At 51.2% G+C, this 284,524-nt stretch overlaps 3 protein-coding genes and 1 non-coding gene across 17 annotated transcripts; all 4 read left to right on the plus strand.

Annotated features, from left to right (window-relative positions):
- Window positions 1–3,169: 3,169 nt before the first annotated feature.
- On the plus strand, window positions 3,170–37,200 carry COLEC11 (collectin subfamily member 11). Of its 11 annotated transcripts, none has more exons than XM_058682432.1 (7): window positions 3,170–3,295; window positions 11,386–11,529; window positions 19,378–19,449; window positions 32,403–32,474; window positions 35,307–35,360; window positions 36,481–36,576; window positions 36,719–37,199. In XM_058682432.1, exons 2-7 carry the CDS (start codon window positions 11,412–11,414, stop codon window positions 37,126–37,128), a joined length of 822 nt encoding a protein of 273 aa, XP_058538415.1. In that variant the 5' UTR covers window positions 3,170–3,295; window positions 11,386–11,411; the 3' UTR covers window positions 37,129–37,199. The 11 variants fall into 11 exon arrangements, with proteins under 11 accessions (XP_058538415.1, XP_058538419.1, XP_058538414.1 ...); XM_058682431.1 differs by lacking the exon at window positions 3,170–3,295 and adding an exon at window positions 6,877–7,044; XM_058682434.1 differs by lacking the exon at window positions 3,170–3,295 and adding an exon at window positions 6,883–7,044 and having other exon boundaries at window positions 36,737–37,198.
- A 6,454-nt stretch (window positions 37,201–43,654) lies between these two features.
- Window positions 43,655–69,281, plus strand: ALLC (allantoicase). 4 transcript variants are annotated; one of them, XM_058682441.1, is made up of 13 exons: window positions 43,655–43,784; window positions 51,096–51,192; window positions 54,156–54,250; window positions 56,419–56,469; window positions 57,927–58,014; window positions 59,127–59,252; window positions 60,334–60,413; window positions 61,241–61,373; window positions 64,152–64,307; window positions 64,730–64,803; window positions 65,759–65,867; window positions 68,114–68,238; window positions 68,935–69,281. In XM_058682441.1, exons 3-13 carry the CDS (start codon window positions 54,161–54,163, stop codon window positions 69,139–69,141), a joined length of 1,239 nt encoding a protein of 412 aa, XP_058538424.1. In that variant the 5' UTR covers window positions 43,655–43,784; window positions 51,096–51,192; window positions 54,156–54,160; the 3' UTR covers window positions 69,142–69,281. The 4 variants fall into 4 exon arrangements, with proteins under 4 accessions (XP_058538424.1, XP_058538422.1, XP_058538425.1 ...); XM_058682439.1 differs by lacking the exon at window positions 51,096–51,192 and having other exon boundaries at window positions 43,668–43,784; XM_058682442.1 differs by lacking the exon at window positions 51,096–51,192 and having other exon boundaries at window positions 43,681–43,790.
- On the plus strand, window positions 53,643–53,727 carry TRNAR-UCG (transfer RNA arginine (anticodon UCG)). Its single transcript has one exon. It is a non-coding gene; the product is annotated as a tRNA-Arg (tRNA).
- Window positions 69,282–71,651: 2,370 nt separating the features above from the next.
- DCDC2C (doublecortin domain containing 2C) lies at window positions 71,652–185,404 on the plus strand. Its single transcript, XM_058686332.1, is given in 14 exon segments — window positions 71,652–72,063; window positions 80,662–80,713; window positions 91,201–91,277; window positions 96,255–96,383; window positions 100,569–100,706; window positions 103,979–104,021; window positions 110,193–110,319; window positions 112,735–112,832; window positions 120,304–120,372; window positions 122,417–122,458; window positions 140,058–140,121; window positions 154,069–154,127; window positions 184,320–184,355; window positions 185,258–185,404. Coding segments are annotated over 14 exon segments (1,359 nt in total). The 5' UTR covers window positions 71,652–71,785.
- Window positions 185,405–284,524: the final 99,120 nt, after the last annotated feature.

The following is a 284,524-nucleotide window of genomic DNA, read 5'->3' on the forward strand; positions in this document are numbered from 1 at the left end:
GATGTTTTAACGGTCTTATTTAATCTACTCCCACCCCCCGTTTTTTTTTTTGCTGGGGTATTTTTTTTTTTATTTTTATCTTTTAATGTTTATTTTTGAGAGAGAGACAGAGGGTGAGGGGCAGAGAGAGAGGGAGACAGAATCCAAAGCAGGCCCCAGGCCCTGAGCTGTCAGCACAGAGCCCAACTCGGGGCTGGGACTCACGAACCACGAGATCATGACCTGAGCTGAAGTCGGCCGCTCAACCGACTGAGCCACCCAGGCGCCCCAGATGTAACTTTCTGAATCTTCCTTTTCCCTTCGGCTTATGTATTAGTCCAGCCTTTAGTCCCTAATTCCTACAATATGGTAAAAGAACCGATAGAGGTATTTGAAGCCGCAAAGTTCCTTAGTGGAACATTTTCAACTTCTTGAGGCACTGAGATACATAAGTTTAGATCTCTTAACACTACACTTGACACTTACAAAAATTTGTGACAGTACAATAAAACCACATCTAATGAAAATAGAGACACTTCAATTATCAGAGATGGTTCTGGTCACAAAGATCGCTCTCATTGCTGGAGAAGCAGTTAGTGCCTTCAGCTCAGTCGGAATGTTCTCGCTGTAATCAAAACAGCAGCAACAGTGGGTGACTGATTATAAGGAAGTTTAGTCTGAATGCCTCTTCCTCCGGCAGTTACATTTTACTCAGAATTCTATACAGATAAAATCAAGTTCATGGTCTGTAGTGATGTATTTACATGAGGGGTCTGTTGTATCCAGCACGCTACCCTCTGCTCCCAAAACAGCCTTCCCACCTCCCTGAAGTGGGGCAAAACCCTGTTCGGTCTGTAATCACCGCGCGACTGAGTCCGCTATGGCCCACAGCCATGGCCTTGTCACTCTGCTAATTTTATTCACAACCGTTCCCGTTTGGCACGTTGCAAGCCTGGACTGCGGACACGGTGCAGTGAGGGCCCGATGGCAGTGCTGACCACTGGGCCCGTTTTAATCCTTCGGCACAGGTCCGTTAGGGACGTCGCCGGGCGGGAGCTGGGGCCTTCCGGGAGCTGCCTCGCTTCTCCGACTTGAGTTCTCGTGTGTAGAGCGGAGGACGGGGCCCGGCCTGGCCGAGTCTCCTGGTTCCTCCGATCATAAGGGTCGCTGTCAGAGCACACGACCTGTCAGTCCCCGCCGAGGAGCTGTGTGTCCTTTGGAGAGTGACACGCAGACCCGCTGTTTGTTGAAAGGATACATGAAAAAAAGAAAATTAAAAAAAAAAAAAAAAAAAAAGAATACATGAGCCGTCTTGTCCTTGAAAACAAATCGGTGATGTTACTTTTGAAAGGAGTGAGAATGCGTGAAATCAGTCTCCTGAACAAGAAGGTTTGTTATCTCGCAGGTACAGGGAAGTGAGGTGGCTAAGAGCCCAGTCTGCAACCCTTCAATCTGTGAGCGGAACAAAGGAGAAGTTCTACATTTTATTCTTTTTTTTTCTAATTTTTTTAAAAAGTGTATTTATTTTTGAGAGGGGGAGAGAGAGAGAGAGAGAGAGAGAGAGAGAGAGAGAGAGAATGAGTGGAGGAGGGGCAGAGAGAGAGGGAGACACAGAATCCGAAGCAGGCTCCAGGCTCCGAGCTGTCAACACAGAGCCTGAGGCGGGGCTCGAACTGACGAACAGCTAGATCATGACCTGAGCCGAAGTCGGACACTTAACGGACTGAGCCACCCAGGCGCCCCAGGCTGTGCAGAGGCCCCTGCTTTTGAGGCCGGCGACATGCGGATCCTCTGGTAGACCCAGGGCACGGAAAAACGAGGTAAGTTACAGCCTCTGCCCAGAAGGTCGTCAGTGTGCAGGGCCCGAGGCAGACACATCTGACGGTTGTGAACCCAGGCGGCCTTGACTTCCCAGTTACTGACGCGCTGTAGGTAAGAAGGTTTGCCTTCCTGGTGGCTCGCGGAGTCCGTTCCTTTGGCTTCTGTTGACCCAGGACGAGGTGCACAGGGACGGCCTGGAGGAACCACGGAAAGACTGAGGACCCCGGCCCAGGAGTCCCCGTGTGGGGTTAGCAGCTTTGACAGCTGCCCCGTGCTGTTCAAGTTCAGGCTGTTCCCAGGCGCTTGAGGCAGCCTCCCCCTCACTGGGCCCGTCGATGGGCCTGATGGTGCGGTTCTGTGGCCGTTCCTCGCCGCTCCTGGGGGGGCTGCTGCGGGAGGCGGGGACCACATCCATCAGGTCTTTCCCTCCTCCCGCAAGGAGCAGGGACGGGTTTGTTGGCGTCCGTCCCTGTGCCAGGGCAGGAGCGTGCGGTCTCGTGGGGCAACCAAGGAGGGAAGGCGGGAAGTGAGAATCTGCACGACGGCTACCACTTGACGCGTGAGCGTCCCCGCGTGTCCGGTGCCTCATTAACTCGATGCCTTGCAGCGACCCTGTGAGGGAGGCGGGGCTTCGCCGAGCCCAGTCCCGGGACCAGCAGCCCCAGCCCGGCTTGGGAACTGGTGAGAAATGAAAGTTCCCGGGTCTCCGCACCAGCCCACTGACTCAGAAGGTCTGGGGTGGGGCCCTGTCTGCGTTTTCAGAGGCCTTCTGGATGGTTCCGGTGCACGCTCACGTTTGAGACCCCGCGATCTCGGGTGCTCTCATGACCTCGGATGCTGTGGTGTGGTCAGAGGTTGTGGTGAGTCGTAGCATCCCTGAGTGTGGCTAACAGCCCTCGTGCTGGCGAGCGACACCGTGAAGTCAGAGCTGGATGTCCCGGCCCGGTGGGCGCGAGTGTTCCCTGACCGTCTGGGGTCTGTGCCCACCGGTGACCAGTGTGGCTGAGGGGTGGGATACGCAAGCGGAGGGAGGCTTTCAGGGAACTCTGGGGAAACAGAGCCTTCGGGCCTGGGACGGGGGGAGCACGGCGAACGGCCTCACGGGCAGCGTCCACGGCCACAGCTGCACGGCCGGGTGACTCCAGGGAAAATTCCTGTCCAGAGACAGACAGGCCTGGTCCGGCTCTTGTGTGTGGATGGCTCCACTATCTGTGGGAGATGTAAATAATTCTGGGGAGCCGTGCCAGATTCTCACTGTGACCCACTGCGCGGGGCCAGGCTGCTGGAGGGGTCGGGGTTCACCGGGAGAAGCCAGAGCCCAGGGCCGTGACTTGCGCGCTTTCGAGAAGAAAACTGAGGGCGGGACGGAAGACAGAGGTCTGGAGGGAGACGTGCCTAGTGATTCCTCATGACTTTTTGGTACTTGTTGGCCAGGCAGGTGTAAACACGATTCCCAATTGAAACTCGGTTCCAATTTACAAGCTACTTGAAGCAGGTACGTTAGTATAATATTACCACCTCTTCTGTAACCAAGAGTGATTCTCAGGTTTTGGCACTTTTTGAAAGAGCCCTTAACAATTCGGGACACAAAACAAAAGGTAAGTGTCCCAGGTCAGTGGTGAGACAGGAGGAGGATTGCGGGGGCGGGGGGGTGGGGCGTGGGAGAGGCTCGCTGCCTGCTTGTTCCACACGGTCTGCAAAGCATGAGCTGGGCAAGGGCTCTCGCTCTCCGCCCTGTCTCCTGCGCTCTAGCCACAGTGCCAGCGCCTCGTGGGAGGGCAAGTGCTGAGGACTGAATAGGGGCTGACTCAGGGGTCCTTGCTGGCACCTGGATGCCGCGCCTTCCCCTCAGCTGGCGTTGAACGTGGGCGAGGGGATGCACCCTCGGGACACAGTATGCCGTCACCCAGGACTGCGGTCTCAGGCCTCCTGTCCGGTGACGCTCGTGGCACCAGGGGCGTCTTTGGGGCGTGGCTCTTCCTCGTGGTGGGGAGTGTCCAGAACACCGTGGGACTCTCAGCAGCATCCCGGCCCCTTCCCCCCAGAAGCCAGCACCGCGCCCCCAACCGCACGGCGTGACGGTATCTCCAGAATGCTGCCAAACGTCCCCGGGCAGGGGTGAAGTCAAGTTGGGCTGTGTTAGTTTGGATTTCAGTTGGTTAAGTTCTTCTGACACCTGTCACCACACGGATGAACCCTGGGGACGTCATGCTCCGTGAAATAAGCCAGTCACAAAAAGACAAATACTGCTTGCTTCCCATTATGTGAGAGTCTTAGAATAGTCAACATCATAGAAAGTCCAGCAGCGGTGGCCAGGGGGCTGAGGTGGGGGTGTGACGGGGCTGTGGCGTTAACGGGTACGGAGGTCCGGTTTCACAAGATGGAAGGAATCATGGAGGTGGATGGGATGTGTCACGTGACATCTGAATGTATTTAATACCACCGAACTGTATACTGAAGAGTGATTAAGATGGTGAATTGTACGTCGTGTGTATTTTATCACAACGACGAGAAAACTTTAAAAAATCAGTTGGGTATATTTGTGTGGGTTCCCTGCTCTGCTTCTCCATATAACGAATCTTGACGTTGGGCAGACTGATTCCCCCTACTTCATTCTTCGTTTCCAAATTGTTTTAGCTCTTCTGCTTCCTTTGTCTTCTAGTTCTGGAAGAATCCTGTCTCTGTCTACAAAGCTTCCTGCTGGGATTTCAATAGGAATCGCGTTAAGCCTGTAGATCACTTTGGGGGGAATCCTGCCTCCTTTCCGCGCGGAGCCTTCCCGTCCCGGAGCTCGACGCGCCTCGTGGTTTCTTAAACCTGCTGCGATTTTCCCGGTCGGCGCGTTGTTTCAGCACTTAGGTCCTGCACGTGTTTTGTGAGGTTTCCATCCAGGCATTTCATTCCTTTGAGCGACTGCAAATGATTTTTAATTTCGGAGTCTCTGTGTTCATTTCGTTCCTCTGAGCGATTGTAAATGATTTTTAATTTCGGACTCTACGTGTTCACTGCTCGCTCGCGGAAGTGCCCCGGGTTTCCGTGTGTTCATGTTGTACTCGGAGCCTTGCCGAGCCCCCTTACTGGTTTTAGGAATTTCTGTAGACTCTCTGGGATTCTCCAAGCAGACACTTCTGTCGTCTGCACAAGGGGCTGTTCGGTTTTTCTTTTCTGACCCGTGTGCCTTTTCTTTCCTTGCCGTGTCTTTTGCTCTGGCTGGGACTCCAGCACTGCGTTGCAGTGGTCAGAGTGGATGTCCTGCCGTGTCCAGATCTTAGGAGGGAGATGTTCAGTCTTTCCTGAGTATGATGTTATCGTAGGTTTATTTAAACATTGATGCTGCTTTATCAAGTTGAGAAAGCACCCCCTTCAGAGAGGTTTTTTTTTTTTTTCATGAAGAGGTGTTGAATTTTGTCAAATGCTTTTTCTTGTACCTGTTGATATGATCATGCAGTTTTTCCTTGTTAGCTTTTACTACGGTTGATGATACTGCTGGACTTTTGAATATTGACCCAGGCTTACATCCCTGAAACACTCCACTTGGTGACAGTTTATAAATCTGTCCTATGTATTGCTGAATCCTATTTGCCAGCATTTCGTTAAAGATTTTTGCATCTGTATTCATGAGGGTTATCGGTCTACAGTTTTCTTTCTTTCTTTTTTTTTGTACTGTCTTTGTCTGGTTTGGGTATCAGGGTCATGCCAACTTCATAAAATGAATTGGTGAATGCTCCTCCCTCTTCTGTTTCTGGAAGAGGTATGTAAACTTGGTGTTAACTCTTCTTTAAAAGTTTGGTAAAGGGGCGCCTGGGAGGCTCAGTCGGTTGAGCGTCCGACTTTGGCTCAGGTCATGATCTCGCAGTCTGTGGGTTCGAGCCCCAACGTGGGACTCTGTGCTGACAGCTTGGAGTCTGGAGCCTGCTTTGGATTCTGTGTCTCCTCTCTCTGACCCTCCCCCATTCATGCTCTGTCTCAAAAATAAATACATGTTAAAAAAAATTTTTTAAAAATTAAAGTTTGGTACAATTCTCGTATGAAATCACCTGGCCTGCCTGGACTTTCCTTTTTGGGAGTTTTTTAAGTTACAAATTCAGTTCCCTTCATTGTTATGGGGCTGCTAAGTCGTCTATTTCATGTTGGGTCCATTGTGGTAGATCCTGTGTTTCCCTGGAAGTGGCCCATTTGGTCCAGGTTGTGAGATTTATTTATGCTATTAGGTGGTTTTAATAAAGGATCCATTCTTTCTCATGGATTTTGTGATGTGCATGGAATTTGACAGGTTTTACAAAATTTGTAATCTCTTAAGATTTCTCTTTTTGGTATAAATACAAATGCACCATTGAATGTGGCATTTAAAAAAATGTTTTTAATGTTTATTTATTTTTGAGAGAGAGAGACTAACACAGCACGAGCCGGGGAGGAGCAGAGAGGGACACAGAATCCAAAACAGGCTCCAGGCTCCGAACTGTCAGCACAGAACCCGACACGGGGCTCAAACCCACGAACTGTGAGATCATGACCTGAGCCGAAGTCAGACGCTCAACCGACTGAGCCATCCGGGTGCCCCTGAATGTAGCTTTTTATGATCCTAATTTTATGTGTGTATCTCTTTCTTAAAGAAGCACCCCCCCCCCCCCCCCACAAAGAGTCAGGCTGCGCAGAAGCTGGACCCGCCCAGCCCGCCGCACAGAGAGAGTCTGGGGCACATACGAAGCTTCGGTGAGCGCGGTGAGTCTGGGGTCTCGCCGCGGGTTCGGTCTCGACCAGTAGACGAGGTTAATGCTGTGAAGTGAAAGCCCACGCGGAGAATGGGAGAGGAAGCGTGTCAGCTGCGTGTGTTTCTGTCTGATGTGACACCAGGTGATAAGGACCACTCAATGCTTTCCTGCATCCCCACCGTCCTCCCGGAAGAGAGGCCAGGACAGTCGGGTGGCGTCGGGGGTGAAGAGCTGGAAGGACCTCTCGGGGCAGGTCCGTGGTCTGCCGGGAGCCCTGACCTCCGGGAGTTTGCAACGTTCCCACACCCTCCTCGCCGCCCTCCCGCGGGGCAGCTGATGTATTTCAAACAGGAAGCTCTTTGCAGATAAGGCTGCAGCCTGATTTGCTGGGCAGCCTGACAGCCGGGGCCCCGCTCGCCTGGCCTGTGGGGCTCAGTGGCCTCTGTAAATAGCAGCCATGAGGCTCCCGGGTGCAGTGTCCTCGTGGGTCCCGGACGGTCAGGACGCCCCCTTCGCCTAGCGTGCGCTGCAGGTAGGGACACTCTGCCGGGTGACCTGGCGGTCTTGGAGGGCAGGACGGGGGTCGCCTGGTCGAGGCGAGGTTCCGGATACGGCCAGAGATGGGAGAACAGACGGGAATCTGTTCTTAGGTCCCCACAAAGGATGGGGGTGTCACGTGAACCAGGCACTAGAATTCCACCGTTTTGTTAATTCACCAGTTCTTGGTGGAAACTTCCCGGGGATAACTGACGACGACCTAGGGCTGCCGGCTACCAGACGGTTGGGGGAGGCCTTCTCAGCTCTGCACACGTTCAGAGAGGTGGGGCAGCGAGTTTCCGAATCGCCAGTCACAGCGTGGGGCCTCACGGACAACAGCAGTAACCGGTACCCGTGGCCGGTAGCTCTGTTTTGGGGTTCGGTAATGGGAATGCCAGATGTGGGCAAAGATAGGACCGGAGAAGGTCACTTTCAAGCGCAGAGAGGGTCGCCTGGTATGGAGTGGGGGTTTCTCGTCTCCCAAACTGGATGAGACATGGTGTGACGGGGGCCCTTCCTGGCCTGCTGGCTGTGACAACTTGGAGGCCGAAGTTAGGAGGTGCTTATGAATTTAAAAGGCAAAGTTGGAAAGCCGCTGTGTGTGCGTAACAGGACTTCTGATGTGTAACAGGACTTTCCTGGGGGCCAGAGCTGCGCCCCGACCTCTCACGGCTATTCTGGTTCATCCACAAGCTTGAGAGGTCTGTGAGTGAGGAGAGGAGACAGAGGTCGGAGAACACGACAGGAAAAGCCTCTTACTTTGCGCGTGCCTCTCGGGTGGGCTCTGGGGAAGGACCCCTCATCAGCGTCACCGTCACTATAGGAAGCAACCCCGTCGTGGGGGTGGGGCCCCAGCGCCCCGGTGCTCCTGGATGTGGTTCTCCGTCTATAAATGCTGGGCCCTAATGTGGATATTTAATGAAAACGTACCATTGCACGTTTGGCAGATTAAGCCACGTTGTTTTCATCGTCTCCTTCGTTCTTATAAGGAACTGCGACTGAGAATTCCAAATTGCATCTCCCCTCTGAAACCCTGGCTTCCTTCACTGAAGGGAGGGTGGGAACCTCCTGGTCTCTGGCCGGGAGATAAGGATGTTATTCTTAAAGGAGGCCAGGAGCTTCTGCGTTTACAAACAGAATTCCTCTCCTCCCGGGCGGGGGAGCCAGAACCCTGGGGAAGGGGCTCCCACCCAGGGCCGCCCTGCTCTCTGTCCTGCTGATGCGCGAGCAGCGAGGGCCTCAGGGAGGCGTTCTGGCTTCCGCTGGTTCTGGGCTCTCCTCTCCCTGGGCCCCGCCTTGCTGGGGAGGTAGCAAGCAAGCCGCCTCGTGTGAGGGAGGTGGGTCGTGCTGAGCAGCGTGGCGGTCTCTTGACACACCCCTTCTATCCGGAGGGGAAGTTTCCAGGTCAGCTGTTGACACCCTAAAACCTAAACCCTGTTTGCCTCCCCACATACCAGCAAATGCCCATCGACTTCCGCACGAAAGTAGGTGTGGAACAGATGTTTGTCATGACTTTTTTTTTTTTGAGAGAGAGAGAGAGAGAGAGAGCCCATGTGCAAGTAGGGGAGGGGCAGGGGGAGCGTGAGAGAGAATCCCAAGCAGGCTCCACACTCAGCACAGAGTCCCACGACCCTGGGATCCTGACCTGAGCCCTAAATCAAGAGCTGGACACTCAACCGACTGAGCTGCCCAGAAGCTCGTATCGTGACTTAAAAAATTTTTTGGGGGGCACCTGGGTGGCTCAGTCGGTTAAGCGGCCGACTTCAGCTCAGGTCACGATCTCGTGGTTTGTGAGTTCAAGCCCCGTGTCGGGCTCTGTGCTGACGGCTCGGAGCCTGGAGCCTGTTTCAGATTCTGTGTCTCCCCCTCTCTCTGACCCTTCCCCGTTCATGCTCCGTCTCTCTCTGTCTCAAAAATAAATAAATGTTTAAAAAAAAATTAAAAAAATTTTTTAAATGGTTATTTATTTTTGAGAGACAGAGGGCAAGTGGGGGATGGGCAGAGAGAGGCAGGCACAGAATCCGAAGCAGGCTCCAGGCTCTGAGCTGTCAGCACAGAGCCCGACGCGGGGCTTGAACCCACAAACCGCGAGATCATGACCTGAGCTGAAGTCAGTCGCTTAACCGACTGAGACACCCAGGCACACCGTGACTTTTTTAAAATTGAGAGATTATTGACATACAACATTACGTTATCAAACACTGTTCAGAGCTACATCCTGGAAAGAGCCAAAGCCTTTGCTTTCTACAGCAGCTAAGATCCTTGCAGTGAAGGACACACCGCAGTGACCAGGCCGGGCTGTCCTTTGTTCAGAAACTGTTAGGGATTCCGGGATCCTGACGGCCGTGTGGCAGACGGACTGCGAGGCCGTGTCCACGCAGGCCCCTGGCTCTGCAGCGGCCGTGTGTCCGAGGGGCTGGCCCTGGGAATCACGTGTGGACGTCAGGCATGGAAAACCCTTGGGGAGCTGGACAGGCAGTAGCAGGAAAAGAGCATCAAATTCTGTGTGTTGTGCTTCTGAACTTCTGTGCATTCGTTCGTTCGTTCATTCATTTACTCACGGATTCTTTCCTTCACTCGGCCAGGGTGCCCTGAGCACTTTGCCAGCTGCGGGCGTGACCTACTTCCCGACCACGTTGCAGGCTCGGGGACCCCCGGCCCAGCCGGCAGAGGAGAAGGGAAAGGGCAAAGGTCAGCCCTGTGGGCTGTGGGCGACCTCGCACGTCTTCTCCCTCCTGCAGTCGGTCACTTGTGTGAGCGCCACAGGCCGAGCGCCAGCCTCCTGGTCCAGTTGTGGTGCGACGCTGGCCGTTCAGCCTCCCGCGGCCTGGGCCTCGCCACCCTCACGGCGAGAAGCGAGGTCCTCAGGTGGTCTTGGGAACTAAATAAGATCAATGTGTCTGGGTTAGGTAATAAATGGTGGCTCCTTTTCTCTCTACCAAACATAAACCAACACACAATAAAAGCCACGGGATCGTGATGTAAGGGGGCAGGTGGGCCCACTCTGGTGCTCGGTGGCTGACAGGAGCAGAGGGGACAGGTCAGGTGCGTCAGGAGGCCCCAGGTCCTGACCCCACCGTCCCCACCGACGAGGGGTAACTCTGGGCAGCTGATTTCGTCCCCCATCTGTGGTCCCCTGGCCGGTGGGACGGGAGCAGTGTGCTGACCTCCGTGGGCCTTCTCTTCTCCCCCACTGAGGGACAATCAGCCTCACCCCTACCCTCTACAGTCCACCCCGTGGTCACGCAGACGGGAGCTGGGGCCTCCACGCAGGTGTCACGGAGCGCAGGCGGTTTCTGCCTGCGTCCTTTTCATGGAGAAAGCGGCACAGCGTGGGCACGCTAAGGAGGGCACCGACGTCTCAGCTCAGAGACTCTGGTTTCCCCTGTCTGGAGCCATCGCGGGCCGTGGGGCCCTCACGCCGCGTGGTGACGGCAGCATCACGCTGTCTTCAGCAAGTGCTTGCCGCGCATGGGCCCAGCCCCTTGCAGACCTCTCGTGCTCCATGGCTCCTCCTCAGGGGGACCTCGGGGGCTCCAGCCTCCCTTTTAAGGTGAGCGCAGGCTGACAGCGGAGCCGTGATGCGGCCCGGGCACTGGTCCCGGTGCTGGCCCGAAGCCGGGCGCGCGGCTGTGCCCAAACGCTGTGCCATGGGAACGTAAAAGTCTCGGAGTGGGGGGTGTCTGGGTGTCGCCACCAAGCCTTCCCCACCGGCACTTGGGGGAGGGACGCACGGCCAGCTGTGTGCCCCTGAGCCTTCCAGGGCCTGTCCCATCCTGTCCCCCCCACCCCAGGGACTGATCTCGGTGGTGTAGGTGATAGACTTAGATAATCGATGAGCTGTAGCTGCACATGGCAACGTGGGCGAGCCGGGGGCAGAAGGTTGAGTAAAACAGTCGAGGCTCAGAGGACTATGGTGCCTTATAAAGTCCCAAACCGAGCAAACTGCACAACATATTGTTTAAGAATGCAGGGGCCTACGGTAATGCCAGTTAGGAAACCACAGGAGACGCACGTTCACGGCCCCAGAGCCAGGCTCTTCAGGGGCTTGGGGCGGTCCTGGGCCCGGGGACTGCGGGGCCACTGTGCTGGGAGAAGTGTGGTACTTTCCGCGTGACCGCGCCCCTGCCTCCGTGTGTACCAAGTATCCGCCACAGGGAAGCAGATGCAAGGATCCGGCGGCCGCCGTCGGGATGGAGGTCCGAGTGGGGCCGGCAGGGGAGGCACGGGCGGGCCCACGAGGGAGGGCCCCAAACGCGGGGACAGGCCCGACAGCTACCTGCGCCCTGGCCCCGGGTTCTGAGTTCCCGTCACTGTGTCTCCTTCCCTCCTGCAGGAGTCAGCGTCCCGCACGCGCTCGTGATGAGGAGGGGCCTGGCTCTCCTCGGCCTGGCCTTCCTGTGGCTGCTCCCATCTGGGCGTCCTCAGCAGACGGCGGAAGATGCCTGTTCCCTGCACATCCTCGTCCCGGGCCTCAAAGGTAACCCTGACCGGGGCCTTCCGTGCGCGGCCGAGTGCCGGCTCAGGGTCTGACCTCCGTGCGCCTCAGTTTCCCCATCTGCAAAATTAAGGGTTGGACTACATAATGTGCACGCTTTCTTTGGCCAAGAGATCCTGTGATTCTGAAGCTACAAGCCACTGCTGACGTGTGGTTCACGCACCACACACGTTATCGCAAACGACTTGCAGAGTGAGATCTCATCTGGCCCATTTTTTTATGTTTACTTATTTTTGAGACAGAGAGAGAGACAGAACGTGAGCGGGGGAGGGGCAGAGAGCGAGGGAGACCCAGAATCCGAAGCAGGCTCCAGGCTCTGAGCTGTCAGCGCAGAGCCCGGCGGGGGGCTTGAACCCACGAACCACGAGATCACGACCTGAGCCGAAGTCGGACGCTCAACCGACTGAGGCGCCCAGGCGTCCCAGCCTCTGGTCCATTTTGCAGATAAGCACATTCAAGGCCCAGGGACATTTAGCAATTTGCCAAACAAACTGGGTCACTCAGGCTACGAAGCCAGTGCTCCTACGCCAGTTCCTGAGAGCTCTAAATTCCTACTTTAAAAGACAAACAAGTAAAACCCCCCAAAACTTTTCTCTTGTTGGTTTGCATATAATTTACTCCCGGTGGACCTTGCCCGGCCGAGCCGGTGGGGGGCGGGCACCAGCACAGGGGAAAGAGTCAGGGCCCTCAGACTGGTATCTTCATTCAGAAAAGGTCCCTGGTTTCTCCGTAGCTCGGGCAAGAGATTCCACAACCTTGTGATATAAAAAGACTTCACATCAGGGCCAGGGCACGTGCCCCACGCGGGGTGGGCGAGCTTGGGCCTCTCGCTCCAGGAGCAAGAAGAAAGGGCGGGAGGGGCCGGCCCACGACTTGCACTGATTGCCTCGCGTGCCCCCGAATTCCATTCTGCCCCCTTCCCACTCGGACGGTGCGCACCCCGGGCCCCAAAGCCTGGTCTCTGCCGGATGGGACTTTTGCGGGAATGCCTGCGGCTCTCCCCACGGAGATCGTTGGAGGACGTAGACTCACATTTAGGGGCTGTGGACCCGTGACGAGAATGGCTGCCACCAAAGTCAGAGCCAGGTGCCTCCTGAGACCTGTGGGAGGCGAGGCGGTCGGCCCCAGCTCGGCGTGGACCAGGCAGGAGTCCCCGGGGAGCAGGACAGGGTGGGGCTCCTTGCAGGACCCGGATGCCGTGCTCCCAAGGGCCTGTCCTCTAGCAGGTAACAAGACACGTTTCCAGGTCGTGTGGAGCCGTGCGGGATGTTTCGGGGCCGCGGAGCGTGTCTTCCAGACGTGCTGGTCAAGCGCAGCCCTGCCCCAGAGTGACCGGCCTGGCCACCCCAAAGGGACAATTCCATAGAGAACGCCTTCTCACACTCACCGAAGTCCTTACGACCTGGACGTCCCGCTTTTATGTCCAGCCTCATTGAGGTATAACTGGCAGGTTGTATGTGTTCAAGGGGACGACCGAACACACGGAAACCTCGTGCGGTGACGTCACAGCCACATTCGTTAGCCCGCCGACACCTCCCACCGTCCCCCTGCTGTGTGTGGGGGTGGGTGGGTGGGGCGAGGCCTGGGGGTCTCGTGGTGACCCAGGACCAAGGGGGCGACACGGCCGTGAGCTGGCCGACCCGATGCAGAGAGCCCTTACTCGGCGTCCGGATTTTACCGTTCTGCTGTTTAGCTTGGGCGGCAGGGGGAGGGGAGACGAGAGAAATCTGTGCCAAAAAAGACCAAATGATTCGGGGCTCGTAAGCACCGCAAGCTCAGGATGCGGCAGACTTTTGTCCCCTGCAACAGGCGCCCCTCCCTCTGCCGTCTGCAGCGGCCGGCCCGCTGGGTCGGCCCCCCTGCGCGCGGCCTCACGGGGCCGGGTGCTCGGTCGTCCTCGCCGCTGGACGCAGCCCCCTGGTCCGACCTGGCAGAGAGTTCGTGACGCCGCCCCCACACGACGCCCCCGGCGGCAGAGAGCGCGGAACGAGCGCAGACGCGCCGGGCTCGTCCCGACGACGACTCTCGGTGGGCTCGGGGGCGTGGTGGCTTCAACGCCCGCCTGTGAGTGGCCCCGGCGACGGGCGACCCGGCCTGCTGCCCTCTCTGGGACGGCCACGCTCGGCCCGCACGGCCACGAGAGCCAGCTTGGTGCGCGGGCGCCCGTCAGCGGAGGTGAGAATACGGGCGCGATACAGGCCCCGCTCTGAACACGAAACGCGCACGTAAACGGTCTCTTCTTTCGTTCTCCACACGTCCCTGAGACCCCACGGGCCAGGCCCGGAGGGAGGGCCGCTACGGGGACACGAACACAGGCCTCCCCTGTCCGTTGCCGGATCCAGACTGGGCTTCAGAACCTTTCCCGACCCGACTCCTGCCGGCCCTTCTGCACCGACTGGTGTTGGCACTTGGGATGAAATGTATCTGCTATTCAGACCTAACAATAGCACGTTTGCTGTGCGTTTGGAGAGAGAGACGACTGGTTTAAAAAAAGGTTTTTTTTAAATGTGTATTTATTTTTGAGACAGACAGAGAGAGAGAGAGGGCATGAACAGGGGAGGGCAGAGAGAGAGGGAGACACAGAATCCGAAGCGGGCTCCAGGCTCCGAGCTGTCAGCACAAAGCCCGATGCGGGGCAGGGCTCGAACTCACCGACTGTGAGATCATGACCTGAGCCGAAGCTGGACGCTCAACCGACCGAGCCCCCCAGCGCCCCAGAACGCGTGTAACTTTTGAGGGGAGATGTTCCCAGCCACCCCACCTCCTGAGACCAGCAGAAAGCAGGCCCTTCGGACCCTGCCGACTGTGACCAGTGCCGCGAAAGCAACTTTGTTCTTTTTTTTTTTTTTTTAATTTTTTTTCAACGTTTTTTATTTTTATTTTTGGGACAGAGAGAGACAGAGCATGAACGGGGGAGGGGCAGAGAGAGAGGGAGACACAGAATCAGAAACAGGCTCCAGGCTCCGAGCCGTCAGCCCAGATCCTGACGCGGGGCTCGAACTCACGGACCGCGAGATCGTGACCTGGCTGAAGTCGGACGCTTAACCGACTGCGCCACCCAGGCGCCCCGAAAGCAGCTTTGTTCTTGAGAAGCACATCAAGGGCTCGGCTCCAAGGAGGAGGCCAAGGTCACCAGGAGGCAGTCCCACCGCCGATGGTTTCTGTGGCCCCCGGCGCTGCCGCCGGGGCGAGTTTGGGCGAGAACGGTGAGGGGCGGGACGCGGCTTCTCATAGCAACACCCACGCGGCTGGTGTTTTCCAGGACGCAGCGCGTCTGGTCCCTGGAGCTGGAGAGTCCATGCGGCACAGGTGGCGGGGGGGTCTCGGACTCTGGGCTCTGGACGGAGCCACAGGGACCACAGAGGAGTTCAGGGCACCTGCCACCAGTAGGGGCCGCAACACGTTGGCTAATACGGTCGGTTGTCAACGAAGCAGAATTGTGGGGAGAACGAAGTTTGAGGGACTTTCGAAGTATCTGAGAGCGACCAAGAAAACCCATGTTATTAGGAAGACTCATGTTTAATGATGCGTATTAGTCACCTTTCCTGCTTTAGGAAGAGGGGTTTGTGGGACACGAGGGGCCGTTCGGGGCTGTGAGGGTGTGTCGGTGCCTCAGATACTTGCTACGCACGCCGGTCCGACCAGGTTAGACGCAGGCGCGTGAAGCCGCTGGAGAGCGGGCCGCAGTTGTGCCATCAAGGAGTTTCAGGCCAAGGACGTGGCGCGTGACAGCAGATTGCTGCTGCTGCACGTGCGGCGATGGACGCTCGCCCCCGCCGGGACCCTTGCAGTAGCACACTCGCTGTTCTGCCCCGACACGGCCGGTGGACCCTGTAACGGCCCTGGTGGCTTCATGTGGCCCTCAAGCCTGAGGTCTGAGCGCTGGCTTCTCCCCGCCCTCGTGGGCTCCCGTGGACCAGTCTCTCCCGGTCTCCTGGCCCCTCACCTGTGCAGGCGCTGCCCCCCACCCCCCGTCTCAGACACCCTTTTCCCTGTTCCTTGCCTGGCAACAGCCCGTCTCAGTTAGAAGTCCCTTCATCAGAGGGGCCTTTTCCGACCGCTCAACTGAATTATGGCTTTTTCAGGTTGAAGTCGTTGCCTCATTTTGTCTCACTTTATCTTGCATCCCGCGTTGCAAATGACGATTCTCATGTCAACCTGACTCTCATTCACGCGCAGGAAGCCTTTACAAAGTCCTGTTCCTCTCGGGTAGCCGCTGCAACTTCCTCTTCATTCTCGATGCTCCGTGCGTCACTCCGACACGTCCAGGTTGTTTCTGCTCGTCTCTCCTGCGTGGCTCTCCGTGGGCACTTGCCACGTGCTCTTTTACACCTTCCCCTGGTGCCGAGGTCCCAGCTGTTAAATCTGCACACTCTCACGGCTCCAACGTCTGTTCCCCCTTTTCTGGAATTCCTTTAAGGTGGATGATGGAACTGGTGGGGCTTTTCTTCACTCTCAACTTGATAGCTTTATTTTTATTTTTATTTTTTAAGTCCAAACAAAGCTTTCCAGTTCTTTTTTTTTTTTTTCCCCAATGTTTTTTATTTTATTTTTGGGACAGAGAGAGACAGGGCATGAACGGGGGAGGGGCAGAGAGAGAGGGAGACACAGAAGCGGAAACGGGCTCCAGGCTCCGAGCCATCAGCCCAGAGCCTGACGCGGGGCGCGAGATCACGCGAGATCACGCGAGATCACGCGAGATCACGCGAGATCACGCGAGATCACGCGAGATCACGCGAGATCACGCGAGATCACGCGAGATCACGCGAGATCACGCGAGATCACGCGAGATCACGCGAGATCGCGACCTGGCTGAAGTCGGACGCTTAACCGACTGCGCCACCCAGGCGCCCCAGCTTTCCAGTTCTTTATCTCTTCGTGTTGCATTGTGGAAAAAAAAAACAAAATTCTTCAGCCTCATTTCTTGTTTTAGGAGCTAGCTTGTATCATGGGCCGTTCTGCTTCTCGGCCTTTCTGTAGAGTGATTCCGTTTAAAAATTAATTTCGTGTACAAGATCTAGTTGGTTCTTTTTCAGTGCTTTTTCATTTTGCTCATAGATACTTATTCTCTCATCTTTTTTTATTTTTAAAGCCGTTTATTTATTTATTTTGAGAGATAGACAGAGTGTGCGTGGGGGAGAGGCAGAGAGAGAGGGAGACACAGAATCAGAAGCAGGATCCAGGCTCTGAGCTACAGGGGTTCGAACTCATGAACCGCAAGATCATGACCTGAGCCGAAGTCGGACGCTCCACCGACTGAGCCCCCCAGGTGCCCCATGTCTTATCTTGATGAAGATGTTCAGTGTGTGATTTGAGAGCAGGCTCTGACTGCCCCAAGAGTTCTGTTCCTCAGCTATTTCTCTTTCCTGACGTTGGTGTCCCCAGATGTCTGCACGTTCTTGGTGGTGAGTTCATCCTGTTAGTTGGTATTTCCCACTGGTCTCTCAACGTGTCTCCAAGAATTGCTGTTGTAATAATTCCCTCTCTGAAGAAAGACAAACTACTCAGAGATTTAAGGGCCACGCATGTGGGCTAGGCTTATGTCAGCACACCCTTCACTGGGGGGCTGGCCAGAGCCTTCCTGGCTGTGGCACGGAGGTGACGGTGACATGCCAGCTCTGTCTTCTAGTTTCTGTTGGCACTCACTTTGCTTTTCTCTTTGTTTACTTAAATTTTAAAAATATTTTGGCTTATTTATTTATTTTGAGAGAGAGAGAGAGAGCACAAGCAAGCAGGGGAGGGGCAGAGAGAGAAGGAGAGAGAGAATCCCAGCAGGCTCTGCAGTCAGCGCAGAGCCCAACGTGGGGCTCGAGCCCACGAACCGTGAGATCATGACCTGAGCCCAAATCAAGAGTCCGACGCTTAACCGACTGGGCCACCCAGGTGCCCTCTCTTCGTTCACTTAAATTTAAATGGAATGTCCCCTCCTTTCAGCCAGATGATCAGTTTTGGGAATCCCGCTGGGGAATCTGTAACCCAGTTAAGCCTCTCCCCACGTGTGAGTGCCTAGGAGAGTCGCAGAGGACCAGAGTTACGCAGACGCTGGCAGGCATGGCGCACACCCGGGCAGGTGCCCCGGCTGCAGGCGGCACCCATGTGCTCTCATAGGAGGAACACCGCCCCGATTAGGCGGACGAGCCATATAAAAATGGCTGGGATGTGGCACGAGGTCCCAGCCTCTGGAGAGAAGAGGCGGCTGGTGAGGGAACTGGGGGTGCAAACTGGAGAGTCAGGTGAGAAGGTGGCCGTCAACGCTGGGGCTACAGACCTACTGAGGACGACGGCTTTAGAAACAGGACGTTAGGGGCGCCTGGGTGGCTCAGTCGGTTGGGCGTCCGACTTCAGCTCAGGTCACGATCTCGCGGTCCGCGACTTTGAGCCCCGCATCGGGCTCTGGGCTGACGGCTCAGAGCCTGGAGCCTGCTTCCGATTCTGTGTCTCCCTCTCTCTCTGCCCCTCCCCCGTTCATGCTGTGTCTCTCTCTGTCTCAAAAATAAATAAACGTTAAAAAAAAATTAAAAAAAAAAAAAAAGAAACGGATGTTATTTGTAACCACATTCAGCTTGCTGTTGGTTTTGGGAAGGGAAATAACATCATCGGATCTGTGTTTTAGGTGTGCGTTGGGGGGGTGGGGGAGGACTGCAGGGACCTTGATGTCCCCCCAATATTGGGACCCTGTCCTCTGCTCCAGCCACGCCTGCACCACTCCTTCCGGGTGCCTCTGCGTCCTGTGCCTGTCTGTCCTGCATGGGCAGCCTGAGGGCAGTCACCAGGGCCAGTCCGACGGGGACAGAACACGGACAGGACAGGGAGTGGGCCAGTTAGACCTCACAGACCCGGGCGGGGGTTGCACTTAGCTGATGAGGGACACAGAAAAGCCGAGGTGACAGCTGGGCCCGGGCTTGCAGTCTGGGAGCATCAGTGTGGCCACCGGAACTAGGAAAGTTGTAGGACGGACTCATCCCTGGGGAAAAACCATCAGGTCCATTTGTGGCCAGTGTGGGGTCTCAGGAGACTTAACAGCCCATCTCCCTGTTTCAGTTCCGAATGAAATCAGCAACAGATAAAAGAACAGCGGGTGACTGCCACCAAAACATGCCCGGACCCGTGATAAAGGCCAGGGCATGTAGTGTGGGCGGAGAGCAGGACACATCTGGGGGTGCACAGAGTGGCTGAGAGCAGGACCCACCTTGATAACGAACTGAATCAGGCGGATGTGCCCACCTGGTCACAGGTGCCCGGCCCCCAAGCAGGAGCATGTGCTGTGGGGGTGGAGGTGGCGGGGTGGGGGTGGGGGGCTCGTGCTGAAGGGACCAGGCGGTGCTGACATGGGCACCTGATTATTCTTCCCGGGTGCGTCAGCCAGACGCAGGGTGGGTGGCCAGAAGGACACCTGGCCATGGGGGATCCGAGAGACCCCTGGGCCCCTCACGTGGCCGTGGGGGCGGAGGGGCAGCGGGGCAGTCAGAGAGGGTCTCAGGGAGGGCTGTGCACCAGAGGGCGAGCTGGCCCGGAGGCATGACTGGAGAGAGGGACACACAACATCCCCGGAGGGAAGGCAGGGGGTGGAGGCAGAGCCCACACAGATTTGGGGCGGGGCAACTTGAGATCTCGTGATGGGGGCTGGGAGGAGGGGTGAAGGCCTGCAGGGGTGGGAGATGGTCAGAATGAGAGATGAAATCTCCTGGGGGCTGGGGTGGGGGAGAGGAGGCCACGGGGCCTGGCTGGTCGCTCAGATACGGTGACAAGCCGTCTGCTGTCAGTCCTCCCCATGTCACACTGCAGCGTGAGCCCAGAACGAGGTCCTAAATGCGGTGACTTCTTCCACAGGGGATGCCGGACAGAAGGGGGACAAAGGTGCACCCGGACGGCCCGGAAGAGTCGGCCCCACGGGAGAGAAAGGTACCCGCCCTTTCCCCCCTCCCTCCCCCAGGTCTGACTCTTCTCGGCCCCTCAGAGATCTGCCCCCTCAGAGATCTGCCCGAGAGGGCACAGCTGGTGCTCCGGCTCCTGCAGGAGCCACGGGGTGGGGGGTGGGGGGTGGGGGGTGGGGGTGGGGATTCGAACGGAATTTGACACCTTGGAGTGAACCAGGGTGCAGCGTGCCCCTTCCCACATAATAGGGTGGTTACGTGCATGGAAACTCAGTCCTGGCCTAGCCCCTCACCAGCGTGCTCTGCAAAATGGGGATCATTTGTGAACATTACACATATAAGTGCAGCTTATATGAGACTGTGCAACGGTTATGGAGAAGTGCACACAGTGACGGAGGTGTGCCAAAAGTTATGGAGGATTTCAAGCAGTTTTGTGGAGGCGTGCGGGCAGTTAAGCAGGCGTGCGAGCAGTGATGGGAACATTTAACCAGATAAGAAGGTGTGTGAGCAGATAAGGAGGCGTGCGAGCAGTGATGGGGGTGTGCAAAGGACCAAGTGGACAGACTTGGCTGGTGTGTGTGGGGCTACACAGTGGCTCCCCCACCTTGGCCAAAAGACCCTAATTGCTGACTCTGCTTCCTTCTTAGTACAGCAGTGTCATTGTCCCTATCCCCCGGGGGCCGTGCTGAGTCCTACAGGAAATAGATCTTACCCGCGAAGTCGCTGCCCAGTACGCGGGGTAGAGGCACGTGCCAGCGTATACCCACTGTGCTCTGGGAATTACGCTGCCGTCCGTCCAGCTGGTCCCCCAGTCGATCCCGTAACACTGGAGAGCTAGGTGGTTTCCAGTTTTCAAAACGTTATTACAACAACGCAGATAAAGGCCATTGAGCATATACAGTAAAACCTTGGATGGCGAGTAACTCGTTCTGCGAGTGTTCCACAAGACGAGCAAGCATTTCCAATAAATTTTAACTTGATAAACGAGCGATGTCTTGCAATACGGGCCGTACGTGACACTGGACGTCACGTGATCACATCCGAGCCAGTGGTTCTTGAAACTCGCTTTGATATACGAGTGCTTTGGATTACAAGCGTGATTCTCGGACAAATTATGCTCACAAACCAAGGCTTTACTGTGTGTTCAAGCATATGCACTACTTTTTCACTTTTTTGAGGTATGATTTCTGGACATGCTCCTTTTGATGCACGAGTCATGATGAGTCGGACAGCTGCACACACCTGGGAAGCCCCTGGTCACGTTCAAGACCCAGAGTATTTTGGTCACGATGCCTCCATCATCCCTGATGATTTTTATTTCTTGTTTTCTCCTTCACTCCTAACAAATGAGTTAAAAAAATAAATGAACTATTCTCATAGTTCAGAGTTCAAAGCCTACTCCTTCTCAAAGTTCAAAGAAACTCCATGCTCCCTGGCACCCTCCCCCCCACTGGGTTGATTTCTCTTTTCAGAGATAGTCCGCGAATCGAATCGGCAAGCACGTGTACGCTCTATTCCTCCCTCCTTTTGTGCAGACGGTTACACTGTACACGTATTGATCTGCATTTCCCTCTTTCACTTAACAATATGTCCCCGAGATCATTCTATGTGGGCACGGACGTGTTTCCCGCCTCCTCCCCCGTGGTGACGTGGGATTCCGCGTGTGGACTCATCCTGCTTCAACTGGGCTCCATTCCTGGAGGGGGGTTTGCTGCAGAGAATGATCCAGTATGTGTCCTTTTTAAGCGTGTATGAGTACGGCTTGAAGGTGAATTTCTAACAGCGTGATCGCCAGGTCAGCGTGCTCAAGCATTTGACATTTTGGTCGATCTTGCCCTCCCAAAGGATGGAGGCAATGCACTCTCTCACGGTCAACACAAAGAACCGTTGCCCGATGCCCTCGCGGATGTGGGAAAGCTGCCAGTCTGACCGTAGGAAAATGCCGCCTTAGGAGGCTTCACTTTGCTTCTCTTATTATGCATGAAGCAGAGTCACTTTTCGTGTATTTATTTTTTTTTTAATTTATTTTTTTTTAAACGTTTATTTATTTTTGAGACAGAGAGAGACAGAGCATGAACGGGGGAGGGGCAGAGAGAGAGGGAGACACAGAATCCGAAGCAGGCTCCAGGCTCTGAGCCATCAGCCCAGAGCCCGACGCGGGGCTCGAACTCACGGACCGTGAGATCGTGACCTGAGCTGAAGTCGGACGCTTAACCGACTGAGCCACCCAGGTGCCCCACTTTTTGTGTATTTAAAAGCCATTTGTATTTCTTTTCTTTTGGTTCTTCTATTGTGTCTTTTTCAGCCTTTAAAAAAATGCTTTTGGGTTCTTTTCCTTCTTGATACGTAAGATACTTTTCCTACCTCTGAATATCTCCTTAGAATACGTTTCCTGAGAAGACTTCAAAAAGGCTATCTGTGCGTACCTCCTTATGCACTCTTCCCCTATTTTCTGGAGCACTCCATCCGTGTGCCGAGTGAACGCAGGAGTGAGGGAGGCAGGAGCCCCTCTCCTGGGGCCCCTGCAGCAAGCCGGCCCAGCTGACCGGGAGGAGAGCCGACCCCGGGGGGCCGGCGGGGCGGGGGGGGGGGGGGCTCCGTGGTCAGCTTGTGCTTCGCAAAGTGCTTGGGTTGTGATAACAGTATCTCAGAACTACAGCGCTTGCTGTTTTCAGTTTATTACCGTACTTCTCCGGAAAGTGGAAAGTGCTGTACATGTACCTCTTGTTTTATTACGGAACTAATTATGGAATTTACACAGTGGTAAGAGGATGTTTCTCCACTTCTTTGTGGGGACGATTCTATATTGTGCAGCCGGGAAGTGGGCTAGCTCCCTAATCCTAGATGCTCACAAATTCATCTCACGATCCCGTTTCACTGATGTGTCTTCCAAGTCACCGTGTTTGAGCTCAACAGGCAAGTGGCAGTGAAGTCCTGCCTTCATTAAGTGACTGCCTTGTTTCAGCTCTCTCCAACGCACAGCAGTAACAGGTGCTCTGATAGAAGGTTTATGCATACCGGAAGTGAGAAAGTCAGCCATACTAAAATCACCCAGAGACTGCTACTTATTTTCAGTATGTTTCCTTTTCTCGTGCCTTTTTTTGCTTTGTTGTGATTACGTTGTTCACATAAATTTGCATGCTGTTTCTTTTCTTTACCTTGAGAAAGAGAGTGAGTGGGACAGGGGCAGAGAGAGAGAGAGAGAGAGCTACAGAGGAGCTGACAGAGAGGGAGAGAGAGAATCCAAGCAGGCTCCATACTGTCAGCACAGAGCCCGACACGAGGCTCGAAACCACAAACCGCGAGATCATGACCTGAGCTGAAGTCAGATGCTTAACTGACTGAGCCACCCAGGCGCCCCTTCCTCGTTCCTTCCATATTTTTGGCAAAGACCACGAGCTGATTTTTGATGTTGGCGCATTTTATTTTATTTTTTATTTATTTATTTATTTATTTTTTTAAATTTATTTTTGGGACAGAGAGAGACAGAGCATGAACGGGGGAGGGGCAGATAGAGAGGGAGACACAGAATCGGAAACAGGCTCCAGGCTCTGAGCCATCAGCCCAGAGCCTGACGCGGGGCTCGAACTCACAGACCGCGAGATCGTGACCTGGCTGAAGTCGGACGCTTAACCGACTGCGCCACCCAGGCGCCCCAGATGTTGGCGCATTTTATAAAGGTGGCTGGACCTACAGCAGGTGTCCCTGGGGTGAGGGTTTGTAGTCTCTGGCCTCCTACAGATACCCTGCGTGCTGACAGTGCCCTCACGGTCTGCGCTGGACGTGGAGAGAGCTGTGGGCGACCTCGGAAGTGCCAGGCCCGGCTCCCCTGTAGCAAAGCTCCCAGGAAGGATGAGCTCAGCTCCCGGGGCCTCCACAGACCCCCTTCCCCCCGGCCTCTGTGCAGCATGGGGTGGCAGCCGCTTAGGGCCTGAGGGTCCTCCCACCCTCTTTCCCACCCTCCCCTCCTGTCCGGGAGGGTTTTGGTGGCTCACAGCCACCGCTCGGCCACACTCTTCCTGGTGTCCGGTCTCCGACACCTGTAGCTTCCAGAAGGCTCTTCTCTCCCGCGGAGATGCACGCCGACAGCAGCGAGCCTTGCAGGAACCGGGGGTCCAGGACGTGTCTGCTCTTAGCAGTCTGGGCACCACCTGGGCGTGGGCAAAGGGACCGCCGCCTTTTTTCACTTCTCGGAATCATTTTTTTCCATGTAAATATTACTGGACTCCTTGAGAAGTATCGAAAGTTTATTGGTTTTTAAATCTCTATCACATTTTACTGGTGACCGATGCTGCCGTTCTGAGCTTTCACCCGGTTGCCCTGACGCCGGCTTCCTGCCCACAGCACCGCCCTGCAGCTTCCTCAGCTGTGATCTGGCTGTCCCAGGTGGGGCACCGTCCGGGCCTCAGCGGTGGGGTCCTCCGCCCTTCTCGGGGTGCTCCCGCTTGCACACGGCGTCGTCCACCTGCCTCACGGTGGCTGCTGAGGGTCCCCAGAGCCTCTCTCCAGCACCTGGTCCAACCGCTGCCAGGAGAGTTCACGTGCAGAGTCTTGCCCTCAACTTTCCAACCCACTTTCTCATCTGAGGCTCCGCAGCCTTGGGTCTCGTTGAGTGCTGACGACACCCTGAGCCTCCTGTCCTTCTGGCTCAGTGTCTGGGCGAGTCCCTCCCCTCCTCTCTGTTCACCACTGCAGGGCGGGTCCCTTCCCTGACGAGTCATTTTCCACAAGTGCGCCAGAGCAGGGCTTCCTCCTTTGGGGGAAGTCCCGGGACTGGATGGATCTGTGGTCCCAACACTGCCTTTGGGGCTCAGCCCCTCCTTCACATCTTGGGCAGATCTCTAGGAGCCGCTGATGGGGGCCTGCTGCTCCCCACAGTGGAGAGAGTGCCCCTCACCCTCAGGGCTGCTGCTGGAAGTGCGGGAGGGACCCTTAGATCGCCCTTTGCCTCCACGGCTAATCCGCTAATCTCTCTCCCTCCCCTTCTCCCCATTCTGTTTTGTTTCATGGCATGTTTATTTTTTTTCAACATTTTTTTATTTATTTTTGGGACAGAGAGAGACAGAGCATGAACGGGGGAGGGGCAGAGAGAGAGGGAGACACAGAATCGGAACCAGGCTCCAGGCTCCGAGCCATCAGCCCAGAGCCTGACGCGGGGCTCGAACTCACGGACCGCGAGATCGTGACCTGGCTGAAGTCGGACGCTTAACCGACTGCGCCACCCAGGCGCCCCTCATGGCATGTTTAAAACACAACATATTGGGGCGCCTGGGTGGCGCAGTCGGTTAAGCGTCCGACTTCAGCCAGGTCACGATCTCGCGGTCCGTGAGTTCGAGCCCCGCGTCAGGCTCTGGGCTGATGGCTCGGAGCCTGGAGCCTGGTTCCGATTCTGTGTCTCCCTCTCTCTCTGCCCCTCCCCCGTTCATGCTCTGTCTCTCTCTGTCCCAAAAATAAATAAAAAACGTTGAAAAAAAAAATTTAAAATACAACATATTACGTTTCAGCTAAGGTAGAAAATTTTGGACACCACAAAATACGTATGGATAACATAAGATTGTTACATAAAAATTTTTTTATTTTAGAGAGAGTGCATGCATCTGCAGAGAAAAGGGGGGCAGAGAGAGAGGGGGTCAGAGGATGCCAAGCAGGCTCCGTGCTGTCAGAGCAGAGCCCGACGCGGGGCTCGAACCCACGAACTGGGAGCTCATAACCTGAGCCAAAGTCAAGAGTGGGACGCTCAACCGACTGGATCACCCAGGAGCCCCCGGATGAGGTTATCTGGATGAAATTCACGCAGTGAGGTCCTCTGCATTCGGTCAGGTGACCCGCCGAGACGGCTCCAAAGTTCTCACATCAGTGCCAGAAGAATGACACAGCCACTTAGGTCAGCGACTCTCAAACTTCCTCTCTTTGTGAAGCAGCGCAAGTGTCCACAGCACGGAGCACCTGCAGGCAGAGGGCGTCCTGCGGGCTCCGGGTCGTCGTGGGCCCTCCCGCCCCCCCCCAGGCTGCCGCCTAGTCTTAGGGCTTTGCAGGTCCCGAAGACAATGGGACTCGGACTCCATCTGGCAAAACACGTGAGCTGCTTACGCTTGCAAACTGTCTCTGGCATCGAGGCCTGAGGGGCATTTCTCCTGGGGTCCTTCGGAAGTGGCCCCGCTGGTGACTGGCCTTTAATGGCAAGTCCGCACCGTGCGTGGTGGGCGTGACCCACCCGCTTTCATCTTGGTCTCACGCGAGACCGGCGCTTGGAAAGACCTTGATCAACTGACAAATAGTTTGAAATTCAGCCTCTTCAAACATCTTTGAAATCTGCGGTGACCCTGTCTGCCGCGCCGAGGGCCCCAGGGGTGCAGACGTGGGTCTGTGGCCAAGGATCGCCACGCAGAGCTGGGTTCTTCTCACTGGCTCTGCTCCGCTGCTGCTTCTCAAACCGTGGCGCACAAGGGAACCAGCCGGGCCCTCGTTACAGGGCAGCTTCTGTTCCGGAGGCGGCTGAGACGCGGGCACCGTCGGCAGGCGCCCAGGCGGTGCTGTTCCCGCGTGGAACAGCGTTCCAGCGTCTGCGCTGCAGGTCGGTCGTGAACATCTGCTCGTCCTCACCTGGGTGCCCTTCTCATCTCGGATCCCGTAAAGTGCAACCGCGTCCCGTGGGGCTTCTGGCGGATTTGCTGTGTGCTGGGGCGGGGGGAGGGGCTCGGGTGGGCACACGGAGCGGCCCCCCTGCCAGGGGGACTCAAACAGGAGAAAGTGCCCGCCAGCCGATGGATGCCTTTTCTGAAATAACAGAGTCCAGCAGAAGGGGCTTCAGAAACCTCCTGCTGTCCTTTGTCCTTTACTGAAATAAGCGTAATTTGCACATTTCTAGCCTGCACAGCAAGGTGGAAACCGTACAGGGCTGGCTCTGCTGACACGGCCTGCTAAGTGTGTCATCCACGTTTTCAAGGCGCCCTGCTAGGAGGACAAGACTAGGGGGGCCCCCGGGCCACTCCCCTTGGAAGCCAGGGCCCTCCTGGCGCGCCAAGGTGGAGGGTGACCCTGTGTCGGTGACAGGCTTTCTGGGTTCTGCAACGTGCACATTACCCTTCGTTAAAAATCGCTGAGGAAGTGAATTCCGAGTGCCCTCTCTCCCCCGTCTCCACTTCAAAGGACTGTGTGAGATCTTCATTAAAATTAATCAGAATCACGTGCCTGCTGTGCTCTGCTCCCGCTCCTTCGTTCCTCCTGTGTGTCTAGAGGACAGACACGCTCTTGTACGCTGCTCATTAGTGGGACGGGACGAGGGAGGAACATCACGTCAGCTCCCGGCTCCCTGGGGAGCCTCCACCAGCTCTTCAAACTTACGGGGACGGGATCTAAGTGCGTCTGGTGCATTTCCAATCACCTCCTACATCCGAGGCAGGGAAATTTGTTTGCTCTTTGCAAAAAGCTTCTTGTCGTTTGGAGGGCAAGAAAACCTTCCCGGAAGCAGGCAAAAAGGCCAAGAGCTCTCGTTCTTATCGGTACTCCCGTGAGAGCCTCCGGGCTTATTACCACACTATTTCTCCGCCCAAGAAACGTCTGCGAGTCAAAACAAGTCAGCTACACAAACCGCCCGGGATCGCTATGGAGAATGTGCTGACCATCTCGGGGGAGTTTAATGGTTCTTACCTTTGCGTCTCCAACACACCCAAGAGACAGAACGTTCCTATTGGGAACGGTAGCCACCCCAGGGGTAGGTCAGTGCACAGGGGCTGTGGCAGGGGGCGAGTGTGTGGGGGGGGCCTCCTGGGTGCCCTGTTGGTCTGGGTTCAAGCCCAGCCGGTGCTTACCAGCTTCACAACCTCGAGAGGTGTGCGGATAAAAGATACGTTTGTGTTCGTGCACACACTTGTGCACACACACGGGTGTATGGGGTGTGCGTATGCTTCTACGTGTGTACGTATGTTGGAATAGGCGCGTGTATGTTGGCACGTATGTGTGTGCACACAAGGACACGCATTTACACATGCATTTATGTTGGCACGTATGGGTGCGTGCTTGCATGAGTGTGTCGTATGTATATATGTGCACATGCGTGTGCACACATACTTGCACACTTGTGTATATGCATGTGTGTGCGTATGTTCGTGTGTGCATCGCCCAGCACCGGCAAAGGATGGCTCTGCTCATTCTGCTCAGTGAAAGCAGGTCTGCAGCGGGTGGGAGCCGTGCATGGAGGTGTGGAGTCTCTGACCTGCACTCAGGCCTCGAGGTCCCCAGGGCCAGCCCTTCCCCACACCGGCCCTCCTGTAAGGTTGTTGCGGTGTGTGGCACGACCGGGTTTTGCCACGTCTCAGGGCCTGTGGAGGGGGGCCCGGTGGAAGAGGACATTGTTGAGGGCAAAAGGGACAGTCTGGCGATAGGTAAAGCAGGGCCAACTGGCAGCTGTCCCGGGTCCCCATGGCCAGGTGTCCTCAGCCTCGGCCGAGGCAGCCCGGGGCGGGGGGTGGTGTTTGTCTTCCCATAAGTCCGTAGCATACTTTCAGCCCCGTTCGTGGCAGTGTAGCCTTCCGGGTGTGACTGGCTCCACGGGGAGCCTCTCTGGTGCTGGAAGACCGGCCCCTGCTCCTCAGCCGAGGTGTGGGCTGGAGAAGGAGACCTCAGTCTGAACGAACGTACGTTACCATGCGCTCAGCGACCCAGGGTCCCCTTTACAGAGAGGACCCAGAGGCTCAGAGAGGACCGTAACTTGTCCCAGCTTGCATGGGCAAAGGACTGCGATCGGGGTCTCATGTGCTGGGTCCGTGCTCTAGGCCACTGAACAATAGGCCTGCCCAGCTCGCTGTGTGACTCGAGGTGGGTGGCTTTGCCTCTCTGAATCCCAGTTTCGCTGGAGGCAGAGAAAGCGTACTGGACTGTTAGCGCTGCCACGACAAATACCACGGGCCCCGCGGTGTAAACAACAGCCGTTTATTCTTTCGCGGCTCCGGAGGCTGATGTCTGAGACCCGGGTGCCAGCGTGCCGAGGGCCCCACGACCACCTCTGTCACCCTGCTCCGTGAGCTGTGCGATGTCCCTCCTGGCACCCATTTTCCCCGGAGCCCCCAAGGCACGGTCCCACACTTCTCCAAGGGCAGGGGCCGGGAGGCACGTGACAGCAGCGACCTTGAATCAGCGTTAACGCTGGTTGGCCGCGCCATTTGGAGCTGGGCCGAGAGCCAAACGCTCTCAAGTTACTCCCTGGTTTCAAGTTACTCAGAAGGCAGGATGTGTGCGGGACCCTCAGGGCGCGTTTTCCGCTGATGAAATCAATCAGTAATTAATCGTTCTGTGGAGGTGGGGAAAACACTTAGCAGCCACGCACCTGCAGGCAGGCACTCTCCTCTGGCTCTCCCCACCCCTTCCCCTTCCCTGTGCGGGAGGGAGGCGAGTCTGGATGGGGGCAGAGGGCCAGGTGTTTTCAGTTTCTCTGTGCGGGGCAGGGGGCGCGGGGGTAGGGCTCAGGGAGAATCCCCTCCCACATTTCGGGGTGGGATCTTCCCAGCGGCCACAGGCTCTTCAGTCCCGTGATGAGGCCGCCCTCACGTCCAGTCTGTGCTCTACTGTGGCTCCCAGTCTCCTCTGTCGTGTCCGGGCTTTTGGACAGGAAGGCGCACTCCATCATCCTCCCGGATCTGGCGGCCCTGCCCCTGTGTCGGGGGATTCAGCGGGGGCCCAGCCGGTTAGCGCAGGTGCAAGCCTCCCGGTCTCTCTGGGCCTCTGCCTTCCCATCTGGAGACAGGGTTCGGTCGGGCGGTCTCCACCGAGACGTCCTGCTCTGGACGCTGCCTTCGTGGGAGCGCCGTTCGGAGCTTGTGTGGTATTTAGTGGGCCTGAGGACGTCCGTGGGGACTAGACACCGAATGTCCCAGCAGACTGCCGTCACGGCTGACCGCTGAGTGAAAAAAAGCAAAACGACCTCAGGTGTGGGGGACTCGCGACAGTTACAGAGGCACACATGCTGAGGTCATCCTGACACCTGTCCTGCGGCCCAGCCCAGCTTCTCCGGCACTCGAGATCCCTCCCGGGGCCCCAGGAAGGGGGACCCGTGGAGAGTTGGGGGACAGCTAGGTTAGCCTTTCGAAGGGAGGCCTGGGGAACGAGGCCGGCAGGGGGAGCACAGGCCGTGCGCAGCACTAACACTGACGCCTCCCAGGGAACGTTGATGTTTCCGCAGAATGCTCTTTGCAAGAGGCTGAGTGGACACGCCACAGTCACCAGGAATCAATTCCTCCCGGTGCTGGAGGCTGGACGTCCAGATCCGGCTGCCTCTGGTGAGGACCTCGTCCCCGGCGGGGGACGGCGCTCTTTCCCCCACCTGCGTCTCTCTTTCCAACCAGGGCCCCACCCTCGTGCCCTCATCTAAGCCCGGTCACCTCCCAAGGCCCACCTGCAGCCCCCGGTTAGGGGTTAGGGCTTCAGCAGCGGACACTGGGTGGGGTGGGGCGAACTTCAGTTCCCTGGGGAGGTGATGGTCGGGCCGTGCTGGGACACTCTGCCTGGGGGGGAGGTGTCATCGCTAGATGAACAAAGACAGAACGGCCGCCGTGCTCAGAGAAGAGGCGGCCGTTCCAGCGAGAATGGAAACGTCAGGGGCGCGGCCTGGAGGAAGACGAATGTTGGGCGTGTTTCACCGCGGGCGGCGCTGTCTGGTGCGGGATCACCGGGCAGGCACGTGGGGGGCTGACTGCTGGCCTGAGACCTGTTCTTGGCCGTCTTCCTTTGCTGCCCTGGCGGCTCGCGGTTGGGGTTGATGAAGGCGAGCCTGTCCTGTGGACCCCGTCAGCAGGATGGGCCCGCCTGGTGACTGGAGTGTGGCCGGGCGACTCAGGGTCGTCTGGCTGAGGACGGGAGGCAGGGCTGGCGAGGATGGGGACAGAGCAGCGCAGATAGCGCTCAGCGGCACAGGGACCGCTGTGCCCCAGGCTGGCGCAGTGGGGGCTGCCCCGCACTAGGGGGCGCCGTCTCCGCACCTGCCCTTCCTTGCTGCCCCACTGGGACCCCCCACCCCACCCACCCCGGGCCTCATGCTCTCGCCCAGTCCCACCTGTCTCACTGGGCTCTGACCCTGCGGTCGCCCCCTCCTGCAGTGGGGTCCCCGGGGCCCGTCCCCTCGGGGCAACGTCACCGGGCTGCCTGTTGCCAGTAACCGCGGACACACCGGCCGGGGGCCCTCAAGGCACACTGAGTCACAGCCAGCCTTGCCCCACACCCCAGCTTCCCTGCCCTCCCCCACCTCCGCGTGCCCGGGGAGGGGGGGTCCCCTGCTGCCGCCGTCACCCCTCACATGGGCCGTCCATGACATTTGGTACTGCTGCTCCCACACCGTCCCGCCGGGGCCTCCTCCCCCGACCCTGTGTCTGCGCCCCCTTCCAGCCCCTTTGCGGGCCAAGCACCAATGGCATCCTGTCACTCTCCTCCCTGACTCCCACCCCGCTCCATCCTTCCTCCACCCCGGTCCATGGGTTCAGGCCCCTCCCAGGGCTTACTCACACCCTCTCTGGTTATTACACCCGTTACAGGTGTCTGATCGCCCCCAGATCTTCCCCGCAGGTCTCAGTCCTGTCGCCCCATGTCCCTGGCACTGGCACAGCACGCAGTCCGCAGGTCCTGTGGCCTGAGTCGTCTCTGTGGTGGCTGGGCCAGCCTGGCCTCGGTTTCTGTGGCATCCCCCGCCTCCCGTGGGGTCTCAGATCTGCGGTCACAGCTAGGTCCTGGCCCTGCCGTACCCCGGGCACTTGACCCGGACAAGCCACTCAAGTCCTCTGCGTCTCCTCTGTGCCGTGAGCCACTCGTGTAAGAGAATGGGCGTGAGTGTGCTTCCTGTGCGAGCCTCAGCCAGCTCTGTGTGTGACCGGTGTGTTTCCGTTTGAGCTGCAGCTCATCCGAAGCCTCTCGTCTCTGTCCCGAACTTAGGGAATATCGCAAGACTAAGAGCTCTTGGCTGGGAAGTCCTCAGGGTTAAGGAGAGGGTGGGCGTCAGGACAGCAGGACAAAGCCTCATCTGCGTCACACACAGTCCTTCCGACCACGTCTCTCCTGCCGAGCTGCTTATGCTGAGTTTCACGTAGTTTCAGATTCTTAAATTAAAGCCGATCTTGTGTTTCTTCTACCGAATGTTCTGCGTGTTTGTTTGACGCTGGCCAGCTTGGCTTGCGGTCTGTGGCGATCACCAGCGGACAGGCAGGTATGGATGCTGACAGTTTCAGGACACTTTGTGGGAGAAAGTCTGAGTGTGGAGAAAATCCCCCCACTGACGTGATTGGTTCCGTGAGTGGGTGAGGAGGGCCGTTCTTGGTCTTAGTGAGCTGGTCGGCGAGGACAGTCGCATGGGGACTGTTACGAGGACGTCACTGGGGTCATGGCGTGAGGACCAGTCACCGGGCCAGCCTACGGTGATGGGAAGTATGGAGGAGGTGAGGGGCAGCACAGGGCTGGTGACCCCCTCCAAGCTGCGGTGATGGGACTGCAGGTGGTGTGTAAGCCGGCCTCGCTGGAAGACTAGTGACCCTACGGGCATTCCCAGGATCCTCCTCGCCCTCTTCCTTCTCCCCCACCAGCGGGCGGTGGAGGGTGACCCGTGTGCCCCTTTGCAGGAGTGTGGTCTGCTCAACTTGGTCTGGGGCCAGGCGCAGGAAGACGGGCTGGGACGGAGGACAGACAACCTTGTCCATGGACGTAACCGGAGGGGCCTCGACTGAGTTCAGGATTAGGGATGCACCGCGGGCCCCCTTTGTTCCATAGTGTGTGTGACTTTTAGGCGAGGTGTGTCTTCCTCTGGAAAACGTTATCAACAGCGACCTGTGAAGAACCTTCCAGGGTCCGTCACATATGTGACCTTGAAGAGACTAAGAGGACAGACGTACATTTTCCGTCTCCTCTCGTGCATGTGTGCGTGTGTGTGTGCATGTGCGATGTTGAACAGGAGGCATGCCGGGTTACCTACGCACCAACCAACTTTGATCTTGTTGTTTTCTACAGGAGACATGGGTGACAAAGGACAGAAGGGCAGTGTGGGTCGCCATGGAAAAATTGGTCCCATTGGTTCTAAAGGTATTTGCGACGCACTTCTTGCCCTATCCCTTCCCAGGCTCAGGGGATGGTTGCAGACTGGCCAGTCCCGCCTGGCGGCTGTGCTTCTGTGTGCTTTCTACGTGATGCTGTGGTCTCAGGGTTTGCACCGGGCAGTGGTGGTCAGACTCACCTGCTGGCTGTGCGCCCACCAGGGCGGGGCGAGGGCTCCTGTCCTGGAGGGCGCACAGGGCACCCAGGAGGGGGATCCGGGGCTGGTGTGCTTGGCAGGACGGTCACTACCACTTCCGTAACCAGTTTAACGAGACGCCGGAGCCCCGTTTGACTAATGGAAGGATGGTGTTCCGGAAACGCTGTCTGTCCACCTCCAGCTCTGGTGACTTTTTGAAACTGTGGGGTGTCTCTGAGTGCGAACGGGGCCCAGGAAGGCAACAGCCAGTGAGGGCAGCCCTTTAGTGACGAGACGCCTGCACTTGCCTGGGTCCGCGTCGAGACCTCCTCTGACCGTACGGCCCTGCAGGGGCGGGCAGGTCAGGGAACTGGGGCTCAGGCAGGTCAGGATGTGGCCTCGAGCCACACAGCCCCTCTGTCTCTCTCGCCGCCCAGTCAGCAAACCCTCCCTGGGCCCCTGGTGTGCCCTGTGCTCTCAGTAAGCGAGGCCACGGGGGTGTCCCCCCCCCCCCCAAGGGTGCTAATGAGGAGGCCGAGGCTGGGGACGACCAGGGCTTGGCAACGTGAGGGTGCGGCGCAGGGGGCGGGTTCCGCGTGGCCTGCCCAACTCTGGTGCCGGGTTTCTTCTGCCTCAGTAACCTGCCTCGGGGGTTTGGGCTGCGAGTGGGTTTGGGTGGTTTGTTCTGATCGGTGCTCACACACCTCCCCCGGCCTCAGCCCATCCCCGGCAGGTTCTCGGCCAGGAGTGTGACGGGTGCTGCGGCCAGCTCAGCGGAGCTCAGGTGCTCCGGGGAGCACCTGTTCGGGATGGCCCACTCCTTACGTAAAGAGCACATAGATAGATCCGCGTGGCACCGGGAGAGACGTGTGCTTTGCAAAGGCTTTGAAAAACTGCGGTAAAGCATCCCTAATATAAGATCTGCTACGTTAGCTATTTTCAGGCGTACAAGTCGGTGGCATGAAGTACCTTTGTTGTGCCACCTTCACCACCGTTTGCAAAATGTTCTCATGGCCCCGGAGAGAAACTCGGTCATCGTGAGGCAGCGTCCCCCGGTCCCCGCCCTCAGCCGTGCTCACCACTACTCTTAGGGTCCATGACTTTGTGCTCCAGGTTCTAGGTCATTCACGTGAATGGAACCCTATCAGATTTGTCATCTGTGTCTGACTTCTGTCACAGAGCGTGACGTGTTCTAGGCTCCTCTACGTTGTAGCTAGGTCAGCATTTCCTTCCTTTTTAAAAGGCTGAATCATGGCCACACTGCATCTTACTTATTCACGAGTCTGTCGGCAGAGATTTGGGCTGTTTCCACCCGTTAGGTCCTGGTTAGGTGCTGCGCAGAGCGCCATGGATGTTGGCATGCGAGTAGGGGTGTGTGTGCTTTTCACGTACAGCGTGTGCTCTGAATACATGTCTGTGTCTCACCGCGGGACAGCTTGCCAGCAAGCCCCTCATGCAGCTTAGTTCACGTGCTCGTCAGGCTGCCCTGTCTGTCATTCCTGAGCCCTGATGCTGGTGAGAGTCACAGGGGTCGTCTGGACGGACCTGGCGCGCTCCCCCCCCCCGCCCCCCCCCCCCACCAGAATGTGCTGAGACTGCAGAGAGGGAGGGGACACTGGTCCTCCACTGCCCGCCCCAGCCGGATGTTTAGGCTCTCGGGGAGGAGAAAGCGCTGTAGGAGTGCTCACGCGCCTTTGTACATTCGTTGTGTGTTTTATTGTTTTATATTTATTTTATCTATTTTATTTTTTTAAGTCTTTTTTTTTTTTTAAAGTTTATTCATTTTAGGGCAGCCAGGAAGCTTGGTGGCCATGGTGGTGTCCAACCCCTTTCCTTTTTAAAAAAAAAATTTTTTTTAACATTTATTTTTGAGAGAGCAAGACAGAGCACGAGTGGAGCAGGGGCAGAGAGAGAGAGAGGGGACACAGAATCCGAAGCAGGCTCCAGGCTCTGAGCTGTCAGCACAGAGCCCGACGCGGGGCTTGAACTCACACACTGTGAGATCATAACCTAAGCTGAAGTCGGACACCTAACCGACTGAGCCACCCAGGCGCCCCCCCCCCCCCCCCCCCGCCTTTCCTTTATAAGCTGCGGGGCAAGGTTGGGCAGGAGGGCTGCATGGCACATCCTGTCTCCAGGAGGCAGCATGACAGGCCAGGTGGGGGCCCTGGTGCCCTTGGAGAGGGCTCAGGAAGGACTCTCTACTCCATTGGGGTGAGACTGTCCCCAGGTCCACCCCAGTGCCCACATGACACGTTCTCCCTGAGTTTCCCTGCCATCATGAGGGCACAGGTAGGAGTCAGGGTTAGTTGTTACTGACCCAGGGGGTTAAAGGTTCATGACATGAACCTACACATTGTTCTATGAGACATCTGGGGTTTTTGGAGTCGATTTAAAGAAGGATCATCTGGCAGTCTCTAAAATCTAGTGATAGGCCTGTGTCCCATGTCACATCGAGAGAGCCTGAAGAATTAGAGATCTATAGAATACAGTTCTCTGTATTCACAGCAAAAAGAGGGTCCAGGGGAAACTCCTAGGATGTTACACATGGAAGAAACAACACTGTTATCCAGGGGAAGATCCTAGGACACGACACACGGAACGTTGTTAACCCTGATAATTCTGAACTTGAGTGACGTGTCCCAGCTCCACTTGGTGATTTTGACTTTGCTTGCCTTTTTCAGGTGAAAAAGGAGATTCTGGTGACATAGGGCCCCCCGGCCCTAATGGAGAACCAGGTATGGCGCAGGGGGCCCAAGGGTTTGTAAAAAAATGTATTAAAACTTGCACTTTCTCCCAATCTCATTGAAAAATAATGACATACCTCCCTGGAGAAGGTTAAGACGTACAGCACGACGGTTTGATCCACAGATACCGCAAAGCGGCCACAATAGGTTCCACTAACATCCGTCTTCTCGCGTAGACACAATAAAAAGAAAAGACGGAAGAAAGCAGGACTTGCCAGGAGAGCTCTGGGGACTGGGTCTCTCGGCAGCCGTCCCGTGTGCTACAGAGCAGTGTTAACTTTGTGTATCGGATCCCTGGTGGGCATTTATCTTAGCCGGGGTGGGGGTGGGGCGTCTGCACCGTTTGACCCCCTGCCTCCAGCTCCCCTCCCCCACCACACATGTAAGTGAGGTCCTGCAGGATTTGTCTTCTCTGCCTGGCTCACCTCACGCGGCAAGAATGCCTTCAGATCCATCCATGGACAAGGGAGGGGCAGGGAGAGAGGGAGAGACAGGGAATCCCAAGCAGGCGTGCTCCTGGGCCCTCATTTCCTCAGATGTTCTGGCTTCTCTGCTTCCGCACAGTCGCCGTCCCCAACCCCACAGTCTGAGTTGCTGCCACAAGGCCACCCTCCACCCACCTCCCCTGCACCGCCCCTCTTCCTTCCCAGGAAAACAGAGCCCAATTTTAAAACAGGTGGGTCTCTGGGGCACCTGGGTGGCTCTGTCGGTTATGCCTCTGACTCTTGGTTCCGGCTCAGGTCATAGTCTCACGGTAGGTGAGTGTGGGCTCCACACAGACAGCATGGAGCCTGCTTGGGATTCTCTCTTTCTCTCTCTCTCTCTCTCTCTCTGTCGTCCTCTGCCCCTCCCCCACTTATGCGCTATCTTAATAAATAAACTTTAAGGTACAAATAAAATAAAACAGGTCGGGCTTGGTCCTGTCCTGCTGAAGTTCCCGCACCCCTCCCGTCGCCTTGGGGACGAAGCCCGCTATCTGGGTGTCCCGGCCTCCAAGGCCCCGCCTGCTCCTCGCCGAATGCACTTTGTATCTGGGCGGGGGGCGGGGGGGCGCTGCTACCCCGGGCACGGTCCCGTCTGGTCTCACTAACACAGGGGCCGGCGTCCGCAGGCATCCCGTGTGAGTGCAGCCAGCTGAGGAAGGCCATCGGGGAGACGGACAACCAGGTCAGCCAGCTGACGGCGGAGCTGAAATTCATAAAAAATGGTACGCGCAACCCCAGCCCAGGGGGGCGGGGCGGAGGGAGTACGGAGGGACTCGGGAGGCCGTGTCCCCACGTCCGCGTCCCGCGGGTGTGCACGTGCGGCGCCCCGAGTGTGCTTACAGAACGCGAGCGCTCACTTTCCAGCACTGCCCCCCCCCGCAGCTGTCGCCGGCGTGCGCGAGACCGACAGCAAGATCTACCTGCTGGTGAAGGAGGAGAAGCGCTACGTGGACGCGCAGCTGTCGTGCCAGGGCCGCGGGGGCACGCTGGGCATGCCCAAGGACGAGGCGGCCAACGGGCTGATGGCCGCCTACATCGCGCAGGCCGGCCTGGCCCGCGTCTTCATCGGCATCAACGACCTGGAGAGGGAGGGCACGTTCGTGTACTCGGACCGCTCGCCCATGCAGACCTTCAACAAGTGGCGCAGCGGCGAGCCCAACAACGCGTACGACGAGGAGGACTGCGTGGAGATGGTGGCCTCGGGCGGCTGGAACGACGTGGCCTGCCACGTCACCATGCACTTCCTGTGCGAGTTCGACAAGGAGCACGTGTGAGCGCGCTGCGCACGTGTCCCCAGCGGAGCAGTGCGCGCGCGCGCGCGCGCGCGCGCGCGGTCCCGGACGCACCTGCCGCCTGCTCGGGGCGGGGCGGGGCGGGGCGGGGCGGGGCCCCGCTGGGGGCGGGGCGACGGCGGCCTCTGAACCGCAGATGAGCGAGCGCCCGGGAGGAAAGAGGTTTCCGGGGGTTATTTCTCACGTGAGGTTTTATCACTTGTATTGTAGCCAAATCTCATTATGGAATCATTACTCAGAATTGCTCTTGCCTTTGTCCCAACTATAAAATAAAAGCTTAAACATGATAATCGTCAAGTACCCACAATGGTCGTGGGCTCTTGAATTGCTGTCTTCCTTTGAATTTCTGTCTGGAAAAGAACCCACGTGACTCTAGCCAATAGTTCTGTAAATGGCAATAAAATCTATGTTCCTTTCCACTACTGTCCAAGCAGGGACAATTTTGCTTGCTGCCAACTCAGGTTTCGGGGAAAGGAAAAGTCCTCTAGACCTGACAGGTGAGCGCCTGGTGTTATTACCCCAAACCTAGTGTCTTGCGAAAACAGATATTAAGTGTCTCACGCTTCCCGTGGATGAGGACTTTTTTGGGGTTAGCCAGACCCTCGTGCCTATGGGCGGGATCCGGCTCTTTGTCCCTTGGGCCCCTCTGCTGGGCAGCTCTCAACACAACGGCTGGCTGTGTCAGAGTCGCGAGGAAGGGCCAGAGCAGGACCGTGATGGTCCTTTGTGACCTGGTCTGGGAAGTGTTCTGTTCACAAGGAGTGAACCACCATGTCTAGTCCAGCTCAGGGAGGGGATTTCACAGGATGGGGAGGCAAGGTCCACTGGGAGCCATTCCAGAACTGTCTGCTCTGATCACCTGTGCTGCTTCTCTGCTCTGTGCGTCAGAATCCCTAGTAAAAAGTAAACCTCTTCCTGTTTCAAGAATACAACACGTGAGCACACACAGAAGACCCAGCTGAGGTTGTGGGAGCAGTTCTCCAGGGGCGTCCAGTGTTCCTTGTGTCTTGTGAGTGAGGCCGGCCAGTGTTCTGGACCATGTTTTTATTTTTTAAATTAGGTATTATTTTTTAATATTTATTTTTGAGACAGAGAGAGACAGAGTATGAGCGGGGAAGGGGCAGAGAGAGGAAGACACAGAATCTGTAGCTGGCTCCAGGCTCTGAGCTGTCAGCACGGAGCCCAGTGCGGGGCTCTAGCTCATGACCTGAGCTGAAGTCAGATGCTTAGCCTGAGCCACCTAGGCGCTCCAAATTAATTAATTAATTCTTTAATGTTTATTTAGTTTTAAGAGAGAGAGGGAGAGAGCGTGAGCAAGTGGGGCAGGGGCAGAGAGAGAGAGAGAGAGAGAGAGAGACAGAAGATCTGAAGTGTGCTCTGTGCTGACAGCAGAGAGCCTGACATGGGGCTTGAACCCATGAGCCGTGAGATCATGACCTGAGCCGACGTGGGATGCCCAACAGACTGAGCCCCCCAGGCGCCCCTGGACCATGTTTTTGAGGATGTTTGCCTAGAGCCTTCCAGAGCAATGGGCAGGCACGGTTACAAGCCAGCAGGACGGAGGTGATGTCCCCCTCCAGAGGGAGGGGTGGCAGCTTCCTGCCCACTCAAGAGGGCTTGGGTTCCCTAAATTCACAGGTCCTGTCCTGGAACCACCTGCTGCACACAAAGGTGTTACCTGGGCCTCGTCACTTGCTCTGTGGGGACTGGAGCTTGGGACTCAGACCCATGCCAACACTGGCCGCTGCTTAACTGTAGGTCTGGGCGGGGGGAGGCAAAGCAGCAGACCCCTGCTGGAGGCCCCCCTGCCATCCACAGGGTCGGGAAGATGTGGGGCATCTCAGTGCGCAGACCCTGCCTTGTGCTGGGGGCAGATCCAGTCCTTGGGGTCCTGTGGCTGTGGCTGGGCAGGGCCCTGCAGGGGCCCCAAGCCTTGAGGTGCACAGCCTCACGGCCATTGTCTCTGCCCCAAGACTGTTTTCCATCCCTGCAAGGAGCCCCTGTTCTGTCAGCCCGACGGTGGGTGAGACGCGTGCACCTGCCTTCCTTCCATGGGCTCTTCTGGCCCCTGCGTAGTCCATGCTGAGCCCCGTCACCCCTCGGGGCCTCCGTTTCCTCACTTGGAGGTGAGGAGGGCGGGGGTCAACACCTCTGTGCTCTCACGTCGCCTCCAAGTCTCCCGAAGTTAGGGGAAGCTCAGCAGGTCCAGCCCTCCTGTCACCTCCCGCACTCAGCTGTGCTCAGACAGCCGGGGAAGGCACACCGGCCTTCGGCCTTCGTACCTGCTCCTGCGGGATTACGATCGGTGCAGAGCACATCTGATAGGATGTCAACCCCCGGGCGTGAAGTCAGAACCACTGCCCCTAATTGAATCCCCCGACTTTTCAAGAAGGGGCCTCTTGTGCAGACTGCAGAGTCTGATTTGCAAAGTGTGGGGTGGGGGGGGCGGTGTGGTTGAGGACAGAGCCGGGATTGATGAGGTGCCGCACTGAGGCGTGACCGCGGAGCTGCGGCGCAGTCTCCTCGGGGCCCTGCGAGAGGCTGGGAGGAGACGGGGCGGGGGGAGCAGAGCGCGGCCCGGATCCGCGTGTCCACACTGCCATCCAGCGTCCTTCGCAAGCAGCGCAGGCAGGAGCTCTTTAGGATGGTGAGCGCGTGTGTGCGTGTACATGCGTGTGCATGCGTGTGCGTGTGTATCAGGGAGGGGAGGGAAGCGGAAGGAGGGGAGGGGAAGAGAGGGGAGAGGAGGGAGGGCGGGGGAAGAGAGGAGAGGAGGGGGAGGGAAGGGGGAGGGGACAGAGGGGAAGGGAGAGGAGGGGAGGGGTGAGCAGTGAGAGGCGGGGGTGGGGGGGTGGAGATGCTGCGGAACAAAGGCTGGCAGGCAGGGGGGGAAAGGAGGGGCTGCGGTCCCCAGAGGTGCTGTGCCCTTCAGAAAATCCTCCACCGCGTGATTCGTCCACGTGACTCCTCCTCCGCCGGCGTCCCCAGGTCCCCAGGGCGGTGGCGGCCATCTAGAGCCGCCAGACAAAAGCCCAGTCAGAAGAATGGGTGGTTCTGAGTGTTGGAGGAGGATAAGCTCTAGGCCTGGGATGCAGTTAATCTCTGGTCTCCAGGTCCCGGAAGCACCTGCACAGAGCTTGGTCCAGGCCCAACGGGAGGGTGACCGGGGTGTTTCTGCGGGGCAGCTGGGGTTCCTGTCCACGGTCCCTCTCCCCGGGCAGCCCCGTGTCACGTTCCTGCCTCTCTCATGCCTGCACAGCCGCTCTCGCTCTCCGCCCACGCGGGTGGCTACCCCTGGAGACTGTTTGGATGGCGGGCCCACCTTGCTTCCTGGGGGGACTGGGTGGCAGGTGAGGACCAAGGTTGGTCACTAGGCACAACCCAGTTTAATCCAGGAAATCCAAAGCGAGGGTGCGAGGTGTTTCTTAGCCATAAGCAAGACTGTGTGAGTCTCTCTAATTTAAGCAGAGAGGGGATCTGTTGAAAGGTTTTTGGGAGTTCGCGGGAATTTTGGAAAGACTGGAGAACCATCCTGGGGGCTGCGTGGAAGGGAACGGAGCCCACAGATCATGCTACAGATGGGCCTGCTGGGTCCGTCCGTGGCTGGCAGCTGCCGCCGTGGGCGCCGTGCAAGCAGGCTGTAGCCACTGAGTTGGTACCTCACCAGCTCTCCATCCAGAGTCTGGAGGGGCAGGTCTGCTCGGGTACCTAGTGTTCTGGGGCCAGTTTGTGTGTCTGCACAGGTTGTGCACTGCACAAATCCAGAGGCACCATTCATGGAACATGGTGGCTGGCATATGTCTGTGCTATGAAGCTATGAAGGGGGCCGGGAAGGTGCAAGGCTCTCAGGGTCTCTGGCGGGAGCCATACTGCTTTCCAAGGATGAGCATGTACCAAACACACGCATCAGTTAGCTTCTGCTTGTGCGGCGGCCCACCCCAAAGCTTAGTGCCTCTAAGCAGTGACCAAGTCTTTCTCCATTAACTGTGATTCTAGGGGTCAGCAGTTTGGGCTGAGACCAGCCGGATGGGTCTTCTGGTCATGGCTGGGCTCACACGTCTCCCGGCAGCTGCCGCAGTGGCTGGGGTGGCTGGTCTAGGACGCCTTGGCCGGCGGGCTTGCTCGCTCTGCAACCGGTTCTCATCCCCGAGGGACCAGCCTGAGCGTGTTCCCAAGGTGGCCGTTCCAAAAATCGAGAGTGGGCCCACAAGCTTTCCTGAGGCCTAAGCGGCGAGCCTGAACAACATGGCTGTCACTGTCTGAGGCCAAGTAAGTCGGGAGGTGAGTCCGGATTCAAGGGGAGGGTCGACCGGAGGAGCTGCGAACGGGTGTAGAGGATTGTGGCTGCGTCTGCCATCTGCCGCCGGCAGGAAAGCGGCCAGATGTGGCCCCAAATAAGGGCCGAGGTCCATGATGGCGGGGGAGGGGGGAGAAGGAAGGGCATGGCAGGGGGTCAGCGTGGGATCCGGCCCGTGTGGGCACAAGGGACAGCACAGGAGGAGACCAGCAAGCTGGACACTGGATCTGTTCCTTTGTCCCTTTCTCTGAAGGTCCAGCAGGCACTGGGGCAGGGCCTGTGCCTGGGCCCAGGCAGGGCCTGGGAGGAGGTGGGGGCACGAGGCGGGTCTCAAGGCAGAAGTTTCTAGCATTGCCCGGGGCTCAGGCACAGCGGGCTGCTCCTGGTGACAGTGTCCTGCCCCCGCCCCCCCCCCCCCCCCCCACCCCATCAGGCCGTGGTGCGCCAAGCCCTGGTGGCCCCGAGGGGCCCCTCGCCCCCTCGACAGACGGCACTGAATCAGCGCCCGAGGCCGGGGTGCCGTTTCTCCAGTCCCCGTTCGCACCGCCTCTGGGCCGGCCGCCCTGATCCCAAACCTGTCTCACCCGTCACCCCCGGGAGGCTCCCCTGCCGGGATCAGCCCTCCATCACCGTGTGACAAATCACCCTACGCTTCAGCAGCTCGTGTGTGTGGTCTCGCACGATTTCTGTGGCCCAGGAGCGTGGGGGCAGCTGAACGCGGTGGTTCTGGCCAGGGCTCCTCCTGGGTGGCCCTCGCGCCTCTGGGGGAAGGACCCTCGGTTGCCCGCATCCGGGGCCCCTGCCCGGCTCGTCGCTGGCTCGGGGCTGGTCCGGCATCACCGCTCTGCCTGCTCTTGCTGTCCTCACCCCCCAGCAGAGCCGACTGCAATCGCATGTGCCGTGGTGGACGAGGCTCTGGGCTGCCACACGTGGCCACCGAGCACGTGGAATTTAGCTAGTGAGACAGGATGTAAATTTAAAATTTCATCGAAATTCTATTAAAAACATTTAAATGTTTTTCCAAAGTTTGTTTATTTTCGAGAACGAGAGAGAGAGCGTGCGTGTATGGGCCAGAGCCAGCGGGGGAGGGACAGAGAGGGAGAGAGAGAGTCCCAAGCAGGCTCCACACCACCAGCCTGGGGCTCGAACTCACAGACCGGGAAATCATGACCTGAGCGGAAGTCAAGAGTCCGATGCTCAACTGACCGAGCCACCCAGGCGCCCCGTGAGTTTAAATTTTAGGTATGATTTTAAGTAACCGGCAGCTGGACGCTGCGGCCTGTAGACCCTCGCCCTCCAGGTGTGGTCGCCGACCTGCCCTCCAAGCGTCGCCTGCTGCGCGTCAAGGTCCCGGCGCCTCTCGAATCTGCAGTCAAAACTCGCCTTTGAGCAGACTCCCCAGTGGCCCGAACGCACAGCAGACTTGGGGAGCCGGGCTCCAGGCGTGGACGGGCGGGTCGGGCGGCCTTGGCCGCTGGGGGGCAGGAGGGCAGAAGGGCAGGCCAAGCCTGGTGAAGAAAACCAAGGACCGTGGCAGACTCCCACACCGCACTACCCGCCCCCCGGGCCTCCCGGGCCACGTGATTGGGACGCCCCCTCCCCGGACGCTCTGAGCTGCTCCTGCTCCCGTTCCCTGGCTCAGGACTCAGGTGGCCTTGGATAGATCTTCTTCCTCAGGAGCTCAGTTTCTGCACCTGTGAGGCAGGACCCGCCTGCTGTCCAGGGTGGCGTGGCCACGAGGGCCAGCCGCCATGTACCTGTGCTGTTCCCGCCTCACCGAGACCTCTTCCTCCAGACCATGGGCTCCAGGGCAGGGACCTGAGTCTGCCACCGGCCACCAGGGGCAGCACCGCTTATCGAGGTCCACGAGGTCACATGAAAACTCCGGGGGCGCCTGCATTTTCCTGGGGCCGAGAGACCTTCCCCTCTGACGAATCCCCCAAAGGCTGTCATCTCCAGAAGCATTGCCGGGTGTGCAGAGTAAATGCATTTGCAGGAAACTTCTAGAGACAAGACTGAGTGATAGCTGGCCAGGCCAGGAGCGGGAGGCCACTCACTAGGCACGGTGGGGGTGGGTGTTTGTGGGAGGGACCTGGATGTGGGTCTCCAGCAAGGCTCCGTGAGACTCCTTGGCTTCTCCAGGAAGAGTGCTCCACCCCCCAGCCGCCTCCCCCCGTTGCCCTTGTGACATCACACAAGCTCGGCCAACCTCCAGAAAATTCCATCTTGCTAGGTGAGGGCCCTATAATTCTCTCCTGCGGGCACCAGACCACCACGGGACCTGGGCTGGCTTGTGGGGAGCAAGAAATCCAGCCCTAAACACTGGACCTCGGATTCCGAGGTGAGGGTAGGGTCCCTTTGTACATAACTTCCCATTTTAACGCTGTCCTTGCCACGGTTCGGGGGACGAATGGCACCATGGGCATCTGCCAGCTGGAAGTAAGGGCGGGGGCGGGTCCCCAAACCCTGTGGACCCGGGGCCAGGCGTGGGGCTGGCCAGACACCAGGTGGTGTTTCCAGTGAGGTGCCAGGCTGGACCCTGCTCCCCTGCTGTTCGTCCTCTCCCCACCTCACATTAAAATTTTTTTTTTTTCAACGTTTTTTATTTATTTTTGGGACAGAGAGAGGCAGAGCATGAACGGGGGAGGGGCAGAGAGAGAGGGAGACGCAGAATCGGAAACAGGCTCCAGGCTCCAAGCCATCAGCCCAGAGCCCGACGCGGGGCTCGAACTCACAGACTGCGAGATCGTGACCTGGCTGAAGTCGGACGCTTAACCGACTGCGCCACCCAGGTGCCCCCCCACCTCACATTTAAAAAAAAAATTTTATTGGGGCTCCTGGTGGGGGAGGTCATCCAGTTAAGCATCTGACTCTCGATCTAGGCTCAAGTCATGATCTCATGGTTCATGGGTTTGAGCCCTGTGTCAGGCTCTGTGCTGACCGGGCAGAGCCTGCTTGGGATTTTCTCTGTCTCTTTCTCTCTCTGCCCCTCCCCTCCTCCTCTCTCTCTCAAAATAAATAAATAAACTTAAACAAATTTTATTTATTTATTTTAAGTCCAGTGTAGTCAACATACAGTGTAATATTAGTTTCGGGTGTACGATACCGTGATTCGTCACCTGCAGACGACACACAGGGCTCATCACAAGTGCCCTCCTCAATGGCCATCTCCCGCCTAGCCCACCCCCCGCCCAGCTCCCTTCTGGTAACCATCAGTTTGTCCTCCGTAGGTAAGAGTCTGTCTCGTGGTTCCTCTCCCTCTGTCTCTTTTTCCCTTTACTCATTTGGTTCTTAAATTCCACGTATAAGTGAAGTCATACGGTTTCTAACTTTCTCCGACTGTCTTCACTTAGCATTACACTCTGGCTCCATCCGTATTGTTGCAAGTGGGGAGATTTCGTTCTTTCTCACGGCCGAGTGATATTCCATTTGTGTGTATAGGTCTGTGTGTGTGTGTGTGTGTGTGCATCAGTCCATGGACACCTGGGCTGTTTCCCTATCTTGGCTGTTGAAAATAACGCTGCTATGAACATCGGGGTGCCCGTGCCCCTTTGAATTAAGTGCTTCTGTACCCCTGGGCCAATTCCCGGTAGCGTGATTGCCGCCTCGTGGGGCGGCATTCTTGTCTGTGGTGGGAGACTTTTCACGCCATGGGCTCCGAGACTGTGGGGGAACAGACACCAGTCGTGCGGCTCCGGGGGAGACAGTGAAGACTTCACTGTTTTCTTGATGGGTAATGGACGGGTGGGGCTGTGCTCTGACACAGGGGCAGGGGCGGCCTCCCTGGAAACGCGTCCCCTCCCTTGCGTGACCGTGTGACCCTGCCTCTCGGGGCTTCTCTGCGGCGGGCACAATCGTGTGTCACTCTCCGGCTGGCATCAGGAAGGCACGAGGACAGGAGTGGAGATTCAGGGCTGAGGCTTGCAGACCTCCTTTCTCTTCCTTGTGCCCGTCTCACGTGGTGACGCTTACTTGATGGAAAGCGTGGCGGGAAGCCTCCCAGAGCCAGACCCAGACTTTCCCCGGAGGCCCCAGCTTGCACTGGGCTACGTTAGTTAAAGCCGACCTGGCTGGACCCGCCGAGAGGCCGGCACAGCCTGAGCGCGGTCAGCAGGGCATCTGGGGGGCTGAGGGCCGGGCGCCCCCAGACACACAGGCCAGCCTGGGGTCCCCAGCGGTGCCAGCGAACGTCCTGAGTGCGCCCCCGTGAGTCCCTTATAACGGGCACCGGCGATGCGGCCACAGCCTCTGGCCCCCGGGACCCGAGGGGCCTCGTCGTCCGTCCCAGAAGGCGAAAGCCCGCTGCGTCTCTCTGACCTCGTGTGTCGTGAAGTCCGAATAGAGAACTCTGGGGTGTGTCAGGATGTCGTCACACACTCTCAGGGTCTCCATGCAGATTTGTTATCCTACGGTCTGCAGCTCAGAAGTCCGGCTGGGCTCGGCTGGCTGCTCTGCTGGGTTTCACAGGCGGAGTCAAAGTGCCGGCCTGAGTGCAGGAGGCTCTGGGGAGGGGAGGGGAGGGGAGGGGAGGGGAGGGGAGGGGAGGGGAGGGAAGAGGCCGCGTCCGTGCTTGCAGGGCTGGGGTTCCTGGTCCCTTGCTGGGGCCGGCGGCCGCCGCCTATGGCTCCTCCAGGGCTCCGTCCGGCCCTCGCACGCTTCCAGCCAGAGAAAGGTCTCTGCTCGCACCGTCTCCTGAGATTAGACGGCGGACTCGCATGGATTATTCAGGAGCCCCTCCCCCTCTCAGGGTCGGTCGACACACTCGCATCTGCAGAGACCCCATTGCCGGGTGAGGTCGCACGGTCGCAGGGGCCGGCAAAACTTGGTTTTGCACCGTTGCTGGCGCTTTCCTGGCATTGCTGAGAGGTTGCTAGAGAGTTCTAAGATCATTCCTGAACATTGGCCTTATGGCTAAGGTCATTAACGAGAACGGACACGGTGGTGCCCTCCTGCAACGTGCACCGATGGCCAGATCCTGCCCCAGCAATAGAAGTCTCTCTCCTGTGCTACCAGCCCCCACCTGGCTTCCGAGCGCCTAAAATATGGCGAGTGTGACCACGAAACCGACTTTTCTATTGCATCGGATTCAACTTACATACCCATGTGGCAAGGGCTAGCATCTTCGGGCTGGGCCACCGTCACACCCTTTGGGCGCTCAGTACCTCACGGAGAGTCTCTGCTCTTTGCAGACCTGACTTCTTTGTGGAAAGTGGTGGAAAGGGGTGGGAGTGGCAGCAGAGGGAATTGGGGCTGAATTTTACCTGCGTCCCCCCCGCCCCCGGCTGTTTCCGTTAAATTGCACCGGGAGAGTCATGCTTCTCTCGGATTTGTCTCTGGTGACGCCTCTGGTATTTTACAAGGTCTGTTTGTTTCTCTTTTATCGCGGTGAAGCACCTTCTGACCCGCTGCAGTGGCAGGGGCTTGGCCAAGATGGAGCCTTAGCAGGAGAATGATGAAGTGACTGTGTCCCGGGAGCCGCCGCGAGGGTCCCTTCACGGCGCCCCGTCCCCCGTGGGGCTCACAGGCTAGGGGTCGGCCAGGGGCGGGGGGCTGAGGACGAAGCTCGCGGAGAAATCTCTGCCCCAAAGCGATTCACTTCTGCCAATTCCAACAGATGTGCCCAAGCACTAGGTTTCATTTGGAAAGACGAACATCGGCCTCGAGGCCTGGCTTCGCGGTGCTTTTCAGGGAATACACGCATGTTTCGAGGAGCTTGGGGAAAGCGTGTTCATCCGGTTTGAGGAACGGGCTGGGTTATGTCACCCCGACTGCCACCTGCACCACGGAGGCTGGGGCGGGAGACGTCCCGCCTGCTTTACAGCGTCAGCCCCAGAGGGCACCGCGACCCTGACTGACGTTTTCTGAAGACGAGCTTCCCATTTATTGATTTGCTAAATGGAAACATTCATTTCCAGAAGGGAGCCGTCTTTTTAAAATTTTTATTTATTATCATTATTTTTTTAAATGTGAAATTTATTGTCAAATAGGTTTCCATACAACACCCAGTGCTCATCCGAACAGGTGCCCTCCTTAATGCCCCTCACCCCCCCCCCCCTCCCGCCCCCCCCCCCCCCCAACCCTCAGTTTGTTCTCAGTTTTTAATAAGAGTCTCTTATGTTTTGGCTCCCTCCCTCCCTCTCTAACCTTTTTTTTTTTTTCCTTCCCCTCCCCCATGGTCTTCTGTTAAGTTTCTCAGGATCCACATAAGAGTGAAAACATACGGTATCTGTCCTTCTCTGACTTATTTCACTTAGCACAACACTCTCCGGTTCCATCCACGTTGCTAGAGCATTCTTTTTTTAAAAGGAAGAGCAGAAGTGGCTTGTTGTCTGATGGAGGGTGGAGCCTAAAAACCGGATGGCTTGAGACTGGTCCCTGGGAGAAGCGTGTCAGACGCCTCCCTGGCTTGCTCTCCCTCCCGCGCACCTGCAGCACACACTGCCTGGTGGAGGTGATGGGGGGCGCACGGAAGAGAAAGATGAAAGACGGCGAGGGTGGCCAGAGCTTCCCCCTCCCACTGCTCTCCGGCCAGCGGGGAGGCCGGACCACAGGACCCCGCCCCACGTTGCCGTGACACCTTGCTTTTTCCACCAAACCCGGTAGCTGGGAGAAGGGGCGTTAAATCGGTGGCTTTGGCAAACTGGCGCATAGGGAGCTCGCTGCAACTGCCCGGGAAAAAAATCGGGCCTTTCCAAAAGAACGACCGGGTAAATCAAATGTTTTGTGATTAAGACGATGAAATATCCAGCAAGGCTTTGCGGTGTGCCCGTGACTGGCCTGGCCCTGGGTCACCTTGTCCAGGATACAGGTCGGTCACTAAGCTGTTGCTGTGGGGGGAAAGCCTGCAGCGACCCACAGGCTTGGCCAGGCCCCCGTCTTGGCACCTGTCGGGCTGGCCCTGAGCTCTGCGCTCCTGAGCCCGCGTGCTGCCTGCTGGAGGGGCCGCCGAGCCCGAGCTGGGACACGGCAGACCGCCAGTGTCTCGGCCTTGACGGGTTGACCTGGCAGGAGAGCTCTGCGCAGAAGCCCCGTGACGTCAGCCTGCGCAGAGGGCGCGTGTCTGTCCTGTGGTGCAGTGTCCGTGGTTGTGTTAGGCTACACGGCGGCGGAGGGCTGGGGTCTTGCGCCCTCGTTGCTCAGTGCTTTCCCTGCACAGGTGAATAAAACTTCCTGGGACGGAAGGTGCTGTGTGTCCTCTGTCCAACACGGAAGCCACGTGTGGTTCCTGAGCACCGACATGTGGCTAGTGGCAGGGAAAACTACATTCTTAATTTTATTTAATTTCGATTAAACTTCCATGTGTTAAATAGCCACTCATGGCCTGTGGCTTCTCGGTTGGACAGCGTAGGTGCAGACGAATGCCGACCTCTACTTCCGTGGCCTCCGTGGCCCGTCGCGCCCGCACGCCTGGCACGTGCTGTCTCCCTCGTCCCTTCTTCTCCTCAAGTCCCAACTCAGGCGTCCGCTCCGGCAGGGAGCTCCGGAGCCCCGGAGGTCGCGCTACAAGTCCGCCACTGCCACCTGGATCACCACCGCCGGCCGTGTCTGTGACCTGCCCTCCGCGGGAGCCCGCCGAGCAGGTGGGACCCGGTGCCGTCACAGCACTGCACAGTCACAGACCGGTCGACCCGCATGCCACGCGAGAGTGCCCGGGGCTCTCGCGTGTCAGTCTCGTCTGGGCGGATCCGGGTGGGAAATGTGGTTCGCGTTCCGGCTGCGTGGTTTATACAGGCTACTTGAGCTCCCAAAGGTGCATTCCCTTCATTTGTAAGATGTGAATTATATAAAATCGCGGAGTTGTTGTGGATCAAAGAGATAAAATATGTGGACTGTGCATGACGTTATTGCAAACTCACGATCAGCGTTAGCAGTTTTCTTCCGCACCTTTTCATCCTCAGGAAGATTTTAGTTCAGTGAGGGAACCAGTATTTTATCTATTTATATATGTATTTTTTTTGAGAGAGAGTGAGTGCATACGTGAGTGGGGGAAGAGCAGAGAGAGAGAGGGAGACACAGAATCAGAAGTGGGCTCCAGGCTCCGAGCTGTCAGCACAGAGACCGACTCGGGGCTCGAACTCGTGAACCGTGAGATCGTGACCTGAGCTGAAGTCGGACGCTCAACCGACTGAGCCACCGAGGCGCCCCTAAACTTCTCTAAGTTTTTTTTTTTAATGTTTATTCATTTTTTAGAGAGAGAAAGAGAGAGAGAGAGAGACAGAGCATGAGCAGGGGAGGGGCGGAGAGAGGGGGAGACACAGAATCCGAAGCTCCAGGCTCCGAGCTGTCAGCACAGAGCCCGACACGGGGCTCGAACTCGTGAACCACGAGATCATGACCTGAGCTGAAGTCGGAGGCTGAACCGACTGAGCCACCCAGGCACCCCTAAACTTCTCTAAGTTTTTTTAATGTTTATTCATTTTTGAGAGAGAGAGAGAGAGAGAGAGAGAGAGAGCATGAGCAGGGGAGGGGCGGAGAGAGGGGGAGACACAGAATCCGAAGCTCCAGGCTCCGAGCTGGCAGCACAGAGCCCGACACGGGGCTCGAACTCGTGAACCACGAGATCATGACCTGAGCTGAAGTCGGAGGCTGAACCGACTGAGCCACCCAGGCACCCCTAAACTTCTCTAAGTTTTTTTAATGTTTATTCATTTTTGAGAGAGAGAGAGAGAGAGAGAGAGAGAGAGAGAGCATGAGCAGGGGAGGGGCGGAGAGAGGGGGAGACACAGAATCCGAAGCTCCAGGCTCCGAGCTGGCAGCACAGAGCCCGACGCGGGGCTCGAACCCACAAACAGTGAGATCGTGACCTGAGCCGAAGTCGGACGCTCACCCGACTGAGCCACCCAAGTGCCCCATGGGAACTAGTATTCTCAAACAGAAAATGAGTTAGAAAACATTATTCACCCACCCGTTTAATGGAGAAATAAACACCAGTGGACCCAACAGATTATTGTCCTCGTGGAGCACACGTCTAGTTGGGAAAGACAGATGATAATAAACCAGCAGGTCACACCGTGTGCCCACCTGTCACTGTACCTGGGGGTCAGGGCGGGCCTTCCTGAGAAGGTGATGGGGGAGCACGGGCTTGAAGGGAGGGGAGGGCGTGTGCCACACAGAAGGGGGGGAAGAGCCTCCCAGCAGAGCCACGGAGGTGGGACATGCCCGTGGCACTGGTGGGGGGGGGGTCGGGGACGCGTAGGGGGCCCTGGATGGGCAGGTGGGGGAGGGCCCCGTGGACCTCGGAGGGACACCAGCTCCTGCTCTGAGTGACAGGGAAAGCACACAGGGTCTTAACTTTTGACTGTGCTTAGCAAAAGGTTGGTCCGGTGTCTCGCTGAGGACAGACGGCTGCAGAGAGGGAAGGACGGACACAGGGAGGGCCCCTGGGGGTGTTTTCATGACGCAGGAGAGAGACGACGATGCCTCCCCCCACTTTGTCTCTCTTCGTGCGTGCGGACAGTGCGTGTAAGACGTATAATTTTACCGTGAACGATTTCATCGTGTACAGAAGCAGTTGATCTTTGGAGCCCTCACGTACCCGTCACCACTGACACGGTTATCGAGTCCTGGCCAGACTGTTTCATCCATGTGTTGAAGTACTTCCTCTCCTTCTCGGATAGTTCGGAAGGAAATTCCATACGTCATATCATTTCAGGGTTCTGAATCCAACTTCGGACTGGATTTGAGGTGTAAGGGGAAGAGGAGACAAATGAAAGGTGACCCTGAGGCTGTTTGGGCGGCTTGAGGACGAGGTGAGTCCGGCGGGGGAGGGGAGCCCGAGTCGGGGAGGACCTCGCACGTGGGGCACGCATCCCGGGGGACAGCTGGGGTTGGCAGGTGGAAATCCAGGAAGGCGAGATGTATTTGGGGACAACCAGCATGCGGGTGATGTTAGGGGCCCGGGGACCGTGTGGGGCCACCGGGGTGAGAGGACGCAGCAGAGACAGGGACCCTCCAGCATGAAGAGCTTGGGGGGGAACTGCCTGTTCTTTGAGTTATTACAAGATCATCACAGACAGTGTTCCAATTCACATTCCTGACAGCAGATGGTGGGTGTCTGTTGGTTACAGAAAAGTGTCCATTTCATGAGGAAAAATGTCATATTATGAGGAATCACGTTCTTGTGATTTCAAGGAGAGCTGACTTCTCATGTGCATTGACCATTTGTGTTTCTTCCATTGTGAATAATTCTTTCTTTTTTTTTTTTAATTTTTTTTTTAACGTTTATTTTACTTTTGAGACAGAGACAGAGCATGAATGGGGGAGGGTCAGAGAGAGGGAGACACAGAATTGGAAGCAGGCTCCAGGCTCTGAGCCGTCAGCCCAGAGCCCGACGCGGGGCTCGAACTCATGGACCGTGAGATCGTGACCTGGGCTGAAGTCAGACGCCTAACCGACTGAGCCACCCAGGCGCCCCTGAATAATTCTTTCTTTAAATGTTTGTTTATTTTTGAGAGAGAGAACCAGCAGGGGAGGGGCCGAGAGAGAAAGGGGGGCACAGAATCTGAAGCAGGATCCAGGCTCTGAGCAGACACCAGCGAGCCTGTCGCGGGGTTTAAACTCACAGACTGTGAGATCGTGACCTGAGCCGAAGTCAGATGCTCAACTGACTGAGCCACCCAGGTGCCCCCTTATTGTGAATAATTCTTTTTTTTTTATTATCTTGTTTTATTTTTTATTTTTTAAAATTTACATCCAAGTTAGCATCTAGTGCAACAATGATTTCAGGAGTAGATTCCTTAGTGCCCCTCCCCCATTGAGCCCATCCCCCCCCCCCACAACCCCTCCTGCAACCTTCAGTTTGTTCTCCATATTTATGAGTGTCTTCTGTTTTGTCCCCCTCCCTGTTTTTGTATTATTTTTGCTTCCCTTCCCTTCTGTTCATTTGTTTTGTATCTTAAATTCCTCATATGAGTGAAATCGTATACTTATCTTTCTCCGACTGACTAATTTCACTTAGCACAATACCCTCCAGTTCCATCCACGTAGTTGCAAATGGCAAGAATTTCATTCTTTTTTTTTTTTTTTTTTTTTAAATTTTTTTTTTTTTTTCAACGTTTTTTTTTTTTATTTATTTTTGGGACAGAGAGAGACAGAGCATGAACGGGGGAGGGGCAGAGAGAGAGGGAGACACAGAATCGGAAACAGGCTCCAGGCTCCGAGCCATCGGCCCAGAGCCCGACGCGGGGCTCGAACTCACGGGCCGCGAGATCGTGACCTGGCTGAAGTCGGACGCTTAACCGACTGCGCCACCCAGGCGCCCCAAGAATTTCATTCTTTTTGATTGCCGAGTAATACTCCATTGTATCTATAGACCACATCTTCTTTATCCGTTCATCCATCAATGGACATTTGGGCTCTTTCCATACTTTGGCTACTGTTGATACGGCTGCTATAATCAGGGGGGTGCGTGTGTCCCTTCGAAACAGCACACCTGTATCCCGTGGATAAATGCCTAGTAGTGCAATTGCTGGGTCGCAGGGTGGTTCTATTTTTAGTTTTTTGAGGAACCTCCGTACCGTTTTCCCGAGTGGCTGCACCAGCTTGCGTTCCCATCAACAATGCAAAAGAGATCCTCTTTCTCTGCATCCTGGCCAACATCTGTTGTGCCTGAGTTGTTAATGTGGGCCATTCTGACAGGTGTGAGGTGGTATCTCATTGTGGTTTTGATTTGTGTGAATAATTCTTAATGAGATGTTTTTTGTGTAGTTTTCTCTTTTCACCACGAGGGGTAGGAAAAAAGGTAGGAACGAAGGTCATCCGTTGGCTTAGGAGTGGGGCGACCTCTAGGCCGGCCCCGAGTCCCCCGGCCTCCTTCCATGCCTCCCCACCTTCTCCAAATCTCTGCTTTCTCAACTTCAAAATAAGGGTGCGGCGGGGCGTGGGGGGCTGGGTTAAGTTACGCCAGCCCCACTGGTGATACCACAAACGGTCCTGGATGCTCCTGGATGGAGCCGTCTCCGTGCTGTGGTCTCGGATGGTTCCAGAGCATTGCTCTGCACGGGTGTCTGGGGCATCCGTCTCCCCCATGGGGGAGTCCGTGTGGGCAGGGCATGCATTCTCCTGTGTACCCCATTTCTAGCCAGGGCCTGCCAGCTAGTTGCTCAAGAAGTGATTTTTGAATGGATCTAAACACTATTAAAAGCAAATTATTCCTTTCTAAACTAGAAAAATTTTCCCCTTTAAAAAATAAAAAAGGGGCGCCTGGGTGGCTCAGTCGGTTGAGCGTCTGACTTCGGCTCAGGTCATGATCTCGCGGTCCGTGGGTTCGAGCCCCGCGTCGGGCTCTGGGCTGACGGCTCGGAGCCTGGAACCTGCTTCCGATTCTGTGTCTCCCTCTCTCTCTGCCCCTCCCCCGCTTGTCCTCTGTCTCTATCTTTCAAAAATAACTAAACATTAGGAAAAAAGTTTAAAAAATGAAATAAAATTACAATCTGAGGCAGTGGGATTCGTGTATTTGGTGGAACTTTGTTCTTACGTAGTTCAGAGGGAGTGTGCTCTCATTCGGTCCCGGTTCAGTGTTTGTGCAAAGTCACAACCTGGAGTTGGGGACCCTGGAGCGCGTGGGCACCCGTCACGTCCACTGGACAATATGTGTGTTGTTTGAGTGTCTCAGACCTTGGTTTGGGGGACCCGGGTGAGGGCCTCGCTTGCTCACGTGGGTTCTGCTACCCTCTACGCCCGAGGCTGACCGAGCCTCCCTTCTTGTTGCTAGGAAGCATGGCCGACTCTCCCAGGGAGGGAAAACCGGCCAGGTCTCTGGACTTCACCCGGCTGGTTGACATGGCCTCTGAGTCCGTAGGAGGAGAGGTAAGTGGGGGTCTCACGGCAAGGAGAACACTGCAGGAACCTAGTTAGAATGGCCAGAATCGGGCCGAAGTTCCAGCCCGTTATCGCAAAAGGCTTCCGAAGAATTTTTAAGAAACTGGGGACGATTCTAGCAAAGGCAGTATTGCTTTAAGCTTAGAACAAAAAGACATCCTGCACCTGTGACCAGTCCTCCGTCCCTCTGTGTTTTCTCACGGTGTAGATCAGTGGTCCTCAAATGTCAGTGTGGGGATTACCTGGAACCGTTGTTGACAAGCACAGGGCACTGTGATACCGGTAAAGTGCAGAGGCACTGAGCGCCAGCACCTCGCAGGTGCGTCGTCCGGTACAGACGGGGCCGAGGGGGGCGTCCCGCCCTCCAGAGGCTCTTGCTCCCCCAGGGAGACAGGTGCTGCGGGAGCCGGGGGCCGCGAGTGGGGCGGGAGGTGCCGGGAAAGGCTGTGCGGCCCCTGTCTGCACAGGGGGTCTTCAAGTGGGAGAGGGAGCCGGCGAGGAAAAGGGGCGAGGGGCCGCTTCGGTCAGGACGCCGGGGGAGGCAGCGAGGCGTGCCCCAGCTGGTTGAGTGTTTCTGGAAGTCATCAGGGACTTGCTGGGGGGCATGGGCCCGGGGAGGTCGGAGAGGCCCCGGGTGCCCCGTGAGGGTCTCTGCCGAGGCGCCAGCGACGGGCCTGGACGCGTTCCCGCGTGTCTGCTCCGCTCACCCGGGCTTGGCCCTTGCAGACTCTCAGCGGGCGGGTCGGCCCCGACACAGCCGCGATCCCCTACACTCTGCCTCCGCGACAGTCATCCGCAGCAGAACAGCGAGGTCTCCCCTGACCTGTAGGTTCTGGGCTGGGGTCCGAGGACAGTAGTGTCCTTAGAGGCGAATTATGCTCGGAGGCTGGGACTGACTTTGCCAACGATAGTTCAGCAACTAACAGCCTGCACGATAACGATTCCTAGACAACACGCCCAAACCCGAGACACTAACTACACTCGTGGTCCAGGCAACGGGGAGAGGAGATCAATGAAGTCCGGGGCTAGGCGAGGTGTCCTTCTCTACAAGCTGGTTCTCCGTAGAGTCAGTCCTTCCAGCCCAGAGCTGGGGGCCGGCTGCCGGCCCGGGGCCCTCGTGGCTGCTGGAGGCGGCACCGGGGCACGCAGGCAGGGCGGCTGCTCCGATGGCTGGCGCCGCGGGGCCGTCACGCGGCTCGCACCGCCACCCACGAGGAGCGGCCTCGGCAGGGCAGGGGCAGGGGTCCCTTCTGCCGAGACCGTGGCCCGGGTCAACCAGTGCCGTCCGAGGAGGCTCGGCCCCGGCAGCCGCGGTGTGTCGAGATCTCCGGAGAGCTACTCCCATCAGCAAAGTGGAGCCTTGCCCAGAGCGGACCCTCTGCGTAGACCCCACAGAGTCCCGGTAGTGGGAGTTTCAGTGTCCCTTCCGCGAAGCCGCTGTGCCCGTCAATGCTCGAGCTGCCGAGCCCTCGCGACAGGTGCCGGTGACAGCATCCTGACACGGCTTCCTCCACGTAGACAAATGCCCCCTGATGAACACACCTCACTTCAGCCACAGACGAGTGGCCTTGCAAACGTCACCGGCTAATTCCCGACACCAGTGCCCGGGGTCCCCTCCCGACGGCAGCTGTCACGAGGGTCTGGCTTTGGTCGGTGGGGCCGCGGCCCGTTTTGTCCAGAAAAGTCCATTTACACCTGTTTTCTTGGGGTGATGAGTAGCAACCCCCTCCCTCTCACAAACGTCCTGCTTTGGTTGATGAATTACCAGGCCCCCCCCCCCCCTCCTGCAGGGCGTCCGACGGTGAGACAGCCGAACCATAGGCCTGGCCCAGGGTGGTGTTTTTGGGCCATCGCTCTGTGTGCGAGGGAGTCACAAAGCCCAGTGTCCTCCATTCGTGAAAAGGAGGATTGGTGTAGTTTCTTCCTGACTGTAAGAAGTCAGCACGTCCCCATCCAGATGGCCAAGGGGTGCCGAGTACAGGCTGGAACGAGCTGAGGCAGGCCACGAAGTCTAGACGTGTCGAAAGCATAGCGGCTTAATTGCATAGCGTTCTTTCCCCCGGGCAATTCCACGTTTCTTTCTACCGCGTCTTGCAAAATGAAATAAAATCGTTTTTAACTTATGCCTTTTTTATCTTCTTTCTTTCTTTGTCTAGATTTTATTTGCAACGGATGATTTTTTTGCTCCTGCGGAAAACCTCATAAAGGTATTGTGAGTGGGCATCCCGCACCATAAAGGTATTGTAAGTGGGCATCCCGCACCATGAAGCGTTGGGGTAGAGCCATCTGTGCCGACACGGCAATTAGAATCTGCCCGGATGTTTGAGATGGGAGTCCTGGAGTGTGGACCAGTAACGGGCACGTTGGAACAGTAGAAACATGTAGAGATCCGCACCAGCTCGTGCTGAGACACATTGGAGACAGACGGGCATCGGACACAGGGATGTGGGGGGGGCCGCATGGCTTTATGGGAAAATCACTGAGATCCTTGCATACTGTCCTCTGTCTCACGCAGAGCTCATAATCTGGGCCAGGAAGAAATCTGGCACACACGTTGAATTTTGGGGAAGTGTCTTACCTGCCTAATTATAAAAGTGTAGGACGTGCTTGTGAACAAAACAAAAGAAAAAACAAACCTGAAAATATAGGGAAGAAAGGAACCTCGGCTGGAATCCTGCTACCTTGCTACGCCAGCCATGGGGTGTGAGTTCTCGTGAGTGGGCAGCATGCTGTCCTCCACCGTGGTTACCGGCCATGTCGTCACCCTGGTGACAGGGCCCCTCTTTCCGGGCAGGACCCGGCCAGGTCTAGAGCATGTTAAAGTATGACATTCCGAGGACATCTTACATACATTAACTTACTCCTCAGAGAAAATGACAATAGAATGAGGAACAGAGATGTTGATTTACTTGTTCTAGGTCACACAGCTGATAGATGTCAAAGCTCTTTTCATTTTACCATATGTCTGTCTATAGAAAACTTAAATGCCTACACACTTTGACCTCGTTATTCCATGGGTTTATATTATTTGCAAAAGTAGGCAAAGATGTGTAGAAAATATTCATCCCAGTGTTGTTTGGAGGGGAAAGGGCCAATCCAGCCGTCCATTGATGGGACCCATATATGAACTTCCGTATATGGGACACTGTGTAGCTACTAAAAGGAATAGGCTAGCTGTCTACACACGGAGCAGCTCCGAGGGCCGGGGTCCAAGGGTACAGCTGGGCCTCAGCATCCCGCCTACGCCTCACGCGCTTGGGCCGGACTCCTTGTTAAGCAGTCTTTTCTGGGTTGCCTGGGAGACGTACCCTTGCCGGCTCTTTCTTTCCGGCTGCCGTAGGCTGCCTTGGGGGGGCTGCGCTGTTTGTGGGGCCACGCAATTCACTGCGACGGGGCTTCAGCTGTCACTACCGCCAGTTAATTCTATGCATCGAGGGCCGCAGAGAAGCAGGATTTCTTTCTCTGGAGGTGTCGCAAAATGGGGCGGCCCCTCCTGATCTGGAACGGGTTACCCGAGTGCGAGGGTGGTGGCAGGCACCCCCACGCCGGCCGGGGATTCCCTCCGAGTCCCCGTTGGCGTGGGTCTCCTGTCCCTTGGGCGGACAAAACGGGCCAGGCCCTCGCAGGGATGGCAACCACCACCTCGTCTCCGTCTCTGCTTTAGAGTAAAAGCCCAAGCTTCAGAGAAGACGAATACACGGAGTTTGGGAAGTGGATGGATGGATGGGAGACCAGAAGGAAAAGGAGTCCAGGTACTGAGACCGCTCCTTAACGCGACGGAGCTTAAACGCGGGTGTTGGGAAGCCGGGGTGCGTTCTGGCAGCTCCGTCCCGGGTCCCCGGACCTCACGTGACCCTTCCGAACATCAGGCTCGGAGGGTTTAGGAAGGGGTCGTCTGTGCGCCATCAGGTGAAAAGGAGGATGTGCTGCTGGGACAGCGGGGGTGTTGGTGAGGCTGCGGGGGGCGGGGCGCACCTCCCGAGCGGGGTGGCAACGTCACAGGGTGGCGTGTGTGGGTGCGTTGCGTCTACACGGCTCTCTGAAGAGGGTGCTCTGGTCCCTCCTTGACTGCTGTGTAGACGGGCTCGCCCACGCAGCCCCCGTCCTGTCACCAGTGAGAAGGGCCGGCTTTTATTCGTTGCTCCTCACCAGGCTCAATGAAAATACACCTGTTAAAGCTGCAGACGCGCCTGTGAGAGCAAACTAAATCCGGCGTTGTAACTGGGTTCTTATCCAGCTGATAACTGGGTTCTTCAGCTGAGTCAACTGCTACAGAGGTCCTGGATATTTCCCAGGTACATTAGCAGCTGCTGATGAATCTGGGCATTTCCAGGCCGCGTCTACATGTGACCACAAGTAGCCAGGAAGTACTGGGTGACCTGTGGCTTGTAGACTTCTCGCGCTTTAGCAGCCACGGGGAGGGGGCAGCTGGGCCCCGTAGAGCCTGAGGCGACGGCGAGCAAGCGGTTTGCCGGAGGCCTAGCCGTGCGTCAAGCACCTGCCGAGCGGGGCGGGCTGTTCTCTACCCCGGACGCAGTCACATTTGAGTTTTGGAAGCTGATCTCGTGCCTGATTCGCAGTCGAAGAAGCGAGGCTCGCAGGGGCTGGTTTTCACTTTGGAGCCAGAATCGGGTCTCCCTGGATCCAAGGCCCGTGGCTGGGGCGGAGGGCTGTCGTGGGGGCACGGGGCGTGCGTGGCCGCGCCGAGGGCATCTTCACGTCCCAGCCGAGAGTGACCCTGTGTGCCCTTTTCTGGGATGGGAGGGGGTGTCGCTGAGTCTTTTCTTCATCTCGGTCCTGTTCAATCACGCGCTTTGTCTGCCGAGTTACGTCTGACGGGGATGCCCTCGCTTCCCTCCCGTAGGTCACGACTGGTGCATCATCAAGCTGGGGATACAAGGGATTATCCGGGGCTTCGATGTGGACATTTCCTACTTCATGGGAGATTACGCTCCTCGGATATCAATCCAAGCAGCAAACTTGGAAGGAGGTGCCTTGGGAACCGTTCCCCTGGCCTGCCCCCCCCTCCCGCAGCACCCCCGCCCCGTGCAGTTTCCACCCAGACAGGTTCAGCAACGTGTCTCAGGCCACATTAGTGCCACAGGCTTTAGAACTTGGGTTCCCAGTACAGTGTTCTGTGGTTTCTGAGTTTTAGCTTGGCCACGTGTAGACTTCATTGTTCCCACGCTCTTGGGGCCTCACCGGGACGAGCAGGGTGCAGGGGAGGGCAGCACGTGGGCTGCTGGACAGTGTGGAGCCAGGCGTGGGCCGGCTGTGGGGTGGTGGCCGTCCCTGTGGGCACAAGAGTGCGGCAGCCACGGAGTTGTCAGGAAGGGGTTCCTTGTGCCTCGTGGGACGAAGCATAAGTACAAGTCAGACCCCCGCTTTCGCTCCTTCGATGGTACCGTCTGATGCTGGTCCCAGCGTTACTGTTTTTAGAAGCAGGGACCACGATGTGTGTGTACGTACACGTGTTTAGGGAAGATAAATCACGCCAGTTGGCAGATTTACGCTGAAAGCACTGTGTCCACAGCCCAGTACGAGGCTCTATGAAGGGGACAGGCCCTGCTCCCGACACTGGGGGCACCTGAGAACGTAGGTGAGGACAGGACAGGTGCTGCTGCAGAGGCAGGAAATGCCTGATGGCAAAAAGGAGGATTCCTTCGGAGTCCGATTCGGGATCGCCCAAGTGTCAATTCCAAGGATGCCGTGGGGGATGGTCTTCTTCTGGCTTTGACGTTGCAATTTTCCAGAACCTCCATTGAGCCGACTCCTGAAAACTCGAGTCGTGTGATAGATTTGCTGCAGCTAGACTCACCCTGGAGATGGTGTTGTATTTTGACGAGCAAAAGTACTGCCAAATGCACTGCAGCACCTTCTGGAATTACTCAGTATTTCAAATGTCGAGGACCTTCAGCAAATCTATTACTTTGATCATCTGATACTTTGACTTAAGGAAGCTTCTCTCTGGGGTGATTTGGCGGAATAAAAATGAGCAGACCGCCCACTAGGAGTATATTGTCTTTGATTCCGAACGCGAACCGTAACCGCGTTGGTCCCTCTGCCTCCAGATAAAGCACCAGAAATGCCACAGAGAGGAGTCAGGACAGGGGCTGCGGCCACCCCGGCGGAGTTTGAGGCTGTTGCTAAGGTACGTCTGCTAACAGGGTCGGCGGCTTGTCGCGGTGGCCAGGGCACAGGCCTGGCCACGAGGGTGCTTCTTAGGGACACCCCACCCACTCACGCCTCTCCTCATCTACTTGTCCAGCATCACAAATGGTTTCTACAGCCCGAGTGAGGTCTAGCGATGTGTCCCAGGGGGTCTGCCCAGCCCTGCTACCTGCCAGGTGCTACCCCGATAAGATAAATACAGAAATCGGGAGTACGACTTTACGTACCTTTTACGCCTGCTGAGTCTGGTAAAGGAACCACGTGGACTTGTGCTTTTTTGTACATTCCTGTCTTTTAAAGCTTGTCCAGTCGTTAATTTCTATTGTGTTTTACGAAAGTGTTGATCCATAACAGACTGGGAAATAAGCAGTGAGAGGGACAACACACAGGCCCTTCAGTCTGAGGAATGCTGGTCACGACGTTCAGGTCAACCCGTTCACCCCAGGTCTCAGGGTCCGAGGGAGCAGCCTGGTGTGCACCGATGTTCACGTCACCAATTGTGGTTTCTTCTAGAATCCTCAGAGGGAGTCCCAGATCTTGTCCCTTCTTCCCAACCCTCCCTGCCCGTTCCCCTGCTGCCATCGCCCGGTGCCTATTTCAATCTGGATGAAAAGCCCTCAGGGCTTTAGTCTGCTTATTAAACCTGGGACTTGATCTTTATTAGTATTTTTATTGAAGTATTTTACTAGGCAGCCATCATCAGGTTTTGTTCCAAAGTATCTCTATCCTGTAGGCCCCACACGAGCACCAGGGTGAGAGAATTTACTGTCCTTGGGGCCGCTGCTAACACTTTCTATTTATTGCTAGCTGGGGTCCAACGACTGGAATTACTTGGTTCCCATGACAGAGCTTAAACCAGGAAAGCCTGCTTCCAGCCACAATTATTTTCTTGTCGACTCCCAGCAGAGGTGGACTCACGTAAGACTCAACATTTTCCCGGGTAAGTATGATGTGGCCCCATCTGCCGTCTTGTGGCCTCTTGACTTGGTGTGGGCATGTTTCAGGGTGAAGGCACTTATCTCTCTAGCATTTTCAGGTGACAGGCGGCCCCTTTTTGTGCCCTAGGAAATTCTCGTCGCAGCCCAGCCATCCTTTGGTAGTTATTGAAAAAACACCAGGTCAATTAGGAGGTGATGGGAGGGAGTCGTATCAGGTCAAATGTCTCCTAACACATTCTATTTCACCAGGTGCACCAGCAGATGAGGCGGTGTGTGCAAAAGTCCCTCATTTTCTCTCACTTAACAACTTTGTTGTAATGTAATTCACCGACTCGCAGTGCACCGTTCAGCGGTTTACGGTTTAGCCGGGTATATGGTTTCAAGTCTGCGGAAAAACACCGCATAGGTGCAGCCATCACCACGCTCAATTTGAGAACACTACTCTCTCCTCAAAAGGAAATCCTGTACCTTGCTATCAACCCTCACCTCCCTCGGCCCTCAGCAGCCACCAGTCTGCTTTCTGTCTGGACAGAGTTGACCACGCTGGACATTTCACATAAATGGTCTTTTGTGACTCGCCTCTTTCGCTTACCATGTTTTCAAGGCTCGATATCAGGGGTACTTTACGTCTTTCCATGGAGGAACGATACTCCATTGTATGGATAAACCGTACTGTTTATATATTCATCTACTGATGGACACTTGGGTTGTTTCCACCCGTTGGCTATAAAAACGCTGCTATAAATATTCCCTTATGGGTTTTGTGTGGATATATGTTTTCATTTGGGTATACACGTAGGATTGGACTCGCTGGGTCATATGATAACTATGTTTTTATTTATGTTTTTTAAATAAAGTTTGAGAGAGCACATGCACGTGTGAGTGAGGGAGGGGCAGAGAGAAAGAGGGAGAGAGAGAATCCCGAGCAGGCTCCACACTGCCAGCACAGAGCCTGACGTGGGGCGCCGTCCCATGAACAGCGAGATCATGACCTGAGCTGAAATCGAGAGCCGGATGCTTAATGAGCCACCCAGACGCCCTGATAGCTACATTTTTAGTTGTTGGAGGACCTCTCCCGTTGTTTTCCACCACGGTGGCACTATCTTACGTTGTCACCGACAGCGTGGGCGGGTTCCCGTTTTTCCACATCCTCACCAACACGTACTGTCATCTGCCTGTTTGATTGGAGCCATCTTAGAGGAGGTGCAGCGGGGTCTCCTTGTGGTTTTGACTTGCATTTCTCTAGGACCAATGAGGACGAGCATATTTCAGTTCTGTACTTGGCCATTTGTATGTGTTTATGTACAGATCCTATACACACACACACACACGCACACACACACACATACATACCTACACGTTTTTTGGGAAAGATATCTTTTCAGATCTTTTGCCCATTCTTAAGTTGGGTTTTTGTCTTTTATTGTTGAATTGTAAGAGCTCTTTGTATTTCCTAGATACAAATCCTTTATCAGATTTACAAATATTTTCCCCGGGGTTCAAGTATAAAGGGGAAGGAAGCAGTGTTTTGTCCTGGAGTGGCAACAGGTTGCTTTAGATGAGTCACTGTCAGAGTGTGGAGTGGCATGCCTGATGTCCCTGATAGTTTTGATTAAAAGCGAGGCTGGATATGAAGTCTGTAAAGAAGAGTCTTATTTTTTAAAGACCTAAAATCAGCTTTACACTCAACAGCCAAGTGTGTTCTGTGCCGTCAGAGTGAATCCCGATGCTCGGTGAACCAGAGGAGAGGTTCCCCTAAGTTAGTTTCTGCTGAATGACCCCCTCTGGTGTAATTTTTAGGGTTTTATGGCAACACAGTCTGGTTTTATTTATTGCAAATATCAAGACCGTTCTACTGAATTCTTTTCTGATCACTCACTTTCATCAAGGTTTTCGTGGAACAATATAAGGGCTTGGTTTCAGTAGAATAACGGGGAAAGCTGTTTATACAAAGCTTCCTCTCATCTTCCAGGAAGTACTATTCAAACACATAAAATATTCGTTTTCTCAGAATCCGAGAATGTGAGTTGATGTTGGCGGCTACTGTGTGCTCTGCAGACCTACTCTAGGCTGCTGTGGTTCTCAGAGCGATTTGGTTTTGTGAACATTATCTTCCCTCTTCTCAGTCAGTGTTTTTACAAAAATAGAAACATAAGGCTCTTGTATGAGTCCGTGTGGTATTTAGCAACGCTAATTTGTGGCCCCAAACATTATATCTCTGGTGGCTCTTCCAATAGCTCTTTGACCTTCCTGGAGTTATTAATCCAGTAAGAAATGTCAGCACCTGCTGTGTGCCAGGACCAGTACTAGATAGAGACAATAGAGAAGCAAACGAGATAGATCACTATTCTGGCTTTCGAAGATTTTATATTCTGGTTCTGAGATACTGATACCAGCAGGGGCTTAAACAAATACATGACAAGATCATTTCAGGCTGTGATTTGAGCTCTGGCAAAAATTCACAGGAGGCGATGATGACTCACCCAACCTGGAGAATCAGGCGGGGCTAGGCAGAGCTGGAGGGAGATAACTAGACGGTGACAGGAAGAGCATCTCTGACGCCATGACACATAAGGTGACACCTAAGAACAACAAATGGCCTCTTGCAGAGCTGGGAAAGTAGTTCCAGTACAAGGGAATGGTGGGTGCAAAGGCCCTGGGGCAGTAGGGTTGGTGTATTTGAGAAACAGAGCAGGCAGGTGTGGAGAGCTTTGTCGTTTATGACCCACAAACAGCCCCCTCTCCAAGTGAGAAATGGCCACGGCCTCTTTCCTTCTCAGACGGTGGGATTGCACGTCTTAGAGTGTATGGTTGTGGACAGAAGGACTGGACTGCAACTGATCCCAAGGAACCGTTTGACCTCGCAGCCATCGCTCACGGGGGCGCCTGTGTAGGATTCAGCAACGCACACTTTGGGCATCCAAACAATATGATAGGTGAGATGCTGCTGTGGGAGCTGGCCTGCATTTGGGGCGTCTGGGCACCTGCACTAAGCACCCCAATATGGTATGAACCTGCACTAAGCACCCCAATAGGATATGAGCGACTTAGGAGGTGTCATCTTGAAGCACGGGGGTGGATGAGATCAACCATCCACACACAGGACTGGATGCCCTTATGATGTGAAGTAAATCAGTTTTCCTTCCTAATTTTCCTTCCTAATTTTGGCTGAAAGGGAAGAGTAAAACTTACCCTATGGCTGCATGTGAATTTATCAAAACATTAAGTTGAATGGCAATAATTTATGTAGCAACGTTCAGGCACAAGGGATCTGTGGTTTCCTTACTCCCATGCATTCATTCTCACATTTAAGATAAAATCCTGTGACACTTCCATTAAATAATGTCATTTCTGGCAGGAGTCGGCAAGGCTAGGTCTATGGCTGATGGCTGGGAGACTGCAAGGAGGCCGGACAGGCCACCGGTGTTAGAGGTAAGAAGTTGAAAACGGCCACGATTCAGAGTCTCCTCTGTCTTGTTTTAAGTTTACATCAAGGAAGCGCTTCCTTCCGGAACCTCGTAGGCAGCATTCCGGAAGTACTTCTCGTCGTTTTCCGGATTGCCTACTGCTTCACGGTAACATCAGGGCAGGACCCAGAAGGCGCACACCCTGGCCGCGCCTGCTACTCCAACGAATGGTTGAAATGCCTCCGGTTCTGTAATAAAGGGTCTACAATTTAATGATATAAAACCCGTGGATAAATTCATTGGTTGACCTGGAGGCAAAAAACCCCACCAGTGTCATGGATGAGACCACCTACGTATATGAGTGTGTGACAGACAGGGGGCTCAGCTGTTCAGTTTGCCTAGTAACTAATGTGAGATAAGAAAGTCAAAACAAAAGCAAAACAAAACACCTTGCACTTTGTTAACCCCACTGAAAACTTCCCGGACAACACCCCTCTCTTGGGTTAGCCTCCGTGTCAGCCAACGCTTCCGATGGGAAGCGGACGACTCCCGTTGCCAGAAACTAAGTTTGGAGGCAGATTACACAGTGGTATAGATTTGACCAAGAACGTATCTACTTTGAAAGGTCAAAACGAATAGATTAGAGTACCTAGGGGCTGGGTTGGATACAGACCCTTCTGTGTGTCTCCTTCTACACAGATTTACAGTCGACATAGAAAATCACATCAGAAATTTATAAAAATGTAGCAATTACCCAATAAGCTCCTGAGTCCACATGAGGCATTTAAGGAATAATAGACAAGGGGGGCAATTAACACAGAAAGTAATTTACATACCGGGGCATAGGAGATGCTCTTCCGTAGTAAGAAATAAAAGAAATGTCATCACATGTCGACATTTTTCACTCGCTGTTTTCAGAATTCGTTTCCTGAGTGGCCTCAAGCTGGCTTCTTTTTATTCTTTTTCCTTTTGAATCCCAGAATGACGAAAATGGTAGTCTCCTTGTTCCGGGTTGTGAATGGGCAGTCTTCCGGCTGGCACATCCTGGAGTGATCACTCAAATTGAAATCGATACGACATATTTTAAAGGTGAATGTAGAACCATCAGGGAGCGCACAGAACCTGCGTGCTGGTAACAAAGATGATGTGGTCTGTGGGCGTGGGGCTCAGGACGGTGGGCTCGGCACTTGGCTTTTGCACTCTCCGGTGTGCAGTTTTGAGCAACTTCCTTTAGCTCTGCGGGCCCACTTCCCCCTTTATAAAATGTCAGAGTTGAGCTGGGTCACCCCCCGGCGTCATCCGAGATTCTGTGATGCTCTAAGACTCTTCACTATAGGGGTTCCCGAATCTCATTTGGAAAGAGCCTGTGCAGTCGTTCCTGGTTAGTCCCATCCAGAAGAACTGGATAGGGGTGTATTCTCATGGCAGGGGGACTAGGGAGATTGGTTGGGGGGGCATTTCCTCTCCAGGCTGGGCTTGTAAGGCAGGGAGCTACACGTTTGCAAAAGTGTACTATTAGTAAAAACATATTCGGACAAGTGCCGCTGGCATTTGAAACCTACTTTCTTCTGAAATATATACCTGTGTCATTATATGGACACAGTTCAAGAGGGGTTATTAAACCTTTATAATTGTCGGGTGAAATTTCGATAAGCGATGGACTGGATGTTTCCTGACTGCTTACTTGTCTCAGTAAGCGGTGGCAGTTTATATTCATCCCTTGGATGCCTGATGTTGAAATGTCTTGCGAATCATCGTGGCCTCACGCGATTACTAACGACTACACCAAGGCGCAGTGTATGTTTAAGGCAAGGTTCTTCTTCAGTGGTGTGGATTTAAGTTAATTATTTTAAGACACAGTATAGATGATTGTGACCTAATTTTGGAAGACTATTTTATTTATTTACGTAAAAAATTAAAAAAAAATCTTTATTTTTGAGAGAGAGAGAGAGACCCTGTGTGAGCAGGGGAGGAGCAGAGAGAGAGGGAGACACAGAATCTGAAGCAGGCTCCAGGCTCTGAGCTGTGAGCACAGAGCCTAATGTGGGGCACGAACTCATGAACCGTGAGATCGTGATCTGAGCCGAAGTCGGATGCTGAACTGACTGAGCCCCCCTGGCGCCCCTGGAAGACTATTTCAGATCTGATTAGCAGGTCACTGCTTTCACTTTTCCACACAGCCGATGAACAGCTCATCTTGGGTCAGGGGAATGCAGCCCTGCTATTTTCTTGTGGTTCCTGGGTGCTTGTGTTTCCGGCGGTATCTTCAGTCCGTGGGTCTCTGCATGGATGATGTAAATCGCTTGCTAATTTTGTGAGCGATAGTTTAGTTAGAGCCCGGGAACGGCCAGTACATGCACGTAACCAGGGAGCCCAGGCTGCGCCGTCCTGAGTTTGCCGTCGGCCCTCTCGGTTCTGTCCATCACAGCACGAGCACAGTCGCGGCCTGAGGGGCGTGCCGACCCCAGCTGTGATCTCATGTACACGAAACCTAACAGATATGCACGTATGTGTGTAGATACTGAAGAAACAGAAACAGAAATAGCGGCTTTCGTGTCCTCCTCCCACATCTTTCAGGTTTTCATGTGTCCTCAGCAGCGTGCTTGCACCTTGCAGGTCACCGTCTTAAGAGATGTGCCGCGGGGGGCATGGGAGCACTGAGTATTTTTTTCCTGTGATCAGAACCCCCTCCTCTGTTGATCTTAAAGTCTTAGGCACCCCTACAGCAGTTCTCCCCGCGAAGAGTGTAGACCCTACCCCTGAGGTCTTCTAACCCCACTGGGCACAATTCTGAGTAAATTCCAGAGAGGAGAGAGACTCAGGACCACATGTGTTATCGGGCGAACGCAGAGCACACCTGGAAGACGGCACGTGGGGTCGAGGACAAGCCCTGGCTGGCTAACTTGGCTCGGTCTTTCTTTTTGTTTCTCGTGACGCAATGCGGTGCCGTAAGGAAAGTGTCTTCCAGCCTCCCGATAGTCTGGGATGAGCCACATAGCAGCGTGCAAGTAATTAACGCTCAATCAGGGATGCTTATCAGGTACCTTCCACTTCCCAAGTAAAATGCCGAACACGCAAATTCAAAGGTGCCGGCCCATTAACGCGCATCGAGCGGATTTTGATTCCTCTGAAAAATGAACTCCCGCATATTGCGTCAGGCAATCCACCTCCGTCACAGATGGGTACGTTCCTTCTCTCACATGCGTCCTGCCTTTGCTTTTCTTCAGAGAGAACAACGATTTGTCCTTTGCTGGGTCTTTGAGTTGATTAAAAAGTCAGCCAAACTGCCGAGGGCAAGCAGAGTGGAGGAAGTGACCCTGAATTTGTCCCGACAGGCAATTCGCCCGACAGCTGTAAGCTGGACGGCTGCATCCTGACGACTCAGGAGGAGGAAGACATGATCAAGCAGAAGTGGGAGCTTCCGGGCCATAAGTGGAAACCGCTGCTTCCCGTCACGAAGGTATGGCACCCACGGGGACCCGGGAAGGCCGGACCCGCCGTCGGGGCCGCTTTGCTCAGATTTGCTTCCCAAACCTTCTGCTCAGATTAAATAGTAAGACGCACCAGCTTCTAAAAACCGTATCTGTGCATTTATGTAATAGAAAGACAGGCTCTAGTCTTTCATTCGTGTGCATTTCTAACAACCAAGTTTTGTTTTAAACCATCATGTACAAAGGACATATGTATGTGTGGAAAATGTTTCTGCAGTGTATTGACTTTCTAGAAGGGATGACTAATATATTTAAAGCTAAAGCTATAACAATGTGTCCTCTTGTGAGACGGACACGGAGATGTTCCAGAAGCGTCCTCTTTGCTCCAGTAGAAGGACAGTCCTTTGTGGGTCAGAGTGGGGGGTGAGGGGTGCTCCCACGTGGTGATGGGTGATGGCCTCTGGGAGGCACCAATATGCCCACTTCTCACTTTCTTTTTCTTATCGGTGTATCCACTTAATTAACCACTGAGAACCACGAACATCATGGACCCGAGTGTTCATGTTAGCATTACCTGGGCTTTTGACCCCTGCTAGCCTTCCTCTGTGGTAAGCCAGCCTGTTATCAGTGAGTAACTGGCCTGGGTCACGGGCCCTGAGTCCACGCCGGCCGGTCTGGGCCTCACTCCGCATTATCACAAGGACCACTTCCTGCCTCTCTTTCAGCTGTCCACCGACAAAAGTCACTTGTTCGACAGCCTGACCCTGGAGCTCCAGGACGTCATCACGCACGTGAGATTCACCATCACCCCGGACGGGGGCGTGAGCCGCCTGCGCCTCAACGGCTTCCCCAGCTCCCTCTGCCTCCTGCGCCCCCGGGAGAAGCCCATGATGAGGTTCTCCGTGAAGGCAGGCTTCCGGGCCAACCTGTGACTCTGCGCGGCCGTGCGGTGGCCCCGTCGCACTCTTCTCTTGAAGGGTGTTTAACATCCGAAACTTAAGAGGTTTCTGGCCATTGATCTTTTTAAGATCAACGTAATTCCTGGTGATTTAATAAAGCGGTCACGCTCACACATCGGTACGTGTATCTACCGTCGCTGTGGAGCGTTTGGTCGTGTGAAAATTGTCTGTGGTCGTGAAAGATAGGTGGTCTCTTAAAGATCACTTTTTTAAAAAAACACTACAAGATATTGATATTTACAGAATTGAATCCTGTACATTCTGCATGTAGATTCGGCAAGTGATACTTGTAGCTTTTTGTCTTTAAAAGTTTAAGCCCATCAAAACCACTGGAAAAACATATTTCTGGAACCATTCATCTTCTCAGCTCAAGAGGATGGGCCCGTTGTTACCCAGAATAAGGAATGACGTTCACAAGGACACACACCCCCTTGAATTGTTCTTCCCCGGTGAAGGTGCGTTCCGGATGCTAAACCTTCGGGACACTGTATGCTAGCTGTGCTCGTAATCCGGCTTCTCACGTGCCCTGGATGGGTCCACACAATTCCTCCTGGACACGGTTTTGATTGTTAAGATGGTCCTGATGGCCCCCGCTCCCGGCCCATCCCCCAACCTCTTCTGCATAGGAGGTTGGCTAGTGTGGTGGGAAGGTCGCTGTGAATGTCCCTGGCCTTCCATTCTTGCCACCTTTACAGAGGTAGATCACAGAGGCTGCCTCCTTCCCCTCACCAGATCTCTGTCATCTCCACCTGTCTAGGCTCTCGGACGCCCCCTCACCTGTTCCCACTCCCTGCCCCCCCACCCCCCTCACCTCTCGGACGCCCCCTCACCGGTTCCCACTCCCTGCCCCCCCACCCCCCCACCTCTCGGACGTCCCCTCACCGGTTCCCACTCCCTGCCCCCCCACCCCCTCACCTCTCGGACACCCCCTCACCGGTTCCCACTTCCTGCCCCCCCACCCCCTCACCTCTCGGACACCCCCTCACCGGTTCCCACTTCCTGCCCCCCCACCCCCTCACCTCTCGGACGCTCCCTCACCTGTTCCCACTCCCTGCCCCCCCACCCCCTCACCTCTCGGACGCCCCCTCACCGGTTCCCACTCCCTGCCCCCCCACCCCCCCACCTCTCGGACGTCCCCTCACCGGTTCCCACTTCCTGCCCCCCCACCCCCTCACCTCTCGGGCACCCCCTCACCGGTTCCCACTTCCTGCCCCCCCACCCCCCCACCTCTTGGATGCCCCTGCCCCTCACCTGTTCCCACTCCTTGCCCCTCTACCCCTCCCACCCCCCGCCTCTCGGATGCCCCCTCACCTGTTCCCACTCCCTGCCCCCCTACCCCCCCACCCCCCAGATGTCCCCTCACCTGTTCCCACTCCCTGCCTCCCCCACCCCCCCACCTCTTGGATGCCCCCTCACCTGTTCCCACTCCCTGCCTCCCCCACCTCTCGGATGCCCCCTCACCTGTTCCCACTCCCTGCCCCCCACCTCCCCACCTCTTGGACACCCCCTCACCTGTTCCCACTCCCTGCCCCCCCACCCCCCACCTGTAGGATGCCCCCTCACCTGTTCCCACTCCCTGCTCCTCTACCCCTCCCACCCCCCGCCTCTTGGATGCCCCCTCACCTGTTCCCACTCCCTGTCCCCACCTCCCCACCTCTCGGACACCCCCTCACCTGTTCCAACTCCCTGCCCCCCTACCCCCCCACCCCCCAGATGTCCCCTCACTTGTTCCCACTCCCTGCCCCCCACCCCCTCACCTCTCGGATGCCCCCTCACCTGTTCCCACTCCCTGCCCCCCACCTCCCCACCTCTCGGACACCCCCTCACCTGTTCCCACTCCCTGCCCCCCTACCCCTCCACCTCCCACCTCTTGGATGCCCCCTCACCTGTTCCCACTCCCTGCCCCCCTACCCCCCCACCCCCCACCTCTTGGATGCCCCCTCACCTGTTCCCACTCCCTGCCCCCCTAGCCCCCCATCCCCCACCTCTCGGATGCTCCCTCACCTGTTCCCACTCCCTGTCCCCCCCCACCTCTCGGATGCCCCACCTGTTCCCACTCCCTGCCCCTCTACACCCCCATCCCCCACCTCTCGGATGCCCCCTCACCTGTTCCCACTCCCTGCCCCCTAGCCCCCCATCCCCCACCTCTCGGACACCCCCTCACCTGTTCCCACTCCCTGCCCCCCTAGCCCCCCACCCCCCAGATGTCCCCTCACCTGTTCCCACTCCCTGCCTCCCCCACCTCTCGGATGCCCCCTCACCTGTTCCCACTCCCTGCCCCCCACCTCCCCACCTCTCGGACACCCCCTCACCTGTTCCCACTCCCTGCCCCCCTACCACCCCACCCCCCACCTCTCGGATGACCCCTCACCTGTTCCCACTCCCTGCCCCCCATCCCCCCACCTCTCCGATGCCCCCTCACATTTCCCTTCCCCCCCCCCCCCCCCCCCCCCCGCCGGCTTCCCTCCCGACAGCAGGTGGCAGGCAGGCGGTCACAATCGCCGGGTCGCGTCAGCACCGGCGGGGAGCCGCCCCGCGGTCCCCGCGCCCACGCCCTGGGTGCCCCGCGGCTGGAGCGCAGTGGGCGGTGGCTGGTGGCCCCTTCGACGGCGGGGCCATGGGCACGCGCAGGTCGCACGTGCTGGTGGACACGACGCCGGCCAAGACAATTCTGGTGTACCGCAACGGGGACGCGTTCTCCGTGGGCCGGAGGTTGGTGGTGCCGCGGCGCCGCGTGCCCACCTTCGAGGCGCTGCTGGAGCAGCTGACCGAGCAGGTGGACGTGCCGTTCGGCGTGCGGCGCCTCTTCACGCCCACACGCGGGCACCCGGTGCGCGAGCTGCAGGCGGGCGGCAAGTACGCGGCGGCCGGCTGCGAGCCCTTCAAGAAGCTCGAGGGAGTGCGGCGCCCCTTCCCTGCGCGGCCGGCTGCCCTCCCCGTGGTGGCCCCCTGACATCGGCGGTGCACCTGTCGCTATCCGCGCGCGGTGACCGGGCGAGTTCAGCGGTGCTCCCCGCGCATCTGTGCCCACAGCCCACCTGGGCGCTCAGCCCACCTGTGCCCTCAGCCCACCTGTGCCCACAGCCCACCTGTGCCCTCAACCCACCTGTGCCCACAGCCCCCCTGTGCCCTCAGCCCCCCTGTGCCCACAGCCCACCTGTGCCCGCAGCCCCCCTGTGCCCTCAGCCCCCCTGTGCCCGCAGCCCACCTGTGCCCTCAACCCACCTGTGCCCTCAACCCACCTGTGCCCACAGCCCACCTGTGCCCTCAGCCCCCCTGTGCCCACAGCCCACCTGTGCCCTCAGCCCACCTGTGCCCACAGCCCACCTGTGCCCACAGCCCACCTGTGCCCTCAACCCACTTGTGCCCACAGCCCCCCTGTGCCCACAGCCCACCTGTGCCCTCAGCCCACCTGTGCCCACAGCCCACCTGTGCCCACAGCCCACTTGTGCCCTCAACCCACTTGTGCCCACAGCCCCCCTGTGCCCTCAGCCCCCCTGTGCCCACAGCCCACCTGTGCCCTCAGCCCACCTGTGCCCTCAGCCCCCCTGTGCCCACAGCCCACCTGTGCCCTCAGCCCACCTGTGCCCACAGCCCACCTGTGCCCTCAACCCACTTGTGCCCACAGCCCCCCTGTGCCCTCAGCCCCCCTGTGCCCACAGCCCACCTGTGCCCTCAGCCCACCTGTGCCCTCAGCCCACCTGTGCCCACAGCCCACCTGTGCCCTCAACCCACCTGTGCCCACAGCCCACCTGTGCCCTCAGCCCACCTGTGCCCATAGCCCACCTGTGCCCTCAGCCCCCCTGTGCCCTCAGCCCACCTGTGCCCTCAGCCCACCTGTGCCCTCAGCCCACCTGTGCCCACAGCCCACCTGTGCCCTCAACCCACTTGTGCCCACAGCCCCCCTGTGCCCTCAGCCCACCTGTGCCCATAGCCCACCTGTGCCCTCAGCCCCCCTGTGCCCTCAGCCCACCTGTGCCCTCAGCCCACCTGTGCCCACAGCCCACCTGTGCCCTCAACCCACCTGTGCCCACAGCCCACCTGTGCCTTCAGCCCACCTGTGCTCACAGCCCGCTCTACCCCGCTGGCCATGGGAAGGGCTGGCGTTCACCTCCTGTCAGCACTTCTGTTAGAGTCAGAAGGGACGTGGGGACGAGAAGTGGGCCGGCTGTGGCCAAGAGGGCAGGCCTCTCTGGAAAGGCCACCTTGGCCCAAGGATCTGGAAGAATAAAGGGAGTTAGCCACGCCCAGGAAGTCGGGGGAAGCAGGTTGGGAGGCAGGAACCAGCCCTCAGTCAGCCCCTGCATGTCTTGCCCCAGCCTGGTGTTCTGCCTGCCCGGAGGCTCACTCACTCTCCTAGGAAGGCGCTTGCTAAGCCGTGTAATCCATGCGTCTCCTAGCGGTGTCTCTTGCTAGACTGTGACCCTGCGGAGGACACACGTTGTGCCCGTGATCTCCGGAATCCCGGCACACACTGTGTACAGACTGGGTGAAAGTCCGTGGGCAGCAAAGAAATCCCCTCCCCAGTGTCTGCTGAGATCGGGACGGGGGCTGGGAGGGGCGTAAATTGTCCTGGGGAGATGCGCCTGTGGGCACACGCAGGAAATTGGCCATATTCAGCTTGTTAGTTGCACTGGATGGTGTCTGCCCAAGACGTCCATTTGATTTGTTTTTGTTGAGCCCCTGACTCCCGTCACAATCTCTGAGATCTTATTGCATCCAGGGTGATACAGCACAGTTCTGTTTTCTTCTCGAGGGCACTCCAGTCCCCTCAGCAGTTTCTCTAAACTTTCTTCCTACCTGTCATCATACAAATGTCTTTGCAATGTGAGAGTCAAGCTCCTGTTCTCTTCTTGCCACGGCGTAGTGTCGGGGGGCTGCACAGGCTGTGAGAGCTTTTGCAATGTCTGTTTTGGGGGACATAAGAAACAAGTCGGCATAGAAGAAGAGAAAGCGGTCACCACTATGACAGATTCTGTTTTAGGCTCAGGACCTCCGAAAAGGCTTCCTTTACAAAATGCAAGTGGGGAAAGTTGTTTCTCATCCTCTGTGAGCTCCTGACCTCTTTCCTGTGTCTGCCTTTCAGAGATATATTGTCTTTATTTACACTGCTGCTGACCCCATTCCTTGTACTGTGAAAGGTACTGTAGATACAGGAATGTATACACTTCTGTGCACAGTTCATACAGGAGTGGATACAATTCTGCGTACAGTTTAAGCAAAACTCTGTGTAAACCACAGTGTGGATTAAGAAAGAGCATGGCCAGTATTTTAAAACCTGTCACCTCCAGCCTTTTTTCCACTGGTAATCACTATTTTGTAATAATCATCCTTTTACAAAAATTCATTCCCAAAGGACAGATTTTTCACCGTTTTATGGTTGTGTACTTTATATAAATGCAATTACATTGTACATACTTTTCTGTTGGTGCTTTTTCACACGATAATGCGCCGTGAGACTCATTCACGTCAGTAGTGTAGCTGTAGGGCAATCACTTTTACTGCCATGTTCTTTGCATCGACTAAAACATCCTTACTTGTCCGATCTATTGATGGATAATTTGGGTTGCTCTTAATTTTATGCTAAAATAAACAACACTGTTGTAAACATTCTTTTCCATGTCTTCCGGTGCGTACGGGTAAGATTCTCTCTAGGAGGGTGCACTAGCTATCTGTTGCTGCATAACCAATCACTCCAAGCGTATTGGCTTAAAACAACTTTATTATCGCGCAGTCCCTGTGATCGGGGATTCAAGAGCAGCTTATCTGAGTGGTTCTGGCTCAGAGGCGCTCGTGGGGTTGCAATCAGCATGCTGGCTACCGTCATCTGAAGGCCTGACTGGGGCGGGTGCTTCCTGGTGCCGAGGCAGGACGCTTCATCCTTGTGGGAGCCTCTCCGTAGGTGACTTACCGCCCGGTCTTCCCAGCAGGAGTGATCCAGGAGGGAGCCAGGCTGAAGCTCCAAAGTATGTTGTTACTGCTGGTTCTCTGTTATGCTGTCTTCTCTCTCTGTCTGCCTATTTGTCTGTCTGTGCTGGACGTGACTTTCAAAACTCATTTGCAGAAATAATTTGAAGTCTAGGGTGATTTTCTCTTTGGCCAAAGCTGATTGTTGTGGGCTTTGGCCAGATACCTGCTCGGGAAGGTTCGGGACTGCCTTCATACAGCTTCAGAATGTGAGATGCTTTGGGCCACCCATGTGGCTGGGAGACAGGATGGACCCCATTGGGGTCCCGGTTCACAAAGGGGGGTAGTTCAGAAGCAGCCACGGCCTCTGCTGTGTCCTGAGCATGTACTCCTGCCTGTTGGCCACACAGCCTGTCCAGGACGTGGTTCAACATCTCTGTCCACGGTCAACAGTAACCCCTGGGCTAAAGTGGCCCCAGGGATCAAGCTCACGTCCTTGGATTCCCTTTATTTCCTGGATCTTGGCCTGGCGATTCCTCAGATGTTATCCTGTTAGATGTCTTATGTTTCAAGAAGATGTTTTCATTTTATTAGTTTTTAGTGGACAGGTTGATCAGAGTTGCTTAGCCCATGGTTCCCGGGGGGCGGGGGGGGGGGGGGGAGACTTCTGGCCCTTGTTCTTCATGTATATTTTTATTGGACGTATGATCCTGTGGTCCTGTGGATAGCAGTGTCCTTCAGGCCACGGAAGGTGGTTTTCTATTGTCTTCTGACTTCGAGTTTGCTGATGAGAAGTCTGCTATCATTATTTGCGTATTTGAAAGTAATATTTTATCTTTTCTGGCTGCTTAAAATTCATTTTCTTTGACCTCAGTGTATTGTGTTTAAATGGTACATCCCAGTGCAGATTGATTGAATTCTCATGAGTCTGGTGTGGTAACTTTCATCAGCCATTTTGTCTTCAGAGGATGCCTCTGTCTTGTGCTCTCTGTGTTTTCTGTGTCAGGGTCCATGTGGGTTGGCCTTTCTGATTGACGGTAACCTCCAAGAGTCCTCCACTCGGTCCTGAATTTCTCCCTTTTACCTTTGTGCTGCACTTAGGTACCTCACACAGATCACACAGATCTTTTGGCTAATTTTTTCTGCTGGGTATAAAATGCTATCAACCTGCTCACTGGGTTTTCAACTTAAATTGTTTACTTTTTTTATTCCTAAAAATTCTATCTGGGGCACCTGGGTGGCTGGGTCAGTTAAGCGTCTGACTCTTGATTTCGTCTCGGGTCATGATCTCACGGGTCATGGGATCTAGCCCCACACTGGGCTCCGTGCTGATGGCTCAAGAGTCTGCTTGGGATTCTGTCTTCCTCTCTCTGCCCCTACCCTGCTTGCTATCTCTCTTTCAGAATAAATAAAAATAAACTTTAAAACTAAATAAATAGATAGATAGATAGATAAATAAATAAACTTCTGTCTGGTTCTTTTTCAATAATCTGTGTCATTCTTCAGTGTTCTTGGTCCTGCATGTACCGTCAGGCTTGGCTGTTCTTGAAATACTGTCTTTCTGCGTCCGTGATGCTGGTCTTGGAAACCTGTTTCTGTTTTCTGTTATTTCAGCTGGTTTCTCTCAGCTGAGATAGTAACCTCCTTGTTCGTTTACTTTCGGACTGCAAGTGACTCCTTTTATGTGGATTTTGTTTGAGGAACCTCCTGGAGGGCTGAGGTGAAGGTGAGATTCTCCGGAGAGGGCTCTCGTGCTCCTTCTCCACGTGCCGACAGTGCTCTCTGCCCAGAGACACCCCAAATTCAGCCAGTCATGAGAGTTTGGGGGGACCGCCCAGATAGTGTAATTTTATGAGGAAGCTGACCTGTGATCCGAATTCTTAATGGCATTGCAAAGATGCAAATTTAACCTCCTCTTGTTTTTGAAGGAAAATCTTAATCCACAGACACCCGAATTGCCGAGAGGTATTGGATTAATGCCACGACGTTTTAGATTTGAATTTATTGCGGTGATAATCCTGTTGTGTGGGAGAACTCGCTGACAAGAACACAGATAGCCCTTTGTAGACGTTTGATTTTGTGATGATGTTTTTCAGGGTTAGTTACATATGAGGTTATATATAACTCTAACTGGGCCGTAAATGGAATTATTGTGTCTTCCTGAAATTTATACGTTGAAACCTAATCCCCTGTGTGGTTATTCGGAGGTAGGGCCTTTGGGAGCTGAGTAGGTCATGGCAGTGAAACGGTCACGAAGGGGATTCATGTCCTTACGAAAGGGACCCCAGAGAGCGCCTTACCCTTTCCACCACGTGAGGACCCAGCAAGAAAGCAGCCATTTATGAAGTAGGAAGAGGGTCCCTACTGGAACCCACTCACACTGGTACCTGATCCCAGCCTCCCAGCCTCCAGAACCGTGAGGAATAAATGTTTGTTGTTTAAGCCACTGGGTCTGGGGTATCTCTGCTACCACAGCCCAAACAGGCTTAGACAATGCATGTGCTGAATTCCGATTTCCTACCAGAATCCTTATTCAGTGTTGCTTTCCAACAGGAGAAGAACATATTCCTACTAAAATTGACTTTAGGGTCCTTTTCAATGCACGTATAATGATAAGCACTTAACGTTCCCGCCCAAACACTTACTGGCGAAAATCACGTGTCTTTCCTGTAAGCTGACGAGGAAGGAAGCTGGGGCAGGGGCAGCACAGGTGAACATGCCCGGAACTTGTTCAGCGCGTGCTCCTCTCTGTTCTGTCTTGTGGGGCCAGGCGTTTTCTAAGAGACCTTGTTAGACCCCTGCTTCGGTAGGGAAACTTGCATGATGCGTCTGAAACTCTTCGGACACGTGGCCGAAATATGGAGACGTTGAGGCGTTTATCTTCCCCGATCACTTAGTGTTTGTTGTTGTTTTCCGGGAGGGAGGCAGCGTGGTCCGGTCCAGTGATGGGAGAGCAGAGGACGGACGGGGGCTGTCATGTGGCCAAAGCCTCGGTTGTCTGGCGTCATCTGTGTGGCTTCGGGGCTGCGTCATCTGTGTGGCTTCGGGGCTGCGCGTGGATGGGTGCCGTTTGCGTGTGACGATGGTCACGGAGTGATGTTTAGACTTCACCGTCTCCACCACCGTTTAGCTCAAGGAATCATGAAATCAGCACCCAGACGCGGGTGAATGCAGCTCTGGGAAATATTTTGGCTTGATTTCTGCTGGTATTGGTAGGCTGGCGCTGGTTGGAGTTTATATCCTGTAATTACTGAGCCAGTGAGCAATTAAAATTAATTTTCTCCAGCAAATAATCTTCTAACTGTGCCACGGGCAAGTGAACTTTGCGGTGAGACCTGATGACGTATCAGCCATCCTGGGGCTCTTCTAGAAACAATGGCTGCAGAACACTACTCTGAAGAGACAAACCCCATCAGATCTAGGTGGATATAAAATCTAATCATTACTCAAGCATCTCTCACATTTTCTGGAGTGAATGAATCTGAGATGAAGAACACGATTTTTTCTTCCATAGAACAAAATATTATAGGCTAAACATTACTTTAAAGACATCCTGTAAAGCTTAGAACTCATGATTCTTTTTGAGGAGAAAGCCGTCTTCACACACACACAAACTGTAAACCGGGGCATTGTGCGTGTGCATGGGTGTGTGCACAAGTTTGGGGGAGACCCCGAAGGATTTGGATTGCCCCAGGAATGGTCTCTCTTTGCCTTATGAGTTTGCAGTTGAGGTACGAGGCAAAGGCCCTTTCGATAACGCTATCGTAGTTTGCCTGCACCCCAACTTTCCTCGTGTCTCCTTGCCACCCATTTGGACGCTGGGGATAGCAGGTGGCAGGAACAGGACAGAGGAGCAGGAACGTGGTCTCAGGGACAGAAGAAGGTTGAACTGGGTTGAAGTGCATCCTGGCCTTTCCTTATCTCAGTAGCATTGCGCACATGGAATAAGCTTGCTGGGGATGGTGTCCTCACTACAGAAATGGGCTTAGCTCACATCCGGCGTGGCGTCACATCCCGAGTGGTGCTGCGAGAATGTTATGGACGCAGCACTTGCAGAGGCCTGGCCTGACTCTCGTGGCCGACTTTCTCCTTCCCTTTATTCTCTGGAAGCAGCAAGGAGGGTGCTGCACACGAACGTCCAGTCTCTACGCCAGGTGCCTGCCCCCCCGCTGCCCACCCCGGGGAAACCCACGCCCCACCAACGCCTTCTCCAGGCGCCCGGCCTGGAGACTCCAGTCCACTGTGTCTCTTAGCCCCTCTTTCTGTTCTATTTGTGCGTCCTTTGGGATGCAGCATGGAAACAAACAGCATTTTACGTTCTTTGCTGGATCTTTTGACGCCTTAGTGTTTCCGCATTTATTTTTGCTTTTTGTTTCCATTTACTGATGCAATAAGTTGTCTCGTTTGGGGATTGATGTTCACAATCAAACACGGAATGTGGGGACTTAAAACCGGAAGAGCTCACGGAAGGGCTGGCGGAGGTGGTGAGCTGGTGGCGGGGTGGGGGGTGGGGGGCCCGAGCGCTGCCTTGTTTAGTTTGGATCACAGTTTTCAAAGATGTGAATTGGCTGGACATTTTGTAATGAGGGAGTTCATGGAATAGTATAGAATTTTAGTTTAATTGGAAAAAAATGGAGGATTTGACTGTTTGGAAGGACTAAGTTTTTAGTTGTCCGCATTGTCGTGTGGAAACTGTGCCCTGGGGCTGTGGGAGGTGTTCACCCTGGACGGGAGGGGTCCTTGCGCCCTGCAGCGCCCCCCTCCCCCCAGATGCTGCCCTGGGCAAGCGTCCTCACTGCCCGTCTGGCCTCTGTGGGCCCCTGGCTTGTGACTCTGGGCTCTACTGAATATTTCTTACTTCCTTTTTCCTTCCAGCTGCCAATGTAGGCAACACTTCTCTGAATCTTGTAAAACTGTCAAAAACAGCAGCAAACTCAAATGTAATTTTTTTTTAATCAGGAAGAAACCTTGAAAGATACAAAATTAAGTTATTTATTATCATGAAAAAACATCTGTTCTATTTTTGAGGCATATGGAGGCCTCTCCAAAAGCCCCCAAGTGCCAGGAATTGTATTAGCCGGACTCCCACCTGTGCTCTTCTGGTGGCTTTTTCCGGTGTTCACTGTTGGGCAGAATGGGGACAAGGATGTAATTCTGTGTGACAGGAGGGGACAGTGCAGGTGGTGATGAGCTGCAAGGGGGTGGTGGGGACTCCGCTCTGACTCTGGCCAATCTGTGGGACTTTGATGAGCTCATTTCTGGGCCCTTCCATGACCTGGTAGAAAAGAAAGTGGAATAAATGATGGCTCGGGTCCCTTTTTGATTAATAACGTTATAGGAGAATGCCATTTAGGTGACAGTGTCTCATGGGCCATGCCGATGGCAGCCAGTGGGACACTGTCCATAATGTCCCACCATGACACTGCTGTTCTATGTCGACGGAAGACTGTGGCACTCTTGACTTTAGTTTCAAGTTGCTGTGGATTTGCAGGTCCGAGTGCTGAGAAGGAGTCCTCTCTGAAGAGGCTCACATTTCCCCCCTAAATTATTTACTTTCTAATTAGGTTTTTCTTTCTTCTTTTGCAGTTATATTCATATAGTTCCCAGGAAACCTGGAAAGATGAGCAAGTTGAAGGAAGTAAGTGTTTGGTGCTAATGACTAACGGGATAAATTGGATGATCCGGGAAAACTCCGAATGTCACTGTTGAATAATGTCACTTTTAGAAGACTAGCATTTTGTAGGGAATGCCTCTAAAGGCCCGTTGCTCTGGAAACCCGAATCCACTGTGCGGGGTTGTCATACCTGTCGAAGCCCCTAAGTAACTAACGTGACGGAAGTCAGTAAAAATACCCTAAGACCACGGTTAGAAAGATAGTCGTCTGTGACACACTGTGCAATTATTTACTGAAACTTTTCACTTTTCTTTTGTTACGGGGGATTTGGAAAGATGGGTGTCAGGAAAAGCTATTTTAATTTACATAACGTTGAAGCTAATTATAATGCTCAATTTAAAGATTTGCCCCAAGTTCTCAACATTTTTGTACTTGATACACATTTGAAAGCTCTGTAGTGTGGAACCTTCTCTCGCTCTGTTCACATCACCTGGTTCTTAGCCAAAAAAAAAAACAAAAACAAAAACTCCATTTAATATGTATAAAAGAGATCCAGCTTTTGGGGCACCTGGCTGGCTCAGTCCGTTAAGCGTCGGACCCGAGCTCAGGTCATGATCTCATGGTTCACGGGTTCGAGCCCCGTGTCGAGCTCTGTGCTGGGCTGACAGCTCAGAGTCTGGAGCCGGCTTCGGAGTCTGTGTCTCCCTCTCTCTCTGCCCCTCCCCTGCTCGTGCGCTGTCTCTCTCATCTCTCAAAAATGAATAAATGTTAAAAAAATAAAAAAAATAAGAGATCCACCTTTTAAAATGAGCAACAAAAATTGCTAAGTTTTAAGCAAGATATCCTGCTGATATTTAGACTATAATATGATTTAGAATGTTATATAATATAATATGTAAATATAATAATATATTTACTATATATTATTACTATATAATATCCATAATATTATATTTCTTATATATCATATATGGTATAAATATGAATCATATGTTTAATAATATAATATGTAAAATTTTCTTAAAAAATGGACTTGTCATTTTGTTGGGTATTTCAAAGAGGAGATTTTTGAGATTATTCTCTAAGTGGTGCTTTTGGTATTCTTTTTTTTTTAATGCTTATTTTTGAGAGAGAGAGAGAGAGAGAGCAGGGGAGGGGCAGAGAGAGAGGGAGAGAGAGAATCCCAAGCAGGCTCCGTGTTGCCAGCGCAGAACCTGATGCGGGGCTCGATCCCACGCACCGTGAGATCATGACCTGAGATGAGATCGAGAGTTGGGCACTTCGTCCTGAGCCACCCTGGTACCTCTGGTTTTGGTATTCTTGTTTTCTCCTCCTTGAACCGGTGTGAGGACCGAATGGTGAAATATGCATAATGTTCCAGAAAGAGATCAGTGCTGGCCCTCTTCCTCCACAGTTTAGAGAAGCAGGGTTTCAGTGTGCCCTTGAATCTGCAGCCGAGTTCTGGTAAAGGACAGCCCTGGAGCTCCAGCACCAGCCTGCAGAGCATTTAGCTGTCTCCTCAGAGTCTGCATTTCAGGGCCGTGCGATGAGTCAGGTCGTACGACCCCACCTTCTACTGTAACTTGTCAAGGGCAGGCGGGCAAGTCTCCAATAAGAAACAACTCCAGGGGCGCCTGGCTGGCTCAGTCGGTTGAGTGTCAGACTTCGGCTCAGGTCATGATCTTGCAGTTCGTGGGTTCGAGCCCCGCATCGGGCTCTGTGCTGACAGCTCAGAGCCTGGAGCCTGCTTCCGATTCTGTGTCTCCCTCTCTCTTTGCCCCTTCCCCGCTCATGCTCTGTCTCTCAAAAATGAATAAAGTTAAAAAAAAAAAAGAAACAATTCCAGCAGTGACTGAATGTCAGGGCCACCTTAATAAACAGAGTGGGCATGGTGTATGATTATTCTTAACACCCAGGCACTTGCTTTCCCACCTCCAGGTGGGGCAGGCACGGGGAGTAAGCAATGATTCTGAAAAGTTCCCCTCAAGTTCAGTCTATGCGTACCCTGAGTGCATTTCGGCGCTGTGATTAGAACGAGCAGTTAGCCCTGGAGGACAGGAAGGCAGCTTCCAGGTTATGTTGTCAGCCCCCCTTGCTTTCCAGCTGAGGAGGCTTTGATCAGAAATGTTGGGCGAGGTGCCTGATAGCAAGTGCTCTGGAGTGGGGACCTCTGTGTCCTCACACCAATGGGACTGTAGTCGCCCCAAAGAGTTCTGTAATTTTTCTTTAGGAGTATACACTTTTTCATTAAAAAAAAATCTGATTATGAAAGGAGTCCTTATTGAGAAAAAGTGCCAAGAAGCTGTGCAGATAACTCCATGAAGAGAACGGGGGTCATCCACAATACCCCTCAAAGGTCAGTGCTCTGACTTTGTCATGTCTGTTTCCAGGTGCTTTTTTATGCACACGTAGCAAGTAGGTATACACAGAAGCACACACATACACAGTACATGCGTACATATGTGTATATATGTCTGCAGAATTGGGATCCATCAATGCTCACTATTTTCTAATCTGCTTTTTATTTACTATATTTTGTGACCATTATCTCATTCAGTAAATGGTCTTCTGCAACATGTTTTAATAATTTCATCGTGTGAATCTATCATAATTATTTAAGCTACTGCTATCGGCAGATCTTTGAGTCATTCTGCTTTGTCATTGTTTTATTTTATTTTATTTTATTATATATTTTTTTAATATATTTTTAATGTTTATTTATTTTTGAGACACAGAGAGAGAGAGAGAGAGAGACAGATTGTGAGCAGGGGAGGGGCAGAGAGAGAGGGAGACACAGAATCCAAAGCAGGCTCCAGGCTCCGAGCTGTCAGCACAGAGCCTGATGTGAGGCTCAAACTCATGGTCAGATCATGACCTGATCCAAAGTCGGACACTTAACCGACTGAGCCAACCAGGCACCCCGATGGATTTTCAAATATTAACTCAACCTTGCATTCCTGGGACAAATCTCACTCATGAAATTTTGTCCTTTTTCTTTATTGTTGGATTTTATTTGCTAAAATTTTGTTTGGAATTTCTGCAACTATGTTCGTGGAGGGATGTTGGTCTGTAGTTTTTTAAATCCTTGCAGTGTTTTTCTCTGGTTTTGGTATTGTTTCTTCCTTAAGTGTTTGGTAGAATTTACCAGTGGAGCCAGCTGGGCCAGGAGTTGTCTTTGTGGGAAGGTTTTTAACTACAAATCCAACTGCCTGAGGTGATAGAGGGCTCCTCAGATTGTCTATTTCTTGAGTAAACTTTGCTAGCCTGTGTCTTTGAATTGTCCATTTAATTTGTTCACTGGCATGAAGTTGTTCTCTTATCCAACTAATATCTGTGGCCTCTGGTGATGTGACCTCCCTCATTCCTGCCATTCCTGGTCATTTGTGTCTCCTCTGTATTTTCTTGCCAAGTCTGTTCGGTTTTATCAATTTGATCAATCTTCTCAAAGAACCAACTTCTGGTTTCATTGTGTTTCTCCATTTCTTTGTTCTGTTTTCTATTTCATGGATTCTGCTTTTTAAAAAAATTTTTTTTTAATGTTTATTTATTTTTGAGACAGAGACAAAGCATGAACGGGGGAGGGTCAGAGAGAGGGAGACACAGAATCTGAAACAGGCTCCAGGCTCTGAGCTGTCAGCACAGAGCCCGACGCGGGGCTCGAACTCACAGACCGCGAGATCATGACCTGGGCCGAAGTCGGCCGCTTAACCGACTGAGCCACCCAGGCGCCCCTAGATTCTGTTTTTTAAAAAAAGTGTATTTATTTTTTTAAAGAGAGAGTGAGGGAAAGAGAGTGGGAGAGGGCCAGAGAGAGAATCCCAAGCAGGCTCCACGCTGTCAGCACAGAGCCTGACTCAGGGCTCGATCTCATGAACCAGTGAGATCACGACCTGACCCAAAATCAAGAGTCAGACGCTTAACCAACTGAGCCACCCGGGCGCCCCTCCTTGATTCTGCTTGGAACTGTATCGTCTTCTGATGTGTAGGGAGACAGGCTTCTATTTGGGGTGATTGTCTCTGCACCCTTGCTTTCTTCCCTTTCTCTTTGGGACATCCTTCTCCTGTGTGCTCCCGAGCGCCTTTCCCTCCCAGGGCACCGTCCTTCGTGGGTGGTTTCTGCTGTGTTGTGGCAGGAGGGAGCTGACTTCTTTTCTCCGCCATGTGACACATTTGCATTTTTGTCAGAGACACTCTGGGGACAACATGTTGGCCCAACGATGGAGACTCCAGTCCTGGCGTCAGGCCGATGGGGCGCGGCTGGCTCGGGCACACGCCACAGCCCCGGTGCCATGCTGGCGTGTTTGCCTGCTTCCTTCACCCCCTCTCTGCCGACCTTGCTCGGTGGACCCGCTTTCCCTAGGCTCATCGTGGAGGCTGACGGGGGTAACTCCTCCCCTTCCGTCTGATAGCATTTATCAGCAGCTATTTCTTTCCCTATTTCTTTTAACTGCACAGTTTCAACAATACAGGCAGAGTTAGTCTCTTCTGACCACACGGATACTGACAAAGTGCACACGTGCTCGGGAACACTCACCCTCACTCTGCTTCCGTTCTTTTTTTAAATTTATTTTACTAAAAAAATCTTTTTAAGTTTATTCTTTCTTTATTAACGTTTATTTATTTTTGAGACAGAGAGAGACAGAGTACTAGCAGGGGAGGGGCAGAGAGAGGGGGAGACACAGAATCGGAAGCAGGCTCCAGGCTCCGAGCCGTCAGCACAGAGCCTGACACGGAGCTCGAACCCACAAACTGTGAGATCATGACCTGAGCCGAAGTCAGGCGCTTAACCGACTGAGCCACCCAGGCTCCCCAAGTTTATTTATTTTGAGAGAGAGACAGAGACAGCATGAGCAGGGGAGGGGCAGAGAAAGAGAGAGGATCCAAAGCAGGCTCTGCACTGTCGGATGGAGCCCCATGTGGGGCTTGAACTCACGAACAGTGAGAGCAAGGCCTGAGCTGAAACCAAGAGTCAGACACTCAGCCGACTGAGCCCCCCAGGTGTCCCTACTTCCATTCTTATTTTCCCAGCTTCTGTTTGCACTTTCCCTAATTCTCCACCCTCATAGTTTCACCCTTCTTTCTTCCCTTTCAGTTCTTGTATTCATCTGCCATCGTTTGAGGCTTTGCAGGTAATGTAGGTGGTCAACACCAGGCCAGTAGGAGTGGTTGTTATCATTGGTTACTATTTTATTTTTACGAAAGGAATGATTGAAGGATGTCCTCTGAATGTCAGGCTCACTCCAAGGACACTCGTTGGTTGATTACTCGCTTTGCGTGTTGTTCCCCCCTCCGTTTGAGAAAGAGGCCTGAGGTTTGCTGAGATGGTGATCAGGGGGGTGAGGGAGAGATACTGGTGTACGAGGGGCTGTTGGCAATACCAACTAGTTTGGGGAAGATAAAGCATCTTTCAATAGAACAAAAGAAATCACTAATCCAATAGGATCTGAAATACAAAACCTTGAATGGCATTCGGGAGGAGTAATTACGTGGGAAACACCACTGCTCTTGGTACAAGTAATATGAAACGAGGTGACGCATTCCCCGCTGCTCAGCAAAATGCCAGAAGGGAGTTAAGACCTCTGTTGATCCTAGTCGCTCTTATGTCTGTCGTTGCTAGGCTCCAAAGTCCCCGCTGTTGTCAGAGGTCAAGAGCTCTTGGCTTCTTCTCTGACCACTGCCTTGCTGACTCCACACAATGTCTGGTCCTCAAGCCCCGCGGGCGTCCCGGGGAAGGCACCGGGGTGATCCGCAGCCCTTCCACTCATGGCTCCCCATGGCTCAGTTCAGCCTCTGTTGCTTTCGTAGAGGACACGCAGGATGCCAGACGGGGGACCAGCCCCGCCCACGGCGTCTCAGTCGGGAAACCCTCAGTGAGGCCTGGGCAGGCGCCCCTGCGTCCTTCCCAGCTTCCCAGAGGGGGTGACATCTTAACATTTAGACCCTGAGAGAGCTTCATGGATGCATGATATCAGCTGAGTCAATTACAAAACCCCAGTCATGGTTCTTCTTCTTCTTCTTCTTTAATGTAAAAATATGTCAACATTTTCCAAAAAACGGGAAATAAAAATTCATCATCATCACGACCAGGAAGGCTCAAAACCCATCTCCCCAACCATGTGTTGGACACACGTGCCTGACGTCCCCCTCGAGAGTACAATGCAGTGTAACGCAGGGGGAGGGCTGCAAAGGTGCTGAGGGTTTGCCCAGATTTGCCCCATTTCTACAGGTAACGGTGCCGGGGTGGATGAAGGGCGACTTCCCGTCGGCCTGACTCTCCCTCCCGTCCCTTGCACACTGCTCCAGAATGCCTAACCTAGGGAGATTCTTGGCCATTTTGGGGAAAGAGTGGTGCTGATTTTTTATTTTTATTTTTATTTATTTTTATTTTTTTTTCCAATGTTTTAAATTTATTTTTGGGACAGAGAGAGACAGAGCATGAACGGGGGAGGGGCAGAGAGAGAGGGAGACACAGAATCGGAAACAGGCTCCAGGCTCCGAGCCATCAGCCCAGAGCCTGACGCGGGGCTCGAACTCACGGACTGCGAGATCGTGACCTGGCTGAAGTCGGACGCTTAACCAACTGCACCACCCAGGCGCCCCATTTTTATTTTTTTGACTCAGAGGATCACAGAATGAGAAATGAAGTGACTTCAGAGGTGGTCCAGGATGACCTTTTCCTTAATGAATTACATGAACCATACGGAGCCCACTGCACCTTCCGTAGGGTTTCTGTGATCTGTGGCGACTGTGTGTGTGTTTAGCGTCTACTGTCGAGTGGCGTAGGGGCCATCTCTGTTAATTCAGCTTGCACGTTCCAGACCCCCGACGAGCGCCGTTCGCTAATTATGAGATCCTCCCTTTACGGTTCCATGACGAGGTCTTTTCTCGGTGCCAGACTCCCTTGAGTCTTTCTGGTTTGAAGTTTTGCATGGAAAAGGCTGGGAGGATGTTCACTGAGGGTAGCTGGAGAGGCTTGATGGGGCGCAGAGACCAAGGACTTCGGAGGCCAACAACAATGACAACCGCCAAAAGCTCTTCACTCATTTCTGGCGTTTTGCTCAGTGCCTCGCGATGCGTCATCTCCTCTGGTGCTGTCCCTCCCGGAAGCGGATCTGCATTCACACACGAGGATATGGGCACAGGAATGTCTTCATGGTGGTGTGAGGAGAAGGTGGTGGAACCAGGGCTGGGATCGCGGACGACGCGGACGCAGGCTCCCAAGTGCCACGCCGGTATAGGTTCCAATTCCCAATGGGCTAAAATCTACCATAAGGTATTTTTGATGGCCTGTCATGGCCAGGACACTTAGTGACAGTGTGTCCTTGTGGAGATTACATAGTGGCTTTGGTTGGTCACCATGTGGGTATTTTGCCCGGTTGTTTTGAGGACTGGGCACAAATGTACTGTGACGCAGAGCAGGCGTTCAGTAACCCACAGCTGCCACTCGGGGAAACACACCTGTGGTTACCTCGGGGGTCTTCTGGCATTGCTGCGGATTTGGTTTAATTACCTCGGATTGTTGGTTATGGAGCCCGAAAGCCCACTGAGACCCTCAGCCTCTCGGCAGGTGAGTGAGACACCATGTCAGAACCTGTCGTCCCCGTCGGGCAGTGACAGAAAGCCACGTGTGCTTTCGTAGGAGATCACGTGAAATGCAGGAAAAAAAAAATCCAGAATCATGTATTTAATTGCTGGGGTTATTTAATTAGGCTGGTGATAGCAGGGTTAATGAATCATTAACACATAAAAAAAAGCTATTAGCTCGCTGTTTCCATAATTTTATGCCATCAGCCAGAAAGCTATTTCTTAGGGTAGTTGTACCTTAATAGAATTTTGCAGGGAATAATTTCTGTTGTTCTGTTATAAACCAGGTCAGTAAATTCGTGGTATTGCTGATACGGCTTTGGTATCATGCTAACGGTATGCAGGTGTGTATAATTTCCTATATAGAAAGTAATTTTGTATATAACGTGACAAGAGGGTGACAGTGGACGGACGTGTGCATTACCACAATCTCCAGTGACCTCACTTTTTCCAGGATTCCTCCTGGAGTATCAGAGCTGTTTATCACCTGCCACCGAAGCATTTATCATTTATTCATCCGTCATTCATTCATCCATATTCACGGCATACTTCTCAAACTCCTGCGGTGGGCAGCTCATTGTTCAGGCAGTGGGGTCCTTGGTGGAACATGACGACCGAGGTCCCTGCTCTCAGGAGGCTTTGATTCTATGAGGAGGAACCAATAATAAGTAAATAAATAAACACAAAACTATTAGACGGTGTTACATGCTACGATGGCCATATTGGTCCGGGAGGGTCGCTGAGGAACTGCTTCTGAGTTGACTTCTTAATGCAAGAAAGGGTAAGCTGTGCTAAGACCCGGGAGAACATTCCAGGCCCCAGGTCTAGTGCAGGAACAAGCTTGATGTTTGGAAGAAGGCAAACGTGGGCTGTGGTGTGGGGAGGAAGGGAGGGGTGGGGTTGTCGTGTGTCTGCCGCTGTTTCCTCCACTGCTGTCCCGGTGCCTCTCGGCCAGGTGTCCCCTGCGTCTAATGGTGCCTCAGGCCCTCAGCAGGACGCAGAAGGGGCTCTTCACCGCTCACTTCCAGTCCTCCTGACCCTTCTCCACCTGCCCCACGTGGACACTGCCTCCTCGTCTCCTTCAGAGGATCCGGAACAGCACATTTTCCTCTCCTCGTCTAAAAAGTAGTGCTGGGGAGACCATGAGATGCCCAAACCTTGTCACCCGTGTGAAGGGTACGTGCAGCTCACTCTTATACCCCAGGGTGAACCCCGGGGATGCGGGTCGGTGTTATTCTTGGCGAAGGAACTTTAGAGATACTTTCACTCAGTGGGGTGATTCAGTAGAGCTGCACTAACCTCACAGGTTGGGCAGTCTCTGTGTGTAAATGAGCTGGGCACCACAGCAGGGGCAGCGAGTGGAGGGGGACCAGACATCCAGACAGGTCAGGCCGGGAGGCCCCACCGGGGGCCCTGGGGGACACCCTCTACCGCTGTGCCTGCTGTGCTGGAGCAGGTGTGACGAGAGTCTAGGTAGGCCCTGAATGCCGAGTCTCACTCAGCGGCGGAGCCTCTAGAGGTGGGAGGGGCTGGTGTCTCAGGGGCGGAGCCTGTAGAGGTGGGAGGGGCTAGTGTCTCAGGGCGGAGCCTCTAGAGGTGGGAGGGGCTGGTGTCCCAGGGGTGGAGCCTCTAGAGGTGGGAGGGGCTGGTGTCTCAGGGGTGGAGCCTCTAGAGGTGGGAGGGGCTGGTGTCTCAGGGGTGGAGCCTCTAGAGGTGGGACGGGCTGGTGTCTCAGGGGTGGAGCCTCTAGAGGTGGGAGGGGCTGGTGTCTCAGGGGTGGAGCCTCTAGAGGTGGGAGGGGCTGGTGTCTCAGGGGCGGAGCCTTTACAGGTGGGGAGGTGCTGGTGTCTCAGGGGCAGAGCCTCTAGAGGTGGGAGGGGCTGGTGTCTCAGGGGTGGAGCCTCTAGAGGTGGGAGGGGCTGGTGTCTCAGGGGTGGAGCCTCTAGAGGTGGGAGGGGCTGGTGTCTCGGGGGCGGAGCCTTTACAGGTGGGGAGGTGCTGGTGTCTCAGGGACAGAGCCTCTAGACGTGGGAGGGGCTGGTGTCTCAGGGGCGGAGCCTCTAGAGGTGGGAGGGGCTGTTGTCTCGGGGCGGAGCTTCTAGACATGGGAGGGGCTGGTGTCTCAGGGGCGGAGCCTCTAGAGGTGGGACAGACAAGGAACGTAGGAGGGGAGCGACTTTCAGAGGAGGTCACCGTGATGGAGGGGCCTCGAGACTGTGTGGGGCCGTGGCCTTGATCTCGCCCCACCCAGGCTGTCAATGACGACAGTAGGACCCCCAGCAGAGGGATTTTGCCTGCCCGTGGCAGGGCTCAGACATCCTTCTCCTCCCCGCTGTGGGGGCCCCAGGGGGTGTGAGGTTGAAGCTGACCAGGCGCCGGGGGGGGGGGGTGGTGCTCAGCCCCCAGGTTGGAGTCACAGGAAAGAGAAAGGTCCGGGGAGCAGGGGGGGTGTTGTCCCCTGCCACGGGACGTCCTAGCTGGAACCCCACGGGCTGACTTAGGGGCCACACGCCCGTTCTTGGGGCCGCAGTCTGGCCCAGCCGGGCGCCTGGGGAGCACATCACGGGAGCTTGCTGGTCGAGCTGCTGGCCTGTCCTCAGCACAACGGCCCGGTCTGTGTCTCTGGACTTCTGTGACCTCCCGGCCGCCGCGCTCCGCGCCCTCGCACCCGACCTTCCGGCCTCGGAACTCACAGCCCTCTCGCCCCGTCCCCATGAGGTCACCTGCCCTGCGTCTGGGAGTCCCGGCCCCTCCCAGCAGGGAGTCTGCTCCCCCGGAGTCCTTCCTGGGTCCCCCCCCCCCCCCGTGCTCCCTTAGCAAGGCCTCCCTCCCCCCTGCACTGCTGTTTTGGGGGCGGTGCTGGGCAAACCGTATTTAGCAAGTGGTTGTCTGAACCGAGTCCCGAGGCTTGCCTTTTCTTTTTGCAGATCAAACCGGTGGTACATTGTGACCTGCACGTGCCTTCCAGGTGGCAAACTTTCCAGCCAACGTCCCGGCACGTCAAGTGAGTAAGGCCTCGCGGGCGAGAGATCACTGCTTGCTGTGGCTCCTTAAAGATAAAGTTCCAGTTAGACTCACCCTCACCCCCTCTCCCCTCCTCTCCTCCCTCCTCCCTTCCTCCCCCTCCTCCCCCACCTCTCTTTTCTCCTCCTCCTCCTCCTCCCCTCCGCTTCCCCTTCTCCCCTCCCCGCCTCTTCCTCTCTCCTTCCTTCTCCCCTCCTCCTCCCTTCCTCCCTCCCTCCCTTCCTCCTGTGCTCCTCTCCTCCCTTCTCCTTCTCTCTCTCCGACAGGGACACCTGTGTGATTCAGCCTTTCAGGTGCCGTGTATCCTTTCTTCTCTTTGAACCTTGATTTTGGAAATCAATCCAGTTGCCAGGCTGTTGAACAGTTTACTTGGGGCTGGAAGGGCGAGGGCCTCACACACGGAATTTAGTCTTAGGCTTTTCACTTTTTAAAAAACATCTAGCAGTTGTAGCTGCTGGACGTGGAAAGGACACTTACAAGTTATTTTCCCACCACGAGCAAAGACCTGTAGGGTTACCACACTTCCCGCTCAAGCGTTGGTGCAGGACTGGAGTGTGGCCCTGGGAGCCACAGCCGGTGCTATAGCTGTAGAGGTGCCCGGGGCAGTACGTCCGGGCTGATGGAGACAGCTTTGTGGGCGAGTCTGCCTTACGTTCTGGGGCTGTAGAAAGAACACGCTGGATTCAAGCCATCGTGGGTTCAAATCTGGCTTTTCATCTCATCGTCTTTGTGGAGGTCACATACCTCATCTTTCTGAACTGGCTTCCTGACATTACCGCCCCCCGCCAGGGGTGGTGAGGGCCCCCCCGTGACACCTCCAGGAGAGGTGGGGGCCCCCCGGTGACACCTCCAGGGGTGGTGAGAGTCCCCCGGTGACACCTCCAGGACACCCGTCCAAGGCTGGTCACGGAGCAGACTCTCCAAATCCTTCTTATATTGGGAGGTTTTAATACTTTACAGGTTGAAATGTCTGACGTGAGCGAGATCGTGCCCTCCTCTCACCACGTTCTGCTCCCGGTGGACAGAATGTCAGTGGGCTTCCGCAGAGGCGTGAGCTCACTGTGTCTGAGGGTCACTAGCGGGCGTCCCCCGCACTCCTGACCAGGTGCCCTTCACGCTCGTGCCCCCCAGCGAAGGGCTAGGGCCCCTCGGCGCAAACCCCCTGTTAGACTCGTCGGAGCCCAGCCTGGGAAGCAGAAGGACGCAGGAAACACACCCTGTTTATTGGCCAAACGTGGCCCCTCCCCGTCCCCTCAGAACCTCGACAACCACGTCTGTAAAATACGTCCCCTTACGTGTCTGCAAGGCGCAGCCTTCAGTGGTGGGGTCTTTCCCTGCACCTTCTACAAATCTGAGAGCTGCTTGGACATGACGGGAGGCACAGCATTTCCAAATTTTGTGAAGGGCAGCTCTTTCTGAAGAATGTATACAAATCTCACGGTCCTTCCTGGCAAAGAACCTATGTGTTTTTTTTTTTTTTTTTTGCATGAGCCAAGACATCAGTGATTCTCACTTATTTTGACGGACAAGTTTTGTCTGTTACACACCATTACCCCCGGCAGCTTGTGCCTCATCCTTCACATTGGTGTGCTAGAAATTCCACTAGATGGACCCAAATATCCATTCAAACGCAGCGTCTTTTCTACAAAGACCTGATCATGTTTGCTTGGAGACCTTGTAACTGCAAAAACAGGCAAACAAAACAGTTGCGATGGGTTCCGGAGGCTTCGATGTTGAAGGGAGAAAGTGGTTTCTCCCTTCCTCACAGATGGGGGGGGCTGGGGTGCGGGGGGGTCACGGCTGAGTTTGGACCCAGAGCCCGGTGCTCCCCCGCCTGCCTGGGTCTCCGCAGAACGGAGCTGGTGAGGCCACGTGGGTTTGAAGTGCGGAGGCTGAGGCGCGGATTTATGTCCTGCTTCTGCCGCTAAGCAAGCTGTGACGTGACAGGTGTTGTGACGGCGGATCATCGTCACCTGAGATCCGCTCCTAGATCTATGTGCTATTTCCTGTTTAAACAAAATTGAAAATATTTCCTATTTTAAAAACTCGAGGGGCGCCTGGGGGGCTCAGTCAGTTAAGCGTCTGATTCTTGATCTCAGCTCAGGTCATGATCTTGTGCTTTGTGAGTTCGAGCCCCGCATCGGGCTCCACACTGTCAGTGCAGGCCCTGCTTGGGATTCTCTCTCTCCCTCTCTCTTTGCCCTGCCCCCACGTGCTCTCTCTCTCTCTCAAAAAAAAAAAAAAATCTTAAAGAATTTAAATTATGTCCTACTTGAAATATTTAAAATATTTCCTATTAGGGACTCCTGGGTGGCTCCGTCGGTTAAGCGTCCGACTTTGGCTTAGGTCATGATCTCGCGGTTCGTGGGTTCGAGCCCCATGTTGGCTCTGTGCTGACAGCTTGGGGCCTGGAACTTGTTTCGGATTCTGTGTCTCCCTCTCTCCCTGCCCCTCCCCCACTCACACTCTGTCCCTCTCTCTCTCTTTCTCAAACATAAGTAAACATCAAAAAAATTAAAAATATTTCTTATTACACACCAATGAGCACATTATAAGGTGTGTTGAGTAGTAGGTTTATGCCTTTAACTTCTTCTCTTGTTTCAAAGTTTTTTAAAAAATGTAGCTATCTTTTTGTGGCCTGAAAAATCTGTGCCCATGGCCATATATAGCTCTAAAGGTTCTATGTTCGAAGTGAGTGCCCCCCCCACCCCCACCGCCTTGTATCCTTGTAAGACAGGCTGGGAGATCCAGGCTTCGGCAAGCATATGTATCCTACAAATACCTCTGTGTATCCTCCTTTTTCTCCCCACATGATGCATCTTGGAGGTGGTTCCATAGGAGCCCATGTGGATAAGCTGTGCTTTAAAACAATGGCTACACAGCATTCCAAATTTCAGACGTTCCCTCATCTAACCATGCCTGGCTTTTGCCCAGTGCTCAGGGGCTCCTGCCTGTCCATCACCTCTCCATCGTGGACTGTCTCCGGAAACTGTTCTTGGGCACTTAGGTGGGGTCGGTCATCTGTCGGGTGGTGGATGGACCATCTGATCCGTGAAACCGGGCAAAGCAAGGGGTCTAGTTCATTCTCCAGTTTGGGAGATGTGTTCCATCCCGCATGCCCTCTGAACTTGTAATTTCCTAATCTTTAAGTTGGAAATGACACTTACTTCCTTTCCTTGTCTTTAAAAATTACATTCTTATTATAAATAAATGTGGGAACTTACAAGAGTGTGAAGAATAAAATAAACATCCCTTATCTCACTCCTCAGACAACCGCCACTGGCCTGAAGAACGCTTACCCTCAGTGTTCTCTTTGTGCCTTCTGTCGTGTTTTTTACAGCATCTGTTATAGTTGACCATTTCCCCCCGTAAATGCAAATCCTGCATAAACAATTTTAAACTGCTGCACAATTTATTATCGTATGGCCGTGCGACGATTTACGTAACATTCCTGGGTACCTGGACATGCAGGTTGGTTTTATATTTTCGATTCTGTACATAATCCTATGGGAAACATCTTTGCATGTAAATCTGTTTCGTTTCCATGGGCTGGATTTCACAAAGTGGGAAGAATGGGTCAATAGTTATTGATCACAGACGTCTCATCAGTCTGTGTTACTGACTCACCCCCGAGGAAGACTGTGCACGCTTCTAGCTACAGCCACAGTGTATGTGTGTGTGTCTTAGGTCTGCAAGAGATGCCAAAATCTGGGGGGGAGGCAGACACAATTCAGTTCATAAGAGTTCCTATTTCCCCACACTCAGGTAAAGAGTGTACGTTAAATATCTTTAAAGATTTAAGCAAAAGCACAACATGACCCTGTTTAAACATTTATTCCCTGTATTATTATTCGTGACCCATGTTTGGAAAGAATTCTTTTGGCATAAGGAAAACCAATAGATGGAAACATTGTAGCAAATCTATTGTGGGCGTAATATCACATAAATGCATTGTAATATAACTTGCGCAGAACATTCTTTTCTAGGGTTGTTTTGGGGCAATATTTTAAATATGGGAGAAGGGGGTTTCTGCATTGATTGGAAGCCCCTTGGTACAGCACATTAGCAAAGAAAGTGGATTCTCTGTATTTTTTGCACAGATTAAAGCGTATATTTGATCTGAAAAGGCGATGCGTTCATCCAGTTTTAAATTATTTGCATTACAGAAAAACAGTAATAATGAAGCAACGGCAACCACAAATAATTATGTAAAAAATTGAAAACTAGAATTGTAACATTGAGCACCTTCGTGTTAAACACTATTCATCACTTTTAGACTTAAAGAAACAAGGCTCATAGTTTACATGATTTTAGTATGAGTTACAACAGCATGTAACTGTTGCCAAGTGGCTTGGACGGGGGCGGGGGGGGGGCGGCCTGGCCTCATTAGCAAGAGAACTTTGCATCGAGTCCCACCCTCCCCCCCCCCCCGCAGCCACCCCCACCCGGACACGTATGGAAAATAAAATAAACCCGCTGGGATTCCAGCAAAGCTGCCTCCAGACTGCACAGGTGAAACCAACTGTTTCTATTATCTTTTTGGAGGATCGCACATTATTTCCTCCGGGACACTGTCTTGGCCCATGGAAAGAGAAAGTGACTGCACTTTTAATGGCAAAACCCGCCTTTTGTTTGCCAAATGGGCACCATTTTCTTCGCTTTACCCGCCATGGTGGAGGCATATTATTTAAAAAGCGGAGTTCCGTCCTGTTCATCTGGGCGTATTTTATTCCATGAAGAGAAGTTTCCGGGCGTTGTTGCAGCGTCACCAGACTTCCAGCATCGGGCGCTTGGTGACGGTCCCTCTGCGGACGCAGGCGGTGTGTGTGAGGGCTGCCTGGCGCATTGCGTGCTGCTTATGGCTCTGTCGTTCTAGATCTTTCTTTGAATTTCCAATGTTTCCCCCTCAAGTGTAAGGTACTAATGAATGCTTTTTTTTTTTTTTTAATTCTTACAGTGTTTTCACAAATGGAAGACTATTTATCCCACCCGTAAAAATTATCATACCCAAATTCAGTCTGACGGAATGGAATAGCATGCTGGCCATGATTGGGGAAAAAGTCTTCCCTCTAGGAGGCGTTCAAAAGTCAGGCTCTGTCACCTGGGGGAGACCCGGTCACAGGGTGGGGATGTCCTGCCGGGACCAGCAAGGGCTACAATGCTCTCTCATTAACTCTGATTTTAATTCTTTGGGGGCAGACATTATTTCTTGTCCCTTTACATACTTATTTTTGGCCAGTTTTTTCATTTTTCACGGAACAAAGTTTATTGAACATCTACTATGTGCTAGGTGTGGTGAATGGGGTGAATGAGGCCATGGGGATGGACAGAGGTGGCATGGACAGTGGTGGGTGGACAGAGCAGGGACGACAGAGGTACGGTGGCCATGGGGCCAGGGAGAGGCAGGGTGGCCGTGGCTGTTATGGGGGTGAATCTGGGGACAGTTTGGTGCACTTAGACCAAGGGCCTGGTGTGGATCAGAGGGTCAGAGTGGACCAGGAGAGAGCAGGGGAGAAGCAAGGCTAGCAGGTTGCAGAGGGAAAGGTTAAAGCCTCAGTGTTGGGAATGCCGCTGGGATAAGGAGGCCCCACTGTGGGAAGGAGCTGACAAAGCGGAGGGAAGACACAGGCCTTCGCAACTGAAAAGTAAGGGGTGCGGAGTGGTCCTGAGTGTTGGAAGGACCACTTTATGGACAGCGATGGTCTCCAGGTGGCCTTGGGTCGGAAGAGCCAAAACATTTACTCCTAATTCACTTTCCGTCAATGGTCTCTCTCGGGGGCACATTGCAATGTAAGCGACTGATTTACCATCAAGAGCTGTGACGCCAGCGATGAACACTGAGGGTCTGTTGGGAGCAGGACCTAAACTGTTGTTGGGAGCGTCGTTAACCTAGGGAGGGTGGTGAGTCACAGGTGACCCTGCACGTGCCGGGGGAGTTAGCTGTCACCTACAGACCAGATGATTCCAGAATGCGGTTATAAATACCAGCGTTTTATTCTGAAAGAAAGAGAGACAGCTGCGTGGAGGAGACACTTGTGCATGCTTCCGGAAGGAGTCAGGGTCAGCAATCCCGCGTGTCACACGTGATGTGGCAGAGGCAAGGCAAGGAAACACGATATTTGGAGGGCAAAGAGCACGTTAGATTAATAAGCCTACTTAGTCTTTCTCTCCTTAGTTCTCTCTGGGTGAGGACGTCCGTGGGGATGAACACACAGGCACTGGTCTCGTCCCTGGGGGGCTCCCCTCGCTTGAGGGCTGGCCTGCAGCTCCTGGGTGCATCTGGGACATCTGAGCGGGGCTTCCTCAGGGCCCGGCTTTCCTGCAGCCCCACCGCTGGGGACAGGTCCTTTCCTGCACCGCCCCTCCCCCCAGCCGGCCGGGTTCCCGCCGTGGTCCCAGAGTCACATCTGGACTCTATCTCCTCTGGTGTCAGTTCTGAACTGATTGCTCTATCTCCCCCCTCCCCGACAAGAACGTAAGCCTGTTTTCCTGCTCCTCAGTCTCCCCCTCAACAACCCCGGCCCCGGTGCTGAATTCTGGGTTATCGTGAACATGTTCTCTCTGATCGAACTTCATTTAATGACAACAGGGATCGTGCCAAGGCGTGTGGTCGCCCTGCTTCACAGATCCCTCCCAGCATCTCTGCAGTCGCTCTTTCCTTTTTATTTAACCCCTTCCTGTAGAAATGTTCTTACTGTGAGTCCCTGTGGCCCATCTTCCAAGGCCTTGTCAAGGTGACGGTACTTTAATCGGGCCTCCCGTTTAACTGAGGGTTTGGCTTGCTTCGAACTTGTTTCTTCTCAGATTTTGAGAAGATGTCACTTCATTGTCTTGGGCCTTTGCGACTGCTGTTGAAAAATCCGGTGGTGCGTGTGTGGTGTGTCAGTGGGCTCTTGCGTGGGGGGGAGCCCTTCGTATGCCGGCCTTCGTCCTTAGAAGTCCCCCTGACGTGCCTACGTGGGAGTTTTTCTATGACCTCTCTGTCTTTGATGTCTATTGACTTTCAGTTTGAGGTCCTCCCTCTCTCTCTACTTCTGTGAAATTTGTCTTTGTTATTTCTGTACATTTTTCTTCCTTTCCACTTTATCTTTCGAGATTCTTACTTTCTGGATGTTGGCATTCGTACTCATCCATACATCTCAGCTTTTCTCTCAGACACGTTTTCTCTCTCCCCCTGCTTCCCTCTGGGAGACGCCCTCGATTCGGAGTCCCCACAGCGGCTTGGACCTCGTCCGCCCCCCACCTGCTCCGCATCTCCCCGTCCTCTGGGATGTGCTCTTTGTATCTGCTTTTCTAGTTGTTTCTTTGCCACACTTCCTTGTTGTTTCGTATTGGTAGCATCTGCCCGTATTTCGTCTATAATGTTTTTCGTGTTTATGTCAAATTCCTGGTCCATCTGATCCAACGCTTCCGCTCCTGGTGGAATCCACCAGACACTGTGTGCGGGTCGGAACAGGGTCTGCGGGCAGGGGCCTGGGCACTGCCACCGCTCAGTCTGCCCACCTCCCTTCGCCTCCTGCCCACTCAGTGCTTCCCTGACTTACTCCTGGGGACGTCACCAGCTATGCGGTCCTCCAGTGAGCCCAGGCACTGGCTGTCCCAGGGCAAAATGGCAGGAGAAGAACAGAATTCCAGGCATTGCTTTTCACGTGGAAATCTTGTGCTCCTGGTCGAGGCCACCTGCTGCCCACACAGCTCCCCGTGGCTGCTCATGGTTGTCTCCTGTCCGGAAGGTCCTGTTCCCCTGGGGCTGGTCTAAGGCTGCAGCTCCCCTGGCCCCCAGAGCAGCATGGGCATTGGCCGGCACTGTTAGGAATGCGTGTCCCGGCCTCATCCTAGACTCAGGAGTCAGAGGCTCTGGGCGTGGGGCCTGGCTGTCTACACGGTGGCAAGCCATCCAGGTGGTTCTGATGCTAAGGTCTGGGGGAGATGGGTGGAGGGCAAGCGTGGTTCTGTGGTTTCTACCCGCTCGGCCTGCCCTTCTCCCCTTCCCACTCTGGCGCTCGAGGCTCTGGTTCACGATCGCCTCGCACGCCTGCTGTGGCAACCTGAGCCTCCTCTTACGGGACGGGCTCCTTTCCTCCGTCCGCATCCCCAACGGTCAGCTGACCATTGCTCACACTCAGCTCCTGTCCGCTCGTCCACAGCGACGTCCACTCACTGCGTCAAAGTCCATGATAAATTCCTCGCCCCAGAGTTCCAAGCTCCAGACTTTGATGCGCAAATTCTGTGTGTGTGTTTCACACTTCAGTGACCATCAACCCCCGTGTTCTGGCTTTTGGCCCCGACCCCTCCTGCGACCCCAAATGCTTTACGCATCTGCACGTGAAGAATTCTTACCACATCCTCACCCCACTGGTGCCCCCACTTTTGTGAGGCTTACAGTTGATTCCAGGTGGGTCCTCCTCTTGGAAGGATGGATCTTTGCCCTTCTTTGGTCACATTTCTGTTCCTAGGTTTGTGTACAAGCCTTGGTTTTGGGGAAGCAGTGACTTCCTTACCCATATTTTTATCCCAGACAGTCCCTTCTCATTGTCTAGTGTGTGATAGATGCTCAGCATTGAGTGAATTGAATAATTTCTTTTTAAAAAGATGTTTATTTATTTACTTTGAGAGAGGGAGGAAGAGAGAGAGAGAGAGCGAGCGCACACACAAGCTGGGGAGGGGCAGAGAGAGAGAGAGAGAGGGGGAGAGAATCCCCAGCAGGTTCCACACGGTCAGCACAGAACGTAATGTGGGCTCGATCCCACGAACTGTGAGATCATGACCTGAGCTGAAATCAGGAGTCGGACGCTTAACCGACTGAGCCACCCAGGCGCCCCTTAAATAATTTAAGTGACTGAATTAGTGAATGAATACTTGCCAAAAGAAGACTATAGGATAAAAAGTAGACAAATATTAGTCTTTTGGTGCTCATAAAAAGGCGTATTATTGGCTAATAAATACTGGTTTGTTTTCCAAGAATTGTTACAACAAAATAAGCCAATTTGTATTAATTTTTGCCGTTATTAGTTAAAATTAATTGAACACCAACCAAGAGCTTAAAATGTTCTCAAGGGCCCCTGAGCACTTGTACATAATTAAAAATATACTTTAATTAAAAAGCTAAAAATGGAAGGCAAGCCTGACCCTGGAAGGGCAGCTCCCACAGGCTTTACTTAGCTTTCGCCCGCCGGTAGCCCACGTCCCAGTCGTACTGTCTGCAAACGCCCCCAGTCCCGAGATCAGTGCTCGAAAGTCTCTGGCCCATTTCTTCTTTCTTTATTCACAGATTATTTACCATGAATGGACATCTTCTGGACAACTCAAAGGATCTGCAAGATAACGACTTTTACGTGGCGGCAGGACCGGAGACCTTCAAATATTTCCCTTACTGGAAATCCTCTAAGGTGCCCAGCGAGGTTCAACAGTGAGCACGCTTCACCCCTTTACCTCCTGAGTGGGTAAAATCTGCCTTTCCCCCCAGGATTGCCCCCGTGTAAGGCCGGTTCAGCTATTGGCTGTTTTCCTATAGTGAAACTTGATATTGTCGTTTTATAAGTGGCACGGTTTTGGATTTTCAAAATTAGGCGTGGGGGGACTCCTGTGGTTTGATATATTCACAGGGACAGTAAGCCCTCGCGTTGAATGCGCTGTCTTTTCTCTGGGGACGCTGGGGGTCTTAGAGAGAGGAGTCTCAGTGTGCAAACCAGTCGTAGCCCTGGCCCCGAGGCACAGGCGTGAGAGCCCAGCGCTCCCTCCGGCACCCTGTTCGTTTGGTCAGTTTCTCCTGGTCTGAAATCGAGAGCCTGACATCTTTCACTGGTCTGTGAAATCACAGTGGTGACTTTTATGGTGGATCCTGCCCCGGGCTAGCAGGTGCACCAGGGCGTGTGCTTCTGGACGTGCGGGAACGTCTGCAGGGAAGGTGAAGGTGTTGGCGGGAGCTCCCGTCCCGTCCCCGGAGAGGAGAGGGCTGGCTGTCCCTTTCGGTGCATTTTGCTCTCTCCGCCGTCGCCGTCTGGAACAGGCCAGCCAAGCTCCAGGAATTAGTGGACAACGTTGTCCTCTAGGCTCGTGCCTGAGGGACGCCCAGCGGCTTCACCCTGGACCTGCTTGCCCAGAGGCCCGCACTGATGCTCACGGGGACGGGCGTGGAGTCCCTGTCTGCCTGCAGTTCTCACAGTTCGTGGACCTTGAAGTCACCTGATAAGGTGTGTGACTTTCGTCCTCAGGGTACCGTAACCTTTGCCGCTTCCTTGGAGAGACTTCGGTGCCCCACCCACCTTGCTTCTCGTTGGATGTGTGCCGGAGCCTCGGTATTCCCTGCTCCAAATGCCGTGGGACCGCCAACAGTCCAGAACACTTCCTGACTTTTCTGACGTTGTGTTGACAAGGACGGGAACCTGGTTGTTAGTCTGGGGCTCTCAGCGGCTACAGCTCCTGGTGAGCTTGTGTGTGTTCATATGGGGGGGGGGGGTCCAGGCTCAGTGGTGGGTCAGGAAGGACGTGACCTGAAACACTGGAGTTCAGAGGTATGTACTGATCCAGATCCTCAATTTTTTGTTCCAAATTAAAGCCCCGGCATTAGGGCTAAGGCTGAGTTCGTTGCCTTTGGGCCCTGGAAGAAGAGAGGGCGGGGCGTGGGATGACAGACAGGCCGCCTCACCAATATGCCCTTGAGCTGCAGGGGGGCAGGCCAGCCACGGCCTTTGTCGCCTGTCCTGGAAGGCAGGGCTCTGGTGCCCGGGGGTCAGGTGCCCCCCTCCAGGGCACATGGAGCCCTCTCCCCGGGAGTCCGTCAGAGGCAGTGTTTAACTTGGGCGCCTGTGCCCGTTTCTGCACCCGGAAAGTTCCCGATTCCCAGGTCTGGCTGGGAGGAGCGGTTTCCAGCTGGTGGTGGGATTTTGTAGCCTCGTCCCGGGGTGTGTTTGAGCCACACGCAGCCGCAGCACAACTGTTTGAGGACCTGCCAGGGCCCTTCCCTGGGGCTGCTTCCTCGGCACGGTTCCTATGGTCATTGTCTCAAGGAAGGAGAAGGAGCTGTCAGAGCTCGTCTCGTGCTGGGACAGGCAGATGGGTTCACCCCCACCTGCCCCGTACGTTCCCCACCTGGAGCCTGGGCCCCCGAGACACCGCCAGGGACGGTGTCTGTGGCGACCTTGTGCCCGTGTGCGCTCCTGTGCCATTAGGGTTTCGACTTGGAGGCAGAGAGTGGCCTCTTTCGTCCTGTCCACAGACGATGACCCCGCGGCAGGTGGGCAGGTTAGGGTCCTGCCCGCGTGCCTGGCAGCTCGGCCATGTCCCGAGTTTATTGACGTGCTAATTCTTTGGTGACCGTCCTAACTGCATGGTGGGTCGAAACACCTTAGGGGCTGTTGAAATGAGTCGAATGGTTCTCTCTGTGTCTCCTGCTCCCCACCCGAGCCCCCGTCTCTCAACGGGTTTTGTCGTTCATGTGCTGAACCCTGAACTGTGTCGGTCGGTCGCTTAAATATCTTTCTCCTCGCCAAAGAGGTTGGGGCTCGGGAGGAAGAGCGTCCGCAGAGCTGCTAGGAGACTGAAGTCCATTCCCGTACACGCCATGGGCCAGGGAGGTGCCCGTCGGCCGGGGAGCCGGTGCCAGAAGTGTCCCTCCTGCGTGTACCAGCGGTGGATGTCAGCACCCCTGCACGGGGATCCGGAGCGGGGGGTGTGCCTCTGCACCACGGTGGCGGTTAGACAAGGGGTCTGTCACGCGGTGGAAGGAGGCTGGGCTGGGTTCTGGACGGGCTTGAGGTCTCTGTTCTTCTCCTGATCAGCAGCGCGGCTCTGACCAAACCCTCACGTCTCCGAGCCGTGCGTCCTCTCCAGCCCAGAGAGGACGTGACACATGTGCCACAGGTCACTGCGAGAAATCGTGTTTGTGGGAGTGACTGTCGTTTGTCAAAAACCTCAAACATGTGGGTGCCCAGGCGGCTCAGTGTGTTAAGCGACCAGCTGTTGGTTTTGGCTCGGGTCATGATCTCACGGTCCGTGGGTTCGAGCCCCGCATCGAGGAAACCACTTGGGAGCCTCTCTCCCTCTCTCGCTGCCCCTCCCCCACTTGCGTGCACGCTCTCTCTCAGAAAATAAAAAAACTTAAATTTAAAAACCTCGAAAATGTTAGGTTTCCCCCCGCGACTGTATGAAAGCTTTTGAATTTTTTTTTTTTTCAACATTTTTTATTTATTTTTGGGACAGAGAGAGACAGAGCATGAACGGGGGAGGGGCAGAGAGAGAGGGAGACACAGAATCGGAAGCAGGCTCCAGGCTCCGAGCCATCAGCCCAGAGCCTGACGCGGGGCTCGAACTCACGGACCGCGAGATCGTGACCTGGCTGAAGTCGGTCGCTTAACCGACTGCGCCACCCAGGCGCCCCAAGTATGAAAGCTTTTGGACAGAGGTGCCCGTAAGCACGCTGCCCGTGGGCTGGTTTACCACACTGGTGAGTGGAGATTTTCCAAGGTCTTCGGGAAGGAAACTGAGCAAACCTCGTTGGGGCCGTTTCTGCTCCTGAGACCGGGGAACAGCTGTGGACGTGAGCCCGGGCCGTCAGGACGCTGGACAGGCCTTCCCCGTGGCCTCATCTTCTGGAAGGCCACGGCTGTAGTCTACGTTCTCGGAAAGAGGCTTTTTGGCTGATCTTTACCAGTTTCTAGCTGACTATCATTTGTCTTTCAGAAAGTACGCAGACATCGAGAAATACTCAAGAGAAAAGAAAAAAGTAAGTACTTTTCACACAGTGAAGTGGAAGCTGTGGATGGCCGTGGTGTCCTTGACCTTGATAAGGACACCTCCCTGGAGAGGCCCCGCGGTGGGGACCCAGACTTCTGGGCACAGTGTTGGGTGCTGGGCTTGCCCCCCGTGCGTGTGGGGAATGAGGCGTTGGAGCTGTGGGTGTAGAACCGGGAGGTACACGGAGATGTCTGTGACATACACACAGTGCATGTGAGGAGGAAGATGTGTGGTGTGGGGACAGACAAGAGGGAGGGCGTCAAGCCTGGTGTGGCTGCCCTGAGCCTGAGGACAGCTGGGAGGGGGCGTCTCAGGGCTGGGGCACAGCTCACTATGTGTGTGTGTGTGTGTGTGTGTGTGTGTGTGTGTGTTGCACATAAAGCACGAGAAGCATGGCCAGCAGGTGTCAGGATAAGAGCCTGGGTGGGCAGGCAGAAGCAGGTCTTGGGGGCCATATGGGTCTTGGTCACCTGTGTATACGATGACCACATATCCCCACCGTCTTATAAAAACTGCATTTCAGTGGCTCTACTGACCTTAGGATTTGCTCAGTAAAGCTGTTGAGTGTCTACTGTTTGCCTGTTCCTGGCTGCCCAGCCCCTGTGCTCAGGGACCCTCCGTACTGAGACTTCCCAGCCTTGAGACCCGTCTCCCCACGTATCGGCCTCTGTTTTCCAGTATCTAGTGGCTGGCCCCTGGAGTGGCTTTTCTCCTGGTGCAGCTTGGATTTCATAACCACTATCTTACCCACGCTCTTGGAAACGCTTGGGCTTCCCGGCCCCCACGAGCCCCCGTGGCATCTGCCTGGCGAGAGTCCAGCCGTGGACGGGCCCAGAACCTTGCCCGTCCTCACTTGCGCCGAAGGAGCTCGGTGTTGCTGGCGGCGATAACACGACTGACCTGACTCTTCTCGCTGAGATCACTCCTTTCCCACCTGCCTTCACTGAGAAGCCTCACTGCTCACAAATGCTTTTTGAAAGGGGTTTGGTAAATTTTGTTAGGGTTTTTTGCATGTCTGTTCATAGAGGAGATGAGCCTGGGATACTTCTTTATCGTGTTGTTCTTGCCTGGCTTTTGGCACCAAGGTTTTCCTGAATCGACTGTTTTTGTTTCGGTAGCTTCCTGAGCTGAACGATCGTCTCATTCATTTTCGATTTTCTTTCTCTACGGGCTGAGTTTAGCATTAAGTGTTTGTTGAATGAATGAAAGAACGAGAATCATTCATTGAGAGCACGAAAACGATAGATGTGATTCTGCCCTAAGGGTGCGTTTCATCTGGTTAGGATACGTGACACATGGCCTGTCTCATCATAGAAGGGGCGTGTAAATGAGTCACGTGCACAGGGTGATGGCTCGCGGGACAGGGAGTAGGCGACACGTGGAGATCGGCAAACCCAGTGCAGGTCCTCGAGGGGTCAGAGAAGGGGGCAGCTGTTTCGGGGGACAAAGAGCCCACGTGGGTGTGCACACCATTCCAGCCTCACGGGGTTTTCCTCAGGTTGCCTTAAGCAGCTCGCGGGTGGTGTGGGCACTGGGTTTGAAGCTGATACTTGGCGTAAATGCTACAACCTCAGAATCCCCTACTTCCGTGGTTTTGGAAGCTTCTGAGCAGAGGCCTGAAGCAGTAGTTTGGGGGGTAGCCCTTACTCGTTTTAGTCATGCCCTCATCTCATTATGTTGTTGGGTCCTTGAGGTAGGCATAGAGTTTTCTCTTCCTTTTATTAAATATTTGTTCTATTTATGGGGCGCCTGGGTGGCTCAGTCGGTGAAGCGTCCGATTTCAGCTCAGGTCATGATCTGGTGGTTCGTGAGTTCGAGTCCCGCGTCGGGCCCTGTGCTGACAGCTTGGAGCCTGGAGCCCGCTTCGGATTCTGTGTCTCCCTCTCTCTGCCCCTCCGCCGCTCACGCTCTTTCTCTGTCTCTCTCTCAAAAATAAATAAACGTTAAAAAAAAAGAAAGAAAGAAATGGCTCAGGAGAGCCCGACTCTGGATGTAAAATCTCAAGAAGATTCGAGCAATTTATGTCTGTTACGTTGTCCTCTTGCTTTATGCACAGGTACGGGATGTGATAAACATCTCTGTCTGAAAGTTCTCCAAGGGCTTTTCCAGTAAGCAGAAAACAGAACCCCCGGGTTACAGGGGAGCAGTGTGACATAGTTTAGTTGGTAGCTTGCTTCGTTTCTTAGCAACACGTAAGATAACCACGTGCCTCATGGCATTTGGTCCCATGAAACGAGAAGAAAAATACCGGGCAGGGGCACTGGCATGTCTGGGTGGTTGTGGATGAGAGAGCGGGAGAGGTCAGGGTGGCCCAGGGCTCAGTTAAGTTGAGCTGTGACTGTTTCAGTCCTCTGAAAATAACGAATGAATCTACTCTTTGTTTTTTTTTAATGTTTATTTATTTACTTTGAGAGAAAGAGAGAGAGGTAGAGAGAGGGAGGGAGGGAGAGAGAGAATCCCAAGCAGACTCTGTCTGCACTGTCGGCACAGGCCCCGACGAGGGTCTTGAACCCACAAACCGTGAGATCATGACCTGAGCCAAAACTGAGTCGGACATGTACCCGACTGAGTCACTCAGGCACCACTGAACAGACATATTCTAATTTTGTTATAGCAGATTCAGTTTGACAGCAGCTGCATTTACTGTGATTTTGTATCCATTGCTTTCCAAAGAAGCGAGGCTAATTTAATAAATGTTTAAAGCTGCATTCCTATATTAAAATGAGTATTTGAATGTACAAGCCTCCGTAAGATATCAGTGGCTAATTAATAAGCATTGTATTTATATCACATCCACAACCAGACCATTCATGTTACCTACTTCTCTTTTGGGCACAGAACACAAAAAACGTTGTCTGTGAACAGAAACGGAGAGAAAAACATTGACAAGTTAAAGCCGTGTGTGTGTGTGTGTGTGTGTGTGTGTGTGTGAAACAGTCATAGAGACGCATACAACGGGACACACACACTTTAGTGACCGTCTAAACTGTAAAGTGCAGTGCGGAGTAAGGGCCTTGGAAATGGCATTTGCAGGCTAATAACATCAAGACCATAGCAGTATCACACAGCATCCACGGCTGCGTCTGTGCGTGCCTCTAGTGGCCGGAAGGTGCGACGGTCAGGTCCAAATGTTAGCAATCTTTCACTTTAATAATGCTTGGAGTCGGGGCTGGCTCACCGATGCGAAACCTCACCCGCCTGGAAGCGGGACACTCCCTCAGCATTCAGCGCTGGCTTTGCCCCCCAGAGTGGCTTGACTCTGAACCTGACTCGATCAGGTGGTCCCTGTTCCCCAACCAGACGAGCTAATTCAGCCACGGTACCTTGGGAGGCTCTTCCCTGTGCCTGAGCAAGACTGTGACAGCAGCAGGAAAGCATAGAGCGAAGGAGATGGGCTCCGCAGAAAAGTGACAGTTCCCAGAGCACTACAGAGAAGCGAGCACAGGATGCCTCTGGCGTGTTTTCTGGAAATGTCTGTAGTAGGAAAAAGAAACATGAAATTGAAAAAGCAGCACCTGTCGCCTCTGTAAGGTGCCCGCCCTGATTTCCACTCCGGACTTGGGGCAGGGAGGAGTGGGGAGCAGAGGGTGACGTCTGAAAGTCTCCCCGCGGGGGTGGGAGCGACGGGTTCCCTGTTTTCCTGCTCAACCCGTCCATTCCCAGAACTGCTGTAAATGCGCGTTGCTCTGACAGGCGACACGCAGAGTGTCCACTGCGGCTGGAGGCGCGTGTCAAGCTGACGGCAGCCCCGCCGGGTCCTGGGGGAGCTCTGGCCCGAGGGGCGCCAGAAGCTGCAGGCGCGTGGCCGTGGGGCCGTGTAGGCCGCCGGGTGGGGCGCGGACCAGGGGTCCTCTGCCTGGAACGTGGCCACGTCAGAGCAGGACCCGTAGGCGAGGCCGCAGGCCGCACCGGAGGGCGTGGCGGCTCTCGGGGAGCGTGGCAGGTTGGGGGCGCGTGGGGGGCCCCCCCCGTGGGCACGGGAAGGCGGGCTGGGGCGGCGGTGCAGGCCCCTGTGTGTGTGTGTGTGTGTGTGTGTGTGTGTGTAACGTGAGCCCGATCGGGCCCTGCCCTGTCTTTGCTCCCTTCCTGTGCCCCTGCTTTTCCCGCATCCTCTTCTTGGTTCATGAAACCAGTGGAGATGCAGAGCAGCTGTCGGGATCCCTTCAGCGAGCGCGGACCGTGTTTGCCGGGCACCGGGGATGCAGAGGGCTCGGCCGTGCTCTGGCGACCACGTGCAGCATTATGGGGGGGACATGGCACAGGGCCCTCGAGGTCGGCTTGTGCTGGGATTTGAAGCGAGGGGGGAGGGGAGCTGGAAGGGCAAGGGGGCAGTGAGGGGTGGGCGTGCGGGGCCAGGAAGGCGGGTGGGCTTGGGCTTGAGGGTCTCAGCTCCGAGCTGAGGCACGTGAACAGCACCCTGAGGTTGCAAGAACTCCCGCCCATTTGAAAGGCAGAAGGAGATCAGATCACGCTCGCACCGCGCTCACTCGCCGGCCTTTACTGCGTGCCCGCTACGTGCCGGCTCGGGAATTCATGGTCAGACAAGCAAACGTCCCCGGTCCTGTGCCCTCCAGCCTTCGGGTGGTGACCGGTGAACGAAAAACACCCTAAACAAGCCACCCAGAGACGAAGGAAGATTGCATCCAGCGCCGGGCGAGGGGGAGGAAGGAGACTGGGCGTGCGGGTGAGTGCGGCAGGGTGTCCTCGCGGACAGGGGACAAGCCAGGGTTTGGGCTAAGACTTGGCGAGAGGCCAAACCAGGGCGGCTCCAGGTTTCACTGGACGCTGTGGAGATAAGGTGCTCTTAAAAACTCGAGTTTCCTTCAGGTACTTAGGTATGAGAGTAAACAGTAAAATCGACTTATTGACATCGTGCCCTCTCTTCACCTGCCGTGGTGCTGGCCTGAAGTTTCGTGTGTCTCAGGTGACCTTCCAGGGCGCCGTGGACCAGCTCATTTTCATGTCGTGGCCGGAGCCTGGGATGACGGGGCCGGTGGCCGGGCCGCGGCTCTTCTTGGCCTTCGCCGTGCGTTTCGCTCTGTGCTGAGTGCTGCTTTGTGTCCCCGTGAGGAGGCCGGGACGATTCTGTGTCCTGTCCCTTGAGTCTGACTTCAGGGGTGACACACTAAGTACCTGGTGTCTTTGTCTGAGAGGCTGACGATATGGCAAATGATCACAAGAAGGAGGTGTCGGTGATGCTCGGAGAGTGAAGCAGGTTTGCAGAATCGCACCCCCAGCTGCTTCCAGCAGACCCGCACCTGGGACCGTGCTCTGTCTCGAAGACCGGTTCTACCGAGACCTCGCTTCCTAAACTTACTGGAGCAGACTTCGAGTTTTAGGAAAGCCCCTTGGAACAGGTAGAAAGAGTTTGCTTGGGTCTTGTATTCGGTCGTGGGGTGATTTTCACACTTGAATTTCTGCGGGAAGAAAACACGGGCGGTTTGTGCCGTGAATGTACCAATGGTGCAAGGTAGGTGTTTTAGTTTGACGTTTTCTCAGGTGCCTTAGGGAGCTCGGGAGAAACCTCTGCACAGTCCTGCCTGCATTCACTCCGAATACCTCGGCAAAGGTAGGGCTAAGGAAAACCTCGGGATGGTTTGTGTTGTGAAGATGGTTCGTGGGACGGAGCCAGGATGGTGTGTGGGGTTAGTTCATCATACGCCGCGATCCCCCCATGCTTCGTCACTGCTGTCTGTAGATATTTAAGGACGTCCGAGTTTCCCTTTATCTTAACCCAAAATGAACCTGCCACATGTTTATTTATTTATTTTTATCCGGGATGCTCCGCCTTGCCCAGAAGCTCCAGTGGGAATAGTTTCGTAGTTGTTGAAACAGTGATTTTTATTAGGCTGTTAGGCGTGTCTAGAACCACACGGACCCGCTCAGACTCTCCCGTTCCCTTCCAGAGCTTTCCCTCATTTTGTCAGGTACGTGGGCACCTTCGGTTAGTAGGACAGCGCCTCCCTTTCCTGGTGAGGGAGATGAAGAGAAGTGTCCGAGGCAGAGCCGTCCAGATGGTGCCAGAAGGGACGCCTCTTCCAGGTTGCTGAACGAGGCAGTCAAGGAGCCGTGTGCTTGCTCTGACGGTTCTCACCGTGACTGATAAGACTCGGTGCTCTGCTGTTCCTACCACGCTTTTGATTCTTGATTTGTACCTTAGGAGGATTCCAAAGGAAAAGAAACGCATAAGTATGACAGCATTCCCCGTAAGGAACGGGATTCGGTTTTTCACGCCAGAGTGGGGAAGAACAAGACGCTGGTGGAACCCTCATTCCAAAGCGGTTCAGGTGAATTTCGTTTGGCTGCCGGCATTAAAAAAATGCTACCCTTTTAAGACGGTGCTTTGTTTCGGGGCCAGTTTCACCACAAAGATGTGACTTGTGACTATCTGGTTTTAACACTCAATGGGTGACTATCTGGTTTATTAATGAGACATTCAGCTCGAGGGGCCGTGGTGGTGAGAGGAGAAAAACAAAATCCCCGAGGAAGGCAGTGGGGCTCTCGGACCAGGAGGCCCTGCCAGATCAGTACGGGAATTCTGTGCCTCTGTGTACATCAGGGCGGGACGTGCTCTCCCTGAGGACCAGGCAGGCAGTAAACAACCCACAGACAAGTTAGCCTTTGGAGGGAGACGTGAAACTAAAATCCGTCTGAATGGTTTAGGCTTATCTTTTGAGTCGGCGGGACATTTAAAAGATTAAACTTTGGAGCTGATTTTAAAATGAAATAATTGCTCAGCTCCTGCTTCTACTCTGCGGAGACCTGGCTGGGAGGGGCTTGACTGGCTGGGAGGGGCCTGAGCCTTGTCTGGGGGGCGGGCCTGAGCCTTGGCTGGGAGGGGCCTGACTGGCTGGGAGGGGCTTGACTGGCTGGGAGGGGCCTGACTGGCTGGGAGGGGCCTGAGCCCTGGCTGGGAGGGGCCTGACTGGCTGGGAGGGGCTTGAGCCTTGGCGGGGAGGGGCCTGACTGGCTGGGAGGGGCTTGACTGGCTGGGAGGGGCTTGAGCCTTGGCGGGGAGGGGCCTGACTGGCTGGGCGGGGCTTGACTGGCTGGGAGGGGCCTGAGTCCCAGCTGGGAGGGGCTGAGCCCTGGCTGGGAGCCAGCCCCGTGTTCCCTCAGCATGTGTCACAGGTGTTTTGACAGTGGCTGGTTACGCAGAGGATAGGATCCTGGAAAGGAGGGCTCCCCTTTGCTTCTCGGCAGCATTTGACAACTTTTGGAAGTCATTTTTCTTAGAGCCCCTCCCTCCCCTGGTGCTCCCTTCGGTTTCCTCCATTCTCTGCTCTGATTGTATCTTGGCTTCCCGGGAACCCTCTGCTTGTTTCCGGGCTACAGACTCCAAGGTCTTCCTGCCGCCTCTCTCCTGCTCCCCGCCCTCCCCCTTCGGACCTTCCCATCCCAGCTGAAGGCGTCGTCCTGCTGTGTGCCAGGCTCGGGTCTGCACCTGGGGCGCTCAGACGTCCCTCTCTAGCCACTGTTCCTGGCCGGTGGGCACGGCCCGCGCCATGTTCTGGTACAACCCGACCATGCCCAGGTTGGGCCTAACACCAGAGCCTACTGAGCCTATAGTACTGTAGGTTATACTAGAGTACTGTAGATTATACCGCAGAGCACTGGAGGTTATGCTCCGGGATGCTATAACATATCAACAGTAATAGAGAATTTAATCAGCACACGTAAAATGTCTTTCTTGGCAAAGCCTGCCCCACATGGCTTGTATCAGACCTTCCCTCCGGGAAGCCGTGTGCTGTGCTGGGGCCCAGGTTCCGGCCGTGGCCCTCTCAAGCCTGGGGCCCTGGGCAAATTCCTGATCTACCAATGGGCACAGTAGTTTTGTGGGGGGCTTGCATGAGTGCCAGTTGTCCAGCGGACAGAAGAGGGCCTGGAACACGTGAGGTCCCCGTGGATGCCACCCTCCGCCTTCTCCTTCTCCTTCTCCTCATCCCTTCTCTGGGAGCAGGGCCCCCCATAGCCCAGGACTGGGGGACGGTCCTCCTGGGGGTGAGGGCCAGGAAGGGGAGGGGGGAAGGACAGGAAGAAGTGGAATGAGCCGTGGCCCATCCCGTGTTGGGTCACTGAGCCCATCACGGCCACGGTTACACCCTCTAGGTGAAGGAAGCGGCTGCCTCCTTTTCTTTTTGCTGTCACTTTTGCTGGGGTGAGGATAAAGTTTTCGACAACCTCGGGACTTTGTAAGCAGTAATCCACCCCATCGTAATGCCGATGGGCTGATTCTTGTCTGTCGGCTTAGCTGACTACCTCGCAGGGCACAATTTTAACACCTCGTTTGTTAGAACTCATTTTGTCCAAACCCAGACTCCTTTCGCTCATTACTTCCAAATAAGTTCTTGACGTAATTTTGAAGTAACAAAGGTACATGTGCTCAGAATATGATTCTGCTGCCTGGGGGTTGCTTTGTGTTTATTTCTCACTGAGCTAACTGGACACGCGCTGGTCGAGCGATCACCGTGTTTCATCCGCAGGACTGAGTCCCGTGGTGGGTAGGACACAGCGATGACCGTGACTTCAGGGTCTAGGAGCTTCATGGAGACAGGCGTGTGGACCCAGGGCCCCCGGGCGGGCCGCCCCACGTGACCACGGCACGGCAGGCTCAGAGGACACCAAGCTGTGACGTCGGTTTGGGACAGAAGCTGTGCGGTGGCCATTGGCCCAAGAACCCCACGTGTGTTTTTTTCCTCCAGAAGGTGACGTGTTTAGAGCCCAGACTCCAACCACGGATACCCAGGAGGTGCCGGAAGTCGAAGACAGCAGTTTGCAGGTGGAGGTGCTGGTGGACCAGGTGGGTAGCTGCATCACGAGACCGTGCCCCCCGCCTTCGATTCAGCTCCGTCAGCCCCTGCCGACTGCGGTCTCCTCCTCCTCCCCTCCCCCCGGCTCACCTGGCCTCTGGAATGTTCTGTGCCCTCTCCAGTCAGCTACTGTTTATCCTACATCATGTGTTTTCCTGCCCGCGCCTCTCCCTGGAGGGTTCTTCTGCTATGGGGACCCTTCTGAGCGCTTGTCACAGTTTGTGACCGCAGAGTTAGCTTTGTTGTTACTGGATGAGGCAGGGGACGGCCTGCTGTGCTCACGGGCACAGTTTCTGATGGGGAGGGGGCCCTTGATAACCACTGGGGGATGACAGGGTGATGGACTGAGAGGTGTACGGGGTCATGTGATTGGGAATCACAGGTCATCGACTTTCTAGCTTTCTGACCTCAGACCCCCGACTCCTTATCCACGTGGAGGCGGCGGGGGGGGGGGTGCGGAGGGACGTGTGAGTGCCTGGTACAGGGCCTGATGCACGCTGGGCCCCTCTCTCTGCTTCCTTCCTTGGGGGCTCACGGAGGCGTGACACGGAGTGTGAGGAAGGCCCGGGGGAGGTGGAGGGAAGTGGGGAAGGTGTGAGGAGTGAGCCTCAGCCTGCACGGGAGCAAACGCACGGCGGCCTGGTCCCCCCTGCTTCCCGCCCAGCTCGGCCCCACGCCCCCTGGGAGTGCACGTCACGTCTGCACGGGTCTCTGGCCCCAAGCCCTGCTCCCGCCCAGGGCGGGCGGGCTGGGTGGGCTCTAAAATGCACAGCTTTGTCCGCAGTATCTGCCTGAGAGCACGTAAGCACATTTCTCATCGTCAGTCTTTGAGAAAACAGCATATCTTCTGCAGAAGGTCCGTGTCTGCATCCGAGGGCCATCGTTGTCCTTCTGGAACGGACGCGGCCCCAGCCCTGTGCTTACGGTCACAGAGGACCCGGCCGGGGCGACAGTGACCTCCTGGCTCCTCTTTTGAAAATCAGTCACTCTTAATTGTCTCCCTTTATTAATAACCTCTGATATTTTTCTTTCCGGTGACACGTTCACAAACTTTACAGGCCGCGTCAAGTCTCTAGCACTTCCTCTGGAATGTTCTGTGCCCTCTCCAGTCAGCTACTGTTTCCACCCCATTGAGCACGTTCCCCACGTGTCCCGTTGTAGTTTCTAAATCGCGAGTAATGTTCTTTATTCCTTTCTTCGACGTGACAAACAGTGACCAAAAGATTTCGTTTTCTCATAAAATCCCGACTAGCGGGCTAAGTATTTCTTCTGCACCTTTAAGGAATTTCTGTAGTAAATAAATTAAGACATTTTAGGCAGTCCCTTTCATACCAGAATTAGCACCCCCCCACCCCCTTCCGACGTTGATTATTTTCCTCGGTAAGTTACTGTTCTGGGCTGTGGACTCAGCGTCTGATGCAAGTTTTGAACACAAGCGAACCCCTGGTGTCACGAATACTATGTGCATCACCGTGATCGATACACGCACTGCTGAGTTCCCGTTGCTGGTACCGTATTTGATTTCCGCTGTATCCGTGGCCGTGTGGTGACTTGGGTTCCCCAGAGGGGTGTGTGTAGGGGGAGGAGAGACGGGCAGACCGCAGGTGCTTGTCCGTGGAGGGGAGTGGCGGGGGTGAGGGAGGCGCTCGGAGAGAGGAGGCTGGTGCCACGGCGGGGGAGCCCAGGGCGGTCAGAGAGGATGGCTGTTGTACTGCTCTCTTTCTCTTTTAAATGTTTACTCATTTTGAGAGAGAGAGAGAGAGAGAGAGAGCACACGCGTGCAGCCAGGGGAGGGGCAGAGAGAGGATCTCAGGCAGGCTCCACACCTAGCGCGGAGCCCGAGGTGGGTCTCAGTCCCAGGGCTGTGAGATCCTGACCTGAGCTGATACCAAGAGTCAGATGTTTGGCCGACTGAGCCAGCCAGGCGCCCCCATATGCGTTGCTTTCTGTCTAACTTGCCTCTCCATGCCAGGGAGGGCCGATGCCTCTGTGGACCGGGGCTCCCTAGCTGTCCGGAGATGATGTTAAAGCAACTTCTGTGCCTTTGAGGGACAAGGGGACAGGGGACTCCCAGCTCTGGCGGCATCGATGGGCATAAAGACGGGGGAGTGGGGGCCACGTCAGTAGTGTGTGTGTGGTGTGTGGACCGGTGGGGCCAGAGGGGAGGGCCTGGAGGGGCTGCTTGAGGGGGGGGGCCTTCTCACCGCCCATTTCCTCACACCCAGCAGGTGCTTATAAGTCCCATTGAAGAGATAAGAGAAAATCCCAAGCGATGGCACAGTGGGTGAGGGGCACCGCAGGTTGGAGTGAAGCGGCTTCACTAGGCAGACTGGGTCCCCAGCTGAGCTCTGCGTCTTTGAAAACAAGGTCCCTGTGGTCGGTAGGTTTGGGAAGCACCGCCCTTCCCATCCCACCCCGGGGGACCCACATCCGGTGCTTCAGAGAGGCCCTAAACTTAAGATCCTGTGTAAGCTTTTAGTTAACTCCAATCTCCTTCCCCAGGAATGGCTTTCCTTCTAGGGTCCCCAGGAGACAAGGCACAGGCCCTGCTAGTGTGCGGTATCCAAGGACTTTTTCCTGCCCTGGGGAGGGAGGAAGGTGGTCTTGTGTAGCGGGGAAGCAGGAAGTGGTTTGGCAGGTCCCCTGGGCGGGGTCCTCACTGCAGTTTTTGGCTCTTACAATCTGTGCAAAAATGGCATCCAGATACTAAGACACTGATGATTTAACGATGTTGCATTCTGATTAAAGGTACACGTGTTTCACAAAAGCGATGTCTTCTGCCAGATTTAAGGTGATGTTTCTTTTTATAAACACTTAAAAAAGCCGGAAAAGTGCCTAGAGTTGCAGGCTCTGTTTAGCCCAAGCCTCTGAGCTATGATTGTTTATAGGGTTGAAGGGGGGGTAATTCAGCGTTTCTGACCAACCTCCTCTAGTGCAGAGACCCCAGCAGGTGCTAGGCACGTCCGGCCGGTGCTCGGAAGGGCGGGCCTCCTGAGATCACAGAGACCTGGGGCCGGGTCCCACGGCTGCTGAAATGCGGTTCCTTCAGAGTCCCCAGGCTCAGTACAAGAGGAGCATGTCCTTGCTCAGATTCCCGTGCGAGCAGAGCAAGGCCGCCGAACTTTAATTCATTCCAATCCCCAGAAAGCGCTAAGAACGAGACACTAAAGAAGGTAAAACCAAAACAATTTGGAGTCACGAGGAGGAGGCCAGTCTGTCTGTGGAATCTGCGGATTGTTTAGTTAGAAAAAACAGTGGAGCTTTAAAGCGTTGGCACCTCTAGGTGCCGGGAGGAACTCGGACTATGCTCACGAAGGGCGTTCGGGTGCGCGCGTTAACGAATGAGTTGAAAAGCATCGTTAGTGCTCTGTTGGAGGCTTCTAGCTGTAAAGAGCAGCGAACCTGCAGAGAAGTGGCTTAAACCCGAGGAGCACTTATGGGTCCACGTGACTTAGCCTGGAGGCCCCCCCGTGTGACGGGCCCATGTGACAGAAGCCTGGAGGCCTCCCGTGTGACGGGCCGGCCGAAGCTGGCGGCTCAAAGGCCCAGTGGTGTCCCTGGTGGGCTGGTTCTGGGCACCGCTGTGCCCAGCCTCCCTCTGCACGTTGAGTGTTGGCCTCGGCTTTGTTTCCCCACAGACTCCGGACGTTCGCCTCCAGCCTGGGCGCCGCGCTGAGACACGTGGACACACACTGAGACACGTGGAGCAGAAGGATCGAGAGGCCGTTTCCTTCCCTGTGCCCTTCCCCTCTGGAAACGCGCCGCCTGTGTCTGTCTGCCAAGTCCCCGTCAGCAGCTGGGGGCAGGCGAGGGGGCTTGGGTGATGGGGACTAATCTGGTTCTGGAGTCTGGGGAGGGCCCAGGCTCTTCTGGATGGTAGGGTTGCTGCCCGGGACTGGGCTCTCCTTTTAGCAAAAGGGACGAGATGAGGGGTGGCTGGGGGCAGGTGGCCCCGGGGTCCACGCGAATCTGTGGTCTTCGCGGTGGACGTGGCTGTCCTCCCGCTTTCTCCTGGGCTCGCTCCTGTCTCCTCAGAGCCCCTCGAGACTCTCGTGCCATCAGTTATCGAATCCCCCTCTCCGCTCTCGTGGGTCCTCCTGGCTGGACGGTACGCGGGCCGGAAGCCAGCCGGGCCTGAGCAGAACGCTCCCTCCCGTGTCCTCCCTCTTTTTTGTAAGACTTTATTTATTTATTTTTTTTTATTTTTATTTTTTATTTATTTTTGGGACAGAGAGAGACAGAGCATGAACGGGGGAGGGGCAGAGAGAGAGGGAGACACAGAATCGGAAACAGGCTCCAGGCTCCGAGCCATCGGCCCAGAGCCTGACGCGGGGCTCGAACTCACGGACCGCGAGATCGTGACCTGGCTGAAGTCGGACGCTTAACCGACTGCGCCACCCAGGCGCCCCGTAAGACTTTATTTTTAAGCAATCTCTTTGCCCAGTGTGGGGCTCGAGCTCACGACCCCGAGGTCAAGAGTCACACGCTCCTCTGATGAGCCTGCGAGGCGCCTCTTAGTCTTCTTTGCAGACTCCGTGTTCTCAGCCTGGCGCTTAAGGTCAGAGGTCAGCATGGGTCAGGTCGGGCAGCTCTTCTTCTCCCTCCAGACTTTTCCCCAGACAGAGCTCTCCGCCACCGGGACGCCAGCTCTCTCCTGGGCTGCAGACGCACACTCACATCTACAGACGCACACACATCCAGAGACACATACATCTACTCACTTGCACACCCAGACACACACACACACACATGCGCGCACACACACCTACATATGACACACACTCACTCAGATACGTGCACACACACACACATGCACACACATACACGTACATGTACACACATACCTCTACATTTACACGCACATCCAGAGACACATGCACCTACTCACTTGCACACCCAGACACATGCACGCACACACATGTGTGCACACACGCATCTACATATGCACACACACCCAGACACTCAGATACATGCACGCACACACATACACACATGCACACACATACACGTACATGTACACACATACCTCTGCATTTACACACACATCCAGACACACACATGCCAATATACCTCCACACCTCCACATACACACATGCACACACATCTCCACATACACACATCCATCCATACACACACACACAAATATACATCCACACATACAAACATGTGTCTGTACACACACACACATCCAGACACACACACACTATGAGTTGACATCATGCATTAGATGTTCTGAGATGCCGAACATACGTGTTCTTCCACACGTCCCCAAACCATGGAGACCATGGACGTATGACACCTGTTCATCCAGTGGACAGAAAGAAACTCAGAGATATTTCCAAGAGCCACCTTTTCCCACTCTTCCATATCCAGACCATCTCAACGGCTGCAAGCTTTACCTCCTAATAACATGTCCGGAAGCGACCCCCTCTGTCCGTCTACACCACCGTCTGGCTGGCCTCAACTACTGCCATCTCCTGGCTGCACTACTGTGATCACAGCACGGTTCCCTTTGCCTGGGATAGTCTTCCTTTGCCTTCATATATGAACGTGTCTCATCTCTCATAGTTCAGGTTGTACCGAGGGAGCATTCGGCGGTCTCCCATGTATGTTAACCCGCGTCATGTCCTATTTAACTCCATGTGTCTCTCTTACAGAGCGTATCACTGTTGTGGTTTTGTACTTAATTGTGTGACTCGATTAACGTTTGCTTCCCCCCATGATGAAGCTTCTCGGGGGCCACACTGGTTTGCATTCGCTGTCCCTATTGTATCTCAGCATCGTGGGACCCAGGCATTCCGTGTGTACCGCTGAGTAAATGAAGCAATGGTTGACATCACTGATGCTTTGAAAGAATGTGCTTTTCATGTTTATTTTTCGTGTGATTGGAGCAGTCCCCGCAGAATCTTATTCATCGTGATTACTTTCCCACGTGGACTGTAGGAAGAGAGCCCTCATACAGTGTTTGAGTTTTCAGAACGTTTGGATAACGGAGGTCGGGCTAGCGGCAATGGCTGTGGGGCAGCCGCCCACACGTCTACACAGCCACGGACTCCGGTCTTGCTCCTTCGAGGATCCGCTGGCGGGGGCTGGTGGGTCCTTAGGGCTCATCATGACCACCAGCTGTGGTCACCTGGTGAGAGGCTACTTCTCCACCCACCTTATTTAACTCAGGTGTGGCTTTGCGACCTGCCTTCGCTGCAGACGGGTGAGCGGACTTAACGAGCCACACTTCCTGGCAGAGACGTAATGTGTAAACTCCACACCGCCCGTCTGCCTCTGTAATCATGGAAACGTGAGGAGTAGGTGTCCCCGTCGGTCGGGCATCCTGGGTGACCGTGATGAGCAGCAGACCCCCTGGCCAGCCCGCAGTGGACATGAGGCACGTGCACTTGGTGTGATGGTTGCTACAGTCTCACCCGCCTACTCCAACCGGTATAGGCATATAACGGAAGTAGCCCCTGGGGGGCCCTTTCTTTCTGTGCCACAGAACCACATGGTTTTCCCCGAGTCGAGAGGTTCCAGGGTGCCAGTTAAAGACAGCTCACTGCCTCTTGCAAACAAGTCACAAAAGCTGGGAAGTAATACACAAGGGTGTGAGCACACACCGCTGGGTGAGGAGTTGTGGCGGGTGTCTTGAACACAGGGAACGAGGGCGGCGGTTGTGGTCCCCAGGGGCACACAGAGGCTCACACAGGCATTTACTACCTGCTGACCAGTGGCATCAGGAGGGTAATCCACTCCTTTTATTATTATTTTATTCAAAAAAATTTTTTTTAACGTTTATTTATTTTTGAGACAGAGAGAGACAGAGCATGAACGGGGGAGGGGCAGAGAGAGAGGGAGACACAGAATGGGAAGCAGGCTCCAGGCTCTGAGCGGTCAGCACAGAGCCCGACGCGGGGCTCGAACTCACGGACCTTGAGATCGTGACCTGAGCTGAAGTCGGACGCTCAACCGACTGAGCCACCCAGGTGCCCCTATTATCATTTTAATATTTATTTATTTGCGAGAGAGAGAGCGAGAGAGCGAGCGAGCAGGGGAGGGGCAGAGAGGGAGGGGCAGAGAGGGAGGGAGACCCAGAATCCGAAGCAGGCTCCAGGTTCCGAGCTGTCAGCACAGAGCCCAACGCAGGGCTCGAACCGACGAACCACGAGATCACAACCTGAGCTGAAGTCGGACGCTCAACCGACTGAGCCGCCCAGGTGCCCGCGTTCCGCTCCTTTTCACACAAAAGGGTTTCAGGTGTTTCTCCTTAGAGATTGGAGCAACAGGTAAAAAATACAGGGCAGACAGAGTGGGGTTTGAAGTAACCACTGTGGAAAAACTGGCCGCATTTTCAGCTCTGTCCACAGAAGTGGTTCACAGAGTTGCTCTGTTTCACTGCCCTTTGCTCCTTTCACGGGGCTTGACGGAGGCTGACCGCCACTGAACCTGACACGGGCTCTGTTTTCCCTCCAGACGCCGGCTGAGATAGTCACGGAAGACGATGAGATACACGATAACCCCTCTGATTTCGAAAGCATCAAGGTGAGCTGATTCTATTTTTATTTTGCATGGAATGGCCTGGGTCCACGGACCCCCTTCTCCTTTTAGCGTGCTGGGCGGAGCTCACGTTTGGTGCAGAAAGAACCGTAGAGCCCAGTTGGTTCCAGGATACAAATCGGCGTGGAGTTAGACACATAGCATGTTTTCCAGCCAGGCTGTACCTTAGATCAGGTCTCTTGGGGGCCAGAAATTACGTGAGTAATTTTAATGGCTTTTCTGCTTGCCCTGGTTACCTTTACTGTGCTTCGGGTCGCAGACTGAAAAACTGTTTTCCCAACAAATTTCAAGATACATATTTAGAGGGCGGAATCAGGAGGTGGATAGCAGCAGGTGTGTGGGTGTGTAGGTGTCGGTGGACAACACGGACATTGTGCTTTGTGAGTCGTTGGTGTTGCGTAAATAGCTCGTCTTGTTGGGGAAGCAGGGGCGCGGGCAGCTTACACTCCATAGGTGGCAGCATGAGCTTGCCCAGGAAAATTCTGGCTGCGTGGCTTCCGTGTCTGCTCTTTTCTCCACCAGCTGCTGGAGGGGTACCATCGATGCGGGAAGCACGTTTCCGTGGTGACTCGTCTGTGAGATTATGTGACTTGTCTACAGGAAACGTGTGTCGGGCAAACAAAATTTCCTTTTATCTTAATTTTTTAATTGAAGAATATATGGCAGGTAAAGCTAATTAACACACCCACCACCACAGAGAGTTACCATTTCCTTCCTTCCTCCCTTCCTCCCTCCTTCTCTTTCTTTCTTTCTTTCTTTCTTTCTTTCTTTCTTTCTTTCTTTCTCTCTCTCTCTCTCTCTCTTTTTCTTCCGTGGTGAGAACATGTAAGGCAAAATTTACTTTAAATACACAATTCATGTAGGTAAGAAATATATTTTTGGGAATTTGTTGTCAAAATTCTATCTCTAGATTTTTTTTTTTTTCAAGCTGGTTTCTTGTTTTAAAGTTTTTGGCCCCAGGCAGGAGGTTGCATAACAAGTCTGGGGTGTCAAGTCTGAGTCTATTCTGCTGCCGAAGCTTCCAGAACTGTAAATAAACTTGATGCAGCGGCCTGGTGAGCCGTCCCTTTCCACTCTTAAATGTGCCCGGCGGCCTCCTGGCTCCCACGTGTAAGGACAGGGGGAAGTGACCCTGGGGGCCACTGGGAGGGGGCTGGAGCTACTGGGAGTTGTCTCCTGGCTCTTGCCTGGAAAGGGCATTTGTGGAAAAGGAAGTCTGGGGTTTTCAACATCAGTGGAATTTATGATCTAAAACAGACAGCCAAAGGGAACACTCTTTCAAGCAATTCACTTTTTCTTCCTTACGTTCTTAAATATTTTTGATTTGGAGGCGGTTTTCAGTGAAAGTGTGTAGTCTGTATCTAGATGAATCAGGAAGACTGAATGAGGAGGAAAGAGAATATTTCATTGCTTTGGTGACAAGAGTGTAAGACTGTGTTCTGAGAGTGGGCGCAATGTCTGTCCCCGAGCGTTAGGTGAAGGGTCACACGGATCACCTGCTTGCACTGGGGCAGTAGTGGAGAGCGGTGCTAATCTTTCAGTTATGGAATAACCGAATGCCATATGTTAATAGAAAGAGGACACAGGCATCGCGGTGACACTGAGTTTGTGCTAGAACTTGAACGCCTGTGTGGACCAGCCACTGACCTTGGTCAGCCACACCTTGTTGACTCGTTATGTAGATCTCCTTTGGCCTCTGGGAGTGTTTCGTGCGCATTAGTAACTTGACATCAGTCAGTAGATTTAATTTCTTAGAGTGAATCAAAGTGTCTTTCTTTTTTTTAAAATTTTTTTAAAGTTTTTTTATTTTTGAGAGAGAGAGAGAGACAGAGCGTGAGCAGGGCAGGGGCAGAGAGAGAGGGAGACACAGAATCCGAAGCAGGCTCCAGGCTCCGAGCTGTCAGCACAGAGCCCGACGTGGAGCTCAAACCCACAGACTGCGGGATCATGACCTGAGTGAAGTCAGACACTTAACTGACTGAGCCACCCAGGTGCCCCGAAGTTGATTACTATATTTTTTTAATAATAGGAAAAAGAAGATGAAGGGTCTTATGAAGATAATGGAAGAAAGGTTTGTATCCACAAATTCAGTACTTTTTGTGTTTTGTATTCCGAGGACAGACCTAACAAGATAATCAGTAGATTCCCAAATGTTGCCGGGTGCTTTTTAAGGAATAGAACTTCTATGCCGCTGTCCTACACCGTAGCTCTGTTTCCACAGATAGAGAGCAAACTCAGGAAATGAGAGGTCATTAAGGCATTTCAGAGAGTGGGACAGAGCCGCCCTGATGGCAGATGGGAGACAGGAGAGTGAAGACTCCTTCGTGGAAGGGGAAAAAAGAATCATGCATTAGGGAACACCCTCGATACCCTCGTAAGTCAGCCGCGAGCAGGCACCTGCTGACCCTCACCTGGGCTTTCTGGGGAGCTCTAAAACCTGCACCTTCAGGCCATGACCTGGCCACGAGGCCAAGGACAAATGTGTCAACACGTGAGGGCACAGGAGGACGGGCTCCCCGTAGCCATGAGATTTAGAGCCGCCTGCCTGGACAGCTGGCCCCACGCGGCAGGCAGGGACACATCCATGTCTAACGTCCTGCCCTCCCTGCCGTGGCTCCGGCCTTCGCACAATCAAGGTCTCAGTGTTACTTATAAATGACTGAGTGACCATAATGGTTTTTTTTTTTAAATTTTTTTTTTCAACGTTTTTTATTTATTTTTGGGACAGAGAGAGACAGAGCATGAACGGGGAAGGGGCAGAGAGAGAGGGAGACACACAGAATTGGAAACAGGCTCCAGGCTCCGAGCCATCAGCCCAGAGCCTGACGCGGGGCTCGAACTCACAGACCGCGAGATCGTGACCTGGCTGAAGTCGGACGCTTAACCGACTGCGCCACCCAGGCGCCCCGACCATAATGGTTTTTGTCTGAGTACGCAAGATTGTATTTACTTATACCTTGGTTCACTTAGACTCCTCATCACTCCTTAGAGAACCTGGGCCATAAATACTCATATTTGGGAATTACCCGATCAAAACCGGCCTGTGAAAACCACTTGGGATTTGACATGAGCTCCACCTACGGTTGAACGCTCCGTCCATCACTCACCTGTATGTGAGCCTTGGGAAAACCCTGTGGAATCCCAGAGCCTCGGTTTCCTCCTTGGAAGTTTATATGATGGTTTATTTATAGCAAAATCGACCTCCAGGATTAGAGACAGTATATATGAAATATGCTCGATGTTATGAGTTTCATTTATGTTCTCAGAGATAACTGAATTGTAAGAGAATCCTGACAGCACGTGGGGAGAGGCCCACGCGAGCTACGGTCCTGTCTACGAATGCATCCCTAGCGTGCAAATGTGCACACAGCCGTGGGAAAGCGCTGTGTTCTCGTCCGAGCTCTTCCATAAACTTTCGAGGTGCCCTTGTTCAGAAAGTTTACCTCTCTGCACTTCATTAATTCAATCAACAGTCATTTTACATGTTTATAAGTTTAGTCACCTCAAAAGAATCCATTGAGACCATGGATTTGAAAGTTCTTGAAAAGTGTAACATAGCTATGTTTTAAAATGATGTTTTATTTATTTTTATTTTTTTAAAACAATGTTTTATTTATTTATTTATTTGTTTATTTATTTATTTACTTATTTATAAACAGTGTGAGCTGGGGGAGGGGCGGAGACAGAGAGAATCTCAAGCAGGCTCCACGCTGTCAGCACAGAGCCTGATGCGGGGCTTAAACTCACGAATTGTGAGACCATGACCTGAACAGAGATTAAGAGTCAGACATCTAACCTGCTGAGCCACCCAGGCACCCCTCATGTTTGTATTGTTTTAAAGAAACTGTTTTTCAGTTGGAAGTTAGACACTTTCCTGCTCCCGATCGCAACTCTCTTGTTAAAATCAGCGGAATCAATTTCGTTATCTCCAGTTCCGTCCCCAATTCCGTTATCTCAGCAACCAGCCTGTCCACACTTTGCTGGGAAAATGGTAACGGGCGTCCCTGGTGACATCCCTGTGAGCTCAGATAACATCCTTTAGGTTGTCGTGTCAGGCGGTTGTTTGTAAAGTATATCGTTTGTTTGGTCTCTGTGTTCCTTGCTCTTTGAGTCTGAATGTTTTAGCGAATGGGATGGCAGGCAAGGGCAAACCCTGGACATGTGTCAACCGTGTCTCATGCGTAAACTGTGTCTCACGCGTAAACTATGTCTGGAGTGCGGTCTCTTTCCCTTAGCCTCAGTTTCCTTCTGTTCCAAGCTGTGCAGCCCCTATACAATTAGAACTATGCCTGGAGTACCTTCTCCGGTGGGCATGGAGTGAGTTATGGCTACTGCTCTCCTCCTTTCTAACCATGATCCCCACCAGAGCCCGAAGTCCTTAGAAGCAGGAGTTTCATTTGATTTATATTTTCATTTTTCTTAGTGCCAGACACACACAGTGCCTTATTCACAGTTGGCGTTAATTATATTTTGAAACTGAATTTTCTTCTACGATACCCCATGTTTTAAGATTAAGAATACTTTATCAAATTATAAAACATTCATATTTATTATAGAATTATTAACACACACAGATAAAAACTAGAAAAAACATCGAATTCCTCCGGTTAGCATCTGTTTTCACTTTTGTGTGTATTCTTAAGGGTGATTTTCCATTAACTTTTTTACATAGTGTATTAAAGAGATCATGACTTTGCTGATGATAAAAAATTATTTTAATTAATACTATGAATCAATATTTAGGATACTTTCAGTGTTTTAAAGTTTTTTTCTCAGTGTACTTGAGAATGTTGATTTTATTTATTAGAAATAGATTTAAACATTTTTAAAAAGTTTATTTATTTTGAGAGAGAAAGCAAGCACAAGCAGGGGAGAGGCAGAGAGAGAGAGAGCGAGAGAGAGAGAGAGAGAGGAGAGACGGAGAGAGAATCCCAAGCAGACTCCTCCCTGACAGCACAGAGCCTGTCTCAGGGCTTGATCTCATGAACCATGAGATCATGATGTGAGCCGAAATCAGGAGTTGGACACTTGGGGTGCCTGGGTGGCTCAGTCGGTTAAGCGTCTGACTTTGGCTCAGGTCATGATCTCGTGGTCTGTGAGTTTGAGCCCTGCATCAGGCTCTGTGCTGACAGCTCAGAGCCTGGAGCCTGCTTTGGATTCTGTGTCCGCCCCCCCACCTCTTTCTCCCCCTCCCCCATTCACACTGTGTCTCACTCTGTCTCTCAAAAATAAATAAATGTTAAAAAAAAGATAAAAAAAAAAAAAAGAGTTAGACACTTAACCGACTGAGCCACCCGGGCGCCCCCTGGATTTAAATATTTTTGATCAGAGATTCCGTTCACATTAAGAAAAACCCCAACCAACAAACCAAACAGCATGCGAGTTGTGCTTAATCGGGGCTCCTCCAGAGCAATGGTACAGGTTTTGCCTTGGGTAGCATCTGTTTTGACCCTTTTATCGCATGCCAGGATAAAAAAAAAATTATATTTCTCTTTTACTGTAATAAATTTTCCATTTGATTTCTCATTAGGTTTATTTCGTTATAGTGGTGAAAACTTGAGAGGCTTAAGAAAACAGAAAGGATAATTTACCCAGTGATACATTAAAAAATGCAAAATAAAATTTAAGCCATGAATCCAGATGTTGAATTATTCCATCCTCTGTTAGACAGGTAATAACTCTCTGAAATGTACCAAAGAACATTTGGAATGCTCTGGTGGTGCATTTGGTGGTTTTGTTTCGGTTTTGCATTTTAGGATATAATATGAACACACAGATCGCTTCTGATTTAGAGGCATCAGGACAGGTTGCCATAGTGACAAGTTCCAGGTGCAGAGTGTGTAAGGGGATGAAATGATAATTCTGACTTTTTTTTCTCAAAGTCTTCAAATATCAAGCATAAAGTGATTGATAAGTGTGCTATGCTATCAGTAAAAAAAAGTGCCTTAAATTTGCTACTTTTTGGCATATGTACTCATCAATTTATAAAATGGTCTATGGCTCTTTAGAGATATGTTCTGTGTGTGTGTGTGTGTGTGTGTGTGTTTAAAGTTTATTTATTTATTTTGAGAGAGAAAGAGCACGAGTGGGGGAGGGGCAGAGAGAGAGAGGAAGACAGAGAATCCCAAGCAGGCTCCAGGCTGTCAGCACAGAGCCTAATGTGGGGCTTGAACTCATGACCGTGAGATCATGACCTGCGCTGAGATCAAGAGTTGGGCGCTTAGCAGACTGAACCACCCAGGCGTCCCCACTGTGTGTGTTTTATGACAATGTTATGTACGACGAGATGAGGGGCAGAGTCCTTTCAAATGCATGGCCCACACCGCGAAATTGTTGAGCATTCTGTGTTAAATGTGATGGGAGAACAGCAGGCTCTGTCTGCCTGTGGAGCATTTATGTTGTAGCCCTTTGGAAAAGCAAGAAAAAAAATGATATCAAACAACATCTGAATAGAACTTGTGTCTGTTAGTTACTAACTCTTTTCCTTGAGATATATGTAAACTTTGATATCTGTTATTATCTATTAAACTGTATATAAAATATGTATAGCTGAGTGTCACCTCTTCTGATAAAATCTTAACGCCTATAAACGGAAACATCCAGCCCATGAGTGTCCACTGAGAATCCGCTATCCCGGCTCCGATCTGGGGATGAAGCGCTCAGAATCATTTTGTCTGGAGACAAATAACCTGTAGGGTCCTTGCCCTTGGCTGGGGTTAGAGCACGTCTCTAAGTGGCAAGGCTTGTGTCTTCCGCACAACGAGGTGCTAACGTGTTCCGGCAGGTTCACGGTGAGGATAATGCTGGCAGTGGAAGAAACAGGGCACTGGTGAGGGAAGTGGTGGGTGGTCAGGCGATGCCTGGCTGTGCAGGTGTGAGCGACTTTGTGGGGTGCCGGTGCGTTTTCCAGCCTGAGCCCCACTCTTGCCCTGTGGCTGGGGGCCGGCCCCTGCTTCTCCCGGAGCATGCGGTGTCACTTCTCATACTTCTGAGCTTACGTTGCTGGCCTGTTGTCCGTTTTTTTCCAATGCCGCGTCTTCGACCCGTTCACCAGTCACCTCTCCCAAGATGCGTTGGGATCGCCCAATCTGGTCATTTCTTAGTGTTTTCTGTTTTCGGCAACTATGCTGGCTATTTTATTTATTTGTTTAGCTATTTATTTTGAGAGAGAGAGAGAGAGTGGGGGAAGGGCAGAGAGAAAGCATCCCAAGCAGGCTCCCCACTGTTGGTGTGAAACCTGATGTGGGGCTCGAACTCACAAACTGTGAGATCATGACCTCAGCAGAGACCGAGAGTTGGACGCTCAACCAACTGAGCTACCCAGGTGTGCTGTATGCTGGCTATTGAACCATTTTTTTTTTTAACATCTATTTATTATTGAGAGACAGACAGAGCGTGAGCAGGGGAGGGGCAGAGAGAGAGGGAGACACAGAGTCTGAAACTGGCTCCAGGCTCCGAGCTATCGGCACAGAGCCCGACGTGAGGCTCGAACTCACAAACCGTGAGATCGTGACCTGAGCTGAAGTTGGCCACTTAACCAACAGAGCCACCCAGGCGCCCATGTTCAAAAAATTCTTAACTCAATGAGCCTGGGCGTTGTAGGACTAGAATTTGGCCTGAGAGACAGACAGGGAGAGACTTGGCCCTCTTGTCACTTCCCGTCTTCAGTGTTCATGTTGTTGAAAAATTGGAAGTTTCAGAACATGGTACGAATTTGGGTGGAGTCATAAGAAAATGGAAAAACAAAATAAAGAGTGGGTGATTTTCATCCCATAGTTACAGAATAGGCGTTATGTATCATCGATAAATGTGTGCTTATTTTCTTAAAAAGAAAAGGAAAAGATTCATGTTCTATTTTGTTTTCTGGTTTTCTTGTCATTATGACTCCACCCCATCTCATGTTGTGCTTCGAACATTCATTGAGGATCAAGTGTCCAGGGAACTTGGCCACTTCCCCTTACAAGCTCCCTGCCCTACGTGGTTCCCGAGTTTGGGAAACAGTGGCCTTCATGCCAGACAAGGTCGGATAAGAAAAGTGAGTAGTTGACACGTTTCTAGCTATAACATGAGTGACAAACAGGGAGGCCGTTTGAAAAGTAATCATAGTGACGGTTTATATCAACTGACACAAATCATATTTAAATGACTTAACATACTTAAAAATGCCAGGCACAGGGCGTGACGCATTTTCCGTCGCTTGCAGCTCCTGCTGGAATCGCCGTGTGAGGATCTTGCCACAGCCAGTGGATTCGCAAACCCGCGACAGCGCTTTGTTCTCGTTGTGTGCGTTATTGGTCAGTCCGTAGAGGGTTTTCATTTAATTAACGTTGCCAGAAATGCCAATAAAACCAGGGCATTTTTGATCTCACATTGTCTCTGACTCAGGTTTTTGTGACAAAATGAAAGCCAGCATTGATTCTTTAGTTGATTTTTGAAATTCATTGCTTGCCCAGTATCTTTACCGTTTTTTTCTCTTTATTATCTCCATACCGTTTTGTCACTACAGCGAAGTCCTTTATTGCTTCTCTGAGAGACAAGGTTCATATCGATCAGCGCTAGAGTCTCGAAAGCTAAGTGTGAGTCATCGATAATGCTAAGTGGGATATGGCGAATTAAATATTAAGTAATGACATTTTTAGAGAATGACATGGTTCTACAAAAATAAGGCTCGGGTTCCTCTATACGTAGGAGAATCATTTGGATTCGAGCACAAAGGGGAATTTTTCCTTTGAGATAGAGAAGATGCTTTATCTTCAACTCTACGTATATAACGCTCTTCATTAATAAGACGGAAGGTATTGAAGATGTGTTTTCATGTATTCTTCACTGAGACGCTCTTGTTGAATTGATGACAATTTTAGACACTGTGGTTAGGGACCTGGAGGAGAAGTTGAAATGGCTTCCTTCCTGTCTAGAGAAGGAGGAAGTGGAGGAGGACGGGCGGGTTAGAAGAGGCGTAAAGCCCCAGGGATCTAACGCATAGCTCAGAGACTGCGGCCAGTGGCGCGGTCTCGTTCACCTGAGAGGAGATCTTACGTGTTCTCGCCACACGCTCAAAGCAGGTGTCTCTGCGAGGTGATGTGCTCGGTAACTTGACCGTGGTCACCATTGCACAGTGGTACTCCTGAAAAACCATGGCGTTGTCCTACCTAAATGTCCACAATTGTTACTTGTCCGTCACACCTCCGCGAGGCTGGGAAAGGACACCAGCAGGTGCAGGCCAGTATCTTCCATGAGGCCTTTCATCTCGGAAACGTCCACGCTCGGCTCCTGGGCTGAGGACCCTCCTGATCCCCTCGGGGCCTGCCTGTCCTCACACCTCTCCCAGCCCCGTGTGAGCGGTGGGCCCCCCCTCCCAGGAAGGTAGGGACAGGGCGACTTCCCCCAGCTGCTGTCTCTGGCAGGACCGCCCCAGGCATGGGTCTGACTGTGTCCCCAGCTCCCTCTGGCTCCCGGTGGGTCCCAGGGTATGTGTCCGTCACCCTTGTCACCATGCAGGGAAGGGAGGTCAAGTTCAAGGAGATGCTCAGGTATGTGTCCTGTTTCTCAGCAGCCGGTTCTCGGCTGTTCGCTTATTAGCGTGTTTTCTCATCCACCAGTCGCTGGCAATGCGAGCTGTTACAGAAAACTGATTTTCAGCAGATGGACAGACCTCTTACTTGGAGACATCTCCTGGGACATCTCCTGGGACATAGACGAGAACAGCACCAGGACTTTGCTTGGGACAAACTCTTAATCAGCAGAGGTACCTCCTGTGGGGTGAGAGCAAGGAATTTAACAAAACTTTGTGCCCAACTTGTAATGCTTACGTAGAAGAAACGGGCCGGGGAGAGGGTTTTCCTGCGTTAAGCGAGGTGGTCCCCTCGGCTGTGAGCCCAGCCCTGGAGCGAGGGCATCGCGGCCAGTTTCTCCCCTCTCTCCTGCTGGCCTCGGGAGGACGGCATTTTATCAAAATGTGCACAAGCCACTGCAGTCGCAAAAGGAAAGCTTTTTGTTCATATTTACTTGGTTTTCCACATGAGTTATAGAGATGCCGTCTCTAACTTTTAACGTGTATAAATTATGTTTCATTATGAGAACTTAAGTGGTCAACTTACAGTGTGTGGGATGGTACCAAGCAACCTGGAGGTTAGGCTTGTGAAACACAGACGCGGCATAGATATAATGTTCAGACACAGAAAGAGCATTTAAAATTCTCGTTTCTGCGAAAGCTTAATGAGAAACCTTAACTGACTGCCTCTCCCGCACCCCAGGAAGGTACTTTTAGGTGAATGTGTTACTTAGTTACCCAAAATTGACAGCCGTCTTTTGGAGGAAAAAATATCTCCTCCCATGAGTATGTTGGAGAAAAGAAAATCAGAAGCAGGAAGAGGAAAGGAGCCGGAAAGCCCACGGGCACTTTGAATCGACAGTGACGTTGTTCGGGGGCCTTGTCTCTTGATTCCACACGTGTCCTGTGAACCCGGCAGCTTTTCCCCTAGAGAGAGCCGGGATGAGAAATAGTAGGTGCCTGTAACTCAGAGCCAGGGCTGCTCTTGAGGTCACACGGAGACGCCGTCCGTGAGGCCGTGCGATGCTGAGTCAGTCAGGTCAAGGCGAGCTCTGGATTTATTCATCATCGTGGCTTGTCTACACTGGTACTGAGGGAGGAGAATCTGTGGCAATGCAAAAAAATGTTCTACAGATAAAATTCACATTTTCTGCTTGTAAACAGAATGAGTGGGGGAAAGGCAGGCCTCTTTTTGGAACTTGCGATAAATCAAAAAAGGAAAGTTGTACCTCACGTCGAAATGCCGTAAGTTTCACAGATGGGTAAATATCGCGGGCACGGAATGCACATGAGTTTGAACAAACCATGTGTCTATTTGGGGCGGAGTGAAACACTCCTAAAGGTCCTTCGGTTCCACCCTCTGAATCGGAAGCCCGTGTGAAATTCCCTCAACATTCTGTGTCGCCACCGACCCAACGTGTGTACTGAAGCCCGAGCACCTGCACCTGACCGGTAGGGCTGCGTCAGGCCAGCAGCTGGCTCCGTGCCCAGGCGGTCCGTCCCTGGAACATGCCGGGTCTCTGGGATCCTAACGTCTGAGCAGAAAGCACCCCTGGCAAAGATTCTTTCCCAGTCCTTTCATGTTACTGGGGAGTAAGTGGAAACATCTCTGCTTCTGTCAATGCTGTGATTCGTGCTGATTTCCCCCCTTGCAGTACGCGTGTCTAAAGCCGATTCCAGATATCCCGGGAGGTCGGGCTCTGCATTCAGAGCCCGTTGAGTTGCACAAGGCTCTGTGCCAAGTTCAGACACAGTGGGACAAGACTTTGTCATCCGACACGAATGGCTGCTCTTCTGCGTCCTGCAGGAAGGCTGCAGGCTGTGGAGACGAAGCCTGCTTTGTGGTCCACACAGTTTTGCTTGCTCTTCCTCAAGCCCTCGAAGGATCAGGGGGCCCACTTGCGTCTTCTGGGTGACAGGGATCTAGTCGAGAGCTTCATCCGCATGTCCGAGGACTGAGTTTTCTCCTCCTTTCCAAGCGGACTGCTGTCACGGCAGCAGCATCTATCTCAGGCAACCCGTGTGTTTCTAGAAGGGGACCCCTCAGCAGTTTCTGGTAATTTTCGGAATTCTGGGATGGGGGTCAGGTGTGGCTCCTCTGGATGTGAGCAAGGTAGGGGTGGCCGTTGGGGCCTGGAGACACGTCTAGGACCGCCTCTTGGTCAGTATCTCGACGTCGCCTGTAGGTCAGACCGCTGCTTCAAGCCCCACAGGAAGAGACGTCCCCTTCTTTCCTAAATGAGCCCGTCCCCCATCCTTCTCCCCAATCCCTCCACTTGTGAGGGCCGCCGCGCTACAATTTCTGTCTGCCTTGCCTGTGTCATTGATCTCTCCCTCGTGCGTGCGTGTCTGTCCTGCTCTCCAGTCAGCAGAGGTGTCTGCTTTGAGAGGTCATCCTGGCCGTCGGGCACGGACCGACGTGGATCCCTCCGTGTGAAGTCTGCTGTGGCTGCTTCCATCTTGGGCGTGCCACACCAACGGTCCACACAAAATCCTTCTGCTTTCTCCCTCTGGCTCCTTGGCGGCCCCTTGAGGCACGGCCGCCACCCGGGTCCCGCATAGCTGCCCATCTGCGATGGGTGGATTCGATGATCCTTTCTCACCTGCTCTATCCTTCGATTTTGATTTTGACCCTGCCCATCAACCCCTCGGTCATCAAAAGCCTCCGTTCCATTGCATGGCCTGACACTCTCCCATCCTTATCAGCCTGTTAGCTTCTCCGTCTTGGCCCACCCTCGAGCGAGACCTCATGTTCTGTCGCTGTGGCCCTTCTCTCTGCTGCTCCCCTCGCGGGGAGTTTACCCTGATGGCCGAGATCATTTCAGTTGTGCTGACCTCCCCCCCCCCACCCCGTCCCCCTGCTGTTTCCAAATGCCATTTTGGTCCCTTGTCCTTAATGGAACCTTGGATGACCTCAATTCTTCTAGACCCTCAGAGCACATAGAATGTTGTGATTTTTCGCGAGCCTCTTCATTTCCACGTAGATGTCCCCTCAAATAAGACACGTCCTGAATGCCGCTCAGTTCCTTCGTGTCTCCGTCAATGGCATCTCTGTTCTTCCTTGAAGGGGCGCCACTTGGCCAGTGCTCCTTTCCGATGCCCTGTTCCCCGAGTCTTCCCTCTGGCTCTGCTGCCTCAGTGCTGGTCGATGTGGGTCAACTCCTGGCTTCACACAGTTCCCCTGACTCTGTTTGCCTCTGCCCATGTCTTCCGGTTTAACTATGTCACTGCTCTTTCCAAAACCGTTATTGTCCTTACCCAAGTCTGACCACTTTTGTGAAACCACCTTTGACCCCTCCAACCTTTGGTAGTTTTTGAAATCCTGTATGACTTACTCTGTATGAACAAGGTTAGTATATGCGGTTATTAACATTATACCTTCGTTATTTGCTGTCTCACTGGGCACGCACTTCCTATTTGTTCATTAGTCCCTCAGGAGGACCGTGAAGAGCACACCCTGCCTTCCCCCTAGCCCTCAGCAGTGACTGGCGGAACCCAGGGCACATAGTAGGTGCTCAAAAGGTAACTGGTGGTTGGCTAACATTTCACATTTTCGGGAAATAGACCCTTGAAATGAGGATCGACATTTATTTTCTGTCTCTTCAGTTGAAATCTCTGCCCATCTCTCGAGAGGAGCCGTCTGCCCCCTTTTCCTCCATCACGCCTGACTTATTGAGGACCCCCGTCTAGTCTCTTGTGTGTGTTGTCCCCTATTTTGTTTCTTGGCTTCTGGTTTTTAAAAACTCCACCTTGAGGATGACAGCGAATCTGCGAGGGAGGGACTCAGCAGGAGCAGGTGCATTTTGTGGAAACATTTTCTTATCTTGCCTGTTCTTGATTCTTCTAAGAGATCGTAGTGATTTTGTTATCATTAACATTTACTGAAATCCTGCCATTTCCCCAGTGAATAATGTTTTCAAAAATTTCACCCATTCCCCCTCCCCCCCACCTCCCCTCTGGTAACCATCTGTTTATTCTCCATACTTAAGAGTCTGTTTTTTGGTTTGTCTCTCTTTTCCCCCTTTGTTCATTTGTTTTGCTTCTTAAATTCCGCATGTGAGTGAAATCGTACGGTATCTGTCTTTCTCTGACTGGCCTATTTCACTTAGCGATATGTTCTCTACCTCCATCCATGTTGTTTCAAGATTTCGTTCTTTTTTATGGTTGAATAATATTCCACTGTATATATTATACCACTTCTTTGTTCATCAATCAGTGGACACTCGGGCTGTTTCCATAATTTGGCTATTGTAGATAATGCTGCAGTACACATAGAGGTGTAGGTATCCCTTTGAATGTGTTTTTGTATTTTGGGGATAAATGTCCAGTAGTACAATTGCTGGGTCGTAGGGTAGTTCTATTTTTAACTTTTTGAGGAGCCTCCATACTGTTTTCCAGAGTGGCTACACCAGTTTGCATTCCCACCAACCGTGCACGAAGGTTCCTTTCTCCCCCACATCTTCACAATATTTGTTGTTTCTTGTGTTGCTGACTTTAGCCATTCTGACAGGTGTGAGGTGGCATCTCAGTGTGGTTTTGATTTGTATTTCCCCGACGATCAGTGATGTTGAACATTTTTTTCATGTGTCTGTTGGCCATTTATAAGTCTTCTTTGGAGGAATGTCTGTTCGTGTCTTCTGCCCATTTTTAATTGGATTATTTGTTTTTTGAGTGTTGAGTTGTATCAGTTTTTTAATATATTTTGGATACTAACCCTTTATCAGATATGCCATTTGCAAATATCTTCTCCCATTCAGTAGGTTGTCATTTAGTTTTCTTGATTGTTTCCTTCACTTTGCAAAAGATTTTATTTTGATGTAGTCCCAGGAGTTTATTTTTGCTTTCGTTTCCCTTGCCTCAGGAGACATACCTAGAAAAAAGCTGCTACGGCCGAGGGCAGAGAGATTACTACCTGTGCTCTCTTCTAGGATTTTTATGGTTTCAGGACTCACATTTTGGTCTTTAACCCATTTTGAGTGTATTTTCATGTAGGTGAAAGAAAGTGGTCTGGTTTCATTCTTTTGCATGTTGCCGTGCAGCTTTCCCAGCACCATTTGTTGAAGAGACTGTCTTTTTCCCATTGTATAGTCCTGTGTCCTATGGTTGAAATTTAATTAACTATATAATTGTGGGATTGTTTCTGAGCTCTCTATCTAACTCACATATACAATCTGTTCTGCGCATCTATGTGTCTATTTTTGTTCCAGTGCCATACATTAAATCTATAGATTGCTTTGGGTAGTATAGACATTCTAATAATATTTGTTCTTCTAACCCCTGAGTGTGGAATATCTTTCCATCTGTGTCATCGTCAACACCTCTCATCAGTGTTTTATAGTTGTCAGGGTACAGGCCTTTCACCTCTTTAGTTAGGTTTATTCCTAGGTGTTTTATTATTTTTTGGTGCCGTTGTAAGTGGGATTGTTTTCTTAATTTCTCATTCTGCTGCTTCATTGTTCGCGTGTAGAAATGCAGTGGACTTCTGTACATTGATTTGTGTGTCCTGCGGCCTTACGTTTTTTCTTATCTTGCTCGCACTCGATTTTTCCAAGAGGCCATCGTTAATACCTTATCATCACTATTTACCAAAATCCTGCCGTGTTCCCGGGAAATAATTTTGGTATCAAATGTAAGTATTTGGTTTAAAAACTCTCCTTTCCTTCATCCCAGAGAAGAGGAGGAAGGCACACGATGTGCGAGGGCGATTCATTGTTACGACGGACATTTAAAAAACAGCCTAATTTCAGAGTGCTTTTCTACCTGGGCTGAAATTCCAGCTGAAGAGCCCTTTCTGGTGAGATTTTCCTGGTGTTACCTTTTACCCCCACTTCTGGTCTCTTAGGGAATTTTATTGAATTATTCGTGACGTTTTCTTTCTGGGTCTATTTGAAGAAGACTGGATTGTTATTCAAAACTTGGAAATAGGAACTGAAGTGGGGATCAAAGCAATCACTGACATGTATCGAGTTAACATTTTTTTCCTTGTCAATACTATGGATGACAATCAAGGCAAGTCACCTCGCCTACGTGAGATGTCCCTACTCCAACCCCACAAAGTCACAGGCAGAGCTGATGATTAGCGATGTATCCTTTATTCTTTCTGCTTAGTCTCCAGAAGGCATTTTGGGCAGGAGAGAGTGGAAGTTACAGGTGGGTTAAGCCAGAAAAGGCATGCACCGGGTCAGAGTAACACAGGGGCCGCGGAGCGGTGTGACGCGTGTGCTCCTAGAGACCCTGGTGAGTGGCGAAGAGTGAATGCATCCTTTTGGGTTTGTGTTTCTAGCCCCATGCTTCTGTGAAATGTTTTATGTGTTTCTGTATTTTATGTATTTATGATATTTTTAAAGGAAGTGACTAGGTTTTTGCAAATAAGTTTTTGTGTTGAATCTTAGAGACAGTATGAGGACTTACGAATTGCTTACCACACGCTTTCAGGGATGCTGCGGGCTGCACTGAACAGTTTTAGTGAGAACAGTGATCAAATGCAAATCTAGAAATATCTCACTTATCTCTCATTTTTAAGCCATGCTGAGTTTTGCAAAAGCGATTTTCCATCTATGCGATGCCTCTGTAGTTAAGCCACAATTTCTTCATTTTGAAAATCCTGTCTCCTGATGAACCAGCCTTCATTTTGCACACGGCAAATCCCTTTGCTGTGTCGTTTGGTGTTTCCAGAGAGGAGCGAGCTCCCAGGCTTCTGTCTGTTCGCAAAGCGGCTCCCGCTGTGCTTTCTGGGGTCTCCTGTGAACTTTGTATGGTTTTCCCTGCCTTCTCTCTCTGTGGCAATAGAAGTTCCTCCTGTTGTTGTCTGTTTGCTCGCTCCTGACCAGCTCGTGGGCAAGAGGCAGAGGGAAACTTGCTGGAATTGCACCAGTGGACTCCCAGGGGGGACACACTTTCCCGCGGGCAGAGCACGTGAACTTGCACACGTGGCCTTGTGACGTCATATGACGTCAAGCGTTGTTTTGGGCATTCTAGATCTCAGGTCATGGGGGGCGTGCTCTGAGCCCCCGGATTCCTGTGTCCTCTGCTCCTTCTACCGTTGTAAAGGTGGCTGTGCGGACCCCTTCTCGCAGGCTCGGCTCACCAGCACCAGAGGTATTGTCCTGAGGTTCGTTTCCTCTGAGAGTGAATCTGTTTTTAGTGGTGTTGTTGAGGTATAGTTTACACCCACAGGGATCCGGGGGTTTTGACAAACGGACACAGTTAGCGGCGAGCAAGAGAGCGCGGCAGGCTTTCCACCCAGACGAAGGATCTCCATCCTTCCTCAACTTCCCCGCTTCCAGAATTGCGTCCTTAAATTTCCAGGTGTTCGGCTGCTCCGAGTGGCCAACTTCTGCCAATCCGGGCAGAAAAGCTGTGATTTTCTGCAGCCAGAAGCAGCAGACGCAGGGGACCGCCGCCCCCCGTGGACAGAGAGTCGTCTTCCGTCTGTCCTGCCCTGGCTCTTCCAAGGACTCAGAGCTGCTTTTAATGACCATAGTGATTTCTTTGGTTTTATGATTCCGATCGGCGGGAAGAATCACCCGAGTCTCCACGTCATACCGTTCTTCCTTTGTTGGGCCCATTTTCTCTCCTTTGTAGAGACTGAGGTGTAATTTACGTACAGTGACCCTCGCCTTTCCAGTGGGGTGTTCTAGGAGTTGGGGACACACGCAGTTATGTAACTGGCAACGTAGTCCAGTATGGGGGACATCAGCACCCCCACTCCCGCTTGTCCCTCGGTCCCTCGTCGTCGACCACCTGTCCTTTCTCCCCTCCCACATGACTTGGCCACCACCCGTGGGTTTTCTGTCCTGAGGTCCTGCCTTTTGCACAGAGTCACAGAACAGAAGTGTGCGGTTTGTTCTCTTGGGAGTGTGTTTTCCACTTACAGTGATGTGTGTGGGATTTGTGGGGTGAACCGATCGGGCGGTGGCCGGCAGTCTGGGCTGTGAGGGGACTCACCTGAGGCAGAACAAGGGAGATAGAAGTTTGTTGAAACGTGCTATCAGGGAGCAGCATTGGGACTGCAAAGGGGAGGCTGTCTGCCAGGAGGCAGTGGTCGGGAGTGGGGGCTCTGGTGAAGGGGGGAAAGTGAGGAGGCTTGGGGACGTATGGAATTCTCCTTTCCTAGTACCCGGGCCTGGTTGTATGTAGCCCATTGGTCAGCTGGGACCTATGGCTGTTTCAAACTGGGTTGCCTACTGAGCGTGTTGGCTTTCGGCCTGGCCGTCACTGTGGGCCCTTCTACTTTACTCAGGTCTCCACGGCTCAAGTCTGCTGCCTGAAAGCGGCCTCTGCGGGGTTCATCTGTCTTGCAGGTACCAACCAGTGGTCCCTTTTCGTTGAGTGGTATTCCATCCTACAGATGCACCGTTGTGCGTTTGTCCATTCACCAGATCAAGGACATTGGGTTGTTCCCAGATTTTTGCAGTTTTAAAAAGAGCTGCTCTGGACATTGACACACTGATTGGGTAAATACCCAGGAGTAAGATTGCCGGGTCTTGGGGTAAAAGCATATTTAACTTTGCTAAATAAAGACCGACACAGTTTCCCTAAGCAGCTGTGCCATTTTGGCGTCCCACTTGTTCCTGATACATTTTTTTCTTTATGTATTTTAGATCTTTATTTATGTATAGTTAGATTGGATGTGTCATATTTGTGAAAGATCCTTGTGTCTGTTTTCGAGAAGGTTATTAGTCTGCAGTTTTCTCGAGAAAGCTTTGTTTGGTTTGATATCAGGCTAAGGCAGGCCCCATTATGTGTCCCCCGGTGGTGCCTTCTCATGATCAGGCTGGGGTTTTAGAAAGAATGCCATAGAGGTGAAGTGGCCTCCTGGTATCATACTGGGGACATTCATGTGATGTCCCCAATAATGGCAACCTTCATTCCTTAGTGACCTAGTGTTTGTCAGATTCTCCTCTGTCAACTTACCATTCATCCCTTTCCTACTCTGTGGTGTTGGAAGTGAATTGCTAAGTCTCACCTCCAAAGGAAGTAAAGTGAATTCACCACCACCTCCAGGAGGCAAAGCTTAGTCTATGAATCTGTTCTTCGGAGTTCTCCCACAAGGAAAATTTGCTTCTTATCTCCGATTTGGTTATTTATTTATCCAAGCATTTATTCATATTGTGATGGATTCCTGTCTATTTATTTTCTGCTTCGGGCTGTAATCCAGTGTGGCATTATTTGTCATTCTCATTGTTCCTGTTTTGGACCGTAATTCCTTCAGCCCGGCTCCCAGCTCCCTTTGACATGTTGCTTTGACGTGTTCTGTTTAAGAGCTTCCTTTTTTTCTGTTACAGCGAGTGCCTCCAGGCCCCTCTTGTTTTCCCTGCCCTTGCTGTGGAACCAGTCATGTGTCCAGGGAGCCTTGGCTGTGTGCCCTCAGGCCTGCCGCACCCACTCTGATCCAAGCCTGAAACCTTCTTGCCCCTGTCTTCTTACCCCTCCCACGCTCTGCCCCAGGGAAGCCAGCACTCAGGCCCCGTCTCTCCTTGGCAGAGTCTGTCTGTCCTTCAGTTCTGGGCTAGTTGGTTTCCCCGTGATCCCAACTCTCTGATGACTTCTAGAAAATTGTAATTTCATACATTATCTCACTTTGTCTTGTTGTTGGGATAGGAGAGACTCTCTTTCCAGTTCTTCACATTCCAGAGAACAGCTGGCTCATTTTTGATATGGGACGTGTTGGGGAGGACGTGATTGGTGGTGAAAACCTTAGAGTGACCCACAGGAATCCGTGTATGAGCTGGGTCTGTGGGTCCCGGTCTCCAGCTTGGTCCCTGAACTACTGTTGAGTGAAGAATCCAACAGACTGGGGCTGGACCCTGAGGTCAGACGGGGGGAGATTTTCTCATCCGTGGTGATCCGTGGGCTTCATTTGTCTCCGTCTGGACTTGCAGGCAAGGCCAGAGTAAAGGTGCACCTGCCATTTTGTGGAAAGGTAGCTGGCCTTCCAGCACGGGCTGCCATGTTTTGGCAAATCATTGTCGAGTGCACTGATATCTCCAGGGGACTAACCTTTGTTGCAAACTTCAGTTCCCAGGGTTTGGTTGTAGCTGAGTGTTCTGCTCCTGAGGACCTCTGTTTATAGCTCAGAGAGAAAAGTTTCAGCTAACACTGATGGTTTCTATTTCAGGAAGACAATTCACGAATGTCTTTTAAGAAAAGGTTTTCCTTAAGACACAGCACAAAGGAAAAAGGTATGTCACGTAGATGTGGAAGAAATCGCAATGTGTGTATTCTGTAGAAATTCGGCCATGGGTGCGGGTACTTGTTTGATCCTGTTGTAAACGGCTAGTCAAATTTGTCTCTTGAAATATACTTAAAATATGCAGAAGATATTCGATAGGTCTTACTTCTTGCCCACCATTTCCTTCTGCCCCCCCCCAAAACCCAATAACATCACCAAATTTTAAATTGTTTCCTAATTTTTTTCATAGCTGTTTATTTATAATCATAATTTTTTAGATTTGTGTTTTTGAAAGTAGTTTGATGTATATGACTTCCTGATGTAACATGCTAGCCATGGAGAGTGGGAAATGATATATTACTGTATGAAATGACATAATGCTTGGGAAATGCTTTGCAAAGTGTAAAAATCCTACGGATGTATTAACTACTTGTCTTTTCGTCATGTAAACTGGGTATTTTCCGGATGAGGAAACTGAGGCATAGAGTGGGTAATAGTCCTTTCCAAAAGGTCACGTGTCATTTCCCGTTTCTGAATTGTGATGTAGCAGGGCTCCGACGGTGTGCCTTCTGGGATCTGAAGGTCTCGGATCTGTGGGCAGTTCATTCCACAGCCACGGATTGTGCCTCGGGTCTTTATCAGTAACTACTGTGCTCTCTGGGTGTAATTTAGTCCCCAAAACTAACCACCTGCAGCCCTTTGTTCCTTTAAAGTGTGGCGATCCCAGTTCCTGAGACAGGAACGCCTTCTGAGGGTACCTCGCAGTAGGGATTACCTAGCATTGTCTGTTTCCCCCGTTCCTTCCATGGACCCACGTGGAAGGACCCAAGCATCGCTCCCCCTGCAGGGAGACAGAGGGGTGTCGACTGCAGGGGAGGCCGGAGGGAGCTCTGCTGGCTCGTAGGGAGTAGGCGAGCCCAAACTCCCTGGTCCGGTGGGCTGGCTGTCACCATCCCATCTCACTGGCTGACTTCTCTTAGCATTACCCATTTTTAACATAAACTAGCTCTCACGAGAGCCTTGAAGGTTCAAGGTGTGGAGGTGGAGAGCACCGGGCTCGTGTTCGGTAGAGCCACTGTGGAACAGAGGGGGCGGTGTCTGGGGACCAGCAAGGCTGGACCGTAGGAGCGTCGGTGGTTTTCAGGCTCCATGACGGTAGTGAGGTTCTTCGTGTCAGCTGACTTTCTATACGACTTCCCGTCTGTAGGCTGGGAGCAAAATCAGTGAGGGACACAGGCTGGCTTGGAACCCATTCTACCTTATTCTGTTTGGGGGTTCAATTTAAAATTTTCATTATAGGGCCGCCTGGGGGGCTCAGTCAGTTAGGCAACTGACTCCTGATTTCAGCTCAGATCATGACCTCACGGTTCGTGGGTTCCAGCCCCACGTGGGGCTCCGTGCTGACAGTGTGGAGCCTGATTTGAATTCTCTCTCTCCCTCTCTCTCTGCCGCTCCCCTGCTTGTGTGTGGGCCCTCTCTCTCAAAATAAACAAATAAACCTAAAAAATAAAGATTAATACATTTTCATTATAATTGTATTTCCACGATTGAAATCTCTCAACAACAATTCCTATTGGATGTCGGGAAAACAGAAACTCCCCTGAATGTTCAGGAATGGCTACTATTTGATTTTCTATGGTTTTTGATAACTTAAGAGAAAAATCATATTGAGTATGATAAGTGCCAACAAGATAATGGGGGAATTTTGTTTTGTTTTGTTTGGAAGAGAAAATGGTTATCTCCCAGATGCTAAAACTGGAAGGTGTGGCATCCGCGAGGGCCCCAGATCGCCACCTGGTGACCAGAAGGGAACCCCCGGGGCGCCCCTCGTAAGTCAGGCCCAAGCGTCCCTTTGGGTGTGGAATATGGGTCTGAGCCACTGTGTCTCTTTTTGTTATTTGAATTAAAAAATTTTTTTAATGTTTATTTTTGAGAGAGAGAGACAGAGAGAGAGGGAGGGAGACAGAGGATGAGTGGGGGAGCAGAGAGAGAGGGAGACACAGAATCTGAAGCAGGCTCCAGGCTCTCAGCTGTCAGCACGGAGTCCGACGCCGGGCTTGAACCCGTGAATCGTGAGATCGAAATCGGACCGAAATCGGACACTTAACCGCCTGAGCCGCCCAGGCACCCTTGTTATTTGCTGTTTTTTTGAAGGATGCTCTTCAGGTGACAGTTCATGACAGGGAGAAGTCTCAGTGAGCAACACCTAACCTGTCTCCCGCTGCCAGCCCCTCCTGTGCCCTTCCCCTGCGGTCAAGGTCTTGAGTACTTTAAAAAAAAAACCCTATTAAGTGCTGCAGGCGTTTACTGAGCCTTAAGTATATGAAATGTATATTGAACCATCTGCTTTAACGGCGCTTTAAAATTATGCACAGATTCCAAAATACCTTCATGGACATTTCCTTTTCCTTTTTATTTTCATTTCAATCCCCTTGCCAGGAGATAATCCTCATTTCACAGAGAACAGAATGACTAGCTGTCTTGTCCTCGGTGACACAGGTGACAGAAGAAACAGCAGAAATTCAAGCAAATCCATTTCTCCTCCCTCTACCCCCCCCCACCCCCCACCCACCCATAGCCGATGCCACACCGTGCTGGGTGGGCCAGCTCCCCCAGGGGACTGGCTCTGGTCTGCGGTGGGTTTACCCCTGATGCCAGCCCCGGGTCACCTGATGAGGTGGCTTTGAGTGATTTTATGACCCCTCCAGTTTGTTTCCAAGTGACCAGGTTATCTTTGGGCTCCACTCAATAGATGTGTGGTTCAACAACAGCTTCAAGGTCTCTGGGCGGTTTTTCACCCGAGTACGTTACACAGGGCTGTTGGAGTTAATCAGCCAATCTGAGGCCACCAGAAATTGTGACTTATTTGGGAGAAGGCAATGAGCCCATTACATACCTCACTGAAAAAATGTCACCTTTCCCACCGAGTGCTTGTGGCTGTTAGTGGCCGTCCATCCTGTCGACTCCCATGCAAGCAGGTGCACGAAGTCTTGGACTTCTGGCTGGTTCTAACACTTGCTCCCAGAACAGCGCAGTGCCTGCCTGCATTTTGTCAGAGTTTGCACGTCTCGTTTTTCTGGGGGAATGAGGCCGTCTGAAGTCCCTGAGTTTAATTCAAGGTGATAATAGTCTCATTTGTTTTATCTCACTGGGAGTCATTTTGGGCTGTGTTCTGTTGCTGTTATCTTTGCTTGTTTTGAGAATTGGGAGGTAGAGAGATATTCAAAGTGAAGGAACAAAAGAATCCGGAAAAAAAGACCAGTGTCTTTCCACTGCGGTTTTTCAGCCTTGTTACTTTGCTTCAAAGTGCTCACAGCTCCAGGGGCAGTCAGGGAATGAGCACAGCACCGCTCAGCGCCCGGGTGCCTGGCTCAGACACCTGCTCTCGCAGCCTCGGTGAGACAGGGCCCCTCGCCGGGCGCTCCCCCGCGTGCCGAAGTTCGGCAGGCACCAGGCGACGCGTGGCCAGGCCAGACTCTCACGCTCTCCGGAGGCTTCCTTGCGTGTCTTTGTTTTTTCTTCCTATGATTTTAGTCAGTCTGGAAACTTAGGAATCATTTAAGATACAATTGTAACTTATGGATTGTCATTCAAAGAGCCACTGGCGGTTGGTGGGGACGGTGGGACCAGCAGGCGGGAAGGGCCTCCCAAACGGCAGAGAGCACGTACCCCGGGACCGGCTTGCCTTTTGGATCGATACATTTTTGGTTCAAAAGTACACTGTGACTTTCTGGGCTTTTCTTAAACGTGGCCTAATTTCACAGCCTCCTTTGACTTGTGATGGTACCCTACCCTGCCCTGGAAAAATTAATCACGATGACTTATTTTTAAAGTTTCATTTCACTATCTTTGGGTAAAGCCAGGGGACTGACTTGCCTGAACCAGGCTGCTGTTTTATGACTTTGATCAGAGTGACCCCGCGCAGCCCTCACAGCCCTTCCCATCTCCCCACCCCTCAGTGGGTCCTTCCCTGCTTTTCTCTCTTCCTGTGGGTGGCCAGCGGAGAAGCCCTCTGCTCCAGGAGCTGTTGCCAGTTATCTACCCCATAGTGTGAAGTTCAGTGGCGCCCAGCTTCCTTTGTGCTTGGAGGCCATCTTAGAACGAGCTGACTCTTGGGAAGGGGGGTGGGAAGGAAGTGACGGGGCTCTGACGGTAAGGCCGAGTAGGCCTGTGAGGCCAGCCCTGGTCTGTAGGGGAGGATGCTAACCAAGCAGAAAATGATTCCACTGAATACACATCTTATTTGACCAAGGGTAAGGAAGACTGAGAGAGAAGCAAGTGGTTGGCTTGGTGTTTGGCCCCTGATTTGTGCTTCCCCGTTTACCCGTCGGCACGTCTACGTGCTTCTGTGCGGTCTGAGATGTTTGGTAGGCAGCAACTCCACGAGTGTCATGTCTTTCCATTCTGTATGTTATGAGTGCTGTTGCTTGAGAGGTTTCATTTTTTGGCACATTCATTTAGTGATGTCCTGTGATCTTTTAAGCAAGTATGAAATGACGCTTAGTTCCACAACGTGGTGCACAGGGGACTGAGCACCAGGCATCCGGAGGTAACTCCGGACCTGCTGTGTCAACTCAGATTGGCCCCAGGGGCCCCAGAAAGAGGCGGGTGGAATTGGTTAAGAGGAGGTGCTCCCTTTCGGTTGGGTCTGAGTCGGGCTGAACTGTGAAATCGGAGTGTGGTTCGGCTCCTTCTGACGGCTCTTCTCGGCTGATGAGCGTGTGCAGAGAAGCCGCCCCGTCCCTCCATGGTGCTGCCTGTGCTGAGGCTGCCTGGAGGGCCCGGGAGGGTGGCCGTGGGGACAGCTGCCATGGGGACGAGAGCTCAGTGGTCCCTTGGGCTGTGCGGCGGGATTGACGTTCATTCACCGGGGGTTGCTTGAGTTTTGAACCCAGTCTTTGCCTTCAGACAGGACTAGGTCCAAGTAATCCTAGAGAAAAGTGTTCACTATACTTTTTTCTCCTTAGATGCTTTCCTTACCGCTAAACCTAAGTTGATTCTGAGAATCTAAGACCCCTCCTTCTTGGGCTAGCAGAACTCGATTCCCGTCTGGTATTTGGTCGACAGTCATTCTTAGGAGATACTGTGGTTTGGGTCCAGACCGCTGCAATAAAGCAAATACTCCACTAAAGTGAATTCTGCAATACAGCAAGTCAGATGAAGGTTTTGGTTTCCTACTGTGTGTAAAAGTTACGTCTACACCACACTGGGGCCTCTTAAGCGTGCCGTGGCATTATGTCTAAAAAAAAAACAGTGTAGATACTTCAAGAAATACTTTATTGCTAAAAATGCTATCCTCTGAGCTTTCAGTGAGTCATAACCACAGATCACCATCACACATATAACAGTAATGAAAAAGTCTGAAATATTGCAAGAATTACCCAGATGTGACGCGGAGACACGGAGTGAGCCAGTGCTGTTGGAACAGTGATGTCACCAGACATGCTTGACTCAGAGTAGCCACAAACCCTCAATTTGAAAACAAACAAACAACACCCCAGCGTCTGCAAAGTGCAATAAAGGAAAGTTGCAACAGTGACACGAGGCATGCCTGAATAGGAAGCCCCTCTCCGGTTTTGTAGGATACGTAACCTTAGCTGATTAAATGATCTTCCAAGTTCATAGAGATGTCTTGGTGTTCATAAAACAAGTTGAATTTGTATGGCGCCTTTCTCCATTAGCGATGGGAGACTGTGCCTTATACACAGGGGTGCAGGGAGAGGGACCATTTCCCTGTCTTCCTGAGGGCCACGAAAACAGGGCGTCCTTCCTTCTGTTTGTTGACATTGCTTCTCCAAGATGATCTTGGAGAAGCGGTCATGGCATAGATTGAAACTGATAAGAGAACATTAATATGTAACGACGTAAAAATTATTTTTAAAATATTTGGGAACTGATAAGGAGAAGCAAAGTGTTAACCAGAGGAAGTGAGCATTCAAATGAACCTTAATCGCTTCCTCGGCCATGGGCGCAGGGGGAGGCGTGGCGGACGGAGCACGCTGGGGTCGGGCGCCCGCCCTGCCCCTGGTACCCGCGGCATCCGAGCAAGTAACTCAGACTCTTTGAACGTTATTTTGCTCATCTACGGAATCGAGGGCACGCGGCCCTGTTGTGATATTCAATGAGAAAAGTGACATGAAGGTGTATCGAAAACTCTAAACTGTAAACAGACTTAGGGCAATTCTTCATCGTGCGCTCTCATCCCTGGGAGCTTCCCCGAGCTCTGTAGCTCTGTAGCTCTGTATGCATGTGTTGTGTAGAGGCACCTGCGTCTCCCGGCCTGGCCGAGGGGCCCCTTCCTGCTGCGGCTCACCGTCATCGGGATCTTGACTTGGTTGCCAGCCATCTCCACACACCTGATTTCGACTGGTCCTTCGGGTGGCATCTTCCGGTCTCTGTGCACCAAGCGGATGCTCGGGATGAAACCCTTAATATCCCTGCGCGGTCCAGGAACAAATCTCCCCTGCCTGCACAGTATACTTTGCTTGAATTTCTTGGCAAATTTCACAGGAATAAGGCCTGTGGCATATGTGTCGTGGTTTCTTTCTTTTTTTTAAAAAAATTTTTTTTTCAACATTTTAAATTTATTTTTGGGACAGAGAGAGACAGAGCATGAACGGGGGAGGGGCAGAGAGAGAGGGAGACACAGAATCGGAAACAGGCTCCAGGCTCCGAGCCATCAGCCCAGAGCCTGACGCGGGGCTCGAACCCACGGACCGCGAGATCGTGACCTGGCTGAAGTCGGACGCTTAACCGACTGCGCCACCCAGGCGCCCCTGTCATGGTTTCTTTCAAACGAGATGGTGACACGTATTCATCGGTAGGAAGAAAAGAATAAGTAGCTTACAACATGGCTGGAATTTAGTCTAGGAAGGGACCCGAAAGATCCAGTCTCCCCATTTCCCCTGCAATTTCTCTTCTGAGGAGGTTCCACTCCCATCACCACCCGGGTCTTCTTTTTTAGCTGTGAAATAAAAGGTAAGGACAAAGTCCTTGGCTTTCAATCTTTGAAAGAAAACATGGGAAAATTTTAGAGTGGAGACATCTGGCAGGCAGCACTGGCCTGAGGGGTCAAGGTTAATACCACCAGTGATAAATAATGTACTAGATGTCTTGCTATGAGGCGGTGAGAAGGGCTCTGCTTCTCTCTAGCAGTGTAGTAGAATAGTAGTGTTCCTCCAAAGCCATGACTCCAGTCTATTCCTGATAAAATATCAGCTACACCAAACTGAGGGACATTCTACAGAATACCCAACCTGTACTCTTCAAGAAAAGTGTCACGGTCGTGGAAAATAAGGAAGGACCGAGAAGCTGTGACAGTTTGGAGGAGACTAGGAGATGCGGGGACTGACTGCAAGGTACTATTGAGAACTGGATCCCGGACAGCAAAGGGATATGAATGGAAACACTGGTGAATTCCAAATCAAGTCTGTAGTGAAGCAGTGTTGTCTTACTGTTGATTTTAGTTTTTATAAGCGTACCGTGGTTGTGTAAGATGTTAATACCAGGTGAAGCTGGGTGAAGAGAGGATTGGAGCTCTGTCAGGATTGGAGAGTGAAGTTGACACGGCTCGTTACCCTGTGTGGGAAAGACGAGGCCCAAGGTGTGGTCTCAGGAGAAGGATAGAAAACAGGGTCGCTGGATGGGATGGGGCTATAGAGCTGAGAGGCCAACACTGGAAGGTGTGTCTCGAGTGGCCGCTGAGATCCCCAAGGACAGTGACGGGGGCTCTGTTAGGGGGAGAGAGGGGCTGCGGGCCGGGGGGGTCAGGAATGGAGGGCCATGGCCACTCCAAGGAACATGGGTGGGAGGAAGAGTCTGATGACATGGGCTATGAAGAGGGAGGAGGAAGGGCTGAAGGTCTAGAAACGGCAGTGAGGAGCGAGGAGGACCCGTCCCCTCCTCCAAGCATGCAGGAGAGACAGCCGCCACCACCTGGGGACACTGTGGGGGAGACTGTGTCCTCAGGAGGGTATGACTTGGATAATCTCTTCTGCGGGGCACTTTGAAGCTTCTGTACTTCTAAGCCAGCAAAATCCGCCTCTGGAAGTTTGTCCCAAGGCTACAAAATCAGACAATTTCTTATTCCCCATTGCCACCCTTGGCGTGGATTACAACTTCTAACAGCGAGTGGCGGGTCTGTGACTTCAATTTATTTCCATTTTGGGGGGCTTTGCTCTGCTTTCCTAATTTTCTATCATAAGCACATTTGAATACCGAAAATTAAAATTATTTTAAGAGTAAAAATGTCTATATTGGCTGCAGGCGGGCTCATTAGGTTAACCTGTTTGTTATTCCGGGTCGCCAGGGGGAGACGCGTCCTTCAAGCCACTATCGGAGACGCCGTGAATTCAAACTATTTTTTGATTTAATTTGTAATTCCCTCTAAGGACTTGGAAAATGCCTTTGCTACTTTATTCGAAAACATTCCAGCCCACAGAGAAATCAGATGGCTAGGTAATCGTTACAGAATATGAAAGTTAAATGCTACCTAACTCTGGGCTTCTAACTTACCGCGAGTGAATTATACCTTAAACCCAAACGCTGGATTTATTTTCACCAATTTGAGCCTGACATCTTAATTCACAACCAGCAGCTGCCGTGTATTCCGGCAGTCACTAAGCTAAGTGCAAGCGGACAGGAGTCTTCAAGGCAAGCGCTGACGACTCTACGCACGGCACACTCAAGTCACATTATGCAGTAAAGCAGACGAGTGATGGAGTTCTTTGTGGACGAAGGTGGGGGTCTTTGTGAACTCATCCAGCTGTCGTGGTGCGTCTGATTCCCGGTGGTCTCTGACCGCCTGCGATGTCGTCACAACCAGCCTTCTCCTGAAAGTCCTGGTTCTCGTTCACTCTCCTCTGCCCCGATTTTCAGACTCCCCAGCTGCTGCTGTTGGCAGTTTAATCTCTCCAATCAAATCTTGTAACAGCTTCTCGAATTTCTTCCTCCAGTGGCTGTCAGCAACCCCAGCTGCTCTTGTATATCTTTTGCATCCTGCTCGCCAAAATGTCAGGCCTTCAGTCTAGCTGTCTGGCCCCAGAGTTCAAGTTGACTGAAGCGCTTATTAGCAAAGGTATTTCTGTGTTACTCACGCCAGTGGAAACCTTGACACAGAGCTACACTTAGAATCACGCATCTATAATGGAACAGATATTTTCATGCTACGTGCGTGAATCGGCAGAGACGGCACAAACCTCCCAATCCCCGAAGCCAACGCAAAATTGCCAGATAAGATGTTAAATGGGGCAGATCCGCAGAAGCTGGATTGCCTTCATTGACGTCGTACCGCGTGGATTAGCATGTTATACCTTGCAAGCGTTGACATAAGTCATACGTGTCTACTTTTAGCGTTTTTCATTTTAGACTGAGTGTTCTATTTTTATTGCTATTTACTCCTGGGGTTTTTGAAAAACAGCTGCTGTGTAAGTCGAGCTGGTTTACATTTTCTGGTTGTTCGGAGGGTACACCCAACGCCTGCATTTTATGGTTTACTGGTGTAACCGGAGAGACTCTGTTACCTCCTAAATCTCGTGTGGAGCCAGGGAAACACCACCTATGCCCCCGACTGCCCTCGATGAAACCGCATGAGGAAACAGTTGAAGAGAAAAGAACGCCGTCACTAAAGGCCTTTTTTCCTCAGAGGAAGAAAAATAAGATCACAATTTTGCCAGTTGCCCTGCAATCTCAGAAACTACAATTTATGTAATGTTGGCATGACTTCCTGCCTAATAACGCGCGATTATCCTTTTACTGAAATTGGCTCTAAATTCTCTCAAAGCCAGTCACCATGGGAATATTCCAGCAATTCTTTTAGCTCTTACATCTAAATCTCGTAATATGTAAACCCGTTGGTCCGTTGATTAATATCTGGATGTTTCTCTCTTTTTATCATCTCTCAAGACCCTCAGTGAGAATAAAAAAGTGGTTCCGTTTCCTGGTAAGAGAGTGAATTATCGATGATCGCTTACGGGGTGTGTATGACCCATGCGGATGGCTGCTCTGGGCTCACTTTGTCCATTTGTGAGTTTTCCCTTTTGAAAATGTCCGAAGCAGGTCACTTTATGCGTTGCCCCAGCCTGACCTGGCCATCCACGGCCATCTGTTTACAGGCAGCCTTCTGCTTGGATTACGTGGCTTTGAACAAACGACTTACTCTTTCCTGACTAAGCAGGGACCCCTCTAAGCTGCATTTTATATGGCTCGGTTTCGAGGTGACTTGACAAGTGGAGGTTTGGACGTCACCATAGGGTGGCGCTGTCTGTCGGCTCACAGTTCGTGGAATTGCTTTAATATTTCACTGCGTACCCTCGTGATAGTTGGTAAAAAAAAAAAAAAAAAAAAAAAAAAGAAAGTAGGGAAGAGAAAAAATAAAGCTCCTGAAACTTGTAACACGAAGTACGGGTTTCAGACAGGAGACTTCAGACCAATATGTGAATACGTGCCCCTAAGTGACCATTTGTAGCCGTTGTTAGAGGTCTCTTGGATCGGGGGTTCAGTCCTGAAGGAAAATACAGCACGCGTATGTGACACTAGCAATATCCCACCGGCGATTGCACTTGAGAGGCAAGGAGAGCTCAGGGCGTTTTGAAACCACGTTTTATTATATATTAACATAACGCATATAGTATTTTATGTTATATTAATATTTAATGTAATTTTATATTACATTTTATGGTAATACATTACCGGTAAACATGCTTTGATATCTTCGTTCTATTTTTAACCTTGCACGTTCTAATTTTGTCTGCTTTTAGGATTGCCTTGTGTGCAGGGCTAGGGGATGGCTGGTGCATTCATTCTTTATTGCCCTCTTTCATTTATCAAACATTTTCTGAGTACCTTCCGCCTGTGGGGTTGAGCTGGGTGCCGGAGAACAAAGAGGGGGAGGCAGCCTCTTGGCGACCAGTGGGGGCGGCGGACTGTGAGCGGGGATCGCACCCACCCGCAGGAGGGCGCCCGCGGGAGGACGCCGAGCTTCTGAGCCTGCATGGCTCCCGGGGTTTGCAAAGCGCGGCCGGCCCGGCGCCGGCCCTCGCCGCCTCTGCCTTTCCTTCGACACACAGTCGTGTGCGTCTTAGTCCCCCACCCCGCCTTTGCTGTTTAAACGTGCATGTGATCACGGTGACTATCGTATCACGTATCCGTCAATTTTAACAGCTCCCTGTCTGCTTCCATTCACTGGTCTCCATAATCCTACATTTTTAAGATTCAGACTTTTACCCCAATTTTTCAAGAAGGGAAGAACTGAAACCCAGAAAGGGGAAGGCGACTCGTCCAATATTACTGTTGAAGTCGGGGGTGGGGGGATGGGGGATGCGGGGCAGGGCTCCCAGAGGAGCTGCCGGTTCTGCGCTGGCTACTTGCTGGGCGCCGAGGGTGCATGCGAGTGAGGCTCGGACTTGCCGTGCCCGAGAAGCTTACTGATACCGGGGTTGGGGGCGGATGCATAAGCGGAGGTTGTGTGGGTGCCGTGGAAGGCCCCTGAAGGAGAACACGGGCCTGTCTGGGCCGGGGAGGGGCTGCAGGGACTTCCAGGTGGTGCCGTGAAGGAGAGAGGGCGGCTCGGGTGGGGTGTGGACGGTCCGTGGGGAGCCGCCAAGCGGGCGCCGCGGAGAAGGGCCAGCAGGTGCCACGGGCGCAGCGGTGGCCGCACGCGGCAGGTGCAGGGGTCTGCGGTCCCTACAGGCGCGTGCGCGGCACAGGTGGGGGCGGGAGGCGCGTGTCCATTTCAGGTCGGTTTTAGGTCCTACCGGGTAAGCTGGGACCCGTGAGGGCGGAGTGTCGGGGACTTTACACAGAGATTCTCTCTGGATCGCGTGAAGTGTAGCGAGGCCTGGAGGCTCCCCTGGGTGTCTCCCCCCAGCGGTGACGCGGGGGCCTCGGTTTGGGAGCGTCACCGTCCCCCACAGGTGACGGTGGGGTTTGCGCGGGGAGGAGGCTGCCTCAGGCCGTCGCCTCCTCAGCCCAGAGCGGCGGGCATCTCGTCTCACGGCCCTTTGGTCAGAATGGGCGTTTGGCCCCGCGTGGAGGCTGCGGTCTGGAGGGGTCTTTGGTGGCTCCGCCCCAGGGATGGGGGAGGGGAGCCGGCCTGGCGGCCCCTGGCATCACCGCCACAGCCTGATGTGTCATTCTGAGGGTCTGGGGCTTCATGTGTCAGAGCAGGTGGGTGACATCATCGCATTGATGTTTAAGATAATGATGTGGCCATCAGGGGAGAAGGGCAAGGTGACAGTGTTACCTTCATTCACAATATTCTGTGGTGGAGGTCCGGACGGGACTGGGCCGCAGGGAAGGGACAGCGTCCCGGGAGGTGACGGAGGCCTGGATGGAACTGGGCCGCAGGGAAGGGACAGCGTCCCGGGAGGTGACAGGGGCCCGGACGGGACTGGGCCGCAGGGAAGGGACAGCGTCCCGGGAGGTGACAGGGGCCCGGACGGGACTGGGCCGCAGGGAAGGGACAGCGTCCCGGGAGGTGACGGAGGCCTGGATGGAACTGGGCCGCAGGGAAGGGACAGCGTCCCGGGAGGTGACGGGGGCCCGGACGGGACTGGGCCGCAGAGAAGGGACAGCGTCCCGGGAGGTGACGGAGGCCCGGATGGGACTGGGCCGCAGGGAAGGGACAGCGTCCCGGGAGGTGACGGAGGCCTGGATGGAACTGGGCCGCAGGGAAGGGACAGCGTCCCGGGAGGTGACGGGGGCCCGGACGGGACTGGGCCGCAGAGAAGGGACAGCGTCCCGGGAGGTGACAGAGGCCCGGACGGGACTGGGCCGCAGGGAAGGGACAGCGTCCCGGGAGGTAATAGAGGCCCGGACGGTACTGGGCCGCAGGGAAGGGACAGCGTCCCGGGAGGTGACGGGGGCCCGGACAGGACTGGGCCGCAGAGAAGGGACAGCATCCCGGGAGGTGACAGAGGCCCGGACGGGACTGGGCCACAGGGAAGGGACAGCGTCCCGGGAGGTGACGGGGGCCCGGACGGGACTGGGCCGCAGAGAAGGGCCAGCGTCCCGGGAGGTGATGGAGGCCTGGACGGAACTGGGCCGCAGGGAACGGACAGCGTCCCAGGAGGTGACAGGGGCCCGGACGGGACTGGGCCGCAGGGAAGGGACTTTGCAGGAAGATTTGTGAATTTGACCATATTGACCAAACTTGGCCGCAGGTTGGATATGAGGGGCAAGGGTGAAGTTGGAGGTTCTGGGCTGGGGCCTGGATCTTGCTTCCGTAAAGGAGAGAAAGAACAGGTTTTGGGGGAAGGCAACAGGTAAGCACATCCGCTGACACACCTGCCTTCTCGGAGGTTCCGGGAGGCCTCTCGCTGAAGACGCCATTCCGCAGGTACAGCAGTGGTGTTTGCAGTGTGCAGGAGCAGCGTTGATTCCCTGTGCCCAATGGCACGTTTCGCCGTAGGAACAGATGGTACCATCACCGACGAATGTGGTTTGGCAAGTGACAGATTCCCAAGTACCTCATAATCTTCCTGCTTCCATAGGTTGTTTTCATGTGTTGGTGCCTCTTCTGGAGAAAGACAGTGGTTTTGGATTCTCCTGCACTCTGATTCGTCCTTTCTGATTTTACTAAAAGTGCCTTTTTTATGTTAGTGAAAACACAAGAGTCTTTCCTGTGGTTTATCAATTTTTAAACAACTGGTGGATTACATCTATTTAATTAATATTAGCACATCATTTATACTGGCTTCTCTTGACCTTCTCCGATTCTAGCACATCCTACCTATTTTATGCTTATTTAAGATTCTATTTCCAAGTGAGAATAAAAGTGATAATGTACGTAAAGCACCTTGGAAGTGTAATAGCCCATGTGAGAATTATTTTTATTAATATTATCACTATCGATATGAAATTGATGATATAGTAGCTATGTTATTTTATGATTTATTTCACTTGATTTAGATGGCTACTATGTTTATCGGTGATTTTGTTTTATTTTTGTTTACTGGAGAAAAAGAACCATATGACCTTCTAGAGGGAAAAAACACACCTGTACTATGAGAAGCCCCAGTGAAAATAGAAGACCAAAGACAACCACCAACGGGACAGCGACCACAAGAAGAATTATCATCAGGACGATCAGAAGAAAAGCCTGAAGAACAAGAATTGCTCGAACAGCCATCCTGGGGGCAGCCATCCCAAGAACAGACACCCGACACACGAGAACCATCTGAACAGTCATCCTTGACACAATCATCCCAAGAACAGATACCCGACAAACGAGAAGCATCGTACCTGAACAGCCATCGTTGGGGCAAGAAGAGATGACGCACGGAGGAAAAACTGAACAAATGCCATGAAAACAACATATCAGCCATGTTGTAAAGAATAGCAGTCAGAAGCTAGAAAGGATCGTATGGCAAATGAAAAGAAAATTAGACATTTATTTCACGGTATGCTAAAGAGGTATGCTAGTACAATTTTAAAATTGTGCATTTCATATTTTGGTGGTCAAAGTTTAAAAAAACGATTAAGACTAAATTCATCTGGAGTTCCTTCCCCTGTTCCCTGAATTTTAGTAAAACTGGGAGGGGAGGGAAGTGATTAGTGAGACGTAATGTGTATCACCACCTGGCTCACACCTTCATTTCTTTTTTTTTTTTTTATTTTTATTTTTTTTTTATTTATTTTTGGGACAGAGAGAGACAGAGCATGAACGGGGGAGGGGCAGAGAGAGGGAGACACAGAATCGGAAACAGGCTCCAGGCTCCGAGCCATCAGCCCAGAGCCTGACGCGGGGCTCGAACTCACGGACCGCGAGATCGTGACCTGGCTGAAGTCGGACGCTTAACCGACTGCGCCACCCAGGCGCCCCAACACACCTTCATTTCTTAGAGCATCGGTCCGTATCTAGTATTCCAGGTGACTCAGTTGCCCTGAAAATGACACATATTTATTTACACAGTTATCTATGGTTAATTTTTTTCTGTTTAACAGTGAATTAGGGTATCGTATAATAATCGCACATATATATACACGCACAAACATATACATCACACACACACAAATGCTTTATATGTCAGAAATTGATAGTAGAACCCATGGAATGGTAAATTTTTGGTGATTAAGAGAATGGGTTCTCAAGTCAGATAATACAAGTTTGGCCTCTCCACTCATTAAGTGTGTGAACTATGTCTGTGCCTCAGTTTACTCCTCCATAAATTGAGGCTAATTATAATACCGAATTCTTAAGTTTTTGGGATATTTTAAAGCAATAACACTTTTTTTTAAGGTTTATTTATTTGGGGGGGGGTAGGGGCAGAGAGGGGAAGAGAGTGCACGCAAGCAGGGGAGGGGCAGGGAGAAGGGGAGAGAGAGAAGCCCAAGCAGGCTCCACGCTATTAGCTCGGAGCCTGATGTGGGGCTCGATCCCACGAACTGTGAGATCATGACCTGAGCCAAAATCAAGAGTTAGAGGCCCAATTGACTGAGCCACCCAGGTGCCCCTAAAGCAATAATACTTATTCTAAGGTAGTTAGAACAGTGCTGGACACACTAAAATATGTTATTACTGTTATTTCATTTTGGTTGTTTTTCTGTTTGTTATTTTATTTCCTTAATGTTTATTTTTGAGACAGAGGGAGACAGAGTGTGAGTGGGGGAGGGGCAGAGAGAGAGGGAGACACAGAATCCAAAACAGCTCCAGGCTCTGAGCCATCAGCACAGAGCCCGATGCGGGGCTTGAATCCAGGAACCGTGAGATCATGACCTGAGCTGAAGTCGGACGCTCAACCGACCAAGCCATCCAGGCGCCCCTCTGTTTGTTATTAAGTGAGAGAAGACAAGCAGATCATTCCGCTCAGGTTCTCTGCTAAGATCATTATTGTATTTGAGCTTCTTATCTGCCAGAACCAACATGGAAGCAAGGATTTTCAGACTGTCAGGGTCCAGGTAGAAATCAAACCTGTGCTGCACCGCTGGTTAGTCACAGAGTGCTGACGTGTGGAAGGAGAAAGGAAAGCCGTTGTGTCACATCATTATGGATTTTTTGGTTTGTTGTTGGACTTGACTGTAGCATTTACGACTCCTTAAGGAGGGAATTGGGGTCAAATGGAAACCATCTCCATTTGACCGTCTCATCTTTAGCTTTTTTTGGCTAACAAATTTCTGGTGGAGAGCCCGTGGGTGTTGATGTCGCTCCATGCGTCGTCCCCGTTTTGGTGCTTGAGAAAGAACGTTACAACAGCATTCTCTGCTCCTTTTTGCCTGGGGTCTCTGTCCGCTGTCCTGGTGTATGTCGTCGTGTGAAGAGGGTGCAGTGGTTGAGAACTGCCGGTCTGGTCTAGGTGCCACCTGCGTTGACCATATGCTCTTGAACATTTACGTGTCATTTCCAAGCATGAGCTGTTTTCGGTGAACTGAGAATGTTGGAGCTGCGGGCACCCCTAGAGGTGGTGGAGGGCACAGCAGACGTCGTGGGTCACCATGGGGGTCGGAGGCCGCCAGAGTCCCGTGTGACTGTACCTTTCGGTGGCAGGGGCAGGGCTCAGACTCACGTGTTTCTTTCCTTTCTTCCCCCCCAAAAATTAGTTCTAAATCCACTGTAATACTCAACCTTATTGAGTAAGTGTGTGAAGCACATGAAACGAGGCTCTCTGAAATTCCTAGTACTATCCTGACGTAATATGGATTCGTTTTATTTTCGCGGATACGTGGATACTGCTTCATCCAATGATGTTCATATTTTGGGCCTAGTTTTAGGGGAGGACCTCCCCCAGGGGGGTCCTTCGGAGAGTTGTTCAGTATTAAAATCGAACGAGAATGCAGACCCAAACAATACCATGGTGTCTTAGTACATGTGAAGACGTGGGGCCGAGGCCAGAATGGGAGATGATGGATGAAGTGTTATTTTATTTTATAGTATTTTATTTATTTTATTTTTAATTTTAATTCCAGTGCAGTCAACATACAGTGCTGTATTAGTTTCAGGGCTACGATATAGTGATTCAGCACTTCCGTGCCTTACTCAGTGCTCATCCTGAGATGTGTTCTCTTCATCCCCGTCACTTGTTTCCCCAACCCCCTGCCCCACCGGTGACCATGGGTGTGTTCTCTAGAGTTCAGAATCTGTGTCTTGGTTTGTCTCTTTCTTCCCCCTTTTTGTTCGTTTATTTTGTTTCTTAAATTCCACTTATGAGTGAAATCATGTGATATGTGTCTTTTTCTGACTGGCTTATTTCACTTACCATTATACCCTCTAGATTTATCCATGTTGTTGCAGATGGCAAAATTTCATTTTATGTATTTATTTGTGTATTTATTTTTTACTTTATTTATTTAATTTTATTTTTAAAAAAATATTTATTATTGAGAGACAGAGAGACACAGAGTGTGAGCAGAGGAGGGGTAGAGAGAGGAGAAGACACAGAATCTGAAGCAGGCTCCAGGCTCCGAGCTGTCAGCACAGAGCCCGACTCGGGGCTCGAACTCACAAACTATGAGATCATGACCTGAGCCGGAGTCGGTCGCCTAACCAACTGAGCCACCCAGGTGCCCCCCCCCCCGTTTTTTTTTTTTACTTTAGAGAGAGAGAGTGTGAGTGTGGGAGAGGGGCAGAGGGAAAGAGAAAGAGAATCTCAAGCAGACCCCATGTCCAGGCAGAGCCTGATGCGAGGCTTGATCTCATGATTGTGAGATCATGACTTGAGTTGAAATCAAGAGTCGGACGCTCAACCAACTGAGCCCCCCAGCTGCCCCAAGATCTCCTTCGTATGGTTGAGTAACTTCTTCTTTATCCATCCATCAGTCAATGGACACTTAGACTGTTTCCACATCTTGGCTGTTGTAAATCATGCTGCTATGAACATCAGGGTATGTGTATCCTTTCAAATTAGTGTTCTTGCATTCTTTGGGAAATACCCAGTAGTGCCATTGTTGGATCACAGGTAGCTCACTTTTAACTTTTTGAGGAGCCTCCATACTGTTTTCCACAGGGGCTGCACCAGTCTGCATTCCCACCAACAGTGCATGAGCGTTCCTGTTCCTCCACACCCTCACCAGCGTCTGTTGTTTCTTGTGTTGTTGATTCCAGTCATTCTGACAGGCGTGAGGTGATATCTCATTGCAGTTTTGATTTGCCTTTCAGGAGAGGGCTGCTTTACATCAACTGCTGGACTAATGAGATATGAGATGACCAGTGAAATAATTTCAAAATAAATTTTCAAGGCTGTTTCTGTAGCCGTACATGGCTGGGAGCAAACTGCTGTCTGGATGCTCTGGGATATTTTCTTTTCTTTTTCTTTTTTTTTTTTTTTAATATATGAAATTTATTGTCAGATTGGTTTCCATACGACACCCAGTGCTCATCCCAAAAGATGCCCTCTTCAATACCCATCACCCACCACCCCCCTCCCACCCCCCATCAGCCCTCAGTTTGTTCTCATTTTTTAAGAGTTTCTTATCATTTGGCTCTCTCCCACTCTAACCTCTTTTTTTTTTTCCTTCTCCTCCCCCATGGGTTTCTGTTAAGTTTCTCAGGATCCACATAAGAGTGAAACCATATGGTATCTGTCTTTGTATGGCTCATTTCACTTAGCATCACACTGTCCAGTTCCATCCACGTTGCTACAAAGGGCCATATTTCATTCTTTCTCATTGCCACGTAGTACTCCATTGTGTATATAAACCACAATTTCTTTATCCATTCATCCGTCGATGGACATTTAGGCTCTTTCCATACTTTGGCTATGGTTGAAAGTGCTGCTATAAACATTGGGGTTCAAGTGCCCCTCTGCATCAGCACTCCTGTATCCCTTGGGTAAATTCCTAGCAGTGCTACTGCTGGGTCATAGGGTAGGTCTATTTTTAATTTTTTGAAGAACCTGCACACTGTTTTCCAGAGCAGCTGCACCAGTTTGCATTCCCACCAACAGTGCAAGAGTGTCTCTGGGATATTTTCATGCAATACTGTAGATTCTCAACATGCCACAGGCTGCCATCTAGAAAAGTACCCAGAACATGCAGTAAAATGATAACAGTTTTGGGAAGTTCTCTTTTAATCTGTTTTTCATTTTATTTTTTTTAATCTTCATTTTTGAGAGAGTGAGAGAGACAGAGTGAGAGGAGGGGAGGAGCAGAGAGAGAGGGAGACATAGAATCCGAAGCAGGCTCCAGGCTCTGAGCTGTCAGCACAGAGCCCAACAGGGGGCTCAAACCCACGAACCATCAGATTGTGACCTGAGCTGAAGTCGGACACTTAACTGACTGAGCCACCCAGGTGCCCCATAATCTTTTTTTTTTTTTTTTTTTTTTTATGTCTTTCAGATGGCCTGGGAGTAGAAACCAATAAACTAAAAAAAAAATCACTTTTCTATCTACCTGACATCAATATTCCTTCAATCATAGTGTTTCCATCTTGCATATGGACATTTTAACAGTGAGAACACCATGTTTGGGGGAAACAAACCCATGCATGGTGTCTTCTCAAAAGCTAAAGATGAGGGTTTTGCAAAGGATCCCATAGTGTTCTAAGTCCTTTCCTTGGTGGCATTTCTTTTTAGTAAACATTTGAAAGAATGACATGTAGTTCTTCGTAATTAAGCCTCACAAAGATCATTTGGAAAATCGGAGGAATTTGGAATCACCCGTGCGCATAGCCCCTTGTTTGTTTTCCTTGGAATGTGTTTTGGAAGATACTGGTTCATTATTGGAAGGTGTTGTTCTCACCAACAGGGATCTAGAACCTCTGCTACACGAAGTTCTAAGTATGAAAATATTTTACCCTCTGAATGATCAGTTCAAAAGGAAAACATATCCAAGGTTAGCTGGAAAAAGGATTTTCCTAGTTTACTTATGTATTTTCACAAAGACAAAAGCGATAGTCATACAACTAAGTGCAAAGATTTTTCTTCAGCAAAGATTTTTTTTTTTCTTCAGCAAAGATTTTAATGTTAGCAAAGAGCACTTATCTCTCTTCCGTTTGCATTCTAGTCCTAGTTGAAGAAGCTGTAGGCTGTTTGCCTTTACATCTGGGTGAAAAAAAAAAAAAGAAATCATGTGCTACTTACAAGGCGAAATTTTCACAAGAGAGACTTCTGTGTCATTTGGCGGGTACGGAACACTGTCACGTTCAAACCTGAAAGGTATTTACTGTTACAGCTATGGTTAAACTATGCCGACCATCGACAATAGACTCAATAGTTTCATCTTATTATATTTTTACCGATGCTTCAAAATGTTTCAGAAATTGGTCTGCATTCAAGTTTATTTATTTATTTATTTATTTTTTAACGTTTATTTATTTTTGAGACAGAGAGAGACAGAGCATGAACAGGGGAGGGGCAGAGGGAGAGGGAGACACAGAATCTGAAACAGGCTCCAGGCTCTGAGCCGTCGGCACAGAGCCCGACGCGGGGCTCGAACTCACGGACCGCGAGATCTTGACTTGAGCGGAAGTCGGACGCTTAACCGACCAAGCCACCCAGGCGCCCCTCAAGTTTATTTTTATTTAACTTCAAACATCATTTGACTTGTTTCATCAGATGATTGAACATCATTGAACATCATCAGATTGTTCACCTGATGATTGAACATCATCAGATTGTTCAAAACTCATACTGCCCTTTGAAAACAGCCAGACTTTATGTACTGTACGGGCCCATTTTCAGAATTTTCAAAGAATTCTCGTCGTTTGTAATTCCATTTTCATACGTTCTAAATCTTTATAAAAAGTTGAATACGAACTTTTTTTCCCCCTGTAATTTTCTTTGTTGGAGTTTCTCGGGGTCGCTGTGTCGATTCTCAAAACCACAGGTTGAAATCTGTCCCCGGAGCACACCTAGGGGGCTTAGGGTCTCTCGTGCTTGGAAACACACGAAGACTTTCAGGGATGTTTCTGCAAATTTAAAATGTATTAAAACCCATTTGCGGGGCGCCTGGGTGGCGCAGTCGGTTAAGCGTCCGACTTCAGCCAGGTCGCGATCTCGCGTGATCTCGCGTGATCTCGCGCCCCGCGTCAGGCTCTGGGCTGACGGCTCGGAGCCTGGAGCCTGTTTCCGATTCTGTGTCTCCCTCTCTCTCTGCCCCTCCCCCGTTCATGCTCTGTCTCTCTCTGTCCCAAAAATAAATTAAAAAGGTTGAAAAAAAAAATTAAAAAAAAAAAAACCCATTTGCTTCTCTGCTAATTAGGTAATACTATCTGTTTCCATGTTTGTTCAGAGAAAGTAGGGCAGATTTGAGCTCTGTTTTCTGTATTCCTTTTCTAGTCTGCCTAAGAAACACTGACCAACCAAACCTACAGGCAACTAGCTTTCTTCAGAGCTGCAGAAATACCAACAGAAACATTAACACACATTTCCACCCCACCCCCACCCCCCGCCTTCCACCCAAGCATCTTGTCTGTTGTTTCCTTCAATTTAACAACTGTCTCTGCAAAATGTATCGACCTAAAAGACCCACTACCACCATTTCACTGGCGGATCTCCTCAGAGTGGTTGAGACTCCACATGCGACCCGCGGTTGGTGAGGCATAACCCACGTCGGCTCTTGGGGTTGATGCTTCGACATTAGGAATATTTTGCACGTTTTTTCCTTTGAATCATTTCTCTTCTATTGGTGTTTCTTTTCGTGGAGGGACAGTTTAAAACGTGGGGGATCTTATTACCACGCTGAGCCCCTGCCACCATCAAAAAGATTTCCTCCAGAATGAAGCTACGAATTGCCAATTTCCCGTTATGATTATATCTGGAATGTGTGACCCTCCTCCTTTAAGTTGCTTGATCTGTTTGCCAAATACATTTGATTGGGTTTACCTATGGAGTGGCTAGAAATGGAGTAAAACAGAAAGCTGTGTTGATAAAAATTAGACTCTTTCGTAATGATTTGATGAATTACCCCTCCATGTTATCGCCCACCAGGAAGCTATGTACATGTAACTGCATCTTCGAGAATCAGTTTGATCACTAAATTAATTAGACAAGGTTGGTGAAATCCATGGACTCCTGTTTCTTGTGATTATGTTTATAATGATGCGCAGTTCATTTTTCCTGTATGTCCACTTTTTGAAAATATGGAGTATCAAAGTTCTAATTGGTAAGAGCCTCTGTGATGCCTTGTGGAATAGTTCTGTATGTTTCATAAGAGAAAAATGACGAGCAAGACCCGCCAAAGCCCCACGCTGACAGAATTTCTATTCCAGTGGGAGGAAGAGGTTAGTTGAGTCATAGGAGCACTGCAGTCCAGTCCTGATTTAGCTCAGTCCCTAATTGGATTAAAATACCACCCCCACTAAAAGTCTAGCAGAAAGGGGAAGTCCTCCCTGGGGAAATAACATGGTCCTAAATGCCCAATGCCCTGCATTCAAGAAAAGATGATCAGGTGTGAAGAGACACGGGATTATATCACTGAGAATCAAGAGAATTAACAGGAAAAGCACAGGGGATGTAGTGATCTCACACTACTCTGCTGGTGTCGGCAGAAAAGAACTTTAAAATAACAATAATCGGCATGTTCAGGGACATAGAAGGAAAAGAACAGAGACTTTTACCAAAGAGGTGGAATCTACAAAAAGGGATCGAAAGGAAATTTTGGAACAGACCACGTGACACAGGAATGGAGATAACTTATCAAATACAGCAGAAAACAGGATTAGGAAACTGATAAACCGATCCAGAGAAAATACACTGAGGCACGCAGAGAGAAAATAATAGAAGACACATAAACGACTCTAAGAGATCTGGATGATCTCGTGAAAAGGTTTAATATAAGTGAAATTGGAGTCTCAGAAGGAGAGGACAGAGGGCCTGTGAGAGAAGAAGAAATGGAACTTTGGGAGAAGCAATCCTATTAATGGCAGCAGGGAGATGGGGGGGCGGGTCCAGGGAAGTTTTTAATTTCGTTTCCCTTCTTGTTCCTTTGCTTTTCTTCTTTCCTTTCTCTTTCTCTCTCTCTTCTCTCCTTCTCCTCTCCTCCCCTCCCCTCCCCTCCCCTCCCCTCCCCTCCCCCTCTTCCTTTCCCCCTTTTCTTTCTTCTGCTTTCTTTCATATGATTGATGCTCAAAATGTTGCAGGCCATTATTAGGATGATTCCATAGAAAGAGTGCAACGGGCCAATTTTAAGAAAGCCATAGGGACAGAAGGCAAGAGCACGTGGAGGGAGGGCTATTTGGATACTTGGCAGGAGGGAGTGGGAGAGTGATATAGACGTGGCCACAGTTGTAGGTTTGCTGCTGGCAATCTCAGGTTGCTTTAATAGGTTTTAATGAAATATGCATTGGAGTCAGTGATGGAGACTCAAGGGGGGATAAAAGAAATTGTAAGAGAGAGCAAAAGGATAAAATACACTTACTAGGAAAAGGGGCAGTGATATGTACCAAGTTCAAGGATGGGTCTTGAGATTAAAAAAGAGGCAGAGAAGAGAAAATAAGGATGGGAGGTTCCTTCACCTGGAAGACGAGAGGGTTTTTTTGAACAAAGTTTGTAATCTTAGAAGATAGCTCCGAGAAGGTGTGATGCTTTCGGACCTTGAGGGATACTGTGATACAGGAGGCCAGGCTAGAGGGTTCTAAAACTGCTCTTAAAAGACAAGCCTGGGGGGAGAAAAGACAAAACCAGGAAAAGGAGTATTCGTTGCTATCATGTCAGGAAGAATTGTGGGAGCCTAAAGAAATCTAACACAGAGAGGGAGAGATGAAGTTTAAGAGGGTGCAATGGAATTATTTTCTTTCTTTCTTTTTTTTTGTAATGTTTATTCATTTTTGAAAGACAGAGAGAGACAGAGTACAGAAGGGGTGGGGCGGAGAGAGAGGGGGAGCAGAGAATCAGAAGCAGGCTCCAGGCTCTGAGCTGTCAGCACAGAGCCCGACGCGGGGCTCGAACTCACGGACCGCAAGATCATGACCTGAGCCGAAGTCAGACGCTCAACCGACTGAGCCACCCAGGTGCCCCGGAATTATTTTCTTTTTTTTTTTTTTTTTTTTTAATTTTTTTTTTCAACGTTTATTTATTTATTTTTGGGACAGAGAGAGACAGAGCATGAACGGGGGAGGGACAGAGAGAGAGGGAGACACAGAATCGGAAACAGGCTCCAGGCTCCGAGCCGTCAGCCCAGAGCCTGACGCGGGGCTCGAACTCACGGACCGCGAGATCGTGACCTGGCTGAAGTCGGACGCTTAACCGACTGCGCCACCCAGGCGCCCCCGGAATTATTTTCTTAAAGGGAGCCTAGGGTCATGAACCTTGAGACAGGAAACCCATTAAAGGTGCCGGTGGGGATTCAGTAATCCGTGCGGTTGGACAACTGTCCCCTAAGGACTCAGGACTGAGAAGGCAAGAGAGAGTACTTCTAGCACAATCACATGAATGCAGATGCTGCAGTATTTCGGGCAGGGGCCAGGTCTAAAGTGCGTGGGTAGTTTACAGAGCCGGGTCTATAAGGGCAGGTACAGAGCCCCTTCTAGAACGGGGGCTTCTAGAGGACTGGCAGGCGAAGTTGAATCTGGTTACATGTAGACTCGGGAGCGAATAGTCCTGGTGGAATTTTACACCACAGAGAACTGAGAAGGCACAACGCTTGTATGAATAATAAAAGCTTTGACAGCATTAACATTTACCAATTTTGTACCATTCACTGTGGGAATTCCCTCAAGGCCAAAATTGTGGAAGAATGCCAGAAAACAAATCTCTGGGTTGGGAAAAAAAGGGTGCAAAGAAATCCTGCTGACGTGACAGGAGGCAGAACCTAATGGGGCAACAAGGAAAAGTGAGAACATAAGCAGAAGAGGAGAGTTTGCAAACTTCTGCTGAGCCTTCTTGAACTTGGTAGTGGAAACCAGAAGAAAAAGGAACAACGAGAGGTTATTTCTTCTTTACAGAAAAAGGTAATAGCCAAGGAAACAATTTTAGCCACCGTGGAGGTAGCTAGCCCAGGCAAGTTACTCAAGGCTGGGATTGTGACTGGCTTCCCCTGACAAAGTTGTGGGAAGGGCACACATCGTCCCAAGGATCACTGTTGAGGGGCTGGGGTTCTTTTTGTCCCAGTAATGGCTGTTCTGGTGACTGCTGTCCCAGTGGTGATTCTCTCTGGGCTTCTCTCTGTAGGTCTTAGCAGTACAGGTATTGGTTGTACTGTGGGTCGCTTGTATATGAGGAGTCGCTTTTTTAAAAATACTGTTTTTAAGATTCTGTCTTTGCCTTTGGCTTCGGGTAGTTTGATTATGAGGTGTGTGGCTGCAGATCTGTGAGTTGATCTGACTCGGAATTTGTTGAGTTTAGTGTTCAGCTGCTGATTGGACAGTTTCTTAAACACCTTAACCCAGAAAGTCTCCGACCTTTCCTGGAGAGCTCTGTGTGTGTGTTGGGGACCCTTCGGCATCCAGCAGGGGATGTGCACCTCTTAGGTTGCACGTCTTAGGGTCGGCCAAAGGTGGGACCTTAGGGCCTTCTCAGGTCTTTCCTGGGTACGCACACAGCTCTATGGCCTTGTAGATTCTCAGGAATAGATCAGAACTTTGCAGAGCCCCCTGTTGATATCTGATTCCCTAGCTTTTCCTTTAAACTAACACTTAAAAAGTTAGAATTGTTTGGTCAGCCCTAACCAATGTGCCCCTTCAAGCAGCTGTGATATTAAACAGTTGCCACTCATTGTTTTCTGGAAGTGTCCCAGGGAGACAGGGCTGTTTGTACAGAGAGAGCTCTGAGTCACCAGGTCGAAGAAAAGAGGAGCCCCAGGGACGCCTGGGTGGCTCAGTCGGTTAAGTGTCCGCCTTTGGCTCAGGTCATGATCTCACAGTCTGTGCGTTCGAGACCCAGGTCGGGCTTTATGCTGACAGCTCAGAGCCTGGAGCCTGCTTCGGATTCTGTGTCTCCCTCTCTCTCTGCCCCTCCCCTGCTCATGTTCTGTCTCTCTCTCAAAAATAAATAAACATTAAAAAAAAAGAGAGAGAGAGAGAGAAGCCCTGAGAATGGAGATTTTCACATTGCTGCCAGACAGCAGATACCTGGGTGTGAACCTCTGGTGAGGCTTAAAACCATTCTGCCTTCTCCAGTGGCCGCTAACCTGCAACTTTTCACTGCTTCTGCGGTTAGGAGGCTGTTCGTTTTCATGGCTGTTGTTAAGCTTGGGAAGAGGGAGACTGAAGTAGGTTTGCTGTTCTCACTGAGATTCAATTCTCTGTCTTGACTCCATGCTCCCGATAGCTGCGACATTTTGGTTAATTTCGTCAGTTCCGGAAAAGTCAATTTGGACACTTTTTGGTAGTGTTTTCCTTGCTTGTATAGAGGGGTGGTCTTTGGATGGCCCTCACTCCGCCATCTCGGAAGTGCTTCTCGCATGCATTCTTGACATGCGAGTACCAGGACTGCAGGTTCCCCCACTTCTGCACCTGCTGTATTTTCTTAATTCTGTTCTCCCTTGGTTCGTGTCAGTACAGAGACGCACATCAGCGAGCCAGCTGCCCACATGGGCTCCCAGCTGGGGAATGGCACGTCAGGTTGTCTCTCTTGCAAGCCCTCAATTTTTGTGATCGGTAGGTATGGCACCCTCCTTCATTTGACCTTGGGCGGATGTGGGAGGAAGCACTTGTCTCTCTCCACTTGAAGGGAAGGAGGGGAGGAAAAGCGGAAGCATTGTCCGTTGAGCCGATGATTGGGATGATCATATCATCTATTATCTGAACTGGGAAATTTTTAATAGCAAAAAGTACTCAAGATAATGTAGTATGTGTATGTGTGAGTAAAGAGGAAGGGAGAGAGAGAGAGGAAGGAGGATAGGGAGGAGGGAGAAGGAGAGACACACATTTGTAGAAAGACACATACTCACAGGGATGCACACAAAGAGAGATAGATACACAGACACACACACAAAGAAAGAGAGAAACACTCAGGCACATACACAGACAGAGGGAGAGAGAGAGGAAAACAGATTTATTGACTCCAAATTAATTTTATCATATTGGTACATCTGAAAATAGCTCTATTAGAAAAGCTGTTTTTTTTTTTTTTAATGTTTTTATTTAGTTTTGAGAGACACAGAGACAGAATGCAAGTGGGTTAGGGGCAGAGAGAGAGAGAGGGAGACACAGAATCGGAAGCAGGCTCCAGGCTCTGAGCCATCAGCACAGAGCCCGATGCAGGGCTCGAACTCACGGACCGCGAGATCGTGACCTGAGCCGAAGTCAGACGCTTAATCGACCGAGCCACCCAGGCGCCCCTAGAAAAGCTGTTTTTAAAACAACTTTTTAAAATAAAATAAACGGATATCTATGTGCATTAAAATAAAACAAATGGAGATTTTTGATACTGATTATCTGAACTTAAAGCAAAATAACTATTCTTGGTACATATTCATATGTGTTAATTGTATCCTAAAATTATCTGTGTCTAATACCATGTCCTTGGTGTTTTCCCAAAAATGCATGTTTTAATATAGTCTACTTAATTTTAATTTTTCATAAAATTTCCAGCAGTCGTCTCCAAAGTAATACTTTGTGGTTAGTAACTTGGAAATTCTGACACCTTCACTTGACTCTTCTATTCACTTTCAGATTTCAACCGAGAAAATTCTCAGAGGTGCTGAGGAACCTGCTGAGCTCAGAGCAAATTTTGCTAAGTATGGAAAATTCTCAATACTGTTTTTTTTGGTTGTTGTTGATAAACTGGACTGTATTCAAAATTAAAACTTCTACTCATCCAAAGCATTTTTTTTTTAAATTTGCATCCAAGTTAGTTAGCATATAATGCCATGATGATTTCAGGAGTAGAGTCCAGTGGTTCATCCCCTTCCCCCATGTGTAACACCCAGTGCTCATCCAGACAAGTGTCCTCCTTAACGCCCCTTGCCCATTTAGCCCATCCCCCCCCACTCAAAACCCCTCCAGGAACCCTCAGTTTGTTCTCTAAGAGTCTCTTCTGTTTTGTCCCCCTCCCTGTTTTTGTATTATTTTTGCTTCCCTTTCCTTCTGTTCATTTGTTTTATACCTTAAATTCCTCATATGAGTGAAATCATACGATATTTATCTTTCTCCGACTGTGCAAATGACAAGATTTCATTCTTTTTGGTTGCCGAGTAATACTCGATTGTATCTATAGACCACATCTTCTTTATCCGTTCATCCATCGATGGACATTTGGGCTCTTTCCATACTTTGGCCATTGTCGATAGCACTGCTATAAACATTGTGGGGCAAAAAGGGGCAGATGCACTTTTGAAACAGCACATGTGTATCCTTTGGATAAATACCTAGTAGTGCAATTGCTGGATTGTAGGGTAGTTCTATTTTTAACTTTTTGATGAATCTCCGTGCTGTTTTCCAGAGTGGCTGTGCCAGCGTGCATTCCCAAGAACAATGTAAGAGGGTCCCCCTTTATCCATATCCTGGCAGGTAGCACCTCCCTTCTGAATTTTTTCCCAGATAGGGCTGTGTTTCCAAACCCCTCGCTTCCGAGAGCCCTGTGGCTTGGACCCACTATGACCCTCTGGGGGAGGATCTCACCGAGCAATGGCTGGATGCCGCTTGCTTCCGGAACGTTCCTGCAATCACACTGTTGCAGAGGCTCGGAAGTTGTGACTGATTGTCAGCTTGCCCTAGAATAAGTTCATGTGATCTCGTGGCAGCAGTGTTTCAGGGATTGTGGTGAGTCACAACACACAACCCGTGTCAGGTTTCACCACACCCTGGCGTTTTTGTTCCAATACCAGCAGTCGTGTTCTCTGGGGTCTGCTGGGAACTTTGCCTGTTGGGAGGCTATCCCGCGTCTACCAAATGCCCTCCTAGCAGGGTAGCAGGGGAGCCAGTTCTCCCTATGTGGCCCACGGATCCCTCGGACCTCGCTGCCAGCGCCCGGGGATTTGCCCTTCCCACCTGAGCACCGCCGGATATTGGGCTGTGGAATTTCTAATGCTACTCTGCCCTGTTTATGGAGTCTTAATGATGTTGAAACCCTCTCCTTTCTCCCTTCTCCCTTTCTTTTCAGGCAACTGTGGGTGCTTCTACTCTTTCTCTTTCTCTCCTGCTACTTTCGGAGGGAGTGCCTTTCCTGCACTACCCCCCCCCCCCATCTCTGTCCTCTCTCCACAAATACCACTCCCTACCCTCCATGGCTTCTCTCGCCTCTAGCTCACCTCTCGATGCCACGTGCCTGCCCAATTCTGTGGCTCAAGTTATGCAGACTGTTGAGTTAATCCTCAGGTCAATTTCCCAGGTGTGCAAAATGGTTTGACACCGATCTAGCTGCATTTCAGGGACGAGAGAAGCAGAGAACGTCCATGCTGCTCTGCCTTCTTGTCAAAAACCTCCATACCGTTTAAAAACTATTGAAATTGTAAAGATTTCAGGAAAATACTTTTTGTGGTTATCGTCTCTGTTGCTTCCATTTAGGGCGTCTTTCATTGACAAATATTTTTATAAACGCATCAAAGAGGTTGTTTCTGTCGACGATTCCTGAAATGTTTTGTTAAACTTACATACTGCGAAATCACGAAGCTTCTGAATTTTACCTTATTGTGGTACAACATATAAGTTCGTACAGTTAAAAATACTTCTCTTATCAAACAATTCTTCCTAAAGGTTGAGATATTTTCAAGCAAACTTATAGGATTTCAGAATTAAATCGTGGTCTCCAGTTGGTCTCTCGTCATTCAAAATGTTGGACATTTTCCTTGTTTTTGTAAGGGTAAATTTCAACGAGCTCCTGTTTTCAAGCTTTCCCCCAATAATTGCAGGCTGCCCAGACTTCAAGAGTAGCTTTTGGTCCTTTGGGTTGTATAATCTCATCAAAGCTCGCAACAGATTTTGAACAAAATACAACGAAAGTTTAGAAGACTTCAAGAAATATTTAATACGCTGGGAAACCCTTAGTTTGATTTACAGAGTGGTTCCTCAAAGCGCAAACGTTTCCACAATGGCTGATGACAGGAGGCAGAGAGAGAAGGGCCTCTTGGCATGCGGGAGGTATTTTTTGTTGGACAACATTATCACAAAAGCATTGTAGTTGGCGTGCTCTTTGATATATAAAAATGCCAGCTTTGACAATGACAGCTTTGTTCCGGTGGGTAGAATATTGCATATGTAGCACATGACCATTCCAAGTACGTTTCTACTCCGTCAGTCCTCAGTGTGGTAAGAGTATCACTGAACCACCACACAGCGTTCCACTTCAGTGTGGACTCACGTGATCCCCACAACCCCATTATTTTGCCTTACGTTCAGCTTTTTCACTGAATTCGCAATGACGTTCACAGTAACGTCGGGTGCTTTCTTCCTCAACAGAACGGGATTCCAAAACCATTTGCTTTGTTCCATGAACTGGATGAAAAACTGAATCATCCCCGGAATTAGTTAAATTGATTTTCTATCTTCAGTATTTGGTGTCACTGATATGAAACCGGCATGACTTAAATCTCTGCATGTTCATCTGGACCCAGCACATGAACAGCTACTGCTTCACGTTTTGTATGTGAACAAGAAAGCTCAGAAGGTGCCAGATTAATTCGCAGAAACTGTCACTTGACCTAATGCAAAGGGAGAAGGTCTGATAACTCGGCCAGTTTCTGTTTGGTTTGGGGTTCCCCGGCTGGGCTGGACTCGAGTCACATCACCCCATAGCCCACAGGACAGACTTCTGGGTCCACCTCACATCCTTTGTTCAGCGGGCTGGGTCCAGAGTGGGGGGGTTCTAAGGGTGGCTTCCTGCTGAAGATCCCCGGAATACCAGGGGTACATTTGGCTTGGCCTTCCAGATCTCGGGGAAGGAAGGATTAGGAAGAGTCTATCTGACATCCCAAGTGTTACGAAGTCATCCCACATGGCTGGCAGGGATGTCAACTGTTTCCAGCTTAGGTGGGCTTTGGGAGTTGTCTGTTTCTTCACGGTGGGTCTTTTCTTGGGTGGTTCTGTCTCCTGGATATGCAGACCAGTTTTTCACCGGAGGACTCTGCGTATCTTGGAGCTTGCTCTTTGGGCAGCCTCCTCCTCCCGGATTCCCCCCTCCCCCATTCTCAAGACCACCGGGTCTGGTTGGGTTCTCCTGACTTGTCTGTTCTGTGGCCTGGAAACCGCCTTCAGGCAGAAAGCCAAGAAATCATGGCCCCCTTGTTTATTTCCCTTCTTGGGGGACCACAGTTATGCTGGCTGTCCAGTGTCTTAAAATCATATATTTTGTCTGGTTTTCCAGTTGTTTAAGCAGAGAGTGTGTCCAGCCCCTGTGACCCCATCCTGGCCTGAAATGGATGTCCTGGATTTTGCCTTCAGTTTTGTGCTTTCCAGGGGATTTGTCTCTTGTCAGAATTTCTCTGTATTAGAGATGGAACATTTTCTTGCCTTTTTGCCCCTTTGGAAAGGTGATTTTGGGGAGAATAAATAATTTTGGTAGAGAAATACCTGGGAAGTGGGGTGAGAGATTTTGCCCATCAATGGTGAGTGATTATAGACTATGGGGTTCTTATTCTTCCTGGGGCAAGTGGACAAGTTTTTTTTTTTTTTTTTTTTTTTTTTTCCTGAAGGTGTAGGAAGGGGGTATGGAAGGGTGTTGTATATGCCTCCACTTGACCCAGGGGCACCATTCAAGGAGCAGACACCCATCCAGCCCAGAACAGGATTTTAGTAACTTTGGCAGCTGGTCCTTGCAAGGACTGGGGTACAGGTGTGGTTGTTCACTGAACTCTGGCTGCGGAATGCTCACACTCCTGTGTGCACACCCTGGGAGGGTAAATCTGTGTGCAAGGGCATCTTGCATACTCACTCAACGTGATTGTCTCAGGATGAGCATTATGAAGACAGATTGCCGTGTGATGGTGTGCGGACTGAAGAGCCCTGTGTCCCGCATGATGGTGTCCCGAGTGATGGTTGTTTTTGTCCTTCTCTTTCTGGCTCTGTTGTCAGCAAGCTCTTCTTCTTACTACCCCACTGAACTTGTTTATACACTTCATTTTCCCCACCGTACTGACTACCTTCAATCTATTGTGGCCTGGAAACAAGATAACAGAACGTGTCTTATGGACATACAAATCAAGAATGTGGAAGACCGTGGATGAATGTTGGGGGCTCTCATTTGCGGAAAATGCATGAGTTTGAAGCACAAATTGTGCAGGCTGGCCCCAGCTGCAAGCCTTCTGGGCTTGCTTTGTGGATCTTGGATGAGTCCATGTAGGACAGAGAAGTGATACCTCCTTGTTCATTCTGAAATAGGCAGACCCCTTTACTTGGTTCCCTGGTCATTTCCTAAAGCGCCTCTGGGGTTGTCCAAAGGTGCACCTTGTCTTTTTTTTTTTAATAAAAAAATGTTTATTTAATTGTGTGTGTGTGTGAGAGAGAGAGAGAGAGAGAGAGAGAGAGAGAGAGAGAGAGAGAGAGAGAGAACAAGTGGGGGAAGGGCAGAGAGAGAGGGAGACACAGAATCTGAAGCAGGCTCCAGGCTCTGAGCTGTCAGCACAGAGCCCGATGCGGGGCTTGAACTCACAGACCATGAGATCATGACCTGTACCAACATCAGATGCTTAACTGACTGAGCCACCCAGGCATCCCCAAAGGTGCACCCTGTCTTTTAATGAAATATTAGTGATGTAGAAATCCATCTAGAAGCAGGTGGGTACAAGGCATCTTGCCTGAGAATCCCATCCGTCACCAGGATTTTGGGGTGCTTCAAGCAGCATCTGTGCTTGGTGACTCAGCTAAACAATGAAAAATTCAGTGAAAGCCCAACTTCAACTGCACCTCATAGTCTCATCTGAGGCTATGTTTGCTCCTTAGCTTCTGTTGCTCACTTTAAATGCAGGAATAAAGCACTTAGAATGGAGATTTGAATGTGAACGTGGAGGTTTAGGATGGCCCACTCAGAGAGGTTTAAAAGTAACATTAGATGTGGTGTGTCTGCGGTATTGCACACCGGTAACACCAACACACATCAGTTCGAATAAAGTTTCCCCATCACACTTTTCGGTGGGAAAGCAAGTTGATATGCTAACTGAGCTGACTCCTTTCCTTGGGGGAAGAAGGAAACACACGTAGGATATTCACATTTAAAACATTTGAGAATTGGCGAGTTTAAATTTTTTTCTTATTTTCCTAGTGACCTATTTTGACCTATTTCTGGCATTCTGCATAATGGGGAAATTCCAGATAGCCATGGGAGAAAGGTGAGGGAACACCTGTCTCCTAAGGGTGCAGGTGCCGGTGAGATGGCTGGCAAATTGTAGCTCTTAGATGTCTTAACTTCTTTTGTTTTTAACAATTTATTGCCACGTTAGCTAACATACGGTGCATACAGTGTGCTCTTGGCTTCGGGAGTAGATTCCCATGATTCATCACTTACATACAACCCCCAGTGCTCATCCCAACAAGTGCCCCCCTCAATGCCGATCACCCACTTTCCCCTCTCCCCCACCGGCCCATCAACCCTCAGTTTGTTCTCTGTGTACAAGAGTCTCTTACGGTTTGCCTCCCTCTCTGTTTGTAATTTATTTTTCCTTTTCTTCCCCTATGGTCTGTTAAATTTCTCAAATTTCACATATGAGTGAAATCGTATGATATCTATCTTTCTCTGATTGACTTATTTCACTTAGCATAATACCCTCCAGTTCCATTCACATTGTTGCAAATGGCAAGATTTCATTCTTTTTCATTACCAAGTAGTACTCCATTGTATATATAAACCACATCTTCTTTAACCATTCATCAGTTGATGGACATTTGGGCTCTTTCCACACTTTGGCTATTGTTGACAGAATTGCTGTAAACATTGGGGTTCATGTGCCTTTTTGAATCAGCACTCCTGTATCCTTTGGATAAATTCATAGTACGATGGCTGGGTCATAGGGTAGTTCTATTTTTATTTAAAAATTTTTTAATGTTTTATTTATATTTGAGAGAGAGACAGCGAGTGGGGAAGGGGCAGAGAGAGGGAGACAGAATCTGAAGCAGGCTCCAGGCTCTGAGCTGTCAGCACAGAGCCCCATGTGGGGCTCGAACTCATGAGCAGTGAGATCATGACCTGAGCTGAAGTCAGACGCTTAACCAACTGAGCCACCCAGGTGCCCCGGGGTAGTTCAATTTCTAATTTTTTGAGGACTTTCCACACTTTTCCAGAGTGACTGCACCAGTCTGCATTCCCACCAACAGAGATACCATAACTTCTTCTTTTATTTCTATTAAAAAAAAAAATCTGTCCAACAAAAACTTTGAGCTTTCCAAGAAACACTGATTTTTGGCATGTTTTCATTTCTTTTGAAAAACCTTAAAGCCAAAATCACTTATATACTTTTTATGCTACTGTTAAAGCTTTAATAGAGGCTGGTAGAAAATATAAGGAGATGAGAAGTAGGAGAGACCAGCTTTGTAAATACCAATATCAGCTACCTCCCTTGTTAACCCCCGGTCGCTGAGCCCTCATTATCTTTGTAAAAACTTTCCCATGATAATTCCTTTTACATCCCTTTTGTTTTTGTTTACGAATTCTTTTTTTTGGAAAAAACTTTTCCAGCTTTATTGAGATACAGTTGATACATAGCATTGGATGACTGCTACCACCTTGAGAGCGGACGGCAAATTCCTGACAGTACCCGGTGTGGTGGTGCCTCAGCAAATTCCGGGTCTTACCAGAACCACAAACCTGTTGGGGAGTGACGCATCGCTCATTGGCAACATAACTTCAGAGCACCTTCCTCCTGGGGTGCAGAGAACACGTACCGTCCAAGATGACAGAAGAGACACAGTCATGTGTAGTCAGGGAAAAGCTTCATCAAGGAGGCAGACGTGAACCGAGTGTCGAGACGGGCGTGGCGGGCTGGTGGGGCCATACCAGGCGAGCCCGGGTCTCAATGGCCGGGCAGCAGGCCAGGGTGGCTGGTGCACCAGAGTGGACGTTTTGGGTAGACTTGTGCTGGGAAGTGAGGGAGGAACAGTAGATTCTGGAGACGCCGTGGGCATCATCGCCCGTCGGCCTGAGGAACGGGGGCCGGAGGCAACTTGGGGATGGGGATCTGCACCTTCTCATTTGGGATTTCCGTGACCAAAAACAGTCTTTCAGGGAGACACCTGATGTGTATCTCTCAGTGTGTAGGCTTCTGTCCTGTTTGCCCAGAAAGCAGCCCCTCCTGTGCTTTCATCTGGGCCCGTCCCGACATTCGCGGAGCCTGTGACTAATGGAGACCCACACACTATGTTTTTTTTGTTTTGCATTTAAAAATTATAAACAAGCTGTAAACAGTTCTAACAAAAATCCTTCGTACTTGTTCATAATCAATATTTGTTCATAGAAACAAAATCAAAATATATGGGAAGTTACATTTTTTTATGACTGAAATTGGCAAAAATAGCAAATTGCTCAAGTTGTGGATTTGATTTAGAATAATTTTCTTGCTCGTATTTGCTGTCATACTTAAATTTTCACAAAATAAACTTGTGATGCCCCCTTCATAAATTTTACGTGGGTCGTATTTGACAAAAGTGTGCTCATCTTTATTGTTATTAAAATTTTGACAGGCTGCCTCTGCGAATGTTTTCTGTTACTATTTCTTCTCTGCCTTTAGGCTCCATTTTCAGGTTTTCTATTTGTAGGAAAATACCACCTCCAATCATTCTTAATGACATAACACAGGCCTTTTATAGAAAAAAATCCACCACCCCTGACCTAAAAGATTAGAAATGAAAGGGCACCTGGGTGGGTCAGTTGGTAGAGCATCGGACTCTTGATTTTGGCTCAGGTCAGGATCTTACAGTTTGTGGGATCGAGCCCCACGTTGGGCTCTGGGCTGACAGCTCAGAGCCGGGAGCCTGCTTCAACTTCTGTGTCTCCCTCTCTCTCTGCCCCTCCCATGCTCATGCTCTGTCTCTCTGTCCCTCAAAAATAAAAATAAAAATAAATGTTTAAGAACATTAAAAAAAAGGAAGGAAAATACAGTTGCAAAATATAAAATGTAAGCATTTTACCAATAAATTATAAAGCTAGGTAAATAAAAGTTAAATTAGGTGGGTTTTTCATGATGTTTTTTGAGAGCGCTTTCTTGGTAAAATATTCAGAATTCTTACAAGGCAAAATGGAAACAATAATTAGTGAATATAAAAAAACTAATAAAATTATTTTAATAAAGTTGATAGTCGAAATGTACTTTTTGCAAAATTTAATTAAATACTTTTATAAAAATGAATGTATTCCATAACACTTGTGTTCAGTATCTACCTAGTTTTTTAAAATTTATTTTTTTAAATGTTTATTTATTTTTGAGAGAGAGAGAGAGAGAGAGAAAGAGAGCTCATGTGGGGGAGGGGCAGAGAGAGAGGGAGAGAGAGAATCTCAAGCAGGCTCTGTGCTGAGAGTGGCGAGCTCCACGTGGGGCTCGAACCCACAAACCTCGAGAGCATGACCTGAGCCGAAGTCGGATGCTAATGACAGGCCCCCCCGCCCCCAGTTTTGGTTGTAAAGAATCACGATCGTACTTCACAAACGCCATGTCTAGAATCCGTATTATGCTTCGCTCATGATGAACCTAGACCCACATCTGCACAATTCAGTGGTCCTAGGAATCCTTTATATTCCAAAACATTCCTCAGCCCGCTGCGTAGTTGTTGCTGATGAAGTGCTAACTCACTGGCAGCACGAATTAGGAAGCCGGACACAGCTAGGGAAGGGCTTCTGGCGTGGCACCCTGGTCCAGGACCGTTAGCCTCATGCTCTCTGAGAGCAAGGGGGGCGGCCACTCCATGACCTAGATGCTTCCCGCTCCGGAGTGTCACTCCAGTGCCCCGCACAAGCCTTCATGGCACTCACGTGTGCCACCGTGCTTGGGGACACAGGGCAGAATGGTGACAGGCTGCAGCCCTGAGGACCACCCTGCTGTGCCCCACCTCCACACACCCTCAGCCGTTGACTTTCTATGTATTTGTGTTTGGCCTGGACCTACGCACCCCACTCCTCACGAGAGTGTGCGTTAATTCTCATTGTGATTCTATTTTTATTCTATCTGGTTTAGCATCTCAGTTAATTCTGATGTTTAATCTGCCATTCGACAACCAGTGGTGTGGGTTGTCAGTACATAACAATACACTGAGGGGCAGGACGAGAGCCGGCCTCTGGTTGGCTGGCGTCTCTGGGGAAATTTCTCACAACCGCTTGCTGTGTAGATCTGCACCGAGGTTGGACAGCGGCTAGGAAACCCCTCTGTTCCAGTTTAACCTTTTCCACAGTAATTGTGGGCGCCTCTAGAGGAAATAACTAGGAAATAAATAGCTATTTTCTACAGGAAATAACTTACCCAAACAGCTCCCGGTGAGCTCCTACATGGAATTTGGAATTATGGCCGCCCGGGCTTACGGGGGTCCCGATAGGTCCGATACGGAGTTACCGTAGCCCCAGATGGAATTTCCACAGACACCGTCGCTGTAGCAAGCACGAAGCCAACGGGGTTTCCTTGGCCATGGCCAACCAGCTTTGTGTTGTTGTTCATATTCTAAAACATCACCACAAAATACAAACCGTTCTCCATTCTAGACCTTTAGAAATGTCAGATCACAAAGACAAAGTTAGAAGTCTGCATGTCAATCCAGGCCATGGGCTGCTCTGGGTACATTTCCAGTTCTCCTAATGAAAGGAGTTGGAAATAATTGACACCCCGAGGAATGCCAGTAGAGATTTGAAGTAACTCATTTGTGTCTATTTCTATTTCCGCCTTGCCTTGCCCTGCCCTGCCAGCCTTGCCTTGCCTTGCCTTGCCTTGCCGGGCCCTGCCTCGCCTCGCCTCGCCTCGCCTCACCTCGCCTCTCTTCGACTGTTTTCTGTATCTCTAACATTCAGTGAGGGGCTCTGTTGTGCTGCTCATGTCTGATGCTGAAGCAGAGCACTTGAGCTCAACCACAAACCAAACCTAGTCTGCTGAGATGAGTCCAGAGTGCCGCCATTTTGCTTGTGTGCTGATGTTCAGAAGGCGGGAGTCCCACGGGCAGAGGCCACATTCAACAGAATGTAGCAGATGATCCAAGAATATCAATTCCAGGGGCACCTAGGTGGCTTAGTTGGTTAAGCATTCGACTTCAGCTCAGGTCATGATCCCTCAGTTTGTGAGTTTGAGCCCTGTGTTGGGCTCTGTGCTGACAGCTCAGGGCCTGGAGCCTGCTTCCGATCCTGTGTCTCCCCCTCTCTCTCTCCTCCTCCATCACTCGAGCTCTGTCTCTGTCTCTGTCTCTCTCAAGAATAAATAAGCATTTAAAAAAATAAAAAAAAAATCAACTGTTGCTGGTCGATATCCACCAGCCCTTTGTTCCTGGTTCAAGTAGGGTAGAACCTCTCTGGCTGGTCTTTCTGAAGTCGGGCTTCCTTCCCCGCGGCTGACCCACAGAATCGTGGTGAAGGGGCCCAGACAACCTGTGCTTGGGTCAGACACACAGCGGGAGAGTGTGGAGCATGACTTGGAGTCAGGAGACAGGGATGCGGGCCCCTGCATACCTGCTGTGTGGCCTCCATCACCCAACTGGAGTCTGTGAGCCTCGGTGCACTTGTTTGACTGTTGTCTTGCTTGTTCATCATCCTCAGAAACGAGTGATTTGTACGTGGGACAACCCAGGCGTGCGTACTTGATAAACAAAACCGTGCATTTCGAAGTCCTTGAAATCGCACGTGTTTTGAGCGTGTAAAACAACAAAGCTGCGTTCGCTCGAGGGCACGTCGCTGCATCCGCTTTCCTACAGGACAAGACGCAGGCTAACGGCCTACCTGTGACGGACGGGCCCTGGCCTCCGTTGACCTCGGGTCATGAGGAGGGCGAGGGGCTGGCGCGCTGCTCCCACAAGTAGTCTCCCCGGGCTCGCGCTGCCTGGATTTTCAGGGAGCTCGGTCTTTCTAGACAGTCAGGACACATATTTCTTCCTAATTACATTTCATTCCGACCCGTGTCTGACAAGCGATGGTTCACCTTTATTTCTGGGCCGCGTCGTGAGCTAAGGCTGGAAAGAAAACGCTGCATGTGATAGCAGTTGGCCGCGACGACACCGAGCCTCCTTTACTCTCTGCCAAACCCTGGAACAATGATCTCTTTGTCGCCACTTCAGCTGGAATCTTGCTTGTCTTTTATTTCCAAAGACATGAGAGGCGTCCCCAAGCAAAGCGACGCAGAGTCTGAGAGTCAGGACAGCCTAGCGCCCGGTGCAGTCCTGGGGATGCCCAGGAACCAGGCTGTCAGCCTGACTGAGGACCGTCCTGCTGTTGACCTTGAAGGTAAAGATAAGCTCTGTTCAGCCCAAGATTTTCTTTTTGTTTAGATGTGAAAGAACTGTAGCTCGGTGTGGGCGTTCTGTCCTTAGAATTTCTTTTTTAAGATTTTTTACAATGTTATTTATTTATTTGGGAGAGAAAGAGGATGAGTGGGGGAGGGGCAGAGAGAGAGAGGGAGAGAGAGAGTCCGAAGCAGGCTCCGTGCTGTCCGTGCAGAGCCCGACGCAGGGCTCAATTTCATGAACCCCGAGATCATGACCTGAGCCGAAATCAAGGGTGACACTTAACCGACAGAGCCCCCCAGACGCCCCTTCCTTAGAAACCTTTTGAGATGATGGGTGGGCAGCTACAGCCGTTCTCACAAGTCCTGTGAAATAAATGCCAGAAGAGGTACCACTGTGGGCCAATGCTCTCACTGACTTGAATAAAACTCCGTGTGGTTCACAGAGTAAAGGGGGGAACCTGTCTGTTAATAAGAGGCTCCACTGATCACTGAAAAAAATCAATGCATTTAAGGATCCAATAGGATATACCTAACAAATAATTTTATTTGAAAGAATTCAACTTTGTCTGAATTCTCTGAAAAATCTGCCTACAGTGGTATCATGCTGGCACGTACATTTTATTTAGTATTGGGCGTGGGTGAACACGAAAATAGGTAAAATCCTATCAGTGTTGGAGCGCATTATCTACGCTTCTGATGACTTATGGGGCCGACAATCGCTCTACCAATGGCCAAGTAATAGTCCCCCCGCCTCCGAATCTCTAATTGGTTAAGCAGGTATGTGATGAAATTGTGTGGTGTGGAAGAAAAACAGGGCAAGGCATGTAAATGAACATCGTTGTGGGTCATTGTGGTGGTCATATTCAGCCCTTTTCATCCAGATATTTTCTGTTTTTTTCCAAGAATACCTTTAAAGTATTTCTAACTCTGTGCTCACTGGAGTTCCTGAGTGTGCATGGAAATTGTATCGATGTCCAGCCAGGTCCCAGCTCCCCGCCTTTGGCTGAAAGCCGTCAGAGCGCCTTTGTAAACACAAAGTGCCGTGGCACAGGATAGCTCTTTTGTCTATGTGGTCGCTTTTTGGTGGAAAGGATGCAGAAAATTTTTTTTGATTGTATGTTAATGGTGGATGATGCCATCACTTAAGGCTAGAAGAAAACTGGGGCGTGTGTGTCTCACATTAAAAAAACTCTCGCGTAGCTAAAATGTCATCAAGATTCACTGATATTTAAAATACTATTTGCATCATTTGCTTACTCTATTGATATGACGAGAGCATTGTGATTAGCCTGAGCATTAGCAGTTTCTTTAGGTGAGGAGTTTGTGATTAATCGTTTTTCATAGCGTGTCAAGCAGATGTGACCCACCTAGACAAGATTTTAAAGACTCCTACGTTTGACCGTTTGTTTGCAGTCTTATTTCCACCTGTTCTTTCAAATGGATGAAAATCAGTTGTGAAAAAATATGCTCAGAAAGTGTAAAGGAAAGGCTAAGAGACCCAATGGGACCACACGAGGCATTGTGTGAAATATTTAAAAGGTGAAAAAAATTGCGGCTATACGTGTGCTAAAAATGTTAGTATAAAAACTCTGACCTGAATGTGATTTTTAAAAGCGTGTTTGTTTTCTGTTAACATTCGACTTTCACTTCCTTTCACTGTGTCAGCAGTACAAAAATCTTTCCTTCAGGGGTGCCTGGGTGGCTCAGTCGGTTAAGGGGCCGACTTCGGCTCAGGTCATGATCTAGCGGTCCGTGAGTTCGAGCCCCGCGTCGGGCTCTGTGCTGACCGCTCAGAGCCTGGAGCCTGTTTCAGATTCTGTGTCTCCCTCTCTCTGACCCTCCCCTGTTCATGCTCTGTCTCTCCCTGTCTCAAAAATAAATGAATGTTAAAAAAAAAATTAAAAAAAACCCAAAAAACCCAAAAATCTTTCCTTCAATGAAAAATAATAAAATCTATGCCACGGACACCTACAACCAGAAGTTCACAGTCCCGACTTTGCAGTCCAGAAGCTTGTTCGAGAAGCTAAAACAGTAGAGGTGGTGCAGGGTAGCAGAGACCTTGCTAACGCCAAGTCAGGATGGAAATGACTCTACTAACATTTATCAAATAACATCTCAGTTTATTACGATGCCCTGCTTAGTTTTTTATCAACTTAATCGAAAGGTACAAGGACCTGCGTCATTTGAACTGTGCATTTTGAAGAGTTTTGAAAAACATATAGACCCATGAACCCGCCACTGATTCAAAATTCAAAACATTTCCATCACCCCCAAAAGTTCCCTCGTGCCCCTTGGTGGCCTGTTTCTTCCTGCACGCCTAGTTCCAGGTAACCGCTGGTCAACTCTGTCACCAAACTGTGTTTTGACAAATGGAACTGTGCATTATGTACTCTTCATGCTTTGTTTTAGATGCTATGTCTTATGATTACTAATAAAATATGTATTTTTTCCAGGGGCACCTAGGTGGCTCAGTTGGTTAGGCGTCCGACTTTGGCTCAGGTCACCATCTCGCGGTCTGTGGGTTCAAGCCCCGCGTCGGGCTCTGTGCTGACGGCTCGGAGCCTGGAGCCCGCTTCCGATTCTGTGTCTCCCTCTCTCTCTGCCCCTCCCCCTCCCCCTGCTCGTGCTCTGTCTCTCTCTCTCTCTCTGTTTCAAAAATAAAACATTAAAAACAATTAAAAAAATACGCATTTTTTCCAAAAAGACAGCTATTTAGTTATGAACCTGCAAAATAAAGTCTTTTCATCATGGAGAGTACGCGAGCTTTGCAGCAAGGTCCCTCCCTGACAGCATAATAATAAGGGCTGCTGTCACCAAGTACCACAAGTGACATAGCACCAGGGGCCGGCTTCCCTCTGAGACTCTGGGTACGACCCTTCCTTGCCTCTTCCAGCAGCTGGTGGCGGCCATCTATCCTTGCCATCCCTGCCCGCAGGACTGCGCCGTCCGTCTGCCTCTGTTGTCCACGGCGTGCTCCTGTGTCTGTCTTCAGCAGGCATTTCCTCTTCTTATAAGAGCTCCAGCCACTGGATTTAGGGTCACCCTAGTCCAGTAGGACCTGATCCTTGCTAATTGCTTCTGCAAAGACCCAGTTTCCAAGTGAGTTCATATGCATGGGCACTGGCGGTTAGGACCTGGGGACACAATTAACCCAGAACACTCAACTATGCCATTGGCCCTGGGATTATAGTATCTCCAGAGTGTCTGTTTTATTTATTTATTTTTTTTTTTTTAAATTTTTTTTTCAACGTTTATTTATTTTTGGGACAGAGAGAGACAGAGCATGAACGGGGGAGGGACAGAGAGAGAGGGAGACACAGAATCAGAAACAGGCTCCAGGCTCTGAGCCATCAGCCCAGAGCCTGACGCGGGGCTCGAACTCACGGACCGTGAGATCTTGACCTGGCTGAAGTCGGACGCGTAACCGACTGCGCCACCCAGGCGCCCCCAGAGTGTCTGTTTTAAATGATGCCATGGGGAAAGCCTGAAAATTGACAGTGAAGCTTTCAAGGCAAGAATGGGTGTAGACTGAGTTCTTACTGCTGCGTGAAGATTCCAGGAGCAGGCAGACCGGGGCCAAGGGCTTGGCTGCCTCGGACAAGCCCCCTCGTCTTAGCTGGGCTGCTGTCTCACTGCGGGTGCCGCTGAACGAAGAGGAAATCCCACGTGACGGCCAGGCTGGGCCAAGCGGGGGTGTTAGGACAGCTTCCGAGAGGAAGTGAATGTGGGCCACCGATGGGAGCCACGTGTGCAATTTCACATTTTCTAGTAGCCACATTAAAAGAAAATGAAACACTGAGAACAAACTGAGGGTTGATGGGGGGTGGGAGGGAGGGGAGGGTGAGTGATGGGCATTGAGGAGGGCACCTTTTTGGGGTTGTATGGAAACCAATTTGACAATAAATTTCATATATTGAAAAAAAAACCAAAGAAAAAATAAAAAAAAGAAAAAGTGAAACAGGTACAATTAGTTTTAGTAATATATTTTATTGGACCTCTTATACTGAAATGTTGCCGTTTCCCTGTAATTACTAGGAAAGTATGAAGGAGATAATTGACTCTTTTTGTTATTCACCCTTCAAATCCAGCAAATGTTTTACATTTACAGCACATCTCAATTTGGAGTAGCCACATTTCGACGACTCAACAGTGACGTGTGGCCGGTGGCCCAGTCGTGTTGGGCAGTGCGGTGGCTGAAGGGCCACGGGAAGTCATGCCCCTCGGAGGTGAGCGATTTGTGCCGTCTTAGGGCATCCATGGAGGGATGCCCCAGTGACCCGGAGCTGAGTGCCTGAGCCCACCTCTACGGAGTCATGTTGCTTCTAGAATATTTGACACAAACGTTCCCCTCTTGGGAGGGGGACCATGATGAGGAGGAGCAGGAGGAGGGCAAGGAGGGGATTTTGCAAATAAGAAAATAGGTTGGGGGTGCCGGGGTGGCTGAGTTGGTGAAGCGTCTGACTTCGGCTCGGGTCACGATCTCACAGTTCGTGAGTTCAGGCCCCGCATCGAGTTCTGTGCCGACAGCCCGGAGCCTGGAGCCTGCTTTGGATTCTGTGTCTCCCTCTCTCTCTGCCCCTCCCCTGCTTGCACGCTGTCCCTCTGTCTTTCTCAAAAGTAAATAAATATTACAAACAATTAAAAAAAGAGGGGGCGCCTGGGTGGCGCAGTCGGTTAAGCGTCCGACTTCAGCCAGGTCACGATCTCGCGGTCTGTGAGTTCGAGCCCCGCGTCAGGCTCTGGGCTGATGGCTCGGAGCCTGGAGCCTGTTTCCAATTCTGTGTGTCTCCCTCTCTCTCTGCCCCTTCCCCGTTCATGCTCTGTCTCTCTCTGTCCCAAAAATAAATTAAAAACGTTGAAAAAAAAAAAAAATTAAAAAAAAAAAAAAGAAAATAGGTCGGGGGCACTTACATTACTCACCCAAACCATGCATCTAGGAATGAAGGTGCTCTCCGGTGTGATGCTGCCTCTCCCCAGGCCTCGACCCTTAGCCTGGGAAGCGGGGGGCCCAGGTGGCCCCTGAGAGACTTCCCAGCACCAGCCCTGCATGGCGTTATGCTTTCGCAGCATCTTCGGCCCAACGGCGCACATGGAGACGTGCAGGTAAGTCTCGCACACTCACAACGGCTGGGGGCTTGGGATCTCCGCATTTCCATAGCTCCGGTGTTTGGCTGGAGGAATGATTAATGATAAAAGCAGAAAACGAATGGTCTGAAATCCAGATACCTCAGCCAAGCCTCATATGGCTAAGTCCCAGTAGTGATAAATAATAAAATGGGGCGCCTGGGTGGCGCAGTCGGTTACGCGTCCGACTTCAGCCAGGTCACGATCTCGCGGTCCGTGAGTTCGAGCCCCGCGTCGGGCTCTGGGCCGATGGCTCGGAGCCTGGAGCCTGTTTCCGATTCTGTGTCTCCCTCTCTCTCTGCCCCTCCCCCGTTCATGCTCTGTCTCTCTCTGTCCCAAAAATAAATAATAAAAAACGTTGAAAAAAAAAAAAAAATAAAATAATGACATCACTCTTCTCTGTGATCCAATATGGTGTGCAAGGAAAATAAGTGGCGTATCATTCACGAGCTCCAGCTATATTTTATGTCGTTTTACTTCTTTTCAATGTGTTTTTCTCAGTTGCTTCAACACGATGAGCTGTGTTTCTAGCAATTACACGCCAGCTCTCAGCACATAAAACATGCCTCGACTCACTCACAGATACGTTGCATTTGTTTTTCTAGTTGCTCCAAAAGCTCAGAATGGAGCTGGAACTCGATCTCCCCAATCTCCAAATCATGGCGACGCTTCCGTGTGGGTCCTGGCCCCTGAGCCCTGCACCCGGGAATCTTTGGAAAGTAAGCCCGGGTGTGACACAGCTTCATCAGGGGGACGCGCACTTCATTCAATCCGGCCTGCTTTACATCGGTGATCAGACACAGGGCTTTTCATCTTAAAAAGGCACTAATTCCAGTTGGGCACCGAGTGCGGTCTTCACGGGTTCACCCGTTTATTTGCAGAATCACACTGGCGACATCGCCTCGCAGGGCGAGGCCTGGGCCAGGCTTCGGGGACCAGACCGGAGCCGGAAAGCATCCCTGTCTTTAGAGACGGCGTATTCTGCAGGCTGGGATACCGACAGCCTAGATGATGAGCACAAAGACTGATGAGCACAAAGGTGAGAAGAATGAGGAGTAAAGGTGAATTCTGCGTCGCTCTTTGTGAGACGCGGTCGACACTTTTCCCTGGTAGCTCTTTTCGTGAGCGTCTCCGATCCCTGTTTCCAGCCCGGGGGAATGTGGCTCCAGAGGATCGAGTGGTTTCAGGCTGCGAGCCGGTGTGGGGGGAGTGTGCTGGGGCCCCGACACCTGTGCTCCCTCTTCTGCGCGTCCTGGTCTGGTTCTACGAAGGCGGGGCTTAAAGGGGCTTTAAGGGGCCTCCCTCCGGATCGGGGGCCTCCGGGTTACAGACTCCTTTCTTCATCCTCCAGCGAGCACGTACTGGTAAGTGCCTGACCCATGCCCACGGTTCACTAACAATGTCACGTATCCGTGGTTTTCATCCTCTCCGTGAGCACGGTGCAAAGGCCAAACGGAGGCGGAGGCGGGAAGGCTTCCACCAGGGCCCGGGCTGGGGCTCTGAGACGGTGCCACGGAATTCTCGTTTGGACAATGGCTCGGGGGGGCCAGCCTCACCCCACACCCCTGTGCGCGTCTCCCCGTCTCTGGTGGGGGCAGCAAGTGCACCTGCAGACAAGGGTTCCAAGGCTGTGCTGCTGGGGTCCCCCTCCCCGGGGCGGCTGAGCGGAGGTGGTGGGAACCACGGAGCAGGGCCCAGCCACGTGGCGGGGACTCGGGGTCACTGCTAATCCCGCAGCCCCCCTGCCCGAGCTTCCCTCCCACTCTCTTTACTGACAATTTCAAACCCACTATTGAAAAAATGTTTTTAATGTTTATTTTTAAGAGAGAGAGAGAGAGAGCGAGAGCGAGCATGAGGGGGGAGGGGCAGAGAGAGAGGGAGACACGGGGCTTGAACCCAGGAACGGTGAGATCATGACATGAGCTAAAGTCGGATGCTGCACCGACTGAGCCACCCGGGCGCCCCCAAACCTGCTATTTAACCACAGACGCAAGGACCCTACGGATCTCATTGTTCCCTCCCTTTTGGCGATGACGGGCCCTGTTAATTCATGGAGGAGGTGGGAGCTCTCCCTCTGTCCTGCCCTAATGCCTTCGGAGGCTTGTAGGTCCCCACCTCCCCGCTTCCTTTCCCCAGTTCCGGAGACGGGAGATGTGGCGAAGACCCCAGAGCTGCCATTTTATTTAATTTTAATTTAAATGCCACTAATTCAAGTCTAAGTTAGTGGCTACTGTGTGCGTGGCAGCTACAGACTAGAGAACACGGACCGCATCTTCCTTCCTCTCGACTTCTAGAAGCTGCTGCGTACCTGCCTCTCTTTTCTCCCCTCGGTTCTGGAGCAGCGGGCAGCTCCGGGCTACGGTCTTGCATTAAACCGTTACAGACGCCTGGAGGCTGCAATTCTCGGTCCCAGTTGCGGACATCCAGCAAGTGTGTGTGATCGGCCGAGCCCGGGTCAGATCCGCCTCTCGAGCCACATCACGTCTATGTTCTTTGAGACTGGGACCAGTGTGCAAATTCAGAACTCTGTGTGGGAAAGGAAACACACAGGCCCAAGAGAAGTCACTTAAGAAAATGTTTGTTGGGGGGGAAGGGGGGGCGCCTGGGTGGCTCAGCGGGTTGAGTGCCAGACTCTTGATTTCTACTCAGGGCATGATCTCACGGTTGGTGAGTTTGAGCCCCAGATCAGGTTCTGTGCTGACAGTGTGGACCCTGCTTGGGATCCTCTTGTCCTCTCTCTCTCTCTCTGCCCCTCCCCCCCGCCTCTCTCTCTCTCTCTGCCCCTCCCCTCGCCTCTCTCTCTCTCTCTCTGCCCCTCCCCCTGCCTCTCTCTCTCTCTGCCCCTCCCCCCGCCTCTCTCTCTCTCTCTCTGCCCCTCCCCCTGCCTCTCTCTCTCTCTCTGCCCCTCCCCCCGCCTCTCTCTCTCTCTGCCCCTCCCCCCGCCTCTCTCTCTCTGCCCCTCCCCCCGCCTCTCTCTCTCTCTCTCTCTCTCTGCCCCTCCCCCCGCCTCTCTCTCTCTCTCTCTCTGCCCCTTCCCCACTCTCTCTCTCTCACTCAAAAATAGATAAGCTTTAAAAAAAAAAAGAAAAGGTTTGCTGGAGTCCAGGTGCTTTGTGGGGGACAAGTGAGTGGCGCAGAGGACAGACCTGAGCCCTGCTCTCGGGGACCCCGCGGCCCGGCCGGCAGACCAGTCCCCGGGAAGGGCTGTGGGCCACACCTGGACAGCAGCAGGGGGCCGCGAAGCCTTCTCTGTGTTCGGGGCGGGTGGGATCCTTCTGGCAGTGCGCTGGCGCTTGGCCCGGAGGGCAGGCAAGACCGGGGGGGTGGTGCTGCTCTGGAGGCTGAGGGTCTGGAGGAGACGAGGCCGTGGGACAGGACAGGGTGGGCTCAAGCGGTGCAGGGGTGACGGCGGGTGGAAGGGACCCACAGGGGTCCCGCCGGTGCTCGGGCCGTGCGCCCAGCCAGGCCCAGTGGGAGCGGGGCGAGCTTGGGGCCGACAGGGCGGCCGAGTGACTTCCCTGGGGGCGGCCGTGACTGACGTGGCTCAGACCATAGTCGGGAGGCCGGTGGCCAGAGATCGGGGCGGCCCCGGCCGGTTCCTTCTGAGGCTGCGAGGGACAGCCTGCTCCCCCTCCCCTGCTTCTCATGGCCGCCTGGCCATCGTGGGCGTTTCTAGTAGGTCTCCGCCTTTGGGCTGGTGTGCTGTTCCCTGTGTGTCCAAATCCCCCCTTTCCTGAGGACGCGGTCGTGTTGGTCGTGTTGGGTGAGGACCTGTCCTGCGCTGGTGAGACCTGTCCTTGGCCAAGAGCATCCCCAAGGAGCCCATTCCCACGCGAGGTCACGCTCTGAGGTGCTCGCTTAGCACGAGTGAGTCTGGGGACGTGACTGAACCCATGAGAAGGCCCGAGAGCTTTGAGGGACATGTGAGCGGGAGTCACGGATGTTTGGGATGGGCCTGCAGGTGAGGGGAGGGTTCTGGGAGTCTGTTCGCAAGTTCTGCTTCGTAAAGAGAACCACGAAAGACAAGGATTTGCGGGGGGTAAGTCTGCCTGCTTCCTGGCAGGGAAATCTGACGCTTCAGGGATACAGTATGTGCTCCGGGGTGTCTGTCCCATCATCCCTTGTGGCCTGGGGTCACCTGCCCTGATGGAGGAGAAAGGAATTGTCCTGCATCCTTCCTGCAATTTGTCTCATCCCGAGGCCATGGCTGGACCCCTGGGGGAGAACGAAGGCCCAGGCTTGGCCCTTCCTCGGCTTTGGGCACCACCATCAGGTTGTCGTGACTAAGCCAGCTGATGTTCGCGAGCTTAGAGCCGGGTCTGGCACCCCCCAGGGGTCCCGTGAGTGCTGGCTGTCCTCATCCGTTTCTGCTCTCGTGTCTCCGTTAAGATGTCCCTGAGACCTGGAGGGGAGTATACAGGGCCTCTGGGCCACAGGTCCCTGCCTGAGACCCAGGCCATGTCCCGGTCCCCTCCTCGCGGGTGTGTGTGGCTCTGGGCCACCCGGTCAGTGCCTGTAGCCACCTCACTTTGCGTGAGTGTCAGGGATTTAAAACCCACCGGGGCTGGTAGGTGACGGGCCACTTTCCATGTCAGCGTTACAAAGAGGTGGCTTTCTGGGCCACAGAAGTAGCTTTATAGCCCCAGTTTCCTCATCTTGAAATTGGGACAATTGAAGAGTCGATGTCCCAGGGCTTCATGAGGATTAAACGGGGTGATACTTACAAGCACAGGCTGTGACTTGTGGAAGATGGTCAGCAAAGTCTCCGGTACTCTTACTGGCCGTGGTGCCTGCAGGTGTCCCCTGTGTGAGAATCGGCTCTACCTCGTAGGTGCGGGGAGAACCCGGAGAAGTTCCTGCATGGGAGGCGACCCCTTGTCAGGGGGATCATTTGGTCTGGTAGAAGACGCAGAGAATCAAAGAATTTTTTTTTTTTTAGGGGTAAAGATCGACCTTTCCTTAGGTAAGGAATTATTTTTGACATGCAGACTCTCAGTGTTTATAACATTCACTGTCCCCACCCCCTTAGCTGTCACATGCCTCAGGTTTTTTAACGCAAGATTGTTTGCCTATGAGACTTTCCTGCAGGATTTTAGACGTTCTGTCAGAGTGAAGTCTGTTTTTCTCTCCTTGGTAATTCTGCAAATTGATAAACTGAGGAAAGCTGTGTGGGATGCTTTATCCTGGGCTAAGCAGCTCTGCGCACGTGGTTTCAATTCTTTATTTTTGAAGGACTTATGTGCAAACATATACATAAGAAATCCATAAATAATTTGGAAATTATTAATGTGTATTGTTAAAAATCTTTTGCAGGGCACCTGGGTGGCTCGGTTGGTTGAGCTTTGGGTCTGACTTTGGCTCAGGTCATGATCTCTCGGCTCATGAGTTTGAGCCCCACGTCGGGCTCTCTGCTGTCAGCATGGAACCCGCTTCGGATCTTCTGTCTCCCTCTCTCTCTGCCCCTCCTCCACTCACTCTCTCTCTCTTTCAAAAATAAATAAAAACATCAAGAAAAATCTTCTTTTGCAACTTTGCACAAAGCTCTAATGTCAAGCTATGCGGTGATTTTGGAAGTGGGCTCGATTACAGATTATTCTTAACCTTTCCTCCGTCCCGTCCTTCGTAGCCACATGTATCGAGAGAATTTTGACAACGGTGAGAAACCTTCGTCTATTGGACTCCGATCTTTTGGATAATCGTGTTCTTCACCCACATTCCTTATTTCTGGCCTTTAACTCACAAATACTTTCCAAGTCTTTATTTGGACTTGACTTTTCTTACAATAATCATCAAAGATGAGCATTCTTTGAACTGGGTAATAACTACAATTGTAGTTAATAAGGCATCATTTCCGTCTCCCCGGATGCAGATCCCAGGCCACGGCAATAACTCCTCTCACTATTTTTAGAGTGTCTGTGTTCAGCAAATGGTGTCAGAGCGACTGTGTTCGGGAAACGGTGAGTCTGAATTCATCCAGGGGCCGCGAGAAACTACGGCCAGAGACGTTGACCCTGACTGTTGAGCCGCGGGAGGAAGGACGGCGAGGCTGGACTCGTGACCCCACCAGCCAGAGCCAGAGCCGTGCTTTTCTCACCACTCTGCCTCTGTCGCGTCCTCCTAATGAGACGAGGACAAGGACGTGTGACGCGGAGCTTCCTGGAATTAATGGGCCAGGAATGGGGCCGACGCAAGTCTCGTCTCAGGATGAGTGTGTGATGTGACTGGTTTCTCCAAGGCTCGGGGTGAATTGCTGACGTCTCGCTGATCCCCGGATATGCCTTGTGTTTTCCTAGCTCCCAACTTTGCTCACGCTGTTCTCTCTGTGGGCAAGATCCTCTCCACCTTCTTTGGCTGATCAAAACCCATGCACCTCTTAAGGCTGACCGATCTCACCTCCTCTGTGCTGGTGTCTGTTTTCTGGAGAATGTTGTTGGTACTTCAGGGAGCCTTTCCCAGGGTCTGTCGCCGAGGGTGTCTGTCTCCTGCATTTGTAACCTGCCTCGCTACAGGCAGGGTTAGAAGGCTACCAAGGTGTGAGCCCTTTGCGGCCGGGACTTTCCCTCCTCGAGTGACCCCGCGTGGCACCCTGCCCAAACCCGGTGCCCATTAAGGTGTGTCCACTCCCACGTTCCCTTCCCCTCCCACCCTTCTCATTACCTGCCAACGTCGTCAGGACAGAAGGGGCCATCCGTCCCTGTGGACGCGTGACCGCACGTTGGTGTCTGATTCCATTTCTGGAGCTCTTCAGATTTCGTTTCTAGGCTAAATGAAAGATGATCCTGGAATAAATAAAGGAATGGCAAGAAATCAGGAGAAATTGCTTCTTTTATAGTCAAGCCAGCCAACCAGATAGCCTTAGATTAATCGCTCCCATTTGGTGGAATGTAAACTCTGCAACACTGTAGCAAGTTCATGGACAGTAAAATCCACTGCGCTCAGTTCCATAGGTAGAGACAGACACAGATGGCCCTCGTGTTTGTTTCAGCCAGGTTACACTCATGTCCGCATCTCACAGCGGGACTTTGCCTGTGGAATCTTGTTATTTTTGAAGCATGTTGAGTGTTAATTTTTTAAAAACCCGATTGTAGAGAGTATCTCAGAAGGAGAGAATATTTCTTCATTAAATGGCCTTAAATGAGTGACGATCATATGGAAGGAGGACGATTACCTGGAAAAGGTTCTGTGGCGATTCAGTTATTTTGGAAAAATATATAAGTAATAAAGATGTGGGAACATAGAGGTATACTTTAATAAATTTGAAAAAATCTTGAATTTCTCCCTCATTATGAAGCTCTCATAACCTGTTTTCCAGGGGGCATTTGCATTGTAGGCAACTGCATACAATTGCAAAAAAAGTCTGAAGAAGGTTTTTTTCCTAAGGCACAAAGAGATGCCATATTTGGAAAAATGAACAATTGGAGTCTGCAATCTAAACTTTTCTGGTAATTTCTATAGACTTTTGGAATTGAAATTGCACATGGATGAAATAACGCGTAGTAAGTGAGTGTCTCTTTTTCCTGCTGAAAGTAAGAAAGTGGGTGTGGGGTCTGTTTTTGAGCCCAGGAAAATTTGTCATTGACTGAGATTGGGGGTACAGAAAGCCGGGCATCCCGTGGGGGGCAGAGCGTGGTGTAAACTTACAGAGACATTGGCAGGCGCCGAGGGTGGAGTCAGAGAGGAAATGGCCATGTCGTGTGGAAAGTAGCAGATTTCTGCCACCAGCTGGACCGCTTAGAGGGCGTCAAACACGGGGCGAGAGAGAACCTGCCTTAGAAACGCACCACCTTTCAAGCCTTGGGCTGGTGCGGAGACCCTCTGGGCGGACCCTTGCCTAAAATCCCGCACTGCAAACTGAAGCCAGGGCGGGGACCAGAGGGGCGGTGTTACAGGGGGCGGCTGGGTGTAGACAGTCCGGACTCCACTCCGGCCAGAGGAGGGTTGCCGCCTTCGTGCTGCGGCTCCGGGAGATGCCTGCAAGGCCAGCCCGGCTCACGACTTCCTGCCGCCCGGGGAAGGCACATCGGTGCCGCGTGGTCGCCCGCGGCCCTGGGGACCTCACTGCGCGGAGACACGACGTGGGCCCGCCTGCCCTCCGGGCCCAGTGGGAGGTGGATGTAGTGGGGGTCTATCTCGGCGGTTACAAGGTTCCCAGGACCAGAGGGCCTTTTGTGACATGCTCTTGCTGTCTGAGAGGCGCTCAGGAACCCTTGAGGAGAGGGACGCCTGGGGGGCTCAGGTCATGATCTCACGGTTCATGAGTTCGAGCCCCGCGTGGGGCTCTGTGTGTCAGCGTGGAGCCTGGAGCCTCCTTCGGATCCTCTGTCCCCACCTCCCCCCTCTGCTTCTTCCCCGCTCGTGCTTGCTCTCTCTCAAAAATAAATAAGCATAAAAAAAACAAAACAAAAGGGAGGCTGGAGGAGACACGCAGGTGAGTGCTGTGGGGTGCGTGACCCCGGTGGGGGAAGGACGGGGCGCCCTGGTGGTCCGCAGACCTTGCCGCCGGGTCAGCCCTTCGCCCGGGTGACGGAGCGCGGTGATGACAGCACGTAGACTTTATTCAAGGAACCTCAGTTAGGAGGAGGTCAGAGCCCCCCTGGCACAGCGAGCCCCGCGGCCTGCACGCGGGCGATAGCATGGCAGCTGGTGTTGTGGCCCGGGCTCTAACTCCCTGTCTTCCTGCACAAACCCGAGAGCCACCGCAGTCACACCACCCTCACGGCCTGCAAGGCTCCAGCCTGCCCAACTGGAGCCTCCTCGTCCCCCCGGGGCGGAAACGGCACGGGTCACCCTGCGCCGAGCCCCTACCCCAACCCGCCGCCCTTGCCTGTAGAACATTCAGGAGCCAAAAGACTGTATGTTCGAGAAAGCTGGTTGTGCAAGTGAACCAGGTGGAGATAATTTGGGGCCCCAAACACCAGCATAAATGCTTGAGAGTGCCTGGTATTGATCTGCCCTTTAATAAAAGCCTCTACCCAGAAATCCTGAGAATATTCTATAAGCTTGGGCTCTTCAATTGCAGATAAGCTGTGTATACTATATCAGGAGGATGTTTTTATTTTAAAAAAGGCAAATCAGGGGCACCTGGGTGGTCACTCAGTTAAGCATCCGACTTCGGCTCAGGTCATGATCTCACAGCTTGTGAGTTGGAGCCCCACATCGGGCTCTGTGCTGACGGCTCGGAGCCCGGAGCCTGCTTCGGATTCTGTGTCTCCCTCTCTCTCTGTCCCTCCCCCGCTCACGCTCTGTCTCTGTCTCTCTCAAAAATAAATAAACATTCAAAAAAAAGGCAAATCATCAAACATCACAGATGTAGCTTAAATTGCCCAAGTTCTATGACGTGCCATCATTTCTCACCGTCCACAGAGAGCATCTCTGGTTGAACAATATTTTTCATGCTGGGAGTACACCCTCTGGGGTCCTCCTATTGGCCCCTCCCTCTGCTGCACGCAGGTTCTGCTGTGTCTTGATGTGTGCCTAGAACTGGCTTGTTTTGGACGCTGTCTGCTAGGGGAGGCTGTCTCCCTTTCTTCCAAATAGGGCTGGAAGGACGCCAAGATTGGCACATGGCCCGGATCGTCTGTGCGGAGGGTTGTCCGGCGTGAGGGAGGGCGTGTCCACGGCATGACCACCTGGAGCCCAGCCCTGGCGTCACATTACTTCTTGTCACACACATGGCCTCCTCGCGCCCTCCTTACCTTGCCACATTTGGCGTGTTCGATAATGCTACGATAATACAATGCTAAGGAAGGACACAAGTGAGGCACAGTAAAAACGTGTTCCCGTGGCAATCCAGACGCTCGTAAAGTGTGTCCAGTGTCCAGAAGGGGGCGCCTCTGAGCAGAGATCTGTTACAGGTGGTACGGTTATAGGGTACACGGCCCCTTGGATGTGGGGCTTGTACAGATCTGTTAAACGAATATTCCATGCAATGAGACAGCACGCCATTGAACTACAGACTTGATCCCTCTAAGAAATGCTCACAAGGTGTTCTCTAAGAGCTGCCGCCTGAAACCATGGGCTATTTTATCACAGTGAATAAGCAAAGTACAAACGTGTTGATCATATAATCATCTTTGGCCTTTACAGCCCTTGGACTCTGGATTCTCAAGATCTGCTTTCCTGGCAGGAGTCGCTGACCTCAGTGAAGGGTTGAGACAAAATTTTAGGCACCCTGCCCCGCTCAGTTCCCACTATCAGTGAGAGAAGCCTGCGGCGTAAAAGGCCTCGTGTGCTGAATGCCGCTGCTCACTCTTGGCCAGGGACAGAAGTGAAATTGTTATCTTATTACGTCGGTGAGTTGGGGATACCAGAAATTCTTACTTGAGTCCTTCCAGATATTAATAATGATATAATATCAAGCTTAAACACAGCTCAAAGCAGCTACTTGTATGGTATCATTTGCAGGGAATCCCTCCTCCTTTCTAGGTTGGAATCGTCTAATTAGAAAAGAAAGCGCCTACTGTCTCCCATGGATCAGACTTACAGCTTGGTGCGCGGATGGCCACAGGGTGTTGGGCTGATCAGAGGACTGACCGGGACCCTCTATGTTGTAGTTTCTCTCTGCCGGCTCCTTTCAAAGACAAGTAGGCAAAGCCCCCGCCGTTGGCACTGAGGTTAAGACTTTGCAGATTCCTCCCGGCTGGGTGGCCTTGAGACCCGCCGTCCCTCAGAACATCCGCGGGCTGCCTTCTCCGAGCTCCAGCCACAGCAGCTGAAGTTCTGTTAATCTTCACAGAGTTTTAGCCCCTTTGATCATATCCATTGCTGTTGAAATTTGGGATGTAGTGTTGTCATTTCAACGCGGATTTCAGCACAGTGGACTCACACAACAGTTTCAGACGGGAGAAGGAGGACAAGTGAGCCCAGGGCCGGGAGATGGGGACACTGTCCTGACTACAAGGCCCAGGAGGAGACAAAGCCACCTGCACCACCTGCAGAGAAGCAGACGCATCCCTCACCGCCCTGTAAAGAGACACAGCCACGAGTTAAATCCGCGAAGACGGAAGATCAGGAGAGCCGTCTCCAATCACAGTGACATTGCGCGAAAGCAGAGAAAAGCACAGGGAAGAGAGAGGGGTGCCCCTTCTCGTGCAGTCGGCTCACCCCTGCACACAGGGATTCATCCGAGTGAGCTGCTCGGGGGTGGGGGCCTGCTGGGGATCTGCCGGCTGATGTGTGTGTGAGGTGTGTGCGTGTGCCCAGCACTGCTCGCGTACAGGCTGAGCTCTGGGCCTCGGACGGGTGACGAAGGAGACACGGACCATTCCTCTGTGCTACTGAGATCTGGCATCCAGTCCAAGGAGAACAGCATTACAGGTTCAGAAAAAAGGATTTTGTTCAAGAAAAAGGATCTGGTCCGGCTTAGAAGCGATGGGTGGATTTTATTTAAAATGTCATGCTTCCCCGGGAAAACACTCCCAGCGGGTGTCACGAACTGACACCTGAGTTCAGACTTGCGTTGCCCTCTGAGTGTATGAAATATGGCGAGTCCCGAGGCGCCACAGGCCAGCGCCAAACCCCTCCGGATTTCCAAGGCTTAGTAGGGAGAAAGAATGTAAGATATCTCGGGTGCGGCTTCTGGGCCGACAGCGAGGTGGTGGCTCCCCCAGGCGACGGCTGTCACCCTCCACCTATGCGGTCCCTACCCGGCACAGCAGGAAGTGCAGCCATCGGGTCTATGACTCCCAGAGGTGTGGATCCTGGCGAGGTGAGAAGGGCCCACGGTGGGAACAGAGGACTGTCTGCTGTCCCCAGAGGATGCCTTCCTCCCCTGGTTAAAACAATGATGGGTCCTATTAAAGAGGTGATGTGGGACCTGATCCCTCCCTCGCACTGGATGTCTCTGTGAAGCGAAACTAAACTCTGCAGAACGGAGTCACAAACGGGACACATTTCAGCATGACGGTCCTCACTCAGTAAAGGAGAAAACTTACACAAGCATCTTGGGTTTTATCCTTCTTAAAAAAATTTTAAGTTTTAAATTTTATTTATTTACTTATTTAGAATCCCAAGCAGGCACTGTCAGTGCAGAGCCTGATGTGGGGCTTTATGTCACAACCCATGAGATCATGACCTGAGCCAAAAGAGTTGGGTGCTCAGCCAACTGAGCCACCCAGGCACCTCTATGCATTTTTTGTAAAATAGGAAAGCTTAGTTTAATCTGGAAGCCTTTATCATTTTTGAACAGTATCAGAAAAGAGTGAGTGTAATATCACAGGGCTAGTTGATCAGAGTAGTGCCCACAGCAAGGGCCTTGTGTGGTGTTTGGCGCAGAAAAGGGGAGACGCGACATCTTCCTTGTTTCTGGACAGTCTTCCGGTGACATCACTCACGGCCACGTTTCGATGGAGCCGCGGATGGAGCTCGCTTTGTGAGGCACGTCTGTCCACGCGTATGAAGGGGCGCTGATCCGTATCAGTGTCCCACAATGAACAAACCTTTCAGAACTTCCCAGAGAAAGGGGGGCAGTTTTATTCCAGCTCCAGGGAGGGCAGCTGTCCGGGATCCGGGTCCTCGCCAAGAGGAGAGTGCTCCCGCAAAGGCACTTGGGGTGTAGGCTTATGCCCAGGTTTTACGTAAAGAGCTACGAGTCAATAGATAAGGGGCATTTCAGAAAGGCTGCACACCTTATCTTAAGCTTCTAACACCTGCAGGGCTGTGTGGCTTTCACCTCATGGGAACCAGGCAAGTTCCTTCCTTCTCCTCATCTTTTGTGTTCAGAATGCTCCTCTTTGGTGATTTCTCTTTAATGAGGCAGCTGTACAATGTGTTCTGGGGCAGAAACAGAGCCCGTGCTTCGAGGTTTCACTGAGTCATTCGTACCTTGGTAAACGTTGGAGCGTAGGGTCCCTGAGAGCCCAGGAGCAGGGCCCACAAACAGGAAACACCGAAAACTTCCTTCATCATCAGAATGGGAGTTTCAACCGAGGCGGCATGTGTCACAGAGGTGGACGCGGAGGTGGAGACGTGGGCATGAGACACAGGCGTGGGGACAGGTGGGCAGCCAGAGTGGCGTGGGCGTAGCCAACAGATGGGGAAGAGTGGTGATGGACCACATGATGATGTGAGGGAAGGGTTTTGCTCACCAGAGTGGGGGGAGAGGACTGGAGTCAGTTGGGGAGGACTGAGGCTAAGTGGACAGAATTTAATCTCACGCGTGTCAGCCTCAAAGTTTCCCAGCAGGGGTGTTGCAGGGAGGGCTCTCTCAGCCCCCAGACAGGCTGGTCTGATGGAAGATTCATGGAGGGCGTGGTGGCGAGGGCGGCGAGGGAGACTGGCCTCTCTCTCCCCCCGCCTCCCAGTGCTCCGCAGGCGGTCTGTGGTTCTGAGCCCCCTAGATACCAGCGGACCCCACGTCAGACTTCTTTGCCAGGTACACACGACAGAAACTAGGAATTTCCAGTTAAAAATATGAGCGTTAGCTACGTGCTTGAGTTTCCTGAACCAACTGTTAACATTCTGGCTCAGAGTTCAAGGTCGAAGAAAACAAAACAATAGCAGAAAGAATTTGGACCTTTTGGGGGCCTGGATGTTCCCTCACCTGCCGGTGGACCTTCGTTGTTTTGCATGTCAAACTTTTTGACGTTGAGCCGGGCTCTCCATTGAGGGGTTGGCATTCTAGAATCCCCACCCCTGTGTCGAGTGGGCTTCCGGGTCTAGGACTTACTGCTGGTGCAGAAATCGGCAGACTCCTTACAGGCAGAGAGAAAGCACGTTCCTACAGACATTTCAGGCCATTAGCGCAGTTCCTGGTGTGCGTTTAGGTGCTAAGTCAACGTAAGTGAAATTATAGTTACTGTTGAGTAGCTCGTTAGAGTAAACACACACGGATGTCTCTTTTAGCCTAAAGTTTTCAAATCCAGGCAGGGTGACGTCTTGTGGTTCCAGGACAGGGTCTGAAAGGGCCGTGTGCACAGAAGCCAGCAGAGTCCCAAGAGACATTTGAGGCGATGGCTTTGGAGACTTCTCCCACCACTTCGACGTGAAGGAAATGCCCTTTGCAGGGGATGAGCAGAAGCCAGCTCCTCCTGCATCGCATCGCATCGCATCGCATCGCACCCCCCAGGCCTGGAGCGAGCAAGATCGACTGGGGCAAGTGAACCATGAGATGAAGACAGAAAACCAGGGCGTCTCTCACACCAGAGATTCGCTCTTTGAGGTAGAAACCTAAATCCCGAAGCGGGAGGCAAGTCTGGGGGATGGACTCCACCTTTGAGCCTGTCTGCCTTGAAGAAGCAGCACCTTGAACGGTGTGTTAATGTGAGCATTTCACAGAACTTGGAAAGTCCCTGTGTCCCTTCTCCAGTGGCCCTGCAGGTGGACAGTCCACTCGGGGTGTGGTGACCCAGCCCCGTTGCGCTGTGACCTGCCCCTCTGGGCCGTCCGGAGCCCCCCTGCTCATGGTGCATGGGCCCAGTTACGTTTTCCAACTTATCAATGAGTTTCTATTCTTCTCCCTCAAAACCATGGCTATTTACAAATGGAGCTAATGCTTCCAAAGGTCATGACCTCCCCCGCAGACCCCGTGACCTCTGGCCTTCCCTGTCTTTCCAGTGTTAAGAACGCTGTGGGAATCCAGTGCCCATTGACACAGAGCGATCCTGTAATCCCTAAAGAAAGCTTGGTTCCTTCTGTCTTCTCTCCTTGCTGGCTTTCCTCTGAGGCAGGATCATGGGGCAGTGAGGTATGCCGTGCTTTCTAAATATCGCTTTCTCCTTTGTGAGCGGAGTTTTTTCTTAACTCTTTAAACTGACATTCCATCCGACGTTTCAGACATTTCTGAAAAAAGCATTAAGGTGCATCTGTATAGTGTTAATTTTTAAAAATGACTTGCCTTTTAGAATGCCCTTTCCTGCTGAATCAATAGGGCGACCTTGGCCAGAAGCTTGGAATATTTATTTCTTTGGGGTCTTCCTAGAGAATACATCACGTTACTCAAGCACTTTGAAATTCAGCATCATAATTTACTTTCATGACTTAGAGTCTGTCCGAGTCTAAAGATCCATTGGGATGGTGGATGCCAAGCTTATGATTTTATTAGCATTTCTAATTGCAGCTAAAAGTAAAACTTCCATTTAAAAAGGCGTTTTAACTTCCTTTTTGCCAATCACATTGGAATTGTGGTAGGACCTGGGTGTTGGTTGTATGGTCAGTGCTGAATCATGTTTTTCTTTGGTCTGGTTTTCCTGGTATTTAATATCACTGATTTCTTGCTGGCGAGCCTGGGGGAGAATGTTTTATTTTCTCCCTCCGCCCCTACTCTTTCTAAAGAGCAGTTTCCCAGCCCGGTCAAGTGAATTAATGAGGGTCTGACCCCCAGAAAGACTAAATTTATGTGCACTCAAAGGTAACGACACTTGAAAAAGACACAACAGCAAATACACATGACAAGGCATGCCAAAAACCAAGGGGCTCAATTTATTACCCCTCCAGATGATAAACCGGGGCTCGGAAAGTTAATCGTGTGCAAATGCAGCCTGGTGAGCAGGGTGGCTCTGTGCTCTCTGCAGACGGACGTGTGCAGGGTGGTTTCCTTTAACGTCTCTGCTTTAGTCAAATTGAAACCTGGCACCTTCAGTGACAACGTTTTCGCCTCTGTCGGGACCAAATCGTGCACTGTCATCGGGGGTCTTGGCCGGAAGCCGAAGGGTGGGAGCTTCCCGGACAGCATGATGTTGAGGAAAGGAGAAGCAATTTAACACGGAATTATTTCATATTCAATCATTACAGTTACTGGAAAGGCGGGCAGAAGATGTGCCCGTGAAATGAGCCACTTAATAGTCAAGCATTTATGATTAAAGAAAAAAACGCCAATCTGAAAAATCAGGTGAAGAGCATGTTATTAACTTCTATTTCTTGTTTCTAATGGTGTGAAAAGAAAATAGGTCTGTGGGCAGAGACTGGAGGTCGACGCGCAGAGATGTGTATGTGGCACCTGATACTCCACCCACTTCCCTCAGTCTCAGCCACTTCCTTCATATTTTGTCCATGGAAAACAAACATGTGATTCTCGGGGCTCCTGGGGGCGGGTCTGTCAGTTAAGTGTCTGACTTTGGCTCAGGTCATGATCTCACGGTTCATGAGTTCGAGCCCCGCATTGGACTCTCTGCTGTCAACATGGAACGTGCTTCGCATCCTCCGTCCCCCCCGTCTCCCTGACCCTCCCCACTCGTGCTCTCTGTCCCTCAAAAATAAATAAACATTTAAAAAATGTGATACTACATTAGTGCCTTATTGTCAGATGAGCATAATTACCGAGGCAATTAAAGAACTTTTAAAGAAGACAAATTATCTTTTTTTTAATTTAAATTTAAAATTTTTTAAATTTACATCCAAATTAGTTAGCATATAGTGCATCAATGATTTCAGGAGTAGATTCCTTAGTGCCCCTTACCCATTGAGCCCATCGCCCCTCCCACAACCCCTCCAGTAACCCTCAATTTGTTCTCCATATTTATGAGTCTCTTCTGTTTTGTCCCCCTCCCTGTTTTTATATTATTTTTGTTTCCCTTCCCTTATGATCATCTGTTTTGTCTCTTAAAGTCCTTATATGAGTGAAGCCATATGATTTTTGTCTTTCTCTAACTGACTAATTTCACTTATCATTATACCCTCCGGTTCCATCCACACAGTTGCAAATGGCAAGATTTCATTCTTTTTGACTGCCCAGTAATACTCCATTGTATATATAGACCACATCTTCTTTATCCGTTCGTCCATCGATGGACATTTGGGCTCTTTCCATACTTTGGCTACTGTTGATACGGCTGCTATAATCATGGGTGTGTGTGTGTCCCTTCAAAACAGCACACCTGTATCCCGTGGATAAATGCCTAGTAGTGCAATTGCTGGGTCATAGGGTAGTTCTATTTTTAGTTTTTTGAGGAACCTCCATACTGTTTTCCAGAGTGGCTGCACCAGCCTACATTTCCCACCAACACTGCAAAAGAGATCCTCTTTCTCCGCATCCTTGCCAACATCTGTTGTTGCCTGAGTCGTTAACGTTAGCCAGTCTGACAGGTGTGAGGTGGTATCTCACTGTGGTTTTGATTTGTGTTTCCCTGATGATGAGTGAGGTGGAGCATTTTTTCATGTGTCGGTTGACCATCTGGATGTCTTCCTTGGAGAAGTGTCTATTCATGTCTTTTGCCCATTTCTTCACTGGATTATTTGTTTCTTGGGTGTTGAGTTTGAGAAGTTCTTCATAGATTTTGGATACTAACGCTTTATCTGATATGTCGTTTGCAAACATCTTCTCCCATTGCAAACATCTTCTCCCATTGTGTCAGTTGCCTTTTAGTTTTGCTGATTGTTTCCTTCACTGTGCAGAAGCTTTTTATTTTGATGAGGTCCCGTAGTTCATTTTTGTTTTTGTTTCCCTTGCCTCCAGAGACGTGTTGAGTAAGAAGTTGCTGTGGCCAAGGTCAAAGAGGTTTTTTCCTGCTCTCTCCTTGAGGATTTTGATGGCTTCCTGTCTTACGTTTAGGTCTTTCATCCATTTTGAGTTTCTTTTTGTGGATGGTGTAAGAAAGTGGTCCAGGTTCATTCTTCTGCATGTCGCTGTCCAGTTTTCCCAGCACCACTTGCTGAAGAGACTGTCTTTATTCCACTGGATATTCTTTCCTGCTTTGTCAAAGATTAGTTGGCCATATGTTAGTGGGTCCATTTCTGGGTTCTCTGTTCTGTTCCATTGATCTGAGTGTCTGTTCTTGTGCCAGTACCATACTGTCTTGATGATTACAGCTTTGTAGTATAGCTTGAAGTCTGGGATTGTGATGCCTCCTGCTTTGGTTTTCTTTTTCAAGATCGCTTTGGCTATTCGGGGTCTTTTCTGGTTCCATACAAATTTTAGGATTATTTGTTCTAGCTCTGTGAAGAATGCTGGTGTTACTTTGATAGGGATTGCATTGAATATGTAGACTGCTTTGGGTAGTACAGACATTAACAATATTTGTTCTTCCTATCCAGGAGCATGGAATCTTTTCCCATTTTTTTTGTGTCTTCTTCAAGTTCTTTCATATGCTTTCTACAGTTTTCAGCATATAGATTTTTCACCTCTTTGGTTACATTTATTCCGAGGTATTTCATTTTTTGTGCAACTGTAAATGGGATTGATTCCTTGATTTCTCTTTCTGTCGCTTCATTGTTGGTGTATAGGAATGCAACTGATTTCTGTGCGTTGATTTTATACCCTGCAACTTTGCTGAATTCAGGAATCAATTCTAGCAGTTTTTTTGGTGGAATCTTTTGGGTTTTCCATATAGAGTATCATGTCATCTGTGAAGAGTGAAAGTTTGACCTCCTCCTGGCCGATTTGGATGCTGTTTATTTCTTTGTGCTGTCTGATTGCAGAGGCTAAGGCTTCCAATACTAGGTTGAATAACAGTGGTGAGAGTGGACATCCCTGTGTTGTTCCTGACCTTAGGGGGAAAGCTCTCAGTTTTTCCCCATTGAGGATGATATTAGTGTTGGGTCGTTCATATATGGCTTTTATGAGCTTGAGGTATGCTCTTTCTATCCCTACTTCCTTGAGGGTTTTTATCAAGAAAGGATGCTATATTTTGTCAAATGCTTTCTCTGTATATATTGAAAGGATCATATGGTTCTTGTCCTTTCTTTTATTGATGTGATGAATCAAGTTAATTGTTTTGCGGATATTGAACCAGCCCTGCATCCCAGGTGTAAATCCCACTTGGTCCTGGTGAATAATTTTTTTAATGTATTGTTGGAGCCGGTTGACTAATATCTTGTTGAGGATTTTTGCATCCATGTTCATCAGGGAAATTGGTCTGTAGTTCTCCTTTTTAGTGGGGTCTCTGTCTGGCTTTGGAATCAAGGTAATGCTGGCTTCATAGAAAGAGTTTGGAAGTTTTCTTTCCATTTCTATTTTTTGGAACAGCTTCAAGAGAATAGGTGTTAACTCTTCCTTAAATGTTTGGTAGAATTCCCCTGGAAAGCCATCTGGCCCTGGATGTTTTTTGCAGATTTTTGATTACTAATTTGATTTCATTACTGGTTATGGGTCTGTTCAAATTTTGTATTTCTTCCTGATTCAGTTTTGGTAGTGTATACGTTTCTAGGAATTTGTCCATTTCTTCCAGATTGCCCATTTTATTGGCATATAATTGCTCATAATATTCTTTTATTATTGTTTTTATCTCTGCTGTGTTGGTTGTGATCTCTCCTCTTTCATTCTTGATTTTATTTATTTGGGTCCTTCCCTGTTTCTTTTTGATCAAACTGGCTAGTGGTTTATTAATTTTGTTAATTCTTTCAAAGAACCAGCTTCTGGTTTCATTGATCTGTTCTACTGATTTTTTGGTTTTGATAGCATTAATTTCTGCTCTAATCTTTATTATTTCCTGTCTTCTGTTGGTTTTGGGTTTTATTTGCTGTCCTTTTTTCAGCTCCTTAAGCCATAAGGCTAGGTTGTGTATCTGAAATCTTTCTTCCTTCTTTAGGAAGGCCTGGATTGCTACATACTTTCCTCTTATGACCGCCTTTGCTGCGTCCCAGAGGTTTTGGGTTGTGGTGTTATCATTTTCATTGACTTCCATATACTTTTTAATTTCCTCTTTAACCTCTTGGTTAGCCCATTCATTCTTTAGTAGGATGTTCTTTAGTCTCCAAGTATTTGTTCGTTTCCAAATTTTTTCTTGTGGTTGATTTTGAGTTTCATAGTGTTGTGGTCTGAAAATATGCATGGTATGATCTTGATCTTTTTGTACTTACTTAGGGCTGGTTTGTGTCCCAGTATGTGATCTATTCTGGAGAATGTTCCATGTGCACTGGAGAAGCATGTATATTCCGCTACTTTAGGATGAAATGTTCTTTTTTTTTTTTTAAATTTTTTTTTTTTCAACGTTTTTTATTTATTTTTGGGACAGAGAGAGACATAGCATGAACGGGGGAGGGGCAGAGAGAGAGGGAGACACAGAACCGGAAACAGGCTCCAGGCTCCGAGCCATCAGCCCAGAGCCTGACGCGGGGCTCGAACTCACGGACCGCAAGATCGTGACCTGGCTGAAGTCGGACGCTTAACCGACTGCGCCACCCAGGCGCCCCAGGATGAAATGTTCTGTATATATCTGTTAAGTCTATCTGGTCCAGTGTGTCATTCAAAGCCATTGTTTCCTTGTTGATTTTTTGATTTGATGATCTGTTCATTGCTGTCAGTGGGGTGTTGAAGTCTCCACCTATTATGGTATTCTTATTGATGAGTTTATGTTTATGATTAATTTATATATTTGGGTGCTCTCACATTTGGCGCATAAATGTTTACAATTATTAGGTCTTCTTGGTCCATAGACGCCTTGATTATGATATAATGGCCTTCTGCATCTCTTGATACAGTCTTTATTTTAAAGTCTAGATTGTCTGATATAAGTATGGCTACTCCGGCTTTCTTTTGTTGACCATTAGCATGATAGATGGTTCTCCATCCCCTTATTTTCAATCTGAAGGTGTCTTTAGGTCTAAAGTGGGTCTCTTGTAAACAGCATAGAGATGGATCTTGTTTTCTATCCATTCTGTTACCCTGTCTTTTGTTAGGAGCATTGAGTCCATTGACGTTTAGAGTGAGTACTGAAAGATACGAATTTATTGCCATTATGATGCTTGTAGAGTTGGAGTTTCTGGTGGTGTTCTCTGGTCCTTTCTAATCTTTTGTTGCTTTTGGTATTTATTTATTTATATATATATTTTTTCATCTTTTCTCCCTTTATAGAGTCCCCCTTAAAATTTCTTGCAGGGCTGCTTTAGTGGCCACAAATTCCTTTAATTTTTGTTTGTCTGGGAAACTTTATCTCTCCTTCCATTTTGAATGACAGCCTTGCTGGATAAAGAATTCTTGGCTGCATATTCTTCTGATTCAGCACACTGAATATATCCTGCCACTCCTTTCTGGCCTGCCAAGTTTCTGTGGATAGGTCTGCTGGAAAACTGATCTGTCTTCCCTTGTAGTTTAGGGACTTTTTTTTCCCCTTGCTGCTTTCATGATTCTCTCCTTGCCTGAGTATTTTCTGAATTTGAGTATGATATGCCTTTTTTTTTTTTTATTCTAATGGGAGTCCTCTGTGCTTCCTGAATTTTGATGTCTGAGTCTTTCCCCAGGTTAGTAAAGTTTTCTACTGTGATTTGCTCACATAGCCCTTCTACCCTTATTTCTCTCTCTTCCTCTTCTGGGACCCCTATGATTCTGATGTTTTTCCTTTTTAACGAGTCACTGATTTCTCTAACTCTTAAATCGTGCTCTTTTTCCTTAATCTCCCTCTTTTTTCCTGCTTCATTATTCTCTATAAGTTTGTCCTCTATATTGCTGATTCTCTCTTCTGCCTCATCCATCCTTGCCACTGCTGCATCCATCCATGATTGCAGCTCAGTTATAGCATTTTTAATTTCATTCTGGCTATTTTTTACTTCTTTTATCTCCGCAGAAAGGGATTCTAATCTATTTTCGACTCCAGCTAGTATTCTTATTGTTGTGATTCTAAATTCTGGTTCAGACATCTTGCTTGTATCTGTGTTGGTTAAATCCCTGGCTGTCGTTTCTTCGTGCTTTTTCTTTTGGAGTGAATTCCTTTGTTTTGTAATTTTGAAGGGAGAAAAGGAATTAATGAGGTAGAAAAATTGAAATTAAAAAATTAAAATTAAAAATATATTAAAATTAAAAATTAAAAACACACACACAAATCGAATAGATGATGCTAGATCCTAGGTGTGTTTTGGTCTGGGTGTTGAAAGTGGTTTGACAGATTAGAGGAAAAAAAGGGGGGGGGGAGAAAAAAAAAAGGAAATCCTTTGAGAATTTGAAAAAATGAATACACTGATGTAGACTAAAATGAGGTGATGGGGGTAAAATAGAATTTGAAAAAATATACACAAAAGTAAAGAATATAGTGGAAAAAAATTAAAGAAAAATATTTTTAATAAAAATTAAAAATAAACACGAATTGTTTCTTTTTCTGTATTCAAGAAGAAAAGAAACAAAAAAGGGAAAAAAGATAAAGAAAAAAAGGAAATCATTTGAAAATTTGAAAAAGTGAATACACTGTAGTAGACTAAAATAAAATGATGGAAGTTAAATTGAATTTGATAAAAATTTACATAAAAGCAAAAAATACAGTAAAAAATTAAATAAAAATATTTTTAATATTAAGTGAAAGTAAAAATGAAGTTTTTCTCTTTCTGCATTCAAGAAAAAGAAAAGAAATGAAAAAGAGAAAGAAAGAAAAAGAAAGAAAAAAAAGAAAAAAAAGGAAATCCTTCGAGTATTTGGAAAAATGAATACACTGAAGTAGACTAAAATAAAATGATGGAAGTAAAATGGAATTTGAAAAAATTTACATAAAAGCAAAAAATATAGTAGTAAAAATTAAATAAAAATATTGTTAATAGAAATTGAAAGTAAAAACCAAGTTTTTCTCTTTCTGGATTCAAGAAAAAGAAATGAAAAAGAAAAAAGAAAAAAAAAAGGAAATCATTTGAAAATTTGAAAAGGTGAATACACTGTAGTAGAATAAAATAAAATGATGGAAGTAAAATAGAATTTGAAAAAATTTACATAAAAGCAAAAAATACAGTACAAAATGAAAGAAAAATATTTTTAATAAAAATTGAAAATAAAAATGAAGTTTTTCTCTTTGTGTATTCAAGAAAAAGGAAAGAAGTGTAAAAGAGAAAAAGAAAGAAAGAAAATTGAATAGATGGACCCGCTAACAGATTGAAGTAGGACTGACATCACTTCGTTTTCTCTAGAAGTCAGTCTATGTAGCGCCTGATAGTCCATAAACTAAGCCGGCGGGGAGACTTGTGTTCTTGAAGAGCGAGGTTGGCCCAGTTGGCCCGGGCTCAGTGCAACGGCTCCGCTGTCCACTAGATGGCGCTGCTGGCCTCCTGGGGTGGAGTGTTACAGCGGTGAAAGGTGCGTCTGCGCCTGCGCGGGAGCGGTCAAAATGGCGTCACCCGGCCACCCGGTCTGTTCTCCCGGATCGGCAATGGCGCACCTGTCCTCCGTCTTTGGCTCTCGTCCACTCCCCGCTTTTCCACTCTCCGTGACCAGGCCCCAGGCCGTACCTCTCTCCCGAGTTTTGCCTCAGACGTGGCTGTTTTCCCCGGCCCCTGACTCCCGAAGGACTGAGGCCTTGACCCGCTCCGCCCCTCTGCGGGAGGGTCTCCCTGAGCGCTGGCCGAAGGAGCAACGGCCGAATGTCGGCTGCAGCCAGGAACGCCCGCTGGGCCCTGCTGCTGCCGCCGGTGCCCCGAGACTGCGGCCCGAGGCCACAAAAAGTTGGCGAGACAGTCTAGCAGCAGCGTTTCAGGGATGGTGGAAAATCGCAACACACGTCTGGCCCCAGGCTTCACCCTCAACGACCTTGTTCCAGCACCAGTGAACGCGGCCGCCTTCCGGGGTCTGCCGGGACCAGGTGGCTTCAACAGTCTCCGCCAAATGCCCTTCCGGCAGCGGCACCGCCTTGCCCCGTGTGGCCCGAGCGCCTCCCGGACCCCACTCTGTTCCTGGGGCTTCGCCCTTCCCACCAGAGCACCGCCAGGTAGGGAGCTGCGGAGGTGCAGCCTTGCGCTCCCCTCGTTTACGGTCTTAATGGGATTTAAACCCTCTCCTTTCTCCTTTAGTCCCTGCGGCCGGTTCCCATTTTCCACTTTCTCTCCAGCTCCTTTTGGGGAGGGGGAGGCGTGCTTTTTGTATTCTCCCCGCCCCCCTCCCCCAGTCCCCGTCCTCTCTCCGCCCGCAAAAGCACCTCCCTTCCCGCGGCTTCCCGCTCCCCAAGTTCACTCGTCTGCGCCGCGTACCTGCTGAATTCTGTGGTTCAGGTTGTGCAGATGGTTGTGTTCATCCTCCGATCAGTGTTCTAGGTGTGTGGGATGGTTCAGTGTTGGTCTGGCTGTATTTCGTGCACGCGAGACACACAGAAAGCTTCCATGCTGTTCCGCCATCTTGGCTCCTTCCAGAAGACGCATTATCTTACCGTAGCAATTCTGTTCTGTAATTTGTTTATGTCGGTGTGATGCATACACGTAGTTTCATATTTATGCATTCCTGAACAGGTTCTCTCTTCCTATAGACCCAAATGGCATGATTCTGAGAAGAAGATAGGACTTTTTTCCTTTACATAACTCTTACCATCTTAGGCACTTAGGGACCTCTGCTTGTAATGGAAATGACCGTGAACCTCTGAATGCAGGCACTCTGGCAGTATCTGCCACTACGAACATTCCTCCATAAATCAATTCTGGTAATGCTTCCCCATTTCTACCACCCACTAGTTTCTTCTTCAGTACTGGTGTTTTTAATGAAGCAAAGTCAGATTATCTCCAGGGCTTCCATAATCATGAGTGTGGACAGGAAAGAGTCAGCTTTCCAGAATCCATAGCACGGGTGTCTTTGCGATTATCCAGTTTCTTTACTCTCTGGGTCCAACACCTGGGACCAGGCAGTGCATCAGGTGCTATGGACATAGGGATGACAAGGCTTGGCTGGGCTCTCTGAGAACTTACTAGAATGGGGGCAGGTTAGCCCAGCAGGGTGAGCGGGCTTCCCTTGAAAGAGTAGACCCCACACGTAAAACTGTTTTCACCTCCTCATTTTTGCTCGTGTAGCTGTGGTTTGATGACTTATTTGCTAATACCATTTTGTCATTCAGCATTCTTTAAATTTTGTTTTAATTTTTATTTTTGAGAGGGGGGGAGGGGGAGAGAGGGAGGGGGAGGGGGAGGGGGAGAGGGAGAGAGGGAGAGAGGGAGAGAGGGAGAGAGGAAGAGAGAGACACACAGAGACACAGAATCCAAAGCAGGCTCCAGGCTCTGAGCTGTCAGCACAGAGCCTGATGTGGGGCTCGAACTCATGGGCTGTGAGATCATGGCCTGAGCTGAAGTCAGATGCTCAAGTCTGTTTGTGGAAGGAGGACACAGTCCCAACCCTGAGACTGGGGTCTGCTGGCCACCCGTCTGACTGGCCAGCCCAGTCTGTCCAGTGACCTGCAAAAGTGACTAATTCCCATCTGTTCGAGGAGAAAGCGCTAGGCCCACTTCTACTGGAATGTGAACTCACCACAGAAAAACTCTGCTCTGCTTTTTAAAAACTCACAGATCCCAAGTACTCACCTGAGTACTCAGGAGCGTGCCTGACCCATAAGAGACTCTTGGTGGAGATGAGCAGGTGCCGGCTCCTGACTCCTGCCAGGATGTCCTTGTTCCCCGCTGACTTTTGCTCCTGCCAGCTCCCAACTAAACACCGGTGGCCCAGTGGGTCCCGGAAGGTGACACATCTGCACCACATTGTGACTGTATGGCCTGGGTCATTTCCAGTGTTCTCCTCTGACAGGTTCTTCCCCGGAAGAGTCGGGCGTCGTGTTCCTCAGTTTCCCATTCGCCCTCCCACGTGCACTGTCCTCACCTAAGAGGTGTGAGAAGTGACTGTCGGGCTCGTGTGTGAGTCTTTCTGGGAAGTCTGTCCTTCCCCCTTCTTCCCCTTCCTTGCTCCCCTCCTTCCTTTCATCCTGCTCTCTCTCCACCACTCGCTTCTGCCTTCTCTTCTCACTGTCTCTTCTGTTTCTTCTCCAAATACCCATGAAACTTTCACTGTGACAGTTGCTGCAAAAATAAAGGGACTCCTGCCCTTATTCAAGTTCATACTCTAGACAGACATTCATCAAGCCATCAAACAAAGAAATGCAGGAGTGTGAATGGCGTGGGGAGAGCTTTGTGGGGCTACCGGAGTGTGTAAGAGTGAATTTACCTGGGAGGAGAGGTCCGCGAGGCTTGGCTTGGGCTCAGGATCTGAAGGATGAAGGAGAGTCGGCCGTGAAGGTCATCCCAGAGGGAAGGAAGGGTGTGGAGCCCGGGCGGGGGTGGCGCACGGGGATGAGGGTTGAAAGAAGGCCACGTGTGGTGGGGACGGGGTGATGCTGAGGTCAGAGAGGGGCCATGCTGTGTAGGTTTGAGTTTGGTCTCTACCCAGAGGGTGATGAGAAGCAGGAGAGGATAAGCCCATTTTGTGTTCTAGAAAGATCCTCTAGCTGCAGCCTGAAGAGAATACAAAGAGAGGAGGAGAGACTGTTCTAGAAACATCATAATAGCACAGGTAAGAGTTGGTGCTGGAGAAGAGGTGACCAATTCAAGAGCTATTTAGGAAGTAAAATCCAGAACCCAGCGCAAGGTGCAAAATCAGGGACAGGGGTGAGGGGTTTCAAGAGTGCAAAGCCGTGGCGGCTGGCTGCCCGCCAGATTCGTGTTCTCCCTTCTCTAGCGAGCAGCGATGTCCGGAGCATCTGGCCTGCCAGACCCGACTGTGTGTCTCAGCACACAGCATAACCGGCTGAGCTGAGTGACTGATTCTCCCCGGTGGGACACGAACACAGTGATGGGTCAAAGCTTGCGAGAAGCAGGGGGACCTCACCCGTCTAGGATTGTGATGCATACCGCACGGAGGATGCACTAGATGCAAGGAGGCTGGGCGGGACCCGGGAGGAAACTCCATGTTTGAGAACCCCCTTGTGGGAGGGCGGGCTGAGCAGAGTAGGAGCGGGTGTCACGGAAGGAATGTGATTTGGTAGCTCACCTAAGATCACATCCCCCGGGAGGGCCCCGAGGCCACGCCAGGCACCGAGGCCATAGGTGGCCGGCTGAGAGGCCACCAGGCTCCCTAGGCATGCAGCGGTGGGGACTTTGTGGGCCGGCACTGACAGTAGGAGGAGCAGTCAGGGAGCTGGGTCGAGGGGCCCCGGCAAGTACCGTGACAGCAGGAATCAGGGCTGGCCGCAGCTCGGCCCGGACCCTCGGCCCCACCACTCGGATTGGCTTGGCTTGCGATCTCTTCGCCTGTCCTCCCGCCTGGCTGCTGGGCCTTCCCGGGGTGCCCTTCCCGTGGATTGCTCCCCCGCAGGGAACGCCGTCCTGTGTTCATCCAACGTCAGGAACCGCACCTTCACTTTTGCCCAGGGTTCTGGCTGTCTACGGCCAAGTGTAGGTCTGGACGCTCTTACCCTCTCGTGGCCGGAAGCTGGTGTGTCCGCACTGATTTTAACGGCCAGGATTTTGGTCTGGGTGAAACGTAGGCACCCAGTTAAGTTTAAATGTCAGACCGACCGACAGTGAGTAATTTTCAGCCCGTCCCCCAAGAGATGCCCCGTACTTCTGTTTGTGCTCTGGCAACCCGGGACGGGGGTGAGCACGGGGGCCTCCCCGCGTGGGCACCTGCTCTCTCTGTCTCTTCCATGTGGGAGGCTTTTCTATAGCAAATCAGACTCCTGTGAGACATTACTTCTCACACTCGAGCATTCTGTGCCCTAACATCAGAGAAACTTGGGAACACTTGGAAAACTTGGGGAAGGGGAAGCAGGAGAAAGGCTGGGCACCAGAATCGGAGTGGAACGCCAATGACCCCTTGTTCAGCCCTTGTGGTTCACGGGCAGGCTGACGGTCAGAGAGGAATTTTCAAAACGTCGCCTGCTAGCAGTGCCCCTCTTGGGCATCGGTGCCTACGACCAGAGACTGTGTAGGAAACGTCAGCAAATAAATGAAATTTAAACATTGGTTGTAAAGTAATGGAAATTTTAGCTTTGATGCTGTGATGACTTCTGCAATTAGGAAAATTGCTACGGGCATGTACTTAATGTGAACGTTGTGATTCCTTGCAAATTTGATGAATTAAAAATGGTTTTTAATTGGAAAATAATTATGGAATGGGAATACGATGCTTATTAGTGATAGGTCCCTATGAAATGCAATGTTAGTCACCACGAGTGGATGGACGGTGGAATGCATCCCACAGGCGAGGATCGTGACTGGCCACTTCACTTCTGGCTGCAGCGACTAGACTTCCAAGGGCCCAGTAGAAACGCTCGCTGTGAACTGAAGCAGCGTGTGTATTTTTGAGCAGGTATCAGTGGAAAGGGAAACTGGGTCCCGTACGAAGGGTCCCAGAGAGCCCACTATTCTTGCAGTGAAGTTGGAATGAAGGCATGTTTGTTCATCAAAACATTTACGATTCTCTGCTTTCAGAGAATTTATTTTAAAAATGTCCTATGGTGTTGGGATGAACGTGGCTGAATCAGGTTGACTTTTGGTGGTTATACCTAAAAACCGAAATGGAATGGATGAGGTCAGAGACAGACAAAGACATGGGAGAGACACCAAGTAAGCTGTCCCCACTCTGCCCCAGGGTCAGCTGGTGCCACCCACCTCGGCTTTGCACCTGCCTCCCCAGAGCCCCTCCTTTGGTATCACCTTTCTCCTCCTGCCAGACTCTGGGTCTGGTTTCACACTTCTTCTGTCCCCTTGAGCTTGGCCCCTATGTGGCCTCAGGCATCTTGCACTGGCTGAAGCTGGGACAGCGTTTCTGGAACACGGATTCCCCAGCCAGTGACCCTGGTCAGCCCCCGGGGCAGAGCATTTAGACCGTGGTCACGTTGAAATAGGCCAAGAAGGTGACTGGTCACCATGGAAACAGGAAACCGGGAAGCCCCGGGGACTCCTCTGTTGTAAAGTTTTCTCCACTCCGTCTCACAACTATGTCACTGAATTTAAAAATTTTCTGCTCTCATAATATCAGTTTCCAAAAGTTGTTTTTGTTTTCAAAACATTTTTGTTGTCCAAATATTTTGTTCTCCACATATCCTTCCCCCCCTTTTTAAAATTTCTTTAATAGTTTGTTGTATGGACGTGCTACCCTTTCCCGTCCTCTGACACTGTTAATAAAATCCTAGGGGATGTTTTGAATGTTTGCAAAACAAAGTGTATTATTTTGGACTGTGTCTTTCATATTAAAATACTTCTCAAATGTCAGACGACGACTCATACCGCAGAGTGCTGCACTAAGACCATGACTGAAAGCTGTGGGCTCCTGGGTGGTCTTTCCTGCAGGGTGGTCTCCACGGCCAGTTTGGGGGGGGGACCCCACCAGCAGTGCAGTGACGTCTTCCCTCGCGGCTGCCGAGACTCCCCAGAGCAGACTCGGCCAGTCTCCCACCCAGAGCGTGTGAGTCAGCTGCTGGGGTTCCAGGGGCCCCGTGGGGAAGTGGAGACTGACCAGACGTGCAGAAGCAAGCTTTCACTTGACCCCTGGTGTCTGAATGGTGTATCTACCTTCAGTTGACCTGCCCCCCCCCCCCCCCCCCCCCACACACACACACACACTCCGGACAATAAAACTGCTGATTTCTGCTGGGGAGCGGCGGCGGTTGGAGGGGACCTGGGGTTGTCTCCTCACCTCCCTGCCGTGGACTATCTGGGATGTCCCAATACACAGTGGGAGTTGCCGATGGTAGACTTTGCTAATGGATTAGACCCCTTCGTCCAACTCCGACTCTGAACTCTGACGCGATCTCACAACCTTCCCTTTTCTTTCTTCTCTTTTCATTCCGAGAACTTGAATTCCGAAAAATCGTAAACCCTCTTGGGAAAGTTGGTGGTATAATGAACACGCACATTCTTCATGGAGATTGATCAGGAGATTGAGGAGGAGATTGCTCGTATCATCATATTAGTGTCTGACCCCCCACGCCCCTCCTTTTTTGTTTTTGCTGAGACATTTGTGAGATGGTTGTAGACAGCGTGACGTTTTAGTCCTAGATACTTCCGTATATACTTCCCAAGACAAGAACATTCTTCTCCATAATTTCAGCCGAATTCTTATGCCTGCTGTATTGGTTTCTTCTGCTGCTGTGTAACAAATAGCCACATGGTAGGTGGTTTAAAGCAACACAAACGTATTACCTTGCAGATCTGGATATCAGAAGTCTGAAATGGGTCTCACTGGACTCAAATCACGCTGTCATTTGAGCTGCGCTCTGCCTAGAGGCTCCAGGAGGGAATCCACGTCTTTGCCTTTCTAGCTTCTGGAGCGAGCCTGCACCCCTCGGCTCGTGGCCCCTACCGTCTTCAAAGCCATCAATGGCTGACGGAGTCCTTCCCGAAGCACATCACTCTGGCACCGAGTCTCCCGGGACTACACTGGATCCACCTGGCTGGTCCAGGAAAGCAGCCCACGTTCACGTCAGTTGAGATGGCATCTGTAGCCTTCGTTCCCCCTGGCTGTGCAATCCAGCACATTCACAGGTTCTGAGGGTTAGCATTTGAACGTCTTTTGGGGAGAATATTATTCCATTATACTTGGGAGACTTAGCACTGCTGTAATGCAACTGTTTAATGTATTTCCCCAGTCGATCCAATAATGTCCTTCAGGCTGATCCCCAAATGATCCCATCGAGTACATGCCCTGCACGAGCCCTCATGTCTCTGCTCTCTGTTAATCTAGAACAGCGCCTCAGCTCCTTGTCTCTCATGACAGACATTTCGAGGCTGTAGGTCAGTTGATCTGCAGAGTTCCCAACTTGTTATTTTGAAAATGTAAATTCTTTGGTAACTGATCCGACGATCTAGACTTAAAGCTGCTAGTGTTTCTTTAAGTTTTGCAAAGAAATGTGTTGTCCTTTAGGGGCACCACCAGGTGCCCCCCCCCCCCCCCCCCCCGCGCCCGCTCACGGTCATGGCTGAAAGACACGAGCACGGTGATTGCAGAGGGGGACTGAAGACTGTCACGGTAATTGCATTTTCCCCAAAGTGGCTGAAATGTCCCCTTTGCCCCCTGAAATATTATGTTGTCAGGAGTACACAAGCAGCATGGCTCAGGTTTGTTCCACATTTTCGCCAACATGTCAGTAATTTCTCCAAACTTACATGAAAAGCCAAGGAACCATAAACTGACCATTTCCACAATAATATTGTATTTTCTTCATTTCCCCTTCTCATTTTGTTGACAGCGTTTCCTGTTTTGGAAAATGTTGGAGAGGACATAGCCCCCTCACACTGTCATTTCTGCATATAGTTAAAAATATCCTCTGTAAATTGTCCATCTGGTTCCTTTAACTGGCTAATATATATATTGTGCATTTATATATATACACATATATACGGTGTGTGTGTGTGTGTGTGTGTGTAAAAGTTGTCTTCTTATGGTTGCTTTTTAATTTAATTTTGAAAATTTTCCACATTTTCCTTTCAATGCTGTTTAGCTTACTAGACATTTAATGGTAAGGTAGACTCGAGAATGGGGTATTTAGAATAACGACTAGTTGCAGTGCCTAAGTGGCTCAGTCGGTTGAGCATCCGATTTCGGCTCAGGTCATGATCTCGCGGTTGGTGAGGTCAAGCCCCGCGTCAGGTTCTGTGCTGACAGCTTGGGGCCCGGAGCCTGCTTTGGATTCTGTGTCTTCCTCTCTCTCTGCTCCTTGCCCCCTTGTGCTCGGTCTCTCTCTGTCTCTCCAAAATGAATAAACATTAAAACAATTTTAGAATAAGGACTAACTGGGGTGCCTGGGTGGCTCAGTCGGTTGAGCGTCCAACTTTCGCTCAGGTCATGATCTCATGGTTTGTGAGTTCGAGCCCCATGTCGGACTCTGTGCTGACAGCTCAGAGCCTGTCTTGGATTCTGTGTCTTGCTATCTCTCTGCTCCTCCCCGCCCCTCACTTTCTCTCTCTCAAAGATAAATAAACATTAAAAATTTAAAAAAAAAAAAAAAAAAAAAAAAAAAAAAAAAAGAATAAGGACTAACTGGCAAGTTTACGTAATGGCTAATCTTTCTTGTGTCCTTACCCTGAGCCAAGCCCTGTGCTGGGATCTTGTGTGTTATTTCCACTTCTCAGACTCTAAGAGGTAAACGCTGCACCTTCCCACAAATGACTCATTTAGCAAAGAATAGAACCGGCTTTCCCATCAGTGAGTTCCTAGCGGGTGTGGACAGACGCTTTGCCATGGGGTGAGGTTGGAAAGACAGGGAAAGAGGAAAGCTGGGAAGAACATGAGTCTGGCAGGAGATGCTGGCCTCCAGGTGACCTGAGAGGTGGCCGTGGCCTTGTCACACAGCTGGATGGCACATCTGGAGAGACCTGCATGGGTCTCAGGACAGCGAGCTTTGGGTGGAGGTGCGTGTGTGTGTGGCATGATTAGCAGGCGTGCAAGGATGGGCACTGGGGCTGTAGGTCCGGGGATGGACCGAGTGGGACGGCGCTTGGAGGAAGCGTGCCGTGGACACAGGAGGGAGAGACAGGTGCTTCCAGGCTGCGCTCCCTTCTTCTCCCCACCGTGACCGGGAGACCCCGCAGTGCTCTCAGCATCCGACAGAAGAGCCCATTTAAGACATGAAGCTGTGTATCAAGGAGAGAGAAAAGGGTGTCTGTCCATAGTGTAAAGCTTTGTGCTCCAAAACTTCCTTAATTTCCCGGTAGGATTTTTGAATATTGCTGTTTGGCGAAATTATTCCAGGGATTAAGACACACTGTTCACGTACGGATTTCGCTACTATGTTTTATGCGTTGGCTTCAGTACCTGGCCCTCGGCGGGGTGGAGCAGGGTGGAAGGGGGCGTGGGAAATAGCCGGTGAGAAGGACAGCACAATTGCAGCCAACGGTGTGGTTGGTGTGGTGCCAGCATCCTTGGTTCGCTGAGAAAAACGCTGCTAAATCCCACACGGTGCCTTTTTACTTAGTAGGTAACAAGGTGAGGTACGTTTAATACCACCGAAGGCTTGCTGAGTGCATTCTCATTAAAAACCAAGAACACTCCTGAGGTGCTAGATAGGATGTTCCTTCCTCTGTCCCGAGTGAGCCTTGTGCGTTTATCAGAGCTGCACTCTTATCAGGATGGGATAGTTCCTTAAAATACAGCTTATTTTCTCTCACGAGATGTGGCTTCTGTGCTAAGTAGAATGCGACCAGAAGTGGGACCCATGTTTCTGTGTCTTTCCTTGGTGGCCTGGTAGGGTTTTTCTTTAATAGATGCTGATAATTCAGTTCTTTAGTAATCTTGCCCTTGAGGGCTGATCAGGAAAATCATGTCATTTCCCGTTGTACTCCTGGTAGCTGGTCTCCAGAGATGTCCCTGGTGACCCTGGCCTCCACATCCCTCTGTACCGCTCTTCCATGTTGAAGCAGGGTCTTGCTTTAGCAAACAGAAGATGCCCTAGGTGTGGCACCTGTGCACCTCTGCACAGGTGTCAGGACGGGAGCCCGAAGGAGTCTGGGCAGTTTCTGCTTCTGAGCTGTTGGAAGCCCCGAGTCGCCATTTAAGAGCTGTAGGAAGGCCCCACAGAGAGGAGGGCTGTGGGATTCTGTGGGAAGAGAGGGAGGGTGTCCTCTTTTGGCCGGGCCTGCCCAGGCTCTAGGTGGATGGCTGGGCCATTTCAGACATCCTAGACCCGGGGCGGTCGCCGGGCCGTTGCTGATGCCGAATGGAAGAGAAGAGCCTGTTGCTGGGGATGCAGCCAACCCACAGGACTGAGGAAGGTAAAACCATCATTGTTTGAGGCCACTAAGTTTTCAGAGGGCTTTGTCACACAGCAACAGCAACACAACTTCTACAAGCACAGCAACACGTGCATGTATGTGCTAGGAAACGGTTTAGCACATTGATGTTTCTTGCCGATGGTCACATTCGAAACTGCAGAAGATACTACATTTATATAATTTTATACATCCTTGGACTTGTCTTCATCAGGGAAACCTCACAGCAAAATAGTGATTGTATAGCTGAATTTTTTAATGCCTTCCCAGTTTTTGCCCTCCGTTATAGGCTGTTTAAAAGAATCCCTTTCAAGCTCCTGATCCTTTCATGAAACAGGGCACAGTTAGTTTCTTAGCAAAGATGGGAGGAACAGTACATTCACTTTGTGGGTATTGGTGGCTGGACCGTGCACCTCGTGGGTGGTTTCCGTTGGACTCTGATGTCAGGGTTATTCCCTGACATGTGACTTGTCTCCTTTCTTGGTGTATTTCTGGAATTAACGGACTGGTCTGTGCTTGAGGAGTTTAGGTGCGGGGGACTCATTTGTTGACACACAGCTTGCCTTTGTCCTTCCTGAGTATTGTCCCTGTTCCTCTCTGAAGGAAGTGGCCACCTGTGACCACCTGCCTCTGCTCATGTCCACCCTGGGGCCCCCGTGCACTCTGTCCACAAAACACTTTATCTCCTGTTGTTTGTGACAATCTAAACTTACCCTCCACAAGGGCATATGTGGGTCCTGGAGGGAGAGAGGCTCTTTGTCCAGGCCGGACAGGGATAGTGGTGGATTTAGATTGGGACTTGGAGAGAGACCTTTCTCTCCAGGCCTTTCGGTGGTGTCACCTGGGATGGTGGCAGCCTCAATGGGCACTATTGCTTGCGGCAACTGAAAAGGGAAGACCCTGGGAATAGAACTCTTTGACTTGTCCAATTCCCTGTACTAAAGCACGGCACAGAGTCAGAGACCAACCCGGGAGTCCACACTGCTTGGGACACAAGCATCTATCTCGATGGTAACCGGGGCTGGCTGGGATGCCTGGGCACTATGGAGGACCCTGGGGACAAGATCGAAAGGAGGATCATCTGATGACAACAGGTTAAACATTGGCTCCCTCACTGGGGTGGCGGTAAAAGTCAGAATGTAGATGATTTAAAGAAAATCATGAGAGAGATCTCTTATACCTGAGATGCGAGGCCAGGACTAACATTCTCTACCCAAGTAATTGCAGTGAGGGTCTTTATAGCCACCTCCTCGTAGGGATGGACAGGAAACAGAAGCCCAGCTAGGTCAGTGAGATGTCTGAGGCCACACAGAAACTCCGGGGCAAGGCTCAGACCATCCCTCTTTTTTACTGCAGAGCCTCCCTCCTGCTTCACACGGCTTCCTGTTCGTGGCTGCAGAACGCTTTAGGGAGAGACCTTGGCCGCTCCATGGTCAGTTAGTTTCATGAGCTAGCACTGGCCGGCCCATCCCGCGTCCCCAGCCGTCTGGGAAAACAGAAACATGGGACAAAGAGCTGCCCACAGAGTTACAGGAATTAAACGAACACGAGGCATTGCGAACTTGGCAATTTGTTGTGCGGCAATCCCCCCATATCACCAGTTTTTTGATCCTTGAAGCTTTCTCTAGCTGGTTCACGTTGGCTAAAGATTTGGCTAGTTTTCTTCATCACACTTGCCGCAGTTCTGGAAGCTGTCTCGTCTCCCCTCCCCTGGATCAGCCTCATCAAAAAACAGTGCTGCCTTTACCCATGCACCCACGTTCATGGGCTTCTCACATCCTCTGTCCTCCCAAGTGTCTCCAGAACAGGGACTTTCCAATGGCCTCTGGTCCTCACCAGCCTCTGCAGGCTCCTTTCTGTGAGGGAACAGCCAGGACCAGGAATTTCCTGTTTGCTATAATTTTACACGTGCAGTTTACTCTATAAAGTTGAGCACCAATACAACGCCGTGTGTATGATGTGTGCAATTTTTAACAGATTATTTAGCAATTTTCTTTGGGGAACTGGAAGGCAAACACGTGTATTACTGTCTTGTCCCAGCAGTCAAGACTCTATTTGAAAGGCTAGTTTCATTTCAGGTTTAGCAGAATATTCCTGAGGTTGCCCCATGTATGTTAAAGAAATTCAAAGGAAATGTGTCCTTTCTCCCTCCCTCCCTCCCCCTCCCTTCAACCTTCCTTCCTTCTTCCTCCTACCTCCCTTCCTTCCTTCCCTCCCTATCTGTCTCCCCCCTCCCTCCCTCCTTCTCTCCCCCTCCCTCCCTCCCTCCCTCCTTCCTCCCTCCCTCCTTCCTTCCTTCCTTCCTTCCTTCCTTCCTTCCTTCCTTCCTTCCCTCCCTCCCTCCCTCCCCTTCCCTCCCTCCCTCCCTCGTTCTCTCCCCCCTCCCTCCATCCTTTCTTCCTTCTTCCTTCCTTCTTCCTTCCTTCTTCCTTCCTTCCTTCCTTCCTTCCTTCCTTCCTTCCTTCCTTCCTTCCCTCCTTCCTTCCCTTCCTCCCTCCCTCCCTCTCTCCTTCTCTCCCCCTCCCTCCCTCCCTCCCTCCTTCTCTCCCCCTCCCTCCCTCCCTCCCTCCCTCCCTCCTTCCTTCCTTCCTTCCTTCCTTCCTTCCTTCCTTCCCTCCCTCCCTCCCTCCCCTTCCCTCCCTCCCTCCCTCGTTCTCTCCCCCCTCCCTCCATCCTTTCTTCCTTCTTCCTTCCTTCTTCCTTCCTTCTTCCTTCCTTCCTTCCTTCCTTCCTTCCTTCCTTCCTTCCCTCCTTCCCTCCTTCCTTCCCTTCCTCCCTCCCTCCCTCTCTCCTTCTCTCCCCCTCCCTCCCTCTCTCCTTCTCTCCCCCTCCCTCCCTCCTTCCTTCTTCCTTCCTTCCTTCCTTCCTTCCTTCCTTCCTTCCTTCCTTCCTCCCTCCCTTCCCTTCCCTTCCCGTCCCGTCCCTTCCTCCCTCCTTCCCTCCTTCTCTCCCCCCTCCCTCCATCCTTCCTTCCTTTACCAGGTGCATATAATTTGTTAAAGTATTTCGAGATTCAGTGGGAGGAGTGTGGATACAGAAGTGCCCACGTTGGGCTCTCCCAGGAAAGGTAGGAAGCAGTGTGTTGTCACTTCTCTAGAGGGGAGCGGTGCCCAGTGCCTTACCTGAGTCCTTACCATCTCGTCCCTTGTGATTTCCCCCGATGCTTGGCCACAGTTGTTGCCAATAAATACTGGTTGGTTGGTGGAGTGAAGGGGTGAATGGTTTAGTGGGTGACACTTAGAGTGAAGACAGCTGGGCCTTTAGAACCCCGGGACACAGCACACGCTTTTACCTTGGAGTCTCGCCACAGCGTGCCACGTGCAGCCAAGCGGGTTTGAATGACCACAAGTTAATGAAATTAGAGGTTTTTTCTCCCAGAGAAAACATACTGGAGTGAAAGAGTCAAGGCAAACACTTTCTCTTTCAGGTTTCCTTCTGGAAAAGCAGAAAGCAAAAGGCAGGCACTAAGGAAGGTCACGGACAGCACAGCACGGGCGTTTGACAGAGAGCGCTCGCGGGCGTTTGGTTGAATTAGTAGCTAAGTGCCGCCACGGTGGGTCTGTCCTGCTTTTGTTTCCTAATGCGCTATTGTTTAGCAATTGTTTTGGTTAACTATGGCGGTTTGACTTACGTGAGAAGTTATATATTGCCTTTTATCATTCTGTTTCTTTTCTGTAAATCTCCCCCATGTTTTTTCTGGTTAAAAACATGTCCTCAAATGTACTGGAAAGTCGTACCGGGAGTGTGTAACCTCCTTCCAGTGCTGCCTCTCCATTTATAGTGACTTTAATTATTTAACTTCTGACAGAGTAACACTGGTAGCTGCCATTTAGTGTGTGCTTCCTGTCTGCCAGGGGCCGTGTGAAGGGCTGTGTGTATAACTCTGTCCCACGGGGTAGAAATTCCAAGTTCACAGACAGTGAAACTGAAGGCTGGTGAGTGAAGCTGGTGCTGGTCAGCGGAGTCTACACTGGAAATGATGTCTGCCTGCCTCCCAGATCCAAGACTTCAGTCATCGTGCTGTTATATATCACAATGCATGACACTTAATATTTCTTAGCGTGGGTTTAAATAATATAATTGATTCAAAGAAAATATCTACATGTCTCCAGAAGATTAACGGCAGAGCTCTGTGCAAAAAGAGGTCATTCAACACCTGGTCCTTTGCAGGTGAACATCAGACCGATAGTTACACACCCATTCATGATGAACTTCTGGCAAAAACAGGCATCGGTTTATTATACTGAGTTTATTACACGATGCTTTACTTTTTTATTAGCAAACAGTGATAGGTATGAATGCACACGATCGTGCGCATTACAGTGGCGTGAATAACCCATGAGGCTTGGGAATACCATTCCGGATTTTGTTAGCTTCTCCTCTGTGGCAACCCTGAATTCTTCAAATAAGAAAACCTATGGAAGAAAGAGATGAGATTTCCTGCTTCTCACCAGAGACTGAATTAGAACCCACTAGAGGTGGATGGGTTAGGTCCATGCTTCACCCTCCTCTATGGTCTGATGGGGCCCCAAGCCGTGACTTCCACAGGTGCCCACAGCCACTCGCTGAGCACACAGGAGGCCTGACTCTGGGAGCTGGTACTCCTGGAATGCATTTGGCTGTGTCCTCTCTGCTCTCTGAGACGGGCATGATTTTTAGCCATGAGACTGGGAGCGGTTAGGACGTTCCCCAAAGGCATGCAGGGGCTGAATGAAGCTGGGGTCATCTAGACCGTCTTGGTGCCCACACACATACTCTTTAAAATTTTTTTTTTTTTAACGTTTATTTATTTTTGAGACAGAGAGAGACAGAGCATGAACGGGGGAGGGTCAGAGAGAGGGAGACACAGAATCTGAAACAGGCTCCAGGCTCTGAGCTGTCAGCACAGAGCCCGACGCGGGGCTCGAACTCACAGACCGTGAGATCATGACCTGAGCCGAAGTCGGATGCTCAACCGACTGAGCCACCCAGGCGCCCCCATACTCTTAACCACGGGGTCCCTCCACCCCTTGGTGCGGTACCCAGGCTCCGGGATGTGAGCCAGGAGGCCCGTGCCAGCCAGTGTGTCCGCAATGTGTGCATCATACTCAGCAGACCGTGAGACCCTGGAGACCTAGCAAGAGAGCCCAAGACAAAAACATTCCTTTACACAAAATACTGAAATGCCAGTTCTCCTGTTCAATCCCCAGTGCTCTCCAGACACGACAGCTAGACCGCCTAGACCAGATCTGGTCAAATACAGTTTATGCTCCATGATTCAGTGACACAGAGGGCCAGTTTCAGAACTTGATTTCGAAAAACAAAATCCATGCAAAAGAAAACATTCCTATATTGGTCCATGGGAACAAGAAGGTAGAAATCTATACATAAGAAATCTATACGTATGCCTTTGTCTTTAGAAAATTTACTTCCACATAAGATACCTGCCAGGAGTTCTGTACCTTTGTCTTAAGAAACCCTAAGCCCAATGAATGACTCTAAACAACTAAAAAGAGCTCTAGCTTCTGTGTGTGGTGGATGGGAGGTCATTGGTTATTCTCACCCTTGCAGCCACACACACACACACACACACACACACACACACACCCCAGCCCTCAGTCAGGGACTCATTCAAAGATCGCCTTCCAAAGAGGGGTTTCCCTTTCTGTTCTTACCTGTCTGTTCCCATCCTTCCTAGGTTCTCTGGTGTTTCCAGGCAAACAGGAAGGGAGTCTACGGGGCTCAAACTCATCTACTTAAGTCAGGTGCCCTCTTAGGGGTATTCTGTAGAGGAAGGTTAAACTGGCTGCTTAGGCAAATGTCACAATAACTTTTCAACACAAAGCGAGGTGGTATTGAACCACTGCCAGTGACCACGTCCAAGACCTGATCTGTTTTGTTTCATCACATTTCGTGCTAGGGTTGTGGCCATGCCTTGTAAAGGAGCTAAGGCTATGTGTTGGTTTACAGGGACTAATAGAATAAACCAAGAGGGCTCAGGGAAGCTGTTTTGCTCCACTGAAAACATAATACACATTTTCTTCTTTAAAAAGACCCAAAGCCTCACGTATACATGATAGACTACAGTAATTTCTAGAGGGCTGTTCTAGTCAGTCTATCAAGTAGCTAATATGCATTTGAAAAGTTTTCTAAGTAGGTCCTCTTAGGATAGAGGGTACCTGACACGTAAATAATTTCTGTTATGAAAGTCCTTAAATACACTGCATAAATTTGATGTTTAGTTTTTAGCTTTCTGGATCCAGCTATGGCCTCATCATGATTACTTTGCGTTGGAAAAATTGCCTTCCTAACACCTTGTCAGAGCTAAGTGCATGTAACCGTGGCGTACTGTGCCCTAGTTTATAACACTGCCTCTTAGAACACACGCGCCTGTCCTCCCGTGCCCTCACGCGCTCATTGCATCTTTCTATAAACAAAGAGCATCTATCCAAACATCTTCCCTGTCAAAACGAAATTGTTCAATATGGAAATGTATGCATTGCAACAGTACCTCCGGAGGGCCGGCCAATAAATAATGAAAGGTTTTGACAACCCTGGAAAGGAAATTAAATTAAATTGTCCGGCGTGGAAACGGCGATGGGATGAGTAATCAGGATGGTGAGAGCCATATTTTATTGTACATACATTTTCCCCTTTTGTTCACATTGTGTTGGCTTTGTCGTCAACCTTTCACTGTGGTGCACGTGACGTGCCCTCCATGTACGGAAAACAGCTTGCTGGAACGTTCTCCATTGGGCAAAACTCAGGTGCGCCACCACAGCATCCTATGGTCTCTCTTCACGGGGTCCAGCCTTCCTGGTTGTGACGGTGCAGTTGTCCCCAGTGACGCCCACCTGGTGTGCTGGGGCGAACTTCACCTTCCCAACGCTGTATTTCGCAAACACACCTTTGCTTAAGATCAGGCTCATCTATTTCCCACTCTCGGTCTCTGCTCCCTGAGCTCTGGGAGAGAATTCGGACGTTTCTGGCATCCATGCTGGTCTTGAAGCTGGATGTTCTCCTTTCTTCAGCTTTTCTACGTCCGCCGAGGGTTTTCTCAGAGTCCTCCTTGACCAGTGTTCATTCAAGAAACATTTTTGGGCACTTAGAACATCTATCACATGCCCGACAGGTGGATATCTGGGAGAAACATGTGTGCACACTCATACACACACACACACACACACACACACACACACACACACACGCACGCACACGCCCCTCAACAGGCTGAACGGGGAGGCAAACACAATCATTGCAGCTGAAATATAAACCGTGTCCATGGCCTGGTGCTGACCCCTGGTGTTTTCAAAGCTAGAGAGGATTTCAGAGAGGGTTCTGAGGGATGAGTAGAAGTTCAGGAGGAGGACCGCGGTGAGGAAGAATGGTGCTCTAGGCCAGGGGAGGAGCATTTACAGAAACACAGACACTCGAAGGGAGTGCGCTGGAGTGACAGAGGATTTTTTGGAAAAGCAAGGCCAGGGCCCCCTCTGGAGGGCCTTGCAGGCCATGAAGTAGCTGGTCTCTGTAGATAACAGAAAACGACGCGAACATCTGACATAGGAAAATGACATATTTACGGGAGTTTTGGAAAGCTGATTTGTATTGTAGTAGGAGGGAGATCGGAAGGGTGCAGGGCTGGATGCAGGGGGGTGGCTGACATTTTCCTGGTGACAGAAACCTTCCCTGACCGGCTGCCCACACCTGGGGTTTCCTGTCCTGAGTCGCAGAGACCTGAGCAGGCGTACCACCCGCTGGGGAGTTACTGCTTGCTGCCTTTCCAATCCGGCCCCGCCTCGCTCGCCCGACTGGACCACAGTGGCTGGCAACGGAGAGATGGTATCCAGCGTCAAGTGTAAATTCCTTGAGGTCGGGGCTTTACTCAGCTCATTTTCTCTGCATGGCATCACACACCTTCCTGTGGGCATAACAGACTCTAAAAAACATTAATGGTTGAAACTAAAGTCAGGCTGCTTTGGCAAACTCCCCACCAGGATGGAATAATGTGAAATTATATTCCAAAGCGAGCATCCTTTAAACATGCATGCCATTTGGATATTTGCCATTTCATGATAAGACACATGTGAAATGAATGTAAAATATGGATATAAATGTAAAAAATAGAAATTGTTAGGATTGCTATGAGGGGTGGTGATGCAGGGAGATGTGTGTTTAAATTTTTGTTTTTAAAGTTTATTTTTTTTTGAGAGACAGAGAGCGACAAAATGTGAGCAGGGGAGGGGCAGAAAGAGAGGGAGACACAGAATCCGAAGCAGGTTCCAGCCTCTGAGCTATCAGCACAGAGACCGACACGGGGCTCGAACCCACAGTCTGTGAGATCATGACCTGAGCCGAAGTTGGCCACTTAACCGACTGAGCCACCGAGGCGCCCCTACATTTATTCATTTTTGAGAGACAGAGAGAGATAGAGTGTGAACAGGGGAGAGGCAGAGAGAGAGGGAGACACAGTATCCGAAGAAGGCTCTAGGTTCTGAGCTATCAGCACAGAGCCCCACTCGGGGCTCGAACCCACAGACCGCGAGCTCATGGCCTGAGCTGAAGTTGGACGCTTAACTGACTGAGCCACCCAGGTGCCCCAAGGGAGATATGTCTTTATATCCTTGCGTTGTGATGTTTAGAAGTGGCCTCAAGGCCTCTGAATATCTGTACCTTTACGGATCAGTATGGATTTAAAAACATCACCAGTGGACATCCCAGTATTGTAACTCTCTGATTTGCTTCATGAGGTACGAAGCCTGTAGCTGAGGCTTTCCTGGGCTGCGATGCCCTAACTGCCTTTCTCGCTCACATCTCACAAGTCCTGAGAGAAGAGTGTGCTATGAATTCAGGTGTTAAGGTAGCTTGTAAAGAATAAGGGAATGCAATTTGGACCTGCATGCCGTGTGGCACAGAAACGTGAAAACGATGTCTGTCTGAAAGGGGTTGTGTCGAAGCTGGAGCCCCAGGATTTGGTTCCTAGAGGTGGCTGTGCTTTGCTACTGTTGTTTTGAGCCTGGTGGATTTTTCTTTTTTAAAAAATGTTTCTTGGGGCGCCTGGGTGGCGCAGTCGGTTAAGCGTCCGACTTCAGCCAGGTCACGATCTCGCGGTCCGTGAGTTCGAGCCCCGCGTCAGGCTCTGGGCTGATGGCTCGGAGCCTGGAGCCTGTTTCCGATTCTGTGTCTCCCTCTCTCTCTGCCCCTCCCCCGTTCATGCTCTGTCTCTCTCTGTCCCAAAAATAAATAAAAAATGTTGAAAAAAAAAAAATTAAAAAAAAAAATGTTTCTTTATTTGAGAGAGAGAGAGAGAGAGAGAGAGAGAAAGACAACACAGGGGAGGGTCAGAGAGAGAGGGAAAGAGAAAATCCCAAGTGGGCTGTCAGTGCAGAGCCTCATTCGGGGCTTGAACTCACGAACCGTGAGATCATGACCTGAGTCGAAGTCAGATGCTCAACTGATTGAGCCACCCAAGCGCCCCAAACCAAGAGCTATTATTAGGATTCATTTTAAACACCAAACAGAAGTTAATTGAAAATATATTTTTTTAATTTTTTAATGTTTATTTTTGAAGGAAAGAGAGATGGAGCATGAGCAGGGGAGGCGCAGAGAGAGAGGGAGACACAGAATCCGAAGCAGCTCCAGGCTCCGAGCTGTCAGCACAGAGCCCGTCGCGGGGCTCGAGCTCATGAACCGCCAGATCATGACCTGAGCTGAAGTTGGCCACTTAACTGACTGAGCCACCCAGGCGCCCCTACATTTATTCATTTTTGAGAGACAGAGAGAGATAGAGTGTGAACAGGGGAGAGGCAGAGAGAGGGAGACACAGAATCCGAAGAAGGCTCCAGGTTCTGAGCTATCAGCACAGAGCCCCACTCGGGGCTCGAACCCACAGACCGCGAGTTCATGGCCTGAGCTGAAGTCAGATGCTTAATCGACTGAGACCCCAGGCGCCCCAAGGCTGGTGGATTTTTCTGACCTCAGTTCTGCTGTAGCCACGCGCTGTGTTTGTGTTTTGCTGCTGCTTGTAAAGATGCTGTCCCTGGGCACTCACCCTGCTTTGGCCTCGGGTCCCTCTTAGATGCTCCCTTACAGAGCTTTCCAGTTGATGGACGCCCCAAATCTGTAATTTTAGGTAACCGTTTTCTTCCTATGTCCAGAGGCCCTGCTTTGCTTTGTTCTCACATATAGTCAGTATTTTAAAAGACTTTCCCCGAGGACTGTGCTGCGTGCCCCGATGTGTTCCAAGTTCATGGCAGGGTTGAGAAGCCAGAAAGTGTGGCCTGTTCCCAGGCAGGAGCTTGCTGGAAGGGTGCTCATCTCCTCTGTGCTCCTTTCGCTCTGCCCCGGCACGTATGGAGAGTGACAGTGTCCTGTTTCCCCCAGGCCTGTGTGTAGGGTGCTTTACTCAGTTGATGAGATGCTGTGTTTATGCTTCTTTCCCTCAAACCTGTGGGCCAAGCCTGCGTTCTCTGTGTACGTCTTCTTTTTATTCTCAGCTAAGATGAATCTTTCTCTGCTCATTAAAAAAAAAAATCTTTCTAACAGGGAAAGACAAAAATGTGCAGCCCTGTATTTACGAGGAAGCACATTCATTAACAAGAATGAAATTTAGGGGCGCCTGGGTGGCGCAGTCGGTTAAGCGTCCGACTTCAGCCAGGTCACGATCTCGCGGTCCGTGAGTTTGAGCCCCGCGTCGGGCTTTGGGCTGATGGCTCGGAGCCTGGAGCCTGTTTCCGATTCTGTGTCTCCCTCTCTCTGCCCCTCCCCCGTTCATGTTCTGTCTGTCTCTCTCTGTCCCAAAAATAAATAAAAACCGTTGGGAAAAAAAAATTTTAGAAAAAGAATGAAATTTAACAACAGAGTGGAAAACAGAAGTCAACTTCCTTAGTCCTTGGATTTTCAAGAGAGGAAGAATGGAGGAACCCTCCCTCGACCGCCCTGTGTCTGCACAGCCTTGAGCACACCACTCCTGAGCTCCGTTCTCACCTACTAAATGGTAATGATAATTCCTGCTCCATAGGGTTGCCAGGAGAATTAAATAAGACAATTGAAAAATGCTTGTCACCGCTCCTGGCACACAGCGAGCGCTCAATGCATAGTGATACTGTATAAAATTGTTTTTCAAGGGGGAAACAAAAGTAAGACTGAAATTCACCTTCCGTTCAACAGCTTTTGCGTAATTCCAAGGCAAAAGTGTTCAAATACGTACTTTGGTACAATTTCCACTGATGTCTGAGAAACCCTGTGTGTCAGTCCAACAGGGATTTGGAAAGTGCGGTGTGAGGTCCGCACTTAGGACTGCAGGTGGAAAACGCGTGGACCTTGGTTCTACCCCAGATCAACTGAATCAGAGCTGCCAACTAACTGATGTTACGGTAACACAAACACAAAAACGTTTGAAAACCAGGGAGGTTCAAGCAACTCCTAGTAAGACAAGAAAAAGCAGCTCCACCTCATGACCTGGTCCTTCTGTGGTGGTTTCTTCAGGGAGGGCCCGAATATCTCGGTAGTGTCCCTCAGATGACGCAGAGACCCCAGAGGGAAGCATGGTGCTGATCCGCCAGTCGCTAGCCAGAGAGTCTGGGAGTGGTAGGAGCCCATCTAATGGAGAATCCATGACTTTTGATCTTGTGAATGGCCGGGGAATATGTCTGCTGGCCACGTCAGGCATATTCCTGCTGTATTCCCTGTGGACTTTGTTGGTGAGCACGAGGACATCCGTTTCCAGGTTTAGAGTTTTAGCCTAGGTTTCTGTGGTTAGGCGGGACAGAGGCAAGCAGTGAAATTCTTTTTCTTTATTTTCCTTTATTAATTTTCTTAAGAGAGTACCTACTGGCTTACATATGGGGTGAAATAGAGACCTCTCGAAAGACAGAGTGCTTACATCGTGTTCTTTCTCTTGTTTCAAAATGAATATGTGGCTAGGAAGTTTGGAAGTTGCAAAAAAAACCACGAAGAATAAATTTTCACCATTCACAAGATTACCACTATTAATATTTCCTGTCTTGTGTCCTGGGTCCCAACGTGATTACATGTATTTGTGTGTATTTTTACAAAGTTGAGCTCATACTGTTCAGACCCTTTGATAACGTTTGTTTTAACATACAAACATATCATGTAAATTTTTTGACATTGAAAATTCTCTGAAGGTGTGATTTCTATTGGCTCGCTGGCACGTTACACGGTGACGATTGATTTATATATGGTGGCAATTTTTGGTGGAACTTTTTTTTTTCTTTAGAACCTGAATTATGTTTCCCTTCGTTTATGGAGCTGGTAAAGTGCAATTCGTTTCAACTCCATCCACTGGAATGTTTGTGACTCTCAGTGTTTAATTTACCTGGAAGCTTAAATATGGCTTTTTAAAATTTTTTTTTTTTCAACGTTTTTTATTTATTTTTGGGACAGAGAGAGACAGAGCATGAACGGGGGAGGGGCAGAGAGAGAGGGAGACACAGAATCGGAAACAGGCTCCAGGCTCCGAGCCATCAGCCCAGAGCCTGACGCGGGGCTCGAACTCACAGACCGCGAGATCGTGACCTGGCTGAAGTCGGACGCTTAACCGACTGCGCCACCCAGGCGCCCCTAAATATGGCTTTTTAAAACCTGCCAGCTACCTTGTGAAAGATGCTGGAACTTGCTCTCTGGTCAGCTGGTTGACCTTGTCAGTGCTTGGGTCCAGACGTAGGAGTACCCGGGGAGCCCCAGCAGCACCCCAGCTCTCCACCCGCCCTCTGCTGGTTCTCAGATGACCCCCCTGAGCAGGCTGGCTCTTGTGGAGTGCACCCTTGTGATTTCAACCCTTTGTTGCTCTTGTCTGGAACTCAGTCACTTCCGAAGTGACCATCATGAAGTTGGTCATCACGAAGTGACCAACTCTGAGGTTCAAATCTATCTCAGCAATTTTTCCTGAGGCTACACTGTTCTTGGTGAGGGAACTAGGACTTGGCCCCGGGGTCTCCGCATTCTCTACTCTTCATGCTTTTTAAAGAAATGTATCTCAAAAGTAATGTATAAAGGATGTGCAAACGACAAATTACTGGCACGTGCTTTCATTATGTCTAGCGGGAAGGATCTAGGACGATCCTGAGCAGAGGATGTGGTCACGGTGGGACTCTCCCTTGAGCATGCACACTCAGGTGGCCCAGGTTGGTGGGGACGTGGCAGAGATGAGAAGCCACCACAGGAAACCAAAGGATCCTGAAGACACAACTAAAGTAATTAGTGATCTCAGTGGTCCTTAGGAGCCAACATTTATTTAACAAGTTTTACTGAGTAGTACGAGACACAGGACACTGTTGTAGGCGCTCTGCGCAAAATAAAATAAAGACTCCTGCCCTCATGGAACTCACACCCTGCTGGCCTTGCCCTCACCTCCCACAACTGAGGTGTCTGTAAAATACCGTCGTGGTTCTGATTCTCTTGGGTGGCATCCAGACAGCCCGCGGGGCCTGCACCCACCCCCGGACGGAGACAGATTTCTGACACCGGCCGTCATGTCAGCTCTGGGGCTGGTGAGGGAGGCTTTGCCCACCCGGGAAGCTTCTGACTTGAGGGGGCGGGGGAGCTGCTGTGTCCCTGGACAGTCCCTACGTGGCTTGTTCACCTGAGTGTTCGGCTGTGAGTGCTGTTCACCGTGGGAAGGGTGCGTTCTGTGCGCCTCAGTTTTGGGCACAAGTTCCCCAATGTCACCTGAAGGTAAAACCTCAGGGGGAGGCTGGGGGCGGCAGAGGCCTGGTCCGCGGTGCTGGGTAAGCAATTTGTCGCCAATGGTGGCAAACTGAGCTCCAAGACGGAGGCTGACATTTTAGCAAAAGGCGGGGTCCCAGCATAGGCATTGACTGGAAGCACTTTGCCCTGAGCTTTCTTTCCAGCCATTTCCTCCCTTCCGCTCACAGCCCACCCACGGTGGGTGGGGGTGCCGTCCATGCGTGTGGCCGTGGGCCGTGTGGCGGCTGCGAGTGACGTCTGGAAAGAGGATGACTCCGGGCTGCAACAAGACGCTGCCGGTTGAGGGGGGGCGGTCCCTCGGGGAGGAAGAACCGGTTCTGCTGGTGGGGTCTCTAGGGCGGTTTGAGGGGGGTTTCATTTTCTGCGGACCGAGGAGAGACAGCGCAGCCTCCGGGTTGATGGTCTCCTGCCCTTGATGGCCCGGATGCAGCGGGACCACCTGTGAAATGGGGCGGTTGAGGTGCATGTTCGGGGGGCAGGTAGGGTCAGGGTGTTCCCAGGCTGACGCAGGTGGCTGTGTTCTACTGACGTCACCCAGGCTGTACAAATGGGGCTTGTACCGTGGACTCAGTTCGACTTTATCATGTCACCTGTGCCTCCGTAAGACCCTAGGGCTGACGGGAGGAAGAGCCAGACGGTGGCTCTTGCAGAGTCGCGGTTATGGGAGGGGCTGATGTCCACAAATGGTGCCTTGCAGGCACTGCTTCGTGGCCCCGACACTCATTCTCCCCTTCCTGCATCCAGAACAATCCTGAGTTTCATTCCGGAAGCCACGTGCCAGCTGACGACTACCTTCCTGCTCGGCTCGGATCCCGGCGTGCTCATGGCCTCCGATCCGGCCAGTGGGCGCAGGAAGAAGGGTCCTGGTGGTCGGGGCCCCTGAAGAGACTGAGCGCTCCCTCTTCCCTCCCTTCCTATGGACGGAAAATGCCATTTTGTTTGGATTGGGCCATTTGAAAATTTACTTTGCGCTGAGAAATGCACGAACATCTTTTTCCTGCCCGTGTTAATAGCAACACGATACTCTTGCTTAGAATGATTCCCGAAGAAGCAGGCGGGCCCCTGACGCGAGCAGGGAGGTCGAGGGGCCGTGCTTCTCCTGGGCTGGGTCAGGGAGATTTCCTGGCAGTTGTTGGGGGGCACTGACTCCTCCACACATCCGCCTCGCCCCACTGATTCCCTCTTCAAGGACTTCGCAAAGGGCCTGTTGGGCTTAGTGGACACTCTCTGCTGGGAGGAGAGATGGTTTTCCTGCTTACGTGGGAGGCGGTTCAGCCTGTGTGCGCCCTGAGCTTGTGACCTTGGTTTTGGTAAGCCCAGGCTGCAGCTGGGGGGTGTGGTTTGGATCACAGACCGGACTGATGTTGCATCAGTGTCTCATGTGGAGGGGAGGGTGGGGCCCTCAGGAAGCTCCTGGTGCCCTTCACGTGGGCACTGGATTTAAGAGAAATCGTAAGAGAAGGTGCCACTTGGCACGGGTCCAGTCTGCAAACCGATCATCAGATGCAGATAAATGAGAGGACATGACAGTGTGGGGCATCTGGGCGGGCATCGCCGTGGGGCTGATTGGCCCAGTGAGGAGGGCTGCTCACTTCACTCTCCATAGAAGCAGGAGCACTTGGCGGGGCGGGGTGGGGGGGAGGTATGGGGGAAGACAGCAGGCAGGTCATCTGGTCCAGCTTTACAGAACAGGAAATGGAGCCCTAGGTCAGGGTTGCATCAGGGCCATCTTCTCTTTCCTCCCTGGTCACGGGCACATCCCCCTGTAGGTCACCTCCAGGTTTTTATGGGCTATTTGCCTTGTCAGCTGGGGTATCTTTTTTTTATGTTTATTTATTTATTTTGAGAGAGAGAGAGAGAGAGAGCAAGAGCATATGTTGGGGAGGGGCAGAGAGAGAGAGAAGGAGAGAGAGAGAGAGTCCCAAGGAGGCTCTGCGCTGTCAGCCCAGATCCCGATGTGGGGCTCGATCCCACGAACCATGAGATCATGACCTGAGCTGAAATCAAGAGTCAGACGTTCAACTGACTGAGCCCCCCAGGCTCCTTTGGCAGGTGTATCTTTCATGTCCCTGTCACTTGGTGTCTCTTGTGTTCCTTTGGATATTATTTCCCCTCATTAGCTCTGTGCATGAGGTCTAAAAATAAAATATGTGTTAATTAATAAATGTAAATATGACTATATTAAAAAATTATCACTCCCTCTCTGCCTCTCTTATGAGCAAGGAGCTAGGACTATGAGGGTGAAATATTGCTTTTTTTTTGTTACTCTAGCAAAAAAAAAAAGTTATTTTATTTTGAAAAAGTATAAGCTGTTTCTCCCATTTGTCTCCTTCCTGAGCTGCCTCTGTCTCTGTATCCATGTTCATGCGCAAAAGTAAACTCCCCCACCTGAGAATTTATTAGTATCCCGAAATGAATTAATTGGGTTGAAAGCACAGGTTTAGTTACATATTTGCGTGTCAGGATTGCTGTTTTTCTACAACTTAAAATATTTTTTGAGGTGCTGGTTCATCAAGTGGCATGATTGATTCCAAATAAGCGTTTGAGAGAAAAATGGCTCTTTACGGAAAAGCCTGATGATTTACTTGTAAGCATTTTGTCATTTGGAGCTGTAGTCCCTTACCCATCAGCACACAGATGCCCGGCACCGTTCTGGGGACTGTAGGAGATAGGATATCTAGAATCCTAATTCATTCTCAATACTAGAAAACAGCCTCACCCACTAGGACTTATGTTCTAAGCAGACAACAACTCAGTTTATAGGAAACACTTATGTCCCCCAGAAGCTACGGAGCGAAGTTAACACTGGATATTCAGGAAAGCCACCACAGAGCTTCCGTCTTTCGTGTCCTAATTCTGATATTGTGGCGTTGCATGAGAAAGATCTCTTAACTCCTTGTGTTCATCACAAGAATACGGAAGAATTCTCTGACTTCTTAACCCTTGGGACAACAGCTCGTGGTAACCCCAAGAATTTTGACAGGAACCATTCTGAAGTGTGGAGGAGAGCACACATCCACTAGAACTCGTGTCTTCGGCTCGAGCGGGTCAGACTGTCGGGGGCGCGTCCGAGCTGGTGTCGTCATGTCATCTGTGGAGCTTGCTGGTGAAATGACTCACCAGTACGTTCAATTCAGGAACATACCCGGCTCAGGAAATAGTAGTAACTTTGGAGGATTACATAGACCCCATTCATAATTAAAAAGCTGAACGAGTGAGTTTCCTTCCTGAAACGTGAAATCTGATGATCTCACTCACCTGCTCGGTCTCCCGTCTTTGGTCTCTGCCTCCTTTGTCGTGTGCAGTGAGTTACTGTTTCCGTAAGCCGAGGTCACACCGGCCCAGTTCCCTTAATTCCCTTGTATACCGTTTTGATAGGTCTCACATAAAAAATATACTTTCACCTATCGCCTTGAGGAATTTTTACTGCACTTCTGTGGGCTTTTTGCCAGTTAGATTAGAACACAGCAAGGAGGGAGTGAAGCGGAATTCTTGTCTTGCTTTCCCGTATCACGGATGGTGACCCTGGCACCCACCACGCGGCCGTGTTGGATGCGCATGACATTGAACATTCACTCCACATCCAGCCCTCGCCCGCCCAGCGCCCTGAGCTCCTGAGCTCTGTCAACGACGGGTGGAGGCCGATTGCAGCCTCCGGCTGGCGGGCAGGGTGCAGGGTGCTCACCGCTTTGAAAGCAGGCTCCCCAGTGCTTTTGATTAAATATGGAAAAGCCGGCCGGAAGCCTTGGCACGAGGTTTGCAAGGAGACCCCCAAGGATGTCCCAGCTCTCTCGGATGTCTTGCAATGTCTTGAGCAGGATGAAATTAATGCAAAACCTGAAATGAGAAAAGCAGAGAGAGTGAGAGCTCACGGAGCCTGGAGGAAAGTTCTGGAGCCTCAGCGACCAAACGGAAGACGGAGTTTGGCTTTTCTCCGTCATGCACGCTCACCGCTCACTTCTGCTTGGTCCAGGAAAGCGTGCCCGGGTCCGGGACATGCCGCCGCACTTACTCCTTGGAGTTTCTTCCGGCCATGCCAGCCAGAGGGCCCTCCGGTAGCTTCAGTTCCTGGGAAACTTAGGTCTTCTTTGCTCAGGGCCTGTGCAGCCCACTGGGTGTTAGCAGGCAGGACCCACGTTCCCAAGCCGGGCCACACGGTCTCCCACGAAAACCGGCCTCCGGAGCCCACGCGGGTTCTGAGTCCCACTCTCTCGTCTCCTCTGTTCCTCCCCATCTCTCGTGTCTTCCAGGCCCTGGACCACAGTGCGTTCGTCAGGTTCCTGCCTTCCCTGCTCGGGCGTCATTCCTATCGCAGGGGTGCTTACCCGGCTGGGCCCTACACCCAGCCTCACGCCCTTCAGCCCTTAGCGCGTTCTACCTCACGGCACTTTTCCGTTTTCGCAGTGTGAACTGCTTTCGGTGTTTAGTGACCGAGCTAGCTGTCCAGAACCTCCATGGCTCATTTGAAGAATGAAGCTAGAACTACCTCCCTGCCTGCCTCATCGGTCTCAGGCAGAGCCTGACATGGATGGAGGGCAAGAACTCTCCAAATTGTGGATGCTGTACCAACGTAATGTGCTCATGTTTCTTTGTCTTTGGAATACCGAACCCCAAGCTGCTCACAGTGTTTGCTGTGGAATCATACTAAAAAATTAAACGTGTAGATTTCCTTGATATTACTTTTTCCCTTCAGCAGATCAGTTTCATATTCTCAAGAATATTCTATGAATTGCATTTTTTGAGGGCTCACAAAGAAAGGTACAAGGTAGAGATACCCTGATTCCCTGTGATGCTTAGAGAATGGTGTATTCTAATACACCTAATTTCTGGTTAACTGGCTAACAGAGAATCCCTTTCTTTGAACCTTATTTATTGAATATGTAAAGGTCTCAGTAGTTTCTTCTTACTGTAGGAATTATGATCCACGACATGAATCTTTAATGCTTTTCATCTTTGAGAAAGAACTCCTCTATTTGAAAATATTAACTGCTTCTAGTGTAGACATACCCCAGGGTTAATTAAAAGATGTTGGTTGAAATCCAACAAGTATGGGATCTGAACTCTGATCATTTGCTACTTATCTTTTTAAAGATGGAGTTTTAAATGATGTTTTTATTTAGTTAACAGGGAGGCACCTCGCAATTAAATGTCGCATATATGTTACATCTTTTGCGCTCCCTTTACCCCATTTCTGAGCAAGCAAAATGCTCATTTATTCTCAGAGGTCGGGCTCAGTTTGGTGAGGGGATGACCTATAGTGTTGCAAATACCATAAATTCATTCTAAAAAATGAGTCCAGTCAAACCGCTGGCTAATTAAGCCAGAGAAAAGAGAAGAGTTATATTAATTTTGAATCGGTTACTGTTTTGAGCGGCCTAAGAATCTAATTTTGGAATTGTCCTTTGGTTACTTTAGTCTTACACCAGGCGCTACTTGAGATTTGGAAGATTTCACTCCCATCCAGCGTGAAAGTAACAAAGTTCTGTGGCAAGACCGAATTCATAAATAAAGTTGAGGAACCACAGCACTTCATGATTTAATGGCTCTGTCATGGGCATAGTCTATGTTGATGCACTTGAAATGTGGGCTTTCTGATTTAATGGTAAATCATAGAAGCCACTTGTGCACTCATTCCGTGTGGGCTCCTGATTCCTGCCTGTGAGCTGCAGCGAAAAGTGAGGGCACTCTGCAGAAGGGCACCTGGTGCCTTTGGAGGGGGTCTTAGAGGGTCCCGGCCCCAGCTCCTGACTCCACTGTTAGTGAGGGGGAAGCAGAGGGGAAGGGAGGAGAAGGTCTCCACGATGGGTGACGATGGTGCACGAGGCTCCCAGCTGGGCGGGCGTGGGGCTCAGTTCATAGAGCTTGCTCAGGGAAAGAGAAGAGATTCTGTCCAGTCCCCACAGTTTGTGGGGTGAGTAGAACGACCTCATTTTACGACAGGCGCTGCCTCACCGAGGTCAACAACCAGCCCGAGGACGAGAAGGCTGCAGCCGTGCTGTCCCTCCTGTCTTGTGGGGTGTCTTTTCTTTCCCCAAATCCAGGTATGAGGAATGAAGGAGGTGGCAGTTAACTCATCACGGAGGGGACGCATGGTCGGCCAGGGTATGGAGACCTGGGAAGTCAGCAGAACCCCCTTTTCTGTGTACCAATGCCTTTATTACCCACACGCACGGGAGGGCTTTGAGCTTCACACTCAGCCGGTCACCCGGGGCCTTGATTTGGTGGCAAACTCAGGCAGCCTTTCATTTTCCCCTTGCAATTCGCTGACCTCTCTGGCTAGGTCACCTAGAGCGTTTGGAAGGGGACCTAAGGCTCTCGATACCTTTCCGTTTCTTATTCAGGGGTTGGTTTTGGTGGGGGAAATTTCTGTAGGCTTGAAGAATATTGTATAGTGTCTAGCGTAACATCCATCATATTTTCGGTCTTCGGTAAAAGTCTGTTGACTTACGAAACACGGACTATTACAAATTTTCTCCTCCGTAGGTAGTCGAAGGGAGAACATAATTGGTTAATTCAGTTGGCCACTAGATGTCACTGTTTACCCACCGACTGAGTATGGGCTCAGTCCCTCCCCACCTGGTCAGGACAAAAAGCCTGCGTCTGGAAGCTGCTGCAGGTGGAGACATTCCAAGCTTGTTTCTCATAAGTAACCTGTTTTCTCTCGGGAAAAGACTGATTCCTGAGTCATTCAGTTCAGGATATTTTCTCCTTGCTTCAATTTAGATCCAGAACTGATGTGGTTTTTTTCCTCCCCCCTTCTTTTATCCCCCAAAGTTTTCTTTCGCTAACAACAACAGGAGTTTTCATCCTGGAGGTCATCTCGGAAGCAGGAATATTCGTTCCCAGGAGACTGTGAGGTTTTACACGCGGCTTTGATAGGAAACTGTTGCGGGCCCCTGCGCTACATTCCCGCCTCGTTAGGCTCGGCGGATCCCTACCACGGTCTCAGCGAGGGTCACTTTTACTGTCCGAAGTCGCGAGTACAACAGCCTTGAATTCCTCTGCTGCCACTGCTTTTGTTAACTGTGTGACCTTGGAGATGTTACGCAACATCTCTCATCCCAGCGCCCTTCACGTGTGGGCGGGCTTTCCCGTCCCACCGGTTAGGACTGCAGGCAAGTACAACATTCAGTCTGAAAATGTCTTAAATTTCCTTCGTTCCCTGGGGCCGTCTGCTCAAGTCTGGGTTGACGGGATGGATGGTCTAAGGAATCTCACATTCCCTTTGCCCTTCTCTCGGATGGCGCGGACACAGCTCGCTATGTCTTCGTAACACGCTCTAGTCTGGGGTTGGTCCAGATAGTTGGAATTCCTAAGTCAGACCCTTGTTGTGAAAGGCACGTAATTGACTGACTGAGCCTTACTGTCGTTGCGGGTTTCACTACTGCAACAAGGAACCCAGAAAAAGACCATGGTAATTAGAAGGAGCCTCAGGGTTTATTTAATCCGACTCCTTTCTTTGTGCGTCTTATTCTTTCTCCAACATTCCACGGAGAGTTGCCAAACCCCGTGAAAGTGGGTTTCTCTTACAGTTTCCCTACAGGGAAGAGTGACGACCTGTGGAAAGCCAAAGGCCCACGGGGAGGGCTCCTGGCCACCACGTCCCCTCTGCTGTAAGACTTATGCCTGGCCACCTGCTCCCCTCTGTCTTACAGCGAGGAGAGACAGAGCACCGCTTATGCTTCTGGAGCCAAACGCGTTTCAGGAGGATTAATAACGATGCATGCCATTGGTGGAGCCCTGTCGGTGTGACGGGCCCCTCACCGCGATGTAGCCGCGCCCCCGCCCCCCGCCGGAACTCAAGGAATCCCCAGCTTCCCGGTGAGGAAACCAGTACAAAGAGGTTAAGAGGCTCGTGTAGACCACTTAGCTGGTTAACTAGCAAGACCCGGTTGACTCCTGTAGGCTTCTCATTTTGCTTCCTTGCCAGCCACTCAGCTCCTCCCAGGAGTATTGCTTAGGGTCTCATTAAGACTACCTCGTGGAGCTCAGTTACACTTGCACAAACTCAAGGGGAAAACAGCCGCTCAGTTTTCTCTCGTTTTACCAGAGTCTCAGATGAGCGCCAGGCTCTCGCTATCTGCATTCCGGAGGCTGGGAGCGGTTACCTGTGTACATTAATATATATGAAAAGAAGGAAATCCTACAATCTGCTTTTAAAGGCTTAGCTCACGTCAAGGAAGAAGTTCGTAAGTGCCTGGATTGGTCAGAAATTGGCAGGGATGGGGGAGCAGCTGCGTCGATGAAGGTTTACCCTCAGCTTATTGATTGCCCGAGGGTTTCCATTAATATTGATTTAGAAATGCCAATGTTGTTTATGCTGCTGAATATTCATCATCATTGTCATTGGAAATATGTCAGTCTCTCCGGGGTGGGGGGAGACACACTGGGATGTCAGGGATTTGGGGACAGGCGGATTCAGTGCCAGCTCAAACTTTCTGTCCCACTCTTAATTGCTTCTTGGAGGCCATCAGGCATCACTTAACCTCCTCTTTCCAGGAATTGTTATATTTTCTTGACTCTGCTGTCTTATTAAATGGTCAGGAGAAAGGGAATTTTCATGAGGCTTAGGAGTGTGGTGCACAGGTTGGAAGTATCAGAATTGCATCTGGACGTTTCCACTGAGGGCTCATTCGAACCTTTGAAATGTAACATGTGGCTAACGAAGTCTAGTGCGGGGGAAAGAGCCATGAAATCACAAGAATAATCTGCAAGCAGACACATTCGACCCCATGCCTCCCTGGGGGGTTGGGGGGGGGGCTTTGGGACACAAGTTCATGTGTCTCTGTAGGACAGGTACGGGAAACCTGAGCACGGATGTTGCAGCACAGGGGTGGACCCAGATGAGGCACTTAAACCTCCTGACCCTGATTTCTTCACTTCCGGGATGGACAGATTCCCATTCTAACCACCACCCACAGTTAGCGGAAGAACGAGGTGCCACAGTCACGTGATCGCCAGGACATTAGTGTTACAGAGTTTTTACTGAGCACCACAGCATCTTCTAGAGGAAAACTTGGGGCTTGCAGGTGCACGGAAAGTGTGACTTTAGAGCTTTACAAGCCACTCATTTCTGAGCTCCTGCAGAGCAAGTCTCATCTATAAAATGAGAATAATGACACCGGCTCCGTGGAGTTACTGTATGTGGACACTGTCCAGCTGTCCCCCTGTGTCTGGAGACTTACGTGGACACGAAAGCCAAGCCCTGTATATACTATGTTTTTCCTATACATACATACCTATGATAAAGTTGAATTTATAAATCGGACACCGCAAGAGATTAATGACAGAAACCAATGATAAAATAAAACAATTGTTACAGTATCCTGCGACAAAAGATTTGTGCATGTGCTCACTCTCAGAATAACATCATCGTTCTGTACTCACACTTCTCCTTCGTGTGACGTGGGGCGAAAGAATGCACACGTGATGAGGTGACATAGGGTGAATGACGTGGGCATGTGACGTAGCCTTAGGCTGTACTGACCTACTGACAGCACATCAGAAGGAAGGTCATCCGCTTCCAGACCACGGGTGGCCGCAGGTGCCTGGAACCGGGGGAGTGGCCTGTGTGTACCATCAGCCAGCACACAGTGTGTCCTCACATGATGATGATGAGGATGCCCTCCTTCCAGCTCCCTCCTCCCTCCACCTTATTAACTGATCCGTCTCCCGAGGAAGTGATTAGAGAATGTGATGAATCACGGGAGTGTGGGTCCTATTTATAGATCATTAATTCGCTGGCCTTTGGGAAAATCACTAACGCTCTCTGCCAGATCATTTTTTTTCCGTCCGAAACGAGTCTTCTTTCCCCAGCATGGTTTGTGACGTGTCTGCTCTGTGTGTCTTGACCCCACACGAAGGATGTGTGGAGCCCGCCGTAACGTGTGGATGCGCACGACTCCTGTTACTCAGCAGTTTTAGGGCCGTTCAGACGCTCGTTCTATTCTGATTATTCATCATTTCTCCTCACTATCAAAAGGAACTGAGTCTATTTCCAATGCACGCCAGGAGAGAACGTAGTAAAAGCGGGACACAAGGAGCCGAATGTAGAGAAGTGGCAATAGCCCACCAAGGACTGGTGTGATGAGGGATCACTGTTCTAGAACATTCCATTTAGCCCCACGCTTCCTAGCAGCACGGGCAAAACTAGGGAGGAACGGGTTTTGTGTTTTTCAAGGTCGGACATGCTTTTCCCAAAAGCCAGTGTTTTCCTGATGTAAATTCTGACAAGATTCTGGAGAAATTGATGGAAATGAGGGGGACTGCAGCCGTTTTGAAGACTGTCATCATTTGGGCTCCCATTGGCCTAGAGCATCCACGTGAAGGTGATCTGGGGAGGGGGGCTGCGTTAGCAGGGTCAGGTGCACTTTCTCTCCATCCGGGCACGGGGTGTAGGCACTCTCCTAGATGGGAAGGTGGGCTGGATGCACAGCCTTGTTTATTTAGATCGTGGATGATTCCAGCTCCCGGACACCCCGTGATCCATTCAGTCCTTCTTGCACGTGGGCTGGCCTGAGGCGCTTCTGTGCACAGGCAGGAGAGGAGGAAGTTTGGATGTACTTACTTAGCTTCTAAAATGGAAATCCATGGGGCACCTGGGTGGCTCAGTCGGTTAAGCACCTGACTCTTGATTTCAGCTCAGGTCATGATCTCAGTTTGTGAATTTTGAGTCCCACACTGGGCTCTGGGATGACGGTGCAGAGCCTACTTGGGATTCTCTCTCTCCCCCTCTCTCTGCCCCTCCCCTGCTTGTTCTCTCTCCTTCTCTCAATATAAATAAACTTAAATAAAATGGAAATCCACAGACATCATAGCACTGCACGTGAACTAATTTCATTCAGTTCCATTGAATTCAGTTCATTGTCCAATTGTTCCACTTTCCAGTGACCCCAGCAAGTGCCTGTTCGGTGCAAGGGGACACAGGGGGGCCATAAGAGGGATGGAGAGGAGACAGGGGCTTGGTTCTTGTCCTTGGTGCGTGGCCTCCTGGCTAAGGGGGTGGAGGCACAACTGTCTAGAGAGAGGAGAGAACGAAACGTCTTCACCGAGACCCAGAGGAAGTGCCGCGGCAGTGGCTCATCAAGGAAGCACTCTGTGGAAATGTCCCGTTTTAACGTACAGCGATAGGGTGCCCTTCTGTGTCACGATCCTGTTCTGTTATATATTATCGTGGAGTGCCCAATTACGCTGTAGTTGAAAAAATATTTTTCCTGAGGGTTAATGTTTACATTTGCAAATGTGTACAGCTTAACTAACAGTTTAAATGGAAATTTTAATGTATTCTATGAATTGTTGGCTCATTTGCATATTTTATCAATTCACCACCATTCCGGGTTGTATACAGTGCAGTAATTAGAAACAGAATTAAAAAGGACTGTGCGTTAAAAAAATTTTCATTTCGGAACGTAAAATGCTGGTTGTCTAACTGCGGCCGTGTCCATAGCGTGTTGAGCCAGGTGTGGGCCTGAGGGGCGGGGCTCCTGGAGACTTAAATGCACACGCGGATGGGTGGGGCTAGGGTTAGCTGACCCAGCAGAGGACACGGCAGGCGTGGGTGCAGGTGGCTGTGGTCCCGCCCACCCCCGCTCATCGCGGGGTTGTCCCCGGCGTTCTCAGGCTCCCCCTCTGCCCCGCATCTTGGCTGGCCCAGACTCAGAACTGCAGGCTTGATTGGCCGAGTAGCTGTGCGGGGAGTAGCTGCGCAGGGCGAAAGCTTGACTAAACACCGGAAGGGCAGTTGCGCCCACGCCTCACACCGGTGGCCAGTTCTGTTCGCAGATCCGCACTGGGGACGCCGTGTGTTCGGTGCCGAGCAGGCGATCATTCGGAGAAACACCCCAGCGGCTGCACAGAAGAACCAAAGCTCACGGGGGCCCCTCCTCCCCTGCCCGCTCCGGGCCATGACTGTCCTCATCGTGGACAAGACTGGCCGGGGCATGTGCTGGGCACACCACCAAAGTCCCTTCCACAAACGGCGTGTTGTGCCACGTAACGCCGAGAGGCTGGCAGTCCCGTCTGCCGGCCGCAAGCGGGAGCCAGCTCTTCCCGAGCACAGCCCTCCACAGCGACGGTCTCCGGATGCCCCCTGCTGTCTCTCTTAGCTTCTCAACTAACCTCTCGAGAGAACCGATGGCATGTTCGTTTTCTTTCCAGGTGGGCCTTGCTATCTGGGACGCCTCCCAAACAGCAGCCGCCTTACCAGCTGCTTCAGAACCGGCTGCATCTCGGGAGCCTGGAACTGTGCCTGGTGCCCGCGACTCGCCCAGCGTATCAGCCGGGATAGCCTGGGTGATGCTGCATCACAGGCATCACCCACCCGTGAGAGGTGTATTTCTTGCTCCTGCCTACGTCCCTTTCTGGGGGGCAGCGGCTCTGGAATGTCACCTGCCAGGAGGCAAGGGGGAAGGGGAAATGGTGAATCATGGATTAGTTTTTTTTTTTTTTTTTTTTTTTAATGTTTTTTATTTATTTTTGGGACAGAGAGAGACAGAGCATGAACGGGGGAGGGGCAGAGAGAGAGGGAGACACAGAATCGGAAACAGGCTCCAGGCTCCGAGCCATCAGCCCAGAGCCTGACGCGGGGCTCGAACTCACGGACTGCGAGATCGTGACCTGGCTGAAGTCGGACGCTTAACCGACTGCGCCACCCAGGCGCCCCAAGGATTAGTTTTTAAAGCCATCTGTCTAGAAGAAACACAGCTACTGCTGTGCACATTTCATTGGTGCAAGTGAGTCACGTGGCCATGTCTAACTTCCAAGAGGAAGGAGGCACAGTCCCACGTCCCCAGAGAGGCGGATGTTCGTCCTGGTGGGAAGCATCGATTTCTAATGCGCCCGACGTGCGTATCAGGTTGGACAGAGGTGTGATACAGATGTTTGCCCAGAGCCATGCTGGTACTTGACTTGTTCCTACTTCACGGGAAGGTCCTGGCGTCCAGTTAGGGGCAGGTCTCTCCATACGGAAGTGTAAGTCCCCGAAGGCCTACAGGCCTTAACCAGACACGAAGACTGTCTAGTCCGACACGCTTTTGTGATGAAAGCAAGAGGCCTGGAGTCTCCAGGACTGGTGTCGAGGCTGCTGGCGTCCGCACGGGCCCTTGCCACTTCCCTCTTGTCCCCGTAAGAAAGCGGATCTCGGTCCGACCGCAAAGCCCGTCGTGTTCACCGCCTCCCCCAGAGCAGCCCAGCTGAACAGCCCCCTAGCACACCCCCGGCCTTGGGGCCTCCCGAGTTCAGCCTCCAGCTCTACGAGGATTAAAGAAATTCACGTGAGGTGCTTTGGACGCTGCCCGGAACACAGTCAGTGTGTAAAAACCTGCGGTTTATCAATATTCCCTGCGATTGCTGTTACTACTATAATCGGATGCTGTCAGGGGGCCCCTTCTGGCCTGGCAGGGGCCACGGGGCTGAATTCTGTCTTCTCCAGGTGTGGCGCCGAGCTCGGGTTTCCGTGGCCGAGACGGCTCCTGATTTGTCTCGGCCAGGTTTGGGTTTTGGCCTTTCGTGTTTTCCAACAACCACGCCCTTGGGTTGAGAAGAAAAGAGGGGCCCATCAGAGCACGAGGGAGCAAAGTGGCGGGCAGGACCGGACACTCGGGGGCAGGGGACAGAGAGGAACTGAGGGGGCCCTGAACGAGGCTGGGAGCCAGACGCCAGGGGGCCCCCGGGCTCAGGTCAGAAGAGAAAGGGCAGAGGACGAGAGGAGAAAAACACAAAGGTGGGGGAGGCACCAGATGCAGAGCAAGTCTGAGCGGCACCGACGCCCCCCGTGACGTGGCTAGGCCGTCAGGGGACTTCCGGGGCCGCTGCTGTCTGTGGTCTGGGGGCTGGCCCGTCCCCTGGACTCCGATCTCCCTGAAAGCAGTTACCCCTGGGAGAGAACCAGGGTCACATTATAAAGGAAATTCCAGCTTCCAGACAGCCAGGAAGGGCTTCTCGGGAGGGGCCGGCAGATGGTCAGAACCGCTTCGTGAACACCTAGGAGGGATCAGGAGTTGGGCTTACTGTGTCTTTCCTTCTTTACGTCCTAATTAACCGAGTTTTTTTTTCTTTTTAACGTTTTTATTTATTTTTGAGAGACAGAGCATGAGCAGGGGAGGGGCAGAGAGAGAGGGAGACACAGAATCCGACGCAGGCTCCAGGCTCCGAGCTGTCAGCACGGAGCCCGATGTGGGGCTTGAACCCACAAACCATGAGATCATGACCTGAGCCGAAGTCAGATGCTCAACCGACTGAGCCCCCCAGACGCCCCAAAAACTAACCAAGTTTTGAATCATTGTCATCAAGATAGTAACCCTGATAGAAATGACAAGTACCACTCCATGAGCTTTTTTCTCAGTCCTTTGTCTTCTGACCCACAGCCATAGTGTAAGGTAGAGGGTGTTGCAAAGGGGAAAGTGAGGCTCGGACAGGTCGCACAAGTAGCCCCAGCCTATGTGGCTGGCAAGCCGTGGCACAGACGACGACTCGGAAGGTGTCAGTCCCACCTCAATGCCCAGGCCAGGGGTTTCAAACCTCCGGGCACAGTAGCAACTCAGGATTATTCAATCTCCTTTTGCACAAAAGGGATTGAGGCTCAGGGGGTCCAAGGTGGACAGAACATCTGTGGTTGCGTGGAACGGATGCAGGCTTAGACTTGGGTCACCTGAGCCTAGAGTCCCGTCTTCCCCTGTCCCCAGAACGGTGGGACAGTCCCCTCCACAGGTGGGGCCCAGTGGGGTCCACCATGTGCTCCCTGGCTCCCCACTTTATAAATCTGGTAAAGGCAAGGGCGCAGGGCACGGGGAGCGTCTCAAGGAGCAGCTTTTGGGGTCTGTGAGGAAGGGGAAGGACAGTGCACCTCCTCCCACACACGCAGTGCAAGGGCTCAGCTGTGGGGGCCGGGACCCTGGGGGTGCGGGTGGCTTGTAAACACTGTATCTGCAGGCGTGAACCTGGGGCTCACGGTCCCTCCCACCCCCCACGGGATGGGGCAGTAGCCACGAGGCTGTGCCTGTTGACACCCACGGCCCCCGAGGGTGGGGATGGTTATTCTCTCTCTCTGGGGAAGAAGCTGGAACTGGGGTGAGCAGCTGACTTCCCCACGGCTGTTGCACGTGCTCCGTCACTCAGCCTGGACCGGCGCCGGGTCCGTGTGGCTCCAGACACGGCTGGTCCACCGCGACCGTATCTCATTGCGAGTTCGCACGTCCAGAAGGAAGAGGAAGCAAAGCTATTTAAGCCTTTTTAAAAAATGACAGTATTTTATTTTTCTCCTTCCTTCCTCTCTCCCCACTCTGGGTCTCTCTCCCTCTCTCTCTTTCAAGCTATGCCCCAGAAAGGTTGACGTCAAGGCAAATGTAGAAAATCTTCAAATGAGATTGGGTGCCTTGTGATTTGGACTCATCTGTGTTGTCCTTCTATGAACACAGATAATCAAAAGTTGGTTTTATCTTTCTGTTTATTGATCTGTCTACCCATATGCTTATCAGCCTGTGTTCTTTAATGTGGGAAGGGGTCAGAGTTCATGGAATTCGGTTGCAAACTTCTATCAGTGCAGCATGTCTTACTGGTTGTGCTGTAATATTCCTAAACAGAAGGTGTGGTGCCGACAGGGGGACCCCCCGTTTTACCTGGCTCTGGTTTTCTCAGTTCCTCCAAGTTACAGAGATAATCATCGTATGTGGCCATTCTCTGTGGCCAGGAAAGGCGTTGAAGCAGCCTCTGGAGGGCAGAACTCACAAGGCAGGGGCGGGCGGAAAGGGCAGAGGACACTGTGTGGCCACGCTCCGTCCTGGCCCCTGACAGCGCGAGCACAGTGAGTTCTAGACTACGCGGTGACGGTCCCTGGCATTTGCCATGTCGTCCAGTGGGGTCTACTTGCCGACATTTTGTCCACCTGTCCCTGGTGGCCGAGGGGACAGGACGCAGGGGTGGGCAGCGTGTCTGCACAGAGCCCTGGGTCTTCCCGTGTTTAAATGAATGTTTATCCAAAAAAAGAAACCAGTAGCCTGAGTTTTTACTCTCTCTGTGGCCAAAAGGTACCTGTTTCTTTTCCAGATGGTTTCCTCGCTGAATCCCTTTTCTTGTGGGCCCCGGAGGTTTGGGCTCTGGCACTGGGCCGCAGGGAGCAGGGGAGCCTTTGCAGCTGGGCTGTGGGACGGGGGAGGCCGGGAGGACTCTGGGGCGGTGCTGGGTTGATGTGAGAGTGGCTGCCTGTCACTGGCCTGTCACTGCCGGGCTGGGTTGCTTGGGTGCGGAGGCATTTGGGGGAGTCCCGGACCCAGAGGACAAGGCGGAAGGGAGATTCACCTTAACTCTGTGCTTCCATGCAACGTGGGAACTAGAAGGTTCCAGCCTAGGCTCGTTCTTTGCCTTAAAAGGCAGGAGGCTAAGGTGGTGGAGAGCCTGCATGCATTTTGGGGGTGTAGAAATGTTCAGTCTATAGCACGGGTGAGACAGTAATAATGCCATTATGACTGAAGGCGTCCCCCGCCTCTCATATGTTAAATCCCAGCCCCGAGGTGATGGTGTTAGGAGGTGGGCCTTTGAGAAGTGAGCAGGTCGTGAGGCTGGACCCTCGTGTGGGATTAGTGCCCTTGTGGAAAGAGGCAGGAGAGCTAAGCCCACCCTCTTCCTGCCATGTGAGGACACAAGAAGCCAGTAGGTTGTCATCTGACCATGTCGGTGCCTGGATCTCATGCTTTCGGCGTCCGCAGCTGTGAGGAGGGAACGTCTGTCGTACGAGCCGCCCACCGTATGGTGCTTTGTTCTGGCAATCAGGACGGAGACAGACACTTACCTTGCGTCTGTGTGATGTGAGCTTCTCTCTGTCTCTTCACCTGTCTGTGTCTGTCTCTCTCTGAATCTCTCTTTTTTCTTTGTCTAGATGGAAGAAGCATTTTCTCTCTCTCTCTCTCTCTCTCTCCACTGAAAGTTGCCCGTCACACCCAGCTTTGTAAACAGCCTGTGTCATTGCCCCCCAGCCTTTCACATTTGATAAAACTATCAAGGTTGCTTTTCTTTAGAGTTTTCCTTCTGTCTCGCTGATAAAGTGTCCAAGGTGCCTATCCAGATAGAGGTATAGGTGTATAGATATTTGTATGCCATTTCTTATTTGGAAAAGGGACCAGGAGCCTCCTTTTGTCCTTTGATATTTGAAAGACAGAAGCCCCACTTACGTATGGGAAGGCAGCCTGTTCTCTGAGCCTCCTGGATGGAGACCCCATGGTGTGAGCAGCACGCAGGGGCCTGGGAGGTCTGAGGAAACATCAGGACCGACTCTGGCATTCCAAGTTCCGTGGCCATAAAGAAGGCTGCTCCCCGCCACTCAAGGGCAGAAACTTTCAATGTAAAATGCTTCTCCTTAAATCCATTAACCGTAATTATAATCAAGGATGCACTACTGGTTGAGTTTCGGTCTAATTTTCTAAAGCCATAGTCTAAGAGGATCCGCAGAAGCCCCGACGACATCACGTGGTTTCTGCAAACCTCCAACGATGAACCGTTTCACGAATCATCCCATGAGGAGGACCTGGTCATAACACTGCAGGATAAACCTGGCAAATGACCCACGTTTTCAATAACTACATGGAACCAACAGTTGACTGACTATTGCCATCTGAGCTGCTGCAATGGTTCGTTGAGTGTTTTTGAATCAGGAAACATGTACGGAGCACCCCCTACCGTGGGCTGGATACTGTGCTGAACACTAGCTAAATAGTGTAATGTTGGAATGGGTTCACATCCCAGAGGGGGAGAGACTGCTCACTGTTGAAAAGATTTTATTTCAGGCTATCACTTGTCTGATGATGTAACAGTGTTCTGTGCAAATGGCAGGTGCAGGTAAAAGTTAGATAGATGAATAGATAGGCAGGTGCTAGATGGAGAAAATATGGATGGATGGATAGATAGAAGGTAGATGGATGGGTGGATAGATAGACGAATGGATAGAGAGATAATAGGAGATAGACGATGGAGGGACGGAGGGACAGATCATTTATGAAAATGAAACACTGTCTGCACTGTCAGGTAAGCTCTGACGCCCTTCTGGCAGTCATTGTTGACTTTACAAGGGCCTTATTCACGTGACTAAAATCTCCACTGTAGTTCGTAAAGTGACTTACTGTACATGTGTTGCCTTGGGTAGCAGGTTCTTTGGCTCTGCTTCAGAAGTGACTGTGAGGCATCCGTTTTATTTAAACTAGCAAATGAGAAATGTCTACCTTTCTCCAGTCTGCCTGTTGTTTTAATAATTGAAGAACCACCTTGCCTGCAAAAATGTCCCAGATACTTAAAGGTACAGGAGTAGTGTGTGATAGCAGAAGAATAGAGAGATTAGAAAGAAGTATGAATTGTGACCCCTGAGAGTCTATAGTCAGAAAAAAAAAAAGTCCTGGAAAGTTGTCTGATGTAAATCGTATATATTTGGTCTTCACTGCAAAGAAAAACAAAATTTCCAAAAAAGGGAAATGTTTGTTAATTCAAAAGTAACCAATGTCATGCCTTTATTTTATTTATGTTCTCGTCGCGCGCTCTTGTAGGTATTTCTTGCTTTAACCCCTTGAATTTCCATAAACGTTTCTTAAGTCAATCCATCAATCTGTTTTCTGAGCTAAACAAAGAAATCAAATGTACTGCAATTCAGAGACGAAAATGCTTTTTTCCTCCAAATGAAGCTAGTGCAATGTAGCAGATACTCCCGAGCAAAAATATCACTCTTACTTAGTCACAATAGATTTCTATTGGAGACACTGTGAGCTGCACAAGATATGAAAGCTCTTCATATAAGTACATCATGGCCAATAAGCAGTCTAATCTATCTTAGAACCATTGGGAAGAGACAAATAGAAAAGAAGAAAGAAAAACATTACAACGTGTGATGGAACAGTTTGTGCATTCCCTTCTCTCGGTCGTCAAACTAGCCCATGTTCTTGGTCTGAAAGAAATATCGCCTTTCAAGTTTGCATGTTGTTGAAATGTTTATAACCCTGGTGCTGAGAGCCCAGAATGGCATACAGGGTGTGGAGTGAAGGGTTCCTTCAAGGCCTGTGAAATGGGGCCAGTGGGCAGATCCCCTGGACGAGGTTTGGATCGTCTCTGGGCCTTGTCAGATGGTCTCTGTCTAGATAAACCAAATGGCAACCAGAGGACCACAGGATGTGAGCCAAGTACTTGAAATAAGATGTTATTCTTCCCTTCTTCCTTCCGTCACACAAGTTTCTTGGTTCGGCCGCATGGCAGACGCGGTCCTTGGTGGTAAGGACAGGAGAGGGTCGGAGGCACTGGGCACAGAAGTGGAGAACCTCAGATCAGGTGCTCTCTGCGAATGCAGGTTGTTCGGGTCTATTCGTGGTTGGAAGCTGGGTTGACAGGCACAGCAGTCATGGTCTTTCTGCTGGTTTACAAGCCAGAGAGTGGGCAGCACGTGTCTTCCAAGCATCCATCCAGCTCTACTGTGGCAGCTGTGCAGATGTTTTCTGGGGGTGCTCATGGGGGTCCTGGTCCTGCGGAGACGCAGGTGGTTTTGGCAGCCCCCCTGCTCCTGGAGGGTGAGGCTGGAACACTCTGCATCAGCTGACCACGTAACGGCTGTCGAATGGCCCCTCGCGGGGAACACCACACGTAACCCTCTGACTCCACTTTCTATCTGGGCAGGAAACGCTTGCTTTTTATATTTGTTGTTATGTTTAATGATTTGTAAAATCAACAGCTACATAAATTGCCACTCTCCAGGCTTGCAATCCCTCCCTTCTGTGCCCAATACCTGCCTTCCTGGACCAAGTTGTTTCTCTCGTGGGCATGTTGTTTCTGAAATCTGATACAGAGCGGGCCCGGGAAGCGCTGGTCGGCATTTCTGGCGACATCTCCAGTGCTTTCCGTGTGTGGTTCTCGACGGCTTATCTTGTACCTGCTTGTCAAAGGGCTCATTTGATTCTGACGACAGCCCTGTGAGGGAGCCTCAGCAGCCTGTCCTCTTCCCTTTTGTAGATGAGCAAACCGAGGCTCAGAGAAAAGTAAGTGGTCCAGCTGGTCAGCAGTAGAGGCACAGGGCGAGGACCTAGGCCCTGAATCTCTGTGCAGAGGGTGATGTCGGTGGAGGATCTTGGCCTGGCGAAGGGCTTGGAGCCGTGAGAGCTGGATGTGCACCCGGGTCGGCATTTCACACTGGCCACCTGTCCAGGTCAGGACGATAGTGCACGCCTGCACACGTCTGTGCCTGTGGTCAGGTCGGTGTCAGAGGCAGGGCCCGGTACAAGGCCGATGTTTGATAAATGCCAGTTCCCTGTCTCTCCCTCAAATCCTGAAATCTGATAACCCACATATCCAAAAGTTGGGTGAGCGAGTCATATTTACCGTTAGAATATTGACTCCATTTTGGAATTTACTCAGCAAATTGTTTACTCATGGGGATAACAATTTCTAGAGGGAGAATGATGGATTTGAATTTATTCTGGAGCTTGTCCGAAGTCTAGAAGAACTCAGGGATAGTCGGGACAAGAGCACAGTTGCCTGGGCCAGCACATGGCTGTGATCACACCTGATGCCGTGTGTGTTTTGGACGGGCCCCGTCGCAGTGCTCATCACCCAGTCCGTGAGCCTCCACTTGGTCCCATTTATGTCCCCACCAGGTGTGCCCAGGTGACTGCACACCAGCAAATTTACGTCCCTACACTTGCTTGTGGACTACTTGCTCGAGACATCCCTCTGCTCCTCGTTGGGTCCCTCAGTCCTTTGGCCAGTGTCACACTGTGTGACAAAGTCCACCAGAGCTTCTTCGACGGTGGGGAAGGGGCTAAGAAAGAGAGGAAGTGAAAAAAGAGCTTAGAGTACGCAAAGAACCAAAACAAGTCGTATGCAGTTATTTTAATGAGCCCCAAGCAGGATTGACAGCCCCAGAAATCTGCATGCAGACATGTTACGACGAGACAGCAGAACGTCAAAGATGGGAGACAACTTTAGAAGCGAGAGAGACAGGTCACCTTTGTAAGAACCACAGCTGGAATGACGGCAAGTGTCAGAAACAACGGAAGCTACAAGACAAGACACCTACGCGCTAAGAGAAAATAATGATCAATTGAGGATTTTATACTGGGTAAACTATTATTCGAGAATTGCACACAAATAAGATATTTTAGCCTACTTCTTAGAAAATTTAAAATGTACCTAAAGTAAAACAAGAAAAGACCATTTAAATAATCTTTTAATATTAAATCTATTGTATCAGTAGTTTAAATACCAGACCTGAAGACTTTTATATTCAGTTCCAGGAAACATCCCAGGGATATGCATCCCAGCTATGAAAGAGCAGAGACGGGAGAGATGTGAGACATTCATTTTACGTCTTCTGTATGACCTTGATATCAAAATCAGGACACGGTAAAAAATCACATGCTGATCTCCCTGGGTGGCTCAGTCGTTGAACATCCGGCTCTTGGTTTCTTCTCAGGTCATGATCTCACAGTTTATGAGTTTGAGCCCCACACTGGGATCTGTGCTGACAGCACATAGCCTGCTTGGCATTTCCTTTCTCCCTCGTTCTCTGCCCTTCTACCCCATCTTGCCCAGTCTCCCTCTCGAAAATAAATAAACATTAAAAAAATTACATGCTAATCTCTACATGAGAGATTGTTAGCAAACCAGTTCCAGAGGTGCAGATAAAAGCACCTCCTGACAAAGCGGGGTTATCACAGGGATACAAAGATATTATCATTAGGAAAGCATTCGTACAGGTCAGCTCTTTTCAGTGATTAAATGGGAAGAAAACACATCTCACTGTGGAAGCTACACAGGAAGGACTGGGTGTGGGACTCAGTGCTGGTAGGAAGGCTCAGTGTTGAAAGATCCACATTTATCCCCAAAGGGAAGCAATTCTATCTAATGTCCCCGAGGGTTTTCTTTTCTCTTCCTTTTTTGAATGTGACAAGCTCTTGCAAGCAAAGACTATTGTCCTGGTTACCATGGCTGTGTAACAAGCCACCCTGAAGCTTGGCGGCTCTAAACCTTTATTTTTCTCAGCAGTCAGCAATCTGGGCAGGGTGTGGTGGGCGCAGCTCCTCTCGGCTTTCCTGGGTGACAGCTCCCCGGCCTGGGGGCTACGTGCCGGCCGGAATCATCTAGAATGGCTTGCAGTCACATCTGGTGCCTGGGCTCTCTGGACACAACCTGCTGAGTGTGGCATTATGTGTTCCTTGAACATCTCTCTCCGTCCTCAGGGTCGCTGGGCTTCGTGTCTTAGCTCGGGCTCCGAGGCCTGTGTCCCAAGCTAAAGCTGTATCCTTTTGTGATCTGGCCTCGGAACCACTCTCTGTTGCGTGGGCCAGTCACAGGACCCCCATGGTGATTAGGGAGAGGGGGTGGACACTCGTCTGCTGGTGGAAGTGTGAACAACATGAGGGAGCGTGTGTGTAAAACAACCTGCCACTAACATTGAAGGCAAGTTTGACAAGGAATTCCTCTGCTAACCCCATTAGATGACTATGGCGGAGGTGCGGTCCTTATCCAAGCGCACGGAGAAACCAAGGACCCTATACTTTGTCGGTAATGATCACAGCTCACACAGAACACCTACTACGTGCCGGGCATTTTGCACACATTATTTCTCATTCTTATAGAACCCTTGAGGAGTAGATCTGAAAGGTAAGGCGTTACGTCCCTCGCAGTGGATCACAGACCTGCTGAGTGCTGGAGCCAGGATTTGAATCTAGAACCAGACTGCGTGCCATCTCACCCCCCGGGATGCCGGCTCTCATCTCACACTTCTCTCCGGTACTTGCCTCTCCCCGGAGTCTCTCTCTGCCCTCCAGACTTGTGTCAGTTCACTTTCTTTCTGCTCATCTCTGGAGCGTCAGTCATCACCCCCGGAGCTGTTTCTGACAGCCTCTTCTCTGAGACAGGGTGAGTCTGTCCTTACGTTCATAACACAGTGTGGGGGGCAGCAGAGGCAGGATTCACATGTCCTCTCCCGCCCGGGGCGGGGGTGGGGGCGGGTAGGTATTTGCCAGAGATACGACAAAACTGTCAAAGGTTACGAAATTCAGCTATGTAACATTTAAAACACCCACCACTATTTGTGAACTAAAAATGGAAGAGCTGAATTTTAAAGCATCAAGAATGAAATAAAGAACGAACAGAAGCACTCACTAAGCACGTCCGTGTCACGCCGGGTAGGCTGGCTCTGGAGCCGCTTGAGTCCTGTGGAGCCGTCCCCTCCTGTCGCCGCCTGGCTGGCTTCCCACCAGGCGCACAGGCTTCCGTGCGTGAGGACCGGCGGCCGTGGCTGCGGTCTGGGTCACGGTGATTAGTGGAAACCCCTTCTTGCTCGCAGGGGGTGCCCAGGGGTTTCTGTGCCAGCCTCTCCCTGTCTGTCGCCCTGTCTCCCGGCACCCTGGCCCCTGGTCGGAGATGCCGGGGAAATGGGGAGAGGGTCCCAGAACTCTGTCCTTTCCCAAGTTCATGAAGACCTTCCCCTCGACCACCTGTTATGTGTCTTGTGCCTTGACTTCATGGGAAGATTTGCACTGAAATGCGTTCCCGGTTCTGATTGGAGGGGGGATCCTGTTGTGTTTCCTCCCGTGTACGTAACCAGTGGCCATTCCATGCCTTTTCCTCTGTAGCTGGAGCGCCTCACGCAGACACAGTCCCAGAACGTCCCTTGTAACACAGTCACAGCCTTGTTCCTGGGCTCTCGGCTCTGCTGCATTGGTCTGTGTTTCTCGCTGCATCGAACTCACGGTGTCTTCTGTTACTCGAGCCTCACGAGCGCTGGCATCTCTGAGGACAGTTCCTCTGTCCCCTTGCCCGCCGTGGCCTTGTTCTTAATCTTTATCAAAGTCTGGCTAATAGGAGCTTTTGTTTTTCCATACACTGTCCATAATTGGCTTTCCGAGTTCTTCTAAACACGGCTGGGGTTTTGATGGAGACTGCTTTGAAGAGAGATTAATCGCAGAGAATTCATAGCCTTCCATCGTAAGCTTTCCTTTCCATGAGCATGGATCTTTCCCTCAACTTATTAAAGGTATTTTTTATGTTAGAATATATAATTTAAAAAAACATATCGTTGTCGATAGCCACAAAAATATCACACATACACAAAGATGATCAATGTTTCTCATGGCACTTAATATTCTCTGTAAAGATCTTGTTCATCTTTGGTTAGATTTTTCTTTCTTGTATTTTTATTGTTGCTATGGAGAATTGCGGGCTTATGTTTTCTCACATTTATTCCTGGTGACACAAATGCCACAGACTTGTGTGTATTGATTTCATGTCCAGCGACCTTGCTGACTTTCTTATTAATTCAACGATCTAACTGTAGATTCTTTTGCTCTTTCTGTGTACAATCTTCTTTCTTCTAGATCCTTTCACATCTTTTCAGTTTTTCCCTTTCCTATCTTTTCTTTTCCCCCACAGTTCAGTATTGAATAGAAGTGGCGACAGAGGGTACTCTTACCTTATTCTCGCTCTTAAAGGGAATGTTTTAAACCTTTCATTGTTGACTTACATTTGAAGCAATTTTTTATTTTAACACTCGCTGTTAGGTTATTCCTAGTTTGCTAAGAGTTTTATCTCGAGTTTAAGTGAATTTTGTAGAATTATTTCATTGCGTCTATTGGGATAATCATGTGGGTTTTGTTATTAATTGTGTTATGAATCTAGGAATGTCATCAATTACTTTAATACATTTTTAAATGGTGGACAAATGTTGTATTCCTGGCATAAGCCCAACCTAGTCGTAGTTTATTTTTATTTTCCTTTATTTCTTACGTTTAAAAATTTTCTTTGTCTTTTTGCACCAGCAAGGACTTCTAGCACAGTGTTAAGTACGAGTGGGGAGCAGGGATACCCCTGCCTTGTTTCTGAACTTAAGGGGGAATTATTCAGTTTGTCACCATTAAGCATGACGCTAACTGTATTTTTTGGTGGCTGTTCTAACCAGGTGAGAAAATTCTCCTGTATTTTCACTGAGAAGTTTCTCGTGGGTGGGTATTGGAGTTTTGTCAAATTTCTTCCCTATGCTAATTGATACGTAGTCATGCGATTTTTCTTTTGTAGCCTGTCGATGTGGTATAGTACAGTGGCTTATTTTCAAATGTTGGTCCAGTCTTGCCTCCCTGTAGCGAGTCCACTTGATCTTGGTGTAGAGTTCTTTTTTTATATTTTGTTGTATATGACTTGCTGATAGTTTATTGAGGGTTTTTGCATCTTTATTCATAAGAGATCCTGGTCTGTACTTTTCCTTTTTCTTCATGTGTTTCATCAGGTTTTAGTATTTGGGTGATGCTGGCCTCAGAATGGATTACGAAGTATTCTCTCTGCTTCCGTTTTCTGGAAGATACTGTGGAGAATTGGTATAATTTCTCTCTCAGTAGTTTGGGAGCATTCACCAGTAAATTTATTTAGTAGATGTTAGACCTGTCCAGATGATCTGTCTTACCTGGTGTGGGTTTGGTAGTTTTTTTAATCTTTTTTTCTTTAAGTTTATTTTAATTTACTTTGAGAGAGAGATAGAGAGCAAGTGGGGGAGGGGCAGAGAGAGAAGGAGACAGAATCGGAAGCAGGCTCCAGGCTCCGAGCTGTCAGCACAGAACCCAACGTGGGGCTCGAACTCACAAGCCACAAGATCATGACCTGAGCTGAAGTCAGACACCCAACCCACCAAGCCACCCAGGCGCCCCCAATTATAATGTGTTTTGAGACTAGGAAGGACTGATTCCTCTGGCAGCCCTATGGTGTTTTCCAAAATTCTGTACTACATTCTGTACATTCTGTACTACATAATGCTGTGGGAAAAGAGGTCCTGTGCTTAATAAATTTAAACGGAGACTTAATAGAATCTCAATCAAAGTGTCTTTGACTTAACATTTAAAGACAAGTTTAACCAGAGCTAATCAACATTACTTTGTTGTGGGACTTCTCCGGACTTCTGATATGTCAATGACCAGTATTAGCTTCCACGAGTAGGAAGGAGTCTTGTGGGTAATTTCTCATATGAACATGGGACAGTTTTTGTCAGGTTTTCTCTCAGGATGGGTCCCACAGAACACCTTGGAGATGCTGGGGTAAACATAAGTGTCCTCTGAAAGTTCTGGGCCTCTGCTTAAGAGGTGCAGTTGAGGAAGTGACAAGACAGAGGTGGAAGCCAAGGTCTCCACGAAGAGCCGCCCTTACCGTAAACCCGGGGCGGCAGTGACTTCGCATCGTGGAGGAATTTGTGAGGCTGCACCGGCAGAGGTGAAGTCGCTAAGCTCACTTGTTATTGATGGTTGTGACTTGCAACTTCTAACGTAGTGGAGAAGGACCTAAAACGTAAGCTCGCTTTCCTTCTCCGCTCGCCGGGGAAGTTCCCAGTGGCCCCATTCTAATGATTGCCGACCATCCTAAATACCCTTTAGCTCTCAGCCCTCTCCCCAGTCTAACTCTGGTAAGTGTATGTGCGCTTAGCCACGATTCTTCGTCACATAAAAAGGTGAGTCATTTCGTACTTCTTAAGTGGTTTCAAACAACTTTTATGGAACAGGTAGAGATTTAGACAGAAACCAACCAACCAAACAAATAAAAAAGTAAGAGCCATCCATGTGCAGTCTTCCCTGTTCAGATCATCGTAATGCCCTCGCGTTTCTTGTCCATCCAAATTGGTGGCCTTGAGCCCTGTGTTAGTCTGTTGGGGCCGCCATACAGATACCACAGACCGGGGGCTTAAATGACAGGCATTCACTCCGCCAAGTTCTGGGGTCTGGGAGTCCAAGATCCAGGCACTGGTACGTCCTGCGTCCGGTGCCGTCTGTCTTCCTGGTTTTGCAGGTGGCACTGTTCTTGCTGTGTCCTTACGTTGTGGTGAGAGAGCTCTTGGGTCTCTCCCTCTGTTAAAAGGACACTAAGCCCATCGTGGGGGCTCCACCCTTAGGACCTCATCACCCCAGTGGTCCTTCCTCCTGACACCATCGCACTGGGGGTTGGGTTCCAGCATATGGATTTTGGAGGGACGCAGTCTGTCTGTAGCGGGTGCCTACGGTCTCTCACATCAGCCCTTCAGGTCGCTTCCTCGCACTGTCTTCAAGCCCCGCTTCTCTGTCTCTCGCTGTGAATCTGCCTCAATTATTCTGCTCTCCTGTTACCAGCTTGGTCTCCCCGATACCTCACCTTCCATCCCGAGGGGCCGGCACTTACCCTGACGATCAAAAGAGGTGGGGAGCAGGTGATGGAGGAGGTTCTCACAGCCTCGTTTCCATCACTGCCAGGGGCTGCCCCGTTCCACTGAGAAGACACGTCCTCAGCAAGTGGTGTCGACCCCAGCTGCGCCTCCTTCACATCCCAGAGCCTCTGCCACGCGAGCCTAGTGTCGGTACACTGGCCCCTTACCGGCAGCCCCTGTGTGTGCAGGTGAAGCCTCACACCCCCTGTAAGCACGGCCCGGCTTCTCCCCAGCTTCCGGCTCCAATGTCATGCTCGTGAGCCCTTGCGTTCTGCTTTGTTGGAGCCCCTTTGCCTCGGACTTGGTTTCTTCCTCTCTGAGAAGTGCAGATGCTGGCCTTGGGTCTTCATTTCTCCGCCTGTGAATAACATCTTGTGCGTAAACTTGTGCCCTCTCGCGGCCCTGGACAACCAGACCGACCTCCTTCCTTCCCAAAGCTCCCTCTCCCCGACCTGGCCTCAGAACAGAGCACAGTCCTGTGGGTTTCGCTGGTGCAGGAGGTTGGCTAGCAGCCACCCAACTGGCCAGAAAATAAAGGCAGGGTCCTAAACAAAGACAGTAGAGAAGAATGCACATACTCATACGTTAGACTCGTGTTGCAGACCTACTCGAATGGGAAAATATTTCTCAGTTTAAACACAATCGCCTTATTTACACGCGGAAGTCTAGGAACATGCGAAGAGTCCTTCTGATGACAAATGCCGAGATGTGAGCATATTTGTGAGTGCAAACAAATGACAGCAAATAATGAATGCAAACAAGTAATTAACACTCACGGGGTGAGACAAACAGACTCTAATCACTTTCCCAATTGGCCTTCCTTCCTGTGGGCTGGTAGTGGTGTTCACCTCTTGCTGTTTACAAATAGACGTGTGCACACTCGCAGGTAGCACACTCCCCCAGTTACTCTGCGTGGCCCAGGAGCGTGGTGTTCCAAGGTTCCGAGTACGTGTTTTTGCTGGATTATCCAAACCTCCCGTTTTTGGTACCGTGCTCCCGATCTACCTTCTTCCAAGCTTCCTGCGGTGCTTTCTGTTTTCTTCCAGAACCCTTTCCCAGGAGCCTCTCCTCCCTTCGCCTCTGGAAACCACAGAACCAGGTGGACGAGGGTTCTTCATTAGGCATCACTGAAAAGGCCTGCGTGATGGCTGCTGGGTCCTCTGCTGAGAGCGAGTTCTCCACGCTTCTCTGGGGCGCCCACGTACTTCCCTTAGAGTTTGCACTTACTTCCGCCAGCTAACGTGCACTTCCGTGGCCATCTCAGGATGTATGGAAAGCGATTCGTATTTTAAACTCGAATGACAAGAATTTATGGCAACAGGAATGAGTAAAGTCATGGAGATACTGGTGTTCACATTTTCGGAATTATTTTCTTAAAACCATGTGGCAATTTTACTGTATTTCCTCATGTATACTACAAGGATTTAAGCTTTTTTTTTTTTTTTTTAAATTTTTGAGACAGAGAGAGACAGAGCGTGAATGGGGGAGGGGCAGAGAGAGAGGGAGACACAGAATCGGAAGCAGGCTCCAGGCTCTGAGCCGTCAGCCCAGAGTCCGACGCGGGGCTCGAACTCACGGACCGCGAGATTGTGACCTGAGCTGAAGTCGGACGCTCAACCGACTGAGCCACCCAGGCGCCCCGGATTTAAGCATTTTAATAAGCTGCGAATGTTATAAATGTTTCATTGAACCGTGGATGCTTTAAACCAGTTCATAAGGATGCATACAAAAAGCGCTCATTATTGTTAATTATTAGCAAAACTGGCTTTTTGGTTGAGATCGGAGAACCAGAAGCCAAGCTTTTTGTATGAGATCGCATACAACCAGAGGAGTATGTAACATCGTACGTTAATGGGGAGGTCGGTGCCATGGAAATTGGTCCAGATTATTCTGGAGAACAGGAGAAAAGGGAAGGCGATCGAGTGAGGACAAATGAAGTGATGTCTGGAGGAATAATAACTTACGAGGCGCTGGATTTTTGCTAGTAATGTTCTCAATAGTAACATAGGAAAGCACTCTTTTCAAATAATTTGCTGGTGAAAACAAATGAGGTGCGATTCTGAAGTAACAAAGCTAAGTGCTTTGAACCGATCATAGCAAACTTCGATACTTTCTTCCTGGCTTGGCTTCTTTTCTCTCTGCTCCTCTGGGCTCCTCCTCCCTCGCTGGGAGCTCCCCTTTCTGCAGACCTCACCTGCTCCTTCTCTGTACGTCAGGATGTTCTATTTCTTCTAGTGCGTTTGCCCTTGCGATTTCATCTACTCTGATTGTCACACACGCATCCCTGCTCCTGCGTGACCCCTGCCTTCCCCAATGTCCCTAAAATCTCCCCGAGTCCAACCATCTCTGTCCCCGCTTGCTCCCCTCCCGCACCCATGCAAACCACAGTCAATCCTGTCCTCTGTCCTCCTCTTGCTACTTCTGGACACGTGATCTGCTTCTGTCCTAGCCTCCTTCTGATCCTCAAGGATGTGTGGCCTCGATGTCTGCCTCCCCAGTTAGGTCCTCTGAAGGCGTGGTCGTGCCTCTTTCATTTCTGTGTTTGCGGCAATGGGTCGTACTAAGTCATAGTAAATGCCCCTAAAGTTGGTTGTTGTTGCATGAATGAATGAGTTCAAGCAAGTCTCTCCACGGGTTGTGACCAAAGGGGACCCACACCATCCTCCTAGTCATCAGCTTCCTTGTCCTTAAGGACTTAAAATAGACTAGCATCCAGGTATCCCCCAGTGAGCCTCAGGCAAATTAAAAACATTTACTAAGCAAACGCAGCCTAAAGACATACCTCATGGTTCTCTGTTCCACCCTGATGGCCAAATACTCATGTTCTTTGTAGACTCTCCAGAGCTACCAGTGTTTTAGAAGAGCCATCCCAGTGAAAGTGCCATGGCTCAGATGTCTCGGGGGCCCTTCCTTTGCAATATCTCTTGAGTCTCTCTCTGTGTCTCTGTCTGTCTCTCTCTGTCTCACACACACACACGCACACACATACATCCAGACTTGGTACTTTTTCTTAATCCCTGTTTATTCTGCTCTGGGCACTGTAATTATTCAGTAGAGGTGACTTTGACTTACTTATCTTAAAAAAAAACACAACTTTTTTTGAAAAGAGAAGTTTTATGTTCATAGCAAAATTGAGGGGAAGTTTCTGAGATTTCCCATATGCCCCCTGCCCCCACACACCCACAGGTCTCCCACTCTGCACAGTCCACCAGAGTGGGACATTTGTTACAATGGATACACCTGTGCTGACACATCACAATCACCCGAAGTCCAGAGTTGACATTAGGCTTTGCTTGTGGTGTTCTCCATTCTGTGAGCTTGGAAAATGGATAATGACGTGTGTCCGCCATTATAATGACAATCGCACAGGATATTTTCTTGACTTATGTTTGATCTTCTCAGAACTTACCTCAAAGCAAGATTCTCTCTAATACCGAAAGAACGTTAGAAACACAGAGCACTTTCTCTGTGCCAGGTAGAGTTCTGTTTTACAGATATCGACACAATTCTCAGAACAACCCTGTAAGGTACTACATTATTCAATTTTACCCACAGAGTATGTAAGGCCAAGTAGGGTTTAATAATCAGTCCAAGGTCATGATGTGAACAATGCCACTGGCTCCAAAGTTGTGACTTTTTTTTTTTTAATGTTTATTTATTTTTGAGAAAGAGAGAGAGAGAGAGAGAGAGAGAGCGAGCGCATGAGCAGGGAAGGGGCAGAGAGAGAGGGAGACACAGCATCTGAAGCAGGCTCCGTGCTCTGGGCTGTCAGAATAGAGCCTGATGCAGGGCTCAAACTCATGAACTGTGAGATCATGACCTGAGCCGAAGTCGGACGCTCAACCGACGGAGCCACCCAGGCACCCCCAAAGTTATGACTCCTAAGGAATGCCTTAGGTTGCTATTTTGACAGCCTCGAAGTTACTTTCAGAATGGCCTCATCACAGCTGCTCTGGGCCCTGGGATCATCCCTCAGTGACTGGACGGCCGACCATTGTGTCAGAGCCTCCTTATCCAACACCCGTGGAAACTCCAGTGTGGGTAGAACATTACCCAGAAATCCACTCTGTGAAGATATTTTGTTTCTGATTTTCTTCATTATATTTCAGAACTGATTTATTTCATTCTCTGTCCATTTTCACCGGTTTTGCTCCCAGAGGAATGACCTACCTGGGTATCGAATCTTTACTAATCATTTTCTGCCTGTACCACCTCCAGTGGGGGCAGGGAGGATTTCTCTCACAGGAGTAGATTCCTGTGGCTTCTGCAATGCTCTGTAAGTGTAAGCTGGCCTTCCCACTCTGTACGTGTTATTAATGATGGAAAAACGAGGTTCTCAGAGGCATTCTCCCCACCCCCAATACATCAACTCTATCTTGTCCCCAAGAGTGCTTCTTATTTTTCTTCTCTTTTTCAGATGTGAAACCTGCTCTTTGGTTGATACAAGCGATGTAAACGTTTCCATGTATATTTTTCTTGGTGGTGTCAAAGGCTGTTGAACGCAGGGGCGAGTGGCAGCACGCTACGGGCTCTGGTGTCCCGAGTGTGTGCGTCGGTGTGCGTACTGGGGTCCCCAGGACACCCTCATCCTGGCACTTCCCTACACAAACACACAACCATTGTCCTCCTTTTCCCTGACACTTTCTTGTTCAACGGGATTCTGGAGAATTTCTAAACAGTTTCTGTTCTGAGGTCTGTTGACTTATTATTAAGACGATTTTCGGGTGCAGTGCCTGGCCAAAATGGATCTTATGTTCAGAAGGTGGATGAAAGCCTTGCAAAGAGAATATGGGTCCTCAGTGGGGCCCCATTGGTCTTTTTTATTCTCTGGCAGAAATAACTCAGCCCTCGGGGCTGTGGTCTTCAGAAGTTCGCCCTCTAATCCCCTCGCTGTTGCTGGTTTCCTGTGATTTCAGATAAGTCACCGTCTCTCGAATGGGGGCCACACTTGCCCTACAAGGAAGGCGAATAGAAGCACCAGGCCGTTTGGGACTTGGAAACGTCAGCTGTGCTCAGTCGGAGGGTGGGGGAGGTGGCTGAGGGTGGGAACCAGGGGGCTTCTGACACCCTCTGAAGAGGATTCAGAAACATTTCGTATTTGTGCGTCTTTAGGCTGAAAGGTAAACATGTTCATCATAATTGTAAACATTTATGGAGACGTTAATTTCCAGGGTCTGTGAATATTAACATTAAAAAGTAAGTATTATATGACTTTTTTCCAAGGGAATCTAAATGCCACAGAGGTTTGATATCACTGGTTGATTTGAAACCCATGAACAATCTCTTCTTTAATTGGAACTATGACATATTGTTTCCATTCTATTTTCCCCACAGACTTGTATCTTAATATTTTAAAGAACAAAGGTCTTTTGTTGACTATACTGTCCTATTTCTTTGCAACAAAAATGCATACGTGACTGACTAGAAAAATGTCCTTTTACTCTAAGTCTGAAAGTACTGATTGTTTCCCGAATCCAATAATTATTAATCACATTGATCAAAATAGTGTAAATATAGTAATTTTATTCATTATTAAATATACAAAATACAGTGTTGGAAATGCCTCTATTAAAAACATTTTTTTTTTAATGTTCATTTATTTTTGAGAGAGAGACAAAGACAGCATGAGCAGGGGAGGGGCAGAGAGAGAGGGAGACACAGAATCTGAAGTGGGCTCCGTGCTCTGAGCTGTCAGCACAGAGCCCGGTATGGGGCTCGAACTCACGAACCATGAAATCATGACCTGATCTGAAGTCGGACCCTCAACCGGCGCCCCCCCAGGCGCCCCGGAAATGCTTCTATTTTTTGATGGGCATGGCTGTTTTGTTTACTTTCCCCTTTTTGGCTCATGGATTCACATATGGGCTAGGATTCACATTATTGCTAGAATGAGGTAAGATTTGCCATCAATTTCATTCATATTTATTGTTATCATACACATAAATACTAATAAATGTCGTCCGTAGGGATAAACTGATGAAAACGGGAGTTTTTCATGGTGACGCTATTCACCTCTCCAAAGTCCTCAGTCAGAAGCCAAAAAAATCACATAACTGATGTGTTATCAAAGATATATTGTAATGACCTATCAGCCAACATCTCAATCAGATCCTGTTAATTTTGTTGAAAGCAAAGGCTCGGGAAACATCTGACAGGATGAGAGGGTTCCTTCTCTGATGATTAGAACCACTCACTCCTGGTCCCCACGTGGATACTTACATGTGCCCCTTAGTCTGACCCCTCGAAGCTTTTCCATCCCAGGGGGGAAGAGGCAGGCTTCTCTTCTGCGAGCGGAAGAGTATTGTTTAAGAGCTGATGGAGGCCGAGTGTCACAGCTGGATTTCAAGGGCATACACATTAGGAAAAGCTGCATTTAGAGGCTGGTGGTTTGACCACGGGTTCCCTGAAATGCGTCTCCCTGGGCACCGGAATGCAGTCTGCAGGTCGTCTCGGTTGCACATTAGAATATCTGAGTGTCTTAAAAATACCCCCTAAGAAGGCCGATCCCGTGGCTCTGGCGTGCTGTCACGACGTGTTTTCGGAAACGCCCTCCATGTGATTGGAAAGTGCGTCCAGGCCTGGGAACTGTCGCTTAGATTCGAAGCTGTGTGAGGTTAGAAACCTGGATCTGTCGCTCAGCTGAGCATCTTTGCGGACCTGACCGGCCTCTGGTGAATACGTAATGGGGAATAAAATCCCAGGGGTCAGAACTCAGCAGGCACCAGGGATTCACATCGAAGGCACAGGGGTTTCTGGCTAAGTGGTCAGGGGTCAGGAGACCCTGCAGGAGGCCAGCAGGGCGGCTGCAGTGGCCGCGGTGGCACGGGAGCAGGGGGAGGGGGCGATGCCGAGGACCTGCCCCTGGATCTAGCTCGGAGAACCTCAAGGAGCAGGCCAAGAAGGAGGGCGGCTTCATCCACAGCAGCAGTTTCCAGAACATTGCTGGACAGGGACCCACGTTCATGTGTCAGTCATGGGAAAGGACTTCATCCGCGATGTGAGAAATTGTCATTGATGATGTCAGCTTTGGTATTGGACTCCCCGATTTCAAATATCCTGTCTCCTGACCCCGCAGGGCACTTTGGGCTGAGGCCTGATGCCCGGTGGCCTTCTTCCCCTCCTGTTTCATCAGACGCAGCAAAGAGATTTCTTTCCCGGGGAGCACCTCTCCTGTCTGGCGGGGGGAGCCCGGAGAGGTGGGCAGCACTGGTCCGGGAGGCGTCCTCCTCCTCCTGGAGACCCAGTTCTCCCCATCCAGGGGCCCCACGTAGACGCTCCCCACTTCCTCATGCCCTTCCTCTGTCATTCGGCGTCACCGCATAAATCACTTCATCAAATTGTGTTACATGCCTGCTCTTTACTTATGTGTCTCCAGCTAAAATGTCAGCTTCACAGGGGCGAGGACGTGGTTCCTGGCTGTATCCTGAACGCCCAGAAGAGAGTCACGTATACGAGGAGGGGGTAGGCAGGAGAAGGGGGCGAGGGGTTTTCTCTTGGGGACTGGCAGGGAGAGGGCTGCACGGCTCCGGGGTGCCCAGCGGCAGCTGCTGGGGTGCTGGGGCCCCTGGCGGCTCATGTGCTCCCGTCTGCTCAGAACTGGCAGAACCACTTTGGGGAACCTTGCTTGTTTTCACAAGGGCTCTTTGCCCCTCCTGGCCCTGGAATGAGGCCCAGGGCACGACGCAAGCCTTTCGCAGGGTGGGGGTGACTTCCCAAGGTGAGGGTGTCCTCGTATGTCGACACCTCTGTTGTTTGGCTCCCCAGCTGCCTCCTCGCACCGGCCTCCACCGCCCCAGACAGCCTGAGCTGCTCAGGTGACCTACATGTCTGGGGAATCAGCCGCACGGCTTGTTGGAATCCCTTAGGTAGGTCTTGTCGTGTGACGGATTCCTTGTGTTTGTCACCGTCACATTCTTGAAACCCACTCTGAGGTCGGGCTCCAGAAAACCACCTTGCTATGATGTAATAGCCGAGTGAGAAAGGTCAGGTTGCAGAATTCAGCAGACAAATGGCCCAGTGTTAGGTGTTCTGTGGTGAAAGGACCTCCGCCGTTTTGCTCTTTTACAGTTGCCAACTATTTGCACGTGCAAATAATTCCGATGGTGGATGATGCTGCACACATCTGGAGCCCATAAAATCAAGGGCAAGCCATCGCTGGTCCTTGTGAGCGGCTTCATTCAATTTCCATCTCGTGCCCACAAATGGCTCTGCCTGCAGAGAACCCTTCGGGTTCTAGAAAATGAGCACATACCTAGCACCCCAAGGTACTGGCCGCTAAGGCGTGGGGAAAGCTCGCACAGATCAAATCAGGGAGCACGCACCAGCCACAGACGCGGGTCGTAAGGCGGCCTGGTGCTCAGACTGCTTTCTTCTAGAACAAGCCTCGGGTTTGGGACCTCCCCCAACTTCTTAGGTGCTGTCTCGGTACCTACAGTTTCTTTTCCTTGTATTTTGATTTGTTTGCTTTTCCTCATATTTTGTATCTTTTGCCTGTCCTCTCAGGACAGCGAAGCCACAATTATCTAGTAGTAGGAGTCACAAGAGGACGTCATAAGTGCTTCAGGGATACTCAGTCTCCCAGGGACTCTACCTTGATTATGGAGAAAGAACTTTCCCTTCCCTTTGCAAAGGTCACTCTGGTGGGACCGGTTACTGGTCGCTGTTACTCTTTATTGTAACAGCTTCTTTCAGGGTCAGTGTGGTGCCTGTGGAATGTTCTCCCAGGCGGGAGTGCAGTCCATCGAGGGGCTGCACAGAGCATTCACCTCTGTGAGATGCTGACCCACTTCAAAAGCAAATGAAATGTGCAGTTATATCTGCAAACTAATGATCACGCCTTGTAAGGATGTCCTCGTTACTTTTAAAACTAACAGGACATTTTTATAGCCAATACCCAGAACACTGGGTGATGGGTCATGACCATATTCCATGCTGGACCCCCAGACTCAGCCTCCCCTTTCTGTGAGGAGCCTTAATGGCACATCAGGTACAAGCCTCCCAACTCACCCATTCACGTGTGGAGGTCAGCGTTTTCAGTGTAGTACATTACTAACTTAGAAATCATGATGAAATACATATAACAAAATTTGCCACTATAGCTACTTGTAAGTAGCATTAATTGCATTCAAAATGTTGTGCAACCGTTACCAGTATCTAATGTAAACTACGGACCTTGGGTGATAATGATGTGATAATGCAGATTCATCCATTGTAGCAAATGTATTGTTCTCACAGTGGGTGTTGGTAATGGGGGAGGCTGTGCCCAGGTATGCTTAAGGAGGTTAGAGGAGATCTCTGTCACTCCTGCTCAATTTTTCTGTGAACCTCAAACTACTCTAAAAAATAAAGTTTATTTAAAATAAATCCAAGGATCTTCACTGCATAGAAAACAAAAATATACAGTTGTCCAGAAATTATGAAGGAGATGGGGTAGCACCTAGGGATCTGTCTATACCTTTATTATTATAATTACATTCTATATCAATTATTTGATTATACATTTATATATAACTACACATGTATATGAATAAACATGCATATGATATCTGTCTCTTCATCCATCCATCCATCCATCCATCCATCCATCCATCCATCCATCTATTCATCTGTATCTATCTATCATCTCTGTATCCATCCACCTACCTACCTATCCATCCATCATCTATCCATCCATCCATCCATCCTTCCATCCTTCCATCCTTCCATCCTTCCATCCATCCATCCATCCATCCATCCATCCATCCATCCATCCATCCATTCATCTGTGTCTATCATCTATCCATCCACCCACGCACCTATCTATCCATCCATCATCTATCTATCCATCCATCCTTCCATCCTTCCATCCATCCATCCATCCATCCATCCATCCATCCATCCATCCATTCATCTGTGTCTATCATCTATCCATCCACCCACCCACCTATCTATCCATCCATCATCTATCTATCCATCCATCCTTCCATCCTCCCATCCATCCATCCATCCATCCATCCATCCATCCATCCTCCCATCCTTCCTTCCATCCATCCATCCATCCATCCATCCATCCATCCATCCATTCATCTGTATCTATCATCTATCCATCCACCCACCCACCTATCCATCCATCATCTATCTATCCAACCATCCATCCATCCATCCATCCATCCATCCATCCATCCATCTCATGATTTGCCCTCTGTATGCTGGAGACCCAGGAAAGCAGTGGTGTATCTCAGTCCAGTCCGGAAGGCCTGAGAACCAGGGGGGCCAGCGATGTAAATCCCAGTCCAAAGACAAGAGAAGACTGACTCTCCCTTCCTCTCTTCTTGTTCTCCCCCAGGCCTCCAACAGTTTGGATGATGCCCAGCTGCATGGGGAGGGCTGTTTACCGAGTGCACAGATCCAAATGCTAATGCCATCGAGAAATATCCTCGCAAACACATCCAGAAATAATGTTGAATCTGGGCACCTGTGGCCAGTCGGCTTGACCCATGAGATTCGCCATCACTCAGTGTGGACTTCAGGTGAAGTCAAGGGCCAGGGTTCTCCAGGAGACGAGAATGGTCTCAAGGGGTCTGTCCTGCAAGGTTTATTTCATTGGCAGGATTAATTATCATGACCCACATGTGAACTGTGCCCCCCCCCCCCCCCCCAGCTTGGAAAACACCCTCACATCTGACTGGAGGTTCAAATGAAGAATTAATTTGAGTCTCATGAAAACTGTAGGCAGAGCCAAGATTACATCGAATTTGTACACAAGGAAAACTGAAGGTGAGAAGTTACGTGACCTACGACGTCCCCTAACTACGGAGGGGCAGAGCCTGGATTTAAACCCAGGGCTTCTGACTCTGAGGTCTGTTCTTTCCTCCACCCACTGCCTGCCGCCTTGCCTTCCACCTAATTTATGAAGTGGAAAGTAATTCCAAACGAATCCACAACCATCGGCTTTTTATGTGTGTTCTGCTCCCGACGGTTGGTTTGGGCTCCACCCGGAGGCCGTTCTCTCTCCTGTGTGGGCTTGGCTGTGGGCAGGGGACCTGCCGGTGTGGGCAGCGGGACCTCCCTCCTCCGTGCTCGGGGACAGCCTGCTGAGGGAGGTGGACGGTAATGAATAGGTTTTACTGTGAAGGCAATTTTTATAAACCAAGCTCCTTTACTGTCAGGAAAACTGAAAGCAGACCATTCTGTGCTGGTGAGGGAGGGGGCAGAGTGGTGGCCGGCTGGTCACTGGATGTGTCCTCCCATGGCCTCGGCGTCCCCTGCATCGTGCTGACAGCAGTCAGCCACCAGGTTTCCCTTGAGGGGAGCTTGAGCTCAGGTGCGCGCGAAGCCGTGGGATCAGCGCACCGCCCTTGCCCCGGAGGTGCCTGCTCCTGCCTTGGTCCTTCCCCGGTGCTCCCTTGAGCCCTGAGGGTGACTCTCGGTCTGTGTCACGGTGCTTGCATTCACGGTCTACATCTTGGTGCCGCTCATCAGATGCTGAGCACCTGCCAAGGGTTTTTTGTTTTTCATGTTTGAATTTGCGAGGCGTATAGTGAGTGCCCGTAGACGACCCCCCTCGGTGTTGGATGGGCGACCAAATCGATATAAAACCCCAGACGCTACCCAGCCGTTCTGCTGGAGGAGCTCAGCACCGTGCCTGAGACGGGGGGCGGATGGCACCAGACGCTGACTCGCAATGCCTCCTGGGGACAGAGGAAATGCAGAAGGCGTTGCGGAGGGCGGGGACGTCGGCTGGTCCCGAGGGACGGCTCTCTGTGCCAGGGTTTGAGGAAGGGGACAGTGGGTGAGGGACTGTGGCTGGACATGCGCCATCCGTCACGAGGTCAGCGGGTCCTGTGTGACGTGGTCGGTGGGGGTGAAGGGGACAAAGAGGAAGGGCCAGCTCACGGAAGCATGGGGTACCCGGTGGCGGGGCCGAGGTTGGCGGGGGCACCGGAGGGCACGAACGAGGCGCCGCTGAGGAGGTCCGGGCAGGACGGTGGGTCCCCGCGCTGATGTCCAGGCACGAGCAGGGGGACGGGCAGCTGGGCCAGAGAAGGTGGACAGGCCGGAGAAGCAGAGACGACGCGAGGGGAAGAATCTGGAAGGCTGACAGCTTTGGTAAACGCTTACAGTGACACTTTCTTTTCATAACATGAAGCATCGTCTGGTTTTCTTTTTCAGGATCTTTCCTGCAGACACCCATTAGTCCGTCCTTAGTGAGCCAGCCGAACGCTCCGGGGACACACGGCGGGCTCTCTACCTGGTGCCTGTAAGGTTTGCGGACACCTAAGGTTTTCGGGCCGCACGCACACAGCTGAGCATGCAGAGAATTCTCCTGCTGCCCCGGCGGGTGATGGGGACCCGGGGGTGGCTCACGATTCTCTTCTCCATGCCCAGCTATGGGGTGATCCCCCCGTGAAGATGCTGTGCCCTCGGTCCCCTGCTGGCCGCCGTCGGTGGCTTCTTGGCCAGGGCGGACAGCGCGCCGGGTGGGGGGACTCCTCTGCGCCGGGGCGCGGCTGTGCGTGGGGGCTTCTCTGTGCTCCCGGGCGGCTCCACGCCTTCCAACTTGAGGCCACGGGAGCACCTGCGAGCGGGGAGAGCGGGGACGTAAAGGCGTCAGACGAGAGCGCTTCCCAGTGAACTCGGTCGGCCACGGCTGCCTCTCGTGTCTCCCGCTGGTGCCGACACGGGAGCCGTGTCCTCCTTTCTCATGGGCGTCTTGCCTTTTCCCTCAACGCCCCGGGTTTCTGGAGGCATCACTTCATTCTCACTCACGGAAGGAGGGCGGGGAAGGTTGCCTCCAACAGGCAGCGGCGATGCTGAACGTCACTGTGCTAATGCCAGCTGGGAGGGGGGCCTGTGATGGGGCCTTGGTGGGCCCCCCTCTGTCGCGGGACCCAGAGCCAGCCCAGTGTGGCCGCGTGTGGAGCTCAAAGCCAGCCTGCGTCTCGGGAGCCCACCCACCCTAGGGTCCCAACACTCCTTTCTCCGGAAAACGTGCTTCTGTGCCTCTGCCCCCAAGCTGCCTGCCTCTCCGGTGAGAGCAATGGGTGGTGGCAAGTGGGTCACCGGGGTGCTGTCCGGCCCGCTCCCTGGGGTCCCCACGTGCTGTCCCTGCCTCTGCTCTTGTGCTTGGCATTGGATCTCCTGTGTGTTTGGTGCCTGGCTCCCTTTCCGAGGGCTGATTTGGGCAGCTCTGGCACAGGCCGGCGGCTGGCCCCTTGTGGGCCTGCGGCGGTGGGGGGGGGGCGCTGCTGTACCCGGAGGCCCCCCTAAGCCTGCAGCCCCCGTGGTTGCAGGGCCGGGTCTGTATCTTCTCCCAGTGCCAACCCAGCCTGCTGTGCCCTGAGCCTTCCCAGGATGTGCGCGAGGTTTTCTGGGACCATCCCTGAGCCCCGGGCGCACGGGGCTCGTACCTGGGGTTGAAGAACCTCCTGGCACGTCCCCCAGCCTTGCAGCCTTCATCCTGGGGCTCTGGGACTTGAAAGGTACAGCCTCGTGGAGCAGGGGACTGGCTGCTTGGAGGATGGGGATGGGGGTTGTCCCGGGCCAGCAGTCGCGCCCTGGCGGACCGGCCGTGCACAGGGTAGTATACGTGCGAGCTTGCCCTACCCCTCTGCAAAGTGTCAGGTGCGAACTGCTTGTCAGTATTGTAAGGATTGACAATATATTCAATAAATGATAGCAGGTGACATTTCCTTCCCTTCCCTACATCCTCAACCGTGTGTGTGAAGAAAAAAATGGTGTAATTCCCACGAAAGAATTTTATTAAGCCCTACAGAACCTTATATACAAGAATCGCCATCGTTACCACAGGGCTCACAGCACTTGGGACCATCTCCTGTGGCAGAGGGGCACAATCCGGAAAGCGTGGGGAGGGCAGAGACTGAGGGATCGTCAGCGAGTGTGGACTTAACCCTCCGTGTCTCTGGGGTCCAATCTGTGGGGTCCTCACTGGGGGAAAGGGGCAGGGACACCCCGCGTGCCCAGCGCTTCCGGCCTGCTTCACGGACTGCGTGAGGCAGGCTGGGCTCCACCCTGGTGACCAGATGGCCGTGACAGGAGCAAGGAGGCGGGCACTGTTGTTGTCTCGGCCTTCATTTGGAGGAGGAAGAGAGGTGAGTTGCGAGCACCAACCTGGAAGTGAGAGCGTGAACAGGTGGAGTCGGGCAGTGCCCAGACCTGGCTGGTCCCCCACCGTGCGACCCGGAGGTCTCGTCCTCCGCATGTGGGGCCATCTGCCTGAGCTGGGGGCACGTGGGCATGTGTCCCTCAGTGACATTTTACCAAGTTTATTTTTATTTACTTGGAGAGGGAGAGAGAGGGACAGAGAGAGAGAGAGTGAGGGAAGGGAGGGAGAGAGAAACAGAATCCCAAGCAGCTTCTGTGCTGTCAGCGCAGAGCCCGACACGGGGCTCGACCCCACAAACTGTGAGATCACGACCTGAGCTAAAATCAAGAGTCGGATGCTCAACCGACTGAGCCGCCCAGGTGCCCCGTTGGACCTTTTAGATAGACGGGAACAGTGGACGTCCAAGCCCTAACTGCATTTGAGACCCTGAGTCTGTTTGTCACATTAGTTTTCAGTCAAAATCCATTGTTGACCCTGATTGTCATTTTATGCATACTGTCATAAGTGGAGCGGGGAAAGGATGCCTTGTCAGGATGATTGGATCTTCTGTGAAATGAAAGCCGGTTCCTGAGACGGTGCCCACCCTGAGAACAAAGACAAGGGGAGACTTCTTTAGCCATCGGCCTTGGAAATGGTTAGGTCTGCCGTCAGAATTGTGACGAGGACACTTTTAACGATCTGTGTGTTTTCTTACTTTTAAAAATTGCATGCTTAATTTAAGGCCAATGACAATTTTCTTGCAAACCTACGCAGTCAGATGAATTTCTGTTACAACATGATACTGAAGGACAGAGAATCCTTGCCTGAAACCTGTATCATCAGAGCTATTCAGTGTACTAGTTCTCGGCATGAAGACAAGAAGTGATAAAAATAATTATTAACGTATGCATTGCTTTCAAATCTTCTTTTTCTGCTTTTTAACACTTGAAAACGCCGTGGTCCCTGGGCAGTTATGTGAGCGGGTCAAATATTCAAGCACTTGGTTGCTTACTATTGGGTACCTGGCAGACAGTATTCACTTGGATACTTAAAATAATAAAAGGAGTGATTTCGTCATGGAATGTGTATATTAGCATTTATCTAACATGGAGCACGTTGCATTTTCTTCTGATGAGTGTGAACGGACACAAATAACCGCACTTACAACTATAATTTTGGAAGATGCCAGATGATCATCAAAGTCTATTCCGGTAGCGTGAAGACAGTGGACGCTTCTCCCACCCTCTCCCCGGGCTTGGCTTGAGGGAGTAACTCCAGACTCATCCTTTGATTCCAGTACATGGAGCCCCAAGATGGTTTCTTAACAGTGGCTCCCTCCTCCCTCTGTCCTCAGTCCAAACTCTTCTTCATGCAGAACTTCTTAAATCCAGCCCTTCTGCATGGTCTCAAAACCATGGTGTGTGTAGAATGCACACCCTGGAAGGTGTACCACCTACGCCAGCAATTTCTACCCTGAGGAATAATGTTGGTGATGTGGAGAGAAGCTTGGAGACTTGCTGCTTTCAGCCGAGCCTCCCTCTCCAACAGGGCCTTGGAATCAGCTCTGCGTAAAACATGATCTTAAAACCGTTGCCTTAGACTACTCTCCGAGGCCCGGAAAGGGGAAATAAATATTCATGTATTACATGAAGGAGCGCATTTAATTTTACCAAAGTGGTTCACCATCGATGTGGCCCACATGCTACCTGGCAGGGCTGGAGAAGACAGGGCACAAGATCCTTAAGGGAAAGCCTGTCTTCTATTTCTGTGCCCCCAGCATTTGGTTAAATGTCTACCCAGTGCCAAGCACTTGATGAAAGGGAAGAGAAGGAAGACGGGGCTGAGTGAATGAAGTCTTAGAACCTGCGACAAGTTCATAAGGAACCAGTATAGACAGACTGAGTGCCAAAGTTTCAGCGGGATGAAGAGATGGGAATTTGTAAATATTGCGCTGGGGGAGGCACTTCCTAATCCCTGTAATTCAACTGACCCAGGACCACATAAGTGGCTAAGAACCAGAGCCTCGCCCATGAGTCGTGTGAAAATGTCTTCCAGTGTAAGTTTCTCCGGGATGTAAGGCAAGAAGACACGCAGCGGTGAGCGCATGGGCGTTTTGGGTACGTACCCTCTCACGCTGTCAGGCCCATTCATTCCCAGCTTGCTGATGCCGCGGCCTCTGGGTTTTGAGATTGGCAGGGTAGCAGCTGGGGGACTCAGGAGGGGGACTCAACAAGGGCAGGGTCGTCTGGAAGAGGTGAAGTAGGCTAGACCCAGGGTTTCCTCCACTCATACATAGGGAGGGTTCTTGAGAAAGTATTTAGGAAGGCCTGACGCTCTACCTCGGCCCCCTTGTCTCTTTTTCCCCAAACAAGCAAACAGACAAAAGCTGGACCAACCACTCTGCTCTCTCTGTTGAGTGTTCGATATGCCAGGCGTCACTGCAGTCGAGTGGTGGGGAATCTCGTGCAGAGATACCCATCAGCTCCTCACCAGAAATATGTGGGACGTTCTTAAAACATGTGCATTCCTGGCCCTTCGCTCCAGGAATTCTGACCGGGCTGGAGCCTGGGAATCTGATTTTTAAGAAGCTTCCTGGAGTATCTTAATGACTAGCAGGGTCTGGGAAACACTTGTTTAATGGAGGAACGCGCTCTACCGAATATCCCCCCGCCCCACCATGTATATCCATCATCCTCCACTGTGGCTTTTTTAGCACACGCATGGACTCCTCAAGTGCCCCGGGATGTCCCTGGGTCATGGTTAGGGGCTGCTGGCCGCAGGCTGCTGGCGCCCCTTGCCAATGAGGACAGTTCTGTAGGAAATCGCTGCACCTCTCAGCTGGGAGGTACCAATTTGCCGAGACCCTTTGCCTCGTAAGCGGTAGACTGGGACACCCAGGGCTTGCTTAGTACACTGTAGAGCCCCACCCTGGTCCTACTAGACTGGTTGTCTCCTTGGTCCCAGAGGACCACCAGTTCCTCCATTACTGTCCATCATGGAGGCCAGACGGCGCTCTCGCCTGTTACAAGAGCGTCGCTCCACACAGTGTTAAAACTCCCTCCAGGTTACATCTCGGGCAAATGTTTGCCTTTCTGCTTATGGCCCATTGATTCAGTCCATTGTAACCATTCATTTGAATCATATACATTTACACTGGAAAAAAGCTTAGGCCTTGTGACATCCAATTCCTTCATTTTACAGGGAAGCAACACACAGAGAGAGGAAATCATTCCATTAAGGAGAACTCTCAGTCAAAGCAGCGCCCAGGCCCAGAACCAGCCCATCACTCTTGCCACCCGGCTGCAGACCTCGGTCGTAAGAAAGTGTTGGTGGCTTCACTATGGCCACCTGTGAAAAGAGGCTTCTTTTCCTCCATACTGTGAAAATCTGGAAGCCGAACGGATCAACATTCTTGAGGCCTCAGACGTTCTCTATTCTGGGAGAGCACACGTGGGGAAGGGGGAGAGAGACGGGGACAGAGGATCTGAAGCGGGCTCTGAGCTGACAGGCTGACAGCAGTGAGCCCGATGGGGGGCTCGAACTCAAGAACCGCGAGATCCTGACCTGAGCCCAAGTGGGACGCTCAGGCAACGGAGCCACCCAGGTGCCCCCAGACATTCTCTCTTCTGAAGGCAGAGATCATGTTGTCTGGTGTCTCTTCCTATAACGTTAGCCCAAGCTGAAGTGTTTTTGGTGGTGCACTTTGATCCCATTTGCTGTTTTTTTCTGGTCTGCAGCATCTTTCCAGAAGAAACGTCGCGCTTGCTTGGAAGCAGACGAGCTGGCTGGTGAGTGGAGCAGGAATGAGAAGGCCAGAGCCGTGATACCCTGCCCTGCACTGGCATGCTTCCGTGGGGGGTGGGTGGGGGTGGGGTGGTTCGTGTGGCTCCGGGCTTTGGGGTCACCACCAGCTGGCTTCAGGCAAGGGAATGAAGACGACCTCTCCCATCCCCGAGCCAAAGGCCACTGAAACCTTGCAGGTGTAGAGAAAGGGCTGAGGCATCCAGGTGCTCTGAAGACATCGTTTACTTAATCTCCACAACAATCTCAGGATTTTGCCTCCTTAGTCGTTGAGGTAATGCGCACACTGTGGGTGTCCCTGACATTCCGGCTAAAGTGTTTGCTCCGGCATCAGTCAGCCAGAGGGCTGGGTCTCGCCGATCAGCGCGCTTTGGAGATTTCACTTAATTTGTATCTAATACTTGGTTCCGTCCCCTGTTAAATGGTGTCATTTAAAGACCTGAATGTGATCACGTATATAAGCACCCAGTTCAGCACCTGGCATAGCACAAGAACTCAGTAAATAATAGTTATTAGTATTATTAGAAGAGCCACTGACCCAGGGTACACCCCTGACAAGTGACATCTGTTTGATCTCAATTAAGAAGAGTGAACATTTATGGGGCATTTACTCTGTATCAGGTACCAAGGTAGTTATTACGTAAGAATGATTTTTACTTAATCTTTAAACCTCTTTAGGAAGTGGGCACTACCATTATTGCCATTTTGAACATAAGCAAGCTGAGGCCTTGGGAAGCCAACAACTTGCCTGAGGTCACCTCGCTGGGTGGTTTTAGAGCTCAGACTCTGTGCCCAGCCCTCTAGAGCCCTGCTATGCAGCCTCCACTGAAGGGAATTCCCATGGCCTTTCAAGCCTGATCCTGCTCTCTAATTGATTATCGAAAACTCAGTTGTCTCTACAAAAAGTGGGAAAACTAAGCTAGAAATGGCAGCTCTTGCCAACACAAGACCGTAGATAGCAGGGCTCAGTCTGCATTTTTTTCCCAATATATGAAATTTATTGTCAAATTGGTTTCCATACAACAGCCAGTGCTCGTCCCAGAAGGTGCCCTCCTCAATACCCATCACCCACCCACCCCTCCCTCCCACCCCCCATCAACCCTCAGTTTGTTCTCAGTTTTTAAGAGTCTCTTGTGCTTTGGCTCTCTCCCACTCTAACCTCTTTTTTTTTTTTTTCCTTCCCCTCCCCCATGGGTTTCTGTTAAGTTTCTCAGGATCCACCTAAGAGTGACACCATATGGTATCTGTCTTTCTCTGTATGGCTTATTTCACTTAGCATCACACTCTCCAGTTCCATCCACGTTGCTACAAAGGGCCATATTTCATTCTTTCTCATTGCCACGTAGTACTCCATTGTGTATATAAACCACAATTTCTTTATCCATTCATCAGTTGATGGACATTTAGGCTCTTTCCATCATTTGGCTATTGTTGAGAGTGCTGCTATAAACATTGGGTTCAAGTGCCCCTCTGCATCAGCACTCCTATATCCCTTGGGTAAATTCCTAGCAGTGCTATTGCTGGGTCATAGGGTAGATCTATTTTTAATTTTTTGAGGAACCTCCATACTTTTCCAGAGTGGCTGCACCAGTTTGCATTCCCACCAACAGTGCAAGAGGGTTCCCGTTTGTCCACATCCTCTCCAGCATCTATAGTCTCCTGATTTGTTCATTTTGGCCACTCTGACTGGCGTGAGGTGATATCTGAGTGTGGTTTTGATTTGTATTTCCCTGATGAGGAGCGACGTTGAGCATCTTTTCATGTGCCTGTTGGCCATCCGGATGTCTTCTTTAGAGAAGTGTCTATTCATGTTTTCTGCCCATTTCTTCACTGGGTTATTTGTTTTTCGGGTGTGGAGTTTGGTGAACTCTATAGATTTTGGATACTAGCCCTTTGTCCGATATGTCATTTGCAAATATCTTTTCCCATTCCGTTGGTTGCCTTTTAGTTTTGTTGGTTGTTTCCTTTGCTGTGCAGAAGCTTTTTATCTTCATAAGGTCCCAGTAATTCATTTTTGCTTTTAATTCCCTTGCCTTTGGGGATGTGTCGAGTAAGAGATTGCTACGGCTGAGGTCAGAGAGGTCTTTTCCTGCTTTCTCCTCTAGGGTTTTGATGGTTTCCTGTCTCACATTCAGGTCCTTTATCCATTTTGAGTTTATTTTTGTGAATGGTGTGAGAAAGTGGTCTAGTTTCATTCTTCTGCATGTTGCTGTCCAGTTCTCCCAGCACCAGTGTTAAAGAGACTGTCTTTTTACCATTGGATGTTCTTTCCTGCTTTGTCAAAGATGAGTTGGCCATACGTTTGTGGGTCTAGTTCTGGGGTTTCTATTCTATTCCATTGGTCTATGTGTCTGTTTCTGTGCCAATACCATGCTGTCTTGATGATGACAGCTTTGTAGTAGAGGCTAAAGTCTGGGATTGTGATGCCTCCTGCTTTGGTCTTCTTCTTCAAAATGACTTTGGCTATTCGGGGCCTTTTGTGGTTCTATATGAATTTTAGGATTGCTTGTTCTAGTTTCGAGAAGAATGCTGGTGCAATTTTGATTGGGATTGCATTGAATGTGTAGATAGCTTTGGGTAGTATTGACATTTTGACAATATTTATTCTTCCAATCCATGAGCACAGAATGTTTTTCCATTTCTTTATATCTTCTTCAATTTCTTTCATAAGCTTTCTATAGTTTTCAGCATACAGATCTTTTACATCTTTGGTTAGATTTATTCCTAGGTATTTTATGCTTCTTGGTGCAATTGTGAATGGGATCAGTTTCTTTATTTGTCTTTCTGTTGCTTCATTGTTAGTGTATAAGAATGCAACTGATTTTCTGTACATTGATTTTGTATCCTGCAACTTTGCTGAATTCATGTATCAGTTCTAGCAGACTTTTGGTGGAGTCTATTGGATTTTCCATGTATAATATCATATCATCTGCAAAAAGTGAAAGCTTGACTTCATCTTTGCCAATTTTGATGCCTTTGATTTCCTTTTGTTGTCTGATTGCTGATGCTAGAACTTCCAGCACTATGTTAAACAACAGTGGTGAGAGTGGACATCCCTGTCATGTTCCTTATCTCAGGGAAAAAGCTCTCAGTTTTCCTCATTGAGGATGATGTTAGCTGTGGGCTTTTCATAAATGGCTTTTATGATCTTTAAGTATGTTCCTTATATCCCGACTTTCTTGAGGGTTTTTATTAAGAAAGTTTGCTGAATTTTGTCAAATGACTTTTCTGCATCGATTGACAGGATCATATGGTTCTTGTCTTTTCTTTTATTAATGTGATGTATCACGTTGATTGATTTGCAAATGTTGAACCAGCCCTGCATCCCAGGAATGAATCCCACTTGATCATGGTGAATAATTCTTTTTATATGCTGTTGAATTCGATTTGCTAGTATCTTATTGAGAATTTTTGCATCCATATTCATCAGGGATATTGGCCTGTAGTTCTCTTTTTTTTTATTGGGTCTCTGTCTGGTTTAGGAATCAAAGTAATACTGGCTTCATAGAATGAGTCTGGAAGTTTTCCTTCCCTTTCTATTTTTTGGAACAGCTTGAGAAGGATAGGTATTATTTCTGCTTTAAACGTCTGGTAGAACTCCCCAGGGAAGCCATCTGGTCCTGGACTCTTATTTGTTGGGAGATTTTTGATGACTGATTCAATTTCTTTGCTGGTTATGGGTCTGTTCAAGCTTTCTATTTCCTCCTGGTTGAGTTTTGGAAGTGTGTGGGTGTTTAGGAATTTGTCCATTTCTTCCAGGTTGTCCAGTTTGTTGGCACATAATTTTTCATAATATTTCCTGATAATTGTTTGTATCTCTGAGGGATTGGTTGTAATGATTCCATTTTCATTCATGATTTTATCTATTTGGGTCATCTCCCTTTTCTTTTTGAGAAGCCTGGCTAGAGGTTTGTCAATTTTGATTATTTTTTCAAAAAACCAACTCTTGGCTTCGTTGATCTGCTCTACAGTTTTTTTTAGATTCTATATTGTTTATTTCTGCTCTGATCTTTATTATTTCTCTTCTTCTGCTGGGTTTAGGCTGCCTTTGCTGTTCTGCTTCTATTTCCTTTAGGTGTGCTGTTAGATTTTGTATTTGGGATTTTTCTTGTTTCTTGAGATAGGCCTGGATTGCAATGTATTTTCCTCTCAGGACTGCCTTCGCTGAATCCCAAAGCATTTGGATTGTTGTATTTTCATTTTCGTTTGTTTCCATATATTTTTTAATTTCTTCTCTAATTGCCTGGTTGACCCACTCATTCTTTAGCAGGGTGTTTTTTAACCTCCATGCTTTTGGAAGTTTTCCAGACTTTTTCCTGTGGTTGATTTCAAGCTTCATAGCATTGTGGTCTGAAAGTATGCATGGTATAATTTCAATTCTTGTAAACTTATGAAGGGCTGTTTTGTGACCCAGTATGTGATCTATCTTGGAGAATGTTCCGTGTTCACTCGAGAAGAAAGTATATTCTGTTGCTTTGGGATGCAGAGTTCTAAATATATCTGTCAAGTCCATCTGATCCAATGTGTCCTTCAGGGCCCTTGTTTCTTTATTGACCGTGTGTCTAGATGATCTATCCATTTCTGTAAGTGGAGTGTGAAAGTCCCCTGCAATTACCACATTCTTATCAATAAGGTTGCTTATGTTTGTGAGTAATTGTTTTATATATTTGGGGGCTCCCGTATTCGGCGCATAGACATTTATAATTGTTAGCTTTTCCTGATGGATAGACCCTGTAATTATTATATAATGCCCTTCTTCATCTCTTGTTACAGCCTTTAATTTAAAGTCCAGTTTGTCTGATATAAGTATGGCTACTCCAGCTTTCTTTTGACTTCCAGTAGCATGATAAATAGTTCTCCATCTCCTCACTCTCAATCTGAAGGTGTCCTCAGGTCTAAAATGAGTCTCTTGTAGACAGCAAATAGATGGGTCTTGTTTTTTTATCCATTCTGATACCCTATGTCTTTTGGTTGGCGCATTTAGTCCATTTACATTCAGTGTTATTATAGAAAGATATGGGTTTAGAGTCATTGTGATGTCTGTATGTTTTATGCTTGTACTGATGTCTCTGGTACTTTGTCTCACAGGATCCCCCTTAGGACTTCTTGTAGGGCTGGTTTAGTGGTGACGAATTCCTTCAGTTTTTGTTTGTTTGGGAAGACCTTTATCTCTCCTTCTATTCTAAATGACAGACTTGCTGGATAAAGGATTCTCGGCTGCATATTTTTTTCTGTTCATGACATTGAAGATCTCCTGCCAATCCTTTCTGGCCTGCCAAGTTTCAGAAGAGAGATCGGTCACGAGTCTTATAGGTCTCCCTTTACATGTTAGGGCACGTTTATCCCTCGCTGCTTTCAGAATTTTCTTTTCATCCTTGTATTTTGCCAGTTTCACTATGATATGTCGTGCAGAAGATCGATTCAAGTTACGTCTAAAGGGAGTTCTCTGTGCCTCTTGGATCTCAATGCCTTTTTCCTTCCCCAGATCAGGGAAGTTCTCAGCTATTATTTCTTCAAGTACACCTTCAGCACCTCTCCCTCTCTCTTCCTCCTCTGGAATACCAATTATGTGTATATTCTTTCTCTTTAGTGCATCACTTAGTTCTCTAATTTTCCCCTCATACTCCTGGATTTTTTTATCTCTCTTTTTCTCAGGTTCTTTTTCCATAATTTTATCTTCTAGTTCACCTATTCTCTCCTCTGCCTCTTCAGTCCGAGCTGTGGTCGTTTCCATTTTATTTTGCAGCTCATTTATCGCATTTTTTAGCTCCTCCTGACTATTCCTTAGTCCCTTGATCTCTGTAGCAATAGATTCTCTGCTGTCCTCTATACTGTTTTCAAGCCCAGTGATGAATTTTATGACTATTATTCTAAATTCACTTTCTGTTATATTGTTTAAATCCTTTTTGATCAGTTCGTTAGCTGTTGTTATTTCCTGGAGATTCTTTTGAGGGGAATACTTCCGTTTGGTCATATTGGATAGTCCCTGGAGTGGGGCGGACCTGCGGGGCACTTCCCCTGTGTTGTCTTGAATAACTTGCGTTGGTGGGCGGGGCCGCAGTCAGACCCGATGTCTGCCCCCAGCCCACCGCTGGGGCCACAGTCAGACTGGTGTGTGCCTTCTCTTTGCCTCTCCTGGGGCGGGATTCACCGCGGGGTGGCGTGGCCCGTCTGGGCTACTTGCACACTGCCAGGCTTGTGGTGCTGGGGATCTGGCGTATTAGCTGGGGTGGATCGGCAAGGTGCACAGGGGTGGGAGGGGCAGGCTCAGCTCGCTTTTCCTTTGGAGATCCGGTTCGGGAGGGGCCCTGAGGCACCGGGAGGGAGTCAGACCTGCCAGAGGGATGGATCCGCAGAAGCACAGAGTCGGGTGTTTGTGCGTGCAAGCGAGTTCCCTGGCAGGAACCGGTTCCCTTTGGGATTTCGGCTGGAGGATGGGCGAGGGAGATGGCGCTGGCGAGTGCCTTTGTTCCCCGCCAAGCTGAGCTCTGCCGTCCGGGGCTCAACAACTCTCCCTCCCGTTGTCCTCCAGCCCTCCCGTTCTCCCAGCAGAGCTGTTAGCTTATAACCTTCCAGATGGCAAGTCCTGCTGGCTGTCGGAACACACTCCGTCTGGCCCCTCCCCTTTTGCAAGCCAGACTCGGGGTCTCTGCTTGGCAGGCGAGCCGCCCCCCCCCGCCCCGGCTCCCTCCCGCCAGTCCGTGGAGCGTGCACCGCCTCGCCGCCCTTCCTACCCTCTTCCGTGGGCCTCTCGTCCGCGCTTGGCTCCGGAGACTCCGTTCTGCTAATCCTCTGGCGGTTTTCTGGGTTCTTTAGGCAGGTGTAGGTGGAATCTAAGTGATCGGCAGGATGCGCGGTGAGCCCAGCGTCCTCCTACGCAGCCATCTTCCCTAGAAAAAGCCCTCAGTCTGCATTTTTGTACGTATCAGACCTAGCCCTCAAAATTATATATTTGTTCTTGAGATGTAGCTCGTTCTCCATGTCCAGTGTGCGTTGAAAGGTGAGACCATTTTTCACAGTTTGATGCACTTAATCCCTAAGTCATCCTCTCCTCCTTATGTCTTACTGTATGAAGTTGACTTAGCGCATACGTTGGGTGGGGAACATAAGTGTCACATGATACTCCCACACAGAGAGCGTGGAGGCCAATGTTACACGTGGGTGAATGATGATGAGCGCGTTTGTGAGACACAATTTAAAGTCCTGGTAGCGAGTGACCCCAGGCCTTGTTTCCTAGTGACTGGCGAAAAGGATTTCCTGGTTTGTGAGAATTCGGAAGTTCATTCTGACTTGAAATGTGCTTGTGACAATTTTCCTCCAGTAGTTCTGGTCCTACCTTTTGAGACGATGTGGAGAATATCAGCCCCCTTTTTTTCTGACAGGTTGTAGTTAGTTGATGATAGTTTCCCTGAATCTTCTGTTTCCAGCAAAACAATTTTGGTTTGCTTAATTGTTCCTCAAAGGCCACCTTTGTTTTCCCAAGTTTGTCATTGTGCCGTTCCATGTGACATTATGGACACAATCGAAATCTTCAATATTCCATTGTTTAGTCCTGTGTCAGATTTTCCTAGATTATTCTGTAGTAGCAACACCCCTAAAATCTCAGGGGCATACAACACAAATCCTCATTCATGTTAAATAAAAATACTCACCAATGTTTTCTTGCAATATTTTAAGCTTTTTTCCATACATAGTTCAATCAGCCATCGAGAGGTCATTTCATTGTATAATGTGACCTTGGTATTTCATTTTATTGTTATTATTTTTTACCTGTGGGCAATGACTATGCCAACACTTTCCCATGGCTTGTAATACCTCCTCTCCTATATTCCATACACATGAGTTAGTTTGAGAACCACCTCTTTCTCTCTCTCTCCCTTCCTTCCTTCCTTCCTTCCTTCCTTCCTTCCTTCCTTCCTTCCTTCCTTCCTTCTGGGGGGGGGGCGTGGAGAGAGAATCCCAAGCAGACTCTGTGCAGTGCAGAGCCTGATGTGGGGCACAATCCCATGAACTGAGAGATCATGACCTGAGTGGAAATCGAGGGTTGGACGCTCAAATGACTGAGCCAGCCAGGCACCCTGGGACCAT

Source organism: Neofelis nebulosa, chromosome 9 (genome assembly GCF_028018385.1).
Source record: "Neofelis nebulosa isolate mNeoNeb1 chromosome 9, mNeoNeb1.pri, whole genome shotgun sequence".
Taxonomy (NCBI): domain Eukaryota; kingdom Metazoa; phylum Chordata; class Mammalia; order Carnivora; family Felidae; genus Neofelis; species Neofelis nebulosa.

Bases quoted from the DNA above. Each gene is read 5' to 3' on its own strand.
- COLEC11 (XM_058682427.1), top strand. From the start codon at position 11,491: ATGCCTGTTCCCTGCACATCCTCGTCCCGGGCCTCAAAG. The intron at 11,530-19,377 runs GTAACCCTGACC...CTTCTTCCACAG, and splicing joins CCTCGTCCCGGGCCTCAAAG to GGGATGCCGGACAGAAGGGG. The intron at 19,450-22,386 runs GTACCCGCCCTT...GCCTTGTTTCAG, and splicing joins CGGCCCCACGGGAGAGAAAG to CTCTCTCCAACGCACAGCAG.
- ALLC (XM_058682441.1), top strand. From the start codon at position 54,161: ATGGCCGACTCTCCCAGGGAGGGAAAACCGGCCAGGTCTCTGGACTTC. The intron at 58,015-59,126 runs GTACTGAGACCG...TCCCTCCCGTAG, and splicing joins CAGAAGGAAAAGGAGTCCAG to GTCACGACTGGTGCATCATC. The intron at 68,239-68,934 runs GTATGGCACCCA...CCTCTCTTTCAG, and splicing joins CGCTGCTTCCCGTCACGAAG to CTGTCCACCGACAAAAGTCA.